Raw genomic sequence first — 242,978 nt, forward strand, 5'->3', positions numbered from 1 at the left:
GAGAAAGTCTATCGAGTAGGACTTCATCCGGCGAATCAATCCAGACGGAAGATTTGGTTTGAGTGTACACCGGGTAAGGCAGGAGGCCTTAAAGGATGTCCCGCTTGGAGAGAGTGAACACTGAACAGGAATTCAAGAATTCTGATTCAATCCACGATGGAGGCCATGTAGCGTGGACAGAATGTTGACATACACCGTAGTCACCTACCTAGCCCTACTACGGAGTACACAGTCTACACACAACACAAAGCACGAAGTCCACTGTGTCAAAGTGAGGCAAGCAGGCTGCTTCGAGAACGGTCGGATGACAAGCCACGACGGCAGCGGATTGGCTGCACTGCGACGAGTGCCACGTTGCATGGACCAAGGCAAGGCAAGGCTTTCCCGTGTTCGAATCCACTTTCGGGTTGGATCTTAAGAGTTGCGCTCGGGCAACGGTGGGGAGAGTCTGGGCTGGTAGTGCCGTAGTGGTGTCTGGCTGCCAGGTGATTAGGACGAGGTCAAGTGATCATTAGTTTTTCATATTATGATAATATGATGATACTATATAATATTATGATTATGCTCATCTTAATGGACGGCCAAACTTAGAACCCACGCTCTTAATAGTATAACGATCCATTGATCATTCTCTCTCTGTACCCCGGATGATCTTCTATCTAATAACTATCGGACTGGGTAGGCCTGTTTACTTAAGGTGTAGACAGACTAACTACGCAGTTTATAGCCAATGTACAATTATGTACATTATGTAGATATACATGCAGTTCTCCATATCTACAGCAGCCATGTACTCCGTATGTACCTGTGTGCATGTCTCCCCCTGATATCATCTCATCTCATATCATATGTATCTGTCTATCATACACAAAATGACCTCATTCTGCTGTCCCCTTTCCCTTCGTTCTTTGTCCAGATCCCAGAATCTGATATCATCTCCTAGAAAGAAAAAGGGGAGGGGGGGGGGGGGGGGGGGGGGGGTGTGACCTGTTAATAGACGTGTAACATGAACTCTGCCCCCCTCATTGAATGATTGAACCTTATCCATGGACCCCTATTCACGGAGTACGGATCATATTCCATAGAGTATGGATAGGCGTTTATTGATTGATTGTTATGTACATAAAACTCCCTAGCTCAGGCTAGACATAAAGCCGATGGCGACGGCGATGGCGATGACGATGACGCAACCGCCCGCCCGACCGACCGGGGAGGAAAGAAATAAAAGACAAAAACAGTGAACAAACAAGTACCCCATGGATCAAAGACTCCAGATCCTAGATCTACCATCCTAAGTTCCCGTCCTGTAGAAAACGCAAAGAAGACACCCCATCCGGAAAGAGGGAAAAAGGGATCAAAGAAATCCCGTCCGTCCATCTATCCGGTCGATCATTAATTGACATTCAGCGTTTGCCCTGACGCTACCTACTCTACTCAGTACAGTGTACCTTAGACAGTCGACGTCACCATCTAACCCAGTGGCCACTGCAAAGGCAAAGCTAGAAGATTCGAATTCCCCATTCCATCTTCATTCGCCACCCTCATCCATGGATCGCCCGTTTTCATATCGCCCTTGCCCTGGTTGCCCGAGTCATTCTTTCATTGTCTGGGCTGTGTTCGGACGGATTCTGATCCACTAACCGTGGGAAGGCATCCATGTTTCCAATTTCCTTACACCGACGGTGGCCTCCGGGAGGTAGGAATGTGCTACACATACGTACTAGACTACGTGATCGCCTGTCAGATCGGTGGCAAGGAAGCCTAATTGTGCTGTGCGCCTCTCGTCTTCTAATTATGGTCTGACGGGGCAAAGGGAAGGTTACTCAGTACTCAGTAAGCAAGGCAGCTCATTTGTGAGGACGGTGTACACAATATGATCTCGTTTCAGCACCCTGACTGGCTCGGTATAATAATGACATAATTATATACATGATATTCATGGAGTTGCCCCCGGGGAGGGAGGGTTCGCGCTCATTCTCCACTAGGTCTTGGGCCGCGCAATGAACGGATGCTTCAACGCCTCCGCTGGCGTGCATCGCTTCTCCGGGTTCAGACTCAGACATCGATCCAGTAGATCCACAAACAGCGTCAGTTCTTTCGCCTCGCTGTCCGACATCCCTCGGATGCCCTTGCCCAGTAACCTCGTTTTCAGGTCGCGCGTGGGCTTCTTGAAGTCGAGAATCCGCGTGGTTAGTCGCCCCGTGATCTTGTCCTCTTCCGTGCTGTGGAAATTCAGCATGTCATCGAAATGCATATGAGCCAGCGATCCCTTGCGCAGCAGTTTGGGTGGGTATTTGCCACGGCATTCCATAATGGACCGCAGCATCTGGTTGTTGTTCCGTCCCGTGAAAAGGATCTTCCCCGTGTAGAGCTCGAACAAGGTGCAGCCAATGGACCACACGTCGATGGCGTGATCGTATGGGATTCCCAGGATGATCTCTGGGGCCCGGTAGAACCGACTGACCAAGTAGGGAGTGATCTCGTTATCGGTCGCGGGCGACGCAGACCCCAGATCGCAGACCTTGAGGATGTTGCGCTGCTCGTTGACCAGCAGGTTGTCGGGTTTCAAATCCGCATGAAGAATATTGCACTTGCGGAGGAGGCTGAGCCCCAGGAAGATCTGCTGCGCGTATGCTCGAATCGCTCGCAGGTTCAGTCCGACATCTCGTCCAAACTTCTTCAACACTTCACGCAGGTTCATGCTCAGGTTCTCGAAGACCATGCACAAATGTCCCTTGTGGTCAAATTGCCGCACATACTTGATGACATGTTTCTTGTCCTCCGGGTCCGCCTCGTGAAGCTGTTCCAAGATGTCGATCTCTTTCAAACCCGCTTTCCGCATGGTGTCATTCTGCCGAATAATCTTGACCGCAACCAGTTGACCGGTCTCCTTGTCCGTTGCGCGCACGACCGAGGAGAACATTCCTTTCCCAAGGTTCTGCAGGACGTGGTATCGGCTGTCGATCAACTCACCCAACCGCACGTTATAATACCCCTCGGGATCATCCCAGTTGTCCATCATGCTGATGTCTAGCTCCTGTGCCTGAGGAACGGCGGACGTAGCCGAGGCATGCGTGGGTTGCGTCGTTTCATGTGTATCTTCCGCAAACATGTCGTCGCCGTCGTCTTCTGCGAACATATCGTAGGGATCCTTGGCCTTGGGCTGCGCTGGCTCAACTGGAGCCGCGTCCGGAAGTAAGAGATCCTGCTTGGTGGTCTGCGTCTCGTCGTAGGTGGTCGCGGAGACATCTTCGCTTGTATGTTTTTGCCTTTCAGCTTTCATGTCAAATGTAGGATCGTAATCGGCGGCAGAGGGCTCATCTGGTTCGGCGCCATCTACAGGGGCTCCGGTATTAGCCAAGTCGGCGTCGGTACCGACCTTGAAATCGGGGAATTCTCCGGCGCCTTCGTTGGGCGTTAAGGCAGCGGGACTTTGCGTTTCTAATTGGAAGATATGTTAGCATGCTCTCAACAACGCTTGCAGTAGGGTCAACCAACCTGATACAGTTGTGTTGGGGGTAGCTTGATCAACGTTCGGGGTCGGCGCGGATGATTCCCTATCGCTGTCGATATGAAGTGCCTGCAGACGTAAAGGAGTCGCCTGTCCTCTATATTTAGCCCTGATAGCTTCACGTCGTTTACGGCGAGCTTGTATTTGAGCCGCCTCATCAACCTCTTCCACAGGTTCCACGGGGTCCGCGGGCTGCGATTCTTCCTTCTCATGCACGGTTCCATTTGCACTGCGAGCAAAACGAATCAGTTGATTAATCCATCGCAATGGACGAGGAGGAACATACCCATCTTCAACACGAGCTGCGAGGGAAGGCGGCTGGACCTGATCCTTTCGAGTTTCAGCATCTGGTTTCAACTGTTCAATAGATGACTTTCCCCTGTTATCCCGAGGTGCAACACTCTCCGCTCCCTGGGACTTCCACTCGTCACCCGAGTATTGCTTGGGTTTCCGAATTTCGCGGTAGGGGGAACGGCTGCGGGGGCGCTTCTCCCGACGTCGGTCATAGTCATCATTGTACCGGAGGCCCGTCGTGTAATCCTCCTCGCGGTCGTAGTCGTAGTAGGATCTCGGACGCCGGTGCGATTGGCCTCGATCATGATACCTGTCATCGGATCGATACGCGGGACGGCGCGAGGAGTCGGGGCGAAACCGCCGATCGTCATAGTCATCATCATTGCGGCGACGCTTACTCCCTCTGTACTCTCGATAGGGAGAGCGAGATCGGGAGCGCGACCTCGTTCTGGATCTCCGGCGGCGAGGCGATCTGCTGCTCACGGATGGCGAGGAAGATCTGGGCGCCGACGATGTACTAGCTCTGGTGGGACGGTCAACGCTGGTGCCATTAAGAGGAAGTTGCGACGTAGTTGCCTTCGTCTCTGAACCTGATTCGATGATCTCACCCTCAGAAGGGGTCGACGGAGACCTCGACCTGCGTGATGCCATGTTTTTGTTTTATTTCTTATGCACTCAAACCAAAGCCGAATGGAAGGTATACAGTTGGGCCTTTGGGAGTAGCTTTAGAAAGAAGACAGAGAATGGTCCGTTAGCAAGAATGCTTCCGATGACCAAGTCAATTAGGGGAAGTGTATTAGAAAGTCCAACCGGCGAGATATGCCACAGCCCTTGCCAATGATTTGACCGAGCGTCTTCAACCGAACATAGAGTGGTTTCTTTGCACGGAAGAAAGGAAAGATGCCTGTTGGAGTTGAATACCAATGGAAGCGAAATAGAGAACAGATAATCGCGATGAATCAACAAAGTGGAGAAAGCGAAGGCGAGATAGATAGAGATGGAGATGGAGATGGCACGACGGTGATGAGCGACGGGAAGTTCACGTCAACCTTCGCAGTCCCGTGTCTTGGGAGGAGATTTTGCGCCTAACCCTATCGGGCGCTAGTGTCACCCCGCAGCTGATAAGCCCGTTTTGAATTGGTCTTTTTTTTTTTTTTTTTTTTTGGCCTTCTTCTCTTTTTCCCCTCTCGGGTTGATCGATCTTCACTGCCGTCTTCCTCCGCCTCCTGAACGAAAGTTCTTCTCTCTTTCTTCTCTCCCTACATTCTACTATATCACTCTCATACCGACACAATGGGTGGCGCCAGCAGAGAAGGTAGGTCCCTCTTTGCCCTCTCATACATCGACGCCTACTGATCCAATTACCCCTCTTTTCCAGGTGGCAAGGTTAAGCCTTTGAAGTCCGCGAAGAAGGAGAAGAAGGACCTCGACGAGGAGGACCTTGCCTACAAGGAGAAGCAGCGTGCTGGTATGTGGAACTCGAGTTTCTTTTCCTTTCTTCCTACACGGATATTAACCCTTCTCGCGCACAATTAGAGGCCAAGGCCAAGAAGGAGCTTCTCGAGAAGACCCAGGGCAAGAAGGGTCCCCTGAACACCGGTTCGCAGGGTATCAAGAAGTCGGGAAAGAAATAAGCCAGCTTGGAGATTCAATGCGATGACCGTCTTTCTCTCTTCTTTTTGCCTTCCTATGACATAACGTTAGCGACGAACAACTCAAAGATATCACAATAATGGGAGATTTCACATTCTAAGCATTTGACTATTGTTATTTTCGTCTTAATCCTGATACCTATCTTACAAACAACACAGTTCACCAGACCATGTAGCAAACCACTATTACATGTCCTAATATGCAGATGAAGTCGTTCCCCGTTATGATAAACAATGAGGGACCCAATTATCGGCATCCGTTCCACAAACATGAGTCTCCAAACAAGCAAGAAAGAGATTGTCAACGCCGTCTGAATGCTGCCAAATAACAAGGAATTTCATGCCACCAGGACAAATGAGAAGCAGATGCAAACCTATCAAATCCTGAAAGAGGGTATACGCAATGTTGAAAAAAGGAGATGGTCCGGCCAATATAGATCCGGTACAAAAGGAAATTCGAAGGGAGAGGGAGGCGGCACCAGCACGGCGGAAAGAACAACACAGGAAAGAGTAAATAAAGGAAGCAAAGACAGGACGTGACGCCAAGAGCGCTGAGAGAAACATGCTGTGAATCAAATGAATGCGACGTGGTTCGACCTCTTTAACTGGTTATTCGCTTAACCCATAATCCACTGCCACCGCCATAATTGTTTCGTTCATCTCGCTTCTTCCAGGCTCTGTAGAGTTTAAGGCCGAGCTCATGCTCTTCCCGTTGGATCTCGGCTAGTTCGTTATTTAGACTGGTAACAGTTTTCTTGACTTCATCTCTGGCAGCAATGTCGTATGCGATGGAACTTGGTTGAATGACCTGGGTCAGTTCGTGGATCATCGTGTTGATATTGATTCGGCGCCGGGCAAGGCTATCCTTTCTAGCTTCAAGGGAATCAATGCGACTCTGGGCCTGTTCCTCTGGCGAGAGCTCGGTGGGTGCAGTGGAAACTGCGTCTTCGTTGGAAGCCTGCGAGGGGGTGGGTTTACGGGATGGTTTCTTGGAGGGCGCCACCGCGCTGGGGACCGGTCGTTTGCGGGACATGATCGAAGAGAAGTTTTCTGTAGACTGCGACGCTGTATCAACGCTGGTGCGGCGACTGGTCGTCGTACTGGATGCTTCGGTGGGCTCATAAGTAGTCACGCTGAAGCGGCTGCTAGGCTGCAAAACGTCGTCATCGGTGATGAGTTTCAGGTCGGCCAGTGAGGCATCAAGTTCGGGTGCTGGAAGATCCACACGTGGCGGAGCATGGCTGGAGGCACTGCTGTAAACAAGGTTCTCTCGGCTGCTAGGCAGCCGTGTTCGAGAACTATGGGCGCTGGCGCTCGTACTGGGCACGCGCTTATCTGGCGTCTCACCCCCCGTGATTGTGGTCACGACCGAGGGAACAATACCCAACGAAGAATAATCGAGCGATGGTTTTGCATCGTCTCTCAAGCGATCGTTGCTTGGCGAGATGCGCACGCGGGAGGACGACCGGGCTCGCGGCTGTTCCTGAATGGGCGCGACTATCGGTGATCGTCCACTAGGGCCCTTCCAAGGTTCACGCATAGCGGGCGGTAGCGTGTTCTCCCCTGTGGAAAGTCTACCACGGACTTTTTTCGGCAGAAGCTGTTCCTTGCCCTTGCCGAAGAGGCTCGAGGATTGAGACCCGGACGGCTGAGGATTGGCGGAGATGTGTGTTTGGAAAGAAACACCACCCGGCGCCATCTGCCCGGTTCTAGCGAAATCGCTCATTGTCGAATCCCCGGAAAAGCTATCCCATCGGGTGGCATTGGATCTCAACGAGCTTCGGGAACTTGGCGGCAGTTGAGAATTATCAGTATGCGACGACCCTCCTCGTTTGCTCAACACCGGCAGATGGCTGCTGAACTTGTAATCCATGGGTCCACCGCCAGCAGACCCCTGCTTGGGTTCTTCGTCGATCGGTGAAACCTGGGAGCTGCTGCGACTGCGGGGACCCGGGGTGGTCGAGGTCGGCGTGTCAGGAGGCGAGATGATCGGACTGATGGTCGGACTGATGGTCAATGGCAAACTATATTGACTCTCACTGAACGGGACGTCGTGCTGCGGCGTTTGCTGCGTCAAACTGATGGAACGCTGCCGCACGGGATCCACGACGGTGTCTCGCGAGTACACGGAGGAAGCGACTCGATGGCCAGACTCCGGCCGGCGCGAAGGGAAGGACGAGCCGGCAGTTTTGCTGCGAAGGGTTAGGGAGCATTCTTCATGCCATTCTTGAGTGCGAGCACATACGGTGGTACGGCGGGGAGGGTTTTGGCTGAATAGTATCTGTCGGCGCCCGGTATTTCAGACATGGAGGACATTGAATGATAGACATCGTCATTCAAGGTTTTATTGACCAGCGTCGGTTTCCCAATCACGGGTTTCTTAGACCGGTGGAAAGACATTTTCCCCCACATCTTGAATCTACGGCGAGCCTTTGCTCGGACGCTTCTTTGAGACTGGACGAACAATAGTAGTAAGTAAGGTGGATTCCATGGGTCGGCTAGAAAGGAGACGGGGCGATAATCGACAAACACACCTGGTTGGGATCGTCCTGATAGAATTAAAGCAAAAAGACAAGAAAGTAAAAAAGAAAGGGACACGATGGAGGGGTAGATTAAAAAGGGGAATATTGAAAGAATGGATGAATCAAGATTAGAGATGTACGGATGATCCACATAGAAAGACCGTTGACATGCCTGCACGTCATTCACCAGCGAGAAACAATTGGTCGGGGAGGACCGACAAAGAATGTTCTTCGGGTTGGCTGACGGGGAAAGAATGTGGAGTGAAGCCAAAGAGTGAAGGAAAGAAACAAAGAACGCGAAAAGGTGAAGAAGGCGAGGGGAAGAAAACAAGGAAGAGAAAGAGAAGCAGCGAGAAGAAGCGCGAGAAAGGACAGACAGGGAACAAGCCAATGCGCCAACCCACCACGGGCCCCTCTTTTCGCAGGAATTAGAAATTAATATAACGAGTGTCAGTCGGATATCAAGCTCTCGCCGGGAGTCGGGGGAAGGGACAAGACTAAGAGACTAAGAGACTAGGCACGTTAGGAGAGACAGCACATGTTCTTTGCTCGGTTACTCGACAAGAATAATTAAGATGAAGGACCCTGTTTCAAGCTAACTTTGGTCCTCCCCCGAAACTAGTGACATGTTATTCAAATCAGATCCATCCGGATCCTCAGGCCGGTCGTTGGGTAGCCTAGAGACCGGACTAGACTCGAATTGATTTGAGAAACTGCCAGACTAGCAGCGCGTAGTGCATTCAACGGTGAAGTTGACGAGAAGCAGATCTAAAAATAAACCCACCAAAACAAACACCAACAAACAGCCCAAAACGGAAAAGCCTCCCGCTTTGATGCCTGATCACTCAGGCACTATTTTCGAACAATACCCCGTGGCACGTGCGGTAATAATACCGAAACTTACCTTACCTCTTATCACCTGCCCGTCATTTCTGATTATCAACTTCCGTCGTCATCGCCGTTGCGGTTTATGCCATTCTTCAATCCCCAACCTTCTCTTCTCTCACCATAAACCTTCACCATGAGCTCCCCAGGTCCGCTCTCCCTAATCATCAACCAGCCCTCTCATCTCATCCAACCTCTAACCTTCATCCAGAAACCGCTGCCGAGACCGCTCCGCCCGCCGAGGTGTCAGTATCTCTATCCTATCCTGCCTAGCTAGCTTCAGCTCTCCCCCAGCTTCGCCTCTCCCAAACTGACACCAAACAGGATGACGATCGCCACCCCCATCAACCTGATCCTGCTGTCCCTCTTCGTCGTCCTCGTCTACATGCAGCTCCGCCCTAAGACCCCCGTCTCCCTGCCCAAGGGTCCCCCTCCCGTCGTCTTCCGCACCTTCACCCCAATTACCCTCCTCCCGTTCAACGGCGTCGACGATAATCCCGTTTATCTGGCTGTTCGCGGCCGTGTGTTTGACGTGACGCCTGGCAGGAACTTCTACGGCCCGGTAAGTCAGCATCCAGAACCCATCGCTTAGCAAGAAGGTTGGGCCGGGCCTGGCTGGTCTGGTCTAGCCAGTCCTCATCCGACCCTTGCGTAGCCAAGGATGAATGAATGGACCTTGGCCCGATCTCCTCTCCCTCGCTCACTCTAGTCATCCCAACCTATTCGGAGAAAGAAAAACCAAAGAAAACAGGCTAACGATGACCCATCCGGGTGGTTTTAGGGCGGACCGTACGAAAACTTCGCCGGACGCGACGCATCCCGTGGCCTGGCTCACCAGAGCTTTGACGAGGAGATGCTCACGAAAGATCTGAAGGGTCCCCTTGACGACCTGAAGGATCTGGACGAAGAACAACTCGAAAACCTGCAGTCCTGGGAGGAGCGGTTCCTTGAGAAGTACCTGGTGGTGGGTAAGTTGGTTGCGGAGGGAGATGCCGAAGCTCCGAAGTCGTGAGTTCCATCAGTCTGTGTGCTTGTCTAGGATACCATGTTGGATATCTTGGATGATTGCGCGCGTTACTGGCAGGTGGTGCGTTGGAGATGGGACCACGAACCGTCGGAATGGACGTTGGATGAATCTGCGGTGATGCATTATGGTTTCTTGTTAAAAAGCGATGTTTGGTGATATTCTCGGCAATCATATGTCAATCTTAAGTTTATTTTCGGGTGGCCTAGTCATAGGCATCCGGTTGTGAAGGTTTCATATTGAGAATGCTACTGTTACACAACGATGAAATGAGATAAAAATTTCATCAATATTAGTTATACATGAAATAACGGGAAAAGAGCAGCCAGCCATCAGATCATGATGCTTCTGTATCGATTTGAACCCAAGCATATTCCATCCGGACACAACATTACGCCGCCTCAAACAATCCACAAGTAAAGCAATCGCAGTTATCGAATCATAAGAGTCATGATAAATCACACCTTTTAAACTTCACTAATAAATAGAGGAATCGACCGAGTACTGAGCTTAAAGCTCGGACCTCTCGGATTTAACCTCCTCGGTGGCTTCGGATAGCTTATCCTTAGCCTTCTCTGCGGCATCCTGGCCCTGGGCCCGGCCGCTGGACGCACCGATCTTGATCTGGTCCAGAACCCAGTTGGTGGCATCCTGCAGCTTGGCGTAGATGGTGCCCTGAGGGCTGGAAGTTCCGTACCTGAAGTACTGCGCCTGGCGACGGGCCAAAGCACGCAACTCATTTATGTTGGTGCCCTGGTAAACGGGAATGCCGTACGAGTCAAGATAAGCCTTCAGATCCGATTGAGTCCAGGTGTCGAAAGTGGAATCCTTGGCGGCATCGGTGGCTTGTGCCATGTAGGACGTGGCCGACGCCAAGTTCGCGCCTCCAGACTTTGAGGCTTTGGCATATGTGTCCTGGGCGTGCTTCACAAGTTCATCACGAGTGATGTCCGCGCGTTGGGCCGCCTTGTCATTCAATGAAGACAGATACTTCCTAGAGTTCTGTTAGTCAAAAGTTCGTGTGATCGGTGAAGCTGGTCTTACTTCAGATTCTCAGTAGTCCAGGTGTCAAACGTCCAGGCATTATAACCGGTAGAAGCCTTGTGCTTGTGTAGTCGGACCTTCGCAAGGAGTTCGTCCCGCTTGTTACTTTGGGGAACGGGAATGCCTCGGGAATCCAAAAACCCCTTCAGACGCGAGTCAGACCACGCCTCTACTGCAGTGTCAAATGCCTCCTGCTTCTTGAGCTCGGCATCGTCAGTTGCTTTAGCATATTGATTGCCGGCCTTGCTGGTTGCGGCTCCGTAGAGCTCCGAAGCCGACGAAGAACCGGAGGCGGAAGCGGTGGCGGAAGCGGCAGATGCCTGGCTGACAAGCAGAGCGCGATGCTTTCTGGCAAGAGCAATGAGCTCATTGCGCCTGGAGCCCTGGGGTACCTTGACGTCGTGCTCATCGAGGAATTTCTTCAACTCGGAGTCAGACCAAGCTTGGAACAAAGCTTCACTCAAAGTAGCTTGGGCTGATTGGGCGGAAGCGGCAGCAGAGGCGGCAATGCTGCGCGCACGCAAGCTAGCAAGTCTAGAGTTGCGACGGACCGAAGCGACAAGCTTATCACGGGTGGTGGGCTGGGGCGCCGGCCAGCCGCGCTCGTCAAGCCATCCTTTGAGGTCTGATTCGGTCCAATGTTCGTACAGCCAGTTGCCCGGGTAGTGGGCCGCCTCGCCAAGTTTCTTCGCAACGCTCTCGTAGTTCTCACGAGCAGTGTGCAGAAGAACATCGCGCTGGCGGGGCTGGGGGCAAGGAATCCCATGTCGGTCAAGGAAGGCCTTGATCTGAGAGTCCGACCAACTATTTCAAGGTTAGCGCCATACAACAGACATATATGATCATGCATTTACTGACGTATCAAAGATCCACTCTCTGGTGTTATGCCAATGATCAGAGGTTTCATCAACCACATGCCCGATAGGTTTCTGCACTTTGGTTTCCCAGTTGGACTTGACCAAAGATTCCAGGTCTCTGCGGTCGGCAGGAGACGGGTAGGGAATGTCTAGAATTCGAATTGATTAGCGTTGTCATTGAAAGTATGTTAAGCAAGGCTTACCGTGATCGGAGAGCCATCTCTCTAGTTCAGTTTCGTGCCACTTGTTGTATACTACAATTGAGGTGGTTAGCATTCCGTATATTTAGCTAAATGCGCAAGGATTCGTAACGTACCGGCTTTGTTGAACCAACTGGAGGCCCCAACAGCCTCAAAGGATGCCAGGGCAAAGACCAGACAGGTGGCCAAGTGAAATTTCATCCCGACTGATATGTGCGACTATAATTCGGACAAAGTGGTTTGCTTCTTCAAAGACTTTGAGACTCGTGTTAGTGATGCTCGGTTGTAGGCAGTATAGCTCCACCACGGGATGCGCTGAGTGAAAGATGACTTAGAGCTCGTCTTAACTTACATAGACAGAATTGGATTCATTTAACAGTCGAAATATGGTGAAAAACGACGTCTGTAAGCAGCGGGTGGCTCAATATTTATTATGCCAGGATTTGCAACCAGCAATGGCGGAAAGGGTCCAGTACCGGCCAGATATGATCGCCGAGTGACGTAGTTCTGGGGTGTTGTGGCATCGCGAACAACGGTCACTGGCGTCATCAATTGGACGGACCTTGGTTGGAACGGATGCCATTCGATCAGTCCTCCACCACGCGTTTCCATGTCATCATTTCCCACCACACGAGCCAAATCTGGCTTGGCAGCTGAATGGTTTGTCTGCAGCCGGGCAGACAATTGTTCCAGACAAGAGAAGAGAAGGTCGAAAGAGCCAAAAGAAGGGAAAGCGGGCGATCCTGATAAGCTGGTGGCCGCTAGCCTCTTCGGGATTAGTACGAGGCCTGCCCCATTGGGAAATGCGGAGACCTCAGGTTCTCCAACTGACTGGACTGACTGCTCAAGGAAGGTGTAGTTGTTCTGCACGCTCTGTACCTTGCCGATTCTCTCTGACTAGTAAAGACTGGTCGAGACCGAGCTGGTTCCCCTTGTTCGTTGTTCTTCCCCGGATAACTGGAGGGGCCTGCTTGGGCTTGTCAGTCGGACAAGTCATCTCCTACCTGATTTGTCCCAAACACGTGCGGTACAAAGCACCTTAACTGGTCGTCTTGTCCGAGGAACTCGCCATCCCTCATCTGCGTCCCAACTATCACCATTCCATCGATAGAATCCCTTCATCTACCTACCGCTGTGACAGAATTACTCCCAGGCAGCCCCCTCATAATGGATTCAGGGAATCCTCAATGCAAGGACTTGGAGTCTCCTGAGTATAAGAACTTCATCCTATCGCTGTACGGAGCGCCTCCTGGCTGGCCGGCTAGCTAGCGCCCTGAAAGTCACGTCCCGTGCTAAACATGAAGCAGACTGATCGTGCTGGGGATTCTCCTCTCCTATCTCCCCCAACACTACCGCATCATCTCCCTCAAAACCTCCTACGGCATCTCCCCGTACTTCGTCCTGCTAGGAACCACCTCCAGCTCGTCAGCGTTGGCCAACGTCTTATCCCAACACAAGAGCTTACAAGATGCCTCCTGCTGTAGTAGTATAAGCGGATTCGCTTGCTTTGCAGGACTTCTCGGTGTACTACAGATCGCAACGCAATGTTTCTGCTTCTTTACTATGTACGTTCAACCTCGACCCTAATTCTCCCGCGTCCCCGGCAGTTGACATACTAACACTGTCATTTCCTGCACCGTTATAGACTCTCCCTCTTCGTCGCCTACTTCCCCCGCATCAGTTCCTCCGAAGCCAAAGAAAGCCCCTCCTACCGAACCGCTCTAATCGTCGCCGCCATCTGCGTGTTCCACGCCATCGCCGTGCTGATCGTCACCGTCGTTATCGGCGTCAAGAAGCCCTCCTCGCTCCAAGACTGGTCCAACTTTTGCGGGATCCTAGCCGCCATTCTCTCCTCGATCCAATACTTCCCGCAGATCTACACCACCTTGAAACTCCGCTGCGTCGGCAGTCTCAGCATCCCCATGATGTGCATCCAGACGCCCGGAAGTCTCGTCTGGGCCGGTAGTCTGGCCGCTCGCTACGGTCTGAAGGGCTGGAGCACCTGGGGCGTGCTGGTCGTCACGGCCTGTCTGCAGGGCACGCTCTTGGCCCTGGGCGTCTTCTTCGAGTACCTAGGGCCCGACCGAGGCCATCCGCACGAGCACGACAAAGACGCAGACAATGAGGAGTCCATCGGAGAGGAGTCGCAGGATCCGTCAGAGCAGACCCCGCTCCTGCAGTAGATTGTTTCTGGCGTTTATATATTACGGGGATGCGGCGTACGCGACGGTGTGTCTGTCATCTGGACGATCTGTTACGTTTCTAGGGCGCGTGGAGTTTGCCCTTCTCTTTTTCTTTGTCCTTTCTTTTTATAATTTGTGACATCGGACTTATCGGCGATATGTGCGCATTTTGAGGTTAAAAAGTATTCTGTTGTTTTGTTTAAGGATCTGGTATGGATTGGATGGACTATGTATCCTAGGATGCTGCTGGTACAGCCCACTTATCTCTCGACAGAAACAGGCTGTAGTATAAGATACTAGAAGGCAATAGAGCTGGTTGACTCCCCTCTGAATGTGGCAAAGAACCCGAGCACACAGACCTCATAAACGAGAGTTAGAAGGTAATCTCAGCAAAAATACCACGACCCCTTGGTTCTCATTATTTTTCGTTAAAAGGTCTAACTGGCATCGGTCATGACATGTCTTTAAAGATGACACGAACACGCTCTCCGTCTTATCCCACTTAGCAAACCACCGTGGCTGGGTTGACCACTCCGGTAACAACTCCAGTTGCCGAATCCAATCTATGCGCTCATCCTGCCCCCCCCCCTGAACTTCTTTGATTCGCGGTATTTACGAAGAAGAGTAGACGAGACGGAAGACGTCGTTCAGGACGAAGTAGCTGCCCTGGCCGTCGGGGAGGAGCTGGAACGTCTGGGAGTAGTTCATGGGCTTCTGCTCCTCGTCGACCTATATGATTGGAAGGAATACAATTAGCCATGGTGTATTGTGATTGTGCATGCGACAAGACAAGAAACCAAGAGGCGGGAGATATATAAAGAAGTGAGAGAAAAAGGGGGGCAGGGGTGCATACCAAGAGAGCACCGGTAACCATGACCAGGATACCGCCCTGCTCGTTCGAAGGCTGAGCGTCGAAGGTAGCGATCTGGTGCTGGACCTTCTGGAAGGGAAGAGACTGTTGAAGAGGGAGATATGCGCGTCAGCATCGGATCCTATCTTAGCAGATTATCTGCCTCATCCTATCGGACAGGGGGACACTCAATCATCGCGGAGACCGAGGGATACTAACAGTCAACTTCTCAAGAATGTTGGCGACACCCTGAGTGGAAGCGGTCTCGAAGGTGAGCATAGACTGGTCGCGCTGTTGCAATCCAAATCACGTTGGTCAGTAATTGTCTAGGTTGGCGGGACTGGATGAATCATACGTAGAGGCCGGCGAGGGTCTGGCGGTCCGAGTCGAACGTCTGGTAGTAGAACTGCACGAACTGCTCTGTATCATGAACGGATGCATTAGAATCATATTTGATCATTCGTCCGTTGGCTGGTAGTTGATGAAGAGTGTTTGGCGTTCGCTCGGCTATGAGGGATCATAGTTGCGTTGCGATCCGATCCGATCGCATAGTGATTTCGATGGGATGAGGATCTAGGAGGTGCTTAGGATCACTTACGAGCGATAGCGGTGAAGTCTGTGGAGATTCAATGTTAGCTATGTCCTGTTTTCCAAAGGGATCTCATCGACATCTCGGCTGGTGCGCCATCTTTCGTTGATGCTGGAGGGGCTGAAACCCCCGGATGAGGGGCAAGAAAAAGGGAGAAGCGGAATAGACACGGGAGAAAGGCAGAGAACGGAGGCGCAAAGACTACTTACCGGCCATTTTGACGGAATAAGGGGATCACGAGAGCGTGGGAGTAAAGGAGTTGTAGAGAGAGATGAATGGGAAGCGGGGAGACGCAAGAGAAGGGGTTGATATCAACATGCGAAGAAAGAAGTGTTTTGCGAGATAAATTACTTACATTGTGGGGCTGCCCGCCCGGTCGTAGTTGGGCCTGAATCTGCCTGGTCTGCAAGGCATCAATCCACCCTTTCCATCTTCTGGAGATATTGTATTTTTTCAATTCAAGCAATATTGAGATTATAATATAAATTCTTAAAAAGAAATTAGAGAAAGAGATTATCCAACTTCCTATATGTGACGAACTGACCATGAACCACTCTAACTATAGCTTATAGATTCTATTTTCTACAAGCTTTCCTCCTTTCTTTACGTTTGGTTTATTGTAAGATTCGTCACTCCTCTTATATACACTCTTAGATTGACACCCAGTTTGGAGGCCATCCTCTGTTGAAGAAGAAATAACATGAAATGTGACAGAAAGGAACATGGCGCTGAACCACGACAGTAAAGGGCCGACATGAAAAGTAAAGGTATATGTTACGCCAGCATCAAGACGGCTCTAATGTACCAGAGTAGCTGTGGCTCATGTCGGTCTCCTATGGAAAGAAAAAAAGCCCAAGTAAAGTCCAATCGCAACATACACGAACCCAGACCTAGGCTTGTTTAGTCTCGCTCTCCCCGCTGCTCACGGCGATCTCAGCCTTCTCGGTCTCCGAAGTGCGGTGCTGGTCCAACACATCCAGCCCAACCTCAACCTGCATCTGAGCAATCTGGTCGAAGCTGAGCTTGGGCAGCTCCTTTGCCACCTGGTAGGGCCATTTCTTCTCAATATGAGCCTTGGCAAAGATGATGTCAATCTCTTCCAGATCCCGGCCCGCAGTTTCCGTATAGAAAAACCAGGCAAATGGAATAGCGATGAAGTTGACCAGGGCAAAGAATAGATACATACCCCACCCACTAGTGGAAGAGAACACAGGCGTAAACATAGCCACGGCAAAATTAGTGATCCAGTTGGTGCAGGTCGACGCAGAAGCAGCCATAGTACGCGTGCGCAGGGGGTTGATCTCAGGTGGGTAGATCCATGGCAAGGGCAGCGTGGTAAAGGCGAAAAAGCAGATAAAGACGAAGATACCGACAATCGCACCTTTAGAGGCGGACTCCGTGCCAGGGATCAGACAACCCATAGCGAGGATAAAGCTGAGACCCTGGCCGATGAAACCGATCAAGAACAGATTCCGGCGGCCAACTTTCTCGATCATAAAAAAAGAAGGGATAGTAGCGAGAGCATAGACGGTTGAGAACACGCCACCAAGAATCATGGCCATCTTATGTTCCATGTTGAGATTCTGCTCGAAGAGCACCGTCGAATAGTAGATGGCAGCGTTACAGCCAGTAAACTGCTGGAAGAATTGGCCAGAGCAACCGATCATCATTCGCTGAAATTCCTGAGTTTTACCAAAGGTGAAAAGAGTCTTCCAGCTTGCTTTAGCGTTCTCGGTGGTTTTCAAGTCGGCCTTCATAAGATTATAATCGTTGAGAACGTCCTCGGCGTCAGGGGAGCTATCGTTGAGATGGGCCAGAACCTGAATCGCCTGCTCGTCGTGGCCACGCATAATAAACCAACGCGGAGACTCAGGCAGCATCAGCGCACCGAGAATAATAAGAAGGGCGAAACAAATCTGGAAGGCCACAGGGAAACGCCATTGGACGGAGGAGTCGACATAGGAGAGACCGAAGTCGATCCAGTAAGCAATGAAGGTACCAACGGCGATAATGGCGCCTTCAAAACAGACCAAAAAGCCACGGTTATGGGCCTTGGAACACTCCGACTGCCAGACGGGAATAGTGGCAGTGTCCATACCATTCCCCAGACCCGAGATGACACGGCCGATGACGAACTGGCCCAGGCCCCAGGCATGACCGTAAGAAGCCGTGGAGATGACCGTGCCGACGACCATAAGGGCACCACCGGCGACCAGCAACGGGGTGCGACCGGTTCGCTCGCCAAAGCATAACGTGAAGATGGCACCGAAGAAACAACCCAGTTCGTAGCAAGAGGTGACTGCGCCGCGCAGAACGTTCACGTGCTCGTCCAGAGACTTGGAATAGGCGGGATCGGTCTTGGGGGGGATGTACAGCGCGGTGAACTCCCTGGAGAATTTATCGGCGGAAATGATCCCCGACATCAAGCCCTGATCATATCCGAACAACGAGAAGCCAACAACCGAAGTAAAAGTGATGGCAATATGAAGCTTCCTGCCCCGCCAGCCGGAGGTGGTGGTCCACATGATAACGAATTTGACTCTGCCTGCCTAACCTGAGGAAGAGGTAAGATCAAGAGAGATAGAGACACAATCTGGGGCAAACGTCCGGGGTAAACTTCCGGTGCGTTCTTCTTATACCTCATTTCTCCGGGATTGACAGCCCCAGTGATTAATGGCCAATATCGCCCAACCCACGCTCGAGGCAAGTCTCGCGAGGCGTGCCGACTGCCGAGGAAGAAACAAGACCAGACAAGACATCTTAGCGGGCGAAGCTTTAGTCTTAGCCTGCCACCAGCGTGGGCCCGATCCTCCCCGCGTGGTCATAGCCTCGTGGAATTGGACCAATGCGCTCCGGGGAGAGAAGGATGAGACGCCGTTCAGCGATCGACGGACCACTCGTTACATACAATGTGAGCCACTAGATGCACCAACAGCTCCGATGCAACCCCCCTTCCCGAAGCCTCCCGTCGCTATGGCCCATGGGGGAGTGGAGGTGGAGGAAGGATCAGATTCCCTGGGGTTTAGTCAATTTGCTCGGAAGTCGCGACAAGGAGAGCCTTACACTCTTACCTGGACTCGCTTCAGTTACCCCTTTGTTCTTTATTCTGCCTCAATCTTTGCACAGACACTACAGAACCAATCGTTGCTACCCCAGGCCAAGGTTGTAAGATCGTAAGAATTGGCCCCCCACGGCCCACCTTCCATTCGAGTGGGCTTGCCAAAAGAGATTCAGTGGAGCAATTTACCGGTCAAATTGATCTCGATGTTCCCAGGTGAACTGGGGTAGTTCATCCAGGTCCGAGAGCATCGAAGATTGGTAATGCATGGGGGAGACGAGTCGTATGACCTAATAACTAAACGAAGTCCCTGAAAGTGCATAGGTACTAGTACATCTATCTATTCATGGAATATTAAACCATGCAAGGCAGATTTCAGGTAGGTATGATGTATTATGTTCACAACTTCCTCAGCCTAAAGCGTCAGGCTGGAGATTCTTTGGAGGTGATGCAATCCCTCTGTGATTCAATGCCGGTCAGTCCTAACTTCGCATAGGCATATGGCACTGGGATATCTAAATACTTCCCTTGGCATTTCGTGATCACTCCTTCCCTATTTTCTTGTACCCGAAGCTTACCAGCCTGATTTTATACCGCACACTACACTGTGTAGGTCGATTCTGCCCCATTACCTGACGGACTTCCACAAGGCTTTTGAAGCAAAAGAAGCCGCAAATCGGAACGCGAATTTCTTCTCTTCGAAGACAGGCTCCAGGTTCTAAGCACAAGCGTTTCTTTGCTGGGTTTGGAGCCTATGTGTTTATGCCCATGCGTAGAATCCTCTATCTTTCCTTTGGTGCATTGCAGATTGTTTCTCAATTAATATACCTACAGTATAGATTCGGATCGCGGCAGTGTGGGGTCTTATTCCTTGGCCTCCTAGTCGAAATAGCCCTAGCCGTGCTGTCTGATCTTTTCTGGACGACCTGTTCAGTGTGCATTGGATTGTGCCCATGGTTGGGAGTGGTATTCTTAGCGTAGGGTTCGGTTCCAACCGCTTTGATACCTAGTACAGTACAAAAGCCAAGGATATCCGGCCCTGACTCAAAACATCCAATATCTAGGGCTGTTTTCGTGAATCGGACCGATTTGAAAGGATGGCACAAAATCTAGGTACTGAGGTATTCGTTGGAATTCGGTGTATGGAATTGTGGCCGCGGTAAATCATCGCCTCGCTCAGGCCAGAATAATCGATCATCAACATAAATGATCTTCATGTGGAAATGATCTATCAAACTTTGATCTTCCATTTCGAAGCTCCAGAGATTGCATAAATATGGGCTTCATAACGTCGCTAGGAAAACAAGACCTTTAATCGATTCGGTGGAGATCATGTATCTCACAAACGAGCGGCCACCTGTGTATTCCCATGGAAAATGTCTACTTTATAGACTTGAATAACATAATCATAATATAACCCTAAAATCCATTCAAGTAGTACCGGATTCTAGTATCAACGAGTGCCTACATCCTACACTTCCTTCTTTAATCAAAACTATCGTGTCATTGATATACACAGGCCAAGTTCATTCATATCGATGCGTACATTTTCACTCCGAGTCAGAGTCCGCGAACATGTCTTCGGCTTTGGGCCGCGGTTTCCGAACGGGAGGTTGCGACTCTGCTTGAGCTGGTGGCTCCGGATGTTTCGCGGGCGACTGCTCGGTCGCATCGCCTCCTTCTGTCGGGGGTTCGTCTTCTTCCATAGGTTCGCCATCCGGTTCTTCCAAATCACTATCCTCCATCGGCTCCCCGTCAATATCGCTCATTGACTCAACGTCCATGGCAACAGGAGCCTCGCGAGGATTGGTCGTCGTCTGGTTTTGATCGGCTTCAGACGGTCGAGAGGGATCAAATCGCTCAGCTGCAGAGTCCTCGTCCACGGTCTTCCACCGATTCTTGCTCTTAAAAGATGCACCGGCAGCCCGTTCGGCCTCGGCCTTCTCTTGTTCCTCCCGGAGCTCCTCTTCCGTAAGTGGCGGTTTCTCAAAGACCTGGAAGAATCGTTCTTGGCTCGACTGCGGAAAGACACACCAGCCCTCCCACAGATGTAGCAGGGAGCCTACGCTCCGTTTCCATTTTTCTGCTCTCAATCGACCCCAATTGAGTTCCTTCTCTAGTCGTCCAAGATGCTCAAAGACTTCATGTGCCTTCAATGCCGACTCAAAAAGCTGCCGATACCGCCATGCATGCCGCACACCACTGGTGGCAGACGATGAGAGAATGTCGGAGATAAGGAAAAGACCAACAAGTTTGGCGGGAGATGTATCCAAAGCTCCCTTAGAGGATGTACGTGTTTCATCGGCTGGACGGTTATCTTCTGTGGATTCTTCGCCCCGGGCAAGGCGCTTCTCTTCTTCGCGGTCGGGGTTCGCTCCGCTGTAAGCGAAGGGGTTGATGATATTCGAAACAATCATCTCCACCACTTCGTCAGCACCCGCTCCCGCATGTTCGATGGCAAAAGCCGTCACCCGCGCAACATCACCTTTCCGTAGCTTTGCATGAGTCGTGGGAAGTCGTGCTAGAAGGTGAGCTAGTTTGGCCTTCTGAAGAGGGTTCATGTAACCAAGTCCCTCATTGCTTGCGCTCAATCCGTCAGCTGGTGGTCGTTTGTCATCTTCCACATCTGACATCTCATCCTCCGAGGAGTCGTAGTCCTCATCGGCGACGAAATCCTCGATACGCGTGACATATTCAAATTTGAGATGTGTTGCCGGGGGGACCCAACTCGCGTTACCCTCAAAAATTAGTGACGAACTCTGAGGCCTGCCTCGTTGAGTCCCTTTATTACGCCCGTTAGTAAGTATCTCCCATAGCTTCCACCGGTAGTAGACGCCACCAGCACTCCTGGCATCCCAAAGCCAGGCCCACCTAATGTCCTTTTGAACGTCCGGTCTCGTCATGAGAAGAGCCTCGAATTCGGGGCCATAATCCAAGAGATTTTCCAACGTCTTATGGATCAGCCGGAGCTGTTTTAGATCAGACGGCGCTTTCACTTCGACCTGTGTTGCTCCACTTCTCCCTTGCGTAGGCATATAGGAGGCTGGAGGTGCAAACCCTCCCCGATGCCCGGGAGGCGGAGCTCGATTCAATCGCCCCCCGACTTCCGGCGCGATCGATTTGGCACCAAACGGGAGAGAAGCCGTGGAGGATAGACCGACATTGACGGGTAACGTCGAGCCGATGGCAGCAGAAGAAAGGTGTCTCGAGATCGAGAGGTAGTAACCCCAACCAAGGTATTTGTTCTGCAGCGCGCTCACGCTGGTGTCTATATCCGAGGCGGCAGTTTCATTTGCAAGGGTCACAATGGCAGCCACGGATTTACGGTCGGAGGGCTGGCCGGGTGGCCGGAGGATCTTCACGTTATCAACGCCCAGGATGGATGGTATGAGTGACTTGATCACGGACGGAGAAGTTCCGGGAGGCAAGGATGCTAGGTATAACGTAGGTTTCGCCGCCGCCCGCTCAGCATCCTTCGTATCGCCAGCGCCCTCATATTCGTCGTCCGACGTGCGAAACGCCGACGCAGCCGACGAGGTGACCGTACTATCAAATCCCAGCACGCCCTGCGTAGAGTCTCGATTGCGATTCAATGGCTGGAACCCTTCGTGGTTACGTTTCCGCGACAGCGATGGCGGCGGCGGTCCCAACGTTCCGGGGCCGCTCATGCGCGGACCCGAGTTGACGAAGTGTCGCTTCGCCGGGCCTCCTGCAAATCCAGCACCTCTGTTCCCAAGCCGATTCAGTCGTCCGTCGGCGGGCGGTCGGTCGTGTGCTGGGGCGTCATCTTCGAAAGACTTGACGAAGTCTTCGTAGACCGCAGCGGTTTCAGCTCGTTCGCGGGCACGCTTGGCTTCAGCTTCGGCTTTCTGGCGCTCGAACAGTGATTTTTTAGGGAGGGCGGAGAGCTTCGCGGACACGTCGGGGAAGCCCTTGGCTTTCGGATCGTCCGACATGGTAACGGGGCCGCAGAAGCAGCGGTGCTCTGAAGAGGGGGGATCTCAGTCCACGGGCAACAAGTTGGGAGGGCAGAACGAAAGTTGACATTATCACTGCGGCCGGGTGTTGGAGGCCATCAAGGCGGAGGCGGAGATAAATGGTGCCTCAGGCAACACGGCTGCAGACCCCTCAAGCTACTACATACTAGGAACAACTATCTTTCTACACTATCCGTCAGCAGATGACACAAATTAATCACTATTATTCCGATGTCCTAAATAATTAGAAGAATCCTCCAGCTATGGCGACAGCTCAGGTGCAGAATTTACTACGCTTCCTATCCCAGGATGCCAAAGTCCCACTGGCAACTGCTATGAGCAAAGTCATGGAGCTACAAAAGGCAAACCTCACAACGTATGACTATGGGCTGATACAGGCTATCAAGGCCCGTCCGAGACATAGTACTAATTAGTCCAAATACAGCGCCGAGCAAATCTCCAAGACAGAACTTAAGACACTTCAAGACACATTCAAGGACGATAAGCTGGCAAAGCAGGTGTTCAATGCCGCAAAGCGAGTATCCAAAAAGCGGGCAGCTCCAACTGAGGGCGCACCATCACCCCAGAAGAAGACGAAAGGTCCAATCAAAACAGAAGGCGCAGTACCATTCGAAACGGAGCGCATGCTGTCCCTTCCAGTCTCATCGGCAGCCGAGGATGAGCTGTCGAACGTTGTCATACTTACCAACAGGGCTCCTCTGGTACTTGCCTTTGCCGTTAGTGTCTTGAGACATACGATGCCCGAGCAGCCAGTTTCTAGCAGGCTCAGTCTAGCCCAGGCGGTGGTCAGTGCGAATAGTCGCTCGAAAGCCGTCAGTATAGGTATTGCAGATGGAGATTCGGCCGAGCAAGAAGGATGGGGGGAAGGGCAACCGGTGATCAAAGTACTAGGGAGAGAAGTCAAGGTCTTGAAAAGATGGGATTACAACCCCAGAGAAGGCCAACCTACAGAGGAGGATTACACAAACAAAGATGCATCGTTGCCAGGTAATCCAGACGATGTTTTCGGACAAACCGTATCCGGTGAATCAGAAGCTACGCCACCGCTTTGGGGTATCGACCTTGAAACCTTGCGGAGTGCTCACGAAACTACATCGAAAAGGTCCTCCAAGACTGATAGCAGTCTTCCTATCTTCACGCCGAATTCTGCCCGTTCTTATTTATACCGATCGTTCATGAAGCCCCGCAGTCAAAATAGCGAACCGGCGGGCAAGTCCAAGCAGAAAAGCATGTCGGAGGTAGAGGGAGAAAAAGAGGCATGTCTGGGGCATCTCTTACGCAGCATTGATATGGTCTGTCGGTCCTGGGTGCCTTTCCTCGACAAGGACGAACTAGATCGGCGAGCGTGGGCTTGGTATTTACACGTCAGACCTCCAGTTCAAGGTGGAGTCGAGGGTTGGGGAGAGAAAGGACTGGTGAAATTGTCAGATATCCTGGCTCTGAGAAGGCCACCATAAATGCCCGCTTGAGAGGTTTTGCTGCGTTCACAACCAGATTAACCTATTCAGCCGACATCACTATAAGAACCGGACCAGGTGAAAGCTGAAGTGTTGAGGAGAATTATGGCTCCCCAGAGTTACCATATTTGTTTGACTTCAGGCTAAAGTTGATGGCAGTAGGGCTCGTCGGCTATCTTCCAACAATGCAGTACTTGAATCGATTGATGGTTCAGCAAGAGCTGCTATGTGGGTCGCTGGACCTCATGGTCGCAACCTAACCGCCTAAGGCCGAAGAAATGACAAGTTTGGCTTAACGGTGTACGGTGGATAGCGGTTTGTACGGAGTAGAGGTAACGGTCCATGATCAGTTCGATTGTTCGAATAGTCCCAAGTCCAATCAGAAACCCAATACCATAAAACTATTCCCTGAACCAACGCACGTTCAGAGTCTGGACCATCTATAGTTTGGCTGCACGATTGCAAGAATTGCATCAACGGTGGTTAAGAGGGATATCGCAACAATGGATAACCAAGCATAGTCAAATCAGCGGTGGGCCTCAATGAGCCAAACATCCATTGGCAGAGTTCCTGGCTACATTAACCATTAAGCAGCGATTCTCATTGTCTAGAACAGTGAGAACGGCGTCGATCAACCCGAGGAACCGGGCAGGTTCCGCCTTCGGTACCGGATGATTGAACCAACTATTGTCTGCATTATTGCCGGAGAGATGTTGCTCTTTGCTGGCAATTCTGCTATCCTAGCTAGTACGGAATTACCTGCGCAATACCAGCCAACAGTCCAAGCACTCGTTCATACGCACAGGCCTACTGATTCCCACCACGGCAGAAATAATCAAATTGAACCGAGGTACTCATACATTTCTACGCTGGCAGAATTTCTCGTAACATTCCGGACATACGTAATTTCTTTGGCTTCATAGCGGCGCTGATCCTCGAACACATCAAGATTTCCGGATTCGGGCAGATAGAGTTTTCGCAGTCCAGGCACTGCAGGGCTCCACCAGACGAATCCGCTGTTAACAAATCCCTTCTTTTAGTGTTAGACGAATGATAATTAGAACCCGCTAGTCGGTGGTTAGTTGCCTCTTTTCTTTTTTCTTTTTCCTTTTTTTTTTTTTTTCCTAATTCTTTCCTGTCGGGTGGCCTCCGCAGTCAAACTCGTCAAGGGTGGAAGAAGTCCGTGTGGGCAACAATGTTGGGTTTAGTGTTTACCGGTGTCCTCTGGATGAATTTTGAAAAGAAGGAAGGGATCCTTGGATTGACCTCATGCGTCGCCAATCGAATTAATTGCTTCTTGCCAAGAGTGGTACGGATTAACCGGCCGTCCAACGACGGGGGCATTTCCGAATCTACTCCGTTCCCCGGCGATGATAGGTGGTGACCATGTCGTGTTTCAGCCCAGACTGAGTTCGCGTGGAATTTAGCCCAGTCCATCTTGGATCATGACCGAGGATAGCCCGGCATCAGATGTGTTTCAATCGATCAAGCGAGGGAGCGACCGTCGTGTCGTACTTTCGTCCCAGTATGTCGATACAGGGACAGTCAGGATTGTCCGACTCAGGAGAAGAGCAGATGAGCAACTCAGAATTTGGATTAATTAGTCTGAATTAATTTAGCCCTTGCTATTAATATGATTGGGGGATGAAGAGTAACAGGAATAGGATTTAGGAGAGAGTCCATAGTGGCGAAGCTCTGCGGGCGATCTGATGTTCAGGAATAGAACAATCGATGGAGAGAGAGCGTGAAGAGGGTCGGACAAAAATAGTCGGCAATGTCAACCTCGAATGGCCTCCCGTGTTCAGAAGGATTCCCACTGGAAGTCGTACTTATGATGAACAGGATAATGCAATCAAAGTCATTATACGACTGTCATCATCATTGTCCAGGGAACTCCTCCACTTCCGACCGACGCCCCAAAAATCCCAATTAGTCCCGAGGGCCGCTAGTCCTTTCTCGGGCCCCCTTCAGGCTCCCAGGCCGCCCACTCTTGACCCTTCTCTTCCCTCTTTCTCTCTCTCTCTCTCTCTCCCTTCCTCTTCTTCTTCTTCCCTCTTCTCCCCCTTCCAGAATCCTTCGCTTCGTTCTTCCTCCACCTCCACACCTCTCTTCGTCTCCCCTCCTCTACACTTGATCTATTCTCATTTCATCTAAATTACCCTCCTCAATCACCATCTTATTCGGTCAAGTCGCGTCTAGTCGCCATCGCCTCCTCTTATTCGCCCCTTTCTTTTCACCGCTTCCCCTCTTTCAACGTCCCCTTCCGTCCCTCTCGATCTCAGTCGACTCAGGTGACTGATCCGCTCCCTTTTGACGGATTGATCGATCAAAACAGGTAGCCCGCCAGGGCTGTGCAACGCCATGCCTGGGCGTTTCTCATCCGATCATTCTCGCTCCCTCTCCCAATCCTCACGGTCGCCATCTCAAAACTATCCTCCTAATACCGAAACCGAATCAATGCATCGCCGTTCGACGTCCGGTCGCTCCTCCAACAACCCCAATGTCTTTTCCGATGAATACTCGCTGGAACCGATAGATTCGGAACAATCGACCCTCACTCCTCGAAGTCCCTCTGTCTCGTCCATCGCATCCTCCAATACCCTACGGTCGTCGGTACCCCAACAGAAACCGTACAACACTGTCCCCACTGAGCCGGAAACGACGGAGAACCCCTTCGGTGATGAGGCTCGCCTCTCTTTCGATGACCAACACCGATCGAGTCTCCCCCAGAAGGGGCTGGACCTCAATCGGAACTCGGTTGCATCTACCAATACCGCTCCTTCGATCACGCAGCGCAGCCAGAGCACGTCATCGCGGTTCTCCATGCCCCCTCGGGCCCTCAGTCCTTACACGGGCGCTACCGGACCCAGCCATCCTTATGCAATGTATCCGCAGGTCGGTGTCAGCCGCTCCCCTAGTGTAACCACCACCTCGACCGTACGACCGATGGACCGACCGTTGGGAGACGCGAACGCTCCTCAGCATCCCTACGCCATGTACCCGCAGAACGTTGTGCCGGAAGAGGGAATCGATGCTCCGGTGATTCCCCTTGGCTTTCCCGGACACCCCCAAGCTTACCAGCGACCGCCTAATCGTGCCGATGATGATGTGGGGGATCTGATTGGACCCGACGGCCACACTGAACAGCTTCCGCCATATTCACGATACCCTGAAAACGCCGTCCCCAAGGTCGAAGAGCAGCCACCTCAGCCAGTCACCGATGCTCCGACGGCCCCTCCGCCCGAAGCTCCCCGGAGTGAACCGGCAGCTATCCCCATTGCCGAAGTGGCTGCCGCGGGAATGGTCGCCGGGAATCAGGCCTCACCAGTTCCCGTCCAGCATCCCGAGCCACCAGAGGAGCCTCCGGCGACCGGGATCATGGCATTCGAGGAAAAGTTGAAGACGAAGGGCAAGAAGAAAGCTTGCTGCGGGCTGCCAGTGTGGACCTTGGTTCTAGTCGGTGTGGTCATGCTTGTGGGAGGCTGTATTGGTGGAGTTATCGGTGGAGTTTTGGGAGCCAAAAAAGCGGCGAGTGAGGAGAAGGAGAAGGGCCATGGCCCGCAGATTGTCACCACGACGGCCACACCCCGAATGGACGCGACGCCCATCTCGACAATCCCTTCCAACCTGATGACACTTCCGACGGGTAATTACGTGATCCCCGCTTACGCGAAGAATCAGTCGAAATTCTGCATCGCCGATTCGGACTACACTCGCTCCTGGAGCTGCATGACGTCAGGGAACGTTCCCATCTCGATTTCGGGGACCCAGTCGCAGCCTAATGTTTCGTTCAAACATGAACCCTTCACCTCTTCGTTCACCTACGGTGCTCAGGCACCTTTCTTCGCTAGTCCGACACAGTCCTTGAGTCTAATGATGGACTCTAGCGATCTCAGCCTGGGTCCGGCGTGGACTTTCTTTTCCCTCTTCGATAAGCTTGTGATCGTTCCGCAGGATACGTTCCCATCCAATGCCGCATCGAAACGGTCGATTCCTGAGGATGAAGTGCTGGCCACCTCTTATTATCGCAAGAAGGCAGCTCAGTCCGGGGACAAGCCGTGGTTCTGCTGGTGGAATAGTACGGTGATGGAATTCTTCTTGTACGCCAACGAAACCACGAAGGAATCCCGGGACAGTTCGGGCGCAACCCTTTTGGAGGCCGAACCATCGGCAACCTCGAAAAGCAAGGCTACGCCTGACTATCCCCGTCGTATCAAAATGGAGGAGAAGCGAGACTATCCCGAAGCGCAGGCACCCTATTGCCAACAAATGCAAGTGATGGATAACGGCTCAATTCAAACTGTGTCGCCCGCGACGATCCAGATCAAGGAGATGGAACCGACCCCAACGACGACAATGAAAGGTGTTGGCAGTATGACCCAAACCTACACGGCCAAGGCGCAGTATGCTAGCGTTTGCTACTGTGTCTCCTTGACTGACTAGCCTTTGGCACCACCACCGAAAAGTGAAATCAAACTGATAGAGGAAACCGCAAGGGACGATTTATTTTTTATTTTGTATCCCGGTTGTTCCCTTGCGGCCAAGGCGTTGGCGTTACCGAAGTGGTGGACACTATATATTTTCCATGGTCCTTAATGTGCATACGAACGATGATCCTTCTCTTGTGTGATCTACTTGGGGTCTTAGGTGTGATGGGTTGTTGGGCTCCTGGGTTATTTATTATCTGCTGGTCATGACATGCATCCTATATATTTGCGAGTGCGATCTTTTTTTGTGATTTGAGCCAATCTGGGCTTTTGGACTATTGTCTCCAGTATTTTGTCTTGCATTGTTTTGTTCTGTGTGCTAGCAGTTTATTGGCGTTGCGGGCGGATATGGTGCACAAGGCCACCATACATCTTGGACCACCGGTCTCTTGTTCGATTTTTGGTTTTCCATTTTTCTTTTTCAATCCCCCTTTCTGTTCTATCTTTTTTGGTCATTGTTCTAGGGATTCATAACAATATCTTGGTGTTTGACCGTCACATTATTTGGTCAAAGGTTTTTATTTTTGATACTACGATGTATGAGATTCGCCATCAAAGCGTGATCCAATCAGTCGAAATGTAATACTTTTTGGTTTCGAGTTCATTTTCCTCGCCTCTGCGTCTTGGCACCCTGGAAATCGTCATATCATGGGGAATGCCCGGTGTTGGTCGATGATCAACGAGACATGACACAGCGGCGACGTCATTGGATGTTTTCAGCAACCACTCAGTCGCCCCCGGCTGCGACGGTTAAAAAGGAAATCCATGAACGGAATTGGAATTCGGATGCACTCTAGAATTCTCAACTACATCACCGGATTCCACTTCTTCCCTGATCGAACAAAATGAACTCCATCTTTCGCAGCAGGGTCCCCGCGCGCGTGGCCCGCCCTTCAATGGGCCTCAGTTCTCGACTGCAGAGTATCGTTCCATTCTCGCGGCGAACATATGCCCAGGGTTCGTACGGCGACGAAGGAGAATACCAGGGGGAGCACCCAGAAAGCCATCGTAACAGCCCTACACGAGATATCGAACACCCAGGTGAGTATACTCCGTGGTAGTCATCTGGCACGATTCCTGCCCCTAGCATAACTAGTATGCTAATTGATGGCAAATAGGACCACCCCCACCCAACGTCAGCAAGGACGCATCGTCTTCGTCCGGTAATAAGTCCGAATCCAATTCCTCAGAAGCCAATGGGGGTTCTATCAGCACCAAGCCGAGCAACAATGCCAGTCCGACAATCACCGACGGCCAACAGTCCCCTAATATCGACTCCAAAGGCAATCCTCGGGAGGATGTCCCGCCAGATGTGAAGCAGCATAATGAGGAAATGGAGCACCGGCATGATCGAGCATACAATCAGATTGCCGACGAGGGCGAGTATCGGAAGGGTTTCTAAAGGTGGTAGATCGAAGGGATGGCTGGCGCTCTCTTGTCTACATCTCTGTGGCGTTCGCGGCGCGCTTAGTTGAGGGTCTTATTCGATACAATTGGTCTATTATGTGCACAAATTATGAAACTTTTGACTATTGTTATTCTACCATAGGCTATGAGTTCGTCCGATTCTACGGAATACCCCGTACACTATACCCCACTACTTAGCCCAATATCGTGATGTCGATGATTGATAAATCTCCAGAAGAATCGATGGTATTGGCAACCATAGCGTAGGTGCGACCATGTTTGCACGATGTCAACTTCCAGAAAACAGGTTGACAGCCACTAAAATGACTCAGAATATAGAATTGGCCCCCATCCCAACTCGTATCACGTGTACCCACAACCCACCGACTGACTCCGCAATGTCCCGCCATGTACAGCGAAGAGACTATATAAACCGTAAACAATCCCATGTAATTGACACCAATAAACGGTTCACACACAGAGAAAAAGACAGGAACGCAAACCAAACCAAAACCATGGCCCCCTACACCTTCTACGACGGCACCATCCCCGTCGCCATCTCCGTCCTCAAAACCCTCTCCCACATCCTAACCGTCGCCTCCCAGCAACGTCCCACCGAGACAACCACCCTCCTGCACACCCCGCGCCTCCATGAAACCATGTACCCCCTCGCCGACCAGGTCCGCATCGCAACGCAATGGTCTGAGGACCTCGTCGCGCGCCTCACCGGCCGCGAAGCAACCAAGTTCACCGGCAACCCCGGCGACTTCTCGGAGTGTTTTGAGCGCATCGACACGGTGTTGAAGGCGCTCGACGAGGCGGATAAGGATCGCGTCAATGAGGAGGGCGATAGGGAGAAGTTGACTACCTTGGCGCCTGGGTTGGAGGTGCCGATGAAGGGTGCGACGTGGGCGCATACGGTCATCTTGCCGAATCTTTATTTTCATGTTACGACGGCGTTTGGGATCTTGAGGAAGGAGGGGTTGGAGATTGGGAAGAGGGATTTCTATGCGGGGTTTTTTCCTATGTGACCTGTTGGATTGGAGGGGTGGTGGTGTTTGGTTCAGTTCTTGTTTATTGAGGAACTAGATGGATAGATGGATCGGTTGGGTCGTTGTATATGCATATGGTTTTGAGCCTACTTATGTGTTAGGTCGATTATGAAATCTCATCTCTGAACATGCTAAGCGCAATGGCAGTAAATGTTCTGCAAAGTGTTAGAATCGACGTGGTGTTGCAGAGCTATGACGAAATTGACCAAGGATGTAGTTCGCGGGTGATTTAGCAAAGGCCCCAATATTCATGTTGCTATGGATTGTGCCATGTGCAATCAACGGCAGGTCATTGAATTTTAGAAGGTGGAGTAGTTTTTGTTATGCCTCTGGATGAGCTGCCCAATAGTACTATTGTCTCAATACTCGTTAATCGCTAGATCATCGTTCGATTTGAAGTTTGGATGGATGTGTATTTCTGCGGCATCTTGGTTAGTCTATATATCCGAGATTGGCTACTTAGAAGGGCCTTAGAACGATAGTATTTGCTATGAGCCGGGCGCTACAAACATCAATTTCGCTGACCGAAGGAAAGAGCGATATTTAGTTGTGGCATGAATAAGCTAATAGACAGGCCAGAAGTCTCGACATCGACAAGAAAAGTACCGGATACCTCGCGGCCCACATAAACCTCCGTACTAGACCGAAGTAACGAATACATGAACGGTACCTGGCGCTAAGTCTGGCCACGTTCCTCTCCCGACCGCCCAGTCCAGCATCGTCCCGACTTTCCAATCCCCTCAACTTCGACCCTTGTCGACACCATTGCTTTGATTTCTCATTCTCATTTCCGTTCTCTTTACTCCGATCGTGACTTTTCCCTCCTTAGGCGATCAACATGGGTCCCGTCAAGAACAAGTACTCGGTCATTCTGCCGACCTACAACGAGCGGAAGAACCTCCCTATTATCTGCTGGTTGATCGAAAAGACATTCCGTGAGAAGTAAGTCCTCCTCCACGTCCAATTCCATCCTCTTCGTATCAATTCATGCGCTATTCCATACCCTCGATTCCCCCTGTACTAACATCTCCATCGATAACCACAGCAACCTCGACTGGGAAGTTGTGATCGTCGACGACGGCTCCCCCGACGGCACCCTCGAAGTCGCCAAACAACTGCAAAAGCTCTGGGGCCCCGAACACGTGAACCTGAAGCCCCGAGCGGGCAAGCTCGGACTGGGAACGGCATACGTGCACGGCCTGCAGTACGCGACAGGCAACTACGTGATCATCATGGACGCGGACTTCAGCCACCACCCGAAGTTCATCCCGACGATGATCGCCATCCAGAAGGAGACGGACGCCGATATCGTCACGGGCACGCGCTACGCCAGCCGCGGCGACATCAAGGGCGGCGTCTACGGATGGGACCTCTTCCGCAAGTTCACGTCGCGTACGGCGAACCTGATCGCTGATGTTATGCTCATGCCCGGGGTTAGTGACCTGACGGGTAGTTTCCGGTTGTATAAGAAGAGTGTGCTGGAGAAGGTTATCTCGAGTACTCAGAGTAAGGGGTATAGTTTCCAGATGGAGATGATGGTGCGCGCGAAGGCGATGGGGTTCAAGGTTGCTGAGTGTCCGATTACCTTTGTGGATCGGTTGTATGGCGAGAGCAAGCTGGGTGGAAGTGAGATTGTGGAGTACCTGAAGGGAGTGTTGACTTTGTGGTTGAAGGTTTGAGGTTCTGGAGGTTGTTTTGCCTATGATGGGGGGGAAGGATGGTCGGTGGTCTTTCTAATACTATACCCTCCGTTTTCTTTTTCTTTCTGTGTTCTCGACGATTTATTTGAAACGCGTTGACCATTCCCCTCCCATCAGAGAGATCGGGGACGGCTTGTTGGTTTGTCGAATTGTTGCCGGATGTTTGTTACAATATGGGTTCTGATATTTCTGCCCATATGTTTTTGTATATTAGAGCTAGGTTTGGATTCATGATGCGTGCATTCAGTCTATGTAAAATCCCCATCGACTGGACATCAGGGCATTCAGACCGTGCCCAAGTAGCGAAGAACCCGCTCAATCAGCTCCGCCTGTCCGTCAGCCTTGACATTATGACTGGCACCCTTCACCACAGCACTGTTCTCATCCCACTTCTCCTCCCCTCCGGTATTCGTCGCCTTCTCCCACCGCTTCATCAACGCCTCCTTATCCACCCACGGCGCCGCATACTCATCACTCCCCGAATACAACGCCATCAGCTTCGCCCCCAGCAGCCCCCTCTCCCGCACCACGCCAAACGTCTCCGCAAGGCGCTGATCCGTCAAATCCGAGCTGAAGAGATCATCCAGCGCCGGGTTCGCCGGACTATCAGGGCTCGTGAGACTCAGGAACCGGCGCGCATTCAACGGCGTATCCCCAGGGAAGCCCACCTTGCCGGTCAACTTCAGCGGCAAGATCTCGGTGGGCTCCTGCAGCCGCGCAAAGTTCACCAGCTGGTCGTAGGCGCCGCGGAACTCGTTCGGCTCCGCGCTCGTCTGCCCCAGGTGCTGCACCGCCTCGCGGTCCGACATGGGTGCCTGCATGATCGCCCCGTCCAGCGGCGGCCGGGTTAGATGCTTCAGGTCCAGACCGACCTCTTGGTCCGGGGAGCGCTGTGGCAGCGGGTTCGCGGAGTACAGGTAATGCAACACATCCTGGCTGCCGGTGGAATGGCCCATGACCACGACCTTTGGGGTCGAGGCGATCCCCGAGGTGGTGCGGGCTTTGTGGGCGCGCACGAACTCCACGCACTGTGCGATCTCCTCGACGTCTTGGTCGAGACTGCCGATGCCCCAGCCGAGGTAAGATGAGGAGAGCACGAGCGAGAAGAGCGACCAGTCGGTGGGTTCGAGGGCTTTGGCGATCTCGGCCACGTAGGGGACGGTGCCGAGGCCGTCGGTTAGGCCGCCGACGAAGAGCAGGCTGTTGGGCTTGGGGGTGGTTTGGTTGGGGGAGATGAATTCAAAGGCTACGAGACGGGGTGCCTGACAGTTCTGGTCAGTTTGTTTACATTAAGGAGGTTTCTATTGGGTGGGAGGTGGATGAGAGGGGAGGAGCGGGGAGAGGAGGGGAAAGAATACATATTGGTGTAGGACACCAGGGTATGACGGAGTAGCCATGGCTATTGGTGGAGATCGAATATGTGTGTGTTGATGAGAGTGATGATAGGAAGAAGAAGGTTCAGAGGAGTGTGGCTGTTGACAGAATCACGGAGATGGAGAGACCATGGCGAGCGATGACGCTGGCTGTTGGGCTGATAACCGCGATCCACCGCAGGAAGTGGGGTTCTGCGAGCACATGCGAGGCCCTCCAACCTTCCGTGGATGTTGTAGGTTATGTTGTCCAGTCCGATCCATGCGGAGATTGTCGCAGAACTTCGTCTCGCAGGGACCGAAAAGACTCCCTCCAAGTCTCTTCTAGAAGTAGATTCAGGCCAACTTTTCAGGCCAACCTCATCCGACCAGCGACCGTCCGAATGGGGACTAGCGCCGTATGGTAGCAGACGATGCCAAGACCCGCGGGAGGCCGTCCCTTGCAAATCCTCTCCAACTTCTTCGGCTTCCACGGTTGTCTCCTCGGAATTATCCCTCTCTCCGTGAGCTTAATTACACCTGGCTCCTATGTCATCCTGCTGATTGAGCTCTGGTCAAACCATCCTGACAACTGGGAAAACCCCCATTGGATACATCCTATGCGATGCCTCGCACTCGCAGGTCGAATCGCCAATCAGGCCCTCGGACCAAATACACTAATGATCCCTTCGAGATCGCCGGGGTCAGTGACGAGTCCAAGGCGGAAGATTCCAACCCCTCTCGGAAAAAGGGAAAGGGCGTAGCCACCTCGCCGCAAGATTCCTCGTCTGATGAGGACTTCAAAGATGACGGCAATGGCCAGGAAGAAAACTCCGATGAAAATGAGGACGACGACGATGAGGAGATGATTCCAGACGAAGAAGATGATGACGAGGATGATGAAGATGCCATGTCAGTTGACAGCGAAGGCGGCCGTACCGGTCCTGGCAAGAAGAACCTGAAGAAACCCCTTGCTCAGCCAAACCGCGCCAAACAGCGGAATCGGGGTCCCGCAATGCCTGCTCCCGGAGACACGCATTCGCGGGGAGTCTGGAATCCTACCGAGCACGTGGGTAAGGTGGAGCATCTTCGAGTGACGTTCGGCACAGACGAGAGGGATCTTTTAGCCGTTGTGCATGCGCGAGATCAGTGGTCTGGGGGTGCGGACTCGACCTTGCCCACTCGCTCATCGTTGAATCGCGCCCAGAAAGCGTCCGGGTACAAGTATGGACTGACCTTTGGAACTGAACCGGAAGATTTGAAGAGGGAGAGCACTAGGGGCTGGGACTGGTATTATGCCGATGAGATCCAGGAGAGGTTTAGGAAGCGACAGCGGATTGAGGAGATCGAGGAGGACGAGGCGAGGAGGGTTTACATGCCCCTCCCGAAGGAGCAGGACCACACGGTGCTCATTGGACCGGTTGATGATGATCAGACTCGGTTTCAGTTGGCTCAACATGAATCGGCCAACTTTGGGGATGCGTGGGATGAGGGCAAAGGTTCCGCGCGACCCAAGAAAAAGAAAAGGCAGGGCTGGATTATCAATATGGGGCAGAGGGTTAAGAACATGGCCTGGGTGCCCAATCAACCGGGCCTGACGCAGTATCTGGCCATGGCTGCTCCGATCCGGGAAGAACAGAAGAAACCGTATGGCGATCCATCAAAGTCCAGCGCGCCTGCATTCACCCCCTCGCCCCCCTATCCGTGTGCTTTGCAGCTCTGGATGTTCAAGGCTGCGAAACAGGAGAGCTTCACAAAAACATTAGATATGACTTTTAAACCGAGATTACGGCTAGCCCTATGTACCGATTGGGGGGATCTGAAAAAGATGGCCTGGTGCCCCATGGCTCGGGATCCACGGGATGAAGACGAGGAAGATGACTTGAGGAACGTCGGGCTTTTGGCGGGTATATGGGGAGACGGATACCTCCGAGTTATTGACGTCAAATTAAGTCGGAATCCAAACAAGACGAAATTCCGTGGGTCTCCCTGGATTTGATTTAGAATATGGCCGAATCGAGCTCTTACTGACATGCGATTTAGTCAAGGTGCAATCCCCCGTATTCGAAGCCAAGGCTCCCTCGACTGTGGGCACCGCTTTGACATGGCTCTCCCCCAGCGACATCGCCGTTGGATGTGCCAATGGCTTCGTGGCTGCCTGGAGTATAGCGCCTACTCAAGCATCTCAGGCATCCCCGTCAAACCCCCTTCCTTTCTTCTACCAACCTGTTCATTCGACCTATGTTCTCACTGTAGCATCGGCATATCCAACACACCCCCACTTACTAGCCACTACAGCCATGGATGGTGAGACGCGTCTATGGTCGCTCATTGACCATAACAAGAACACGGTTGAAACGAACCGCATGAGAGTTGGATCGGCCCACCTATCATACTCGCCCATGCTGCAGGCATTCGTCTCCGGCGATGAAAACGATTTTGCCCGGCTACTGGCGGTGCGTCGCTTCTTCACCACAAGCGCCATAGCCAGGCTTCCAAGCACCATTACTGCCCTCGCACCCTGCAGCTCCTGGCACCCAAGCATCCTCTACGGAAGTGCTGGCGGTTCCGTGGTTGCGACCAACCCTCTGAAGCGAGTTCTACATCCCAAGGAGAAACAATTGCAGCAGACCTGGTTCACGCACGAATGGGCGCGAGGCACAGAGGCCGACAGCCCCGGAAACAGTCGCTTCTTCGACGGATTTCGCGCCGAATCCGCCAGCTTGCTGCGCAACATGTCTGGAGATCGCAAGATGGTGGACGGAACCATGATCATCACGCTCTACGACGAAGAAACGCACGTTACGGCGGTCTCGTGGAACCCCAACCAGGCGTGCGCGGGATGGGCCAGTGCCGCCGTCGGTTGCGGTCTGATTCGAATCGAAGACTTAGCTATGTAATTCTCTTTGGACGATTCGCCTTTGCCATAGTCAATTCGTGGATTCGTCATCTTTCCCTGGAGAGTGATATCCTTGTTCATTGGTTCCGTCCCATGACCGCTCAAGCTGTTACGTATACCTCTGTCCGGGGTCCTGCCTAGGTTCGATAATTTCATGCGATCGCGCATGGTATTCGACAGCCGTTTGACTGCGGACGATCGATTTCATTCACCTGCTTCGATAGCCGATATCTCGCATTGCCAAGTCTGTAGATCTGGGCAGGGCGGGAATCGCCGCTGTGGGATATCAATAGTTGGATGCTCCTAAAAGTAGCGACCCGGAAAACGCAATGCGATAAGAGCGGTCAAGGAACATGTTCAGCATCACGATAACGCTATCACGGAACAAGAAGAAAAAATTTGTAGAGGCAAAGAAACACCTCTAGCCGCGAAAGAGAGATCGAGCAGGTTGCATGCAGCGGGACCTCCTAGTTTGGACGGGACTCGTCACCTGTCACGTCAAATCTGCGATTTGGATCATCTGAGAGGTGTCGTTGAGATTTTCAACGGGGCGACTTTGACGGTAAACTTGACGTTTTCACCAACATGCCTTACTAGAATTCGTGTTGCTGTGGTCAACATGGAGGAAGCTCAAGGTAGAATAGGGCAAAGTATGTATGTACTTCGGTCAACGGGCAACGTAATGTCTACCTGTTCATGCAATATCAACGCATGGCTAAACACTCGGGTGGCACATGTGGTCGGTCGCAGCATTTATATTTTCAGAATAAGCCAGGAAACCAAGAACATCCACCAAGCAGCTCATGTACTCGGCCGTCGAAGGAAGAGGTTCGGAGATATACAATGGAGGTTGACGTCGACACCACACGTACCACACGTAACACCACCACACGCACACAGTGGATCTCTCTATCCCTTGCGTTACTGACAGCATGTAGCACAGCTTACCAGTCCTCGACTCGGAATCACAGCGTAACCCACGCAGTCCAAAAATATCGAGGCGACCGTTAAGACGCCACAATGAGTGGATCCTGCGATGCCCCCAGCCACGGATTTCTTGGCAGTCACAGGGTCTGCGTGCCCTACAAACGAAGCATCTTTCACGTCTGCCTGGCTGCATCACACAGCCTACCCAATCTCCCGATGATAGGCAAAGAGATTGCGTGGATGTTCATCTATTTCTGAACATACTTTGTGCCGCTCTGTGTTTCTTCCCTCACCGTGTGGGCAAAAAACCAGAATGAACGTGGCTGGCAGTCAGTCCCATGTGGGTGCTGATCGACTTTCCCAGCCTCCTTTGACGGCTGCCGGCCCAGACCCATTGGCGATGCGCTGCCATGCAATGCACCAGCCTGCACTTTTCGCCGTGATATGGGTCTGTTGTGCCGTCCGATGATGGCATTTATCGATCATATTTTTTTTTCTCTTTCTCTGTTCTTGGTTTTGGCGTTTCTAGATTGGTCCAGCGTCGAGTCGTCGCCTTTAGTGGCTGATCATAAATTAAGGTCCCTTCGTCCTCTTTCCAGTTCTCTCGATCTATAGTATTTCATCGTCTGAGCTTGTCTCTACTCTATCTACTATTTTTTAGTACACCGGCTTCTCTTAGCATTAAATTAGTTGACTTCGCACTTAAAGCCTTAAAGGCCTTTTCTTTACTTCCATCAAAATTCTTGGTTTCTTTCTCTCTCTTCTCGCCTCATCAACAAATATGCATACCACCGCTCTTCTCCTTCTCCTCTCCTCCATCGGCGCTCAAGCCGTGCCTCTATTCCATGCCCGCTCCAACGACACTCTGGCACGCAGAGATGAGCAGCCCTACAGCGTCGTCAACGTCGGCGACGAAACCACCACCAGCCAGACTCCCACGGTTGAGACCATCACCGTCGCCAACAACCCCCCTCAGCCTCCGGTGACTCTCACCGTGACCAAAACGCCCTCGTCGACGCCAGCTTCGTCTGCATCTGCATCTGCCACTGCGTCCAACCACTTTGTGCCCCCTGGCTGGACCATCCCTTCTGTGCCGACTGAAGACCCCGAAGAGTCCGACGAGGACTCCAAGATCGCTGCTCGGGGTTTCAACCAGACCGAGAGAGCCGCGCGCAACTTCAGACGGTCTGCCGTGGCCAACAGCACCTTGACTCGGGATCTTCACGCTCGCAGTGAGAACACGACTACGACCTCTGAGTTGCACGCTCGCAGCAACAACACCCTGACTAGAGGCCTCCACGCTCGCGGTGAGAACACGACTATTACTTCTGAGTTGCACGCCCGCAGCAACAACACCCTGGCCCGTGGTATCCACGCCCGGAGCGAAAACACTACTCTTCCTGAGTTGCACGCTCGCAGCAATGGCACCGGACTTGAGGCTCGATCTCTCTTTTCCCGCGGCAACAACACCGAGTCTAGTCTGCATGCCCGCAGCGCCAACGTCACTGGCGGTACCGGTCTGTTCAGCCGTGGTGCCCTGAATGCCACCACCCTCGTTGGTCGATCGAACAGCACCGTTGTCTAAACGGCGCAATTTGACGGTCTCTAAAAAAAGAAAAGACAAGAAAAGAACAAGCGATGGATAGTTCCTATTTTTTTTCTTTCTTTTTTTTTTTCACTTTCTTCTTTTCGGGTTTATTGTCTTATGAGAAACGGTTTGCGATGTGAATGACCACACTCTATGATGGATGATGGATGGATGCCTTTCCTTTTGATTTTCGGGGTTTTTATTTCTTTTTCTTCTATCTGGGAATTCCTGGATTCTGGCTATAATGATGCGATGTGATCATGGACCTGCATTCGGCGTTTTTGTCCTTGCTTCAGCGCGGTTGCGATGGTGTACTCGATAGATTGGCCGTTATCTAGACTGCATTGAAATACATTGAAAACCAATAATACGGTGACAGTACGAGTACGACGGGGAGATTACATAATCCACGTGCCCGTTGATGGATTCACCTTCCATCATCAACTTCCCTCCTCTTCCTCCTCTTCCTCTACACTTGCATTTTCCTGTTGTTCAATCTTTCTGCTTTTCCCGTCTATGGACTGGGAGCTATCTCAATTACCCCTGACTCCGTACCTTCCCTCCGACCGCCTCTCCCGCCCTTGATCACCCACCTCATACTCCATTGCGACCAGCTGTTTACCGCCTCCCCTCCATCCCCATAAACCACCATGGCCTCCCCCGTGACGGCTCCCGAGGACCAAAGCCGCCTCCTCGAGGAGGCATTGGGAGTGGTCCGACAGCAGTCGCAGATGATGCGAAAATGCCTAGAGACGCCGGGGAAATTAATGGATGCGCTGAAATGCGGGTGAGCTGAAAGCCTTCCCTCCCCTCCTCAAGGCAACCGTGGAATGGCAGAGCTGACGGGACCCGGTGCCCCCCAATTGCGTCCAGATCGACTTTTGTGTCCGAACTACGAACTCCCAGCCTAGGTCCGAAGCAATATTATGAACTCTACATGGCCGTGTTCGACGCCCTGCGACACCTCTCCGTCTACCTGAAAGAGAACCACCCCGTCAACCACCTGGCCGATCTGTACGAATTGGTCCAGTATGCCGGCAATATCATCCCGAGATTGTACCTCATGGTCACCGTGGGGACTGTGTATATGTCGGTGGAGGATGCCCCTGTTAAGGAGATCATGAAGGATATGATGGAGATGAGCCGAGGCGTGCAGCACCCCATCCGCGGCCTGTTCCTACGATACTACTTGTCCGGTCAGGCGAGGGACTATCTACCTACGGGGTCGGGCGACGGCCCCGAGGGCAACATGCAAGATTCGATTAACTTCGTGTTGACCAACTTCGTCGAGATGAACAAGCTGTGGGTGCGACTGCAACATCAGGGCCCGTCTCGGGAGCGGGAAAAGAGGATGCAGGAGCGCCGGGAGCTGGAGCTGCTGGTCGGAAGTAATGTCGTTCGCCTCAGTCAATTGGTGGACTTGGAAGGTTATAAGTCGGGAATTTTGCAGGCACTGCTGGAACAGGTCGTTCAATGCCGGGATGTCCTGGCGCAGGAATACTTACTTGAAGGTAGGAGAGACGGTGACAGGCTTGCGGATAATGGCTTGGGAGCTAATGCCGTTTCACAGTGATTACCAAGGTCTTCCCCGACGAATTCCATCTCCATACCCTCGACCTCTTGCTCTCCGCGATCGCCCGACTCAATCCGCACGTGGACCTGAAGAAGATCGTCATCGGCCTGATGGACCGATTGTCGGCATATGCGGCGCGCGAGACCGAATTGTCCACCGATCCGGAGACAAGACAGCAGACTGAGGAGGAAGCGGTGACAAAACTCCTCGAGAATATCAAGATTGCCGAAGAGACCAAGAAACAGGCGCCTGCGGAGAATGCGGAGAGTGCGGAGACTGCCCCCGTTCAGGAGAACGGCGTGGAGCAAGAGTCGAAGGAAACAGAAGAGAAGCCCGCGGCTGCCCCAGAGGAGGAGACCACGGAGAAAAACACCAACGGCGACAGTAACCAAAAGCCTGGCGTCCCTGCCAATGTCAAGCTCTATGCCATCTTCTACGAGCAGGTGGTCAATCTGATCAAGTCTCGCGGACTTCCCATTCAAGACACGATGGCCCTGCTCGTCTCTCTGGTCAATCTGGCCCTGAACACATACCCCGACAAGCTCGAATACGTGGACCAGGTCCTTGACTTTGCCACCAAATCCACTGCCGAGTACACGGATCATGCGGATCTGCACTCCGCTCCCACGCAACAGAATCTCTTGCACCTCCTTGTTGCTCCTCTTCGCTCCTACGTTTCTATCTTCACGGCCTTGGCCCTACCCAACTACCTTCCACTCTTGACCGCGCAATCGTATCCTACCCGGCGCTCCGTTGCCGGCGAGATCGCCCGCAGCCTTCTCAAGAACCGCACACCCATCGCTACCACGGATAACCTTGACCGTGTTCTACAGGTTCTCCGGGTGTTGATCAAAGAAGGCACGCAGCAATCTATGGGGTACCCGGGCGTGCAATCGCAACGTCGGGGCGAAACGGACGAAACCATCGAAGAGCAAGGTTGGCTCGCACGATTGGTCCATCTGATCCAGGCACCGGAGAACGATGTTCAACTCAAGGTAATGGCGGCTCCGATAAGCGTGGTATGAGCTAGCTAACTCATGATTCCAGCTGCTGCAATCAACTCGCAAGGCCTATGCAGATGGCAACGAGCGAATTCGATACACGACGCCGGCGCTTATCAGCGCCTCGATACGATTGGCGCGCAAGCTCAAATCCCGTGAGCATTACGATGACAACTGGCAGTCGCAGTCGTCTGCCCTGTACCGATTCATGCATCAATGCGTCAACAACCTGTACCAGCGAGTAAACCCTGGATGCGCCGATCTGTCTCTCCGGCTATTTGTGATGTGCGGTGAGGTAGCCGACCAGACTGGATTCGAAGAATTCAGTTACGAATTCTTTGCACAGGCATTCACCATCTATGAAGACTCTATCAGTGATTCGCGGGCCCAGTTCCAGGCTGTCTGCATCATTGCGGGGGCTCTCCACGGCTCCCGAGGATTCTCCAAGGAGAACTACGACACGCTCATCACCAAAGCAGCGCTACACGGCAGCAAGCTGCTCAAGAAGCCCGACCAGTGTCGTGCAGTGTATCTCGCTAGTCACCTCTGGTGGGTTGTCGAGAACCCGCAACGTGGGGAGGAAGACGCCAAGAACGTACGTAACCCTCTATCATTTCTTGCTCATATCCCAAAGATGATGTCGTTTCTAACCGCAATCCTTTAGCTCTACCGCGATGGCAAGCGCGTCCTCGAATGTCTCCAGCGGGCTCTCCGTGTCGCTGACGCTTGCATGGACACCGCTGTCTCCGTTGAACTCTTCGTTGAGATCCTCAACCGCTATGTCTACTACTTCGACCAACAGAACGAAACTGTCACGACCAAATACCTCAACGGGCTGATCGAGCTCATCCACTCCAACTTGCAGACCAACCAGGACGAACCCAACCCGAGCCTGGAGGGCCCGAAGCGCCATTTCGAGCGCACACTAGAGTACATCCGATCAAGAGACTACGAAGGCGTCGTCACGGACCCTAGACAGTGAGCCACAGGTATGATTTGTACGAGATGATGAGTGTATTTATTGATTGATTTATTTACCTATCTTATTTTCCCCCCCCCCCGTCTTCCTATTCGCTGTTTGAGCTTATCTGATCTGCTGCCTACCTCGCTCGTGTTCCCCTCTGACTCAATCCAAAATTTCGAGTTGTAAAATTGGTTTGATTTTATCTGAATTGTTTTGCTTTGATTTCTGATTCCCTTCTTCTCTGATTCCTCTTTTCCCCTTTCCTGTGCCTATGTGATTTCCATACATAGGTATATCATCATCCTTGTGCTGTTGTCGATGCTGCTGCTGCTATTGTCTGTCAACTTATCATCATACCCATTCTATTCTTTCTTTCCTTCTTTGATCTTGTCATAATAGAACTTATTATCTTTTTAATACCTAGTTATCTGGTAGATTTTGGTAGTTTCCAAATTGATGTGTAGGTTTGAATGATCTGAATGATTTGTGTTATTTGTTTGTTTGTGTTGCGGTGATATAACTGGACCTGCTAATCCTTGATTTTGAATAACTCAACAATCAAGTCTAGCCAAAGAAACCTCCAATATAAGATGGACAATCCGGCTCAGATCCTTTATTTAGATATTTACTTCAACTTTGACATGCGAAACAGAATGTCCAGGTAGTCGGGGTCCAGTCTGAAGGAATCGAGGGGTTCGAAGACCTGGATGACCTTTTCCGTCCGCCCTTGAGATTGCTCTTCAACAGGCTAGAAAGGCAGGGGTTAATATTCGTACGCTTTTGATTTCGAAGTAAGTTGTGTCCTTCCAAATCAACCGGAGATCGTAGATCCTAGAGATATGTCTAGGTATAGGTTAAAAGTAGATAAATACCCAACCAATCAAACCAGATCAAACCAAGTGACACAACTCTCACCTAGAACTACCATCTCATGCTCCACTACACTTCTACACTACACACTACATCATCCATAATCCACCCATGACTCCTGAAACCCTACGAGTTCAGGATCAGAAGGCGAGATAAGAGGAAGAGAGAGAATCGGAAAGAAGGCATCAATCATTGACTGGTGAATGAAAGGCCCCAATCGGATCATGCAATTGGTTCTTGATGCAGAGACCGGAGATTTGTGCCTCGAGGGAATCGCTACATGGTTAAAAATGGGACGTACAAGACATGACAAAGGAGGAGGTCCGGTTTATGAACGCGGGACCTGACTCGAACAAGAAAGAGACAGAGACCAGGAAGATGGAAAGGAGAATGGGAGGAAAGGAAGAAGTAGAAGCGTGAGAGACACATGATCGCGAGAGAGCATGAAGAAGAAAAAAAAAAAGCAACAGAAAGACACTCATGACATGACGCTTGGACAAAAGAAGCACTTCGAGAAATCAATCATCCCAAAAAAGAAGACACTGAACGACCAAAAAGAAGAAAGAAAAAAAAGACACGGACATGAAACCAGGGTAACGAAAAGAAAGAAACGGAAAGTGTGCATAGAAGACTCCCCCATTTCCACTGAGAGAATGCCGTAAATAGAAGGAAAAAAGCCAAACGCCTTAGAAACCCGTCGGTGGAGAAGAATACTGCCGAAGCACCGATGGTGTAGTACCAATCCCGCCAAACGCCGGTATGCTGCTACTCGGAATCGGACTTCCAATTTCACCAGGAACAATGCTGCCTCTATGTCCTGAGGTAGCGCTGTTAGTATCGGGCTCGAACTTGACGAACTCGCCCATTGAGTCGCTCTTGATGGAGAATGAACCACCCCCGTTTTGCGAGTTGCCTTCCGTGTCGCAGATGTCGAGCATCTCCTTGAGCGAGATGGAGGGCTCATTGGATGGCCGCAGTTGATCAACTTGGCGAAGCAACTTCTTGGCATCATGATGACTGCTGGCTCCTTTGGAAGGGCTTAGGGTGTTCAGTTGCTTCCACGCTTCAATCACCAGCAACCGAATGGCAACTGGTCGAGATGTATGCGCACGATGGTGACCACCCGACCCGAATGCATTGTTGGACCAGCCGCTCCCTAGTCATGATTGTCAGTAAAGCAACACAGATACAAATCACACAGGGTACTGACCATGTGCAGTTCCCCAGGTTGGAGTTCCGGGGAAAGCAGAGGCCCCAAATCCCACGTGTCCACCCCAGGGATTGCTTCCTACACCAGTGTTCATGGAGAAGCTAGAGTGTTTGGATGCTATTGGGACAAACGTTAACGCTGGACTTGAAAACTCGCCAAAGTATTTGGCTGGGATATTGGCTAATAAATACTTACCTCCGAGAGGGTCCGGGAACAACGAAGGTGCGGCAAAGCTGGCTCGAGTCGGACCCGGTAAAGAGCCTGGAACGGTGGCGCCAGGAAGCGATTGAGAAAGATTCGAAGAAAAAGGAGCGTCACTGTCATCAAGAAGGGCACTGCTTCCAAATCGAGCACTTAGATTGTCCATGTCTCGCTGTGTAGTGCGGTTGATATCGCCATGCTGATCCTGCTGGGTACTGGATGGACGCTTTATCGGACTAGGACGAGAGATGGGGAACGGTTGGGCATGCGTGTCAAGAGGAGATCGCTCGAACGAGTTGGAGGGCTTTCGGGAATGGCCATGGGAGAGTCCGCTCTGCTGCGCAGAGAACGCGCTCGAGAGCGGTGCTGGGGCATGGAATGGAAGACCGTGTCCTGGGTCAAGCGGGAAACCACGTCCAGGTGGCATTTGACGGGTGCCATTAATACCGGGCGGCATAGGGATCCCGTTTGGTGCAGGGAACCCTCGCAGTTGACTCATGAGAGGGCCAGTATGCGGCGGATACGTGGGTAGTTCATGGCCCATGGGCGGTCGAGGAACCATTCCAGTTAACCCGGGAGGATTTGAGGGCAGGCCGTTAGGACTCGGAAACCCGGGTGGGTGAGATCTGCCCATCGCACCGAGGGGGGAAAGGGGGGTAGACGGTTGAGGGTGATGCAACATGGGATATCCTTGGCTTTGTTTCGAGGTCACGCTCGAGGCTCCCGACGATTGGGACGGGCCCATGGATCGAGGAGAGATGGAAGTCTGCGAAGGTTCTGCGCTGGCCGCCTGGGACCGTGGGGACGAAGTGTGCGAGCCCTGTTGAGACGGCTGGCGGGCCCGGGCAGGTGTCGGAGCTTTGGGGACAATCGGCGTTGCACCTGACAGGTGTGGCGACTGTAGGTGTCCAGAAGGTCCTTGGACATGCTGCTGCAGGCTAGTTGACATCGGCATCGGTCCTGGCTGCGACGCTCGGCTGCCGAGAGCATCGGATTGATCATATTCGACTCTTCCTGTGCTATCCCGATGCCTTCGTACCTGCCCATCGCGTGCTTTGCGCTCTCGTTCTTCCCGAGCTTTGTTTTCCTTCGATTCTCGGTCTTCCCGCTCCTCCTGTTCTCTGCGTCGCGCTTCCTCCCGCCGTCGCTTTTCCTGCTCTTTTTGCTCACGATGTTTGCGCTCTAGCTCCGCTTGTCGTTCGCGCTCTTCACGCAGCCTTCGCTGCTTATCAGCTTCTCGACGAGCCTTTTCTTCTTCCTGAGCTTTCCTCTCAGCTTCGCGCTTCTTCCGCTGCTCCTCTCGTTTCCTCTTCTGCTCCTCTAGCTTCTTCGCTTGCTCGGCTTTGAGTGCTGCTTCCTCGGCTGCCTTCTCGGCGTCTCGGCGAGCTTTCTCTTCTTCCTTCGCCTGCTTCTGAAGCTTCTTCTTATCTTTCCGTTTCTGGGCTTCGCGAGCCTTCTTAGCGTTCCGCTGCTCGGTCCGAGATTCTTCCTCCAAGAGTTCTTCAATCAGCTTTTTCTGGCGTTGCTCGGCGACTTTTTCCCGGTAAGCTGTTAAGACGCGCTGTTCAAACATCCGGGCGGCAAATATCTGGAACATTCGTCGGCCTTCCTCCATGCGTTGCTCCTCGGTCATAGCATCCTAGAAATGAAGTCAGTTAGTATGCACCGTAGCATAGGATTGGAAGCAGAAGAAGTAGCGATTCGCTACTGACCATTTCATCCTCCTCGTATTCTTCATCCTCTTGGCTGTCATATTCATCCTCCTCTTCCTCATCGTAATCCTCCTCATCGTATGGACCATGATTATGACCGGCATGAAGGGACTGGTGAGCGGCGGTGATTCCGAATTGGGTATCCTCCTCACGCTGCATCCTGCGTTCGGCTAGTTGCTCCATCATGTCGATGAAATGTTTCCCATCATTTTTGAGAAGATCGTCTGCAACTGTAAGAATACCATCTGGAAGGAGCGAGAAGAGAACGAGGGGGGTAATAAGATCAGCCCGAGTTTCAAGAGATAATAGAGGGGTAAACAGATTTTTTTTTTCGGAACCCGGGGTCTTGCTCTTACCTTTAACAGTCAAACTATTCCCAAAAGCGAAGAAATCTGCGCGAGCGGCACGCGTGTCGTCATCTTCATATTCTTCATCACTGTAGGGCTCATCGTCCTCGTCATCTTCATCGTAGTCTTCCTCCAAATCTTCGTCGTCCTCGGGCAACTCATGAATTCTACCTCGCGAGGGATGAAATTGGCCTTGCGTCCGCGTGTGTTGGCCGGGAGAACGCAGGGGTGGATGATATAGGCGGGGAGGCGGCATGATGGGCGGGCCCTTCTCGAAGGAGCCTTGGTTATTATTTGCGTACTGTTCAAGTTCTTCATAATAAGCGTCGTAAAGTACTTCGAGTTCCTCTTCGATAGCGGTTCGTTTCCTCCCGCAGACTGTACAACTGCACGAATGCTTTTGCTGTTCTTTCATCTTCTTCAGGACCGCGTCTTTCTCTACCTTGACGAGCTGTCGTCGTTCCTCCTCGCCCAGCTCGAGCCAAAAGGCCTTGATATTTTCGCGCTCCTCCTGGGTCGACGTGTTCCATATGCTGCGATCTTTTGCCGACTTCAGGATTGTGCGGGCACCGAAATGCGGCGGGAGAGGGGGGACGAGAGGGTGGGACATCGAGACCGAAGGGGTAGACAAGGGAGTCGAACTTTCGTCACCGAGGGTTTGGGAGCCGCTGCGACCTTTCTTGCCCTTCTTCTTCTTCGACTTTCGGCCCGGCGTTTTCGAGTGATCGTCGCGCGCATCGACGGTCGACGGGGCGGACATGGCAGGATGCGCGCCGAGTATTCGGGGTTCTTCGTCGTAGTACACGTCGCCGTCAACGGAGTCGTCGAAGTCGTGGTCGTCGGATGGGTGGCTTTCGGGTCCGACGGGGCTCAGACTGTTCTCTTCTGCGGCGTCCGGGTGGTGGACATGGCCATTCTCAAACTGACGTTCCGCGGCCATGCGGGCAGCTTGCTTTTGCCGGCGTTTCTGCTTTTTGCGGTTCACGGTGGTCGGTTGGGGGTCTGGCGACGTGTGTTCGGTCTTCGAGTAGGGTTCGCCGTTGGCGGGGCGGGTCGAAGCCGCCGACACATGGGCGGACATGGTGGAGAGACTAGGGTTCGAACCGGACGTCCGAGAGGATGGCATGGAGGGGTCGTATGACGGTTTCGAGGGGGGAGAGATCAAATATCGCGGATCTCCAAGAAATTCCGAAGGCTGACCACCATGCTAATATCAGGTGCCGATCCAACAGTCAGAGAGGGAAGCGCCGAGTCGAGCCGCGTTATACCAAACCCAGGCTAGAGAGAAGAGGAGAGAAAGAGAGAGAAAAAAGTATAGCTCACCAGTGAAGCTCGGAATAATGTGAATTAGCCGCGGCCAGTCGGATTGGGTAAAAGGGTTGAAGGGGAGAAGAGGCTTCGAAGCTCCGTGGACCCCGCGAGTGGCAGGGTGGAGAGAGGAGAAGAGGAGGGCCAAGGTCAAACAAAGGTAGTCAGATCCTAGGCGACAAATAGGGAATGAGGGCGGAGAGGGGTGGAAAGGACCCGGGGCCGCGCGACGAGGAGGTCCAGGCGTCAAGGGCGACCGGGCCAAATTGGCCAGGAAACGCAGGGAGGATGTAAAGGAGCGAAGGGCGAAGCAGACAGCGACGGTCTGAAGGTTCGGCGCATCCAACTGGGGGGGGGAACTGGTGAAAGGGCTGGAGATGATGGATCTTGACGCCGGGCGTTGGGCTCTGGATGGTTGCCGTGCCGCCGGCCGCAATGGGATTAGCCGCCGCAAGCGAGATGGCTGCCTGGTTGCCTGACAGCCTGACAGCCTGGATGCCTGAGTAGCCAGGCTATCTACATGATTATGTCATCCGGTCATCCCGGCGAACGGAATCGGGATTACCAGTCCGTCCGGGATGCCTTGCCTATTCTAGAGTCTAGAACCCCTACTGAGTACTTCCCACGAGGTTATCCTATCCGCACATGGACGTTGAGAATGAGGCTATCAACATGGTTGTTTACTGCCTGTTGACCCCGGTGATCATCCCCTCTAGACGGTTCCCGGTGGAGCATACTACTACTACAATGGACGTCGACTCCGTTACCCCATCGGCATTCGCTCTCTCCGGGGCACAAGGGTCGCAGTGGTTCAAATAACTCAGACTCTCCGTAGGTACTATTAATATCCCCATGAGGATGACGAGATGAATGCTGTATGTCCCATATGATTCTCTGCGCTTGGCTCTCGTCTTTTCTCCCCCTCCTGTCGCACCTCGCAACTCCACTTAAGTAATAATAACAACAACTAGTCAGGAATCATAACCGCCTAGTGGAAAACGGCTGAGACATCTCTCTAACCTTAGTAACGAGTGGATGTGCTTGTGCTTCTCTTCAGCTGTGCCATCTACCGGTCGATCCCGTCCTTCGTTTTGATTAGAAAGAGGGATCCCCATTTATTATTTGGGGTCTCAAGTCTCAACCTCTCAGTCTCGGTCTCTTGGGGCGCTCTGGAATCTTCCTTTCTGATCTTCCCACCCGTGTTGCTGCAAGCATAGCCTACAATTGATTATTTATTGGTGGATTATCCCTCGCTTTTACTTCTAAAAATTTTTGGCTTTCCGTTCGTTCTTTCGTTTGCCTCCCCCAGAGTCTGTTGACTTATACTTTATAGAGACAAGGACTACAGCTATTCTGCCCGTCTAAGCCACCACCCGCCACTCAACACTGCATAGTAGTGATTGTTAGTTGTTACTACTTACTTACTAGTCTCACGTTACCCAGTGACCTGAACAGTTAACACTTAGTTAACACTGACCCAACAACTTACGATACCAACTTACAACTGGTCGATCCCAGTTAAGCCTCAGCCTCAACTCGACCGCCTTCCCAGAACCACGAGTTCGTTGGATGATTTCCACCCCCCAGAAAAAAAAAAAAGTTGGCTTTGTTTCTCTCGTCGTCCAGCTGTTAGGGGGAGGGGACACGCATCGTCCATTACTGGCTTCCCCTTCCTTGTCTTCGTTTGTCGATTCCTCGAGGCCATTCCCCCCGTTTTCGACCTGACCTAGGCCTTCCCTGGCGCCTAATTTCACTTGCCCCCGATCTCTCCGACAAGGCCAAACCGACCAGCGTTCACTCGCCATCCCTACCTGGGTCGCATTCCTTTTCCGTCCGTGGCATCTCCCTCCTAGATCGCTTCAAGGGTTTATCTTATTTTATTTTATTTTATATTATATTTTTTTCTTATTCTCTCCTTCTGTTACTATTATTGTTCTCTTAACTAGTGGTCTCCATCCCCACTTCCTGGTCCTTTAAAAATGGCTCAACAACAACAACAGCAACAGCAGCAACAACAACAACAACAACAGAACGACAATGTGATGCGAAGGTACGTGTTGTGCCCGTGATGCCTAGCCGGGGGAAGTAAGCCCGACCGTTTTGACGTGCACCTGTCATTCGATTTTTCTTTTTCACTCCCACCCTTCCATTTCCCCCCTGTCGTGACGTCTGGTTGGTTCATGGGAGGGAACAGTCCGGGATAAAACGTCTTTGTCTTCTTGTGTCGTGTGTCATGTCATCCGTACTGATCTTGGGTGTGGTGTAATGTAGAAAGCTGGTAATCATTGGGGACGGTGCTTGCGGAAAGACTAGTTTGTTGAGTGTCTTCACCCTCGGGTATTTCCCAACAGTAAGTCTGCCTGTTCTGTTCAGGACGTGCTAGATCGAAAGACAGTGCCGGCTAATGATTGATTCTCTTGATAGCATTACGTGCGTGCCCTCGGCCTCTCCTATCTACCCTTCCTTCCCTCCGCGAACCCCGAACAGATCGTCTGACTTGTCGTCGTGAAATCTAGGTGCCGACGGTGTTCGAGAACTACGTGACGGATTGCCGAGTCGATGGCCGATCGGTGCAATTGGCGTTGTGGGATACCGCCGGTCAAGAGGACTACGAGCGATTACGTCCGCTGGCATATTCCAAGGCACATGTGATTCTGATTGGATTTGCCGTGGATACGCCCGATTCGTTGGAGAACGTGAAACACAAGGTTTGTCACGCTATTTCCATTGCATATCGGAACAAAGAGAAGAGAAGACGGCGGTTAACAGGTACTTCCAGTGGATCGAAGAAGCCAACGAACGATGCCCCGGCGTGCCCATCATCATGGTCGGATTGAAGAAAGATCTCCGCGAAGACACGCAGGCGGTGGAGGAGATGCGAAAGAAGTCGCTACGGTTCGTGACGCCCAAGGAAGGAAGCGAGACCGCCACCCAGATCGGCGCCCGGAAATACCTCGAATGTTCGTCCTTGACGGGTGAGGGCGTCGACGACGTGTTTGAAGCGGCTACTCGAGCGGCGCTTCTCACCTTCGACAAGCGGAAAAGCTCGTGCTGTATTGTGCTATAAGGGGACGCGAATTATCAAGTCGAACTACGTACCGACGATGGAATCGTGCCCGGCTCTTCCGTGTGTGCTCGCGCTCAACGTCCGTCCTGCGAGTCTGTCAAATTGAATCTACCAAAAATCGGTGAATAGGTGAAGGTGAATATGCAAGTGGAGGATCGTCGACGATATGTTGAACCAGTATATTCTTTGCATTGCCGGCGTTTGGGTGGATATTCGATCGCAATTACGTTTATTCCTGTCTGTCTCATTCTGGCTTGGGGGTGTGGTCCCGTGTGAAAAGAAGAAACCCGCAAAAAAACTCCAATCTGTTGGTCGGCACGGGACTGATTCGCTTGCAAGCCGTTGCATTATTACTTGACTCCCTTCCCTCCTTCTGCCGCTATCTGCAAGTTCTCTCCTTTGGTCTGGGTTATTTGTTTTTTTTTTTTTTTTGTGCTTGTACTTGTGTTTTGGAGCGAGTGGTTTTATTCGTTTTCGCCTTTATGAATTCCGTCTCTCCTTTTCTATACCGCTTGATCTCTACATGTTTCTAGCTCATTCCCTATCTGCTCTGTCTAGCGACTGATCTATGTTATTTTGTTTGCGAGTTGCTATTCAATATATGCTATACTTGTGTACTGCTATATGTATACTGCCTATATCCCAGCCAGTAAACTTGAGAATTTAGAATTACAATAAAGTTCAGCATCTATCATGAGAGCAATTATCCAAGAAACACAAACACAAAAAACTTCAATACTGTACAGTACATACATACAAAATATCTAAACAAGCAAAATCTAGGTACCTAGACAGACAGGTAACAGCACAAACCCATCCCATCTCCCCACCCAACTCAGCTAGATAACCAGCCTTATACCCCCCCAAATCAACCCCAGCCAGTCAAGAAAAAAAAAGGAGCCTACCTCCTCTCCACCCTCTTCCACTCATGATTCCACCCCTCCTTACTCGGCGCCTCCGTCTGCAACCGCCCATACTCAATAGGAAACAAATCCCGAAACACGCCCGTCTTGATCATACTCTTGCGGAACAGACGGCCGCCGTCGCCCGCGCCCGTGCGGAGCTCTTCGCACGCGGCCCCCATCGCCTGGTACTGGCGCTGCAGCTCGAGCTGGTGTGCGCGGCGCTGCTGGCCCTGGAAGAGTTGCCAGGCGCGGTGGATCGTCCAGTGTCGGAGGTAGCGGGTTCGGGAGAAGCGGAGGGGGCGGGGGGTGAGCGGGTGCCAGAGGAAGTAGCGGATTAGGGCTAGTTTTGCGTTAGCATTGAGTTGCGTTGGGGTTTGTAGAAGAGGGTAGAGTAGGATAGAGAGGAGGTAAAGGTGTAGGTAGTCCAGAAAGCCAATTGGAGGCCCTTAACACTCCCCAAAACCCGAGACAGAAAAGAAAAAAAAAATATACATACTAACTCGCTTATCCGGTCCGGGACCCTTCGAGCGCTTCAACAGGGCATTCGTCGTCGAGAACGACCGCGCGGTCATGCCCTGCACGGCCGACGTAACGGGTTTGTTGACGAGAGCGTCATTGCAGATTCGACCGATGGCGGGACGCGACGGGGTCTGGGAAATCGGAATGCGGAAGACATTCGCCAAGGAGGCGAGGACTGGCGAGAGGGGACGCATGGCGTGTTGTAGAGGTGGTTTTTTGGGGGGTGGTTGATTGCTTTGCTCGGAATCCCGTCTTGAGTTCTTTTCGGAGACGCTGAAGTTGCGATTATGTAAGGTGTCTTAACTTACCTAGTTAGTGTGGTTGGCGCGCGCTAGTTGGGCCAATTAGCGTGGAGGTGGGTGACCTACCATAAAGGTAAAGCTGGGACTATAAGTATAATGATCGATCGATTATGTTGGAGATAGTTTGGTATATTACAATTTAGAGATCCTCAAATAAATTAGACGATCCATGTAACTTCACGAAAGGTGCGGTTCCAGCTCTTTCTCCGTCCACTCCCACAACTCCCTCGCTTTTCCCTCGTCATACGCCAATTTGCTGCCTTTACCTTCCACCCCCACCGGCCAGTAGAACGTTCCCTCCTTAGGCTCCCCCAGTTGCTCCGTCTGCTTGCCAACCGGCCAGGTCGCCGCCCATAGTTGGCCCCAGGCGCCCCGTTCGACGGGCACCATACCGAGTACTAGGGCGGCCACCTTGCGCATGATCTTCTCGGTGCGCGGCCACCCGCGCATCAGATCCCCCAGGTTTGTAATGACGGCGCCGGGATGTAGGGAGACGAAGCGCACGCCTGTCTCGGCCTCGGGGTACCTATGGGCCAGCTGCGCCGCGTAGTGCAGGTTCGCCAGCTTGCTGATGCCGTAGCGCGTAAAGGCCGAGAGGTCATCGCAGGGGCCGCGCAGCTTCTCGAACGGATAGGGGTCCGTCCGAGGAGCGAACTTCTCCGCTTCGGAGGCCAGCACCACGCAGCGTGTTTCGCCAGGTGCGGCGTCCTCGCGCGCTGCGGTTTTCTGGAGCAGCGGCTGGAGCAGCCGGATGAATAGCGCGTGGCCGACGTGGTTGACCCCGAATTGCATCTCATATCCGTCTTGTGTGACGCCCTTGGCGCCCATGATGCCGGCGTTCGTGATCAGGATGTCGAGTCGGGTTTCTTGGGCAAGCACCTCCGCCGCCGCGGCTTTGACCGAGTTCAGCGAGGCGAGGTCCAGCGTGAGCAGAGAGACTGGGGCACAGTCGGGTCCTACGTTAGATTGGATTTCTTGCAGGGCCAATTCGGCTTTCGTCGGGTTGCGTGCGGCGAGGTAGATCCTTGCGGGCGAGTGCTGGGCCAGCTGCTGGATGGTCTGTTTGCCGAGACCCTCGCTGCCGCCAGTGACGACGATGACTTTATTAGTGAGGGCGGGGATGTCGTTTGAAGGGTCAAATGCCATTTTGATGGCTGCTGGCTTAGAAAGTTGAGTGTAACTGGTGGTAGTAGTGATGATGGGGTGCTTGTAGAAGGTTGGAGGAGAGAGTTTGGTATGACGCAAATCGAAAAGATCGACACGAGTTCTAATCAAGAATGCCAGAATATTCTTCGTGACCGCCCTTTAGGAACCCTCGCTTTTTCAGTCACGTTTGAAAGGTCCTCGATCGCCATGAACGATGGACATGAAGCTAGCAGGGTGGGAGGATGAAGAATTCGGCGTGTTCATCGAGGCCACCGTAGAAATGATCGATTTTCGAATTTCAGTGGCTGTGGTTCCTGCTGTCGCCATGATACGTGTTTTGAACCGATATTCTCATTTTGATTCAAGCATCGGTCAGAAGCATTGTGTCCTAGGAAAGAGATCATCTGTATAGAACGACATTTATAAAACCGACGATATAGCCCCGGTGGGGCTGCGCCACACGCTTTTCCGGTTCCTGGGAGATCCTGTGGCTGGTCGGTCATTCAAGAAGGCCCATGTTGGCCTCCTGCGGTTCGATCTTACGACTCAACGATTAAATATTGACAAATCAAACCGCGATCCCACTCATTACGATAGCATCCTCTGTATTCAAATTCATTTCCCTATCTGCGGCACTTCGAGTTGGTTAGAGTGGGGATATCAGAAAGACGAAGAGTAGAGTGTAGAGGCAGAAAGTACACAAACATCCTGTGTCCCAAACTCCAGAAGAAAGAAAAACGCCGTGGAGATGCATCGTCACACTTAGGTTAAGTCGTAAAAGAGAAGCGGAACCCACCAAGCTCAAGAGGTCGATCGTTGCCGGGCCGCTCGCTTCTTGGCCCGATCGTAATTAAGCACTTTTCGCCGTCGATGTGTCTGAGCCAATTTCCATCGATAGTAGAGAACCAATGCATCTTTCAGCAGCACGAAAACGCAGCCGCCAATCACGCTGCGGCCCCATCGGCTCTGCAGCAGGCCCGGGCGACCACGCTCAAGAGTCGAGGGCGCCGTCGTCCAAGTCTTCGGCAGAACGTATTTCAAAAGTCCACCGACGGAGGCAGATATGGCGGGGAACGCAAGTGCTCCGAGGACGAAGTCGGCGAGGTTGGTGGTCTCGTGGATGAGGCCATCGCGCCGAACCAGACCCATGGCCTGTTCATTTCCCATGGCACCCGCGCCTTGCTCCTCCCCTGGTGGCCCTCCTTGCGCCTCTGCGCCGCCCCCATGGATTCCCTCGCCACCATTTCCCATGCCAACCATATCAACCTGTAACGCAAAATCAAATTCCATGATTCGCCCACCATCATCGTTTCTTACCAAGTCTGCCGGTCCCTGTGCTTCGGGGGGCGCATTATCATCAAACTCGTTGACATCGGACAGGCGTGGTTGCACTTCGAGAATCCATTTCCTTTCCAATTTGCCGAAGAATCGCTCGTAGATTGCGCTGTAGAAGCTCTTGATATAAGGAAGGGCCGCAAAGGTCATGGCCGGGCTAGGGGGCCAAAAGTCAAGCTCCGGCTCATGACCGGGGTTGTGCGTGGCGAACAATAGGACGGGAATGGCAGGGAGTAAGCCTTCGGCGAACCGGGTTCGCGAGAATATCAATACCAACGGGATGAGCGGTAATCCGAGGTTGAGGCCCGAATTCCACGAGCCATCTGCGGTCTCTTCCAGAATCTGCCGCGCCTCTTCTGTCCCGAAAACAAAGTACATGGAATATACACCGTGCGCGCAGCATCCCGCCCAAACTGTCCCCGCCAGTGTGAAAACCATACCGGGTACGACCAGCCGACCGGCGAACCGCTCAAGTAATCGAACAATGTCCACAATATAACTGCGCGGGCGCGAGACCACGATCTCGGATTTGCACTGGGGGCACATCATCTTGGCATTGCGGCCGTTGCGTTTGCGGGATTGGGGGTTTTCTAGGTCAGCAAGCCAGTCTAGAAGGCAAGCTTCGTGGGCCGTCAAGGTACAGGGACACGGCGAGCGCCATTCGGGATTTATAGGCGAATCTTCCGTCTCGTCGGTATAACAGATCCAGCATTTGCGGGGTTCGTCATTTGATGAGTCAACGGCACTCAGGGTTGAGATCGGGGACTCGCTGATAGATTCGCCTTCCTCGGGCTGATTGGGGGAAACGGTCTCGGTATCGCCGGTCGATTCGGTGGACGAAGGACTATCCCTATCCGATCTCGAGATCTCCTCGTCCCGGGCGGTGGACATAGGGCTATCGGATGATTGCATTTGATCCGAGGTGGTCGAATCGTCCGGGAGAGACGCCATGGTTATTAAATGTTGCAGAAAGCGATCAGAAAGATGAGAAAGCGAGGGCCAACTGTTCTAATGGCAAAGGACGGAAGGTGGCATCCTTGAGAGGACGAAGGAATGGTCGAGGTGATTGAAGGTCATGAGAGGGAAAGGGGGGAGAAGGAGGAGAGGAGAGAGAGCGGAGAGAGAAGCGGGCAGCTGTGTAACGTTGGAACAAAGGAACGATAGACCCCCAGCACCGCTAAGCCTTCCTCGGATGCGAACCGCGGCTTTGGCTTTGGCCTTTCCTGCTGCCTGTTCGGTCACGTGGGGCTGTGGGGCCGCGGAGCCGGAAAGGGCCCTTGACTCGGCCAGCTTGGGATTCATGTAACTATAGTGAAGATTACGATCGACACTGTAAGGCAGAGTATGCGGCATGCACTATGTATGGATTCCGGTGGACGCTAGCCAGAGAGCAGGCATTATGAACAATTGACATCCTATTACAGACCCGATGTTCCGATATACTAGAAACAAAAACACAGAGATTATATACAGAAAAGGAGATCTCGAGGACAGGCAGAACACGTCGGCTGATGGGTTTGGCTGTCTGCTCTTCCTTGCCTTTCTTTTTCCTTCTCTCCCGCGTCCTTTCCCTTAGTTTTCCGAATCAACAATCAGTGTTTCTCGACCAATTGATCCCGGGAAAGGGAACTGGCGGATATGCATCTTATTAAGACAAGAAAGAAATAGAAAAGGATCAAAAACAGCGGAAACCTTCACACGAGAACTCGGACCCAGCAAGACCTACTGAATAGATAGATTGCAATCACACTGACGGGAAACGCTGCTTCAAATGCCCTGCATCATATCGGGCCGAGTCCTCGCACCGAGCAAGGCGGTCCAACGTGGTGATGCAGCGTTTTCAGAACCTGCCAGAAACGCCGTGGATATCAACAGGAGAATGACCAAAGAGGCACTTTTAAAAACTACAAATCATCGGCATATAATTTCGTCGTTGAAGCGGTTGCTTTAAAATTTCACGTTGCGCTTCTTCATCAGAGCCTTTCTTTCTTGCTCCTTGGCTGTAAGAGAAACAACGAGGTCAGCTTTCATTCGGGGAAACCCACAAAAAGAAATAATCAGGGGGACATACCTTCGTCGTACACAAGGAACTCGTGCAGGGCACTTCCGGCAGGAACCATAGGAAGCACGGGCACCTTGCGGTCGGTGAAGACCTCAAGCAGGGCGGGGCCATCGCTCTCGATCAGCCACTTCAGCTTCTCCTCCATTTCCGCGGGGTTGCTGCAACGCTGGGCGGCCACGCCCATGGACTCGGCAAGGGGAACGAAGTCGGGGTTCTTCTGGTGGGTGTGCGAGTAACGGTCCTCGTAAAAAAGGTTCTGCCATTGAGTGACCATGCCCTGCTCCTCGTTGTTCAGCAAGAGGACCTTGACGCCAATGTTGAACTGGGCAGCGGTGGACAGCTCGGTCAAAGTCATGTTGAACGAAGCATCACCGTCAATGTCAATGACAAGAGCATCAGGGCGAGCAACCTTGGCGCCAATGGCGGCAGGAAGTCCGTAACCCATGGTGCCCAAGCCACCGGAAGTAATCATGGTACGGGGGTGACGCCAGCGGAAGTGTTGGGCGGCCCACATTTGATGCTGACCAACACCGGTAGTGATCACGGTGCGGTCCTTAATATGAGCAGTCAGGTCGCTGAGTTTCTCGATCAAAGCCTGGGGCTTGATCGGGCCGTTCTCCACCTGCCTCTCGTACAGAGAGAAGGGGAATCGGGCCTTCCAGTCATTGATCTGAGCAAACCATTCCGGGCGCTCAGACACCGACTTGAGGTGGGGAAGAAGGTGACGGATGTTCTCGGCGCAGTCACCCTCGACGGCCTCGTTGGCCTCAACAACCTTGTTGATGTTCTTCGGCATGATTTCGAAGTGAACGATACCGCCACGGTTCTCGGTCGCAGCGAGCTTGGCCTGGGGGGCGAACTTGGAGATGTTACCGGTCACACGGTCATCGAAACGAGCGCCGATGGCGATGATAAGATCGGCCTCCTGCATGGCCATGTTGGCGTAGGCAGATCCGTGCATTCCCAGCATGTGCAAGGCCTTAGGATCGAGCTCGTCGAAGCCTCCGAGACCCTGCAGAGTAGTCGTCACGGGAATGCAGGCCTTGTCGGACAATTCCTTCAGAATCTGAGGGCCGTCCGGGCGGGCGAGGAGACCCGCACCGACGTACAGGACGGGTTTCTTGGCAACGTTGACGAGACGAGCAACGCGGCCGATGGTGCTTTCAAGCTGCTTCATGCTGACTTCGCGGGCCGCCATCGTTGCGGCGCTCGGCAGGGAAGGAATGGTGCTGCTCATCGGGATGGGCTTGCGAAGGATACCCGCGGTGATATCCTTGGGAAGGTCGACCAAGACGGGACCGGGACGGCCGCTGGTGGCGATCTCAAACGCCTCCTGGATGCGGCGAGGAAGTTCGGCAACGGACTTGACCATGACGTTCCATTTCGTGCAAGCCCGGGAAATTCCAATGACATCTGCCTCTTGGAACGAATCGGTGCCAATCAGGCTGGTGGGCACCTGACCGCAGAAAACAACCATCGGGGTGCCGTCGGACAGGGCGTCCTGCATGGGGGTGATAACGTTGGTGGCACCAGGGCCGGAAGTAACGAGAACAACGCCTGGGAGACCTGAGGCGCGGGCGTAACCTTCCGCCATGTGTCCGGCACCCTGTTCATGTCGGGGAAGAACAAAGTCGAAATGTTTGGAGTTGTAGATGGCATCGAAAACGGGAAGGATGGCGCCTCCAGGGTAACCGACTAGGTAAATTATTAGTATTACAATGCCCAGTAAACCATCTAACAGCGGGCTAAATAGTAGAAACATGAAAAAATAATAAGAAAAACATAAAAAATAGAGATGTAAGAATGACTCACAGACGTGCTTGACACCGAGTCTGAGCATCATTTCGTGGAAGATTTCTCCACCACTCAGTCCGACGAACCTGTCCGTCCACCCAGGTTAATCAAGCTTGTTCTAGTTACTTTTTCGAGGTGAATTGCACGGGGTCAACGTACGAGTCGTCCAACTCGGGGACCTGTCGGTTTTGCAGCGGCGACACTCCATTGCGCTGGGGTTCCTGGTTGAAGGCAGGGCTGGGGACGGGTCTAGCCTCGCTGTACGACAAAGCCAAGTTAGCCAAAGCGATACCAATTGACATTGGGATCTGCTCCAAGGTGGTTGACTCACCTGGCGGGAGCAGCAGCGGTGCTCTGGACTCGTTTCTGAGCAGAAAAGCGGTGGGGCGAGATGGCCGTGAACGGTCTTCTGGCAGAGGCAAAACATCTCTGCGAGTGCAGAGCGCGCATGGCGCTTTTCGATGGTCTTAGAGGCATCATCTTTACGGCGGATGACTGCCAGGCCAGGAAAGGAGCAGACTGTAGAGGAAGAGGGTTGGCAAGGGGAAGAAGAGTCGACGGATCTAGTGTGAGTAAGAGGTGCCTTAAGGCCGGACGAGAAAAGACTCAAACTTCTGGAGAGCACCTGGACGCTCTAACCGTCCTCGGCCTAGTGGCGTCGGGGTCGAATAATCTCGGGAGTTTGATTGGTCCGGGACCCCCAGCGTCTCCGATCATCGGCGACCGTACGCGGCCAGATCAGCTGATCTAGCCTGGAAGGGTTCCAGGTGTGTCTTCTGCACGGTACCTACCCTCGGTCCCCAACAACTACTCCGGCATAGCAGCTTGACGACCATCTCCGCGAGAATGATCTCAGGAGCCGGAGTCTGTGCAAATTATTTATGCTGGCTTACTGAAAGAGTAATCACGACGAGGTCATGTCATGTCATGTCATCTCCGCTTTCTGCATTATGCAGAGTGATTTACGACTCCCCGATTCCGGAGCCCCAAGCATCGCAGGGTAGGAGTACTTTGTGAGGAGATTGCTCTTACCGAAAAACACAAGGGGAATCAAGGATTCCTACAGAGTATAATGGTGATGAAGGGCATCCTTTTGGAGATTTATTTCTGAACCGCGTCATGGAGGAGCAATGCAATCCTCTCATTTGGTCACAGTCGCCGACATTGCTTTCTGCAACACGTCTTGACACGCAAGGGTTCCATGCATGAATGCACAGGGCCCAAATACATTAAGACCTAAGTTTCTTTGCTTGGATCTTTGAGGGCCTGTTTGCGGCATGCCGACCGTCTATACAGGATAGTTCTATATCTGACCAACGCTCTATATGAGCATGAGAAATGAATGGTCAGACCCAAGGAACGAGGCAAGAAAGTATCTTTCTCGTCGGAAGGATGATCGTATACGGTTTCATAATACAGCTATCTGCAACAATGGCTTGCGGTGAGCAAGAATTATCGCTGTAGCAAGCCTTCCCGGTTTTCATATGTACAACGTGGTGCATCAAGCTTGCCTTGGCTTTTCACGCTTGCTCTTGAAACTTGATCTTGGCTTCAGCCACGACCAGACTAATTCCAGCTAGTTATGTCGACCAGGATCCTGGTCAATCATAGGAGTGGGCGGGATTAATATCTCATACTAAATTCTAGTATTATTGCCCCAATATACACTGAGTTTGATACTGAGGGGGAGGAATTGAAATCCACCGAGGAACCGGAAGATGGAGTCCACCGGTGAGAACTAGGATGGAATTTGCACGGTTTGGCTTCGGTTAATTTCCAAGGATCATTCGGGATTTCGGTCTAATTGTTTCCACGGAAATTACCCCGTGCCAGTCAGTCAGGGTCGACCGTCTCCGTCGCAATTGCAGGCAGGGAGCAGGCAGGATGCAGACTGCAGGCATCGCAACCAATTAACCCCAATCCCGAGAGATCGGGATCATGCAGGCAGGAAAGAGCGACGATGCCGAGCACACGAGGGCTACACGGGGGACGGAGGAAAGCCGTAGCGAACCGAGAAAGCGAAATCGTGGGGTCACTCCAGGCCAGCCCGACCACTCAGGCTGCCAGGCCACCAGGCTCCCAGGCACTATCGTTCGGGGTCCGTCATTTCCGACTTTCCCCCACTTCCGAAGTGCTTTCATTCAATCCCAGATTGCGGGGCTCCCAGGAACGTCGTAAGACCCTGCCCTTCCTCGCTTTTCGTTTTTCTCTTCCTCTCTCTTTTTCTGTTGATCTTGTGTTCGCGGCTCTTCACTTCCTGATACCCAGTCGGCTTCTTCGATTTCTCTTCCTGTTCCTCCTTACTTTTTTCTTATCATACTTCTGACCCCGCCATGGCCACCCCACAAGAACTCGTTCCCCAGACGGAATCCATCGCTGAGGTCTACGCAACGGACGACGCCTCCGCCAACTCGGTGGCCCCAGAGCATCAGGCACGTTTCGAGGGACTGGTCTCTCAGTTTGCCAAATCCTACGGTCACCGACCTGAGTTTGTCGCCCGTAGCCCGGGTCGCGTGAACATCATCGGAGAGCATATCGACTACAACCTCTACGATGTCCTTCCCACCGCCGTGAGCGTCGACGTCATCATGGCCGTCAAGGTTGTCCCCTCAGCCTCGGAGCCCACCGTGAAGATTGCCAACGTGAACCCAGAGAAGTTCCCCTCGCGCGAATTCACCGTGCCTCGGGACACGGATATTGAAATCGATCCTAAGAAACACGAATGGGTTAACTATTTCAAGGCGGGCCTTTTGGGAGCGCTGAAAACCCTGCGCAACAAGAAGCAGGATGGCACATTCGTTCCCGCGAGCGTGGAAGTTTTGGTGGATGGAAACGTGCCTCCCGGTGGCGGAATCTCCAGCAGCGCGGCCTTCGTCTGTGCGAGTGCCCTTGCAGTCATGAAGGCAAACAACCACAACGTCTCTAAGCAAGATCTTTTGGACTTGGCTGTGGTTTCGGAACGTGCGGTCGGTGTCTACTCCGGAGGGTAAGTTGAACAGTGCTTCTTCAGATTAGGATCCTTTTGTTTCATTCCCTAATCTTCCATAGTATGGACCAAGCTGCCTCCATCTTCTCTCGTCGCGGATACCTGCTGTACACTCAGTTCTTCCCGAACTTCTCCGTGCAGCACGTCCCTATTCCTAAGGCTGCGGAGGAGATTACCTTCCTCATGGCCCAGAGTTTTGTTACCTCTAACAAGGCCGAGACGGCCCCTCGTCACTATAACCTGCGTGTGGCTGAGTGCACCCTGGCCGCTGTGGTTCTCGCCGCTCAGCACGGTCTGACCCTGCCCAAGGATAACAGCTCGCTCGGATACAGCCTGCGAAACTTCCACGAGGAATTCATGCGCAAGGAGGGCCGCCTGGGCGACCCTCTCGAGTACCAGATCGACTCTGTCATCCAGACCACCATGGAGCTGCTTTCCCAGGAGCAAGGATACACCCGGGAGGAGATTGCCAAACTACTCGGCACCACTGTGCCCGAGGTCGAAGCCAAGTACCTTTCCTCGTTCCCCGTGCAGGCCGATCGATTCCTCCTGCGTCAGCGCGCTCTGCACTGCTTCACCGAGGCCCGTCGCGTGCTGGACTTCAAGGCCTGCCTCGCTAAGGCGTCAACTCTCGACGACAGACGCATCCAGTATCTCGGCCAGCTGCTGAACGAATCGCAGGATTCCTGCCGCACAACGTACGAGTGCAGTGCTCCGGCGGTGGATGACATTTGCGCCATTGCTCGTCGCGCTGGCACCTGGGGCAGCCGTCTGACCGGTGCGGGATGGGGTGGCTGCACCGTCCACATGCTGCCGCAGTCCAAGGTCGAGGCGGTAACCAAGGCCCTGAAGGAGGAGTACTACCTCAAGCAGTTCCCGGACATTAGCGAGGAGAAATTGGCTCAGGCCATGGTTATTAGCAAGCCTTCGAACGGATCCTTCATGTACGTGCTACGATAGACTGACCCTCTTTCCCATCCCTAACTGCCATTCACTAACTGTTTTGACAGGGTCACGGGGGCTGCCATTGATCAGGTCAAGATCTAAATTGCAAAAAAAAACAACAAAGAAAACATAAAAGGGAAAAAAATATCATAATGAACATTTGCATTAGTTTGAATAGGCTCCAAATTGATTTGGAATCCAGCCTTTTGGTTGAGCGTCCACGAAGGATATTCATAGCCCAACATGACTCATACCGTTTCTATCCAACAGTATTGTACACAGTATACAGATGGACTCCACTTCTAGATGATGGTCGTGGGGAGTCTCGTATCTATGACGCCCTTCCTCCAAGATGTCTTTAGATCGGCCGAGCTACTATGGGCTTGGCGAGGAGGCGAGCGTTGAAACCCTGGTTTACGGTCCAAGCCAGAGATAGCCTGCGTGGGTAAGCGTCTCTGTGTATAGACAAGATGTATTATCATAGTCGTACTGAGCAAGTGCTCAACGCCCCGTTAAATGCCGTCTAAATCGAGCAGCAATGCTCTTCAGTCACAAAACGTTGTCAATATGACCGCTGCTAAGACTTCTTCTTGGCAGCAGCCTTGGTGAAAAAGTCACTCATCTTCTTCATCCCTGTAGTATTGACTTTCTTCAGGTCCTTGACTCCCCGAGACTCTCCCGCTTTCTTCTTCTTCTCCTCTTCTTCCTTACGGCGTTTCTTTTCTGCGCGAATCTCGGCAGCATCATCGTCCTCGGCGGTGCGTTTACGGCTGAAGTCACCCAGGGATCGGGACGCTAATGCCTCGGCGCGAAGATCGGCGATATGCTTCAGGTGGTCGGTTAAGGGCTTGAAATCAATCGGGGTGTCTGGGCTGGCGAGCAGTTCGTCGATCTTGGCGCACAGGGCAGGAGAAAGGTAGGATTCTTTCATGAAAGCCAGCGCCGTGGATATCCGCAGGAGATGAGTTACATCTTCTGGTGTCGTCGGCTCGTCAGGCGGCGACTCCGTGGCCGGGGTCGATTCATCCGAGACTGGATTCGAACTCGAGTTTGAGTTGGTCGTCGACGGGGTCTCCCTCTGTTGTTCGGAGTCGTCATCCTCCCCTGCCTCGTTTTCCTTGTTTTCCGACGAGACTCCCTTGGCCACCGGATTCTCGCGCTTCACAGCCATCAGCGGAGTCGCTAGTGCCTGACGAACGAACCGCTCCTCCAGACTCTTTGGCAGACCTTGCGCGACCATGCGCTCGGCCTTGGCGATCAATTCTCCGAGAAGCTTCTTCTCATTGAACCGGAACATCTTCTGATCGCCTGCCTCCACGAAATCGCAAACAGCTTCCGCGCGCGCCTGCAACGTCGGCTCGAACGTTTCGTCGAAAAGCGCATGGCGCATGTGCTTGGGGAGCTCGTCCTGCGAGTCCAGGATGTCATCCAGGGGCTGGAAGAGACCCTTGGAAGAAGTCGATAGAATGGGTATCATGAAGAACATCGCATCGATCGGGGTGGCGACGAGTAATTGCGCCGCCTTCGAGATACTCCCCCTTGTGGGCGCGACATGTTTCTCTGGGCTGTGGGAGAATAGGATACTGCGCGGAACGTGCGAGGGAGCGGCGACGGCCGTGAATTCGTGGATCCCGAGTTTCGGACAGAAAAGGTACCGGGTCAGTTCGCCTGTTCTCGGGTTGGGAAGTCGGAGGAGCCGCGCATTGTCGGTGGCTGCTGAAGGGAGGATAAAGGTCTTGCTGGGTCGCTCGGCTGTCGGGGGCGAAGGGAGAAGTTGTTCTGGTTCTGAATCGGGGGTAGGCTGCTCCGCGGGAGCTGTCGAGCGAGTGCGCATGGTCAGTTGAGGGTAGATGGGAGGAACAGGACGTGGATAGGGAACAATTGAAGCCGGTCCAGAGGGTCTGAAAGAGATCGAACGACGAGACAGGCGCACTTGACGCGTTCCGCCCGACGCGACACGCGCTTCCCCGCGGCCAATCACCGAGAACTTGTCGCCCTTGCCTGAAGAGCGCCGAGACTCATCCAATCCATAAGGACCGGATTCCCCATAACAACAATCATTTTGTTGGTTGTTGAATCTCCCTTCCCCGCATCCCTGCGATCATGGCCCGCCCTGTATAACACTCCGATTCAAGTTGAAACTACGAAAAAGGTGGCATTGGCATTAACATAACCAACGAGCGATGGTCAGCAGTGAGTACGGAGATCCCCGATTTCCCTGGCCCGACCGTGGACTGACCCCAATCTCATCGCATCGCAGTGGTCGAGACCTCATGGCCGCCCAAATCCCCTCGGGAGGCTCTTCTCAGCTCCCCGAGCGGTCGCAGGAAGTTTCAGGACATGCAACGCCGCGGAGAAGTCTTCGGGTCGCCGTTGAAACATTCAAGCACGACGCCAAACCTCCGAAGCAAGACAGACCGCCTCCTAGAGGATGGAGTAGAAGACCTCGACGAGGATGAGGACGAGGAGACTTTACAATTAAAACTAGCGGCCATTAAAGCGCGATTAAAGCTGAAACAACTTCAGAAGAGCCGCGGAAAGTCTTCTGCGCCGGGACTAGTTGCACACGAGGATGACGAACCTTTTCCCCGACCAGCTTCGAGCTTCTCATCACGGACCCACGAGCAAAATTCGAAGAGTCAGAACCCGAGATTACCACCAGATGAGGTTCAGGTCCCGCTATCCCCAACAAGACGACTAGCTCCAGCGGCTGATCCTGTGTCCCCCCGGCGAGTTATTCTCGGAATCGATAAAGGTCGGAAGGGCAGCGACGTGTCTCTCAAGCGACCCCCTCCATTGACGGCCACAAGCCGGCCGACCAGTCGTCTAGGCAGTCGAGATGGCCCCGTATCCCAGACACAATCCTTTCCAGGCGCAGACGGAAACAGACCCAAGAGCTTTAGCGAACGTATGGCTGAAAGCAGGTCGGCTGATAAACTGCGGAAGGAACGGGCTGAAAGGCTGCAGATCAACCGCAGCACGGCGTTTCAATTCGACAAGACGGAGGTAGAAGGATTCAAGGCAGCCGCCGCCGAGGCTCGAGCAAAATCCCCTCTCCGGTCGCCAACGAGAAATCGACAGGCCGAAAGTTTTAGCCGCGAGGATATTCTACGATCATATCATGAGCGCAAACCGCCAGCCCTGAAAAGGAGCCTCACTGCGCCCAGTGCACACAAAACCGGCGGAGGCGCCGATTCCACGGCTTCAAGGACTCAATTCCATAGGCGTAACCACAATTCCGAATCTGGCGCCTTGGCCCTACCCGAAGGCTCATCACAGGCTACCTCTTCTGAGCATGGAAACGGGAAAGACTCGCTTGAGAAGGCGCCCGATGCGTCGAAATTTGAGGCATTCTCCTCCCTACATCTCTCCAACCGCATTCTACCTCATTCATTCCTGTCTCGAACACTTGCCGACAAAACAGTTCTACAAATTCCAGACCTACTTCGGAAGGTGAAAGGACCAGCCTTTGAGTTACCAGAAGATATCGACGGCGACTTCGTTGTATTTGGCATTGTGGCTTCCAAATCAGATCCTAAAGAGAAGAAAGAGTCGAAAAATGTCTCTGCGAAGGAGGTTGATCCCTTCGATGACGGACTGAATAATTCACAGCGTTACATGGTCATCACGCTGACCGACCTCAAATGGAGCATCGATCTTTTCCTTTTCGATACTGCGTTTCCGCGTTATTACAGACTCTCAGAGGGCATCGTTGTGGCCATTCTGAACCCTACTATCATGCCACCCCCTCGAAGCAAACTTGACACAAACAAGTTCAGTCTTGCGCTTTCATCTTCTGATGACACAGTATTAGAGGTAGGCTATGCGCAGGACATCGGGTTCTGTAAGGCTGTCAGGAAGGACGGTAAAACCTGTCATTCGTGGGTGGACGGCCGGAAAACCGAGTTCTGCGACTTTCACGTTGATATTCAGGTGCGCCGCACGCAGTCCCAACGCATGGGTGTCAATGGTGCAACCGGCATGTTCGGCCCCGGGGGGAGCTCGGGCCCGCGGACTGGCTTCTGGGGTGGAGGAAAACGAGGAGGAGCGGCTGCAGGTGCCGGCAACAGGAACGGATTGAAGCCTAATGGCGCCCAATATGACTTCCAAACGCAGTCAACATATTACGTCGCGCCGGCGCCCAAGTCGAGAAACGATAATAGTCATGCCTTTGCCCATAGACATCCTGGACAATCTGCGGCTAGTCTGATCGATGCTGACTACGATGATCCTTTCCTGGCCGCGGGCATGATGGGCCGTGGCGCAGAGAGCAAAGAAGAGAAATTCCGCAAACGCCTCGTGGAACAGAGACGAGAACGAGAAATTGCAAAGAAGCTGTCCACTTCTCGTGGCCCCGGAATAGGAGCCGAATACATGCGTGTCCGTAACGCGGAAAACAACCCAACACAGCAGCCAGAAAAGTCCTCACAGGACAAGGCTAAGTCGACCGGTCAACAAGCCTACAATCTCGGTCTGTTGGGGATGCGCAGAGCAGACAATGTGAAACTGACACCGTTGAAACGCACCCACGATGGCGATCGGCCGCATGGCAGTGGTGTGAAAAAGACCCGGTTTATAACGGCCAAGGGCATCAAAGAGGCTGGCAGAGACAGCCTGGGAGGCCAGTCCGAAGCCATGACCCAACGTACTTATGACGACGATGACGATGACGAGCTAGAAATCATCTAGAAACATGTGGCATTGAAGTGGAGTTGACACGCTGCCACAATTGCATCTTCGAAAACTCTTTCCTTCTTTCATAATCCAATCATTCCCTCTCTTTCTTTATCTTCCTACCATTGATCACTCCTTCCCAGCTGGTGTTGCGATTTTGATTTCATATGATATGCATTGGAAATGAAATGTGGCATGGTCACGATACAAAGAAAGCCAGAGAAGCAAAAAAGAGCTGGTAATTTCACCTTTTGGACAAACCAAGACAGAAAAGAACTTGTTAAAACAGAGACAAACCACCATTATGTTGTTACGAAAATACCCTTTTCTCGTGCACGACCGAGACTCACACTCACTACCTATCTCCCTATTGAAATTTCATTCATTTCCCATTACCTCTGAAACGGTGAGCTTTCTTGTGATTCATTATATGTATTATTGACTATATTTTATGGAGCTTCTGGCGTCTTTTGATCAATTCTTTGTATTGTTCCTCATTCTTCGACAGAGAAGGGACGGGGGGAGAGATTGAATTCTCCTTTTGCGTGTATGCATAAACTGATGTATTTGCTTCTAGCCGGACTATGGAGTATAGTTTATCTGTACTTGATTTTCCCTCATAATCCTATCAACTCCCTAATCCGTAGTCATGCCTAGGTATCGCCTCCAAGGCTGATAAATAAGAGAGAAGAACATCAAGACAGACTCCGTGGTGAACTAGTACTAGAAGACATGCGCATGTGATTGAGTAAGCTTTTCCCACCCTGTCATCATTCCAATACTGGAAGTAGACTACAAAACGAAAAGTGAAACGGGCGCTGGGAGGAGGAGAGGGAACTAACTTGGCGGATTAGTTTATGGACCGAGTCGGACCGTCGATATATTTCAATCTTGATATCAGAAGAACGGACATAAGCTACCCCTTTCGAAGATACCACAAAGACAGGTCAAGGCCGGAATAGCCAAGAGACTAGATAGCCAACTAACCGCCACCAAGAAGACAATCATTATGATGATCTCGATTTCATTTGGAGTTGGATATCTAGACTTAAGCTAAAAACTAAAGGGGAACTGAACCAATTTGACCGAAGGAAACAGAAAACCCCGAAGGAAACAAACAAGGTAGGAAGAAGGCCCGATGATTCCAGACCAGGAAAAAAGAAGGGAACGCCTCAGCAAAAAAATGGGCCGAAGAAAAGAGAAAAGAAAAGAAAGAGACATAAAGAAACTCCGACCTTGCCATCCGGTCATTGCTGTGCCAGCCAAACTCAGTGAATAGAATAAACCCAATTGAAAGCCCACCCTTCGACCAGTACCCATCGCCGTTGCCATCGCCTTTGCCATATATCCGATTGAAGTTTTGTTGAGTTGAACGAGGTGCACTAGGAATGCTTCCTCGATTATGTACGCTATCCGGGCGGCTCGCTTTTCCATGGTTCCTTTAGGAAAGCCGATCTTCTGTTTCCTCCGGATGAGCAGAAGCAGGGTGGGAAAGACAGATCGTATTGAGCACCCGGACATATTAAGATCGAATACCGATAGCGCTGGCTTTCCAGAACAGTGGAAAGAGAAGCAAAAAATAAACCAAAGAGGGGATTGAAACCGAATAAAGTGAGAGAAATAAAAAAGATTCCAGGACGCAGAACGCCGCGTATTGACACCGCCGGAGAAAACCACAAGCTTGCTTCATGACCCGTTGCAGCAGGTAGGTGTAGGAATGCCACGTCAGATTCATTATGAGACAGTGGTTCTGTTGCCTCTTGTCTTTTTGGTAGCTGGGCCACCGGGGCTGTTTGCAGCTTCTGCATCTCGCTTTTTGGGCTTGGCCGCGGCAGCGGCAGGAGTTTGCTTTTTGCGCAACCAACCATCGAATGGGCTAGCTCGCTTTTTCTTGGCCTCGGGAATTGCAGGCGTCTGAGTTTGCTCGGTATCTTCTCGCTTGGCTCGAGAACGCAGTGAGCGAATCGTCCCTACGCGAGGCGAGGTGGTTTGCGAAGCGGGGTTCAGATCCGGGGTAGTCGGTCGCTGATCCATTTTCACGTCGTCGTTGTCCAGGTCGTCTGCTACATCAGAGGCAAACGCTTGGTCCTCGATATCGGTGGCTGCTTCTTCATCATCCAGTTCTTCGGCGGGCTCTTCTCGAGGGGCGCGGTCATTCGCATTGGGGAATAGCACACGAGGTTTGATGGAGGAGCGAGTCAGAGGCCGAACGCGAGGGGAAGAAGATGGGTCGATGAGATCGGGGCGAGCCGAAAGTAGACCCAGACCGTCATCGGTATCATCGTCTTCTCCATCACTGTCGAGTGTATCATTGAATTTCCGAAACATTTTTTTGCCGCGGCTGTGACCATCATTAGCCTTGATTGGTAGGGAAAGGAGAGGTGGAGAAAGGAGTGAAGAGGAACTTACAAGACGTAGACCATGCCATCGCTTCGTTTAACAGACTCGTTGATATCTTTATCGCGCTCCATGCGACCTTCCCGACGTCTTGAAGTTCGTGTGTGAGGATCACTTTTGACGGGCTTGTTGTTGAAAGGATTCTCCTCGCTTGCGTCCAGTTCCGGTATGCGGTCACGAGAGTCGGTGTATATTTGAATCTGGGATCCGTTTTGGTCATTGTCTTCATTGAAGCTGTCTAGAGAAAATCCGGTATGTTTCTTGCCTTTCCTGCCACGCGTAGAACTCGGCGGGGGGTGTGGAGGGAAAAGCGTTCGTGCGATCGAGCCGGCATCACCAACCGCTTTTTTCCGAGGCGTTTTGGCGGGCGTGGGTAGCATTCCTTCAGTCATGATTGTTCGAGATGACTGACGATGATTGTTGGTGGAAGACGACTCGGTGGTATTGAAAGGATCCGATTTGTCCAGTTCGGAGACTTCGCGTAGTGAATGCGCCGTGGTGAACTCAGCGACTCGGTCCGACTTCGATTTTCGGGGAGAGCCGGAAATGGATCGTGGCGGAGACAATGCGTCAAGGTCATCATTTTGTTCCCTGGTCTTTCTTGGTCTCGAGTAGGCGTGCGATGATGGAAAGCAGGGAGGCGGCGGCGTGGAGCGGGTCTCTCTTGAAGCTCGTTGACTAGCCAGTCTGGCAGAGTGTCGTGTGGAGTATGGTTCATACTGATCATAACCGGCCCCATGTCGAGGAGTGGGAGGCATTCGCAATGTTGAAGGGGGCGGCGTTGTCGCCATGACGCCTGTCGACGGTGTCTGTTCGTCGTAGGGGGAGAAGAAGAGCGCCAACGAAGGGAGATATAGAGACGCTTTCACTAAGCCGAATAAGGAGACACACCAGACACAGATATCCAGCGAGGTGAAGTCAAACAAGGAGATTGGGGAAGTTGAGGAAGAGAAAGGAAGGGCGGCTGGACAAGGGGATGGGGATAGCAAAAGGAACGGTTTGCTGGACGTTGTTGTCGTTGGACCAGCCACGACATTTTTTACATAAGCCACATCCCCAGCCCCGCCTCGTGCCTTACAGTGCCCTAAGAGATCTAGGCTTACATGTCATGTCCCAGGTTTCAACAACAGATGCATAGTACGGAGTACGTTGATAGTAACGACGAATAAAGACTTGAGTCACACTAGCCAATCTCCCCAATTCCAAGTACCAGACATCGACCCTTCCTTCCCCGCGAGGCTCGTCTTTCCTGGAGGACTTCCAACACTCCCAAAGCATTCCCGGACAAAAGCTGCTGTGTTCTATCGGCCCTCCTACTTTCCTATATCACGACCATCCTGGTAATTCCAATTGATAACGAATGTTCCTGGTGAGATGAGCACCTCATCGTTGGGTGAGCGGAACGTCCCTTGTCGATAAATAGCGGGCTGCCTGATTCCCAGCACTTTCTTCCCGTGCAATGGCGAGTCATCGTCTCCCTTGAAGTAATGTTTGTATTCGGTCCGCACGCGCTCGGGAAGATCGACATAATTGGACGGCAGCTCAATGCCTTCAAACCTGATAGCGTAAGGGTAGGAATACATCAGAGCTGCATTCTCTGCCTGCGTTTCAAGCCCTTCCTGCAGCCTATCCGAAACGGCAGGCGACTTGGCGTCTTTCAGCAAGAGCTGCATTGTCTTCTTGGAGAGGAGATCAGGAATGATGGTAGATCGAATAAGAGACCGTCGGCGCTCATCCATAGACTTTCCAAAGGTGTAGTCTCTGCCTCGCTCCATGTCGGTAATGGTGGATAGGCGGATGGTCATCATTGCCCAAACATAAGCAAAATGCCTGTGAGCTACGCGATACGGTTTAGCTACTCATCCACGCGAGAGTGTCAGGGAAGAGAGTAAATACCTTTGACAAACTCTTGGTACAGGCTGTTGAGCTGTCCTCCAAATGCAGATGGCACATTTTGTGTGTCTTTGGCCCGCGTGTCAGACTCCAACCACCAAAACCGACCGTTGCCCCCCCAAAGTGCTCTAAGGACATAGTCCGAGAGAAACGCGGACAGCAAACATTCAGAAAATGTATCATACGTGTTTTCTGAGAACTGCGCGGCTACTTCGTCCACGTCTCCTTGAATCACATACCCCTTTACGCTCTCGAGGATCGCTTGTCTGTCCTCCTTGGGCAATTTGTTGAAATCCTCCATTTCAATCCCGAATGACAGTGGAAATCCTGACGTAAAGGCGTACAGGTTGTTGAACATACTGGGCCAGTTACCGGGCACGCCATCGATCCAGCCTGCGGGGCCGCCTTCCAGAAACGAATTCACCCGCGTGTGGTATCCAAGCTGTTCCATGACCGGTTCTTCTCTATCCAAGCCAGTGATTCCTTCCTCCAAATCTGGTGTATGATTTGCTTCTGGCTCAGAAGTAGCAGGGGCACTTTCTGAGCATGTCTTTCCATGGGCCGTGAGCTCATCCTCGGTAATCTCAGGTCGAGGAGACTTCTCCGACCCAGAGGGTTCCTTTTGAACGCAGACTTTCCGTTTCGAGCGGGTTTGCTAATCGAACAATTCTTCAGCGTTTGTTCCATGAGCTTGTCGACGGGATTTTTTCTGGATTGCTTTCATACCCTGGTGGTCCTTTCCTCTGCGGGTTGCCTGATTGCTTTTTTCTTTGCGGGCTGCTTGCGTTTGGAGCCTTTCATTTTGTGTAGACAATCGAGAGCAAAGGTTTTCGGGGAAAATTGGGGAGTTTGGTGAGAGAGTGGAAACGCAGAGAATATGTGAAGAGTCAGGAGTCAGACAATAATGATTTGAGACAAAGGTGGCAAAAGTACCTGCTGAACTTCCCATACCCTCCATGAGGTCGGTTTCTTTGTCCAGTTACACCAAGCCTCCCCCCTCCTTCTTACGGAAACCAGCATTTCTTTCTCACCGTCTTTGTAGCTGTAGGCAAATCAGCATGTCAGGATTCCTCTCGGTTTCATTTGCCTTCCCGTTCTCATGATGGCTTTAGGTTTGCTCAATAAACAACGGGTGGAGGGCGGGAAAATAAAAAGAAAGAAAAAAAGAAATAAGACAGCGAGGGAAAAAGGGAAAAAAAAATTACGGGTAAAGCGCAAAAGGAAAGCTGCAGATACTGGACCCTCCTTTCTCAGAAAGCACTTGCGCAGTCCGTGTTTGTTGTAGGATGAGAAGTCCCTCTGAGACATGCATTACCTATGGCTCAGAAGGTTGGGACCCAAACGGGGCGGGGCGAAGGTATTCATATTCATATAGCAGGGGATCTCTCCAAATGACAAAGGGAGAGTGCAATTCATAGAAAAATTTTCTAGAATCAGGGAAACGTCCTGTCGGCCTTCTTTTTCAGACAGGAATCATGGAATATCAAGCGAGTTACGAGATCGTTGTGGGTGTCGATTACGGGACCACAACCACAAGTACGTTTTTACCTTCATGTCTTCCTTAATCATCTCGGTCGTACTAAGCAAATTTTGGCAGGCGTTGCCTGGGCCCTCTCCACCGTCCCTGAGGGCGCAGATTTCGATGTTATCTCAACGTACCCACCAAGCAAACGATCGAAGCAGGCACCATCTCGGCTTTCTTTACCGGAAGATAATCTTCAACAAAACCAGAGAGATACAAAATGGGGGTATGAAGTGGGCCCAGACTAGGTGTCCTGTGCGTGGACCAAACTCCTGTTATTCCCACGCGATGCGAAGCATGCAATGGACGATCAGGAGCTGGAAAAATTTTCGGCTACTGGGATATTTCACCTTCCTTCCAGCATGAGCGCAGAGGATGTTGTGAGGCGATTCCTGAAGTTGCTCCACAGGCACGTCATGGACCATTTGCGCACGAAAATACCGATCAGCTTGAACAATATACCGATAAGATTCTATTTTGGCCGCCCTGCGATGTGGTCCAGAAAAGACAGTAACTCATTCGAGAACCGTATTCTCTGCAAAGCCGGGTTTGGAGCACGACATGCAGACAAGATAATCACAATCCCAGAGCCCCAGGCGGCGGCCTACACCGTATTCAAGAGGCATCAGTCGGAATTCAAGGTAAGCCAGCCTTCGTACAGCATATCCTAGCTTGCACGAGTCTCTAAGTATAGTATCATACCAGGTTCACGATAGAGTCCTGATATGTGATCTGGGCGGAGGCACGGCGGTAGGCCTGTTTCTCTCTCAGATTGATTGTTTCTTGCCAACGTGAAGAAGTCTAACAATCGCATTCCAGGGCCTCTCCAGCTACTATGTTACCAGCTTGAAGCCCGTCTCCTTGCGTAGCATTAGAGATGGAACGGGTTGGTCATCTCATTCTCTTGTCCGGAATCGGCTAGGAACAGCGAGTACTGACCATGAATTTCTAGGTTTCATGTGTGGCGGAACTGCAGTTGATAGGCAATTCTACTTGGAGATGTCACAAATTTCTGGCTCTGATTGGGATTCAATTCCTGCCACTCTCAAGGGACAAGGCAGTCGGCTCATGCAGGATTTCGAGGAGGTGAAGACCAAATTTGACGGAGAAAACGAAATCAGCGAAATCAAGCTCCTTGGTCGTCGAATCAACCAAATACTCGGAAAACCCAGGAGTCTTGTCGTTCTTACTCCCGAGACCATCCGTCGCTTTTTTGATCCCGTTGTCACTCAAATAACCCTTCTGATTGAAAGGCAGCTGGAAAAAGCCAAGGGATATCGCTTCATGAATGTACGGCGTTCGTGATACCATCCAGCAAAATATCCTAACTAACAGAAGTCCAGAAAATCGTTCTTGTAGGGGGGCTCAGTTCTTCCCCTTATGTCCAACACAAATTGTTTGGCACCTTCAATGAGCCAGACAAGCTGAAGGTTATCACGACATTGAATCCGTGAGATCTACCCCTATTCACATGGGCTCACATCTGACTAACGGGTACTTCATCGTCATTTCAGTGAGTTAGCTGTGGTGCGCGGCCTTGTATATCGTGGTCTTGAGACGCGACCTACAGGAGTCCAAAAGAGTCCCCAGTTCTACGGTATTGGATTAGGGCCTCTTGGTGAAGCTACCACTCCAGACCAGCAAAATAAGGTTGACTCTGAGGATGACACTATGGAAGTTCGTGAAAGAGTGGAATGGGTCTTAAGCAAGGTAGGTCTGAGCTCCTCCCTCTAAGGAATGCCATGATTCATTATTGACTGGGACGGCCATTCCAAAGCACGGCGAATATCTGCCGGAATTCTGCCACAAAATGGAGGAAACCATATTCCATACCTTTCCTACGGACCCGTTGCTCAAAACAGTGAAAATATACTCCTGCGACTAGTCGATTGGCCCGGAACATGTCGATGACCATGGTGAGCAGATCTGCCTTTCGTGGGTCGTGCACTGGCCTTGTATACTGACCGCAGCAGACATTGACATCGCCGGACTGACCTTGGTAAATTTAGCAGAACTACCTCCCAGGTACCTTTCCTCCAGGCAAAATATCATACCAGCTGTCATTTGCACAACTCCGGGTCGAGAGCCGGACACCTTGGAGTTCACTGTGGAAGTGGAAGGGTGCGTGATAGGAAAACGCACAATCAAGATGGAAGAATAGGGCTTGAGGATGGAAAGATAGCTGAACATGTCCCCATCAAGTTCTCTGGCTCTTCAATGTTATACGAGTAGATGTATGTAGATCCTAACCGGATCAGGAATCCGCACTAGCAATTGTCGAGCTTACCCATTAACTACTATTGTTGCTCATTCGCCTCACGTCGTTCCAACCATCCTCGAAGACATGGTGGCCATGTCTGAAGGCTCTAGAAACAAGTCCTGCTGGGAGCAAGTACGCCACTACGCCGACCACCAGGGTCGTCCGGTGGTCCTCGAGCAATACGTGGAGCCCGACTGGACTCCCGATCCCAGCCATCTGGTGCCCATCCAAGTCTACAGTGTCGAGCTCTTGGACCCAGACCATGAGTATCTGCGAGACTACCTTCTGCATACCTTCTGTAATGACGAATTCTTGCCCTTGTTCGAAGTTCACTCATACTGTCCGCCCGATGCATTTGACTGCATGGAGCACAACCGCCGTGAAATTGCCCATCGAAAGCAGCAACACCGGTCGGAAGTTTCTAACCCGCCGGGTCTTTGCAGTTGTGCTAGATCGCGCAAGATTTGTGAAAGAAGCCGGCGTTTACTTTTACATGACCGACTATGATGGCTTGGAAAGTATTTCATCCTATTATCATCCTCATCCTGCAAACACCGAGATCCGGCGGTGCTCTGGGATGCGTGAGATGGCGAGGCGATTGGCCATGCTTGTGAATTGAGGAGGAATAGATAATTGCTCTAGGACCCAGTCACTGTCAATCGTAAGATCAGAGCCAAGAGAATTGATGAACTCCTTGGTCTTTGTTCCAAGGTCCAGGATTGTTGCTGCGTACTTCTGGCGTCCGTCATGTGACGAGGCGTCGGACTAAACCACTCTCGGAGTTCCCCGTGCCCCGCCGACTTTCTCTCTTTCTCTCGTCTCGCTTTCTGGTCCATCTCCGACCATCAACCCCCTCCCACTAACTAGGGTCGACATGGCGTTTCGCAGCACCCCAGAAGAAATGGACAGCCTTCAGCTCTCCGACAACGAGTCAGATGACCTTTGGAATTCGCCGTCCCAACGCACGCGCCGGGAAATCTTCCCGAAACCCGCGAACGAAACCAGCACTACTCCCCCAGCCCGGTCTTCTCACGATGGAGAGACGCTGTTTGGCCGGGAAGAGGCACGGGAGGCTGCATTGCGAAATGAGCTACAAAGTGTCCGAAACATCAACCAAGTGATTGAGGGCCTGCTTGGCAGCCTTGATCGTGCCAAGGGAAACATGGATGTACGTCAATCCTGTTTTTTCTCCCCTCCCCTTCTTGATCTTTTTCCTCTCTCTTGTTTTCTTATGGCTATGGAAATGGTGGCGCTAACGAATGCATGCAACCAGACTGTTTCTCGTACCGTTGACTCCGCATCCACCCTACTGAACACTTGGACTCGCATCCTGGCGCAAACCGAGCACAACCAGCGTTTGATCCTCAACCCAAACTGGCAAGGCGCTGTCCAGGATGTCGCCGACATGGAAAATGAGGAAATTATCCGGCAGCAAGCAGCCGAGCGACGTGAACGAGAACTGCAACAGCAGCGAGAGGCCGCTACCCGTCGGGCGGAGGAGGAAAGGAAAAGAGCGCAGTCGACGACCACTAGAGGGGCGCGAGGAACAACTCGGGGAAGGGTACGGACAGGGGGCTTGGGGAGAACACCTAGCGTTTCTTACTCTGGCACCAGCTCCAGTAATGTGTCGAGAACTACGTCATCCGCTGCGAAGGGATCCAGCACGACATCTACGCGGAGACCAGCCAGTGGGATTGCCAGAGGACCGGGAGTGGCGCGCGGTCGCGGTCGAGCCTAGACAGCTCTCCGACACGTCAGCCCGCCGTTCTGGCCTGTACAGTACGATGTCATTTGTGAAACGAACCTGAATGCAAATCATGATACCCTATTCGATGCCGAGAGCGAAGTGAAGCTGTAATGGTCGTAGAGTTTGTTCCATAAACCCCGGAATGGAAGTGTAAACACGATACTCCAAAGGGGGGTTCGGGTGTTCTGCCTCAGGCGCCAAGACGTCACCGCCATCGCGCGATAAGTCGCGGCGGGCCGATAAGCATATGCTGCAAGCAACATCCCCGTCCCGCGTCCCCTGACCTTCTCTCTCCCTCTGACCTGCCGACAAATCATGAATTTTGCGCCGTACCAGGACGAATCGCCAGAGGTCGAGCGAGCCTTCTCGCCCGACCCCCATCGCTCCAAATCACCCAATGTCGGGTCTCCGCGCGGCTCGCCCCCGATCTCCGGTTTCTCGCCAAACGGACTTCCCTCTCCCACCCATTTCGCCGGCGGAGGTCCTATCGCGACCACTGGGCATGGAAACACAGGTTTTGGGCCGGATGTGGAGGGGGGGCGCTGGAATTTGGGTGCTTTCGAGACAAGTCTTCCCATCCGTATGGACTTCGAGGCTATGCTGGCATATCTGCTTCTTCCTCCGGCCGGGGGCGTCTTTCTTCTCCTGGTAGAGCACAAGAGTGATTACGTACGGTACGTAGATCTGCGTCCGGCGGCGATTGTGCCAAATGAGCTTTTCCATATGCATTGTATATTGACGTCCTGTAGCTTCCACGCGTGGCAATCGAGTATGCTCTTCACAGTTATGTTTGTAAGTCGCATCGCAGCCTCACGAGGCCCCCAGAACAGCTATCTTACTCATTGCACCCACGCTCCAGATCATCCATTTAATATTCTCCTGGTCGACTTTCCTGTCATGGACGTTGCTCGTCTGCGACCTGGCTCTCATCGGCTTTCTTAGTATGCGTGCCTACCGCGATGGTAAGTTTGGCCTCCAGAGGAGCTGTTCCGCAAGAAGATCTAATCAAGATACAGTGGACACGCTCGATCATTACGAGGTTCCCATCTTTGGACGGCTGGCCAATTCCTTTGTGGACGACGAATAATCTCATCGCTCTCCGTGCATCTTCTTCGGCGCATTTCCTATGTTGACCTCGGTCTGGTTTACCTTCCTTTCATTTTGCCTAATAAAGCAGGCCTTGACTAGGCGGAGAGATATCCCACCAAGTGGCAAGCTCGAAGAGCATATTTTGTGTGGATGCATATCAACGCATGCCCATCATTGCTGTCCCTTGATCGATCCAGGCATTCAACTCGTCTTTTTCGTTGCTATTGTGCTGTATCTTAGCAGTTTCTGTTTCGACCCTACTCTGCTTCGTCTGCGATCCAGCTATTTGATTGATGTATATACACAGTGTATTCTACAGCTACTGAACTCTGTACTAATTTTCAAGACTCGCACTGGTGCCATCAGGCACGTTCCACACTTGCCGAGAATTTGCAGTGCCGTCCATTCACTCTTCGGTTCATATTCCGGCTTTCTGATCTAGGCTGATATTTCTCTTCTTCATGATTCACATCCTCCCTATTGTTCGTTATTGTCTCTCACCAATGGCCATTGCTACATTATACAATCCGGAACCAAGCCTCCCTCATGATACTCTTTCTTCAATACCATCCCATCAATGAACAGGTTCCTTCCTTCTTTCCACCTAGCCTAGCCTACTAGACATACCCCCCAGAACCTCCCCACACGCACACCATACTTCCCTCGACCAACCCCCTCCTCCAGCCTAAGACCTATCCCATATCTCACCTACAACCACCACCACCACCACCCCCCATTCAACCAAGCAAAAAAGAGATGTGCCAAGTCCAACGCGTCCTCAACACCTGCGGTCACAGAAACGACCACGTCCTCTTATCCTGCCATCTCGCTCGTCTCGTCCTACCCCAGCCCGAACCCATCAGCCACCGACAACCCGCAACTGCAACAACCCAGCAAAGCCTGGGGACAGCGCAGCAACAGCAGCAGCAGCAGCAGCAGCAGCAGCCGACATTCATCCTATCCGTCACGAATGTCGAGATCGCTATTGCCAAGACGGGGTTCCAGGCTTGCAGCCAGCCGTACTGTATCTTTGCGAGGGTTAGGGAGCTTGCGTCGCCGGTGGGGTTTAAGTGTATGGTGGAGGGGTGTGGGAGGGCGGATTGATTGATCGATTGATTGATTGGTTTCTTGGTTGGTTGGTTGACTACCTAGGTGATTGAGGGATGGATTGATTGGGTTCCATTTGGGGGGTGTATACGGGTATGTGGGTTAGTATAGAGAGTTCAGCTCGATGCTGGTTGATGGGGGGGGAACTGCTTACCTCCCTTACCCGATTGCCCGCTTTATTTTCCATTTTGAGATGTGCTTGCTCACTTGATTTTGGAGTAGGGACGGTTTACTTCGACCTTGTCATCATGAGAGGATGTCTATGCGTGAGAACATGTGGTACTGGGTCATAATGGATCATTGTCTGCCAGGGAGCATAACATGTTACTTGCCATCTATCTGCGTGAACGCAACTGGCCTTGCTACGTTATGACTACAGTGTTTCCATGTGCTATAGCGACGCTCAAAACAATTTGGTATTAATCGGATTAATCACAAAGGACAGACTGGTGGCGAACCAGATGGTCAGGCAAGAAATTATTCCAGGTTCAGCCAGGGGTCATAATTCAGGGAAGATCAACAATCTCGGAGACAGCGTAAGGAGAGTATCGGCTGGACAAACATGACGGGGAAATTAAACAACCAAATAAGGTGTGGGAAACGACAGAATGGACAGAACTTGGCTCATGAGGCATAAGGAAAGAACATGGGCAGAATAACCTTAAGTCATTAAACACTTGGCGTGGGCAATGGACAGGGAATGAATGATATGGGAAACACGCGAGACATAAATTCCAAGAGCGTCAACGTAAATGGTATCTACATCATGAACAACGTAAATTAGCGCAGAATCTCTTCTGATTATGGGCATTTGTTCATGAGATGATAGAGGGGTATAGTTTAAATAATTTGCAGATAGTTGCTGGGCACCAAGCCAGTGCGGCTGCGGGTGGTGGTGATTTCGGCTTCCCACCAGCCATCATCTTGAAGTCGGATGACTGACAGGACGTCACCTTTGGTGAAGCCCAGTTCTTCCGGGATCGCGGCGGTATAACTGTACATGGCTCGAGCTGCAGCGGGCAACCTATTAGCCTGAGATTGTTCCAATGAACGTGTATAGGAAGTGGTTTGTACTTACCGAAATGCAAGATCGGACGACCGTCACGGCTGAACTGTCTTCCAGGATCGGCGACAGCCATAGCCCTGCTCCGGGACCGACTCCTTTGGCTTCCACCATCGCCATAATAGGACATCGGTCTGCTGGGCTCCCGCCGGGGGGAAGCGTATCCATCGTGGCTGCCACCGTACATGTCAACGGGGCTTCCGGACAGCTGCAGTTCCATTCCACCGGAGCTGGATGGCCGAGTTTGCTGTCTGAACTGGGGCTGGGGGGATGCGGCTCGTGACATTGTGCTGGGGGATGCCCGTGGCTTGCTGTACTCATGTGGGGAGTAGGTCGTATCGGCAGGGCGTTGAGGTGGCGTTGAGACCGTAGGGGACTGACTATAGCGATTCTTCATACTGGACTGGTGCGAGCGCGAACTGGGTGCCGGGCTCGCGCCTCTGCTGTACTGGCTCATGCGCGTGTCAACTCGAATGCTCGGCTGAGGGCTGGCGCTTCGTCTAGGTGTCGGTGATCTTGCACGGGGAGCCTCTTGAGACTGTCTGCTGAGAGGATTCGAGGCGCCGGCATTGTTGTTAGATCCGCGGAGCATGCCCTGCGTCTGCCCAGTGTATCGTTTGGTTGTCTTTTGCATCTGTGCCGAAGTGAAAGCTGGTTGCGGGGCATCAAGACGTTTCACCGTGGGATCATTATACGCCGGGGGTGGCGTGGCCACGGAGGCACTGGTATAATTGGCCGCAGGCGCGGATGGCACCGGTGTGGCAATTCCGTGATATCTATCAGCAGACACGCGAGTGCTCGCAGGCTTACCGGTGGTCTTGAGGTCTGCTAAAGCGCGCGCAATGGGATCCAGTTCGGCTTCCGTGCTCTTGGATGTGGCCTGTGAAGCCTTCTTGGACCCGCTCTTGTCCGGGGATTCCACATCAAATACATTGTTCCCGACGTTCAGCTGGAAGTTAGCCCGAGGGTCTACTGGTTCCGGACTTCCAGATGACCGGACATTGTCAGGCACAATGATCGGTTGCGTTGGCTGCGGTTGTGGTTGTGGCTGCGACTGCGGCTGCGGCTGCGGTTGCGGCGCCTTCACGGGACTCGACGGCTTGGAATCCCATGTGCCACCGCGTGAAGGCGGCTGTGCTGAACCAGAGTTCCGATCTTTATCGTGACGGCTCTTGCGGCGGAACGGACTGTTGCTGAAGAATGCACTTCTCTTCTTCTGAACTTGCTTCTCGTTGCTAATACCCGGAAGGGCCACGCCATTAACAGGCTTGGTTGGAGACTGTCTGGCACTTGGCGGCTCTTGACTGGACATCGAAGTTGGGTTTGAAACCTCGCTTTGGGAATCGCGACTCGAGGGGCGATATCCACTGCTCGTTCCTGAACTACGTTCTGAAGGAGGTCCAGTTCTGCAAAACATCGTCATGCCATCTGTCGGGTAGGCATTATGAGGTACTTTTCCGATTTCACCGTGCTGGCTCGGGTCATAGTTGGGAGGCGGATGGCCACCGCGACGAAGATCCAGCGGGGGCGGCTGCTGCGTTGGTGGTGGCTGCATTGGCCTTTGTGGAGTGACGGTGGTTTCTCTACTAGTGGGCGTCGGTGGCTCGTTGTGGCCCATCTTAGCAGCTAGATCGGACTGTGGGTCATGATGAGATTCATAAGTCGACGGCTGAGGCGAGGAGCTGCGGAACGCCGGATTGATTGTGCGTTGAAACTGGGCCACAGAATACCCATCTTCTTCAGACACTTCCGAGCTCGAGTCATTGATATCTCCGCGGCAGAAGTTAATAAAACGTGGAGGGTCCGGGATATCCTGGCCCGTTCCCTTTTCTTTGATGAAGTAGACAATGTCTTTTTCGACCTCGCAATTTTCCAACGAAAGCCGTACCTTCTCGCAGGACTAGGAAGGGGATTAGCACAAGCTTCCGCAGATCACAGATGTCAGAAATATCTGCTAACTCACAGCATCGTCGCTAACGCAAACTGTCGATGCAATATTTGCATATGTCCATAGGCTGCTCTTCGTAAAGTCAAGTCTTTCTTCCTCGAGATCTTGAAATTTCTGGTGACAAGTCAGTCTTACAGCCTCGCTGCATTTGTTAGATGAAGCTTACATCACAGGCAGACTTCCACTCCTTGTTCCAACGCCCGGTGGTCTCTTCGAGGATCTTGATGGCGGTTTCGTATTCGCTGCTACTAGAAGCAAGCTGTATCTGTGTTTTCTCGAGTTTGGCTTTGTTCTTGCGTTCTTCTTGTCCCATAACCATGTGTCCTTGTGCAAGATAACCCTTGATTCTTAGGCAGTCTTGCTCATATCGATCTCGAGTCTGTGTGGCAGTTAGTTTATGCTCCCTCCCATGCGGCATCCACTTCAACCAACTTGCCTTATTCACTGTTTGGGTTTGGCTAATCTTGGTTTTCAGCAACCGCTCAATTCCTGTCTGGATGATTTTCCTCCTCTCCTTCGATCCACCGGCAAATGCTATTAAAGGTTCTTCGAGTTCTCGCTTCATCTGCACGGCGATAGCAGCGTGGGACTTCGCAATGGCTTCGGTTTCGCCGCGGACCACGTCGAAGGACGAGCGGAGCGAGCCGGTTTCACAAGATCCAAGCGATTTGCGACAAAGCGCCAGGAGCTTCCGTGCATATTCTTCTTCGATAGCAGCCCGAACTGTCCATCCAGTCAGAGAAATTTCGTTGTCGCAGTGGGAATTATGAACGGAGTGAACGCACTGTTGTAGAATGTTTTTAACTCGTCGCAGGAGACTTTAGAACCGTGCATCCGATCTAGCATAGGTCCAACACCAGCATCGTCCTTCCCCCAAAAGTTATTGGCAACTAGTCGGGTTACAGCAGGTTAGCAATGTTTACATTTCTGAACACTGTGGGAAGACATCATACAGGACATGGCCACAGTTGGCCCATCCGCAACTGTTCCCGGCATGTGGGCAGATTATATTGTGTCAGTGTTGATCGAGCCTCGGCCAGCCTTTGCTCGTTTGGTCACAGCGAAAAGGGACAGTCGAAAAAGGAAATTCCAAGAAGCGAGCAGTAGGAGATAAGGAAAAGAAAGCAGAATTGAGGCTCAAAAAGCAAGGCTATTTCAACGTAACGTAGGCAGAACCCGATGCCCAAAATATCCCCGGGATATTGAAAAGAAAACCGCAAATTGCGGAAAGATTGGGCAGAACAGCACACTGGAGCTGGACTTGGTGGAGTTGAGCATATCTATCCTTGGGTCTGGAAGGAATGAAGGTTGATGTTTACGGCTCCACGTTTCTCGGGGCAACCGGGGTCTACATCACGGGGCAAGTCATGCCGGTCCACGACAACGTCCAGGTTCAGCTCGTGTCCTGTCAACGACGTGCATAATTCGACCCGAACTACATGTAATGCAGAGACCCTTGGTTGATCGTTCTTGGTATGGAATTTGGCAGCCTGAAACCTGATTTATTCAATTTTCATAACAGGATATTGCACTCCTATTTTGACGAGTACTTGGAACATAAATATCTACGCCTACCCCATTCATAATATCCTATACCCAAGTTGACGAACCGGTAACTTTCGAGACAATTACCAAGTCCAATAGGTACCTACTGAGCAGGATAAGCAACTATGGAACCACCTGTATGATAAGACATGGCAACATTGCGATCGTACTTGCCATGGATGGATGCCCAGAAGACGTACTGCTGCCTAGTAGGGTTGGAGCCCAGAGCGGCTGACTCAGTCCTTCCATAAGCAGAGCCCATCCGGCGGCTCTTATCACGTGCCATCGATTCGAGGAATACGCCATGGACTCGCCAATGCCTTTGCGAGTGGGACATGATGCAGGTGAAACCTTTATTGTAGACGGTCTTGAAGAATCGGTGAGGCCGATTTTCAGTCCCTCCCACCATCTCCATCCTCATCCCCCACTGGCAACAGATGGTGGTCGAATATCAATGCCCTGGGCTTCCTACCGAGCTAAGCTTAGTGTGGGTGACCTCAGGCATCCAACTCCACCTGCCCGTCCACTCAACCTCGCCTTCTCTGCCCGTCACTCACTTCCCATCGGAACTTCCATCCTGTGCCACAAAGCAACATCCATTTTCATTCCCCTTCCTCGTTTCGCTGCCAAGGCAAGACTCCCCCCATCTTTGCAACGACTATCACCAGCACAATCACAATTAAATCTATATATTTTCCAATCGGTTTGCACCAAATTCCAAAAAAAATCTGTCGGTCGTCCTCAGATCAAATGATCGCGTCTCCTAGATGACCTTCCCTCCCCCTCCCCCTTCCTCCCAATCGTCGATTGCTTCTGGCACCGATAAGTCCTCTTCTTCGACCAGGCCGGGAAGGTCACAGCAATCTGCTTGGGGTTCATCCGTGTCCCAGTCCAACGTTCGCCGGGGACTGACTCCGCTTGCGACCAATAACCTCGCATCGACCTCGATATCATCTGCCTCCTCCCGCGGGCCACCCCAGTCCAGTAGTCCTGGTCCAGGTGGTTCAACCTCGTCTCCTCTCACTTCCTCCTTCTCTGCCGTGTTGAGTTCCGCACGAGGTCATCAAGTCGGCCGCAACGTTCCCTCACCTGCCTCCACACCGTCGCCTTTTACCTCCCTACAATCTGGATCGCAACAACATCAGCAACCCGGACAATCACTTGCTTCTCCCAAATTCCGAGCGCACACCCCATCTTCAGGGTCACATCTGGCTTCCGCAGCGGGTTCTGTCGCGGGTGGAGGAGGCTCCGGGGGAGGCGGAGGTGGGACGGGATCTTCCAGAGGCGCCACCTTCTCTCCGTTGTTGTCGGGAACAACCGTGAATTCACCCACGGGCTTTTCCGATAAACCGGGCTCGGCTGCTTCAGGAGCAGCGGCTCACGCAAGCCAGTCGTCGTTGACGAAGATATCGATCGCCCAGGTTTTCCTTCTTCTCGATTCTATCACAGAGAAAGAAGGTCGAGAGAAGTGGGAGACAAAAGCTGCTCAGATTCATAAAGTAAGTTCCTGGGTGCTCCCTCGTATCGCCTCCATGACCCAACTGACCGATCCGTAGCTCGTCGAGTCCAACGGCATGGAGGTCTTCTCCAAATACTTCCGGCGCCTTCTCACAGGCAATGCCCCACAGATATTCCCAGGCGTGAATAAGTCGGTGGAAAATGCAGGGAACTACCCTCTTCTTGTTCAGGAGATGCAGAAAGTATCGCAAGATAAAGAACAAGCCTATAAAATTGCGGAGACGGTCGATGCATCGGAGGGCGACATCTTCCGCGACTTTGATCTATCCACCTTCCTAGATCACTTCAAGCTTGACTCCGTGGTGAAGGTGTCTCTTGCTCTTGCCTTCAAGACTGCGAACAAGTCGGACCTGCGTGCCAAGGGTATGTGTTTACAACAGTATTACATGCGAAGATATCCTGGGAGCTGACCGTTACCAAATTTCTAGCCGATGCCATCCTCTCGAACAATGCCATTCCCTTCCTGCAAAGCCTTGCTTCGCCGTCAGATATTACAAAGGATTACAAGGACTCCTTTATCGGCATGACGATCGAGCGCTTCATCCTATACCCCCCGCGCAATTTCACCGATGATGTGAAGGCAAAACTTGTGTATGCAGCCAACTTGCGATATCAAAAACTGAACCTCGATGTGCCCTTTGAAGTCGCGTCCGCTTTGCAAATGTTCAATTTCACCAATCCACGTTATACACTGGTCCGCCAACTCCATGCGAAAGGACCGAAGGCAACCTCGAACCCCGACGCGGTGAACGAAGTGATCAGCTTGGCTGGCTCCGAATGCTGGAATGAGGAACATATTGCCAGTGCCCTGCTCTTCCTTGTTCTCTCTCAGTATTGGAAGGAGTTTTCTTTGGAGACATTCCTTGCTGCTGTGAAGGCGCATTACGGCGAAAAGCAAATCAGCTGGCCCCTCATCTTCAGGAACTTTGATCGTGAAGGCCTGAGGCTGGATGCTCGGCAATTCGCCAAGCTTTACTCGGTCATTTTGGCGGCTGCATCCGATGACTCTACCTTGGATATCCAGAAGCTCTGGGGCGGTGATTGGGAACATCGAGACACGCAGCTGTCGTTCCTCACAGCTCTCATCGTCTCACGAACGGATGTATCGCAGATTCCTAGCCTTCGAGCCACTTTCCCCCATGACTTCTTCGCAGACGGCCCGGAACTCGTACGCCTGCAAGGTGAACGTGCGGCAAAATCACCTCTGCGGTCTCTTGATGCAATGAGGGCTATCTTTGACCTGGCGCTGTTTTCACAAGCCTCATGGGCCGCTGCCGAAAGCCAATTACTCATCAAGGCGGTCGTGCAGTATGACCTGCCAGTTTTTCTATGCTCGGCACTGGCCCTCCCCCAGCCTTGGACAAGCGTTCAGCAAAGCTTTGTTCTGCGAACGCTGGTCGTTTTCATCTCCAAACAAGAGGAGGGATATCAACTCGCTCTTCATGGGGCATGGCATCAAGATAAACAATGGGTATCGGAGCAACTCTTTACTACATTCACACAGGACCCAACATCTACCGCCCTTATTTACGAGCACGCAGCTGAGTACAACTGGCTGGATTACCTCCTGAGATACACCAACGGCCTTGCTATGGATCTCGCCTGCTACGCTCACCGCAAGGGGCCATTTGATTTGGAACAATGGGTTCGCAATGCGGCGCAGAAGGGACCTATGGACATGGGTAGTCTGCTGTCAAAATTCTTGAGAATCAAGGCAGAAGACGAACTGCACGTTCAGAGAAAAGAACAGTCCGTTCCTCAGATGGTCAGCTTGTCGGTGAAGACAGTATACACCTTATTATCAGTCCTTGAAGAATACGTCGGAGACCGTGAAAATCTTACTCCCGTGCAACGGATTTGCATCCAGACCTACCCCCGACTGATCAACTATGGAGAAGGGTACGATGATATTATCGATTCGAATGGCGAAAATGGAAACTCTCTACCCGAAGCCGTTGACAAGCAAATGCAAGAACTCTTCGGCAAGATGTACCATGAAGAGTTGTCGTTGAGAGAGATTCTTGAGCTGATGAGACGGTACAAGTCCTCGCGCGAACCGGACGAACAAGATTTATTTGCGTGCATGGTTCATGGGCTTATTGATGAGTACCATTGCTACCACGAATACCCATTGGAAGCCTTGACCAAGACCGCCGTCATGTTTGGTGGTATCATCAATTTCCGTCTGGTTGATGGTATTACACTGAAGGTAGGCCTCGGTATGATTCTGGAGGCTGTCCGAGAGCATGAGGTACACGATCCGATGTACAAGTTCGGTGTTGAAGCCATCGAGCAATTGATAGGGCGGCTTTCCGAATGGGCCGGCTTCTGCCATCTGTTGCTTCAGATCCCGAGCCTGCAGGGCACGCCGATCTTCCAGAAGGCCGAAGAAGTGCTGCAGGAGCAAGGGAACCAAGTGAGAGATTCTGAAACCGGGCGCCCAGACAATGTATCTGCCTCTTCATTGGCCAATGGCAACATCGACGAGGCAGCAGGCCCAGAAGGACCCGGGCGCAAGTTTGTTTCGGTTCACGTTGATGCGCCTCTGCGACCCGAGGTCTATCAGAATCCTGACGAGGACATCCAAGACAAGATTCTGTTTGTACTCAACAATGTATCAGAGCAGAACATGGAGGAAAAGCTGCGGGATCTTACAGATGTTCTTCGTGACCAACATCATCAATGGTTTGCTTCATACTTGGTGGAAGAGCGTGCAAAATTGCAACCAAACTTCCAGCAGCTATATCTGGACCTCCTCGACCGCATTAACGATAAGGTTCTCTGGGCAGAGGTTCTCCGAGAAACTTACGCCAGCGTTTCCAAACTGCTCAATTCGGAGGCGACACTAAATTCTTCGACTGAACGTGGTCATCTCAAAAACCTTGGATCTTGGCTTGGATCTTTGACCATTGCCAAAGACAAGCCTGTCAAGCATAAGAATGTCTACTTCAAGGGGCTCCTGCTGGAAGGATTCGACAGCCAGCGTCTGACTATCGTCATCCCGTTTACTTGTAAGGTGTTGGTACAGGCTACGAAGTCCACCGTGTTTAATCCTCCAAACCCTTGGTTGATGGATATTCTGGCTCTGTTGATGGAACTCTATCATTTTGCGGAATTGAAATTGAATCTCAAGTTCGAAATTGAGGTTTTGTGCAAAGACCTTGATCTTGACCACAAGGTGATCGAGCCCTCATTGATCATTCGGGATCGTTCAGCGCACATTGAAGACGCTCTCTCAACGGCGAATATTCCAGATGGCCTTGAAACCTTTGAAGATATGCCTCTTGCTGGCATCAATCAAGGCATTCGACACGAGAGGCTGTCACCTGCTGCAATCCTGTCAACACTTCCGAGCCTGGATAAGATTCTTGTTTTGCCGTCATCGGCAAGCAGCATGGTCGATGCGAATGTTCTCCGGCAAATCGTTCACACCGCGGTGGAGCGTGCCATTGCAGAGATCATCACACCTGTGGTGGAACGATCCGTTACCATCGCTTCCATCTCCACCGTTCAACTCGTTTCGAAGGACTTCGCCATGGAGCCGGACGAGGAGAAAGTTCGTCATGCAGCTGGCATCATGGTCAGGCAACTTGCGGGCAGCTTAGCTCTTGTAACCTGCAAGGAGCCTCTTAAAGTTAGCATGACCAACTACATTCGAATGATTCAGCAGGAATATTCAGACCAGCCCATGCCTGAGGGTTTGATTCTGATGTGTGTCAACGACAACCTCGATGCCGCTTGTGGTATCGTCGAGAAAGCAGCAGAGGAGAAGTCCTTCCCCGAGATTGAGAAGGTAATCGAGCCGCAGCTAGAAGCCCGTCGACGCCACCGTGCGGCTCGTCCTAATGAACCGTTCATCGACCCATCCATGAATCGCTGGGGCTTATTCATTCCCGAGCCTTATCGCCAAGCACCCGGCGGTCTTAAGAAGGAACAGCTGGCTATATATGAGGATTTCGCACGCCAATCCCGAGGGACGGGGACAGCCCATGCGCAAAATGTGTCCACTGATTCCAGCCGACAACTTCAAGATGTTCTTCCAGAACCTTACCCTCCTCCGATTCCTAACCTTTCGACTCCAGCGGAGCAACCTGCTGTACCGCACCGCACACCCCAGGCGCAACAAGATGCTCGGCTACAGCAGTCCGGCATCGTCGGCGCACAGTCCCAACTCAACGGATTCCTTGATTCGCAGAATCCGCGTGAAAAGGTTGAGAATATCGTGGCAGAACTTCAACAAGCAGCCCGGGTTGCAACCGAAGAACGCGTCCGGGATCTCGGCAGAGACAGTGCCGTCCTGCAAGAATACAACCAGGCGTTGCGTTCTATTGTTGCCTCTCCAAACGGTGAAGAACTGGCGAGATTGACATCCCTCAAGATCTGCACAGCCTTGTACGCACAAAGTCAGGCTACGCTAGAAGTTGAAGTTCTCGTGCACCTTCTTGCAAAACTATGTGATATGTCTACCCTCGTTGCCCGCTATACGTGGACCGTCCTATCCGAAGTGGAAGACGAACATATGTTCAACGTTCCGGTCTCTGTTGCTCTCATCGACGCCGGTCTGTTGGATATTCGACGTGTCGATATGATTCTTACTAGACTCATCCTTCAAAGGTCCACGGGATCCCTCGACTTGCTTGCTAGTCTCATGGACCGGGTACTCTTTAGTGAAGAGCCCTCTGCCCTGAGATCTGATTTTTCGGGCAGTCTTGAAGCAATGAGTCAGTGGCTTGCGGAGGACTCTAGCCTTTCAACCGCCAATGAAATCATTCGCAAGTTGCGTGAATCTGGCATCCCTGAGGTTGCCAACCCTTTCCTCACCGATAAGGCAATGGCCAAACGTGACCAAATGGAATACATTTTCACCGAATGGATTGGGATCTATAAAGCCCCGGGTGCCGTTGACCGCACTTACTACTCGTTCCTGAAAGATATTCACCAGAGACAGGTCATGGACAACCAAGAGGATTCGGCCCTGTTCTTCCGTCTCAGCATTGACATCTCCGTCGCCATGTTCGAGCATGAATCCCAGAACCCCAACGGCAGTCTCGACGAAGCCTTCCTTTATATCGATGCTCTTGCCAAATTGGTCATCTTGCTCGTTAAGTTCCAGAGCGATAACGAAGTTTCTCCGAAGACTAACAAGGCGGTATATTTCAACTCGATACTGTCATTGCTTGTCCTCGTCCTTAACCACCACCACGTTATGCGGGGAGAAGCTTTCAACCAGCGTGTGTTCTTCAGACTCTTCTCCACCATCTTATGCGAATACTCCATGAATGGTCTTCAACAGAGTGACCAGCACCAGGAAATGATGTTCGCCTTGGCCAACAAGCTTCTGTCTCTTGAGCCCAAATACTGCCCTGCGTTCGTCTATGGATGGCTCTCCTTGGTGTCTCACAGATTCTTCATGTCCGGTATGCTGAACATGCCGGACCGAGCGGGCTGGGGCCCGTACTGTGAAATCATGCAAGCCCTTCTCTCGTACATCGGCGAGCAGCTCAAACCGGCCAGCATCTCATATGTCGCCAAGGATCTGTATAAGGGGGTGCTTCGTGTCTTGCTCATCCTGCATCATGACTTTCCCGAGTTTGTGGCGGAGAATCATTTCGAATTCTGCAACGTCATTCCCGCCCACTGTGCTCAGCTGCGGAACCTTGTCCTGAGCGCCTACCCGTCGTCTTTCCATAAACTTCCCGATCCTTTTAGAGAGGGGTTGAAAGTTGAACGCCTGGAGGAGATGCGCGAAGCCCCGCGGATTGCCGGCGACACCGCTGCTCCTTTGCAGCAGGCCAACATCAAAAGCGTTGTAGACAACGCTCTGCAGAGCTCCACCACTTCGGAATCTATCGTTCAACAGATATGTGACGCGATCTATGACCCTAGCAGCAAAGAGACTGGTCTTTTCTATGCCCCGGTCAACGTCAATGTTGTGCTCGTGAACGCACTGGTGCTATACATCGGTCAGGGCGCGGTCTCTGCCAACGCACCGAAGGGCAACACTCGCGCGGCATTCGATAATTCTGCCCACTCCGCGCTCCTGGAGAGGTTGGCGAAGATTCTCCGGCCGGAAGCACGCTATTACCTTCTCAGCGCGATGGCCAACCAGCTACGATACCCCAACAGCCACACCTACTTCTTCAGCTTTGCTATCCTTCGTCTCTTTGGCGCGGACAACTCGGAGCAGGATGAATCCGACATCCGCCAGCAAATCATCCGAGTTCTCCTAGAGCGGTTGATCGTCCATCGCCCTCACCCTTGGGGACTGATTATCACGCTACAGGAGCTGCTCCAAAACCGAAGCTATACCTTCTTCCGCCTCCCCTTTATCCAGGCTGCGCCTGAGGTGAGTTCCATCTTGTTCCGGTCTCTTGTTAAATTGGTCAGTTACTAATGCCGGTTCTTCAGATCGGTCGTCTGTTCGACGCCCTCCTGCAGCATATCCAGCAGCAGAGCCCCAGGGCGCTATCTTAAGTCCCGACGGCGTCTATTACTTTCACCATCTCTCGTTCTTTCTCCTTTATTAATATGATTTACTTGATCATGCCTCGATGAATTGCATTTGGCGGAGATGAGTGCTCTTGCGGTGTTTGCAGATGCCGCTTATGACAAGCAGCGCCCCGCCCATGGTGCTATGTTACGGTGTATGTTAGGAATGTTTCCTTTTCTTTTCCCTCTTCTTTCATCATTCAGAGTGCTGGGTTCTGCTTTCTTTCTATCTTATTGCCATTTCTCGGTTGGGTTTCTGGGAGGGATATGCATACTAGGACGTGTCAGCATGGTTTTGGCCTACATGGAACCTATATCTTTTTCTCTTTGCCATTCGTGTTTTCTCTTGCAGCATGTTTCTTTCTTTGTTTCTCTCTATCTATCTTTTAGTGCCACGGATGTGGTGACTTCTGTAACGATAAGCTATAAAAATGGGGGTATAATGAGTTTTACTTGTCAGTGCAATGACCTTCTAGAGACTACCCATTATTGTAGTACAGGATGGAGTACATACCTTCTACTGCCCCAAACAAAACATTGAGGAGATGCCGAGGCTGTCGGGGCGGTGGCCTGAGGCCGCCAAGTGACGTCGACGCGACCCGCCGTCTCTGTTGTCTTCATCCCGCTCTCTGCCAACTCTCCTGTTTCTCCAGACTGGGAATCTCCACCTCGACTGGCCTCGCCATGGATACGAAACCAGGAGAATCGGATGGCGAAATCAATGAAGAAACTACCTTCTTATCCAAGGCACTTGTGAGAACCCTACAACCCCATTTTTCGGAAGCAACATGCTGATCGGCGCAAAACCCAAACGCGCATAGGGCACGTCGGCGGCATTTATTCGGCCCTTGATTTCGAAGCGGGCGCAAAAGGCATACCTGGGGACGCTGCTCCTCTTTCTTTCCGCTATTTGCATGATCCTCGTTTCAATATTTGCCTACGGCATATTCTACTATAAAATCATTCCGCAGGTTGGCTTGGAACGCGTGGTACATCTACAATTTGGGTAAGTGATGAAGCCGCACATGTTCGCGTCCTCATCGCATGACTGTGGTGCACCGGACTAACACAACTTGGCAGCGATGGACATCCTTGGGGTACAACTTCTCTCGGTTCCGGGCTCATTTCCCTTCAACCGTACGACGTCAGCGTTGAGCTTGAATTGCCGCGTACTCCTTCCAATCTTAATACCGGAAACTTTATGCTCGACTTGACTCTAATCCCAAACCCTTCATCGCCCATTCTGGACAGTGCGAATGCGTCCACCGACTCTTCTTTTCGATCCCGCCGTCCTGCCATCCTGACGTATTCATCACCTTTGATAGACACTGCCAGCAAGCTGTCGTTTATGCCCTTCTATGTGCTGGGCTGGCAACGGGAATCAGAAAGGCTGCAGGTACCTATGATGGAACGGGTGCAGTTCGCTCGGGGACGGCGTAACATTCCAGACAGTGTTCGTTTGGAAATCCATAGTCAACAGCAAATGCAGGTGTACAAGGCAAAAGTGGCACTTAGGGCTAGGTTCACTGGAATGCGGTATTTTTCCACTGTTCCCAATGTCGATGGACGGTACTAACCGAAAGATAGGTGGCTGATGTACAATTGGAGGATCACATCGTTCTTCGTTTTTACCTTCATGTTTTGGAGCATCTCCATGATCTCTGCAACCATCGCGTGGCTTACACTGGCTGCCGTTTTCAACACTGGTGAAGACAAGACGGTGACACTCAAGAAGGAGGATCGCGATGACATGCGGATCAAGCAGGAGCCTCTTGAGGAGTCGACATCGCCGTTCGAGAGTTCTCTGGACACTTCCAACGAACAACCCGAGCGAAGTGTCAAGAAAGAGAAGGAGTATCAGGCCGATGATGAAAGCGACGAATCACCAGAGGACCGAGCGTCCGGGGCCGGGACCGGATTAGAGAGTTCTAGGGCGCAGGGGGTTCAACGACGAAGACGCCATTTGTACGGGGATGACGATTCCCACTAGTAGTTCGCGTGGCATCACTGGTGATGATCAATGTAATGATTAAGGATACCCCCAACTCAACGAATTGATTCTGATCGGTGCTCCGAGGAAGTGCATACGAGTCCTGCTGCAATGGAAGCGGATCGCAGGTATGGGATGAACCATTATGTAGAAAGCGTAGAGAGCAGGAAGCATCGGAGAGATTATCGATAACAGCGAGTGGATCCGCCGGAGGGGAAAAAAGGCGGGGGAAACTTCCGATTTCTTTTCCTCTTCCTTTCCCTCCTCCCCGACTTGTCTTTTCCTCTCCATTCTTTCCTTGGCAGTGATTCTGTCTAATCATCTCAATGCATATTCTTGTAGGTACTATTTCGGATTGCATTTCATTACGCAGCTATCATGGGCGAGTCCATTCACTGACAACTCCTGACGTAGGTGGTAAACGACGACGGCCCCCCGTCGAACCAGTCGTCTCCCTACGTCCATTCTCTCGTTCACACGTTACAATCAGCAGGGCATGTGGTCTCGGTGGTTCTGCCACATCAGCAGCGATCCTGGATCGGCAAGGCTCATTTGATCGGTGCTTCCGTGAAGCCTACCTACTTCCGACCGGGCACACTGCACCAAGACGACGGAACTACACATGAATTGCCTCGTTGCTATAGTGAGGACGAGAAAGACCACGACGGCGACGAATGGATCCTGATAGACTCAACCCCGGCCAGTTGCGTCCAGATCGGTCTTTACCATTATTTCCAGGATCGGGGGCCGGTGGATCTCGTGGTTTCAGGCCCCAACTACGGCCGGAACACAACCTCACTGTTCGCCATGTCGAGTGGCACAATCGGTGGTGCTATGGAAGCAGCTGCCTGCGGGAAACGCGCGGTGGCTCTATCTTACGCTTTCAGCTCCCGAGACCACGATCCGGTTGTGATTGCCGAGGCGTCCGGCCACTCAGTTCGATTGATTGAATACCTCGCTAAGAACTGGGTTGATGGCGTGGACCTTTACTCTGTTAATGTACCACTGGAGCCTGGAGTTAGCCAAAACAAAATCTTCTATACCGAGATGCTCGACAATCGGTGGAAATCGGGGAGTTGTTTCCAGGCGGTAGATGCTGCCGTGTCCGACAGAAACCCCAATCTGCGCGAGCATGAGGTGCGGAATCAGGGAGGCAAGTCTGATGCGCAACTTACCGAGGGTGCTCCTGCACAGAGGTCTCGGATCCAACACAAGCATTTCCAATGGGCACCAAACTTCTCCGATGTCTACAAGAGCGTCGAAGAAAGCCAACCGGGTAATGACGGCTGGACGGTCAAGGAGGGAATGACAAGGTTCGTTCAGATGCCATGGATTAACAATTGTTTTATGTCACTAATTCCAAGTTAGCGTCACCCCCCTGAAGGTCAACTTCATGCACGCTCCAGGATTCCAAGGAGAGATTAAGCTGTGAGTGGAACTTTTTGGCGAACGAATCTACACGACGATATGTGACATGTTTATTGCGTCCTGATCTGATTTTACCCCTCCTTTCCTATTTCGAGTGCCTCCTATAGTCGATTTTATTCAGTGCGTTGCTTCACATCCCCTCGTTTACAGCCTTCTCTCCGGTTTTGTTGTCTATGGTTCATTTTTCTTTGGATGGCCGAAATTCTGATAGACCTAAATCGTGTAGACCCGATAATGATGAGCCTGCATTACATTCTATTGTGGACAGTGATGATCCATATGTCCAAAGTCTGATGGAGCAAGCACTACGGCGTCGGCTCGGCGAAACCCGTTATAAAGCTATATCTTCGTTGTCAGATTTACCATCTACTTCAACGCCCGTGCTCCAGTATCGTGAATACGAACGCCTTGATTTTGAGCATGTCATGTTCAATTCCTCCTCGTCCCTGGCCAATGCTTATATCATTCGCAAGGCGTTAATCCGCAAGCATTATCTATCCAACACCGTGACCAACTGGATCACCAAGCACCCAGACAGTATCTTAGGAAAGCATGTCAAATTAGGATTTGATTTTGAATTGGACTACGCGGAATTTCTTGATGATGCGCTGTTGGAGGCGTACGAGCTGCGGGACAGTTTGGAGAAGAACGAAGAGAGACCTGCATCCGAGAAGGAGTGGTGGATCCTAAAACCTGGAATGAGTGACCGTGGCCAAGGAATCCGTCTCTTCAATAGCGAAGAGCAGTTGCAAGAGATATTCGAAGAATGGGAAGTTGACGAATCAGATGCAGAGAGTGGGTCAGAGAGGCCTGAAGAGGAGCAGGATGATGAGGAGGATGGCAACGGAGTGGTTACATCCCAGTTGCGCCATTTCATCGCCCAGCCTTACATCGATCCACCTTTGCTTCTCCCTTCCTCGTCCCAGCGGAAATTTCACATCCGTACATATGTCCTTGCTGTGGGCGCTTTGAAGGTCTACGTCTTCAATGAAATGCTCGCGCTGTTCGCGGCAAAGCCATACTGCCCCCCATGGGAGGATGAAGATGAGGTGACAGATCTTGCACGACACCTAACGAATACCTGTTTCCAGGAGGGCGGTAGTGCCAACAAAGAGAGCGTTCGTCGATTCTGGCAGTTGGATCACTACGTCCCGGGGCTCGGGGACGACTGGAAGGCAAAGGTCTTTGACCAAATCTGTGCTGTGACGGGTGAAGTTTTCGAAGCTGCTGCCAGGGGAATGATGATTCATTTCCAGACCCTTCCCAATGCATTCGAACTGTACGGCCTGGACTTCCTGGTCGACAAACAGGGAACTGCATGGCTCCTTGAAGTGAACGCCTACCCCGACTTTGCTCAAACGGGAGAAGACCTGAAAGAGGCCGTTGTGGGCCGTCTCTTCGAAGAGACGGTGGATGTTGCCGTCAAGCCCTTCTTTGGAGTGGACGAATCGGCCGTTGAGGGCACTGAACATATGAAACTGGTTGCTAACATTGATCTCGGAAGGAAGTTCTAGTTGTTCTATAGAGGCAGGTCTGATTTTCTTTTTTTCTTCTTTTTTGACTTGTCACTTCGTTCTTCAGATGCAACCGGCGTTATTTTCCTTAGAACCGATGCATAAAAGTAAACAAGAGGGTGTCATATTCGGCTTACATACCTACTACCTTGCTGAGGTCAGGCGCTCCTTCCTTCTTTCCTTCCTTCCTCTCCCGAAAAGATCGGGGCCCAGCATCCTCCCTGCTATTTCCCCCGCCATACTATCAATCATCTACCTAGATTTTCTTGATCGATACATACTCTTCATTAAAAACATTGGTACTTTGAGGCTACTACTTGATAAAAAGCTGCCACGATTCGAGCAAGGTTGATAAGACCTGATGCTCATCAACATGGCTGTCTCCAATACGCTCAACTCAGATATTCCGGGACAAAACGCTATAGTGACAGTCCATTGGTTTTTGCCACCAACTGCTGCTTTTTACTTTGTTGTCTCGGCTTGTATTGCATTGGCCTTGGGTCATCGCCAGCGTGGTGATGACAGGCTCTTCCGCCGAATTAGTCTGTGTTTCGTGTGCCTCATTTGCATCACCTATGTATCCCCTCCTTTCGATGACCTACTACTACTATGATATGGCTACTGACTGATATTAGGTCTCGAGTGCTGGCTTCCTTCTTCATTTATCCCTGTCAAAGGCCGCAACCATATCTCGTGATAGCATAGTGAGGCTTCTCCTGGTTTGGATTCAATGATGCTTGCTAACAAATCGATGATGAAAGGCTTATGATGTAAACTCGGGGTTCATCTGGTTCTCACTCTTCCTTGAGCTTTCGGGTCCTTGGGTCTCGTCATACTTTTCGCTTGCCGGATGTTCCATTATATACTGCGCCGGGGAGGTCTTCCTTCTCGCACTGGGGGCTTCGCCTTGGAGTTCGATAAACGATCTGTACACTACCATCACCACTATTGCCCGTGGAGTCCGCTTGACAATAATATCTTTTCTCGTTATTGTTTTGGTCGGATCGTTCCTACCCTCTAGGCGCTTGCATCGTGAAACGTCACCCTTGCTTAGCGACAACTACTCGCGCCGGAACAGCAACCCCAATGCACATGGAGACGCCCAATACGGTGCAATTTCCTGGAATCAGCCCTTTCATTCCCCGCAGGTGAATCATGTTAACAGTGGAACTGACTCGTATTTGCGAAAAACTGGCGTAAGCCCTATACTGCTCGGTGTGTTGATCACTGCTGACCATTGACGTCGGGTTAGTTTCTCGTGCCCTTCTTCTGGCCGCAAAACAAGCCTCTTTTACAATTGCTGTGTGGTATATTTGTCATTCTCATGGTAATAGAGAGGGCTTTGATCTTCTTTGTGCCCTTGAAACTCGGGCTCATGATTGATTCTCTTTCGATGAACCCCGGTAAGTCTTCCCCCCAAGCAACTGAGAATGATATCCCCGGTGAAGTCTGAGAATGCGAATTGATCCATGCTGATCACTATGACTTGATACAGGTACAATACCATACAGAGAGATAGTCGCATTCGCGGGTCTCTGGCTCCTCGAAACTAGTGGAGGTATCCCTCAGTTATGCCGATGCGTGTGGTCTCCTCTCGAGGAGCACTTTTGCTTCAGAATCGGAGCGACTACTTTTGACAAAGTCATGTCATTATCAGGCGACTTCCATGACAAAACAAATTCAGCAAGCCTTTGGGAGTCAGTCAGTCAGGTCGTAGGTGTTCGACATTTTGTTCGTTCATTTATCTTCCACGTCATTCCAACCCTCCTGGATGTCCTGGTAGCCTTTGCAGTACTCTATTGGATGTTTGGTATGTACATGGCGATGAACTTCAGCACAATTATCATTGCCGTCTTTTGGGTGTCAGGCAAGATGCTACCGAGACTTTTGAGCAGGCAGGAACACCTGATACGTGACATGGAAGCCGAACACAAATGTCTGTACGAGGCGACTTCCAACTGGCCGACGGTGGTATATTTCAACCGCATCCAGCACGAGAAGCTACGCTACCGCTCGGTCCTCGTAAATCTCATGTACTCGTCGATTGCGTTCTCTCTGGGTATTTGCCTAGATTCTTTTGCCCGGTCGTGCTTGTTGTACGCCAGCTCTACTGGACTATTTCTCCTTGCCGCATATCAGGTAGCCTGGGAGAACAAGCCTGTTGGGAGTTTCGTGACGTTGGTATTTTACTGGGCCCGACTTTCTAGCAATATTCAACTTCTCCCCAGCATCATCAGGGACTCAGCCCTAGGTGTTCTCAACGCAATGACTTAGCGGTGCGGTTGAGAGTTGAGCCAGCCATACGCGACCATAAGGACGCGAAGCCTCTGAGAGGGCATAGAGGGAATGTTGAGTTTCAAGATGTCAGCTTTGCCTACGATGGGGAAAACCGTGTGTTGAGTCACGTCAGCTTGGAGGCGCGAGTCGGCCAAACGATAGCTCTTGTTGGGCCATCAGGAAGCGGCAAATCAACTCTATCTAAGTTGCTTGTACGCATGTACGATCCACACCAGGGTATCATCACAATCGATGGACAAAACATTCGAGACGTGACGTTGGAGAGCTTACGCACCAGTATTGGTATCGTATCTCAGGAAACAATCATACTCCACGACACTGTCATGAATAACATAAGGTATGCCAACGCTCTCGCTAGCGAAGGGCAAGTATACGAAGCATGCAAAGAGGTGGGACTTCATGACCTCTTCAACTCGCTCCCCGAGGGATATCAAACATCTCTCGGGGGACATGGTGTCAAACTATCCTTCGGCGAGCAACAGCGTCTTGCAGTTGCCCGAGTGATAATCAAAAACCCAAAGATTGTATTTCTTGACGAAGCAGCAAACAGTCTGGACCGCCATGCTGAATCCCTTGTTCTACAAAGCCTCAAAAAGCTTTGCGCCGTGAAGATCACCTTCAAAGTCTCGTGAGTGTCATGAAGTAATTTCGTGCCCTGATTTTAGTAAATAACATTCGCGTTAGTAGTCGTCTTTCTGCAATAAGAGGGGCAGACAGAATCCTGGTTCTTCATCATGGTAGACTAATCGAGCAAGGAGACCATGCCTCTCTATTGTCAGCAAACGGATATTACGCCCGACTTTGGTCATCCCAAGTCAGGGCTAAGACTCCTACCTCAACCGTTCCAACCGATCCATCGATGTTGACTATGAACAAGTGGTTCTCAAATGAGCTTGGTGAGATGAAAGATATGCAGCATCGACAAGACCAGAAAAACATCCGTCTTGCTATGGGACCTCATGAAAGGCTCTTTACAGACTCATCGTCGCTACAGAGGACGATCTGGAAGCCCGATGCACCGGAGTTTATTCCGATTTCACATCGACCTTCTGCAGAAACAAGCGGAGACACACAATATCCTATTCTGGAGGATCAATACGCAGTAATTCCAGAGCAATTTCGGGAGCACAGTGAAGTTTGCAAGGAGAACCTGCAGCAGCCTATCCTCACACCGACAGCAATGGACACTTCGGTTTCTCCCGTAGATGGCAAAGTTACCTCCTACGAGACAACCGACGGGGAAGCAGGCGACAATATGGCCGTCCCTGTCCTGCAGCAGATAGACAATGGTGTTGTTTTGGCGTACCCGAAGAGGCCTCGAAAGAGGGCTAGGCGATCAAAGTACAGACCGGTTGTGCGCAGAAAGTTCACTGAGAGTGAACCTACTGATATGAATTTCGATCCTGGTCAGTACCAATTCTTGGCCTAGTCAAACGTTGATGGCCCGGGGGGCTCTCAGTGCTGCGACAAAATTGATCAGAAGAATGCAGCACCCCTTAGTTCCTCTACGGGTTTGTCTTTTCGGCTCTTACACGCTGCATTACACTCCAGGTTCCCCGTTGAATGAATTCCATGTCATTACAGATGTAGTCGGGGTATGTTTGCGGGAGGAAAAGAAGGGTACTCGCAGAAGGGGGTAAAACAGAGGGAATATTTAGGATTCAGTCGAAATATTTGCTAGGAGGATTGTGCGAGTCGTTTATCCAAACCTTTGCTTAGCCAGCGTTTTGAGCCACCCAATGGTTTCATCTTCCTTGCGTCGATATTGTTGTAATCTTTCCTCTCGCTCGGCTGCTCTCGCTCGCAATATCTCTTCCCTCCTAATTTCACGCTCATTCTTTTTACGTTGATCCCTCTCCTGCGCTTTCTTCATCGTTTCTAGATCATCAGCACCGGACCCCATCAGCTCTTCCTCGGGAGCAGCATCGGTAGGTGACCCCCCTCGCCGATTTTGTGCAAAATCTCGATTAGCAGCCGCTGTCTCTCTGCGTTTCTCCATGCGCCGCTCGTGTGTCCCGGGCTCTGCACGTGGAGCCACCTCGTCCTCCATCTGTCGCACTTCGGATTTATGCGACTGCATTTCTGCACGGCGATACTTTTGTGCATCTTGCCGGGCTGCAAGAGCATCTTCCACTGCCAATTCTAGCACATCGCAACATATTAGCAAACTGGCTTGAAATGATCAATGACCAAATAAGGATTAAAGAAATACCATTCCGCAAATCCAAGTCCTGCATTGTTGGGATCGCTGGTCCCAAATGCTGCTGTCCCGTCAACGTCACTCCGTATCTAGTTGGAAGACCGGGTCCGTAATCATCATCCTCATCTTCATCCTCCGCTGCGTCTCCCTGTTCTCTCGGATCCTTGAGATCGGCATTCGAGTTGTTTCCCGGAGCTTCATCGCGCGGGTTTTCATAGTCCGGTGATCCACGAAACTGTCCGGGCTTAGACGGCAAAGGGGGTTGAGATTCGGCTTCGCGACGTGCCTTCTCTAACGTAGACGGGTCATACCAGCCTTCTGCAAGAAGACCACGGTTCCTAGAGCACCAGCCATTAGTTCAATTTTCCCACCCATGTTGACCGAATTCAAATCCCTCGCTTCCCAGACATCCCTCCTCATAGAAAAAACAGAAAAAAGGAAAAAGCCAGCCAGCCTCTTACCATTTCCCCACAAAACTCTTCCACCGCCCCTTCACCTCCTCCTCACTCAGATCCTCAAGTATAATCCCCTTCTGAATATCCAAATACATAGCGAACATCGGCTCGTAGACGGGTAGGTCGCGTTTCGAGAGCTCGCGCGCCTGCATGGGCAGGATCACGGGCGCAGGAGGCGCAGGCGCAGGCGCATGCGATGACGAAGACGGCCGCTCGGAGCGTCGCGAGCGATGACCGTGCCCGTGGCCATGGTGACGACTGTGTCGATGGCTTCTGTGGTCGCGATCTCGATGAGAATGGCCATGGCTGTGGCTGTGGCTGTGGCTATCTCCGTGGTGACGGTGGTGTCTGCGATGTCTATCGGAGCGGTGATGTTTGTTGTCTGATCGATCGGGGGAGCGCGAGCGTGAGCGAGAACGAGATCGGGAATGGGACGTCGACCTTGGGTTGTGGCGGGGATGTCGATAGGAAGAGCGATCTGGTGATGGCATGTTGGTGGTGTTGCTAGTATTTTGTGTTATGGTTTATGGTCGATCGGGGAGGGAAACACGGCGGAGAAAGGAAGAGAAAAAATGACGTCGCGGAAGTACCAAAGGAAGCGATGCCAAGCCTTGCTCTCTCGGCGGTACCTCGATTCGATTCATGTGATTCCCGACCATCGCTTAATACGGAGTACTTTACAAGGATGAGCTACATAGGACCGTTCGGTATTCAGAAAGTTCTTTCTTGTAATCCTTATCCTAATTAGACCGTCGTCTCGGACTCCGTTGAAATCGTCATAAATACAGGGTAGTGAGAAGAAGACAACAGAAAGGAAACTTCTACATGCAATGGGCGTTGGAAGTGAAGTTATGGTGATGATTCGTGACCTCTTTAGCTAGCCGGAGCACTCTGCTGCTCACCGGTCGCGCTGCTAGAAGAATCTCCTGCATTGGTTGCAGGCGTGGCAGGAGTTGCGGGGGATGCGGTTTTGGAGCGGTTAGCGGCAGCCATCTGCCAGGCAGGAATAGAAGCCGATCGGTTAAACTGGGACAGAGGGTTGCCACCCGCGGAAGGAGTGGTTGGCGTAGAGGCAGCTGGTGCTGCTCCAGTCGAGTGCTGAGATTCCTGTGCAACTGGAATCGCGGAAGCACCGTTTGCAGTGGCAGGGGCGGCGGCAGCAGCCGGGGTCGTGGGAGTCGACTCCTCTGGGGGTCGAGAAGCACTAGGCAAAGATGTGCCGACAGACTTTCCGGTAACGGGGGAACTAGATCCAGCACCACCAAGTCGGTTGCCCAAAAGGACCTTCAAGCTCTTCACCTCGGTCCCGAGTTCCTTCAGACGGTTCTCGTTGCCTTCGCGGGCCCCTTCCATGGCCTTCGGGATGGCATCCTTCAAGGACTTGACTTCATCACTGATGCGACGAGTTTCGTCATCCCTCCGGCGCGAGGAGGTCTTCAGGTCTGCGACGAGGTTCTCCACCTCCCGCAATGCAGTATCCAGGCGCTCCGTACGGGTTTCCTCCGCCGACTTCAGGGCTGCAGTGTCGGTAGAGACTTGCTCAATCAAAGCGAATGCACGAGAGAACTGTTCGTCGATATTTTCCTTATCCTGCTCCAATTGTGGCGGGGTTGGCGGCGCGATTAACGGCGTGATGTAGCGCTATGTGCGAGTTAGCTTCAACCATCGAGCGAATCAATCGTAGGCGACTACTGACCTTCGCAACAGTGTACATTCCGTATCCCACACCACCCATCACCGTCGCCATGATGAACCAGTCTCGCCAGTCCCTTTTGGGAGGCCTGCGGTTCGGCGTTAGCTCGAGAGCCCTTATACTGTCGCATGGTGCAGATAGGGTTACTCACTCCGGAGGTGGTTGCCATTGGCCATACGGGGGATACCCATATCCTTGGGGAGGGGGAGGGGGCGGTCGATAGGCAGATTGAGGCGGAGGAGATTGATAACCAGTTGACGAGGAGGACGCGGTTACTGCTGCCACTGCCGAAGGATCTTCACCGGCGCGAGATAAGGCAATGTCAACCTCCTCTTTCGTTAGGTTCTTGGACTGAAGAAATGCGACTTTCTTCTCGACCGGCGACGATGCTACCGCCGGATCCTGCAGGACTGCGAAGACGTTAGAATCGGAATTGTTCCATCAACCATTAGTATAGTCAGGGGCGTCATCAACACGCACAAGTAACCTGGAGATGGAGGGCATTCGGTCAGCTCCGATTCCGGAAACAGTATAACCCCAGATAAGTGATCAACTTACAGCAGAGGAGATAAGCTCCTCACGAGCCATGATGCAGGGGTGAACAAGACTCTCTGTGTCAGATAGTTCACACTCGGGGGTGCTTTGATGGGGGAATTCCAATAGGGTCGAGAAGGAGAAGGAGGAGAAGGAGGAGGTCGGGGAGAGATAGAGAGAGAGGAGAGGCTCATCGGCAGCGAGCGATGGACCTCGGGAAGTCGCTGCTCGTAATTACGAACAGTACCTTACCGGACGGCGGAGGTTCCCCAGAGTCTCGTGATTCCCGACCGGGTGCCGCATTGTTCCGGAAGCTTCCACCGCCTGCTGCTTCCGGTCGAAGTGGCATGTCTTGTTTACATCCGCCGTCCGTCTTGTTGTGCTGCCCGTTTTTTCTCCGTCGGCCATTCTCTGCTCGCTGCTCTCTGCAGTCTCGTTCTTCGCACATTCTTGCTTGTCGCTTGGCTAACACCTTCGCAAAGCTCTTGAGTCAACGAATCTATTCTAAGCCGCAGTGGCGGCTATCTGTTCATCATGTCTCAGGACACAGGTTTATTCAGTATCAGGCGCCCCCGAGAAGTATGCAGCTCCCCCTCCCCCCTCTCATCCCTCATTCAAGCGACAGCCAATAGATCCTTTGGCGTTTTTATTGCGCGGTCAGGAATGAAAATGGGGTAACTTCAACTAACGTACTCAATAACACAGACTCTAGGAAGTGTCCAGAATTACTCCGCTCTTCCTCAACCGTCGTCGGCCATGAAACGCACCAGTTCTATCGGCGCCTTAAACCCCCCGTACACTGGGCAGCACACGCGCATGTCGCTGATGAACTCTGCTACTCGCCCGCAGCAACCTAATTTCAAGCGCTCTTCGTCCGGAGGATTTGGCGCTGATGCCGGTCTCTCGTCCGTCAGGCGCTCCGTCTCCAGCAATATCTTCCAAGGAGCCAGCGCCGGCCGACAAAGCTACGCCCCTGCCCCCATGTCATCCAATCCATCATCGCAAAGCCTGCAACGAAGGAGCAGCGTCTTCTCGCGTCCGTCTGTCGGGGGCGCAATGGGCTCCCAATCCTTTTTCACCCAAGTCCCCTCTGCTGCTGGTGTGCCCAGGGATCCACGACCTCTCAGGGACAGATCATTCCAAGCGCGGATTGGACAGGAGCTGTTGGAATATTTGACCCATAACAACTTTGAGCTGGAAATGAAGCATTCCCTAGGCCAAAACACCCTCCGGTCCCCCACTCAGAAGGATTTCAACTATATCTTCCAGTGGCTTTATCATCGCATCGATCCCGGGTACCGGTTCCAGAAAAGTATGGATTCTGAGGTCCCGCCTATCCTCAAGCAGCTGCGCTATCCCTACGAAAAAGGCATCACGAAGTCCCAGATTGCGGCCGTGGGAGGTCAGAATTGGCCTACCTTCCTCGGTATGCTGCATTGGTTGATGCAGGTGGCACAGATGATGCAGCGGTTTGACTCCGGGGAATACGATGAGGCATGTGCAGAGATGGGAGTGGATGTCTCTGGGGACCGCATCATCTTCCGTTTTCTCACGGGCGCTTACACTGATTGGTTGCAAGGTGGAGAGGACGAAGATGACGAGACAGCCGAAAAGCGACTTGAACCCCACGTCGAGATTATGGCGCAGGAGTTTGAAAGGGGGAATGAGAAATACGTGCAGGAGATGCAAGTCCTCGAGGCGGAGAATCGGTCCCTGCGTGATCAGATCGAGGAGATGGAAAAGAACGCGCCTGACATGGCTAAACTCGACAAGCATTTTCGGATCTTGGAGGATGACAAGCGAAAGTTTGAGGATTACAACCAGAACGTTCAGGGCAAGATTGAGAAGTACGAGACTCGCATCAAATTCCTGGATGACGAGCTCAAGAAGACCGAGACGGAACTACTTGCGGCCGAGGAGGAACGTTCAGGCCTCCAAGCGAGTGTCGACAGACAGGGAATCACCATCCAGGACATTGATCGTATGAATACTGAGCGCGAGCGACTGCAGAAGAGCCTTGACGACACGGTCAGCCGTCTTGAGGAAACCCACGCACGCGTCATGGCGAAGGAGGGGGACGCGAGCAAGAAGCTCGAGGACCTGGAGGAGATTGTCAAGGCTTACAATACGCTGGGCTACCAGACCAGTCTCATTCCCATGTCCGCGGTCAATGCCAAAGGACAGGACTACGAACTTAGTCTCAACGTCAACGAAAGTAACTTCTCTACCTCGCAGATCGGCGGGGCGCCCAACCGGATTTCGCCCGAGGGAGACAGACTCCTTGCAGAACCATTCACGGGCTATCACCCGGCACACCTCCTCAACCTCGACCTACGGGGCTCGGTCCGCAGCAGCCTCCAGACGCTCAGAAAGGAGATCAACGAGCGGCGCAAGAACGCCATCGACGCCGATCTGGACCGACGCAACCTCCTGGACAACATCAAGGAGGCCATGGATGAAAAGCGAAGCGAGGTCGAGGCCTTGGAGCATAAGCGACGCGCAGCCGAAGAGGAATTTGAGCGCACCAAGGAGATTACCACCACGCAGAAATTAGCCTCGGACGCCCAGATCGAGAAAATGGAGAAGGAATTGGCCAAAATGCGGGCAACGCTAAGCGAGAGCGTTCAATTGATGGAGCAGCGCGAGATGAACACCAACATCGAATATGAACAGCTCACTCTACGAGCCAACGCATTACGGGAGGAGCTGCATACGAACGTAGAAAGCATGCTGAACGACGTGATCCGATTCAAGGTTCATATTCAAAAAGGTCTCGAGGATTACGAAAGTTTCGTGGTGGACGAAGTCGAGCAGGAGCTTGGTGGTGACATGCCGATGGAGGACGATGATCAGTTCATCGAGGAGCAGTGAGGTTACATGCGCGCGACACACTCGTATCATGATTGACGATCACCGTGGGGAGTTCAGGCCAAATTCCTATTCTGTTGGGTTTTGATTGATTTTCTCTTTTCTTCCTTTTGTTTGGCTTGGTTGGGGATACGTGTAGCGATACAGCTGTTTTGCCTTTTTACGGGTTTGCCGTGATTGATACCTTTTGGGCTTCTTTGTTTATGATCTCGATTGTTTATTGGTGGCCAGTGTCCGACTGTCTTGTACATAGAATCCCCGGGCTCAATAATTAGTTTTTTTTTGGCTTTGCCTCTTGGTCTCTCCATCCCCTTTTGGATATTCGTCCACCATCGTGTACCAAAAGCATTGGTGCGTCGCTGACAGCCAGGAACATGGCCCGTTCTGGCTCTCCAGGCGCTGTTTCAGCTATTGACACTAGATCCAAGCCTCCAGTCCAGATTGGCCCACCGAGGCGCGCCGTGATGAGGATGTGACAGGTTACCAGCCGCTGATTGGAGTAAGAATGATCGGGGAGGCTGATCGTCGCCGTTATCTCGGGTGTCCCTGCTTTCCGTCCGACGGCCCAAGTTCCTGTCGACCTTTTTCCATCTCTCATGAGTTGACGCCGACCATCCTGATCGGCAACGCACACGGGATGATGCCAGTCGCAACAAAGATGGGTCTACCCGGCGGCCCTATCACGCCAGCCGCATCCAATGCTCTCTCACATGTTCCTGCGATTGAAGCCGTCCGACGGGGATCTTCATCCACCTGCCGCCCTTGGCTCGTCGGACGTCTCTCTGTTGACACTTCTACATTGACTGGTCGCCCCGATCGACTGTCTATCATGGCTTATTCTGGCCCGGCGGCTGGGGTTTGAAGGCACCCTCCATCCACCTATTATTGATTGCCGATGTTGCACTATCAAACGCCAGGGATCGGTCATGCCCGACTCGTCATCAAGGTCTGGAGGTCTTACCTGGTTTTCGATGAATTTTATTCATTTATTCATCTTCCTTTCACCAATCTTCGCCCAATTGGGACCGGAGCGCTTCAGGTCAGTCCCGATTGGGAGGCGTGAAAAACGGATCCGTCCATCACACACAGATAGGAATGTTTTGCAACTGGTTGCCTAATGGAGGTGTCGTCCTGTTGATCCAGATCGTCCTCTGGATTCAACGCATGTCGGACTCACGCGAGAGGAGGGGCAAAGGACGTGCGGTAAATGTAACACAGGTTGTCTCGCATGGCTATATAAACACCTTCTCCATGGCACATTCTGATCCTGAATCTATCTTTACCTCTGCATCTTAATCTCTCCTCCTCAAGGGTGCTGTGCACAGTTCTTTCTTTCATTTGCAACGTCAAATCCATCTTTTTTTTTTTCGAGTCCCAGCCCATACCCACCATAATGAAGGTGTTTACCATCCTCGGAGCGGCAGCGGCTCTCCTCGTTGCCCCAGCTGTGGCTCAGAACAATGGTGCATTCCATATCCTGCCTGTGGTTAGTAGCACCTAATCCTCGAATCAGCATCTCCGGCTGATCATATCCTCCAGGAGTCGAGCACCCCGATTCCGTCTCCTACGGGGCCTCCTTCGTCGACCCCGTGGCCCCCCGGTGTGCCTCGTCCTACGGGCAGCTACCCTCCCAGCTCGAGCTCCATTCCCTGGCCAACTCCCACTCCTCCTTCCGGTGGTCCTCCGCATGGAAGCCCTAACTTCCCGATCAAGCGCGTTCATGCTCGTCAGCTCCGTGCGTAAAATGAGGTTGTGATATTCGCCATTTTCCAGGATGGCCCTGGTGGTTAGAAATGGGTACTAGATAGCTGCTGGATCAGTCGTTCATTTGAGGTGACCGGGTCACCATGTATGTATGCTAGCAGCTCAATGATAAGGGGTTAAACTTGACTCGAGAGTTGTACTCTGAGTAGTGAGTACTCCGTAGAAGTAGATAAGATGGATCACGTGCTCTCCCGTCCCTGCGTGGAAACCCGCGCCCGCTGATTGGCAGGGATCGTGCCGGCTGACTCATCCCGCGCGGCGATGCGAAAGAGGAAAGCGGCGAAGAAAGAAAAAAAATAACAAGTGCACCTGCAGACTTTCTGACCTCTCCACTGTTCGCGCTGGCCTTCAACGGCTCTCGACTTTCTTTTCACTGCTTCCCCGAGAAATGCGTTATCGATCGAGGAATTAGATATGCGCCTCAGACCATTCTTCCGCCGGTCACATCGAGATTTGGATTTCCTCCGCCTACAGGTCGCTCCCGCTAGATCCACCGTCGTGTCATGAAAAGGTGCCTGTATCCAGCTCGTCTCTTACGTCCCTCGGTCTTGTCTCTCTCGCGTCGCGTATTCGGTGCTTCGCTGCACTCGGGGCTCCGGATCTGGAGACCCTCTCTGGGAAGGCGACAATGGGGTCGCCAGTATTCCGTCGGCTCTCCGCCACCTCCATTTGATCGCCGGTTACTCGAATTATATTCCTCGTCGGATAAGAGAAAATCCCCCCTTCCCTGGCAGCAGCGAGGTGACCTGGAGGCCTGGGTGACGTTGCTGGAGCGATATATACCGCCCTCGTTACGGAAATGCTCGCAAGACGCCGACACCTATAATGCACCGACGGCCACAGCAACCGCTTCGACCCCCGAGTCGTTTGCGCAAACCATCGAGTTGAATATCTTGTTGTACTACGCAAGGGATCTAGCAGACCTAGACCTCTTGGCTCATTTGGGGTACCGGCTGAACAACTGGCCTGCGGTGCATCACTTACTGGGTCGACTGCTCGATGCTGCGGATACACTCAATTCGGTTGCGGTTCCCCATCGAGGCCTCTTTGATTACAGCTGGAGTCGTGGTACTAATTTATCGCTGGATCAGCTTACTGATCAAAGTGCAGACTCGGCTCCGCAGATCGACTCGTTATCTGAGCCCTCGCAGGTCTCCGAATGGACAACCTTGGACGGTTTGACCGAAAGACCATACGCAGATGATCATTCGAACCGGATAATGGCGGAAGTGTGGCAAAGCTTGGGCTCTATTGTACTGAATTCAGCCGACGCTTCGCCAAATGAGTCGAAATCGGCGATGTCTTGCGTGTTCCAAACACTTGCACGTCTGCACCATTCTGGAGCCGTCGCTGATCGAGTGTACAAACATGTTCCTCCCTCTTTTCACCAGACTGTCTTTCGACCGCCCGGAATGCACCTCCTCTCGACCCACATCATGAACGTTCTGTCGGATGCGGCTTGGCTGATGCACGAGGCAGAGGTGGCAGCTCGGGCTGCCGCCGCTGGCGAGGATTCTCCGTACCTTCCCTTCAAGATGGGTATTCGCGAACTTGGACCTGAGATCTGGTTGGAATTTATTCTGTGGTGTTGCGTCGAACATGGACATATCAAAGAAGGAGTGTGGCTCGTCAACCAAATGAAACAACGCACAGGGGACCTGGCGTGGAAGTTTGAAAGCTGGAGACCCCTTCTCCAGCGCCCGGAATCGGTATGGAAGACTTCTATCGACCAGGAAGAGTCATGGCGCCATTCCCCAGTTGAGGAGCGCACGCCGTCGCTACGGAAGCGTGTTGTTCCTCCGCCTTTCAACGGCCTGGGCAAGCGAACGGTCAGCCTTGAGGTAGCCACGGCATTGCTTGATAATGTGCCCAATCAAGTCTATCGCGGTCTAGGCTTCCGAGGCATCTCAACAAAGATGCTTCTAGACCAGGCCTCTTCCCTCAGTATGACGATGGCCTCAGCAACGACGGCCGGAGATCCCCTGCCAACCAACATGGAATCCAACCGGTTTGTTGTTCGTGTTATTGAATCCGGAGGCTTCAACCAGGAGGTTGACCCAGGCGCTTTTGAGAACCTTCTCCGTATCACCCCCCATGTGGTACCGCCATGGAATCTCGACCTTGAGACCGTTGACGTGGAGGAATTGGAGTTGCTGGAGCCATCACAAATTTACGACGAGAGCTGGGCTATGGCCGGACTCATCGAGTACAACATCAGGTCTTATACTTCACGGGGATTATGTGCAGACGCCATTAATGCGATCGAATGGCTCCAGAGGGTGATTGATGCCAGCAAGATGTACCGCATTGACGAGTTCTTCTCGCAGGACAACTCCCCAGATCCCGAGAATGTCCCCGTCCTGAACTTCAGCGAGCTTGTTTCTCTTCTACCACTTGACACGTCAATGCCACAACTCTCGGTCCTCACTCTGGCGCAGCTTCTTGATGTGGCTACGACCTCGCGTGCATTTAGCTTTGGGGAATGGCTCCTTTTGTCGGATGATCTTGATGGTCCTCCAATTCCTCAGAAGTTATATGGCAACCAAGCTCTAGCGCCGTCCATCATTCGGTTCGCCGCTGTCACCAAAAACACCCAATTGTGCGACCTCGTGGTGCAGTCCCTCTCGCAACCCCTGTCCACAAACACAGTGCGAGCTCTGCTGAATTTCCGGATGGCGATGGGCCACTGGGACTCTGTGGTCTTCATGCTAGAGTATCTCCGTGACTTCCGATTTAAGTCTTGGGGCCACAGCAATGTAACTGCACTCGCCGCTGAAATCGTCAGGTTAGATCATGTTAGTCAGCAGCAACAATCATCCGAGCCTTCAGAAAAGGAACGTCATGGAACGAATCTCGCTCAAGCAAAATCCATCCTCCTCCGGATCCTTAATGGTGAATTCAATGAATTGTCCCGTGAAGTCAGATCTAGGAATCAGCGCAAGTTCCTCTTTATGCTCCATCGAGTCTTCCTCTCCATTCCCGGCGCTCTCCACGACGTCGCCGCCGATGCCACCCTTCAATACACACCGACTGCACGCTCTAAAATTCCCTACATCCCCTCCGCTGCCTTCCTTCCCCTCCTCTCCGCTCTTGTTGATACCCAGGGCAGCGCAGCTGGCCAACGCATGTGGCAGCAGTGGTGCCTCGACATCCGATCACCCACCAACCGCCGTCTCCACGAAGGCGGCATTTTCCGCTTCTACTCGCGCGAAGAACGCAACTTCGCCAATGTCCCACACTTCGACTCGGCCTCTGTACAAAAAGCCCAACAGAAGGCGACCATCCCGAACCCGAACACAGTGCGGGTCATCGCCCAGGCTGCCGTCAAGGAACACAACGACTTTGAATCTACTCGTGTCATCGAGTCGGAACAGAACAATGCCTCCTCATCATCTTCGCAGGCTGTATCTACACCCTCAAAAGCAAACCCCGCGACCCCTGTTCTCGAATTTTGCGCCCAGCAATTCAAATCCTTGGGTCTACGCCGCCGCGCAATCAACCGTGAGGTCGGCGGCCTGGTGCACCGGAGAAGCAAAGAACTGCGCAAACAGCGCAAACTTCGCGAACGGTTTGAACAGTCTGAACTGGTTGACCCGTTTGATCAGTTAGACCTGTTTGATCAGTTTGAACAGTTGGACCAGTTAGAGCAGTTAGATCTGTTAGACCAGTCTGGACAACAGAGCAAAGAGCCCGAACAGCCCGAGCAGCGCAAAAAGCGCAAACAAAGCGTAGAGCGCAAGCAACGCAAAAAGCACAACCAGCGCGCAAAGCGCAGACAGCTCCAACAAATGGAGAGATCGGCTGCTGCTACTCCGACTACTGGCTAAGCCCATCCTTTCTATCTCCTTTTTCAAGGGCCTTGTGTGCCTTGCATATATGTACATTATCTCATCGGCACTTTTTTGGGGCATTGTTATCTGATTTGCATTGAAGGAGTTCACTGGCTACTTCGCAGAAAAATGACGGATAGTCATCTTTCTGGTGTTTTTTTCCATTTCACCACCTCACCAACCTCCCTACATACTCTTTGTTCACTTTAGATACCTCTCTCTCGCCATAACCGAATGCTGTATATAAATATCTCCGGCGTTCTATCAGACAGAAAGTCGTGACGTTAGTTCCATCTACATACCTGTAATATAAATAGACATAGATAATATACTCATCTTCATATTAGCATTTACTGTTGACATATCAGATACTGCAAGGACTTGACCATCAGCCCGCGGAGCTTTTTGGTCTAGTTGGGAGACGGTTGTCAGAGTCCCTCCCTACATAGTATGTACATTGACTGAATGGCCTAGCCTGTTGGCCATTCATTGAGTCTTTTTGGCATGTAGCGCGTTGGTAACGTCAACGGATCAGGTGCGTAACAACAATCCAATAGATACCTGGAATTTCTAAATTTACAGTACCAAAAGAGAAGGGCTCACTGAGAATGGATAGAGAAACATATCAAATTCTTGTAACAGAATCATACCTTATCCACCCACCCAGCCAAAATACACATCTATATTTGATATCAAATGACATGCACCCAAGTGATTTGGAAGGAAAACAAAAAGCCAAAGGAATCCCCCCAAACACAAATGCACCAACCGAAAATTTTTCTGAAAAGAAACTCCGGTTTCTCCGCCATCTGTATCCTCTGTATGTACCCAGTACCCAGTACCCACGATAGTAAAGCCCAAAGACCCATCCGCCAGTGTTGGAAAAGGAAAAGGACGCCTTAAAAGGTGATAAAGGGTGAAAGAAATCAGAGTCAAGATAGATAAAAACACATAAGAGTAGAGAAGGAGTTAAAAAAAAGAGTAATAAAAAGGGTAATAAAAAGGGTAAATGTATCGAACTTTGCCCAAAGGTATAAGGCATGGAAAACACATCGCGGAATCAAAAGGCAATAAAACAGAGGCAAACACGATACAGATAAGATAGAATGGAATATGAGGGAAGGAATAACAAGTATGTGATGTGAATGGGCATGGGGATAAATGAGAAAATTACTGGTCCCACGACTCATCGTCATTCGAAGCAGGGAAGAATGACCGGATGAATTCGCCGCTGATGGGATCGTACGGGAAGTAGATGTCCGATCCGGAGGACAGATATGCGCTCGAAGGCGGCATGGCAACTCTTGGATCCACGGTCGAAGGTGGTTGATTCTGAGGGTATCCCACTGGTGCTTGGAATGGCACGGAAATCATTGGCTGCTCGCCCGAGGCAGAAGCATTTACATTCTGCGGGGGAGGCATGGTAGCCTGGCTCATGTCGGCTTTCTCGTTATTAGCGGATTCCCGGTAGGATTTGAGTTCGTCGTCGGACGAAGGCATATCCGTCAGATCGTAGTTCATGCCTATGGCGATCCGTCGTAGGTTGCCGTTGCAGAGTTCCCAAGCACGTCGCGAGGGTAGACTGAACTGCGCCATAGCGAAAAGCCATCTGACACCCTTCTTTGATGCGAGCAAAATCCTTTCCTCATCTCCCGGCGCATGGATGCAGCCAAAGGAAAGCTCGAGAAGAAGGACCGTTACTGCCTGCATGAGATAGTGCAAAATGCACCACCAGGGACAGATCTTATAGAGTCGAAGAGCGTCGGGTGTGTCTGGTATCAAACCAAGCATCATATGAGCTGACTCTAGGGTGACAATCGCCATATCGTGACTGAAAGTCGACTTTTCGTGGGGTGCCTGCTGCCGTGCGTCGCGGCGGCACAGACACGGACGGCCTAGGGTGATCCGTGCACTGTAGAAATGGAACGCTAAAAAGAGTTTCCCACGGAGTACGCCTAGATCCTCGTCGTCCTTCTGCGCGAAACGCGTGAAATCGAACGCTTCGGGCAGATTCGATTGCCAAAGGTCGACCCGGGATCGAAGCTCACGCATGCGGTTCTCGATGTGGCTCCAGGGCACCATGGTGGAATCCAGGGAGTAGACTCTGTTGACGATTTCTTGAACAATGACCGCGAGGTCAACGTAGAAGAGAAATATCAGGGCCCTACTAGGTGGCTGGCTTCTGAGCCAAGTGAGATCCCTAACCTTGTCGGTGTGTCGAGCGTCTCTTCCTCCAAGCGGATTGAGCGGCACTTGTCGTACACAGGAGCTTGCCAGAGCCGCATCCACATATTCCTGTCGCAAGGTAAGATCACCAAGAAGTTTTGCCGCCGACGGGTCCCGTAATTCATTCTCCTCGAACGGTAGGGGTAGGGGCGTTGTACAAATCCCATCAGAAATGCACGAGGCCCGACCGGTCATAATTCCAAGCATGTGTTCAAAGGTGTAGAGACACCACCAAACCTTGTAGCGCGCCTCTTTGGATATGGCCGCTGTGCCTTGGCTCGTGTTCTTCATGTTAAGGCCAAGAGAGATGGACGAACGAACGGCCAACGCTGCAATTCTCCAAGCTCTATGAAACCGTTAACTGGGAGTAACTGGGGAGTTTTAGGCTAGGATGGGGGAGGGCGGAAGGGAGACAACCAAATGGAACGGTATGAACTTGAAGAGGATTAAACAGGGGGAATCTTACCTATTGATCTGATCCGTTGCCAGCAGGTAAAAAGCGACCAGGCCTTCGACCTGAACTTGTTGTAGATCAGGGTGACTAAAGAGGGTATTCCCATCCATACTTAGAATGCGAGCCCGAGTCAAATACACTAGATGGTCCTTTTCTTGGCCACGCCACGGGGCCTGCGTAAGATGGGCGTGTTTTGAAGCAATGGCAAAGATCATGTTCAGAATAGCCAGCCATTTGTCTCCAGGTCGGGCGGCACTATCATAAAAAATGTTGTATTGGGTGCGGAAGAGCGAACGGCTGATGATAGGAAAAAACGGATGGATGGTGTCCAGGTAGTCCTCGAATAGTTTGTCGGCCAACGGTCGTGGCGGCATCCAGTAAGCCTGCACGGGACCTGGGATAGAGACGTCCATATCGTCTAGGTGATAGTTCATTGCATGCAAGGCGAATTCGCCGTCATTATCAGCTTCAAACACCCCTGGTTGCCGGCGGGATCGCTGCTCGGCCTCCTTTCGTAGTCGCTGCATCCAGGTGATCTCGGAATTCTTCCCCATATAGCCGGTTGCCCTGGAACTAGGCGTTCGATTCAAGTCTTCCTCCACGCGGTCGATTGCCTCCAACGACCCAATCGATGACATGCTGCTCACATCGTCTAGCTCTTGGTCTTCATCCTGGGGGGTGAGCGAATTGCTTTGAGAGCTAGATGTACTATCGCCTCTCGCCGACCACTAGACACATGTCAGCAAGCGACTCGGCGAGGAATCATTGACCCCGATGCACTGTAGTCATTAACACAAGCAGAGAAACCCACCTTATCCAGTGTGTTACGGATTCGCTCCGCAGTCCGGCCATCGACAATATTCCCAATTTCTTTCAGTAAATTCTCATATTCTTGCGTTTTTATCTCAAGCTTATCCAACTGCCTGTGCGGTCCGTCAGCCAACGCTCGGTTGAAATATATTGAGCAAAGCGATAGCACTAACCCCTTCGTACGTTCCCTCCAAGATACCGGGTATTTGCATTCGACCCTCAACTCCCTGCACTGCCGGCAAACCGGGGTGTCGCCACTGCACTTTGTCTTCCGCTGCCTACATGTCTCACACGCCAAAGGCACACGACGAGGATATCGAGGATTGGTTGATGAGGTTCGCTGTCGAGGAATGGCGACTTTGGCGTTAGAGATGAGTTGTTTTCTACCCATATGGCTGCTACGGGAAGCCAGTTGCAGCTTCTGCGGGGCCTGCGACGAGGTGCCCGGAAGGGACGGGGGATTCGACGTCGACACAACTTCATTGCTATCGTCTGCACGAGGACGGATGGCCATCTCGCCTTGAACATGGCCGTCCAGAGGCTGGGGGAGGTTCGAAGGTACCTCCATGTTTATTTGGGGGTGATTCGGGAGGGTCGCCACAGAAGGGGGGGGTAAGATGTAGTGGGGTATCGCGGAAGTTCTGATATCAGTCGGAAACAGCGGAATGCTATCGAATATCAATGTTCGCACGAAAGTTGGTTTTCAAGACCGAGTTCTATTGCCGAAATCCTCAAGGTCTCCGGAAATTTTGTCAGTCCTCCTGCGACCACCGATCTTTCCTAGGGAAATCTCCGTTGACGGAATGCGAAATCAGTTGGCTAGATGCGATAATCAACGGGGTGTTCATTTCATTTCATATTCATTCAGAGAATGAATCGTCATCATGCGCGAGGGGCTGCCATTCATACTCGCAGATACGGAGGATAAATAGGGCGCAACATGGATGTCGGGGATGCTGGGCAGGACCGAGAAGCGAAGGAAGAGAAGGACCGAAGCAGGGCGAAGAGCAGAAAAGCGGGCGGAAGCACCGGAGGGCCAATCAGGGCAGGAAGTCGGCACTTGCAGGCAGCGAAACGGTTCCAACTGGAGATCGAATTCGCTTCCAGTCTTTTCCCTCTGTTCTCCTCGGTCCCTGGTTCAGCCTTAAAACGCTTTGAATCATCCCTTGCCACGCGTCGGTCTACCTCCATCTAGCCTCCGCTCTTGGACTCCAACTAACGTGGTCCGGTAAATGATGTCATGGCACAATGAACAGTAAATAATAGGTTCAAATAATCAGAGCCTCATGCGCTAAACATACATACACAGGCGTCAAGACATCAAATCAATCTTCTTTTTTCCCCTCGGGGTTTTTCCTTTCCCTTCTGTCGAACCCACTCGACAGCCATTTTTCCTTGTTTTTTTGTCCCGCCTGCCAGACTCTGCCTGGAAAAGACATTGATAGGATATTTTGAAACATAGGAAAACATAACAAAAAAAAAAAATAAAAATAAAAAGCAAAACAGGTGATATCCGAGCCATCCAGGGGATATTTCAACGTGAGCAAGAAACGAAAAAAGGAAGATAGTATATTTACATGGTAGAACTCAGCTTGGTCTCGCAACCGAACGGAGCGAGGAAAATGAACCCAAAGCAGCCATTAGATAGATCGCACTGTACATGATTAAAGAGTAAGATGTGAGGAGGTAGAGAGACACAAGAGTACAAGCCACGTTTAGAGCACGCAGCATTCAGGGAGAAACGTAGAGGATGAGTGGAGAGAGTTCAGAACCCCAAGCAGCCATGACTTGCGACCGGTATGCCGAGACCACGGATGGAAGTTCTCGAAACGAGATATTCAAGTCGACCGAGCAGCGCTCAAATTTCGCCAAACATTTCGTCCAGCTCATGAACTCCGACCGTCTCGGGACTCTGAAGTTCCTTCCACGAATCGTCGAAGGTCATCTCGATGTCTGCTTTCATCATGTCCCGGGCTCCAAGTGACACCTTGCTGTCCTGCTCAGCCAGATCCGACATCTTCATGTCGAGGTCGGGCAGTTCGCTGTTCAGCATGTCGATGGATCGCTTTAGCGTAGAGACAGGTGCCACGTCGAGGTCCTCGGGAAGGCTTATTTGAGGGGCGTTGCCGACGCCACCGGCGCGCACCTCGGAATCCAAACCATCGTCGGATACCACACTCGTGCCAGACGAGATGGATGAGGCGACGGATGTAAGCGAAGGGGACGGGGACGTTCCGAAGAGGGCAACCACAGCGGCCTCGTCGGAGTCTTGCTGCTGTAATTGTTCCCGGAGCGAATGTTGTTCCTGGATGCCTCCGTGGGAGAAATAGTCGGCCTCAGGGCTGTCCGACATCCGGTCCCCGCTGATGGAGGAGAGCGGGCCGTCGTCCATGGGAGTCCCCACGATGCTCATGCTTTCATCGTCCAGCCCGTTCAGGCCCTCGGTCAATGCAGAGAACCCTCCCTTGGAAGTCTCGTTCCGGCCAGCTCTCTGCTCCGAAGCCCGTTCGCGAACAGCGCTAGCAGTCAACGTGAACTCTTTCTCGTCACCCTCGAGTGGCGGCGAAGCGGCACGGTTCGAGTGCAACAAGCGCGCTTGGTGAGAATGGTCGGGAAATTCGGGGCTATGTCTTGAGGAGCTGGTAGAATCGGCGCGACCGTCCAGATCTATGTTCTCTGTTTCAAAGTCTGGGGAAGACAGGTCGACTTCAGGGCTGGGGCTCATGCGCGATCGCTCCCGGGCCAACGCGTCTTCCTCGTCCAGATCCGCACTGGTCACGCTGGGCGTGGTCTGTTTCCCTTCGAGGCCGGGGACGACGATATCGTCCGAGTTCTCGGGAAGCGGCTGACGAGGTAGCGTCGTCAGGTAATAGTACACCTTCCGAGGGTGGATCGGAATGAGTTCTTTGGCGATCGGGCAGGGCGCCAGGGCCGTCCATGGGCGCTTCATATACGTGCTTAGCCGCGACGACAACAGAGCAGCAGGGTTTGCGGAGCTATGGACGGTGAATGTTAGCAATTAATAATCAAAGAGCAGAGAATCGGGAATTCCAACATACTTTGCGACATTGTCATTTAGAGCGACGAGAACAGCAGCGAGCTCCTTGACCAGGTGCGGACGGTTGCCCGTTTTCTCCAGTTGTTCGATAACGGCGACCACGATATCATCACTGATCCCCTCCGTATCGACCTTGGGCGCGACGCTGCCGTCGAGGGGCGACGGGGGTGGCGTCTGCTCTAGGGTACCGCGTCGAGCGGACGAGCGCGCACCAGCCAACTGATGCTTGAGCGTGGTCGAGGTCGAGCTGGAGGCCGAGGAAGGCTCTGGCGACAGAGAACTCGAGTCGTGCGATCTCTTTACCTTTTTGGAGGGATGCAGCTGGTCGTCAGTCGCGTGTGGCGGTTTTGAGGCAGACGGCGAACGGCGGGATGAATTAGGCAGGTGAATACCCAGCGACGGAAGCGACAACGACTTGCGACGAGTATTATAAGGCATGACGAGATAAGGGGGAAAGAAGCGACGTGTGATAGAAAGTAGGGGGGATGGAAATCAAGAAAGTGATGGAAATGGCAGGTGAAGCAAGTAGAATACAGGCGGGAATAATAGGAGTAACGTTCTAGGTAGTACGGTAATAATAGTAGTAGGGAATCAATAGCAGGCAACCTAACCAAACAACCAGGCAGAAGCAATGGTGCGAACAACACAAACAAGATAATAATATCACACAGGAATAAGAATAGAAAAAGAGAACAGGGAGAATACAGGTAAATAAAAAGAATAGTAGTAAGAATAATAATAAGACAGGAGGGGATGAGATGAGGAAGGGAGAGAGAAAAGAGAGTGATGATGGATGGATGGATGGGGGGGGAGGCGAGAGGCGAAGGGAGGGAAGCAAGAGAGAAGGAGGGATTAGGAGGGCAATGATGCTCAGATGCCGGAAGGACGAGGAACGGGGGGTAATCAAAGCAGAGTTCGTTGGCCAGTCCGAATGGAGCACAATCGTCAAAACCCAGGGAAGGAGGAAACGGTGATCAGAAAAGAATAGTAATGATAATTATGAGAAGCGTAATAATTGAATAACAAGAAGAGGAACAGAAGGGAAAAAGAATGGGCCTGAGGAATCGTCGTTTGCTGTGGATTTTTTTTTTTTTTCTGAAAAGAAATGAAGTGAATCTCTTTTTTTTTTGGGTCTGGAGCGGGTGCTTTACGGTGGCAATGATTGGTCTTTACTGACGACTGGGGCGTTTCCTCTTTTTTTTTTCTCCTTTCCTGCCCTTCTTTTTCCGGGATTCCAGAGGGAGGGAAGGAGCGAAGGGGAAGGGAAAAGAAATCATTATTATTTTTTTAATTTGGTTTCATTCTCAGTCTCACTAGTCACTACTCCTTTGAATTTCCTGATCTACGCGCAATGTCCCCTCTAGTTGTTGGGGAATTCCTACCCCTCCTCGCTACACCGCTTTTATTCCCCAGATGCATCTCATCGCGACTCTACGGAGTACACAGCGGTCATAGTCTGTACGAAGGCGCTGGCATTAACTTCAGCTGCCCGTCTGCATGATGCATCCAAAGGGGCAAAAAGTACGGTGGAGCGGAGCCATGTGTCTATGACGACCAGTCGGGAATAGTCCGGGTTGTGATTGGTAGCAGGGCAAGATCCTGAGGTTCTGCATGCGCTCCGATGGATGGATGGATGAGATGGAGACATGGAGTACGCGCCGTGGGACCGGCCTCTGCTTGGTATGGCAAGCAAAGAGACGCTAGGACCGACCAGGCCCGACAGGCCACCTCCCTCCTGCAGGCGGTGATGGTTGCTGCGTCGAAACTCTCGTTGTTTATGGTCGGATAGAAACAAACAAACCCGGAGCAGGTAAGTATACAATCTATTTCACTTTAGCACCGCACTACCCTGCTTGTCGGTGCTCTGACCTTCACCCTAATTAGATTGATTTTCAAGCGCTTTGCTCACCGACTGATTATTGTGTCTACACCGTATGGTCACTACTCCGGAGTATGGTGTAAGTCTAAGCTCTACTCCGTAGTAGCAGGACGGGGATGTTGACTGCCGGAGGACTGGTTTCTATCGGTTACTTGCAAAAACCACGCAACCAAATCAAACCAAAACAACCTAAAATAAGCTCCAACTCAGGCGATCTGGTAAGTTGATGCGTTACCTGAACTGCGTCAAACTCAGGAAGGCTGTATCCAATTCGGGAAAGTACATCTACAGCGGGCTGGAATCCAATCCATGGGACCTGTAAACCAAGCGTGTTGACTGTTGACATGTTGATTTCCTCGGCGTCGGTCGGCTCTACGGAGGACACATACACCGTACAACTACGGAGTCCACGCACTCGTATCTATCGAACATGCCTACCAGCAGTCCAGGGTCCCGAGGCAAGAATCCGGGAGCCAACAGCAACGGGCAAGAACCAACCCAAACAAACCAAACGGAAGAGTAAGAAAGAAAAAAAAAAAATCTCAATCCAAGACCCACGCTAGCGCAGCACTATGCAACACTTATGCACCATCCCAGAGGAGAAATGGAACCAAACACAAAACGAGGCCAATGGACAGCGAGGGCGACACCCCACCGGCGAAAAGACGGTTCCAGGGAAAATCCTTCCTAGCGTCGCCGTTTGACCAGTGCCGGCCAATAACGGGCCTGTCAGTGGGGAAAATGCCGAGTCGTCTAGAAGATTGGAAAAGAATCCAATCGGATGGACCAGAGGAGACGCTAGCCTTAGTCCCTCCACTAACTGGAGACCTGGAAAAATAAAAAATGGACAAAGGGAAATCCAGAAGGGCAACTCGCCACTTTCTCTCCCGCCTGGGAAGGGAATGGGATGCCACGGCACGGCTTGCGATTGTCGCGTCGAGAATACGGAGCAGCTTGACGGATCTTCGGCTGGATAAGTGGGACACACCAGAAGCACTTCCAGCGCGATCATCTGTTATGTTCAGGGCGCTTCACGGAGAATGAGTCTCTCCCCCATCATCTTTCCTGCAGGCTGGATGTGATGTATCACCCAGACCGCAAGGGATCAACTTTAACGGGTTCAAACACGATGGGAATTCCCAACGCGCGTGGAATCATTCCAATCAATAAAATCAATCACTATCCCTATCTGGCGTTGCCTGGACACTACACATAACGGTGTACTCCGTACTCCCTCCACATTATTGCACGGTCGTTTGACGTTGGAGGTCAACATTTGTGTTTGCTGGCCAAGGCTGATAGACCAACCTTCGTGTTCGTCAAGTATCACGGAGCACATACGCACATGTACGGAATACCTACCTACTCAGTGCACTGAACACACACGGCTGGAGACGCTGTACGTGTAAACATCCCCACCACCGGGAGATATAGCACATGCATGTAGTACACGTACTTATGATCATGTCCATAGTTTTTAATCTATCAAGTTCGCGCAAACCTTGCCAACCTCCCTGGAACAAGGATCTAGGCTGGGGGTAGTGTCATAATTATGATTCAAAGTGTATATGTACTGTGTAAGTCGATGGGGGCGGAAGATGGACATGTCATGGATAAGTAAATCGCTCCATCGATCCGCGAATAACCACCTACCTGGCTGTACAACAATATCAACACTCGCAGCCTCCGGAGAATTTCCCCAAAATAGAATCGCGATGACGATAAAGCCAGGTCAGTGTAACGATAAGACTCAGAACGGGACAGAAGCGATGACGATGCGATGAAGAATTAATTAATCCTCCTCCCCTCCCCGTAAGCAACAATAAACTACAGTAACTATCCAATATACTTCAATAATCTGTACTCCATCCCGCAATAAACGCAGGAATCAACCGGACCACATCACCGGACCCCCATGCTGCAAGTTCGTTGGCAATCGTCTACTCATATATCTCCGACTTCGATATATTGTATGTATTGTCTACATATACATATACATATACATTCCTGTAGGAAATCGATGAATCTCTCTTCTTTGCGGGTCCAGACCAAGGCACAGGCACAGGCACAGTACAGTACAGTACATACATCGACAATAATATATATCCTGCATACATGGACCGGCCGCTCTTGCATAACATCGCGAAAAGGTACATGGTACATCGCTGCTGGAAATACTACCCCGCATATCCTCCGTACACCACGCCATCCTGACCTCATCTTCTTCGGAATTGCTGCCCGTAGGATTCAGATCTACACCGACCAGATGGGTCTATTCCCGGTGATGTTGCCTGCTTCGAGAACTCCGGAATACTCAGTACCTTGGCGGGACTGATGAGGGACACGCGACGTCATGTCGCAGGAGAGGGGAATCGATGTAGATAATTGTATTTTACTGTTTACTCTGTACGGGGATGTTATTCTTAAGCTTCTTAAGCATGCATAATTCTATTCTATTTGAGCTATGGTACAATAGGCAAGCCGTTGACGATGAATATACAGTGTGACCAAAAAAAAGATAGTATACACCCCTCGCATCCTCTATGAGGTCGATGCCGGCCTAAGCACGTATTTCCACGTAGTCCCAAAATGCCACCGCTGCTCCTCAACTATCTCCAATCCACTCTCACGGACAATCTGGCCTATATCCCGGTTCCACCAACATCCATGTCGGTCCGCGTGGGCAGGAGCCAGGTTATCCAAGACCCGATTGAGCCAGTCATAGTGCGACCGACCGTGTTCCAAAAGCAAGATCTCCCCCCTCTGCGGCTCGACGATGGTGCCTAAATGTCGCAGCGTGCCTACAGGGTCCGGCATCGAACATAACCCCATCGTCTGTACGACGGTGTCGTAATACGCAGGAGCCTTCCCCTGGATCGAAGGCCGCGCGACGTCGGCCGCGTCCTGCGCGCGGAACACAACGTTCTGGAAGGTCGGGTGGAGTTTGGCGAATTTCCGCCGTGCGATTTCCACCATCTGCGGACTGAGATCGATGAACGTCACGGAGCGACATCCTCGCAGCCCGACGCGATCTTTCTCGTCGAGACCCCGTCGCTCGCCCAGCTGGTAGTACTCGAGATTCCGACCCGTGCCGCAACTGACCTCTAACACGTCTCCGCGCGCGCGCTGCACTAGGCCCTTTCGCTTGCTTCCCATGCGCATGAGCTTCTCAGACATTTCAACGTCCGCGTCGAATGTCCCGGCCGTGTGGTTGTAGCGATCCGATACGTCCTTGGGGACGTCGAGGGTCTGCGCCTGAGCCACCTCTCGTCTGTAGGACGCGAATAAATAGCCACAGTAAGCACTTATGCCGAGGACGCTGACACCTAGGGTGGTCATGACCCGGGGCGACATTCGGGCCTCATCGTCTGGCTTGAGATTGGACAGATGGGGATTGGCTCGTTTCGGCAGCGATGGTGCTACCGGGGTCTTTTTGCTGCTAACATGTTAGACAAGGGTATACTAAGAGGCTTTCTTTCGCAGCGGTGGAATTGTCATGTTGAATAGAAAGACTGCCGCTAATACGGTGTGCCCTGAGAAGACATGCATACTGACCCTGGCCCTTCGACGGGGATCTTTCCGCCTGTCCTTGGAGCACTGGTGACAGGCACCTTGGCCTTTTTCAACGCGGCGCGTCCTGCTCGGGGTGCGCTCATGGTTGACGAGGGAATCGAGAAAAACGTAATATCATAAGATTCCGCAAGTCATGGAATTGAACATGAATCGGGATGGGAAGCTGGGCCGACGAATTCATTAGTCCTATCAAATAATCAAAGATAAACGGGGCCGAGGATCGGACGGCCAAGAAATGGAAGGCGCGCAATCGGGTCGTTTCCGGGGAAAAAGTCACGGGTCTTTGGGTATCAGCCCATCTGGGGGAAGTTTCCCCTCTTTCTTTCTCTTTCTCCCTTTCTATTCATCCTTGTGTGCTCTTCTACTCTCTTTATATCTTGATTCCGGCCCAATTGGTCGATAGTTATCGATTTCCCGAGCCGACAGCTCTCGTTACCCCCCACAATGGCTCTCCCACCCAAGATATTGATTGTCGGTGGAGGAGTCTTCGGATGTGAGTGACCGATCCTCCTGAAGACAAGACCAGCGATGGCCAAAGATGGAACCTCGTGGGTCTTTCTTTTCGCCCGGCTCTTATCCTCGAACTCATTCGCCGATCATCTATCTACATCAGGCTCTAATTGACAATCGTTCGCACCCCTTCAGTGTCCACGGCCCTCGCCCTGTCCCGCCGACACCCCAACAGCCAAGTCACCCTGCTCGAAGCGTCCCCTATAATCCCCAACCCGGAAGGATCCTCGGTTGACAGCTCGCGCATCGTGCGCGCCGACTATTCGAACCCAACATACATGAGACTAGCCGCCACCGCCATCGAAAGCTGGCGCAACACGGAATGGGGTCACGAGGGCCGCTATACCCAGAATGGCCTGCTGCTGGTCTACCCGGATGGCAATGCGCAGGGAAAGGAGTACACGATCAAGAGCTACCACAATGTCAAAGAGCTAGAAGGGAACCTGGTTGAGTTTCTGCCCGCGAAGAAGGACGTTCTGCGGGCCGCGCCGGCCTACGGCGAGTCGCTCAACGTCGCGGGAGGGTACGTGAATTGGGGTTCGGGCTGGTCCGACGCCGAGGCGTCGGTGCGGTACGCAAAGAAGAAACTGGACGAGGCAGGCAAGGTCAAGTTCCAGACGGGGAATGTTCAGAGTCTGCAGTACGCCGACCAGACGGCACCGAACAAAGTGACCGGCGTGACCCTGGCCGACGGGACCTCGATAACGGCGGATCTGGTGATTCTGGCGACCGGTGCCTGGACATCGAAACTGGTCGACCTCCGCGGCCGCGCCGTGGCCACCGGACAGGCAATCGCATACATGCGCATCTCCGACGAAGAACAGAAGCTGCTCGAGAACATGCCCACCATCCTCAACTTCAGCACGGGCATCTTCATCATCCCGCCCCGGAACAACCTGCTCAAGATCGCTCGCCATGCCTACGGCTACCAGAACCCGACATCCGTGCCCGTCCCAGGAAGCCAGGGAACCGCCACTATGGACGTGAGCCTGCCCGAGAGCGGCGTCCCGGTTCCGCGCGAAGGCCAAGACGCCTTCCGCTTTGCACTGAAGCAACTCCTTCCGACCTTCGGAGACCGACCTTTCACCAGCACCCGAGTATGCTGGTACACTGATACGTAAGTGATCCAGACCAAAATCCACCTATATACAATCCGCTAATGACCCCCCTCGAAACAAAAACAGCCCCAACGGCGACTTCATCGTAACCTACCACCCTCACCAAACCGGCCTCTTCCTCGCCACCGGCGGCAGCGGCCACGCATACAAATTCTTCCCCGTGATCGGCGACAAGGTCGTCGACGCCCTCGAAGGCCGTCTGGACCCGGAACTGCAGAACCTCTGGGCCTGGCCGGAAGCCGTCGACCCGCGAGTCCTGCAGGGCGCCGAGGACGGAAGTCGATCCGGAGCGAAGGGACTGCTGCTACGCGAGGAGCTGGCCAAGACGCAGAAGGAAAAGCGGGCGAGCGCGTTATAGTTAGTTAGATGTAGGGTGTATAGAGCGTGCATATAAAATTGTAGATAGATCGGTAGATGGATAGATAGATAACTAGCTGGCTGAAACCTGTCTGTATATATATACAAGATACAACAACATCATGGATCCGATAAACAAACAGAACCAGTAAGGGATATCCATCCTAATCTGTAGATCACCCGCTCTCTGCAGGCCAGTTTAGAATTGGAGAACACAGGTAGATAACTAGGTTCAAGCAAGGAACAACCTGGACGGGACGGAGCGAAGCAGACAAAAAAAAAAAGACCGCTAGGACCGTCCCGGTGCGTGCCTGCATATTAAGGCAGCTTAAGCTTCTGTTCCCGAACCTATCGAGACATGTGATTTGTGAGCCATCTCCAGCGATTGTCAGTTTACCAGGGACGCGAGAACGTTTACGGCTCTACTCCGTACCATCTACAAGAAGACTCAAGACTGTCTGCATATCTCGTTCCATTTTCTGTTAGACAACCAGCAACAAGGAATTGCAAATAAAAACAGACGGTCCGTGGGAATCAAAAGAAAAAAAAAAGGAAAAACTCGGAACCACGATCCTCAATCTCGTTTGCGAGTCCGATCTCTAAAAAAACACAGCTGAAGTAAATTTTTTTCCCTTCTGATCCATCCATCATCCCCAAACCTGACGAACAGGCGAATAAATAAAAAGCAGAATCAAAAAAAGTAATTAGAAGGAGGCAACCATCGACCAGCGCACAGTACCGCCCCCTTTGAAACTGCGGGTGTGCGACTATCTAATTGTAGACACTTTAGAAGTTTGTTGAAACAGAAGATAAAGAAAAAGGTAAGCAATCCGAATCGCTAAAAACGCCGTACAAATGCTAGCATCAAAAATCGTCATGTGTAGGGGGCGAAAGTTCGAGAATTCAGGCAGGCGACAACAAGTTGAAGCGTCTTGCCTTGCTGGTAATACAAGCCAGGCGAGGTGATTAAAAAGGCAACAAGAAAAGACGGAAGATGTTAATACAAGTGAGAAGAGGTGAAATGTTGATAGGATGACCTCCCCATTATCAGCCGCTTAGGTTTTAAACCTTACGGAAATCTGATATAGGCAGTTAGCAGCTACTCCGAGCACGATCTCACAACGATGAATACTATACCTGAAAGCACAGGGTAGATCAGTTCGAACGCCTGGTAGATCTCTTCACGGACCTTGGCACCGGTCAAGACAATCTTGCCGCTGACGAAGATCAAGAGCACAATCTTGGGCTTCATCATACGGTAGATCAGACCGGGGAACAACTCAGGTTCATAAGAACTGAAGTTATGATGGCGACTAGCCAAGCCTTCCAGGCGAATGGGAAACTTGATGTCGCAGGAGCCGACGATGTTCTGGATTTTGAAATCCGTAAACTTGGCGTTGAAACCAAGCTTCTGGATGATACGGGCGTATTTCCTGGAAGCCAGCTTGGAATCATCTTCCGACTTGGCACCAGTCACAACCATCTTGCCCGAGGCGAAGATAAGAGCGGTCGTCTTCGGTTCCCGAATACGCATGATCACGGCCGCGAAACGCTATGAAAAAGAAAAGAAACCAGTTCAGCCACACTGTACCCTGATAGAGCATGCTCAGGGAGGTGTGGAAGATAATACCTTAGGGTTGTACTCCGCATTTCTTGCGTGGAGCGCAATGGTCTTCAGATCCAAACGACAGTCAAGGTTGACGGTAGCGACAATGTTTCTTTGAAAGAAGAGAGACATGTTCAGTATTCTGGTAAACCAGAGAGACAGCAAGAGTATACTCACTGCAGCGTTGGTACAATGCCACTCCCCGGAGCATTAGCAGCCGGAGTCGCAGCCGGAGTCGCGGGCGTCACCCCGTTGCCGTTGATGGCATTTGCTCCAGGCTGCTGGCCGTTCACGTTCCCGTTCGCACCCTGAGCACCCATCGCCATGTTTCCATCTTTATCGGAAGGCGGAGTCAGATCGCCGGCACCACCGGGAAAGGAGAGAGAGGCAGGAGAAGTGAAGGCCCGGGCCTGCTGCGCGTTCGAGGGATGGGTTGTGAGAGAATCCATCGTGACGTGAGTCAGAAATACTCGAGCTGTAGACCAGCCAAGACTGAATAGATAAGAGAAAGCTCTGATAGAGGGCAGTCTGTGTATCAAGGACAGAGAGATTAGTCAAAGCCAGCAGACACACGAGGTCGCAACGAGGCGAACATCAAGCGGTGTGGAGTGATGAGATAGTGGAGCAGCGTAGTGATGACAGTGATGACAGTGATGGGCAGAGTTTTCCTCATGAAGTGCAAGTTGCCAACAGCAACTGCGATAGATGATAAACTCGACCCGGCGGTGTAGATAGGCAGAAAACCAATCTTCAGACCGCCTTTTGCAAAAATTTTCCTCGGGGATATCCAGGAGAAAGATGACAACATACCCTTTGTGGGAGATGGACAAGTCAATGTCTCCCCTACAGCAAAGCTGCCTTTTCTGTTCAACGACGGGAGGAGTGTCCCGTAGAGAGATGAAGCAGAACCGAACACAAGGTCAGGTTGGGCAAGGTTCTGAACAAGACAGCGAAGGTGAACAGGACCAGGGACCAGAAAAATCACAGTGAAGTGTTTTTCTGGGAGTGATTTAACTCAAAAGGGCAACGGAAGATCACAGCTATGGACAAAGTGCAAAGGACAGGCGCAAGTTGAAGAGGGAGTGAAGACAAATGGATGCGCTGGAGAATTTTTTTTTGGCAAAACAATCAAACTTTTTTTGGTGCTTTTCCTTTTTGGAAAATAGGGTAGTCTATCTGCTTTGGGGACTTGAGAGTCAAGAGAGAGCGGCGAAGATGCAGTTGCAAACTTCCAGTTTCAATAGATGAAACGTTGGTAGAGGAGAGGAGAGAGTTGTTCCGCTCCGGCGTTGGTCTTCTTTGGGAGATGGGAGTTGTGCCTAATTTCCTTTTTGATTCTGTCAAGAAACAGAGAGAGGAACCTTTTTTTCTTTGATAATAGATTATTAACAAAAGAAAATAGGTAAGCCAAGCTCTGATATCTGATCGGAACGAGAGAGAGGGGAGGGAGGTATGGGCGGGAAAGAAGACAACTGTATGGCGATTCCGGGCGGTGCCAAGACCAGAACAAAAATTCCAACAAGGTCAGGAAAGTGGGAGGTTGGGCCTTTATATAGGCTGAGTCACAGCGCCCGGGAGTGCTGGCGTCAGGGGGGGCTGGGCCTGGCGGCGGCGGCAAAAGCAGCGATGGGCGGTCGCCTCCATCCATGGGTGGTCCTCCACTAGCGGCTCTTGGGTGGCCAACCCTTCCTGCCCGCCCAAGCAAAGCGCCCTTGAGTCACTCCACCGCGAGCACATTGTCTGGGAGCCCCACCCCCCGCTGAACACGCTCTGTTTGGTTGTTGCCCCCTTGCCTTTTCTCCCGGTCAGCGCCATGGTTGCAGCCACTTGCCCTTTGTCCAGTCCGCGTTGCTCCTGCTACTGATAGGCAGACCCACCCTCGAGTCTATGCATTCCGTCTGCTCCAATCATGCCGTTCCCGGTCGTCGCTCTCGCTGCTTTTAGCGCCCATCCACCGAACAATCAAACAATTTGGCCTTTCGCGCCAATCTATCCTTTGTTTTTTTTTTTTTGTCGTGCCTATTTCCTTTCCTCTTTCAGCCTGTCATCGACGCGTCGGCGAATATCAATCTAATGAATTCTATCATCGCGATGTCAATTTTCTATTTGTTTTCTTTCTTCACCGTTTGCTATCACTCGAGTGATCATCATATCTTATCAACAATCAACATCGGTGTACACCATACTCTCCGACACATCCTACGGATACCCCGTATACAAGTGTACGCAATGAAGATAAAAATAGGTGGTCGTGAAATCTACCAGTCTCCGTCCGTCCGCTACACGTCCAAAACGCGAAAAGCTTGTCGCCGGTTGATGTATCAGAAAAGGAGTCGCGTCGATGATTGGGTCTCAGTAGGCGCTGTCGGCCATGGTGGCGCTCTCGGCTTTTCCCCAGATCTCAGCCAGGGTGTTGATTTGTGATCCACCGGCGTTTTGAATGTTTGAGGATGAGAGATCAAGTACCCTCAGAGTAGTCAACACTCAACATGACAGGTTGACTCTCTAAATACTAAAAATGAGCCGAGGGCGGTGCTTGGAAAGGAGTACGTAATCGACTCCTGATCACGGGCATGTGGTATTTTACATGCCGACGGCGTATGTTTGGTATTCGGTTGGTATCCAGCATACTTTCAGGTTTCCAATCTTACCTGGTAGACACCTTACCTACCAGGCTGCCAGGCTCCCACCGACTCCGGTACCGCCGCCATCCGCTCTGCTTCCGCGGGCCAAACCAGGCCTATCCGCATGGACGGAGTAGTCGTGATGCTTGATGATCTACTCCATCCTCCCAGCACTACGGCACTCCGATGTAATGATATCATGTCGAACATGTGGTTTGCTCATGATTCGGATTCTGACTTTTTAATTGTATCTATTGTTCCTGGAGGTGCGCGCTACCGAGACTACCATAGATCAGCTACCGGGATTGAGAAACCTTGAATAATCTGAGTATTGAATCAGAATGTCGAACTTGACCCTGTCAACGTGACGTAGCCTGGGACAGAGAGAGTAGGCTGTATGCTAGTATTACTATTTACTGCTCGGGCTATACTCGGTTTCCCACGGCTGAGGAATTCTTAATTGCCCCCCGTCCCATTGGCCATCCTTACCTCGGGCCACCGCCCGCCGCCTTGGCTTAGTCACATTTTTGCATCCAAGTTGATCCCGCCTTTAAAGATTGCTGCTATCGCTTCCTCTCCACGTTGCGCTCTTCTCGCTTCGCTGTTCGTCGGTCATGTTGATGCCTGTATGATACGACCTAGAATCTGTACGCCACTCTCCTCTCTCGGTCTTTGTTCTCCTTTATTTGCGCCATGGCCTCCAAGGGAGCCATGCTACCTCTTTTGAGGCGTGAGATGCGGCCTGCGCCCTCTCGCCTCTCGCGGGCCTACTCCTCCTTTTCCGCTGCCTCGAACTCGGCGAGAAGCTCGAAGCCTTCGCTTTCTATCTCCGGACGCCGGACCTCCCGCCGCTCCGCCCTTTTCACACCGGGTCGCATGCCCATTCGTGCTTTTTCGCAGTCGCTGAAGCTCGCCAATGAAAATGGTCAATTTGATCCCCGATCGGTTGACAGAGAATCGGATGAGGTGGATGTCTGCATTGTTGGTGGTGGTAAGGCTATCTATATCGTGTTTCACTTTGTCTCGGTCCTTGTCGCTGACCATCTGCTTTTCACGGACTTCAGGCCCCGCCGGTCTTGCCGCCGCGATTCGTCTAAAACAGCTTGCCAACGAAGCGGGGAATGAGGAGTTCCGTGTAATCCTGCTCGAAAAGGCCGGTGAAATCGGCGCGCACATCTTATCGGGCAATGTCTTTGAACCGACCGCACTCAACGAGCTTCTACCCGACTGGTTATCAGAGGACAACCCGTCACGGTTCGAGGGCGTGACACCGGCCAAGGAAGAGAAGATGCGCTTTTTGACTCAGAACTCCGCATTCCCGATCCCTATGCCGCCGCAGATGAACAACCACGGAAACTACATCGTCAGTTTGAACGAGTTGACCAAATGGCTTGGTGAGCGGGCGGAGGAGCTGGGCGTGGAAATTTATCCCGGATTCGCCGCTAGCGAAATTGTCTACGGAAATGACGGCGCTGTGCTCGGAGTGGCGACCAACGACTTGGGTATCGGCCGGGATGGTCAGGCGAAGGATACGTTCGAGCGAGGAATGGCGTTCCATGCTCGCGTCACCCTTCTCGCCGAGGGATGTCATGGCAGTTTGACCAAGCAGGTTACCAAGAAATATGACCTGCGCCGTGACAGCCAGCCGCAGACGTACGGCATCGGGTTGAAGGAGGTCTGGGAAGTCCAGCCCGAGAAGTTCAACTCCGGAGAGATCGTGCATTCCTTGGGTTACCCGCTCCCCTCGGATACATACGGCGGTGCTTTTATGTATCACTTCGGCGACAACATGGTCACTCTTGGTCTGGTGGTTGGTCTGGATTACCCCAACCCCTGGCTCTCCCCGTACGGCGAGTTCCAGAAGCTTAAACACCACCCTCTTTTCAAGGACGTTCTGGAGGGTGGCAAGTGTATCTCTTACGGAGCCCGTGCTCTGAACGAGGGCGGCTTCCAGTCCATCCCGAAATGCGCCTTCCCAGGAGGCGCGCTTATCGGTGACACGGCCGGATTCCTTAACGTTCCTAAGATCAAGGGCACACATACAGCCATGAAATCAGGTATGTTGGCCGCCGAGTCGACATTCTCGGCGCTGCAGAGCTCCAGCGAAGGAACGGTCTTCCTATTCGACTACGAGAAGGCTCTCCGAGAGTCGTCCATCTGGAAAGAGCTGCGAGAGGTCCGCAACATGCGACCCTCGTTCGGTACCCCTCTCGGCCTGTACGGCGGTGTCGTGTACTCCGGTCTGGAAGCCTACCTCTTCAAGGGCCGCACGCCCTGGACCCTGAAGCACCACAGCACCGACGCCGCGGCCACGAAGCAGGCCTCGGAGTGCGAGAAGATCGAATACCCCAAGCCGGACGGCGTCATCAGCTTCGACATCCTAACCAGCGTTAGCCGAACCGGCACCAACCACGAGGAAGACCAGCCGGTGCACCTGCAGGTCGAGGACTGGGACAAGCACAAGGATATCGCATGGCCGCAGTACAAGGGTATCGAGAACCGGTTCTGCCCCGCCGGAGTGTACGAGTACGTCGAGGATCCGAGCAAGGAACACGGCGTTCGTTTCCAAATCAATGCTCAGAAGTGAGTTCTCCCCTTTGCCCCGTCTCTCTCTCTCTTCTGATTCAGCACTAACACAAAACAGCTGCATCCACTGCAAGACCTGCGATATCAAGGTTCCCACCCAGGATATCAACTGGCAAACACCCCAAGGCGGCGAGGGTCCCAAGTATTTCATGACATGAGTTGGGAATACCCAGTCCGTCCTCCACACCTTGTTCCCCCTATTTCCTCAAATTGTCTTTCGCCATCCGTATCGCCGTTTCCATTATATCCTACTGTGTTTTATTCTCTCTGTTGAATAGAGTTGTCTTTGCGCATGTTGGCGCGCCGGGTTCTGGTTCTGGTTCTAGTTCTGATTCCACAGTTCAGTTCACTTCAGTTCTATCTTCTTAACCTACTTACTTTACTTACCCTATCTTTCTTACTTTAGCTTACCTACTCGACCCTCCATAGTTCCGTTTGTATAAACAGGAAACCAGAAAAGCAAAAGCCAGTTGATTCGATTCGGTTCTGGGACTGGTCTTTTCCTGCGTTCTGTATATAGATATCTATTTGAGTTAATTGCATCTCGTATATTCTTTCTCGACCTCAACGAAGAGAAAAAGTTTAGTCTCATACCCTATCCTATCAGATCATTTTATAGCATTCATTAGAGACTACCCATGTTTTGGGGATTGCTTCAATTACTTTAATATCTGAATGAATGTATTGGATTGATAGACATACCTAAAGAAGCAAAGAGGTCTTCTCTTCCATTACACCGCGTAGTATTCAAGTGCCATGGGAAGGGGCTTCAAACAAACGACGAAATGCCTAATCTAACATAAAATGCCTATTACTGGAAATTATGGATGATAATAATCCAAGCCATTCTTATCAATAAAACTAATCAACATGCTATGGTATTAGAATTAAAATCGATTGTGCAACTACTCCGTTTCCAAGAAGTCAATTTGTTAAAGATGGATAGGTGGATACTTAATCAAGAAGGTCGAACTCCGGTACGACCACTTCATTATCCGAGTCCAGGGCATATGCTGAAGTAAAGTCATCCTTGAAGACGACTCGCCAGAGCTTCGTACCGGGTACATCTGATGAAAAGAAAACATTAGCTCTGATGTTCAGAGACCCGCTTCCGTTCCCCAACGAATGTATATATAATGGAGGAGGGAGTTCGACATACGGTACTTCTGCGGAGCAGACTGCCTACAGTCCAAAATAAGCCAGTCGGTCATCTGTCCATTCTCTACCAATGGGTGGTAGAGACCGTGCTGCTGAAACCGAGCGCACACGCTGTGGATCTGATCCCCGTCGCGAAGCAGCTCGACACCCCATGCCGGCCCGATGATGCGGAAGTCGACCTGTTCGTTGCCGATGCAGGACCACTTGCTTGAAATACCCACTCCGTGGCCGACGAGGGAGGAGAAACAGCGATACCATTCGTCCTGGAAGGGGGTTTCGGGCGGGCGGATGAACTTGTTGGGGAGGTAGGAGGTGTCGGGGTCGGAAAGGAGACGGGTCCGCGAGAAGCATTTGAGGATGGCTTCGCAGAGGGTGGCTAGACAAGGGAACCGGTCGAATGGGAAGGGTTTCAGTTGGGATACGTGCAACGTGTACTCGACGAATCTGTCGGATTAACAGGTTAACAGACTAAATTTTGTGTTGTAATGACATGGCATATCGGTGCAGTATTACTTCATGTGTAGTCTTGTAGGGAGGAAACAGATGATGTTGGGATCCTCTGTGACTGACGTCCTGGTAAGGTCTGAGTGCAACCAGCCTCGCTCGTAGCAGAGTCGGACTCCTTCATCTTGAAGATTGCACGGTACGCTGCCATTCTCTAGTACTCTGCGGAGTACGTTGACAGCAGGCGCTGTGAGGTTTTTTGCCAAGGGAAATGATTTGAAGACTGTACAATGCCGGAAGCTTCTGAAGACGCGCGATTCATCGACGAATGATTTACTACAGAGTTCCTTTGTCACAGTTCGGACCGTACCGTCCTCTGATGCTTGCTCGTAGTTCTGTAAACACGTGTTCAATGAACGTTCCCATCCCTTTCCGAGTTGATACGCACCTTTAATACATAGGAGACTACTGCTTCGACGGCGCCAGGCTGACCCTTTGTCATGGAATACAAGTACGCGCGTGCGGATGGATCCATGTCCAAGGCTGTGCCCGAACGAGAGCAAATCCTATTGACTGCATCTTCAAACTCCTCTTCGTTGTAGAATAGGCAGATGTCCGAGGATTCCGGGTCTGGTTGCTCGATGAGGGATACACGCTGCGACGGCTCCAGATATAGGGAAGCTTGCGCATCAGAATAACTGGGCATTCCGGTTGTAGGGTTTCCATAGGAAGAGAGTATACAAATTCTTGCACCCCCAGAAGCACCACTCTGGGATTTGATTGGACCCAGCCACAGCGAATGATCTGCAAATGATTCTTGGGCCTCGTCAATAATGAACACGGTTTTAGTGTGCAGAAGGTTCTCGATATAAACGCGATTGCTTTCCTCCTGTTGATCAGTATTGTGGTTCCAGCCTGTTATGAGCTTCACCGACTGCCCCTGCTCAGTGTAATAGAGCTCAAGAAGATGCGCAAGCGTTGTCTTGCCAGACGCCGGGGGTCCTCTGACATGTACCACTCGCTTTTTGTCTAGCAATGCGGCAAGCTTTCTGACCGTGTCGGGACGCGGCGAGATATCCTGGTGCAAAGGCGACGGAAATTTCGACAGAGACGGGGCTGTTGACAATCAGTTCAAGCTCCTTTACTCCATGTCCTTGAGGGATAGCACCGTAGTCTCGATGCCGGGAGAGAAGGTGGCCACAGTCGTCGCATGTTCCTCCAGCGGAAAAGGAATGGGCTTGGATCACTAGAGAGCCGGAGGCACAGGGGCATTGCATGTCACCTCTGAAGACGAAAAGACAAGCACCGAGGATGACTTTCACCATCTGCTGATGGTCGGGCATGAGGGCCTGTCCAGCTAGAGGCACGGAGGCCATGGTAGCGAAAGATTACGGCTGGAAGAGGCTGGAGATGTAGCAAACTCAGTCTAGGAAGAAGTGTGGAAAGGGGAAAGGCCCAAAAGATTGAAAGCGTAATTCCTACGTCAACAAAGCGGTTGTCCGATGTAAGTATGACTCCATATCACGGCGGACATAGAACGACATGAAATTGGAGCGTAATTTGCTTCAATCGCACATCAGTCTACTCGGTAGGTGCGACTTTGCTAGAAACCCTGCTTGCAGTTTCTATATTTGAGTAGATTGAATTCGTAAGAAAGGAGGATCCTCGTAGCGGTGACGACGCAACTCCGTAGTGCTTGAAGAGTTCGGTTGCAACCGAAAATCAACGGAAGCGACCCTTATAGAGTTCCCTGGTAGGGTGGAAATCATGGATGATAACATTTTTGACAACCGGGTATTGTACCTGTATATACGCCATTGCTAGTTGATGTGGTTAGTATGAGACTCCTATGAAGCTGCATAAAAGCCAACATGGTCAGTTCCAGTCAAACAGAATCGATGAGCCGTGAGGATGAAGAAGGAAGGAAGAAGGCTTCACTTCACGTAAAGAGTCATAAATGGATCTCCCGCAAGGGGGGCAGGTGACTCCACGTGACAGACACCCCTCGTCGCCTGTCAGAATTTGCCACCGAGAATGAGCAGATCGATGAAGAATGTGTCGCACCGAGTCCGTACTCCGTAAGAGTACGGAGTAAGAAGAACAAAGGCAAGGCTGGGGGAAGCAGAGCGCCTGATGGTAGCGGGCGGGGCCACGTGGATCCGCCCAGAGAAAAAGTGAGGCGGACCGTAACGCAAAGTTGTTTGGTTACGCGGAGTATCTCAGTTCCTGTTTCGACTTTCTAGAGTCTAGTCTGGCCTGGAGCTGCTTGCTTCGTCCTTCGAATGAGACAGGTCACGGGCCTTTTTTTCCTTTTTTCTTTTTTCATTTTGCCTGGCGGTCAACACACACCAAGTCCTGTCACCACATCTCTCTCTCTCTCTCTCTCTCTCTCTCTCTCTCTCCTCATTCCCTCTTCTTCCTCCTTTCTTTCCCCCCCCCTACTACCCTCATCTTCGTCTTCCTTTCGGTCTGTATTCAAAACTATTTCTCCGTTGCCTTTGCAAACGGAGCTACCACGGAACTGCTACACCCCAGCTAAGCGTGTTTAACGCCCCCCTCCTTCTAGTCAGGCCCACCAGCAAAACTTCTGGACCATCTCCGGTTCGGGGAAACCAGGAATAAACAAAAGAGCCACCCCGTCTATCCCAGAAAGGACCCTTCGCCATCGTGAATCCTTGATCCCAGGCCTTCTCTCTTGACCGGACCAGTTTCTTTTCTTTCTCTTAACTTGGCCACCACAAATTCCAGGGGCCAGAAAACATCTAGCTATCGAGCCATCTAGCGATCCCGTCCGGCTATTGGACCCTCCATTTTCTTCCGGTGATTTTTGAATATAGCGCCGCCGGTTTTGCTTTTTGTCCGCCATGACTGAAGTTTCATCCACGCGACTCTATCTCGGGAATCTTCCCCGCAACGGTATGCAGGCATTTATCCATCTCTCTTCTTCGACCGGTCTCTCTCTACCCGTCCAGTCAATTTGCGCCCCAGAGACAGGATGCTCCGATTGGATTCCTATGCTTCTCGGTTGACCGCGATCTGCGACGCAAAGGCTCTGCTGCACCTGTTGTTCTTCCTGGCTGTGCTCCCCGTGGTCTCTCCGTCTGAGAAAGGATTTCCCTTGGTCTGGTTCGGCGGCTTCTCCCTCGGAGGCCCGTTCTGACCGCCGCTGATACGTTAACAACCTGACTATAACCAATTTCTTGGACTACTTAGTATTTTTGATATTGCAATGAGCTAACATTTCTCGCGGCGCCGTGAGCGGCGCCATGGGGTTATCCAGTGACCAAATCAGACATCGAGGAACATTTCAGTACTCATGGCTCTGGAAAGATCACAGAGATCAAGCTGATGAATGGATTCGGTTTCATCGAATACGAAGATGCGATGGATGCTCGCGATGTTGTTCCGGGTATGTTCTTCGGCCGTCTTATTGTCGGAAAACGCTTGCTAACCGTCCTCTAATCTAGCGTTCCGTATGTAGTCCATTCAACCCGAAGTGGACTCCCATCCATTCTGACTGCATTGATTTAGATGGTAGTGACTTTAAAGGTGAACGGCTCACGGTGCAATTTGCGCGTGGTCCGCGCCGTAAGGAGAACTTCCCTGGCCCAATGGACCGCCCGAGCATGCCTCGCCCCCGGCGCACGATCTTTCGCATGATGGTTTCTGGACTTCCGGAAACAAGTTGGCAGGTTAGCAGCCCACGTCCATTTTCCTTAGGATTTTCCGGACCCCATCCAGCCTGGCCGATCAGTGTTTAAGCAATACCCTCTTTCATTCTGCGCACACTCCCTTTCTGTCACTTGTGTTTCTTGTCATCCGTTCAAGTCTCTTGGAAGGAGATACAGCACGACCACTTTATTGTGGATCGGTTTGCCCAGCTTCCAGGATCCATCTGGCGGAGGAGCGAGTAATCTTAGCCTCGATCCGCAAGGAAAATCTGCAAACCGCGGGAAAGTTGACATTTGACTCCCGGACGTTGGACGACCACATTCTGGACAAAAACAAAGCTCTTGCGGCCGACATGGATACGGACCATCTGCGGCCTTCTCTTTCCCGACTGTTATCTCCACTTGTTCTTGTTTAGTTGCTGCACCTCCACCTGACACTGCCGGATCTCAAAATTTCACCTGGAAATGGACTCACACCCCGGGATTATCTAGGACCTCAAAGACTTTGCGCGTCAATCTGGTCTTGACGTTGTGTATTCGGAAACCGGCCGTGAACTGGGTAGAGGGTGGGTTCCGTTCACATACCTTTCCCCTTGGACGACATGACTGGCCTATTAACACCAATTCCAAGGTTTGTTGAATTTGAAACTGCGAACGATCTCAAGACTGCTATCGACAAACTCGATGGACGTGACTTCAAGGGCTCGAGAGTGAGCTGCGTCGCAGATGTAAGGGACCTTACCCACGCCTCAACCCGGACCAATCCTCATTCAGCCACAGATCCAGTCCTTTGATGATCGTACTCTTCGCGATCCCTACCGGTCTCGATCTCCCCGTCGGAGCTACCCCCCTGTGGATGAATACGACAGGAGATTCCCGGCCCCTCCTCGTGGCTACAGCCCCCGTGCTCATTACCGTGAACGTTCTCCCATTCCGATGCGTCGGGATTACTATGATCGGGATGGCTACGGTCGTCGCACCCCCCCTCGCCCTCGGATTGAAGACTATCCTGCTCCACGTCGCCCTTACGACGATCCTTATGATGTGCGGCCGCCACCTCCGCCTCGCTACGAGGATCCGTACATCCCGCCCAGGCCTTATGGACGCCCTCGGAGCCCTCCACGGGGTGAATACGTTCCGTACGACCGTCGTGGGTACTGGTAATTGACTTCGTTTCGTGTGATTTAAGCTGCTCAACGCGCATGGCGGATACCCCCTCTATGCTTCTCATTTCTGTCTTTCTGTCTTTCTTTCTTGCTGATCATTTGCCCTTTTTGTTGTTGACATCTGGGCTTTTCTCGCTCGCCGGATTATTGGAGCGTAAACTTGATTTCATTGCCTGGGCTGCAGATGCGAACAGCTATGCACCCGCTGCGGAAAAGCTTCGGTTCTATTCGACATGATAAACGAACACACCCTCCCACTTGCCTGGGGCCCTTCCAGGAATAATGCTCGCGACATAACGGGACAGCTGTTGGGAAAGGCAGATTAACACTTCCAGCTGTTTCGACTCCCCTGGTTAGTTTGAACATTTAAGAGGTCAGCGATTGACCTTGGTTTACGGAAAGTCATACCCACCGACCTCCTCAGCAATAATCTATTCCCTGATGTTATTTGGCCGTTTATGAGGATTTATGTACAGTTAACCACGAAATGTCAATTTTGCGTTTGCCCATCTTGGCCTGCTCGGAGAACTATGTGTGATGTAACTAGGATTGCTAATGGACAGGGATACCACAGCAATCAAACTCGCGAGTCGCGTAACGAGCGACTGCCATAATCCTTGTTTAAGAACGAAATTCGTAGGGAACGACGACGTAAACCATGATCCAAGATTGTTAGCCTTTGGCACCGGCGTCATACAATGCGCGACGAATCTACGGTTTGCTACCCGCGCTAAAGGATAAAGAACCCCACCGTCCGTCGACCTTCCAGCTGCCCCGCACAAAAACGACCGACTCAACTTGTATCTCAGCTGGCTGGCCTATGTGTGCAGGGTTTTCTCTCTCTCTTCCTCTCGCCATCGACTTTCAACCCTTGTGAGGTCGACACTGGGCCATCCAAGCTGCTAGCTACTGCCGGTCCTGGCAGCATTGACTTCTCCATCTAGCTCTATTGACGTCAGACTGGCCGTGTGTTCGACCACGCTCATCATGGCGGAACAACGAGTCAATGTGCATATTCCCTCGCATCCACCCGTTCTAGATAGCGTGAAGCTCCGCAACATCCAACTTCCACTACCGTCAGCCCCAGACCCCTGGCACCGCCCCGAAAAAGCCCAGCCCTGCACCGCGTCGCTGAAGTTATCGTACTCATCCGCCGTCGCGGCCGCCATCGCTGACGATGTCTCCCTTTCTCTCGACTACGGCAAACTCTACCGCCGCCTCGAGGAGGACATTCGCCACATGGGACAACGGGGAGAAGCTCCGGGACAACGCATGATCAGCGTGGAGGGCAGTCGACGCGAGGAGATGCTGCGGAAAGAACTCGGGCAGGACGTGCGCTTGACGGCCGGCATCGTCGCCAACTGCGGCCTGGGGCTTCTGGACGAGACGGCTGCCGGTGTGCGACGGATGTCCCACCTGCATCAAACGGTCCGAAGAAGCAGCGGCTCGGGTGGTCAATCCGGCCCCGCGAACTTCAACTTCAGTCCCCCGCGTCCGTCGGGTTCGCCGATCGAGAGTGTGTATGGCGAGTGTGAAGTCTGGCTGCATTTGCCCAAGGCATTACTCCGGGCCGATGAAGGCCTGAAATACCGTAGCGTCACAGTGTGGGGATATAAGCAGGCAGGCGAAGGGTCCCCCGGCGAGGCCGACGAGTCTGAAAGATGTCCGGTGGTCCTCGAAGAGGAGTTCCGAATTGACGGGATTCGATGCTACTGCATTCTGGGCGTCAACTCCCACGAGAGGGTGGAGAAGCAGGCGGTGATCATCTCCTTGGAGTTCAAGGGTCCCGGTCAGCTGCCCTGGGGCTCGACAGTGGTGGACACTTATCAGGCGATGACGAGGGTTGTTGCAGAGGTGGGCGATTTTCCCCGAAATACTAATGCACACTATGGCTAATACTGTCTCCTCTTTTAGCGAGTCGAGGCCACCTCTTTCCAGACTGTCGAGGCGCTGGCAACCTTCGTGGCGCGCATTGTGACGGTAGAGTTCTTGAATGAGCGCGTGACAGTGAGGGTCGAGAAACCTAGTGCTCTCGCCTTTGTGGAGAGGTCAGGCGTGGAGGTTACGCGGTCTCAAGCGTTCTTTGAGAGGGCTGAAGTCGACGGCGGAAGAGCATGATCGGTAATAGGTAGTTAGTGATTGACTGCGTTGATTGCTGACCGCGTTCTGTCATTTTGAAGGAATAATTGTAAACTAATCATTCGCCGCTGGATCGTAGGCTGAACAAGAATCATAGTAACTGGGCAGAAGTTTGTAGTTATACAACTCGATGACCTCAGCGCGTGATGACCGTGCCTGATCGGGACTAGTGCACACGCTTAGAATCGGCGCCCCCTGATTGGCGCAGGGCGGGCTTGGATCCAGCTGAACCTCCAACTTTTTGTTTCTTTTCCTTCTTTCTTCCTCTTCTTCCTCCCTCCCCCGCCCACCGTTTGATCGGGAATATCACTCCGAACCACCCTTCACCACTTTCTTCTCTGGGTTCCCCAGTCTGTCTGAATTTCATCTTGATTCCCTGTCCGGCCGTTTCTCTATGTGCCTGTCTGCGCCCACGCCCTCATCGTCCGCTTACGTTACCTCCGTTGGCTGCCTTGCCGACTCCTCCGCATTCCCCCGGATCGTGAATACCGACTCGACACTTGCTGTCATTTGCGGACCTTCCGCGCTGGCTGGCTCCTCGGTTGCATATACTCAGCCGTTGGGACCCTCCGTCGACGGAGTGATCTGGCTAGGGGTTCATGGTCCGTCCTGAATAAGGGCGGACGGTAAATTGCTCCTGACCTGAGAGTTTCAGTGTCCGACAACTAGATTCGCCTTCGGGCAAGTGTGTGTGTGAGAGGGAGATTCAACTTCGGGATTTCTCTCCGATTCGCCCTTCTTTTTGCCAAGTATAGGTACGTGGGTTTAATAGTTCTGCACCCCTTACTTGTTGGTTTTTTCTTCCTCGGGTTGCAAGAGTACCCCACTTATGTGCGTAAAAAGCCCGGATCGCATTCTCACACTTCATCTCGATCTAGGTACTCTTTGGTAAGCCTACCAGGCTTCTCTCCACTATATGGCTGAGTGGATGTAATCATTCGTGACTTTATGAATCGTGCTCGTTGGCGCCTCCAAATTCGATTGATCCTTGCTGTTGCTGGCTTCGCTCCGACAATCTCCGCATAGTCCTCCGCATCGCAACGGGATAAGGGATAGGGCAAAGGGATAAACAATAGACCAACAAGAACATCTAGGAAGAGAGGGCGAAAGAGAGAAAGACAACAATGGATTCGTCGACCAGAATGCAAGACGATCTCTCGGTGGGCGACGTATTCACTCCGCAGGCGGACATGTCCCCACCCCGTGCAGAGACCAAAACCAACGCCATTCCAGACACCAACTTTCGCATGAGTGAATGCAGTCCTGAGCGCAAGGCGACGAAGGACCTTGGCGCGATCAATCCATTCCCAGCGCCGAAGTTGAATGCGATCCCGTTGGCCGGAAAATCGGACCGACGCAAGAAGAAGAAGAAACAGCAGGGCAACGAAGCAGCTTCCGCCATCTCTACTGTGCGTGGTTTTACTCCCAGGGGATCCGGCGACGAAGACTCGGATTTATCGGCTTCGAGCTCCAGAGCTCCTAGCTCAAAGCGGCATCCCGTGCCTACGAGCAATGGCAACAATGGCGGGGTAAGTGCCTTGAAGCTTCAGCTTGATTCTCTCGACATCTCTGGCGATCGTCCCCAAAACGGAGCTCCCAGTGACATTTGCTCCGCGACCCCAAGCAACGCCAGTGTTTGCTCGGACAGCGATCAGACTGAGGTCCTCACCAGTTATGAAGTGCCTCTGGACCATGATTATGTGAGCGCCGATGCTGCGGCAGAAGAGAGCTTTCGGAATCCCTCGAATGTTCAGGATGTACGCTCTCAACTATGCCGCAAGATGACCACCGATGACTTCGAGCCCCTGCTCTGCCTGGGCAAAGGCTCCTTCGGAACTGTTCTACTGGTGCGTCATGTGCTCACGGGCAAGCTCTATGCGCAGAAGCAGTTTCGAAAGGCCTCCATCACCGTCCACAAGAAACTTGTGGAGCAGACAAAGACGGAGCGTACTATCCTGGAGAGCGTGAATCGCCACCCGTTCGTCGTCAAGCTCTTCTACGCATTCCAGGATCACGAGATGCTGTATCTGATTCTCGAGTATGCCGAGGGCGGCGAGCTATTCACGCACCTGGCGATGGAACGGATGTTCGACGAGGATGCGGCTGCCTTTTACATGGCGCAGATGGTTCTCGCTCTTGAGCACCTCCACCAGAACGTCGGGGTGATCTACCGTGACCTTAAACCGGAAAATTGCCTCCTGGACCGACGCGGCCACCTCGTGCTGACGGACTTTGGCCTCAGCAAAATTGCCGTCGATGACGACGACCGCTGCAACTCGTCCCTGGGCACCATCGAGTACATGGCGCCAGAGGTTGTCCAGGGCAAATCATACGGCAAGGCCTGCGACTGGTGGTCTCTGGGAGCACTGGGCTTTGACCTGCTCACGGGATCGCCCCCCTTCCGAGCCAACAACAACGCGAAACTCCAGGAGAAGATCGTCAAGCAGAAACTGACCATGCCGTACTTCCTCGGTCCGGATGCTAAAGATCTGCTCACGCGGCTGCTTCGCAAGGAGCCCTCCAAGCGCCTCGGATACCACATGCCCAAGGACCTTCAGACCATCAAGAACCACCGATTCTTCCGCAAGATCGACTGGAAGGCCCTCGAGCGCCGTGAGCTCGACCCGCCCATCAACCCCGTCGTGACGGATCCCGCGCTGGCGGAGAACTTTTCGGTCGACTTCACTCAACTGCCTCTCAGCCCCATGGTCGGCGGTTTCGACGATTCCATCACGGGCCCTCGCCGCCCAAGCCAGCCAGGCATGTCCGCCGGACATGATGGACTGGGCGGAGAGAACCCCTTTGGCGGATTTAGCTTTGTTGCTTCGAGCAGCCTGCTTGACCATGGCCCTGGAATGATGACTGCTGGTTACTGATCAGTTTTGGAGGAATTGACCATCGAGCGCAATTCAATCTTTTGCTTTTGGTTCCTATTCTTACCTTCTGGATATCATATCTTTCGCTCCTTTCACATGGTTAGCTTATTCTTAGTTACTTTACTTTCTTTTTTGGTGTGTAATTCAGCGCATTGCACTGCCATTACATACGCTACATTCTTTCTCTGGAATTTTATTTTTATTGCTATACCTTCTCTTTCCAATTATTCATAATCCCTCAAAGTAGACTAGGTCCACTATATCGCAATGTGCATATTCAGAGAAAACAACACGTCCAGTAGAAAGAAATTCTCATACAATTGGAACAACCAAGCACAGAAATCAAGCAAGTACATAAGAAGCTAGCTACAAACTGCAGAAGCAAAGGATTCTTTGTGGTGTTTTATTTCGATAAATTTGATCTGTGTTTCTCCTATCTATTCAATCCATGTATGTATGTGTTTGCCGATTTTTAATTCCATGTATTAAGATAAAAAAGTCGTTCGACTTGCGAAGTCAGCAAGATATAGAAGAAAGAATGAAAGATAATGCGATCAATATTCAGAGACAAAGATGATAGAAAGAACATAGAAAGACATAAAACCGAAGATTGAGGCCAGACGATCCGATCATGGACGATATGATAGGACATGATATGATGTATGTGGTACGAAAGAAAGATAGCAAAAAGGGGGAAGTGTGGATCATCGGGAAGAATAAACGAGAAAAAGGAGGAGAAGGTGAGAGTCCCAACTGGTACAAGCAAGTAAACCTTTTGAAAATAGAGGATGAAGAAAAGGGTAGAGGGAATTCTATTATAACTCTCCTTCTTCGCTCCCTCCACCCTCGTCATCCTTATCTTCCGGATTGTGAGGATTGCTTTGTGAAGGTGGGGGCGGAGGCGGTGGTGTAGGTTGACTGTCATAATACTGATCGGGTGGCGGAGGAGGAGGTTGCTGTTGTTCTGGTTCAGGCTGATCGTTAGGAGGAGGTGGTGGTGGTTTCCTGCTGCCGCTGCTCCCGGCGTCTGAGGGACGACGGCGCCGGTCCGAGTGGTGATCATCGTGTTCCCATTCGTTGCGGTATCGATCGGAGGATCGTCTTTCTGACCGTGGAGGGTCTCGGGACGATGATGATGGCGGAGGAGGAGGAGCCCCGTGGGACATGTTTTGTTGCACGATCTCATCGATTCGTTGCTGGATAGGATCGACAGAGGTTCCCGGTGCTGGGTTCCCTGCGGGTCGACTGTCGCTATCTCGTCGGGAGTAGGGTCGAGGAGCTGGGGGTAGGGGGTGTGGATGACGATGCTGTGCAGGTGGAGGAGGAAGATGGCCGTTGGTATGGGATTGCGAAGAGCGTCGTTGCTGCGACGGGGAGATCGGCGCATCCGACCCGACGCGTTGTCGCTTAGGGGATCGATCGCTGTGATGATCTTGCGAGTCGAGAGGATTCTGAGATTCCGAACGCCCTCTGCCTTCGTCCTCGGGCTCTCTGGACCGCTTCCGTCCGTTGACGGGATCTGCTTCGCGCGGAGTGTTTGCCGGGCTGCCAGCGCGCGGAATCCTGGTCTTCTCAGTACCCTCGTCTGAGATGATAGGGGTGGTCGGGTAGTACTGGCTATGTTTTTGCATGGCATTGTTCTCATAGAGCTGTGCCATTCTCGTACACGCGCGACGCACCTGGGTCAGATCCACGTCAATTTGCTCCCACCACGGTCGGTCCGAATCGTCGTCGGGAAAACCCACGTCGCAATGACGGGCGGCAGCGTAGAGAGCGGCGGCGGCAATTATACGGGCCGGAAACTGCAGACAGAGGACGGTGAACATGGAGTCGTTGACGAAAGCCCATGCCGCATTGCGAAGCGGCTTGTTCTCGTTGACGCCGAAAAAGCAGATGAAGTCGTACAGAATGCGGTACGGCTGCTCCAGCTGCAAATCGAAGCAGATCGCTTCCAAAACCATGTCCTCATGATGTAGAATAGTATCGCGCCACCTCCAGAACTCCTTGGATTGCTCGTCGACCACCAAGTTCGGCTGTTTCTGTGCCACCCGACAGCAAGCAACCACCAGTTCCCTCATGCGCCGGACATTCTCCTCCACCTTGGTTGCGAGAAACAGCGACGTGGCGGCAATCGGATAGGGGTGCATTCCGGGTCGCTGCGGCAGGTCGACCATACTGAAGCGCATGAAGAACCGGTGGAGATAGACGGCGGCGGTCGCGAGGGTAAGCTGGGGGAGCTTCAGCATGATGCCCACCTGGGTAATGAAATTGACCCCTTTACTGCGACTTGTGTTCTCCGCCTCCAGCTTCATACCGTCGAGCTGCGAGGGTGTCCGCGCGAGCTCCTCGTCGGTGAAGAGCCATTGGGATTGTATCTCAAGGAGGACGGGGTTCGAGGGCGCGGGAATGGGTCGGCGCTTGTCCGAGGGATGCGACGCTGAGGATGCCATGGAGAATGATATATGCTCCCGAGACGAGAGCCGTTAAAGCTGGCAACGCTGAAGACAAGACTGAGCGAGAGCACAAGCTGGGTCCAAGCATGCACGCACACAAGTGTCAAGCAAGTCGGATTGACTGATCATCCACTTGGCCTAGGCGGTTCAAGTCAATGTAAAACTGACAGGAAACTGAGGATTGATCTTTTGTTGGAAATTGCGAGGGCTAGTATATAAAACATAAAGAGACTTTGTCAAGCATGACGCGACCGGCACTTCATCGCATCATGAAGACCAATCAATAGCACCGTTGTGTGCTTCAGGATTTAGGAGCATAGACCAGCCACCGCTGCTGTCGAAGTGAAGGAGATGCAATGTGGCAGGAGGTGCAATGGAGATAGAGAAAAGGTAAGGGAGAACTATTCACTGCGAACTTGCAGAGCTCTAATTATAATTTTTTTTTTCTGACGGCGGAGCGACAGAGAGAGACGGAGGAGTTGACCGGTCACCAGGGAATGATCCGCAGGCGGAATGCGTCCCCCGGATCATTAAGTTATTCCGAACTCCCGGTCAAATAATACAAACAATGAGGTCTATTATTCATGCATGCATTAGTTCTGTTGTATGATGAGGCTTTACATTTATACCATTTATTTCTCTGAAATTATCACGAGATAAAGCATTCAGTACAGCTGTTCATATATAACAATATAGAGTCAATTCTGTATACAACAGGTAAGGTATGGATGCACAGGTGGTATCATTAGTTTCCAAAATATCATAGGACCAGCTCTATTGCGTCCGTCGCTTTGCTCCAAACTCCGGGCTTATATGTAGACTTGATATAATAGTCCATAAACAAAAAATCAAACCCAAAAACAAGATGTGGCTAAATATACGGGGTGACGAGGAGAAGAATGTACACACGGGTCTTACTCTTCCTCGCTCACTTCACTCTCATCTTCACTAGGGATGTGGTACTGATGCGATGATGCCTCTTGCTGAGAAGGCTGGCTTCGAGCTTCTTCTTCTTCTCGGGCGCTTTCCTCGAAGGCTGCTTCCATCTCTGCGGCCAACGCATCGTCGTCTTCAACTTCTTCTTCGGTCACCGGAACGTGCGACACGGGCTGCGTCCTTCCAGGCGCTGCGGGTCGGCCCCCATGTCCAGCGGGAGACGGGAGTCGTAGATCCTCGATCTCTTCTTCTTCGTCTTCGTTGTCATCGCCGACATCCATTCCTGGAGTGTTGTTCGACGAGAAGTGCGCGGGGTTGATGTTGAAGCGGGGCCGTGAAGGAGGTGGCGATCCCATGTCAATGATTAGATCTCCATCGACGATGATATTTGTCCCAGGCGACGGAACTGCTTTATGGGCCGATATCGCACCCGTTCCAAGATCGGGCGGCGGGGACGTCTTTGGCATTTCCACCCCAAGTCCGTCCAGCTGTTTCGCCTTCTCCGGGACATGAGGCTTGGGCTTTGGATTGGGTTTAGAGCTCGTTGCGTTGTCTGGTTTCGCCGGTGCGGTCGGGCGTTTGGTCTGGCGCAAAGGATTCGCTTGCGATTTGGGCCTCGGCTTCGGACTCGGAGTAGGTTTGAGCTTTGGGCTGGGAGTGGACTTTATTTTCGGGCTCGCAGTAGGCCTCTTAGCCGTTGGCATCAGCAAAGGAGTATTGCCTTTGCTCGGTGCGGAATACGGTTCGGGGGTCGCATTGTCTGAGGCCGACTTGTTGTCGTCTTCAGCATTGTCTTTGGGAAGAAAATGGCGAAAATCATATGGGTTGCTGTCATCCGCCGGACCATCGTCATTTCCGCTCATGTCGTCCCCCGAGGCGTGGTCGTCCTCCTGCAACGTCCGCAACTGACGCAGTTCAAGCACTTGTTTACTTGTCCTGGCCGGAGCCGAGCGAAGATTGAAGTTGAGCTGAGCTGCGACCGGCTCCAGGACGAACGCCTTGCGTTCGGCATCGAACACCAAAACCAGATTGTTCTCCTCCGACCCTGAAACAGCCTGCTCAGGGTCCACGCTACCTTTATACACATGGTCGGCATTCTGTGATCCGTCGGTGATCGTCAGATTATATTGGTCTTTGACGCGAGAGGGTTTGATGACGGATCGCTGCAGCGGATTCGTGGACTTCGACTTGTGGTTGTACTGTATATGGACAAACTTGGAACGCGAGGCATCCTTCTTTCCCGCCAACTTGTCGCCCAGTATTATCGGGTATTCGGCTTGTTTGTTTGGGTCGATCAACCCGTTGGAGGGAATAGCGGAGGCAGCCATGGGGAATAGGTAGAGCAGGATGTTTATATATGTAAATCGAGGCTTTCTTTCAATATACAAGTCCTTCTGTCATACAAACTATAAGAAGGTCCTCATTCTTGTGGAAGTCTCCGGGAGAAGGGGGAGGCGGAGGGAAGGAGGAAGAGGCCGCAGGTAGCGGACCGAAGATCACCGCCAGGGAGAAACGTCACACAAAACACAGCTTCGAAGAACGAGGAACAAAGAATGTTGGAGAGCCAGCACCAACCATGAGAGGAAGGGGGTTTCAGACGACAACAAAGGCTGTACAATCATACAATGCGGAATCCATAGAGGAGGGGGAGGAGGGGAGAAGAGAGAAAGCAGTGGAAAGAGAGGAGGCCGAGAGAGAGCGAGAAGGTCCAGACAACGTTGAAAGGCGGAGGTCAGCCGGCGCCCGACACTAGCGCCCCTTTAGGTTTAGTGTGGGTGTGCTGACCTCCCCTTTTTAGAAACCTCATCCGGCGGCTGGTTTTGTTGGGTTTGTTTCAGTTTGCTTTGTTTGTTCTTTCGCCCGATCTACAAGCGCTTGTCCGAGCGTCTTGCGTCTGAATGGTTATTGCCTCCTGTGAGCTGTTCCAGGCGTCCGGCCAACGCTCGGTGTTTCTGTGTCACCTCCTCCCATTCGTAAGCGATCTCGTCTCCGTCTTCTCCGTCACTCAACTCCGTCAGAATCATGCCGAAGTCTCCCCCAAGTCGCCCCAAACTGGCAGCACAGTATAAGACCTGCGTGAGGAGACTCTCCCGCGAGCTTTTGTCCTGGACGTTGGGCAGATATGTCCGCAATGTACCCGTTAGTAGCTGAACCAGGTGCATGGGAAACGTTGCAAGGGCCGAAGGAAGTGACTGCAGCGGGTCATCCGGGCGAGCCGCGGTCGTCGTCTTAGTGCGTGCATCAATTCCCCGTAATCCCGCCACGGCTAGATCCGACCCAGACTGGTCCGGGGTAAAGATGTTTTTGTATAATGAGACTATCGCGAAGCTCTGCTCGCGGAAGATTTCAATATATCGTTTCAGAAACTTCTCGGTTTGGTGCCCCGCAGACCACGAGGTAGCCGTGCCGTCCTTCTTCTCTAGACTCTGTGCCCTCCGCTGCGTCTCCTGATCTGCGAGCTCCCGCAAGGGATCCAATGCCTCCAGTGTAGACACTAGATTTGCCAGTCTGCAGATCAAAAACAAGGCCCCCAGCGCACCTTCCCCGGAGCCGGTCCCGCCATCGCTACGGAGGTTCTCCAATTCGGGCGCAACTCGACGCATCCATCCTACTGTTCTCATGGCCGCAGCGAGTCGGAGATTTTGAGTCCGAAGACCAGCGATAAGGTTCGTAGTCATATCCTTCATGGCATCTTCGGCTTGGAGCACGACATCTTTAACCAGCGGCGAATCCGGGTATAGGGTTTGCAGTCTTTTGATATGAGCGTATAGGTCCAATGCGGCAGAGTAGGTTGTGGAAAACGAGCCCGCCGTCGCACCCGAGCTAGCCGCGGCAGATGAGACCGTCGTCGACAGTAGAGTGGGTAGCTCTAGAATATCGGAGAGTCGGTCAACGTTGCGCGCCAGCTGCATGGCCTTTTTGCGCTTCTCCAGCGCTACATTTTCCGCGGCACGGTTATACTTGGACGCGAATTGGACGGCTTCTTCGTCGAGTCTCGGAATTGCATCTCGAAGTTGTTGGGCGTCTCGCGTCAACTGGGGAATTGACGTGCGTAGGTGCGATAGACTGTCGGAGGAGGCGATGAAAGTTTTATGCGAACGATTGGATAGGGCCTGTAGGGAGAGCAAGGTGGAGTGAGAGGACTGCGCTAGCGACTGGGGTTCTGTTTCTTGCAACGCCTGGAGAGAGAGGGTGGGTAATCGATTGAGATATCGGGCCGTGGTGACGTTGTGTTGAGGCGCCAGAGGAGAGCCATCCCCGTAGGCCAGATGCGGGGTTAGGAGCTCATACAAGTAGTCGGCCATGGTGTCAATGCGGTGCAGAGTATGGTAGAAGTGACGCGGAGGAATTGGATCTGGCCAGATGCTCGGCGAGACAGCGGTACGGCGGGCGAGGCGGCAACTTGCGCAGCATCTCCGCCGGCAGCCTGAGGCCAGCAATATTCGTTATTAGTAAAGCACGAGCGTCAAACGGCTGACATCACTTGTCCCGCTAACCGGATCCAGTCATTCTCAGGTACTTCCCTTTCACGCGGGCCCGCACTTGTTCTTTTTCTCTCCTCCTGATCTTCTCGGTTTATCCTCCAGATCCATCTCGGCCTCAAGGAGCTGGCTAGGAAGGTCACGGTGGGCGCTTAAGGGTAGCGTCTTTCTATATCTTCCCTCTATTCCATCAACCTGATCTGCACCCAACCCCGCCTCTCTACATACCCGTAACGCCGTCAATCATGGGCAAACCACGGGTGAGCTGCTTTCTCGCGTCCTTCCCTCTTCTCATAGAATTCTGACCTTCTCATACATGTCAGATGATCATTCTGGTGCGTCATGCTCAGTCAGAAGGAAACAAGAATCGCGAAATTCACCAGAGCATCCCCGATCACCGCGTGAAGCTCACCGCTGAGGGACATCGGCAAGCCCAAGAGGCAGGGACTCACCTGCGAAGCCTTCTGCGACCCGACGACACCATCCATTTCTTTACCTCACCGTATCGACGGACACGGGAGACCACTGAGGGGATTCTGCAGTCTCTATCTTCCGATAGCCCCTCTCCAACCCCCTTCCCCAGACACACGATCAAGGTCTATGAGGAACCTCGTCTCCGCGAGCAGGATTTCGGAAACTTTCAGCCATGTTCGGCGGAGATGGAGCGAATGTGGTTGGAGCGTGCGGACTATGGTCATTTTTTTTATCGGATCCCGAACGGTGAATCGGCTGCCGATGCCTATGATCGGGTCAGTGGGTTCAACGAGTCGCTATGGCGTCTCTTCGGAGAGGACGACTTCGCCAGCGTCTGTGTCCTGGTCACCCATGGGTTAATGACGCGGATTTTTCTCATGAAATGGTACCACTGGAGCGTAGAATACTTCGAAGATCTGCGAAACATAAACCATTGCGAGTTTGTCGTCATGAAACTCAATCCGGATAACGGAAAGTACGTGCTGCAGAACCAGCTACGCACCTGGTCTGAGCTACGGAAGGAGAAGGAAGCGGAAAGACAGCAGGAAAGGGCTGCCAAAGGGCTTGGGCCGACGGCACCTTTAACGCCGTCTGACCACTCGGTGCCAATTAGGCGCACATGGGGCGGCTGTCCTGACGGATGTAACCATGGCGTGCGGAGAAAAGGCTCGGTGCGATCGTCTCGACCCAATGCTCCGGATCCGCATAAGAGACAGAACGAAATCAGCCGAGGCGGCGCCACTCAGGAGAACAAGGTTGATCATCACCAAGAGCCGTCGTGCACAGTTTCCGCCAAGTCAACAAACCAGGTGGAACAACGCACGCTGACAGCTCCTGAGCCGGGGTTAGGAGATCGTTCAGCAGAGGCGAAGCCTGTGGAGAAAACTATTCCCTCTCCGCCACGGAGACATGATTTCCACAGGCAAGATACATCCGTGACGACCCATGTCTCCCATGTCAGAATGTTATCAAATGATGGGGCTGATGGCACCGAGAATGACAACCCTGTGACTAACAGCAATTGCAATGACACGCCGAGCTCCGCGATTCCTCCATCATCTGGCCCATGCCCAAGTCCGATCCCCAAACGTCCGGGACTGGTGCACTTCCACCGCGACAGTGAGGATCATCTCCTCCATCCGCCACGGTCAAACTATGGTCTTTTTCACCTTGGTGGTCGGGACGGGGGCGGTTCTTTGAGCGGAGCGAACAGCCTTGCTCCCTCCGAGGACGAGCATGAGATCAAGAAACGCGCTGTCCGTCGTCCTCTCCAGCATCAACCCAAATCTTCCCAGGATTTTGGCAACGACGGCGACGACGAAGGCAGCGGACAGCATCAAAAGTTACGTCGATCGCGATCCCACAATCATCACCATCACCATCACCACCAGTACCACAATCACCGCTATAATCACAATCAGACCTTACCCCCGGGCAGGCGACATCTCGCGCAACAGGTAGCCATCAACCTGACTGAACGAAACCAAAACGACCATGACTACGACGGTAACGACGACTCTTCTATCCAGAGCCAGAACGAGACCCAGTTACAGCATGGATACCAACATGATGACTACGATCACGATCACGACCACGACCACGACCACGATCATAACGGCAACAGAACCGACGACATCGGCGATGACTCTACTTTTGAAGCTCAACGAAGAGAAGACCAAAGCATCCGAGGAAGCGTATACTAGCCTTTTAAATCGTGCCTAGCTCTTATCATTCAACGACAGAAGCATGCTCGTCCTAATCAACACCGCCACCATAATGAACCCAACAATCTCCCATGACCACAAGCCGCTCTCTGAGATCCTTAATTTCTTATGTAGGTATCTTGCCTTCATTTTCAACACCTCACTATCTTTTGGTTCTTCAGTCTTATTTCTCCGGGCTCGCTTTCCCTCTACATGTTTTTGGTACTGATACCCATATCTAAACTTCCTTACTTCTTATTATTACTAGTTCCATACCTTACCTTACTAAATTGCACTCCTATACTTGATGAATATCATACATCCCTAGATTCTTCTCTTTCCTTAGTCCCCTATCTCTTCCTGCCATTGTTCAGAAAAGTCAATACTTTCGTTCCTTCTTCCTTTCTTGCTTGGATCTGATTCATTCCATCACCAACAGGTATCTATCTACATAGCCAACTCTTGCTGGTCACCAGCTAACCAACATTCATTAAACCTTACTCTGTCACATCCACTCAATTGGAAGAAAAGAAATGCCTTTCTTTTTTTTTTTTATCCAATTCTCTAATTTAATTTGAAAAAGATGCCATTGGGGAGAGAGAACGAACTGATGCACTGAATTACGACGGACGAGAACAATACAGATTCGATTCAATCAATCAAATCAATCAATCAATACATGGCCATGAGCATGCTTTTAGACTAAAATCCCCAAAGAGAAATTAAATTGTAGTCAGAAGAATAAATCAGGAACCTACTAGAAAATGGCCAATGCCTAACAGGACAGGTCCCCCTGTTCCTGAACTGCCTAGTATCTATCCCCAGTATCGTGGCTAACGATCATCTCACCGTCTAACAACACCAGCGGAAGTAGCACAAAGAGATCAAACCCACTTCTCCATTACGAAACAAACAGGTCTACAAAAAGAAGCAAAGATACCAAACATTTCCAGAAAGAAAAAAAAAGGGTAGATTTAATTTTTTTTGATCTTTTTCCCGCAAGTCATATAGGTCTGCTTCTGGAAGTTAATCAAATCAAAAGTCTAACTTACATTCAAGAGAAAGCAAAGAGCAAGAAAGAAAAAGTTGAACAGAAAAAAGAGATGAACAAGAGAACACAATGGCACAGGTTGTTCAATCACTATTGAGAAGGAAAAGAAGAAAAAGAATAGAATCAAGAATAGACAATAGAAAATAGACGATTGGGGGTGTATCATTTTTTTGGGACATGAAAAAACAAAAGGTAGAATGAAACAATTCATCGAAGACAATCGTAGAAAGAAAAGAACAAAATAAGTAGACCACAACTCAGCAGAGTCCTTGAAGATTGACAACTCCGAACAAAGCTGGGTTGAATATGAAGAGAAAAAGGATCAAGCACGACAAAGACAACAAAAATTGAATCTGTCAACCGGAACAGAATAATGCAAGACAGCGGGGAATCGAAATAGACAAATTGAAGATATTAACGCCGTTGTACTCAAGGCAAAGATGTGAGAGATGATGAAGAGCAAACCAATGTGCCAAACAAAACGAAAAGCCAGGGGAAGAAGTCTATGGAATAACATTCGCCAGGTGAAATGCCCAACCCAGAGAAGAAAATCGAAAGTAGTGGAGAAGACAAAACAAGGAATGAGCGCAGTAGGGTAACAAAAACGAAGATCATAAATGTCGTGACTTTTCACTGCAGAAACCGAGAGGCTCCGAGGGGGTTCTTCCCCTTGGAATAACGCTCTGCACACGATGAACAAAAGCTGTTCATAAACAACGAAATCGTATCAAGTCGAGAAAGAAACGAAGCTATGCCGTATCGTAAATGCGTTGTAGAGCTGAGTTGTAGATTTGGCAAAGTCGACCCAATATCGCTGCTTGAAACTTTTTTTTCGGAATTTTTTGTGCTTTTCGGGCAGGACACAAAAAAGGGCGGCTGCAGGAACTTTTCAACGAAGATAAACCGAAACTGACGACGAAAGGCGGGATTTTCATCAAAACAGAAACGAAGATAGAAGGACACGGTATCATCAGAACAAAAGGAGAGAAGGGGAAAAAAAAAAAAAAGGTAGTCTAAAAAAGAGTAGGCGAGCAATTAGAAGAAAAGAGCCAACAGAAAACCAACAGATGACCGCCATCGAGATACAGTCGGGAGCATGGTACATCAGTCGAGGTTTGTTTTTGTTTTTTTTTTTCGTTTTCTTTTCTTTTAACCAGCGAGGATCGGTTGCATAGCACCGAACGGACCAGCGCACATGTAGTTTTCGATGTGCTTGGCACAATACAAACATCCGCAGGAGGAACCGTGACCAGTCCAAACACTCTGTGCAAAAGGCAGAGCGTAGGACGGCGTGTGATGGTACGACGGTGGCTGCGAGCGAGGTACCTGCGGGATGTATTGCTGTGGCGGAACCCAGGTCCGAGAATAAGGCGGAGGAGGGTTAGCGTACGCCCAGGGCCCAACAGTGTAATAATCCGGGGTGTTGGGACCACTGTGAGGAGCAGAAGGAGGCGAGTACTCTGAAGCCGCAGGGTTTAGCCAAGAATTCTCAAAGTTGGTGCTTCGCTGATACTGCGGAGGAATGGGACCTTCGGGGGAAAGCATCGGCTTGGAGACTCTCGAACCGCGAGAAACATTGGTATCAATCGGAGCCAAGTTATGGCGCGTTTCTTGAGCGCGGGCAACGGTCTTCGCGCGCCAGGTTTCCCAGTGAGAGCGCCACGATGAGAAGCCGTCCTGCTTGTCGTAGATGCGGTCGTGAATCTTCCACTCAAAGGCGAAGAGCCAGTCGAGCTCCATGGAGTTCAACTCGCTCACGGGGATGTTGCTAACCTCCGCCCACGATTTGTTCTGGAAGGTGTTGTCGTCCAAGAACTTGCTGCCCAGAAGCAGGGCAACGGTGAGCATGCGGTAGACCTGGCCACTTCCCGAAGCGAACACCTTGGCGGAGGAAAGCATGCGCATGCGGCTGGCCAAATAGTAAAGACCCAAGAGAATGGTCGAGCTCGGGAGGCGAGTCGACGACAAAACCTGGAAGACGTATTTCCGGAATTGAGGCGGGACCGAGGTTCCTGGGTAGACGCTTCGCGCGAAGTCAATATCTGCTAGGGTGATCTTGGTGATGTACAAAGCATACATTCCCTGGGCCATCTCGGCCACGAAGTCGGACATCTGATCCATCTCATAATCCAAATGGGCGGCAACGCCTCCAGTGGCCTTTTCCTCCTTGCGCGGTTGCTGTTGTTCGGGCTGACCCATCATGTCTTGTCGACGGTACTGCGACGAAATGCCGTTGTCCATCGGGGGCAATTGAACGTTGCCACCACGGATGGGCGGCAGAACGTTGGCGGCGGCCATGGGGCCGAACATAGGCTGGTTCATCGCGGCGGCCATATCTCTGCCAGTACGCATCGAGTGGGCAGTTTGAGGGTGCAAGTTCATCGGAGCGGGTTTGGCGTAGCAACCTGACTGGGAGTACTGCTCGATAAATTCACAGCCGCTCTGAGAATAGCGAGGAGGAAAAGCCGAGGGGCCCATGACGTAGAAAGGTTGCTCGGTTTCCAATCGACCACCACTCGTGATATGGGGGGGAGTAGGAGGGAAGCCCGTCTGGAGGGCAGGGGCGTAAAAGGACGGCATAATAAGAGAAGGGGGGAAAGAGAAAAGAAAAAGAACAGAAAATGAGAAGAAGAAAATAAAACCAGTTCAGGACGGGGACGGAAGACGGTAATAGTACTGTACAGTACAAACAAGATCCTCTCAGTCAGCAAAGGAAGAGAAAATTCCTCAAAGCAAAAGGATATCTCAACCGACAAGGGGGACAGGGAGAGCAATCAAGTTGAAGACAAAAAGACAGATACGAACCGTCTAAGCGTCCACCACGCCCTGATCCTGGGGTGAAGAGCGGTGCTCAACGAGCCGTGGCTCTATGTATGTCGCAGTCAAAGTCTCTTAGATGAATAACATGGATGTACAATTCAGTGAAACAACCAAGTGTAAAGAAATTGGAGTGAGAAAGAAAAAAAGTTCAGCGAAATGAGCGTGATGAGCGGTCGAAGCTGGCGTGTTTGGATTGTTCTTCCTTTCTCTGTTCCGGTCTTTCGGGAGGTGAGAACCTGTCACTTTCTTTCGTGTTGACTTCCCGTATGAAGACTTTGGGAGGACACGAGACGACTCAAGCCGGTGAAGATATGTTGCGGATGAATCGGAAGAAGGGTTGACGGTATGAAGTCACCTGGGATGTGAATATAAGAAATATTACACACAGCGGGACAATTGAAGATTGGAGAGGAAAATTCGTGGGAGGCGAGACGGCGAGGATTGCGAGGATTTTTTTTTATCGAATTCAATGTCTGTCTTCTTTTGAAGAAGCAAAGAAACAATTAAGAAAAAAAAAAGAAAAAAAAAGGAAAAAAAAAGATTAAGATCGAATCAAACAATTTCTCTCGCGTCAAGTAAAAATGCTCCGGACCACGATAACAACGACACTTAGTGAAAAGCTCGTTGAAAGAAAAGGAGGTGGAAAAGAGGAAGCAAAAGGAAGAAGAGGGGAGGGAAAAGCGAAGAGTTGTGGAAGTTCAAGAACCAAGGGGAAAATGGCGATTGAACGTGGAGGGAGGATGGGGAAAGGAAGTAGAGGAGAGGGAGGGGGGAGAAGGGAAGGAAGTGAGGACGGAGAAGAGAAGAAAAGCCGTCGAGGCGACTGACTAGTGGTAGGAGGTGTCAGTGTCGGTCGGCCAGGGAGGGCGGACGGTGGACGGTGGGCGGTGGTGAAGATCTCCGGGCTCGTTAGTCAGACTCTGGCTAGCCCAGGTCTTGCTCTCTAAACCATTTTATTTTTATTTCTGATTGACTGCATTTCTATCTACGGAATACACACGGAGTAGTCTAATCTAATTACTATCATATAAAAGTCCCTCTTAATCCCCAGTCCTTCGTATATCATAATCTCTTCACCTATGGTTATAAAAATATTTGATCATACGGAGTAATAATAAAAATAATAATAATAACTGTACGGAGTACTGGTTACCCAGGATGTTCGATCACTGCCACCGGCTAAGGAAAAAGGAAAGGAAAGGAAACGAAAGGCAAGAGTCGGTTCGTCCGTAACCACCGACCAACCCCTAAAGAAATTTCTTTGGGCGCGAGCTTTAAGGATTGGTTCAATAATTCCCACGGCCGAATGTGTATGGTCGGGCGCGCGGGTGGGCGGTGGATTCTCTTAGATTCCACTGTTTTATTTAATTTTATTTTGATTTTTTGATTTTTCCTTTCCGGTCAGGAGGGCCCGGAATGAAAAAGGGTTGAAAATCCAAAACAAAAATCAGGAAGTCCATCTGAGCATGACGAAGGCCCAGTATTGTCACATCCTAAATTTTACCGCCTGCCTACGGAGTCCCGACCGCCAAAGGGCTCAAACCAACCAGAAAAAACACAAGGCGGGAAATGCGAAAAAGAGAAACCGTGGAAGAAGTGGGAAAGGGGGCCAGCCAACCTGTAAAGTACCAGTATGGGAAAAGAACTCGAATGAAGCGCTGTGTTTTAGAGTTTTGATTTTTTTTTTTCTACGTTCCTCTTTCTTCTATGATCTTAAGAATTCTTTTTCCTTTTTCACGAACCCCATCATTCAGTTAGTGCTAAATCTACAGTGGTTAGTCTAGGAGTAGTTGTACGCCGTAACCCAAAATAGGGAAGCTTGACAAGTTGAGTGCAGAGGATACAGAAAGGGAAGAGAAGCAGAAAGTAAATAAAAAAAAAAAGCGCCCCGTTGGGTGGTACTTTAAACCTCTCAGTGACGGTGGTCGGTGACCCGAACCAAAGAAACACCCTCAAGCCCAGAACAGCGACTGTGGACCCTGTTTGGATGCAATGAACGGGGATTGGAAGAGAACAGGTGATTATTCAGCTGTCAGAGACAAAAAAAAAAAGAAAGAAAAAGCCCTGATGTAATAATTATTCGGATTTTACGCTTACATTGCATCCCTTTTGATTCCCGCGTTAATAATTAATCTTCCGGGAGCAAATAGATAGGCCACGCCGGAAGATCAAGCCAATGACCATAGACGCTTTTTGATATATGGGATTAATTGCATGGCATGGGGAGGGGGGTGCACTACGGGGCGCTCTGTATTCTGTATTCTGTAAGGATAACCTCACCGGTGCAGCCCGAAGGTTACAGACGGAAATCCAGACAGAACCAATTAGTCAGAAGATCTAAATTAAACAATGGTCCGGCACTGCTTTTGTCGAGGGCTGCTCCGTACACCGTAGGCTGCAAAGTGCTAACGTACTGCTAGCATCGGTTTAAGACTTTAAGGGGTTCTCCAGTCCAACGGCCAGAGGAAAAGGACTAAAGGAGGGTCGGGAACAAGTGAGTCTAGTAGCAACAAGGCTAGTCAGGTTCCTGTTGGGGAGGTTGGCATTATTATGAGACTTGCCGCAGGAGCCGTTTCTGGTTGAGAGAACACGCGAGATTACCATGGATTCAGGTAGATGCGGTTACTAAGAATAAATGCATACGGAGGATTCTAGAGATCGGCCTTCTGGAAAATTGGCATTCATTTTACGGAGTACATACGGAGGACAGAATGATAATGATAATATAATATTAAGAAAGGAACAGAAGGAAAAATTCATTGTCAGGGGAAACTTCATAGAGTGGACAAAGTTCCCCTTGAACGATGACCAACGAACCGCAACCAGCCCCATCTCAGGATCAAATTAAAAGCCACGGAGTCACACGGACCAGGCCATCAATGGTCCATGGTGGTCAGTTGGAAGGAAGAGACTTTCTCCCCGTACTAGAGAATAATCATAATTCAATAGTACTGGGTAAGAAGGTGGGACTGGGACATGCATTTGTGTCTTTCACTCCCCGTGCTAGAAAAGTCAAAGCAAATACCAACTCGGTGTACGGACTAGTAAGCCGAAGTGGTGCCTATTTTGGGAGTGGCAGCAGGACGGAGCAGGCGGTAGGCAGGTGCATTATCTTCTTTTACAGATGACACATCTCTTTACGGAGTAGTGAATCAAATACAAAGTCCTCGTTCTTCACGGTCCAAGAAAATACTGGCGGACCGAAAGATACCTCCCAGGCTCCAACTGAGGATGATCCGGTGGCGGGGACAAGAAGAAACATCATACGTCGGACTAAGAGTCATGACCGCACCTTGCCCCAAGAGCAGACAGACATCCGAACACAAGCAGAGAGGGGGAGTACTTCGTAAGTGGTGGCAAGTTGCAGCCTCATTTCGAACTCGAGCACCCGAATAATCCAAAATCCATCATAATCAATGTAAAATGACACACGACGGCAAAGGTTTTGCCTGGCGATTACTCATCTGTCTGCACTCAGCCAGGAAGTGAGGTCCAGGAAGTTGGATTGGCTATGTCATCTTACTCTCCGAATTGCTTCTCCGGCAAGGGAGGATACATACACATAGACATAGTACATAGTACATACATACGGAGTACTCGTACATACTGAGTAGGAACTCCCGCCTCCTACATTCCAGACCAAACAATGAGATCACAAGGCGGTTGCTGCGCCGACGTCAGTGCCTGGAATGTTCGTTCCTCCGTGAGAGTAGGACAAGGGCGAACTCCCCCTCGTCGAACTCGAGCATCTGACTCATGGGCTGCCTCGTAGAGCACCCAATCAGAACAACGCAGGGCGACAACCAACCCAGTGGCAGCTAGGCTGTAGCACTCAGGCGGATCGTCATTCTTCTAGAATTCGCCGTCCTCCCCGCCCTGAGGAACAGCAGGCAAAGAGAGAGAAAGGGAAGGCGGAAAAAGCGCTCTCTCTCTCTCTGGTCTGGCCATCCCGCGATCGTTGTCGTTGGGAGAGAGTGGTCCCCGTGTGCCTTGAGGCAAGGCCACCACGTCGACGACGAAGATTGAGTATGATTAGTAGGTGGCCATTATTATGATTGACGGTCGACCTGGCTACCAATCCGGTCCAGCTGTCCGTAGCCGTGGGCGTGGCCGTGTCCAGGTCCATGCATCATCTGCTCTGCCCTGTTCTTGCCTTCTGGAATGGAGGGAGGCTGGTTGGTTGATCTGGTGTGGATTTTTTTTTTATCGTATCATGTTTTTTGATTTTATTTCTTAAAGTCAGGTAGTATACCCAATAATAGGGGATATTATACGGAGTACACGGCGGATGCCACGGAATATGATCTCCGCTCTACCGCACATTCTCCCGGGGATATATCGTAGACATAGGCATTGATAGATGGAGAGATGTGGTGTCAGTGTCAGTGTCAGTGTCAATATGCCAATCTGCACGAGATACCTTAGAATATTATATGTCGCCATACCACCATCTACAGCACGATCTTCCACCATGATGACTATCGTATCCAGTCAAAATCAACAATCGACTCACCTGCCAACCTGCAAACCCAATGAAAAGAACACCGCCCTGCGCCTGCGCAGTGTATGTACTCATCCGATTCTGTCTGTCCTGCCCGCATCCCAAAACAGTAATGGCCAGAAGCCAGCCAGTCATCATGATTGATTGATGATTTATTTGACAGTTATTAATGAATGTTAGTCTTATCAACCCTCAGCACAACGACCGAAATTCCCGCAACCTCCATGCTTCCCCTTAGATACAGATGCAGAGAACATAGCATAGCCGACGGTAGTTGAACCTTCAACCACTCCAGTTCGGGAAAGTGGGGGAGTTCCCCATCACCTTCTGTACTCCTAGATGGCTGCCCGACCATCATCATCCATCACCTAAGGGAAAGAAAAGCATGACCCTGAAAAAAGCAAAATAAAATAAAAATAAATCCCAGTCCAAGGACTTGGAGGTTCTGAGAACACCCGACCTGAGATCCGAACCTCCAATAAAAACATCCCACCCGATGGATGATGATAATTCCCTCATCCCTCATCCTACGGATGGAGTAGGCACATACTCAGCACATACGTACATACACATACCTAAAACCTAGATAGATAAGTTAGATAGACACAACCAGTCCCTACTCAACACTCCATAAACATACAAAGCGCCCAGACATGATACCACAGTGCATCCTGCATACACAAAGACGGAGGATGCCCGTTCCCCCCCGCGCCGCGCTTCGGTAGAATATCCAGAACAGAACAGGCCCCCTTGAACTTCCTGCACCTCCCCCTCTCCGTCGGGTCATTCAGGAACAGAACAGAACAAGAAAAGAAAAGGAACATGGAATCGAACCGAACCGAATTAAACTAAACCCCATCCCATCACACCCTAAACTGTCGGTTACCCCTCCCTCCCTCCCTGCCTGCCTGCCTGCCTACCTACCTACATACTACTAAGTGTAGCCGGACAGACGGATGAATTTTGTATTATCCTTATGGCATGCATGACATGGTATGCCATGGCATCATAAGACCTTGACTCTGACCTTTACCTTTCTTTACCTTTTACCTGAACCATCCTGAAGATAGTCACTCACTCGGCTACCTGCGGTTCGTGGTGGTAAGTTGTGGGTGCACTGCATTGAGTCTATTTTCATGAATCTTATTAACCTTGAATCCGATATACTTATTTATTGACCACTTTCAAAATAGATGGTCGGCACATGTTCATCACCTACTGAACTACCAACCCAACCCATCCCTCTTGACTCAAGTAGACAGGGTAGTATTCGAACCCCGCGGACAGGAAAGAGCCGGGTCTGACTCTTGTCTTGTTGACTCACCTCACTATGGACTCTGACTGTTGCTGCTGCTGCTGCTGCAAGCGGGGAAGAGCGGCACCGCCCAATTCACTCCATAGTTCATATTCAGATCATTCGAGTCAATGAATTGATAAAATTCTAGCTTTAAATTTTTTTTACCATTGTATCTATGCAACATAACGCCTAGCTTTTGTTTTGTTTTACCTATACCGGCCACAAGAAAAGTCAATAGAACAGAAAAAAAGCAAATCAAGAATCACAAGTGGCAAAATGGTCTCTCTGGCACCCTCCTTGAAAGGGGGTCCTGCCAGATGAGATGCATGCATAACTATGCGTGTATGTGTTCGAAACGATGAAAGGGAGATAGAGCATAAAAGCCCAGAACGTAGTGGATATCATCGAAATAAAAGAGAAAAAGGAAAAGTTGAAAATATAAGCCAGAAAACTCAAGCAGAAAAAAGGGGGAAAGAAAGATAAATAAAAAATCACTGCCCGGGATAGGTAGATAAGTTGAAGACCACAAACCAGGAAAGGCCCTGATGATCGCTGCTGAAGGTCTTGTCCAGTGGTTTTGTGCCGTTTCCCTTCCCGGGTCCAATATACTTCCAGCAAACACCAGTCCGGTCACCAATTGCAGATGTTCATAAACATAAATAAGGAAATCTCGTAATTCGTTGAAGCCAGTTTTCTATACACCCAGTTGTCCATTGTCCAACATCGACATCGGACCTATTGATCCTTCAAGCTACCGATCAGATTGCGCAACGCATCAAGGATGACCGCCTCATCTTTCGGCTCTCCTCCGGGGAAGGAACTCTCCGTCGCCTCGCCTAGCACACGAGCACGCGAACTCTTGAGCACCTCTCGAATATAGTTCTTATCCTCGTAGTCTTCCATCAGCACCGCTTCGAAATCATCAATGGCTTTGTTGGCCCGCTCATTGAACGATAACGCTTCGGAATGGTCCATGGGTCCTCCCGGTCCAGGGTCGCTGGGCGCAACGTTGTGATTGGGTTGGTGCTGGAGAGGAGGCCCAGAAGCAGGGGGCAGGTTCTGCTGCGGTTGGGGAGGGTAACTTGACATCGGCGGAGGATGTTGCGGCGGGTAAGGAGACTGATGTGGCGGAGGTGGCTGGTGCTGTTGCGGCTGGTGATGGTGGTGCTGCTGATGTTGCTGTGGTAGCGGTGGCGGCGGTTGATGATGAGGATGATGATGATGTTGCTGCTGCCGATGCTGCTGCGGTTGTTGAGCCGGAGGTGGCTGCGGTACCGGCTGATGCTGTTGCGGTTGCGGCTGTGATGATGGCTGTGGTGGCATGGTCTGCTGCGGCGGTGGCGGTTGTGTTTGCTGCGCTTGTTGGAATTGGACCAATTGCGGCGGAGGATCGGAAGCATAGGGGGAAGTGTAGGTGGACGGAGTGGTTTGAGCAAAAGCAGGCGGAAGGTTGTTTCGGAGCGGAGTGGGGATGGGGAACGGGGTGGAGGCAGCCTGAGGTAGCGGAGGGAAAGGACTTGGTTGCTGCGACTGCGGCGGCGGCGGCGGCGGCTGCTGCTGCTGAGGCTGTTGTTGCGGAGGAGGCGGCGGTGGTGCTGCCGCTGGAGTAGGAGGAGGGGCTGGCGAAGGCGCAGTGTACGGATTGGATGGCGGCATCGACGGGAATTGAAAGTGCGCGTTGGCCATGCCCGTTTGCCCATTGGGTTGGCTGGCATACGGCGGATTCATTTGAGGCATGTACTGCGGAGTGGCAGCCGGCATCGAAGGCTGCGAGACCGGCGGCGGAGGCGACGGGCGTCTCTTCTTCTCCTTCTCGACCGAGGCGCCCGGTCGTAATTGCCAGGACCATCCCTTGCCATCTCGTTCGGCGTGCATGAAGAGATGGCTGTTGCCGTTGAGATTGTGCCGTACACTGGACGTCCAACCCTCGGTTTCGCATTTGAAGCGGAAATACGGGTACTTGAGTTTCAAGGCGCGGTAGATTTGCTTGAGAGTCATAGGGGTACCGGCCTCGGTGAGAGCATCGAAAATGAGCACCGCATAATTGTATGGCGGCTTTGCGAGATCCTCCGGCGTGTATGCCGACTCGGGCGGGTAGTTGGGCGATGGCGACCGGGACGGCTTGCGCTTCTTGACTGGGGGAGCCTTGATGAAGTCCTCTGGTCGTTGCTCCATGGGGAATTGGCCTCCTTCCGTGGAAGGCAGGGGGAAGTCCATCGACGTGCCGTCCGGCTTCTTCCTCTTCGTGTACTTGCGCTTCTCCGGTTTCGACCCGGGCGACTCGGCGCCAACGGACTCCTTAGGAGTAGTAGACGGAGCGCCCATGACTGGAGCCTTACCGGCGGCCTTGGGTCGATTGGGCGGAGGCGTAACGCCGCCATTGGCCTCGCGCTTCGCAGCCATCTTTTGCTCTCGAGCCAACTCGGCGCGCTCACGTTTCGACATGATCCCATCCTTGGGAGGACGTCCAGGGCCGCGACGGCGGATCGGCTGCTGGCCATCTGCTGAGCCTTCGATGGACGGGACGGGTCGCGTGGAGTCGGCGTCCTTGGTCTTCAATATGAGCTTAGTAGGTCTCGTACCGTCCTTGCTCTCCGAGCCGTCCAGTCCACGCTTGTCGTCAGCGAAGTCGTTTTCTCCGGTCACGACGGACATCTGAGCGTTGTCATCATCGGCGAACGGCTCCTCGGTAACTTCTGCACCCGTCTCGCCAATCGGGACGTCTGGTAGCAAGAAGCGGATGCGTACGCCGCCGATTTGGATGTAATCGCCACTGTGTAAAGGTCGGAGCTGACCTGGTGATAGCCAATCAGCCCCGATAAAGGCACCGTTTCTCCCCATCACTTCCATCTCGAAGAAATTTCCCTCAAAGTTATATGCAATTTTGACATGTTTCCGTGAAATCCCTCGATGACCGGCGGCCGTGCCATCGGCCGTCGCCGGAGGGTGAATAGGAATTGTAGGACAAGCATCGGGAGAAGGGAGCAAGGCGAGGGTGTCAACCGGTTTCGCATCCCCGTTGCCGTCATGTAGCGATTGCATAGCCAGGGCATTGTAGTCGGTGGTAGACTGCAGCTGGGCGGGCGTTGCGTGCAGCGGCGCGCCCGACTCGGCATGGGACGAATTGGACGACCGGCGACTCATTCGCGGGAGATGGGGCGGAACGTCGGGATCGAAGCCTAGGATTCCACCACGGTCGCTGACGACGCTCCCTAAAATTCCGCTGCCTTCGTGTTTGACTCGGACGGGGGTATGCGACGTGTTGCCACCGCTCGAACTTTTCGCGCGAGATGTCCTCACGGCCTGACGGGCGTGCAATTCCCGTTCGTGAGCAGCCCGGGCCGCTCGTACGTCTCGACCCAGGATGAAGGAATATGTGTTACAGTAGAAGTGACCGTCGTCGAATTCCAATTTCGCGAAAGCCTGTATCCGGGGCTCCGACCCGGCGATCGAACCACTTCCATCCTGATGGAGACCGGAGCCCGAGTAGTCCAGGGCGGAGAGATCCGTACTCTGGGATAGGTAAGCGGCCGTCAGCATCTCATTCTGGTGCAATGCCTCGAAGGGGGTCTTCGGAGCGGCGGTGATATCGAAGGGCGGAAACAGGTCGGAATGGTCGAGCCCGGACTTGGACAACAGCAAAGGATCGGTCAGGCCCTCGATCGGATCGGCGGACTTGGCGGGTAGGGCATCGTCGAGGTCGGGGTGCGAAAAAGCCATCGCAGAGGCCTCGTCCGAAATTTTCTCCTCCGGCTGGAACGGCGGCAGCAAACCCCCGAGGGAGACCGGATTCTGATCCTGGCCACCGGAAGAGCCGACGGGGGCCGCCAAAGACTCAGCCGGAGGTTCTGCGGACCAGTCGTGGCCATTCATCCCATCGTCCGGACCGGGGGGTGGTGGTGGTTGTTGTTGATGTTGCGAGGGGAGATCGGGGAGGCGATGGTCCGAGGGTAGTAAAGAGTGGTGGTGGTGGTAGTCTGTTTCTGGGTCCGCCGGCGGCGGCACGGGCTGATCTGGACCAGCAGGGTCGGACGGCGCAGAGGATTGGTTGCCGAGCAGTTGGGCTAAGAGGGCACTGGCGGCGGACTGACGACGAACGTTGGGATTGGCATCGGGCAGGAGGTCGGAGGCAGAGGCAGAGGCAGGGGCAGAGAAGTTGGAATCCTCCGGCTCCGATTTGACGGGCATCGTGGCGGGCAGGGGGGAGGAGAAGGAGGAGGAGCCATTGACATTGGCAGGGGCGTCGTCGGGGTGGGCAGAATCGTGCAGAGCGCGGATTGCGGAGTCGCTGGGCGGGGAGGGAGGAGAATGATCAGGATGTTGAGAAGGACCGTAATCGTAGACGGAGGACATGCTGGGACCAGCATCAGGAGGCCGATGGCCCACCGCTGGCGCTGTCATGGTCTGTGACGACGACATGACCGGCGGCTGGTGATGCTGGGGGGGACAAAGAGGACGGGCTGAAGAGAAGGCAGAGGAGGAGGGAGAAGTAGAGGCGGGCGGTGAAGTGAGGCCATCAGCGGGAGAAAAGAGGAGCCGGAAAGGAATTTTTTTTTCTTCCTCATTTTACTCCATCTAGAGTAGTTACATAGTACTAGGGAGCTGCCTCTGGCACCGGTCGATCTGGCTCGGCCGCTGTCCGTTGTCTCAGATTGTTGCTGCAAACCATCAACCAAGTCAAGTTGATCTCGATGATTTGGTCTCTATACTTCGTACAACTACTCTGATTCACTCCTAGCATCTGTCTGCAGGAGAATATAGTTAAACTATAAAAGACAATGACTGCGTTGTCTGACTCATCTCCATTTAGGTCACGTGGGTACAGTACATGGTCGTGACATGAAAAATACATAAAATACGTTGAGGAATGGAGAATCTCGAGTTGAATGACTTCCGGGGGCAGGTTTAAGTATTCAAATTATTGGGGAAAGATACAGCCGGCTCTATTGGCCTGCAGTTACTAGCAAAATATACTGCAGGAGGAGTCCATAGATACTCTGCATCTTCTTGCCGGAGTACCTACGGAGTACTCTGCATGTTGCTCTGCATGTTAATGCCTCAGGCCGAACCCTCGAAACAGATACCTTAAAACACTAGACACCTCAGGCAAGAGAGGACATCCATCAACCAACTCCCACTCCAGGATCAGTGAACGCAACAACATATATACACCCATACTCAGGCGCACACATACATACACACATAAATCTCCATTCCCAAACAAAGCAAATCACACCACCAGAAGAACCCAAAAGAGAAACCAAGCAAAGACCAAAATGCCACCAAAATCCAAATCCAAACCTCCCCCCAAAAAAGACCTCCCCTCTAAATCCAACCCCAAGCCCTCTACATCAGCACCCAAACCAAACTGGCCTCCTCTCCGCCCCCTAATCCCCCCCTCAGACCTAACCCTAGAGCCCCTCCTACGCGACCAAATCTACCTAATCCCGAACTTCTTCCCGGCGTCGCTGTGCAAAACGTACGTGTCCTTCCTGGCGTCGTTGCCGATGCTCACGACGCCGCGGAAGCCGAAGAAGGACGAGGCGGTGCGCGTGAACGATCGGTTCCAGGTGCAGGATGAGGGGTTTGCGGAGATGGTGTGGCGGGAGACGGCGTTGAGGGAGTTGGTGGTGGAGAGGGCGGGAGAATGTGAGGAAGATGAAGATGAAGGTGAGGACGGGGGAAGAAGGAAAAGAACTCCGGAAGAAATCTGGGGTGGGAAGCCGTTGGGATTGAATGCCAATATACGCATCTATCGGTATTCGAAGGGCCAGTTTTTTGGGGCGCATTGTATGTTTCTTTACCCCTCCTTTATCCCCATATCCCTCCGGGGAGTTTGTAGCATCCAAGTTGTATCACGGTTCAAGGCTAACATCACCAGACGACGACTTCAACAACGTCACATTCTCGTCGTCATCGTGCCCGGCCCAACCGGCCCGCACGACCTGGACGCTCCTGATCTACCTGACCACCTGCACCGGGGGCGAGACCGTCTTCTATCCCGAGGCTACGAAGGAGAATCGCAATCCGAGTCCTGTGTCTGTGGCGCCCCAGACGGGCATGGCGCTGCTCCATCGCCACGGGGACGCTTGCATGCTGCACGAAGGGAAGGAGGTCCTGGCGGGGGAGAAGTGGGTGCTGCGAAGTGATTTGGTGGTGGAACGGTGAGGATTGCTTACAAGCTACAAACAATAAAGCCAAGGCGTCTAGAGTCTGGACATCTACGAGATAGGGCTATGCATGCAATGAACCTCTCCTGGTTATATTGATGACAGCATATCTTAGGGCACAGGAGGATAGAAGCTGGTTCCTAAGCAGTTCTGGTAGCGTTGTACATACATACAAATAAACAAGGAAAAGAACAGAAACGACTTTCATGACTAGTTATATACCGAGCTCAATATCAGATCAAAAGTAAATTGGAAGGTCGGGAGTTAGGCGACAAGGCGAAGATCTGATTGTAGCGACTGATGGTCAGTGGACAACCATGCGTAATCAATCGTTAACAGGGCAAATTGAAAACAACAATAACAAAACCATGTCCGCGAGACAAGCCGTAGGATACGCCTGGCCAGGCATCGAGACTCTTACCGGACAAGAAAATCTTCATATCTTAAGCGGGAAATAGAAAAGGAAACGAAAGGAAACAGAGAAAACCACATGCTCCTTCACCAATACCTCTGGGGCTCCAAGTAGCATAAAAAATTACAAACAGAAAACATAGAGGAAAGTGCAAAATCACCGAGGAATAGATATCGGTAGATAACAAACATACACACCGTCTGCTCGTAGCATGATAATATTTTTGAATTGATTTTCTTCTTTGTTCTTTTTCGCCCAACTCATCGATTTCACGCGGCCGAGGATGTGGGCCTCGAATCGTAATCGGTTCTTCTCATGATCTGCTCCACGGGACCAAGTAGACGCTTGAATCCGTCGCGACCTAGTTTGGCCACCTTGACTTCCGTATTAGCAATGATACTGGCGGCGCGAGGCTTGTCATCAAGCAAAGCCAGCTCTCCGAAGTAGTCGCCTCGGCGGTACGACTTGACCGGTCCCTCAATGCCAGCCTTGAAAGCATCCGCTTCGCCGGACTCAAGAAGATAGAATGCGTCACCGGGATCGCCCTCCGTGATGATGGTCGAGCCGCTGGGGTACTTGATCGCATCTAAAGCGTCGGCAATCTTCGCCCGTTCATAGGGCTTCAGGCTCGATAGCAGCGGGACCTCCTCGAGGAAGGCCTCGTACATGCGACGGCGCTGGAAAGCCGAGTCCATCAGAATTCGCCGGAATGTAATGCGATCGAGAGCCCACAAGGTGCTCTTGTTATCAACAGACACGATCGTCGCCGCGCGAGGAGCATTGTACATGAGCGCCAACTCTCCAAACGAGCCCCCGGGCCCGATGGAGCCCACTTTACTACCCATACCATCCGCGCCCGGCTGAACCGAGCCCGAGGGATGGATGTGGACATCGAAGTGGCCGTTCTCGACGATGTAGAAATAGTCACCTGCATCGCCCTGCGAGATCACCTTGATATCCTTGGCGGGGATCGGCTTTTCCACCAGGGCGTCCAGCACCGTCTTAAATTGATCGTCATCCAGATGCGAAAAGAGGAAGTTGTTGCTGACGGCGACCTTCAGGCGAGACAGCTGCTCCTCGGATTTGGGGTGATACGGAGGCTGCCAACTGTCGGAGCCGGCAGATGTCGGGTTCAAGGACTCGGCAGACACCGACGTGCGACGGCCCAACGCGTAGTTGTTCGGGAATCCCTGGTTCGGCCCCCCGGTCGGTCGGTCTCCCTCAGGGAGATCGTTGTAGTCCTGTTCCTCATCCCCGTCCCCAGCGGGGCCCCCAAAGGGACTTCTGGTGAACCGGATTCCGCCGGCGGGTACGCCACCTCCACCGCTACCGGTGGCTTCGCCGAATACGCTGCCTCCGAAGAGGTTGTCGGCGGAAGACGAGGAAGCGGGGTTGGCGTTTGCGGATCGAAAGGTCGAATCGGTTGGTGACGTCACCTCATATTCATCCTCCTCCGAGATCTTTTGGAAGGCGCTCGACATGTCGTCTTTGGTGCCGACGCGGAGACGAGTGTTGGTCGCGGGGAACGAGCTTTCAGCCATGCTGTTTGTCGTAGGGCCGGAGAGAACACCGCTCCGGCCACGGAGAAGCGGGGAAGATGCTAGGATGTTGGAGCGTTGCAGGGGAAGCTGCTGGAGGGGTAGAGCGGGAGTGGACTGGAAGAGAGAGAGTTAGAACGGGGATCGACGTAGAGATGGAAATAATTTGTTGACCGAGTAGGAGAGGGAAACAAGGGAAGAAATACAGGGAGGGAGCACGAAGCAGGTAGGAAAGAAGCGGTCATTTGAGTGCGACGAGTTGCAGATCAAGAAAAGCGAAAGAAGGGGAGAAGAAGGAGGAAGAGGGGCGGGTAGGGAAACCGACGGGCGGCGTCTATTGGGGGGGGAAGAGAGTCTCCGCTAACGAGTGGAGATGGACTGGCTTGGAAAACAAGTGGAAGTCGACATGGGAATTGGAGTGGAAGGGTCTTGTTTCTTTTCTTTTCTTGTTCTTTTTCTTTTCAGACTGTCCTGTCTTTTTTTTTTTTTCTGACCCTTCCCCCTTTTTTACAAATTAATTAATTCATAGAGGGGGTTGCAACAGAGCAGAGTGGGAACGCGCAATAGCTTCAGCCGGGGCCAAGCTTTGGAGGGGTAACAGAACAGAACTAGGGCGGGACAAGTTGCAACTTACAAGTTCCCAGACCGCCAGCTCTGACGTCCTTTGGGTCGCGAGAAAAGCTTCCTTGGACGAAAGGTCAGACAAACCCCAGACAGATGAAGCCACGAGACCAACGAAGCGAGACAGATGGTCAGACAGGGGGGGAGGAAAGTGAGGCTGTCACAAACGGAGAAGAAAAGTTGGAAGTCTAGAAGGAGAAGAAAAGAAGAGAGAGAGAAATCAAAGACAAAGAGAGGATAGAAAACCCACTCGCTTGATCTGGAGGGGGAAGATTTGTGCAGAAAAGAAGGAGGGGAAGAAAAGGAAAAGAAGTAGAAGCAGAAGCAGAAGCAGGCGAGAAAAGGGAAAAAGGCGGGGAGCAGGAAGTGACGGAAAGCTTGTGGCCAGAGCTTCTGGAGACCAACGATTGGAATGAATGGAATGACTATCTTTCTAGTTGGGTCTGCTGGATTTCCACCAACGCCCATTGCAGCTCCTCTGCGCCGTACATTCTACGATGTACACTACAGTCAGTGTGCACACCACCCAGTGTACTGCGTAGTGCGTACTCCCTTACGAACATCCTTATGGGAGATGCACGGATCGACGTCACTGGCGTCCCCGCTAAGCAACACTACTTCAATAGCTACCCAGCTGGTGTCAATAGTCGACCTTGGGAGATGATGGCAAAGACTAGGGAAATCGGCGTTCGTGAGTCGTACCAGATTAATGGAAATGGAGCCGGGTGGACTCTGGCGAGGCGTCGGGAACGGACAAAGTGTGGAAGCTTCCATCTGTCTAGCGGTCTTCCAGGTGTTTTCTAGAAGGTCGCCAGGATCCAAATAGGGGGTGTTGGGGAGGGAAATACTCCGGAAAGACCATCTGGCCCGGACGTTGCGCCACCCTGAATGAGACCGAAATGACACTAGGACTTTCTAGATTAAACAAGTGAATGATAGTTCCATCCATCAATCAATTTGGGATTCTTTCTTCTTTCTTCGTTTTCTTTTTTGCGTAATCCAGGGGCAATGGACTGCATCAGACAACGAGAGGAGCGGTGGCAAAAACGGCTGAGGTCATGATGCCAGATGCCTCTAGCCGACTGACGTAGTAGACTCAGTAGTAGGGACTCTAGTGACTCTAGCGAATAGACTCTGACACGACCATGGAATGGAGTCTTCATGAATAGGGTTGATGAGTCTGTGCCATCGCCGTTTTCAACCAGCTTCTGTTGCCGCCTTGAGTTTAGCTGCCTGTAAGGCCGGGTCCGTGCCGTTGCCGCCCGTGGATTCAGGCTGCCAGCTGAAGCCGGATCCCTCTAGCTATAGCTATCAGCTATGGCCAATCTCCATTGTGTACACTGATCACTTCGTATACGGAGAACATAAACCAGCCTCCGTAGAGCTCGGTCCTGTTCTGACCACAGGTACGGACCTGTGGTTGGGGATCTTGCCACGGCGTAGTGCTAATTGCTTCTGGATTAGTGTTGTCACTGCACTGCAGGTACAGCACGAGACAGTCGAGACCTGACAAAGAAAAAGCATCACCACTCGGTGATAGACCATCCACGGAGCCAATCCATCATCGGACTAGCCCCTGATGAGTTGTACAAGATGGTTCGCTGGCAGCGTCTAGATTCCTGCCGGCGGTCTCAGCGTCTTTGCCTGCCGGGATTTCATTCGATAACGCTGTTCGGTCGGAATGCTGCCATTGAGAATGTCCTGGTGAATATTCTCCGGTGAAAGGAAAAAGAATAGGAAGAGAATCCCTAAAACTTGCATCTACCCCTCCTTGTGTGGTTTTCTCCGGTCGGTTTTCAGTGTCTGGCACTCTGGTCAACGAAGAAGAAAGAGAGAAGGGGAGAAGAGACCGCCACACCCCCGCTTTGCTCCCAGCAACACTAACACTTCGTTCAACCTGGACTCTCCCCAGCCTCTCTTTCTTTCGGCCTGATATTCAGGGAAGAAAATTTAAATTTAAAAATAACCAAAGCTTGCTTCCTTCCCTCCCATTTTTGTGCTCGTTCTCCTCGACCCATCTGTTCCACTTCTGCTCTTCTCACTCTTGTCCGACAGAATAGCGATGGGAAGTTACACGTTTCGCTGGTAAGTTCAGGCTACCAGATTCACATCCCTGGCTGTATGCCCGCCACTCCAATCAAAGCAATCGCTCTCCTCTCAGTCCTGTCCGGATGTCAATGCCATTGTATCCGTCGTCTTCCGTTCCTTGCGAACGATTCCGGATCGGACGAGATGAGACGAGACCAGACAAATTACCTTCCGACTAGCAAACGCCGGGATCAACTTGACCGCTGACTGATGCGACATGGGTTGCAATTAGGCCCCACGATGCAAACGAGGTCTACGTGACGGGGACCTTCGATGACTGGGGGAAAACTGTCCAGCTGGAGAAGAAAGGGGACTTTTTCGAGAAGGAGGTTCACTTGTCCCCGACGGACGAGAAGCTGCACTACAAGGTAAGGGCACGATGGTCTTGCGGGGAAGCACGTTTACGACATCGCCAACGGATTGTCCCCCCATCAAGTAATGATGGCTGGTCTGGTCTTTGTTCGCATCCTTCTGCGCCCGCCTTTGTCGGGAAATCACCGCAATCAATGACGCGGATCGTTCCTCTGACCTCCGCTGACGTCATTCGGTCTTCCCGGCCGTCTTCCCTTCTCTTTCCTGCCGTCTCCCCACTCTGGCTCGCCCTTTATAAGTCGTCACGTCAGCGTCCTTTCTTGGAAATCAGAATCATCTCACTAACTTTTTTGTCCATCTCTACTGAAATTAGTTTGTTGTCGACGGCACTTGGACTACCGATACGACTGCCCCAGAGGAAGACGACGGTAGTAACAATATCAACAACGTCCTTTATCCCGATCAGATCCACGAAGAATCCCAATCAATCCTCCAGAACGGTGCTCCAGTCATGGCCGGAGTGACGCCCGACTCCACGACCGCTGCCCTGGCAGGTGGTGTGCCCAAAGAATCCAGTAAGCATATCGTCGGGGATGCCGCCTTTTCGTCGGCGGCCCCTGGGTCGACAACCGCCGAGCTGGCCAAGAATGCTCCCTTCGAACAAAGAGCCAACGTGCCTGGGACCTTCCCCGCGACTCCCGGGCTTGAGAACGTGTCTATCAACCCTATCCCCGCCTCGAGCGGCACGGGCAACCCCATCTCGTTGAAGCCCGGCGAGAAGGTCCCCCACCCCAGCACGTTCAACTCCAACACGATCCAGTCCACTGCCCGGACGGACCAGGCTGGGTACGAACAGGATGCCAGTCATTCTTTGACGGGTGGTCAGACCAAGGGGGTCGGTGAGAGCACAGCCGCCGCCGCCGCTCCTCCGACATCTAAGACCCTCATTCCCGAGTCTAGCCTCCCCATGGGCGAGGGCAGTCAGGGTGCCTCTGATCCCGTCACGATTCAGTCGGCTGCCCCTACGTCCACTACTGCCGCTCTCGCTGCCGGCGTTCCCCTCGAGTCTCAGAAGCATCAGGCCAACGGCGGAGTGGGATCGCCCGCGAGCGAGGTGCCCGACGTGGTGAAAGATTCTCTTTCCAAGGCTCACGAGTCTCCGGAGGCCGCTGCCTACAAGCCGGCCGTGGAAGAGAAGAAAGACCTGGAGAGTGAGCTGCAGAAGGTGGTTCCCGTCGAGCAATCGAGCGGAACTCCCGCGCCCGCCGTCACTGCCGCTACGACAGACAAGGCTCCCGGAGCGACTACGGATCAAGCCCACAAAGCCTCGGCTGCTACGACAGAGGAGCCTCCCGCAGCTACGGGACCCCCGATCGACACCACCCAGCTGTCTCCTCGCGCCACCACCCCGACCGAAGGGCCCACGGTGACTACCGGCCCCGAGGAATCGGCAGTCCCCAAGGAACAGGGACCGGGTGCGCAGGAGCAGAAGGATTTACCCGCTACTCCGGCTGACCAAACCAAGGGGAATACCGGGGACAAGGCAGCCGCCGCGAACAACACCAAGATGGAAAATGCTTCGAAGGGTGCCGAGAACGGCGCCAAGGATGCCGACAAGAACGGTGCCGACAAGAACAGTACGGGCAAGGAAGAAAAGAAGAAGCAGAACCGCGTGAGCGGGTTCTTCCACAAGCTCAAGGAGAAGTTGAAATAGATGAGTTAATGTTTGATGTTATCTATGGGAAGACTGAATAATTCGCGAGGGGTGGAAAGCTTGTTTTCTGTCACTGTCGTTGTTGCGTCTTCATGATCTGGATACCTTTTTGTTTTGTCTGTTCCTGTTTTGTGCTTGCTTTATGATTTATTCTACTCTATACCTTTATCGTTTGTTCTACTTTTTCAATGTTCCTGCGTCTGGTCAGAGTAGTTTGTCTAATACGCTATTTAATCTACTCCTGAATCAACCAGAACTCTTATGAATGGATCTAGTACATTAAAGCATTATCAAGGCGGTATATATCTCACTGTTCTAGTAAGAGTCTCATATCGGTATAATATTCGCCACTTTCTGATTCAATTTAACCGGATACCCCAGGCAACTGTTCATCAGATATCAGCATCATCATCGCTATTAGGCAATAAAAGGCCCTGTTCTTCAAGAGACAGGGAATAGAGTAGGGAGACATACTCCTTCCCTTTCTGCGTCAAACAACATCCACAGAATATCGATGCCGGGTAACAGATCACCTGCATCCATTTTTGTTAGTCAACTAATTGAGTCCGCTGGGTTTGACATGATCGGGAGTGTGTGTATATGTATGGGATCATTAGGAAAGAACATACCGCTGCCACGATCGTCACGCAGAATCCTAGTTCATGTCAGGGGTATGCGTCAGCCAGAGTCCATTTTCGATTGCAGGTGGATACAGCAAAGGAACTTGAAGGAAGAAAAAAGGAAATACGCACCTAACGTCGGACCGACGACTTTACAACGACACGGGTTCTGGTCGGTGCCGCATTGGAAGCAGAGCGGGAAGATGGGGATGAAGGGTACGTCGCACATTTTTTCTTCCTTTTTTACTTTTCTTCTGATTTGATTGATCTATTTCATATGAGAGGTCATAGAAAAGAGAATAGAGGGGTTACCCTTTAATTGATCGATTCTAGATTCTTTGCTGGTTGTTGAAAGTAGTTGAAGGTGGCTATGATTCATTATGACGACAGGTTGCTTGTTGTATGTATGTAACCTTCCTTCCTTCCTTACATTACATTGAGGAAAAAGACCTTGCGTCGGGTATAGTTGCTTAGGGTGTATACTAGATAGAGACTATGTTATGTAAAGCATCACAGTGCATGAAGAAACAATCATTGTCAATTTTCCCAGGTCCTCCGACGGTGTAGGCAAGTATGTACCTCTCCTCCTTTACCACGGACTTGTAATTCACATAACGTAATCGGTAAGCGAGCGCCGCATGCAAGCGAGCACCGCACCTCCACCCGATTTCCACGACTAGATGAGATTTAAGCACCTTTTTACCAACAAAACAATCGCATTTCTATATCAAACTAATTACTAGGTGGATTAGGACATCTAACCCTAGTATGCCCCCGAATATGACAATTAGAACACTGCGATAAAGCGCGTACACGAGGCCCAACTGCAAGAAGCCCTGGATCCCTAGGTCCAGTATCTTGAGCTTCAAAGACCTGATTCTTCTGCTGAAATCGCTCCTGACCCTCCTGAATAGAAAAACCCTCTGCAGCAGTAAGTTGCTTAGTAGACTTCTTCTTCTTTTGAAGCTGCTTCTCATTTGCAGCTCGTAAATCACGAATTTCTTGACGCGCAAGAACTGCCTCATTTAGAACTAATTCGTTGCATTTGATAATCTTGTCCAATCGTATCTTTAAGGAAAAGATAAGACTCTATGAGCGTGTTCCTTGCTGCGTACGCCTTTCAAGAAGCTTTCTTTTTACTGTAAATGCCTGCTTCTCAAGCTGCCTAGAGATATAGGATGTCTTAGGCACTGAATTGGTTGACCAACTGCCTGGTGGTGTAGGAGTCCTTAGTTGAATATTCAACTGACTGAGCACTCGCTCTGGGTTATATGGAACTAGCCCAGTAGCAGAGAAACCACTGCAGATATTGTTAGCAATAAAAGTCTCTGTATGTGCCTTAAAAAATGCTTTAAGAAAATCAAGCTTGTCAATATGATTGATTCTAAAGCGTATCTGCTTTTCCATTAGATGTCTGTATGCACCCTTCAGTGGTGAAAAGCAGCCAACATCTAGAGGTTGTAGTAGATGTGATGAATGAGTAGGCATACAGATAGGAATAATATTATTCTCACTGCATATCTGATCGAACTAAAGTGTCAGATGACTGCCATGGCCATCAAGAATTAGAAGACGATATTTTCCAGTTGTACGACTAGTAGTGATAGAAATAAAGAGATTCTTAAGTCAGCGAAGACTTATTTCATCACTAGTCCAGCCATTTGGGCTGACTTCAATTCTCCAGTTAGGTGGTAGATCACTTTGATACCAGCCCTCTATATGGACCTTTCCCTTGAAGATTATACAAGGTGGAAGCGCCCATCCAGAAAAGCTAATACACTCAATAGAAGTAATTCATTCCCGATTTCCTGGCTGTACAAGACGTGCTCTACCATAGAAATCAGTTTTAGTAATTACCCGAGCAGTAGCTACTAGGCCCATAGCAAAGCCAGTCTCGTCAAAATTGTAGATATCTTCAGATACAATTTCATGCTACATTATAGTAATTTGTACACGGTCAAACCACTTTCTAATAATTTTAGAATCTTCACATTGGGCACGTCGATAGTCGTATCGTCTAAAAAAGTATGTCTTCAATTCATCATGCCTTTGGACGAAGTTGTAGACCCATTTCTGTTCGATTGATTGAAAAGGTGTAGTATCACGGGCAGCAAAAAGAATATTGACCATTTCTTGTACATGAGACGGTCGGGAAGGTGCTTCACGTTGAATAAACGATAGAATCCATTGTACAAGCGAAATCTTTTCATTTTGAGTCATTTTATGGAAGTTGGCGCGTGTTTCAAGACGTGTTGGGATACCACTAAGTTGTTGACGGAGGGTTCTCTTAGGAATATTAAAGATACGATCTGCTTCACGAATATTGCGGATTTCATCCTTTTGAATAGCAGAAATCGCTAATAGGATCCTGCCTTCTTGTTCAGCTAGATTTCTAGCCTTTTGACGCGCTTTTGGAGGCATGGCTGGTAGTTGAATTGAGTGAGGTTATCGACCGGAGCCAAAACGCGTGAGCTGCGGCGCTCGCTTGCATGCGGCGCTCGCTTACCGATTACGTTACTGCCTTCAACTACTCTCAACTGTCCGAACAAAATCAACTCAATTAACCAGAAAGACTTTCAACCTTAACCAAATGAAAAGATATGATCAGTTCACTCTCCCTCCGCTTGTTCCTGTTCTTAGTCTTCTCTTCATCACCATCCTCCCCCTCGGCGGCGTCCCCACGATATTCAACTTATCCGCTAATGTAAACTCCCCATCAACCAGTTCTAGGTCCGCCTGTGCCAGAAGGGTCAATATGACGAGTTTGATTTCTAGACATAGGTTTTTTGTTAGTTGGCATTAACCGTGATTCGTAATTCAGAGAGAGATAGCCGGGAGGGGAGAAGAAAAAAACTCACCCGCAACAGCCAAAAACCTCCCCGGACAAGCCCACCGACCCAGTCCGAAAGACAAATGTCCCGGACCGGTCGTCGTCGCCAGCTTACGGTTTTGCGTCCAGCGCATCCCGTCAAATGTATCTGGGTTGGTTGTGTACTCGGGGGATCGGTTGGATGGGTAGACCATAGGTTGGAGGAGGGAGCCTATATAGATATACAATCCATATGATTGATTGGTTAGCTAGCAGCTACCTAGACATTCGTATGGACAGGTGTGATTTATTAGAGAAGGTATGGTTTGTATCTGCTAGGTAGATGTTGATGTGATAGCAAAGAATGACACGACACGACATACCTTTCGGGATAAAATACCCCGCGAGTTCTAGATCATGGCGCGGACTGCGCACGGTGGTGATAGCCTCACCTTTCATGCGAAGCACCTCACGGATGAAGGACTCGGCGTGGATGGCGTCGCGGAGGGAGTCGACCGTCACGGGCGAGGAGGGAGAGAGGTCAGTGAGGACGATGGATTCCTGGCATTCTGGGTGGCGGGCGAGTTCGAAGACGACGTAGGTCATTATGACTACTCTGTTTGTGTGAATGCATGTGTATAAGGTCCGCGGTTAGCTGTGCCTGGCTAGGAAAGAGGACGAGGGAAGAGGTGTGCTAACGTTTGATGCACCGATGCAAATATAAACGCCAAGGATAAGGTAATAGCCCAGATCTTGGACGCGATGGAAAGGTGGCCGGGTTTGGAGGCGAGTTTGCGGGCGAGGACAGCGAGGACGGTGGACTGGGAGGATGTTTAATAGGATGAGAATGATTCGGTTAATCGTGGATGACTGGACTCACGTTGGTGTCATCTGCATCTTTGCTGTCTCTAGGACTGCTGGATAACTTCGACAGCGCAGTCCATACCGTCGGACCCATTTCCCTGCCGAACCGCCAGATCAGATGGAAGAGAATGAGCTCGGTCCTATAATCCGGAGAGTATGTAAGCCAGCACGTTTAGCTATACATAAAGGGATCACTCACCAACTATAGAAAGAATACAAAGTCGGAAACTTTCTCCCCCAGCTTGACTGATTCTGGAACATGCCTGTCGCCTTGGCCACCCCTTCGGCGATATTGACGATGAGATCGGGATTACAAGTCCGGGCGATCTCCTAGATGCATCGAATCAGCAGTAAATTCACGCCTAGGAGCCAGACATACATCTCCGAAGATAATCACGGCAATAGCCTCGGCGACTGTCTTTTGCAGGTATGGAAGCGGGTCGAAGGGCTCATTTCCATGCATTTGAACCAGTTCTGCGGCGTTACGTTGGAAGATAGGGGATACTAGACATGATCAGTATGAATGGCACCACTTGGCGACTCCTCTCACTCTTGGGTATGATTGATTTTAAACGCTTGACTGTGACTTCCGTGACGATGGCATCGACGTCCGAGTGGAAAGTGCCGCGGTGGAAGCAGGAGACGAGGTTTATCTTCAAAGCCTTGCATTTAGTCAGTACAGTTAATCTAGAATACGGGAGGGGGCAGCACTTTTGCAACACCCAATTCAAAGCTAAAGGTTGTATCATCAGTCAGGACTCGTTCGGTCAGCTCCTTGGAGACCATATATCGATACTGAATAGCGATGAGTAGAAACGCTAGCAAAGTGGATGAGCAGCTCACGCTTCCATTGCCATAATACCGAAACACTTGTCCATAGTGTCTGAATCCATACATGAAGCATTCATGGGGATTCCGGATGATTTCCTCGCTCTGCCGTCAATCGATCAGTCGATGTGAGAGAACCCCTAATCACCCAAGAATGAACCTGTGCGTACACTGAAAGGAATAATCGGGGGATCCGGGTATTTGGCGACCTATATCAAGTCAGTCCCATATTGAACTTGAGCCTCTGGTCTAAAAATGCAATACCCACCGTGGATTTTCTCTTCGGCAACACCCAGCTCACCAGCAGAAGGGCAACGGCCACGAGGACAGACACCAGCATCGTGTCCATTTCGATCATAACCGATGCATGCCACGAGAGCAGTCCTCGATAGTCCCGGTCCTGCCATGCTTAAATACCAAGCCAGGTCACCCATGATGCGAAGATAGGTGAAGTGGTGGCTTCGTGAAACGTTGCATTTGCACAGTCATCTCATCTTGCCTCTGTCTTGTACTGTTGCTAAACGCTGCTATACTATATACAGGACGGAATATGTAGGGTTAGGCGATACAAAGCACACCGCTACAAGATCACATTCATCGACATTGGAGAGAGGAGATGATTCGTGGTACCAGAGGATACAAACATGGTTGAATTAGGGTTGTGGCACGTTTGGATTACGGGGTGGCTGGAGAGAGCCTGGACGACTCCGTTTGTAGGATTGTGACTACTCGATCGACTTGACGATGGTATAGAGCACTTCGTAGTTTAGAATAGACTAGATCCTCCCACTACTCCATAGGATCCTCGAATGACATTGTTCAGTTGATTTCTCCGCAACGGTCAACAAGGCTGTGACAGCACCGCCCGCTCCATTATCTGCGTGATCCAATGGAAAAGCACTCGTCCTGCAGGTCAGAAGAGGAGAAACCAAATTCAGAATGAACTAAAAATGAAATCATATGGAGTTCAAATAGATTGCACCCAAAAGTACCAGCCCAGACCCGACAGGCACGCGAGAGGGTCATCTAAGAATATCCATCGCAGGCACCAACATTTTCTTTATTTTTTTCTTTTCCCCTCCGCGGCCCCGAATTCTTGGCGATGCGACGAACCAAAAACCGGATGAACCAGCGTTGATTTCTTGGGGTCCTTTTTTCTTTCACATTCTTTTAATTACCCCTTTTCCTTTCTTGCTCTCTCTTCAGTTGTTCCTGATCTTGATCTGTGTTCCTAATAAGTTACTCTCGACGTGACCCCAACTGAGGTATGTAACTACTGGACTATGTCATTGTCATCCCTTCCCAAACACGAACCGGAACACGAACCCGATCTTCTGGTCTGTTCGTGATCGGCTCCGCTCGTCATCAGCCCTACACGAGAGCAATCCTCAATAACAAGTCCCTATTAACCACTTAGTCTCCATAGTTAGCTATTCTCGATAAACCCTTCGCAAATCTCAAACCCACCCAATCCGCAAACCTACCCCTCCTTCGCAAAGGATAAGAAACAAAGACCGACCGAACGAAAGAGAAAGCGAACCGATCCATCATGGGCGCCCGCATCATCCCCCTCATCATCCTCATCGTCGTCGTCTCCGTCATCGCCGTGATCGGGTACATCGCATGGAGTATCGCGCAGGAGGTCACGCGCACGACGCGCTCGAAGATGGAGAAGAAGAACGTTGTCTGGACGCGCGACGGTATGAAGGTCGGCGTGAAGGAGTTGAAGGATGAGGAGTATAAGGATCGGAGTCAGAGGTTCGTTTTTTTTTTCACCACTTTGAAAGCCCTTTTCTGTTCATTGTTGTTGCTGGTTTGTTCGTGGATGGAGTGCTAATACCGAGGTGTAGCGTGCTGGTCAACATGTGGAATCATACTTCGTTTCCTGCGTATAAGAGTCGACTGTGGAATATGACCGGGTCGACGGATGAGGGGAAGCAGTCGGGGAAGAAGGATTGAAGATTGATTGGGTGTGGAATGGTGGGTTCTTGCAGAGAGCTCCGTTTTCTCTCGCGGACTAGGTAGTCCAGGCGGTTTTCCTCTTATTTCAGGGTTGACTGTCCACGCAAAGGAACGTATGATACCAGTGCCATTTTGACGTTCTTGACGATGTCATTTGATAAGATGCTATATTATGATACCTCAATGATTACCAATATTTGATTTCTTCTATCATTCACTCCGTATCTATATCTATCTTCATCTACTGTTCGGGTATAACCACCGCCTTAACCTCGACTCGACTCCTCCCACATCTACACCTCTACATATATCAACCTCCCCTCCCCGCATAATAACTCTCATCCTGATTCAACAAATAAAACGGCTCCGGCTTCGGCTCCCAACTCCCCCCATACCACACCGGCGTCGTCAGCCTCTTCGGCGTATCAGTGCGCTTCTTCCGCGAGAACACATGCTCGAACGTCTTGGCCCACTGCACGCGATTGTTCAACCCCTCCAGACCCCAGAGTTCCTGCAGAAAGTGCAGGATGGAGGTGTGCGTGTAGGCCGAGCCTTCGGCGTACATGGTGCCTTGGTCGTGGATGAGCGTGTTGGGCTCGATGTATGGGGATATGAGGAAGGCGGGGACGCTGAGGGGTTAGTCAGTTTATGTTCATGCTTTGTTTGGTTTTCCTGAATCCAGTATGATAAGGTAGAATGGGGATGGGGAGCTCACCGAACACCAAGCCGGGTGAAATCATACGTGACGTGATGTCCCTCCGACTCTCCGTCGAAAATAATCTGATCGTCCGGTCGAGGGACGTTCGCGGGCGGTGGGACATGGTCTGCGAAGCCGCCGTGTTCGTCGAAGTTGATGATAATCAGGCTATTCTGATCAGTGTTGTTCCCTTAACAAAGAAGTGCTCGGGCGAAAGATGAATGTCAACTTACGCATTGTCCCAGTATTTAGACTTCCGCACTGCATCGTAGACGTGCTTGATTAGCTGCTCGCCCGCCGCCATGTTGCTCTTCGGGTGCATGGAGTCAATGGTGCAGCATTCCGGGTTGATGTAGGAGAAGGTAGGTAGGGTTTCTTCTTCCAGATCCCGATAGAAGTCACTGGCATGGGCGAGCCGGTCCATGGCGTTGTCTTGAACCCACTGTTCATATTCTTAGCACAATTCAGCTGTGAAGAGGGGATACTGACCTTGTACATCCATCCATCGATGATGTCTGTTTCGTAGTACTAGGACAATATCAGCATCATGTACTCGACATGCTCGCCGGGGGTTGTCAGATATACATTCTTCCAACTAATGCCCTTGTTACTCAACGCCTCAAAGATCGAAGTCGCACACGTCGTCCCGGTGACATTGTAAAAGAACCCGGCAGCCTGGTTATTGTTATCCAGATATCCACAGGTCGAGCCTGAGGTCGCAAATTGTCGATTCGGATTCGTAGGCCCCGGATGCTCCGCGAACTTTTCTCGTCAGTCAGCCCTTAGCCCGTTGCAAGCAACCCAATTCATTCCCTTTTAGATGCACTCACATAAGAATCCCAGAACGCGAAATTCTTCGCAATCTCCGCCAGCGTTGCCGACTTCCTCTCATCGTACGCCTTAATCACGAACGACGCCTCCCCCGGCGTGGCGCCATACTTCTCCGACTGCCGCTCAATGAACCCCGCCATGTTAGGGGTGTCGTCGTTCGTGGCATCCCATTTCCGATAGATCTGGTATGTGACGCCGGCGAACTCATGGTCCGGGTCGGCGAGCGGCACCTCGGTCTCGAAAGGCGCGGCGCAGATCTCCAGCGGCTCGTCCCAGACCGTCCAGTTGGGGTTGGTGTACTCGTTGCAGTAGGTGACGTTGCGTAGATTGTCGATGTCCGGATGAAAGTCCCAGTATCCGGCGATGTTGTCGAAGGAGTGGTTTTCCATCATGAGGTAGATGACATGTTTGATCTGAATGGACGGTCAATGTGTCTGCTCTGCGTTGGAGTGCCGGTGAGGTGAGGTGATATTATATGAGGAGGTACCGACATTGGATCGGAGATCACTCCAGACTCCGTCTTTCTGTGAGTGAGGGAGTGCGGAAGCGCACGCGGCCAGCGCAGGCAGTAAAGTGACAATCGAGTTCATGATGGTTGCTCAATCATCTCAGCTTGTTCCGGTATGATTGATCCCTTTGGTCTGCCTGTCCTCATTGCCGGCGTGGCGATATTTATCTCCATTCCAACCGATCCGCAATCGATCGGTATCTCGTCGCGTCTCGGATGACATTCCAGCAGGATGCCCTCCACCGCAAGATATGCAAAGTGGCAGGGATCGAGATACGGCCATTCTGCGGTTTCACCGCCAGATGATAGGTAATGCCCATGATATTCATTGCGCGTGGTGGAACACCAGCCTCGTGAGATATCGTTGCAGGAGAAGTACGGAGGACTCCGGCGGTCGTGTGAGCAATACATAAACACTAGTTCAATGATATCGCGGTGAGCGATAGGAGACCTCCGAGCGATTCAGCTGTGTCGTAGACAGATTGCAATCGATGGAGCCTATCTCCTAACAGGCAGGTAGCAGAAGAAGTATCTCCCGGAGAATTGTCACGGCAGACAGTTGTCAATAAGCAGAGCCCTTACCGCCCATACTCGACAGCCTTCAATGTGGCGGGAAGGCAATGTTTGAATGTAGACCAAAATGCAGGAATGCAAGGGCCCAGGCCAATCACACTGGAATGCTCAGAAGCGGGTCCCTTTCCCATCAGCGCGTCCACCAGCCAGATCCTCCGAGGATAATCTGCCCCCGCCTGATTGGAGTCCGCAGAATGCCAGCGTCCACTCTCCTGCCCAGATAGTACTAGCTGGCTGCCTAAGCTTTCAGGGTCTCCATCCGCAAGTGGGTCGGCAACCCCGAGCCGAGACCAATCACAGGCCCACGTGCCGCACCTTCCCCTCCTCCGCAGCAGATGACCGCCAGCCCCTCCGGCACGTTGTCGGTCATTCTGCCTCGATAGGCCACCTGATAAGGAACACGCGACGCTCCTGCGCACTCTGATTGACTCTTGGATGTCTGGTTTTTAGTTCTTCGACCTCGCTTCTACAAGTTGCCGTTGTGCTTGACCTCACAAAGTGGAGTCGGGCGACTTCGTTCATAGTATTTATTGCATCGGAGAGATTCTGTCAATCAGAGACAGACTCACTACTACATCCTCACCTCTAAACGTACCTACCTTTTGTCTCCTCCCCTCTCCTTCTCTCATATCTCGATAGACAACCTCTCAAAATGTCTATCTCCTCCCTCAAGGGCCTCCTCTCCAGCTACTCGCCCGTCTCCGAATACTCCCCCGACCTAGAAAAAGAGTTCCAGCTCCCCCTACAAAATGACTCTAGCAGCGACCTCGAGTCCAGCTCCGGCCAGTCGAAATCCAGCCCCGAGAAGAAAGAGTCGAGGTTCTTCGACGGCCGCACCGTCTCTGATGCCATCATCGGCTTGTCGGACGGCATGACCGTGCCATTCGCTCTCACAGCAGGTCTCTCAGCCCTGGGCGACACCAAGGTCGTGGTCTTTGGCGGGCTGGCGGAGTTGATCGCAGGAGCCATTTCGATGGGATTGGGAGGGTATTTAGGAGCGAAGAGTGAAGAGTGAGTGCTATCCTTTTCTAGCCCTTCATCTCCTGCCCCCTCCCCCAAAGAGAAAAACCTCAGACTCTAACCTACCGGGATCGCAAATAACAGACAATCCTACCACGCAACCTACCAAGAAACCTCAACCTCCATCCTCACCGACCCCTCCTCCACCACAGATACCATAACCTCAATCTTCGACCCCTACGACCTCCCTCCCGCCCTCGTCTCCGAACTAACCGCCCACCTCTCCACCTCCCCCATGCTCCCCTCCTTCCTCATGAACTTCCACCACACGATGCCCGAGCCGTCCGGTTCCCGCGCCCTCGTCTGCGCCCTCACCATCGCCCTCGGCTACTTCATCGGCGGGTTCGTGCCCCTAGTCCCGTATTTCTTCGTCGGGCCGACAGACGCCTATCTCGCGCTGAAGTGGTCGATTGCGACGATGGTCGTGGCTTTGTTTTTGTTCGGGTATGGCAAGACGTGTTTTGTGAGTGGGTGGTCGGGGAAGAGGAATGTAAGGGGCGGCGTTGTGGGTGGCGTGCAGATGGTTCTTGTGGGTGGGATTGCGGCGGGCTCGGCGATGGGGTTGGTGAAGGGGTTTCAGATGTTGGCGAGTTCGTAGGGTTTTTTTATTTTGCTTGGGGTTTTGGGAGGAAAGCGGGTTGGATTGGATTATACGGAGCCGAGATGAAACAGACAGAGAGTCTCGAGTGTACATGGAATATGTACATATACATATCTAGATGCACACGGATTGCATTCATCGCCCACAGTCAAACACTTGACTATTGATATGTGATATACGATACTACTACAGATACCAATGACTACTACATGCACCTATAAGCACCTATTTACTATCACCAACACACACGATCCCCTTTCACAAACACCATAACCCCAACTACAACAACCATAAGAACTTCATCTCATCCATCCTAAACAAATCAACCACATCAACCCCTCAAATCGACCCTCTCCAACTTCACAACCGGCAACCTCGCCATATGCAACTTCGCACTCGCATACGGCACAAACCTTGCACTAAACGGCTTCCCGGTCACATTCACATCCACGGGCGGTTCATCCGCAGTCCCATACTTGACCGGCCAATCGATCTGCACGGCCGCCACGCGCAGCTCGATCGGCGGCGCCCCAAGGTCCCAGATCGGGTTCTGCAGACGATCGACCTTCTTCGAGACGATTTCGATCTGCGAGGGGTCGATGGCGACGTTCCACGGTGAGGTCGGGTGGAGGGTTATGTCGAAGGTGTGGCCCGGGGAGGTGGTGTTTGTGGGTAATGTGGTGTTGATGTTGGTGTAGTCGATGGGTGGGGATTTGGTGGGGGAGTTGGAGACGGCGAGGGCGAAGAGGAGAGGGCCGTAGTAGATGGCGGCGGTGTTGTTGGGGAGGGTGATGACGCGGGGCGTGGTGGCGAGGGTGAGGGTGATGGTTGTGGGGGATGAACTGGCGGGGATGGAGATCGTGTGTAGTCCCTGGCGGGAGGGGGAGAGGGGCTTGGGAGATTGCCGGTTGATTTGGATGCGGCTTTCGGGGCCTGCCCAGGAGGGAATGCGGATGGAGAAGGGGAAGGCATGCGAGTTGGTGATGGTGTAGGTCCAGTTGAAGGCGAAGGGATACTGCGTGTCGACGGAGATGGAGACCTGGTTGTTCTTGTCGAGGGTCGTGGAGACTGTGCCCGGGGTGAGGTAGATGTGCGCGAGACCTTCGGCGATGCGGACGAACTGGTTGGCGAGGAATTTGGGGTATGCTTGGGGATGGTTGACCAGGCAGCAGGGCTGAACAGAGTCAGACAGGAACTTGTGCATTGCATGAAGGAGATGGGGGTGGTTCTTACATATTCCGGCTCGAGGCCGAAGATGTTGGCGCGGGGACCGTTGATAGTCCACACTTCAGGGTCCACAGGATGGGCATAGGGCTGGTTCTCCTGCTGCACATACTGATGGGCCCACCAGTCCGGGGAAATGGCAGCCGGGAGCGCATTGAATGCCACCAGTTCGGCCCAGTCGGCGATGTCGTTGTCCCCGAGGTACTGGTAGATCCAGTTCAGCGAGAACATCATCTCGGCGGCAATGCAGAGCTCCGAGCCTTTGGTGGGACTCAGGTCGGTGATGTACTCATCGGCGATGATGGCTCCGGCCAGCGATGTGTGATATTGAGACAGGAGATCCAACGCCGTCCGCGTCTGAGTCTTCAACTTCTCCTCGTGCGTGTTGCGGTACACAGCCAGGGGGTACCGCAGACCTAGAATTCATCAGCTGGAGCCGTGGTATGAGGGCGGGACAAAGATGCATGCCTTGGGCCATGTTCACGCCGTGAATGAAAACCCAGCTCATGTCCCAGTCATCACCCTTCAGCGCTTTCGGATAGGCATCCGGCACCCAGAAAGTTCTCCAGTCCGCCTCAGCCTTGATGCCGCCAGCAATCATGAGGTCCATCGTCTCCCAGAGCAGTCGAGAATTGTTCCGCGGATACTTCTCATACAGCCATTGCAAGGGGATGTGAAGCTCATGGGTGCGCCCAGCGCCAAACCCCGATGCATCAAAGGTGTCGCCAGGGTGCTGGATCAATCCGGTGAAGTTGTTCTGGAGCATACTATGCGCGATCCGAACGTACCGATGCATCGCGTCGACGATCCTGTCGGTCTGGGTCGGATCGGCTTCCGCATATTGCTATGGATATTAGCTCCTATTCCCTGCTTTGGGAGACTCATGCTGACAATCAAACCGAGCAGGAGTAGACATCTTCCCCAGAGGCCTCGCTCCTGGGGCGTGGTCTCGAATCCGAGCCAGCCATCCTCCTGCTGATGGTCAAGCACGTAATCCAGGTAATACCTAACCTGATCCTTCAATCTATCGTCATCCAGCCCAAAAGCCAGCGGCACGACTCCGTTGAACCAATACGGAGAGGCCTCAGCGAGTCCGGAATACTCGTCCTCTCCCCCAATCCATCGGGAGTTATGAACAAAGCGGTAAAACTCGAACATGTTGCCCCCAAGCCCGTTGGCTCCAAGCTCGAGCTGGTCCTTGAGCCATCCCTGCGGCTTGATGGAGCCTAGGGTAAGAGGAGTGTATAGGGGCTGAACCACTGTTTCTAGTAAGCGAGGTGTTTGATGAATCGCCGAGAATTGCTCATACAACTTGTATGGTTCGGCTGTGCGGTAGCCGTCGCAGCAGAGAGCATGAGTACAAGATTACGTATCATCATAGTGGTCAATCGTCTTGAATCATTGAACTTTCCAGTTCTCTACCGAGTGCTTACAGCCTTTGAAATATGAGGACTTGGTTATCATCAGGCCATGCGGGGAAGCCAGCGGATCTGCATCATCTGTCTGGGATAATAATCCCGACGGAAGAATAAGTCCATCGCCATGATTGAAGCGATTTCATGTGGGATGTTCGATGTCCATCATAGGTCAAGCTTTTTGATAGGAAAGATAAATTCGACCGGTAACGATCTGTGGATGTGTATCTTCTTGGATATCCGTTTGAGTCGTAAACAATAGACCGATGAATGATAGCCTTTTCTTGAAATCTTCTAAAAGCGGACACCATGGCTTCGGTGATGTGCAGCTGAGACACAGCACGACCACCATGCATGGATTTGACGGTTTAGGAAATGCACCGGTGGAGGATTCAGGGAGTCGAGCAAGAACGACGTCCTGTCTATCCATCCTGGGTTGTTCTGGATGACGTAGGTTACATGATGCCGCATGGTAGCTTTAGGGTTGCACCCGTTCCCAATGCGGGGATTCTTTCTTTCTATAGACGGGTCTTGCCGTGGTAGAAAGATGTCCGCGGAGAACAGCCTAGTATATACATGGGCATCTTTGCAGGTGGCCATAGTTCAAGTCAGGAAGACCGTATGAGTACAATTTCGTTTGTGGAATTTTTAGTCCTTGTGTCTACCGTACATTGTTCAACAATCAAACCGCTCAAAAGAGCAAGGGGCACCACAACAACACATAGAAAATAAGCCACAGGGGCTTGAACAGTATTTCATTTCATTGACCCCGCATACTTCTATTAAATCCAATCTAACTGTCTGCCCAAATGCAAGGATCTCTGTTGGCAATTTACGCCCCCTCACTTGCCCATGTACGGAGTACACAGTAGGGTTACAGTACTTATGCACTCGAGATTGATGCATAGGATCATCTTCGCCTCTTTCTATTACCTCAATTTTGATCCGTACACCATCATCAAGCTCACGGCCATAGAAGCAAATGCCAAGGCCAAGACCAGTCCATCTCATAGATCGCAAACGGTCAATCTACTTACCAAAATAGAACCACCACCCACCTGCAACACCGCCAACTTATAGGCATCCATATAACTAACTGTTCCCTCCATTCTATTTCCGTTCGTTCTACGAAGAACCTTACAAGGAGACCCACGAATACGTCGCCCAATGTTTACTTACTCAACTCAACCTTTACGCCTCCATCCAGAAGGGCACGAAAAAAGCGAAGAATGTCCAAGCCACATTCCACGCCGCCGCCGCGCCCCAATTTCTTAAATCAACACCTACGTAGGTAGCCGCTTCGCCCTTGATAGGGGTGGGAATAGAATATCCACCCTAGGGCCCAGAACCGTGGATCCAGCGCATTCTGCAAAGACAAAGAACCGATGATCTCATCTCGTCTTAAGTTGTTCGTTTCATTCCGTTTAGCCTAGTGTTAATAGTGAGGTGTGTTTAGGCGGAAGGATTTCTCGTCGGAGACTACGTACTTGGCAAGGGGCACTGCCACGGGCAGATGCCAGCAGCGCCTCATTTTTACTTAGTAGTGACTATTACTGACGGGCGCCTGCTAGGTAGAGTGAAATGAATGCCTTGTCGTTTCAGATGCGCCAATTATGTGGGGTGGTTCGCTATGTGCTGCGCCCTATTTCCGAGGGAGGGTGCTTGGGATGTCATTGTCTCATTGGGTAGTACTGTAGGGATGGATGTATGTACACCGTATGGGTTCGTATTGGATACGAAAGGGATGACAGTGGTATTGTTTTTACTGTGCTCCTTTCGTATGGAATGGGTCAGGTCCGTTGAGCCCTGCTGAGGAAATTAGGGTTGATTAGTTGCTCCTGAGGTGGCTGGTTATGTAGTATGTAGATGGATTTGATGATAGTTGGACTCTGCCATTTGCGAAGTCCGCATGGGCGCGACCATTATTATTGGTAATACGGTAGAGAGAGAGAGATAAAAAAACAGTCATATATCAGTTCAATATAAGAGAAAAAGAAAAAAAAAAAGAAAATCGACAACGACAAGATTCGAACTTGCGACCCCGAAGGGATAAGATATCGTCGAATTAATTCGAGTCTTACGGCTTAACCACTCACCCACGTTGCCATTTCATGCTAAATCGGCAAGACTTTTGGCTTTATATCTACTCTAGGAAACTCAAGGAGGGAAATGAGGTAAGAAGCTTGGAGCGAGATCATTAGGTTTGCGGACCGAGCGTAAGTCTGGGTTGCATCTCTAGTAAAGGCCTTCTGAGACAATCGGTCGGCTTGAGAATCTCAGCCCTTGTTTGCTCCTGGGCCTGAGCCTAAACACGGTCGTTGAGTGTTGTCAACGCATGGACCACTTTGCAAGGTACCTTGCCTCGTGCGACATCAGGCAGGTGTAACAAATTAATGTGATTCAGCCTCGAATCTCCTCGTTGTTCCCTTGTGTAAGGGTATGAGACAGGTACGAATACAAGAAATCCTACTCTCGATTACCCACCTGGGGAAAGGGCAATGAATTTACTTTTGATTTGCGGAGTTCTTATCTTACACTGTGAACGACATTCGCTGATCGATTATTCTAGACCAATGAGATCCGATCTGCCACCTGGAGAGCTGATTGCAGGATGTGCAAGATGGGAATCCTGGTTGAGAGGTTCATCTTGTTCTGGGGAACCCAAAGGCAACCTCAATGGAGTTCGCCGAACTTTGTTCGGCGAACAGGACACAACAGGTCGCCATAGATCGTGACAATGTTATGAATCACCTTCAAGCGACGGCGTGCTCCATCTATCCAGACCAAACGACCGTGATTGAGTTAATATCTGCGGGATGACCTCACGCAGGATTCAGACTGACTCGCCATTCGAGGATGCGGGCGGCTAGCATCACCTGATGCAACCAGTCCCCCTCGAGTCGGTCAGCCACGGCCAAAGTTGAAGAAAAGCTCGGTTGAAAAAGAGGGGGAGACAGTCGTATCAGCAGATTTCATGTCGGCTGCAGGTATGTGTCTCTCCCGAACGAGAAGCGCAAGTTTGGGATCCACGGGTATCCTGATATCGATGATGTACTATGATGTACTCGACCTGACTGTTCCCTGTCTAACGGCCATGATGTAATGCACGGGAACGGTGGGATACCAGCATATCCGGTAATCAATCTATCGAGAATTCTAGATTGTTAAGAGCGGGATAATAGATTAATTTTTCGCGCCACAAAAAAAGAAAGCAGATTGGGAACATGTTGATGGAGTATGGCAACAATACTTCGGGAGAGGCACAAGGGAATCAAGTAATCCAACGCTGCCCAGCTTGTTGTGGTGGATGATCTCCAGGCCTCAACTGATCCTCTCGTTTTTCCAGCTTGGCGCCGGCTGGCCCAAGCTCTCATAATTCCCGGCGAACCCACCCAGGGCCAGGCAACCAACATTAATCATCGTCTATTTGTCTATCTTTCATCTGATGTCTGCGTAGCCCTGCGCTGAACGAATACGAGGTCAGAATTATTATAGAATGGGAATAGAAGGACTCCGTCAAATTAAATAGTACGTATGCACTGCCTGCTGGGGATATTAGGATACGTGGTGTTCAAATCAACCAGAAAGGCCGATCGCAAGACTTTGGCATCCTTTAATCTTAGGGCGAGGATAGAGGTAGGAAGGGGGGAGACCTGTTGGGGCCAAAGCGGAAACTTCAGTACGATTTGTCGTAAGCGGAAGTAAGGAGCCCTCGAGCTGCCGTTAAGATGGAGTCAAAACTGTAAAACACCAAAGGGAACGTGTGCCCCGGTCAGCTGCCAGGACTGCATCCAAGCTTAATTGCTCAGTTCTCCAATTCCCTCCTTTTTTTTAATATTTTTATGCACCTCTCGGATGCAGACTGATCATCCTCTCCGGTGCGGCTTGCCGTGATCATCTTTTCTATCGTATCGTACGGCGGGTCTGCCGTACCGTATGGGACGGTAATTCTAACCGCTCCCTTTCCATTTTGGGTATGGTTTCGCGTGCCCAATTATTACCTCTAGACCTGCACATCATTCTCTTTCTCAAATGTCAGTCTGAGCATGAGAGGTCAGTTTGTTTACCTAATTACGAGAGGATACGAGGTGAGAGACTGAGAGTGCCTTAAGATTCTTGTCTGGGGTAGATATGTGTTGATGTATGAATGAATGTATGTCTTTCATCATCCTCCGGTCCTCATGCAGGTGCATGGTTTCGAGGTGGAACAAAGATGACAGCTGTTTCAGAGGAATTATCGTTGCAGCTGCTCGGTCTGACAGTCAAGGAATGATTATTATTGAGATGGCTGGTATGGATAGACTTTTTCATAGTCGACGGGTTGGGGAGAGCTAGGGACGCCAACTAACTTACTAAGGTAGATGTTGGCTGACTATGGAGGACTATGTCGCAGCTAGCTGTTGGCCTCTGCGGCTATTGTCCGAGCTTGATACATAAAGACCTCGAGTACAGTCTTACGATCGGAATTCGAGTGACGACGTATCGACTCCGTAGTCCGTAGGACAATAAATGTACTCCGCATAATGGGTACATTCCTGTCACTATTATGATGCAAATGATTAGTCTACGGGGATAAACAAACCTCTCCCTTCGTAGGTGCACGATTCCCCAGCTGTTTCAAAGTGTTTATACTTTGATTGTTTTTCTTTTCGCCGGTATCCTGGACATTAGTTCGGTGTACATCCATGGATCAAGGCCTCCGTAAGGAGAGCTCTGCCTTGGGAGATCGAATTATTATGACCAACGAGACTATTCAGGGACAGCGGGACTTGGCCGTAGGACGGCGATTTCTTTGGCCGACGGGCTGCTGACTGTGCAACCGTTGTGGATTAAGCGAAATTGGTTCTGGAGATCTTCGGTCCCTCGTTGGCTACCGTCTCTGCACGGCGGGGATGTCTGTACCAATCATCAGGGGAAAGATCCTGCAATCAATTGCATTTCCAAGGGGCATTTGGGGCGTATCGCCTGGTTATTAATTTTTTTTTCTTTTTCTCTCTAGGCCCTCTTGCTGGGGGAAATACTAAAATCTCCTCTCTGCCAATAGTTAATGCGAGTACGAGGCGGCTGGGAGGTTGAGTTCCTAACAAGAGCTCCTGAGTAAGGTAAGGTTGTTGTTCGAAGCTACTGCTACTGTTGTCACATTTTCACATTTTCATGTTGCTCGGCACCGATTACCTCCGATTCCTCCGATGCTTCCGCTGCATCCGTGGATTTCACAATAACCTGATTTATGCCTTATGGGGCGTTGAGGTTTGAGTCAAAGGTCAAAGGTCAAAGGTCTTTCAGAAAATTTTCTCTTTCTTATTAATATTTTCTTTCTTTCTCCGCTCGGGGGGGCTGCCTCAGGCCAACTAGTAGATACCAAATCCTCCGTAGCATCCGTCGCGGGAAAAAGAAAAAAGAAAAAATCTGCCCATAATCCGTTCAGGCACGCAGCCTCGGCTTGACTAAGCCCAAAGAGGTGCAGGGCCAATCCTGGATTACCCAAAATGCACTAGTGGCAGTGCCGGGACCGCCCCGATCAGGTTAGTCGTGACGACACAAACCGGTATTACCAGTACGGCGTACGGCCAAACCCCCGTCAGCCGTACCCGTCGTTGTCCGTCGCCCCGTCGCTCTTCACCTGGCGCTTCCAGCCCGGCGCCTGCAAAATTCTTCCTCGTCGCTCTCCTCTTCTTTTATTCTCTCTCGTCCTATCTTTGTCTCTCATCCTAATTTCTTCACCTCCGCCTCCTTCGCCCTCCAGCTTTCCCTTCCTCTCCGCTGTTTCTCCGGCTCCCGTGGCCAGTTGCGCCCCCCTTTCGCCATTGACCTCGTTCCTGGTTCTTTCGTCTCCTTACTGTCCGCCGCCTTGCGTCAGAGAGGCCCTTGCAACGTGATCCTCGTTTGGCCGCTGGAGACCGGGACTCGCGCTCCCAACTATAACTCATCAGTCCTTGTTTATTATATCTCCGCCAGACGAGGCTTTGGTGGGCGTGTACCTGCCAGCGATCGAAACGTTCGTGGAGGACCTCCTTTCAAACAAGAGTGTCACGTTGACGCCTAGAGCCAGCGCCCCCCTTTCCGTCAACTCCGCCCTGGGGGGAATCTTCTCGACCCTTTCAACTCTCATTCCCAATCTTCTCTTCCGCGTCAATTTGAGAGAAGATCAACACTCGAGGGTTATACAAGGAGGACTCCTGTCAGATTTGCCGCAAAAATGAACACCACCCTTCCTTCCTGGAAGGATCGGACGCAAAACCAGTTCGGCAAGCTTCAGATTCAGGTCCCATGGCGCTCCATTCAGCTCCTGGTGCCGCATCGCATGCGACGGAAGATTCGGTCCAAGTTGCGGAGTAGGATTTCGCCCACCTCGTCGATATCCTCTCTGCAGACGTCCTTCTCGCCCGTCGACACGCTCAGGTCGCTACAAAGTCATCGTTGGACCCTCTACGACTTCCAATACTTGCTGCTGTTGATTGTTGGAATTTTCTCGTTGACTGTCATCGAAGCGCCGGGGCCTCTGGCGAAAACGGCTGCTTTTACTATGCTCCTGTTCTCGCTCCTGCTCCCTATCACTCGCCAATTCTTCCTGCCCTTTCTGCCGATTGCCGGCTGGCTTCTGTTCTTCTACGCTTGCCAGTGAGTTAACCCTGGTCCTTGATGCGCCCGATCATTATTGAATCAGGGGAAACGGATGCTGACTATCATCTCAAAGGTTCATTCCCAGCGATTGGCGCCCTGCAATCTGGGTCCGCGTGCTTCCGGCCTTGGAGAATATTCTGTATGGTGCCAACATCAGTAATATTCTGTCTGCCCACCAGAACGTCGTGCTGGACGTGTTGGCGTGGCTTCCCTACGGAATCTGCCACTACGGCGCTCCCTTTGTCTGCTCGCTCATCATGTTCGTCTTCGGACCTCCCGGAACGACCCCTCTTTTCGCTCGGACTTTTGGGTACATCAGCATGCTTGCTGTCACGATTCAACTGGCCTTCCCTTGCTCGCCCCCGTGGTATGAGAATTTGTATGGCTTGGCTCCTGCCGATTACTCCATGCAGGGTAACCCGGCGGGTCTTGCCCGGATTGACAAGCTCTTCGGCATCGACCTGTATACCTCCGGTTTCAAGCAGTCGCCCGTCGTGTTTGGCGCGTTCCCGTCTCTGCACGCTGCTGATTCGACACTGGCTGCCCTGTTCATGAGCCATGTCTTCCCGCGACTGAAGCCTCTTTTCGTGACCTACACTCTGTGGATGTGGTGGGCCACGATGTATCTTTCTCACCACTACGCGGTTGACCTGGTCGCCGGTGGTCTCATCGCCACCATCGCGTTCTACTTCGCCAAGACTCGTTTCCTCCCCCGCGTTCAGAGCGACAAGATGTTCCGTTGGGATTACGACTATGTCGAATACGGCGACTATACCCGGGAGTACGGATATGACTTGGCCGACGGCGAATACAACCTCGACAGCGATGAGTGGACGGTCGGCTCTTCGTCGTCGATCTCGTCCGGCTCCTTGAGCCCCATTGACGACCATTATACTTGGGAAGGCGAGACTCTGGCCTCGCCTGCGTCTGATATCGAATCCGGAAGACACGTCATCAGCCCGTGATTTGCATATACTGCATCCGCTTGTTTATTTGCATCTATCTATGAAACGGCGTTGACACATTTAACGACATGCTGGGTTTCTTATTGCATCGAGCAGATTTCGACACATATATTTTTAATACGCTTTTTTATCCTTTCGGCACTATCCGGCTTAATGGATCGGCACCTCTGGGGTTTTTGGACTCGGTCGCCTGGATACGCCATTGGATTTCTTTAACCGCCCCTCGATTTTTATTTTACTGTACATGCATACGTTTTGTGACACCGGTTGGGCTGCAATGCAGCGTTTCTTTACGCCCAACTCTCGAAGCTCCGTCAATAATCTTAATACCGAACGCTCGGCTTCATTAATGTCTTGAGTTGCACAGGTTCCTTGTTGGAGACATTCGCTTGTACACTTCTTCTCTGGGTCACCCAGAATGGACTTTTTTTTCTTGTCCAATTCCAAATAATGTCTTTCGCTTTCAACGACTGGCCGAGCATTTTATCTTTTCTTCTTCCGCTCGGTCGGGTACATATTTTTCACCACTTTTTTTTACCATTCGTGTCGATCGCTCACAACATCTTTGGCGCCTGGGGGATACATGGGGGGAAGTACAGAGGCGCCTTATCACATGCACTTCACTCGCTGTGCTTTAGAAAGGAAATGACGCTTGTTTAATGACCATTGCATTGGCATATAGAAAAAGAAGGAATGGCGGACCTGTCCTGATTCGAGGCAGAGCATCCGTTGGGGAACACTTGATCTATTTTTATAGGAGGACGTGGATGAACTCAATTGCGACAAGTGAACAGCAATCGCAACGAAGAGAAAGATGGACTACTGAGGACCGAAGATGCTTGACGCAAAGCATCCTCGTTATACCTTGGGACCCTTTATCAAAAAGCCTATCACGCTCCGATACCCTTGACGACCATCGTCTCCTCAGTTCCCCAGGGTTAGGATGCACAAGTGACCTAACTTCAGTCCACCGGCTGCCGCTTTTTCTCTTCCTAATCATCTCTACGGCCCATGTGTTGAGGAACGCGGAAGGGGGTGTTGGATGGTTTTATCCATAGCGGTATTGTTAAAGTTTAATCATACCGGTAGTATTTATGATTTATGAACAAGGAACCTTTGTACATTATTGTTTCTATTCTGTGTCTATATTTTCTTGGTCTGGAAGTTTCAATCAACTTATCTGACATGCTTTTATTATTCTATTCTCCATTAATTTAGATGCTCGATTAAGAGGTGATGAAGTACTGTACCCAACAGCCATGCCTTTTGAAGTTAGGGTTTGACTTTGAACTGACCCAAATATCCAGAGAAAACCATCCATGACCATTTATATACACAATACACCTTCTTCCCCGCCCATTAATCAACAAGACATTGCCCATCCCAATGATAAACAATTGAAGACAAACAATAAAAAACAAAAAAGAAGAGGTCGTACCCGGGATCGAACCGGGATTACCGGAATCAGAATCCGATGTGCTAACCATTACACTATACAACCTGAGTTGTTGAAAAGCCGCAATTTATTTGACTATATAAGCCTAGATCATTCTTTTGCATTGCTTTCAGGGTTCTTTGTGGTGTTGTTGTGTTGGATTGTTGTGTGTGTGTGTGTGTGTGTGTGTGTCTGGGATTTCGATCTAGTGTCATTGTAGATGTCGGTAGGGTTTGTGTCTGCGTCGTATGTAGTGTACTTTACTAGTGGGCTAGAGAATATTGACCTAGAGTTCTTGCTGGTATACGGTGGGTAGGCGTCTTCGTGGTATGGTTATGTTTATGGATATGAGTTCTCTGGCCATTGTACTTTTGCTCAACATAAGGATTACTTTTTCCAAAACTTCCTTCGAGGGAAGAAGTACACCCTGCACCAAGTGTCAGGGCCATATCATCATCTCGAATTCCCACGACTTGATCCAGGCATGGTAACGCAATATTATTCTACCAGCGAACATGATGACCTCGGAGATGGGATGATATCTCGGTGTTATGTCTAGTAAATCTACACCCCAGGCGTCTCTAAGCAGCCTATGCATCCCAGTCGTCTAACTTCCGCTGCTTCATATCTTCCAATTTCTTCTGGATAAAGGGCCCTATTGCCTCTCTGTCCTCCTCCCCAAGTAACTCCAACTTCTCCTCGCTATGCATCGAAGTATCACCATCGAACAACTTCGCGTCTATCATCGGCCATACATCATCAAACGCCCAACTCTTCCTAGCACCATAGTTGACCCAAAAGTCCCCATGCTCCCAGCTTTCTCGCATTTTCTCGGAAAGACGCTGTCCTTCAACCAAGCTTTCATCGGCAATAGCAACGTCCTCTCGACATTTGAGCACCCGAAGAAAGGTCTCGAGGCGTGGCCGATAGGTTTCCGTCCAGTCCGAGATTCCACGGGGCCATTCTTCCGGCATTTCCAACAGTAACCACCACGGTGGGGTGCATGCAAATTCTGCGGGGGCAGTATATGTGAATTCTCAATCAATAACTGCGACGATTTTCATGTCAGCGTCGAGAAGAATGTTGGTTGGACGCAGGTCGTCGCAGAAGAGCTTGAATGGGCCGTCGTCGGGCATGGTATTGTCACGAAGACGTGATTCCCATGCTAGTTTGCAAAATAGCTTTCTGGAAATATACTTGGCGCGACAGTCTTCTTCCGACTCAACGGCGTCGTTGCGTTGCGTTGCTAGATGCCTAAACTGGGTCTCGGCCAGGCTCTGATAATACGACGAGGCGGTTGTAAAGGGCGTCTATGGCAGCAACCTGGCTGGAAAATTCCCCAGCTGAACGAGCTCGTTCATATTCATGGTCAGTGGCCGGTTGGGGATATTCCAGCCCCTCGCATCTCTAGCCAGCGAGCCAATTTTATCAAAAGACGGCTTGGATAGCTCCAGCAGGATATCGGCTACTTGGGCGTAGAAAAACTCAAGCTTCTCCTCTTCAATGTTCGGGTCCAGGATCGGGCGATCACCCTTGTCATATTCCGGGGCTCGTATCTGCGTTGCCAGATTCGATACATGCTCAACATACTCCATGAGGATGAACGGGCCTAGTCCCGCGGGACTCTCGTCTCCCATGCCATGATGGATAATGTCTGGGACGGGCACGCGTGTGTTCTCCTTCAAGAAGGTCATGACAGCAACCTCGTTTCGGACCTTTTCCTCTGCGAACATCACTCTGCCCGGACATGGGGAACGGAGGAGGGAGGAGAACCCGTCCTCGAAGACCATGCGGAAACATAGATTGAATGCACCCAGGCCTGCAATGCGGGCTCGGTCAACGGGTCGGGCCCAGTCCCTGTGGCTTGCCATGAAGCGGGTGACTGCGAGGAGCACATCAGGGCTGGTGATCTTCTGCTTGAAGGCGTCGAAGACTTGATCGCTCTGTTCCCAGGCGACGTCGTCATATTCCATTCTCATACTGGAGGGCTTCGTTGTGTGATAATGTGGAGATGAGGGAGAAGTGCTGTGATGGTAGGAATTAGGTCAAGGTATCAGGATATTGTTTTCACGTATCTTCTCATCTGCCTGTCCGTTGCTTCGGTGGCTGGCGCGTACCTGTTCCACAAGTTAGAGCATGCAGGGGTACTCCTCGCCAATTCGGAGGAAGGCTGTCAATAACGCGTGAATATGAGCCTTCATCCTGCTAGGTGTGGCGGGTATAGTAATGAACCTGCTATATGTGCTGAAGACGGAGGGGGGTTGTCTGTTTTATTCGAGAGGAAACGACCCTTCGTGGCTAGGACACGATAGATAAAGAGAAACGTACACGTCCATTTCTATGTAGATATGTTGACTATGCGTTCCTAGCGAGGTGCTGTGCTGGGACAGTCGATATGGAATCGGGGCCTCTACCAATTCTTTTTTCTTTCCAATAACAGCTGTTGTAACAGTTGCCTACCTTGAAACTCTGGATGCCTTCGCAATCGCCAGCGTTTGGATAATGGGTGATGGGCTGGGGTGTAAGTTATTGACCACTTTCATCATCGAATAGTCAGTCTCTCTGTTGCCATTTCATACGTGTGGTGTTGCGAATGATGTCTTTTTCCTGGGTCGCCAACCTCCATAGATAAATCAAATATGAAACACGGTAGTTTTCTACCTTCCCTGATAGAATTTTTCCGGCATGCCTGTTTGTTTGGTTATATTCGGTCGCCGCGGTGTCTGTCAAGCACGAAGTTTTCAAGGATTGGGATACCTCCTCGGCCAAGAGATATAACGGAGTCATCTGGTGGATTATATATTTCACTGGCATACGCCCTGGACTGGATTCGAGCATGATCTATATGAGGGAAAAGAACAAAAATGGGAGAGCAAAAAGTGATGGCTGGAAAGCATTGACATTAGGCAGTTCAGTGTTCGAGTTCCAGTCCGACTATGCGTGCGAGAAAGACGACAACAGAGTCCGCAGTCAATTGACAAAAGCAAAAGCGAAATTAGGAATCAACCGCCTTGAAGTTATAACAGGTCAGGAAGAAAGAGAAAAAGCAAAAAAAAAGAGGTCGTACCCGGGATCGAACCGGGATTACCGGAATCAGAATCCGATGTGCTAACCATTACACTATACAACCCTGATTTGTTGAGGGCCAATCAGAATTTGACATTATAAACCTGAGTCAATTCCTGGCATCATTCAGCTGCTCTTTCAGTATCACGGGGACATGGTGGAACTAATCGGGGCATTAAAAGTTTTATTACTATACAATATTCCACATCACTTTCGCTATATCGCAGGCTTCCTTCCTATCACCAAGTACATCGGGGTAAACAAGCCCAATTGCCCCCCTTTCACGAGGTTATCAGCGCCATCAGCCAGCTCCTGTGCAGTCTCCGACGTTCCAGCAGGCGCAAGCCGCATAGTTTCCATCGCCCACAACAGCTGACCCATGGCAGTTCGTCCGAACTTCGTCATGCGCAGGACCGTGAGCATATCCCACAAGCTTCTCGTGTACTTCAGCTCGCCTGCAATGGGATAGTACCAGGGGATGGGATCCGGTCGCTCAGCTAGGTCGTCTTCATACTCCAGCACAAACCCGGCCGCTTGGATGGCCTCGATTGCTTCGGCTCGCGTCCGCATATTCACGATTCCGTTTCCACGTTCAATTCCCAACCGAATGGCTCGATGTTCGGGATTCGACTCGTCAAACTTGTCTGTCATGACCCATTCGTATACTCCGAAGCGGCCGCCTGGTTTGAGAACTCGGAAGATCTGTTCGTACACCTTCTGCAGACTCGGGGCGTGCACGGTAGCTTCGATGGCATATACAACGTCGAAGGAGTTAGGCGGGCAGTCCAGATGCTGTATCGTCGTCAGCGAGAGTGTGCGAGGGGTTTAGATGGTCTGGGTGGACGCTTACCATGAAGTCTCCCTTGAAGAAGGAAACCCGATCATCCAGGCCAGCCTTCTCTGCATACCTCGTGGCCCGAGCAATCTGATATGCATTGTTGTTGACGCCTACCACCTGACACCCCGTGAACTGAGCGATCTCACGAGCAGGACCTCCCACGCCACAGCCCACATCCAGCACCTCCATGCCCCCTTTGATGCCCAGTTTATACGCAAGGTAATGTTCGTGTCGTGCTAGCGCCTGGAGGAATGGCTCGCCGATACTGAACCGACAGAAATGGAACGACTGGGCCCACGCTTCTTCATAAAAGTCCGTGACTAGATCATAATAGCTACCGTGCACCGAACGATCAGCTGTCTGCAACGATGATTCGGCTTTCAAGTACAGGGTTGTGAAACTCACTTGTTGACCACGCCCATGTACTCGGTCGTTCGCTCTTTTCGGGCCTCGTCGGTGGTCGCGTCGATACCCTTCTCTTCCTTCCATCGACGCACATACTCATTTGTGATCTCGCGGTGGGCAGAGTTGTTCTTCTTGAGCATGGCGAAGAAAGCGTTTTTCTCTTCGGCGGACTTGCCATGCATTGCCTTCATCAGGGCGGCGTCGGGGTCTTCCTTCAAGACAACGGTTGAAGAAACCATCTTATTGTGATTATATAGACAACTTATGTAGAGGAAAAAAAAGAAAAGAGGCAGAATTAATCAATAGGAGAAAAAGAAAAGGGTATCAAAAAGTCAAATCTGGTTAAAAAGCGATAACCCAAAGAAGCTGACAGGGAGGAAGCCAGACATTCTTATACCAACATCACCGCCAGCAGCCAATTAGAAGAACAATGAATGAACATTCTATACGCAGGAAATACGACATTTACCCGCATCGGATCGAACAGACCTAGGTAGAAGCCTTCAACTCCTGGATCTGTACTTCGGAGTATATGCCGCCAAGAAGGTGCGTATCGGTGTCGTATTCCCTCGCGTGTACCAAGTGGGTCAGGTTCCTTGCGTTTCTGTTGCAACCAGGCATCGTATGGCTTACTTAGTGTACGACATTACGACGGCTGACATATCCTGCTCTTGATTCCTGTTACCGCTGCCCTTTTACCTTTATTTGCATTGCGTATTCGCTCGTATACGTGGTGTGGTAGGTAGGGTCGGCTGAAACGGTCTATTCCAGAAACGGCCCGAAGCGATGCCTGGCATATTAGTTGTCATCTCGTTGGCCCCATGAAAGTTGAGACCCAAGTACTCCGTACCCGGAATGCGAGGGATCTATAGAAGAAGATTGGTACTTTTGCGTTGACACCCTCGGTGAAGGACTGGCGGGCAGACCAGCTTCCTCGGCGACAAGATCGCACTCCGCTTTTCATCGAATGTTCATCCAATATATACTTCAAAGCCTCGGTGCTTCGATATCTCCGTGATTTCAATCTTCGTGAGTTCAGCACATCGAGTGCCCAATCCACTGACCGGCCTGCAGATATGCAGAGCCCTAAGATAGTGGCATTATACAGACCGGTCCAGACAGAAATAGTTTCTAGAGACCTGCGAGCAGAATACTTATAGCCCACGGAGCAGTGTCAGCCCATTATCTATCCTACGTATAATCCGTGCGAGGTAAATGACCAGCAAGAAGTTCCTCGCTACAATTGAAACTCCGCATCGTCACTTAATTCCGATCTACCGGGCCCAATGTTGGATACATCTAACGGGCGCCATATATTGACTCTATCTAGGGTCTCAATCTCCATCGGGAGATTTAATATGAAAGCGCGGTAGGTGACAGACCACAACGCTGCCACATAACCATGGCCTTTCTGAAACTGCAACACCCGGAAGGAAAAAGAATCGCCCTCCACAGAACCCAAACACTAGGTTCCCAGGGAACACGATGTGACATAGAACTTCTGTTACTAGGATAGACGTCCTATACTACCGATCTATCGTCCCCGTGCATGTTATCATGTTATCGAGACCTTAGTTGACTGATAGTTTCAGCTACCCTGACACCCGGAAAAGAAGAAAGCAGTACCACTGGCATATCGAGCCCTTACCCGCATTTTGAGCTCAAACCGTCCCAGAAAAGAAAGAGTTCACCCCAGTAACGAAGATATCCCTGTCACAAGGGCCAAATAATCGAGCCAATACAATCTAAACAGACCATTGGATGGAAGATCAATGACTCATACTCCGTACCATATCCACTGTTTACACATGAAGAGAAAAGGATCCACCATCCCTCCAACCCCTTACCTTTCAACATCTAACCCTAACACCAGCCATAGCAATCAACACCCATGACTATCAATGAGCATAGGCTCATAGTGTCAAGATGTCGCCCGGCCCTTCAACAAATCAGGGTTGTATAGTGTAATGGTTAGCACATCGGATTCTGATTCCGGTAATCCCGGTTCGATCCCGGGTACGACCTCTTCTTTTTTGCTTTTTTTTATATTGTTCAGTCTCTATCCGAGACGTTTTCAGGGAGAATGGGGCATTGTGCTGGCTTTTGAGATATACCTCGGTTGTCTTTTTATGCACCGATTGATCATATCGATTAATGTAGTTGCGTTTGCGACATGTCCGATGAAGTATCAGAAACAAGTAAACCTGGGGGTGGCTATAGCTTATACTATCATACAAGACGAGTCTAGACGAATGAGACGTATAGTTAGTAGAGCATCACATCTGGCGTTTAATTCTACTGTACTGCATTGTTTTGCTTCTCTGGTTCTGTGCCTAGTAGATTCCTTCCCCTCAACTCTGGGTGCATTCTATACGGAAAAAGAAAGCCTGAGGCATCAAACTCCATGGGATGCCGAAAGTACAGCAACAAATCTATTTTGAAGAATAGGGAGGAAAACCATTTAATTAGGAATTAATTTTCAAGCCTTGAATGGTAAATCAATCTCCCTCCCCACCATTCACCCCTCCAAATCTCTCAATAAATCTACCCAGCAAAGCTCCCTAGGGTGTGTATCGTTATGGAAATGACAGTGTTCAACAACTCCGAACTATGAACACATTCTCCAGCAGGTTTACGCCTTTAGGACTATAGTGTCAATTTACTTTGAGTTCTTTCAACAAATAGGTTGTATAGTGTAATGGTTAGCACATCGGATTCTGATTCCGGTAATCCCGGTTCGATCCCGGGTACGACCTCTTCTTTTTTCGCTTTTTTGATTTTCACCTGCCGATTTCTAGCATGAGACCTCGTTATATTACTTATTCATTTTCTTTTACTCCGCTGCGCAGTGTGGGATTGGTACAATTGAATGATATGCGGGAGACGTGATCCCAAGAATAGGTAGTAGATTTCGATATGAACCTGAATATCAATCCACTGGACCCTGAACACCATTCCTATGCCATACATATAAGCAGGCAATCCATACACCGTCAAGTCAGGCAATGTAGCAATGGTAAAACGGTTCAACCAGATGTAAGAAGATGGAGAATAAAGAAAAAAGGCGTATATTAAGGTATTCTATCAAACATCCACATGAATACAATGAGATGAAAAGAGAACTCGTGACAGAAAGTAACAAACGTAAATAAGCAGGTGGTATTGTTTTATTCTTCGTAAATCTTGACTCGATCGGCGTATTCTTTGATCTTCGACACGAATGTCTCTTCGATTTCGTCGCCGTGGCCGCTGGCGATGCGGAGGATGAGTTCGTTAAGAGATGCGCGGCCTAGGATGTCGACGTGGTCGCCTTGCTATTGTTAGTATCGTGGGTCGAATATATCAAGTTAGACAGAAGTACTCACCTGTGTTGGGACCACCGCGGGGTGAAAATCGATCCGGCTCATGAGGCATCTCATATACCTTGATCTTGATCCCCGAGGGATTATATCGCTTGATGTGCCAGCCCTTGGCGCACATGTAGCCCGTACTCAGTAGATTGACGGTCCCGTCACCTTCACCCATGACAACGCCGTGGTCGACGCCGTCGCCGTTGGTGACCGTGGTGTCGATACTGACGTTCAGGTTGACCAGGGGGTCGCGTTCCTCCTGGTAGAAGTAGCTGCGTTCGGTGGGTTTGCCGACGCCATACAGACAGTAGATCTTCATGTCTGGGGCCCGCGGCAGTCGGGCCTCGAGGGGGTTCAGCCAGGTGCGAGGGTCCTTTTCATTGGCCTCGACTTCCTTGGTGGTGTGCGCGACGCCATGCGAGTAGCTGGCGAGCACCTGGTTACGGTACCAGTCGTCGCTCTGGTCCAGCAGATACGACAGGCTCTCTGGGGTGGTCAGGTTCTTCGCCGTGAGGGTGGAGTTGCTCTCGCGGAAGTTCAGCAGGGTCCCGAACGACATCGGCTGCCCCGGCTGGTCGTCCGGGGCCCAGGTGGAATTGCCCCAGACAGCTTCGCCGCCCTTGGGCAACATGCTCGAGATGCCCGGCATGGCGCGGAAGATCTCCGCGCGCTCTTCCTTGGACAGGAACTTCTCCAGTCCGTACACGGCGAACGCGTTCAGCTGGGCCGTGTCACGCATCTCTCCCGATAGGACGGCCGTGAGCCCCTTAACGGCGCCCAGCATGCAGCCGCTAACATTGATCCAAGAGGCGATGTGGTTGTTCACCCAGTCCTTCCCACCCTTGCCATGATCGTCGCTCTCAACCCACTTGAAGAAATACAGCACCACTTGCGAGCCCATACTATGCGAAGCTAGGGTCACCTTCTCGCCGCGCACCTGGACAGCAGTCTCCACGTAGGACTTGAGCCGACTGAAATACTGGTCACGGATCTCCAGATGCTGATACGCCAGTCGCCAATCGTACGCCGCCGTAAAGGCATTGGTCGGGTCATATCCTATCGTCGCCAGGTTCTCGAGGATCTTGTTCCAGATCCAGTAGCCGGTGATGAAGAAATCGGTCGCATCGAAGCCCTGCGCGGCCCGGAGCTTGATCCCCGGCGGATCCATCCCCGTCTCCTTATCCAGCATGACATGATTCTTCCATTCCGCTTTATCCAGAACCAGCGCGCGCATCATACTCCAACTGCCCCAAAGCCGACGCCGGAAGTACTGCCGGGACTGCGTGCCCGTTCCCCAACTCTCGAGTCCGGTGGAAATCACACCGGGGATCATAACAACAGGATGTTTGGCTTCGATTCCTTGTGATTGAAGATGAAGTCCGACGGAGAAGGAGTCATAACTGACCGTGTCGCGTTCATGTTGCTATTCGAAGTAAAAGAAGACGAAAGCCGTTAGTCAATTTACCCAGTAGTATAGCACCCGGGACGCCATCTTTTAGGTCAAGCATACCGAGAACTCCCTCGCATCCCTAACAATGCCCTGCGGAATCACATCCATCAACGAATCCAAATTTAAATCCATCAGCGACTCCAAACTAATGACGTCCTGCTGGTTGGCGAAGAGGACGGCCACCAGGATGCCGAAGAGGCCGCCCAACGCGAAGATCAATCCATTGCGACGCTTACTACGCGGTTTCGTAACAAAGGAACCAAACTTCTCGGGCGGAGGAGGCGTAGACGAGGGCGAGGAGGCTGATTGAGCATTATTGGGCTCCGACGGGACGTCGTCCTTATCCTTGGCCAGACGACGGCGGAGCATGAGAGGCAGAGAAGAGGAAAGAGGGAGGAAGGGGGGGAGGGGGGTGGATAAGACGGAATCAATTAATTGACACTCAGAGACAATAAGAACTCAACGATTGACAAAACCCGATGAATAGAAAAAAGAAAAGGGAAAAAGAAAGGACGAAAGAAAAGCGTGAGGGAAAAAGAGAGCGACCCGGAATCACATGTCGGCGGACGTCATGAAAATCTTCCCTTTCCTTCTTCCTTTCCTCCAAACATTCCCCGAACTTGTCAGTGTCAACACCAACAATCCCATCGACATCCCATACCCCACACTTTATTATTCTTTAATTCTTAATCTTCCTCAAATGCCCCCGGAATGAACCACCATGACGACCTCCCCGCCGTCCCCGCCGCCGCCCCAGCAGCAGATGTAACAGCCCCTCCTCCTCCGGCTCCCTCCTCCGACCTCCGCTACACCCGCTACGACGGATCCCGCGAGGATGAATACGTCGCCGCCATGCGCCAGCTCATCTCCAAGGACCTCTCCGAGCCGTACAGCATCTACGTCTATCGCTACTTCCTCTACCAATGGGGCGACCTCTGTTTCATGGCCATGGATGACTCGCGGCCCGAGGACCCCATGGTCGGCGTCGTGGTGTCCAAACTGGAGCCGCACCGCGGAGGGCCCTTGAGGGGGTATATTGCCATGTTGGCGGTGCGCGAGGAGTTTCGTGGCCGGGGCATTGCGACCAAATTGGTGCGCATGGCTATTGATGCGATGATTGAACGGGATGCGGATGAGGTACGTTCTCCTTCTCGTTGTTGGGGTTGGGGGGGGATCATATGTTTGTTGTACAGGTGTTGCACGGCGGGCGGGCCTTGTTCGCTTTTGTCCTCCATCCCCCCATCCCCTCCCCCCCCCCCAAAGCTTACTGCCTCGTTAATTTCTCCCTCTCCTCTTCACGGCGGACATACGTAGAGGAGAGAGATTGCCAGTGGATCGACTGACATGAAAACCGACAGATTGCCCTCGAAACCGAAATCACCAACACGGCCGCCATCAAGCTCTACGAACGCCTCGGCTTCCTGCGCAGCAAGCAACTGCACCGCTATTACCTGAACGGCAACTCGGCCTACCGACTGGTGCTATATTTGAAAGAAGGCGTGGGGTCGGTGAGGACGGAATTCGATGCTTACGGTCCGACTGCACCGGAAATGAGCGGTGCCATGCCTGCTCCTCCGCCGCCGGCGTTGCTGCATGGAAATGGCAGTGGATAATCATCCACTTTCTTATAGATATACGCAATTATGACAATAGATCGGATGACTTGACGACTGGAGAACAATCAAATACATAACAATGCATTCTATATTCCCTAATTAGGGTATGTGTACATTATATATATATACAAGGTATGTAGTTACACAGGTATCTATAGCTAGCGGGGAGACATGGATAAACATAGGTTGATGTACAGAACTTGGCACAATATAAAGAGAGACCAAGGCTGGGTAGCTGGCATGCCGGACAATGCACCGAAAAGAAAAAAAAAATGGAAAGAACATTTGCAACGCCGCTCAAGTCGATGCCATGTGAGAGTAATATACAAGGGGACCAAATGTCTGAACAGCCTGACTGGAGTAAGAGAAGCTGTGAGGGACTCAAGCTGTCGCTCACACAACCACGCCCATATCATAGCTTGGGGTTCCACTTGCGGTGCACGGGAACGTGAAGGGCGTTCTGCAGCAGCCATTTCATCGGCAGTGGAACGCGATGCCATTGAGCATCCAAGTTGGCGGCAGCCTCCAACATGTGAGGCAGGGGCATTTCGGGACGGTAGAAGAGCCCGACACGGATATCGCGATGTAGCAATTGCTTGGCGAACACACTACGCCGATGACCTTCACTGTTGCTCGGATTGAGGCCTGGGTCGAGGTAGGCGATCGGATTCGAATGGTACTCAGACGGGGCGTATGTCATGACCTTGCTCTGGCCGATGTACTTCGGAAGATGCAGGTCCACACCGACCGCAACCTTCCCGGCATTCCTGTGCCAGGCGTTGACGAATTCGTTATCCTCGGGGAGTATGGCTCTTCTCATTAGTGCCGCGTCGACACGCTTCTTCATTGCGAACGTCACGGCCCCGTACAGGCAGGCGTATCGCCACAGCACGCGGGTGAGATTGTAACGGCGATCATCCCAGGCCATGAAGAAAAGTCTCTCCCACATAAGCCCGTCGAAGACCATTTCAGGTTCAGGGCCGCATCGGTACAGATACCGGAGGGCGAGGAATGTATCGTTCCCGAACATGTTCATGATATGAAGGATGGAACTGCTGTTGATCGGAAAGTTCTCCTCCCGACAGATCTCCAGCAGCCGGTCCAAAGACATGTAATCGCGACGACGTTGGATGACACCAAACATCAGGCTGATCGAGAGGCCCGTAGTCCAATCTCTTGTCTGCGCGTTGAGCTCGTTGATGAACGAGTCCACGCTGCGGCCATTCTCTAGATGCGTGTGAAACTTTTGTTCGAGTGTCAATCGAAGGGCCTCCCGCCTCGCATGAATCCCTCTCAGATACCCCCGTCGCAGCAGCCTGTCCGAAAGTTTTTTCCTCTCTTTGGGCCAGGCGACGTGGTCGAGGAAGGTGATCCAGGTGCTTTCGTTCGGTCGGATCTTCGCCCGGAACATAGCCTTGAGAAGCCAGTGATACGTGCTTGGGTCCTGCCGCTGGGCCGCCGACTCCAGGAGGATATTTACGGTGTCCACAGTTGCAACATGTTGGGCCCGGGATAGAACTGGGTAAATATACCGAAAGTACTTATGTTTACACATCCAAGAGAGTGCTTCATTCAACGCAGCCGTAGAAAACAGCTTCTTGTATGCATCAACCGCAAAAACCGCCACCAGGGCGTCGTTCACTTGTTTTCGGTGCGGCGATTTCTCTTCTTCAGAGGGTGAGGGCTTAGAGAGTGTCAGCTCCTCAACGTACTCCGCGAACTCCCGCACAGTTGACAGACTCGCCGCCAAAGGCGTGATTGTGTGTAGCATTGCCGGCCTCGCTCGCTTTATATCCCAAGTGCCTCGAACGAGCGGAGGATCGATACCCTTGGATATGAGGGTGTCTCTGGAAGAGATAACAGGTATCGGAGGTTTCTGGAGGTCGACCAAGGGGTCTGCTTGTTCCTGGAGAATCCGTGCATGTTCAATGCGCTCGCTGGCCAGTTCAATGACACGAGCCGACCCCGAAATTATGACCCGCCGACCCCGGCCATCGCCATCCTGTGGATGCAGCACATGAACCTTGCAGCCATTGTGCACGGGTATGAACCAGATGTTCTCCTTCATCCCCATATTAGTGACCCCCGCGATGAGCCCAACAGTCTCCTCCGGCACCAACAGCTCCTTATGCCTTAACTCCTTCTTCGTCCACCGGGCAGACTTCTTTTGCAATTGCTTTAGTGTAGCTTCTATGACCCTCCATGCAACTCGTTTTTCCTTCGGATTCCGTCGAAAGCGATTCCGTTGGAGAGCCAATTTTGCACGATCTTGGGCCGATAACGTGTACCATTCTGCCCGACTCGCAGGCCATTGCGTCTTATATTTGGAGCTCCGCCTCTTAAAAGAGGGAGACCGTGACGGTGGTTCGGGCCACCTAAGAAAAGGGTTGAACGGGGGTTTGATTGGCCCGATGAATGGCCGGGGGTTTTTCGTCTTCTCGGTTAGTGCGGCGAGGCTCCCTGCGACTTTCGACGAGCCATTGTCCGAGGTATTCGTGGTCGTCGGAGCTTCTGCCTTGCCATCCGTATGGGTAGCTACAGGAGGCTTGCCACGTCTCAAGATGGGTCCGGACAACAGCTTTCGGGGTGGACGAGGACCTCCGAGAATGAGCCGTCGGGCGTGCCTAACCCTCGCAGAAGCAGAAGGCCTGGAAGGAGAAGTCCGGTAATGCCGGACTGTCGACTTGAGCCAGCGCGGGTACAAGAAGAGAAGCGGTTCATCGGGGCCAGCAGCGATGTTGTCCAAGATGGTAGAGACGCGACGCCCTTTTAGGCAAGCTCTGCCATGGGAGAACATCTGCAAAGGTCGAGAAATATGTCAATACATATAAGGGAGGAGATAAGAGGAGACGGAAAGGAGATTGGAGAGGACGAGGTCGGTTCGCGAGGTGGTAAAGACGGTGTTGTGTTCGCCGTCGGTTCTTCCCATGGAGAAAATTGTTGCTGCCTGCTGAGAGAGGCAGGCGGTGAGAGGGTCGGAAAGTCGCGAGCCCGGGAGTTACTTTTTCGTCACGGGATAGCTATACAAACTCCGTATATTCTACAGCAATGCAATGGAACAAGAAAACTATTGAATTATCTATTACACTTGTCATCAATGGAAACCCATTGCAATACCCCTGAAAATTTCACTGAACACAAACGAACATGGGTATCAAGTCCCGAGAACCGAGCTAGAACGCAAAACAAAAAGAGAAAGCTGCTCAACACCAAAACGAATCAAGACGAATACTGATAGATATGACCTTCCTTGCCGATTTCCGCTTCCTTCGGTATACCTTTGATCGGTCCTCCGTCATCCATCGGTTTGAATGAGAACTTCCCCAAATACCTAGACAGTAGGCCTTTCTTCTTGGACCCGGGCGTCAAATCCAGCATCTCTGGCGCCGATGATCGGCGTCGAGCACTGACGACTTCGGGTCCTCGGAGGTGATGTCGCGCGCTGTCTGCGGCCTTGCTGAGGTACTCCTTCTTGCGACGGAGTTCCTCGGCTTCTCGCTCGCCGACATCGGGTATCTTCTGGGACAGCTCGTCGACAACACCGACCAAGTGTGTGAGAACCTGCCATCGCGAGGCCTGGAAGACAAACATGGGCATGATCTCGGGGATCTGAGTAGAGCGAGTCAGCATCAGTCAAGTGGTAGATACGGATGAATTGAATTCCCGAAGCCTTGATATCAATACAGAAACATACCTGTCCTTCCAAATAATACAACTCGGGACCGCCTTCCTCGACAAATCGTCTCAACGCGTCGATCTTCTCGCGGTCCACGATCGCCGTCTTCAGAGCATGCATCAGGCTGGGGATATTTCCAATCTCCTCCAATGGAGCCTCCTCTTCGACCTTGGTGGTGGCCCGACTCAAGTACCCCGAGGAGACGCCCGACGCGCGCTCTGAGCTCGACGCCCTCTTCGATTTCTTCCCCGTGTGGATGGTGAAATAGTCGTCGTTCAGCATATGGGCCATTTCCAGCCCCGTTCGGTCCCGACGACTCCTCTCCGACGCCCGTTTCACCCGCAGCCTCACCCAGCGGCGCCTTCGCACAAACGAATGAAACCACGGATGAGACCCATGCCAGGCCGACGAACCGAAGGAGAACGAGTACTGCCATCCCTGGTCGTCCACGTCCCCCGACATATCCACGTACCATCTTCGCCACGCCCACTCCCAGCTGGGATCAGGCAGTTGCGCATTCGTGATGTTCACGGGACTGTCTCTGAAGTCATGGGTCACCCAAGTGGCGGGGTCGAAGTTCAGCAGCGAGTGGTGCGAATATAGCGGTATCCCGCACAGAAACCACCCCCGCTGATTCTCGTAGAGGATATCCAGATCTGTACCGGGCTTGAGTCCAACCGGATGAGACCTGGGGCCCGACACCGACCCAGTCTCCATCCTCGATACTCCGGACCTAGACCCCGACCCTGACCCCGACCCGCCCCCCTCAGCGCCATCACTTCCTTGCCCGGCCGGCTCCCCAGCGGTCGCAGACGGGGCGAAATCAATCGGATTGGAATCGAGCTGTTCATTCGTCGGAAGAGAGGAAGTAGTCGCGAGACTCGGCGCCCCTCCCAGCGTATTCGTCGCCGTATCCGTCAACGACAACTCCCTGCCATCAGACGGCCTCCTCTCCGTATCTGGATCCCCGTCATCCGTGATCCCCAGTCGATGTGGCTGCCACTTCGCATACTTCCGTCTGGCCAGTTCCCCTCGCACAGACGGCCTCGTAAGCCGTCGCGATAGACGTCGAGATAACTCCGTAGCCGTGGGCGCCTGGGAGGGCGATTCGTCGCGCGGACAGGTATTATCTACCAGCCGGATGCTGGCAGGGTTGTTATTCTCCATGGTGGTATCCGTAGCTGATCATTCCACGCCGTAAAGTTGGTATACGGGATGGAGCGTAATGCACACGTATACACCGCCTTTTCGTGTCCAATTGACTCCTACCCAATCCTATCGCAGCAAGACCCCTGATCCCCTATCTGTACACCAAGTCCATCCTCGTGAATAATCAAGGAGAAAGGGTGGGAAGGGGAAGGGAGGGGCGAGATTGCCGTAGCGTTCGTCGGGCCAACAACCGAGACCAGTACCAGACCCGGGTAGCTAAGCTCGACTAGTACGGAGCAAGGTAAGGGAGAATGAGCTTAATATAAAATGAAACAAGGGGGAAGGAGATCAAGAACAGCTGGCAAGAAGAGTATCGTGTACGGTGTAAGAAAGCCGCTGGGCGAAACGACACATTAAATTGTTAAATCAACCCCCCCCGGAGCTATGAGCCATGAGGTCATAAGATCTAAAAATCAAGAGAAACGAGAGGGCAAGGCAGCCCCGAAACCAAGTGGACTCGATTAGAGTTTCAAGCTGAAGACCAGAGAAGAAAAAGGAAAAAAGAGAAAAGGATCGATCGATCGATGACATCGTTGGCGGGGCTGACGAGGGCAATGATCGACGAGTGGCCTGAGGCTGCCGTTTTCGTACCACGCCTTACTGCCTTACTGCCTGACAAAACAGGCTCCTTATCCGCCTGCCGCATCTGGACAGTTCCTGGGAGAGTTGGAAGTTTACGATCATCCCGTCTGTTATCGCGGACCTCCGACGCGTCTCCACTTCCCTTCTTCCTTCCTGTCTGGATACCTCTCCCCTCTCAATTGACGCGAACCCATTGTCTTCTTACGCCAGAGAAGAAATACAAAAAAGGGGAACGGAACACTTCCACCCTCATCCCGGTGGTCTCAAACAAACAAACAAATCACCATGGCCATGCATCGCAAAATCGAACTCCAGTCCCCCGCGGACTTAACCTACCTCTACGCCAACACCGTCGCGCTCTCCCGACAGAAACTAGACCTTCATCTTCCCCCGTCTGCTAACCAAAGCGATGCACCGGATCCGATGCGCGAGCGTGTTCGTGAATTAGTCGATCAGGTTAGATACAACTCCCTCCCCGCTCTTATCCCCCTCCTCTCTACCAAACCCAAATTCCATAGCACAAACAACCAACAGAGTTGTCGGGAGCTAATTTGGGAGATGAAATAGTACATAACCAAAACATTCACCACCGCCTCCTCCTCAATCAGCATCAACGGGCTCGATTCCTCCTCCGCCCAATTCCCCTTCCCGGCGTCGTTCACGGCACCCACGGAAACAGTCGAATATGAACCCTACGATACGCATCTTGCGGCGCGCGTGACCTCGCTGTATGCGCAGTTGGAGTCGTTGACGACGACGGTGGCGCAGGCGAGACGGGATGCGCCACGGAAGGCGGCGAAGGCGTATGCGGAGCAGCTGAGGAGGGCGATTGAGGAGGATGAGGAGGAATTTAGGGATGATGAGGATGAGGATGGCGAGGGTGGGGAGGGGCAGGGAGAGGGCGTTGATGGGGCTGCTGAGACGACGAATACAGAGACTGCGATGGAGACGGATGAAACGGGGGAGAAGAAGGAGACCGACGGCCCGACTACAGGGGGTGAAGGTGCAGATATCGCGATGCCGGATGCAGATGCGAACGCGGATCAACAACCCCAGGACCAGTCCCAGTCACAGCCACAAGCGCAGTCACAAGAACAAGCACAAACACAATCCAAGAAACGAAGCCGCGAGGACGGCGATGGGCCTTCACGTCGGAAGTCGAAAGCCCGCAAGGCTCAATGGGATCTCAAGGTACCGCTGGGAACGGACCACGAGGCCGAGCGCTGGCGTACCGGCGAAGTGGCCGAGGTTTACGAAGACGCGCTGCGGACGCTGCTGCGACTCCAGGGCGAAGGCGACGATGATTCTGCGGCCGAGGGCTCGACATCAGACGGATATGCGTTGGCGTCGACGGTTGGGAAAACGGAACGAGCGAGACAGGCCGTGGAGGTGGTCGAGAAGAAGGTGTGATTTCTTGTCTATATTCATGTTTTGTTTGTTTGTTTTAAATATTCTGGCGTCAGGCATGGATGGAATGATACCAACTTCGATTGATTAATTGACATTGACTGATGAATTGAATCCCTCATATTTGCTTTTGAACGCACTGTACGTAGTGACTACCTACTCAACGAGTGATTCCGAACCCACAACATACTGAACACACTGATTAAAACCTAGGACCCTCAAAAGTAACATATTTATCTCAGCCAGCTATATACCAATAGAATATTGAACATTCATCTCTCCTAACACCAACCCAACTAACTCGACGTCCCCCAAACAATCCAGTAGTAACAAGCAAGCAAGCAAGCGAGCAAGTACTTATAGAAAGCAACAAACAACGAACCCCTTTCTCGCCATTACTCTCTTCGCATCTCCTCAGCCCCCCATCTATAATATAGAAAAGATAAGCACCACCGCGCCGCTCATGTTATCTTGTGAAACTTTAATATCTAAGAACCCAAACAACGAAACAGGCAAAAGAAATATCAAAAGAGATGGGTGATGGGAGCTAGTTCAGCTCTGCTAGTCACCTGTCACCTGTCACAGTCACCCGCCACTCGTCATCAAAGGCAATATTCAATTATTGAATTGTGAAGGGTAAAAGAAGGAACCAAATAGTAGAGATCCAAAGGCAAGAAAAGAGAAAAAAAGGTGTCTAAACGGATATAGAGCATGTTCTAGGGGAACATGATGCGTAGAGAGGAAGAGCGACAAAGGAGGAGGATAGGGGGGGAAATAGCGCCTATAATCTTTTTATACCATATTGGTCCCAAGAACAAAAGAAATCACGGGAAAAGAACAAAATCAACAAGTCAATAAAGTAGGAAGGATAATCTATGCGCTGGGTTGAGAGCCTTCGGCAACAGGCTCGGTCTTCTGCTCAATACCGGCATCCTCGTTCTTGACCACGTTCGAGTCCTCCTGGGGCACAGCCCACTTGGGGGTTCTGGCCCATTCCGCCTCTTGCCAGGGACCCATGTCGCTCAACTCGCAGCCACCAGCGCACTGGCAGCTACCGCCGAACTCGACGGGCAGGTTCTCGGCGGGGACCTGCTCCAAGAGCTTCTTCTTGTAGTCGGAGCCGAGGATGTGAATCTTGTCGACGGTGACGGGGTCCAGGAAGCCCTTGACCACGTTGAAAGCGCCGCTGAATCCCCAAGGGGCGTTGATCAGGTAGAACTTGCCCAGTCGCTCGGGGTAGTAGTTCTGCGAGATACCGGAGGCCTGACGAACGTATCCGTAGACGGAGGGGATACTCGTGATTCCAACGCCCTTCAGGTCCATGATGGTGCAGCAAGTCTCCAGCAGTTTGCCGGACTTCCGCGAGCAGGCGGGCAAGCGGGGGTCGGCGAGCTTCTCGTACTCGGTGACGAGGTTCTGCAGCATGCGCTCGGAGGTGGTAATCTTGTACATGGCGTTCAGGTCAATCTTGCCCATCTTTTCAATGTAGACGGGTCTTCCATCCTATTTCACCAGATCAAACGTTAGCACACCGGATCGAGATCCACGGGAAATCGGAAGGAGAAACGGAGGACGCAACGCACCTTGTCGGTTTTGTGGTAGTACTGGGGGTAGTACTTGAACACCTCGGGCTTCTCCTTGTAGTCGAAAGTACGAGCGAGGTCGTCGGTGCCGAACTCCTTGCGCCACTTCTCAGAGTCCACGAACCTGAAGGCAGGAAAGGCTCTCGTCAGCGGGTGTAACCTTTTTGGTGGAGGGGGGGAGGGGGCGGGTCTGGGTTCTAACGTACATGGCCTTCGCAGCGGCGACGTCGAACTTGCGGGCTCTGAGGAAACGCAGCAAGGTGAGGGTATCTAGACGCTTGGTGTAGCCCTCCTTCTCCAGCTCACTCCGGAGCTGTTCGACCTTGGCGTCCTGCTCGGGGGTGGTATGGCCAGGGTGGCCGCTCTTAGACTCCGGCGCCGTTGTCGGGAAGTCATAGTCGTCATACTTCGACGTAGGGGGGTTCTGGTTCTCAACGGGGGCGGCCATTGTGAAGGTTGGGATTGAATGGGGGAGTGGGAAGAAAGAGAGGAGAGGGAGTGTTGTTGTGAGGAAGAAGAGAACCTTAAGGCGGAAGAGAGGCAGAAGAAGTTAAGTTACCCGTGGTCGGATTGGCTTAGCGTGAGAAGATGAGACTGATAGGGAGAGGAGTGCAAGGTGGGGGGGGGTTTTAAAACGCAATCACACAAATAACGGGTGGAGAGTCTGGTGGAAAAGGAAAAGAGGAAGAGGAAGAGGAGAGGCGAGAGAAGAAAGAAAATTGAAAAATTCAAATAAGAAGAAGCGAAGAGGGGAAAGGAAGATGCAGGAGGCGAAAGAGCAGAACAGACGGTCAACGTGCAGGGTGGAGTCACGGGGAGGGGCTGTTCGTCGTCAGGAGTCGCCGTAGACAACGGAGTATACGGAGTACTCAGTAGTTCTGTTATTTCTTCCTCTGAAGAATCCATCGCCGATTCTTGTCAGGAGGAAATTGTTACAGTACTTCCTAAATAAGACAATAGTCGTCACTTCGAATCGACCCTCGCTCCACCGCCAGCTACGACCTGTATCGATATATCAATCTGTCAATTCTGGATATCTATTGAACTGCTCTCCTAACTCTGGCTTTCTCCCTAATAAAACCAAGACGCAACGCAACGCTCAAGTCCAAACCGGAGCAGCGATCGACGACGAGATGACGTAGTCCCCGCAACCTACTGAGTATGTACACCGTTGAACAGCCACGTCCGCAGCCTCATAGATCAGAAACTCTCATTTAAGCAGCAATTAGAAAACAAATTAGATCAACTCGCCACATCCAACTGAAACCACAATTACCCAGCATATTATTCCTCCGTAAAGAAATATCTCCTTCTAGAACCCTTACCGAACAAACCCCCTTAGGGCAAAGGACCGTCACGCCTCAACCAACTCGAAGGCAGCCAATAATCTATACAGAATGCCCAGAAACCCACATGAAAATCAAATAGAACATTCCGTACGCCTTCTACTAGATTAGTCTTGCGGGTTGTGGCTCCGTAGTTCTCCCAATTTCCCAGCCCAAGCCCACTTGCCCCTTAGACTCAGCCACATCAGGCCTTCTAGATTAAGGCGGGCGATGACACTGTTGGTTAGGCATCCAGGGGATTACAATACTATGGAGTTTACTCCGTAACTTATAACCTATGCGTTTGAAGTTTCGTACCCGTATAAGCGTATGATGTAGATACCTATTTAGTTATGGATGGAGCCCCGAGAGACGAGAGATCCTGCCAAGCAGAGCAAATTTCTGAAGCCATTATTCATCCATACCTGTTGGAAAAAACTTAAGAAATAGGGGGTGAATGTGTCGTACTGAGAGTATCTAGGCAGCGAAGTACCTAAGAACTGGGGCTGTAAGTAAGTCGAGTACTGTGGAGTGTCCTTCAAAGCAAGGGGACGCGCCATGAGGGAATACGTTTAATATAGGTCATATCTCACAATCAATATTCCTTCCTGGATTTACCCCTGAATGCGAGAGCGTTGATAGTGGATACAGATAGATAGAGACACAGATATATCGATGCGATTCAATACCAATGTCAGATGTACAGTTCCATCCTCGTATACGGAGTAGTTAGTAACTAAAAGAGTATTTGTCCTTCTCTATCTGAGGGAAATACCTGATGCATAACAAGTCCGGGATTTGAATTGACCGAATCTAGAACCCAAGACCAACGGCGAAATGATTAGATAGTGGCGAAAACGCCTCAATGGAGTCATGTCCTTGGATTAATTTACCACAAAACACGGAACCCTAGCTCGTCGAGTTAGATCAAGCCTCAGGTAGGTAAAAGAATCCATCGGATGGTATTTATATCCCAGGCAGTGCCTGACTGACAGCTGTCATGGAATTGACTATTGATTGATCTTCCAGGATCGTCGACTCCGAAAATCAGATGGCTAACTTAGTTGGCTTAGGTTGCTTTTATGTCTACTCCTGACGAGGGATGGAAATGGTTTAAAGGGAGTGACTGGCTTCTCTCTAGCGAGACAGAATACAGAATCTACTGTGAGTGAACGTTCGAAGAATATGCAACGCTTGGGCTAATACCACAAGCATGATGAATTCGAACATCCTCATTACCTATATCCAATCCCTATAGGACCATATAAACAGCAGTGGATATAACACGCGAACGGCACAAACCGACCAAATCAGAAAAAAACACGCAAGAGCAGTCAATCGTACACAACACAAAATCATTTCAACGGGGTATACCAACAAGCAAAACCGCCCAATCCCTGGCCATGGAGACCAACCCGTCCTCGACCTGCGAGACAACAGGTTTGGTCCACCCTCAGAATTAAGGTGCTCGCTTTCTCACCAGATATAAATCATCCTATAGTCACGCGTGCCGATGAAGGAATAAAACAGAAATCATGGTGAGTAATGCAGTTATTCCTCCATCCACCTCGATTCGCAGGAGAAGAGAAAAAGAAAAAGCAACGAATCAAAGACAATGAAACTTAAGTGAAAAGGATTATACCGTTCACCTCCCTCCAAGTCGTAATATAATAATGATAATAAAACAGATCAATCAAACAAGTCGGCACTTCTGTTGCCGTGTCGAGGCTATGCTTGAGGCGAAATTCGTATGTCGTCATTTAGTACCCCGATGGCAGCAAGTTCGGCTCTGGAAACCCAGGCAATCTACTCAGGTTAAGCATTTGCCTTGTCTCATATATCGTAAAGGGAGAGTAGCAGAGATCCCTGCAAGAGTCTCTTACCAGCCCTTCTTCCGTGCGAATCGTTTGTTCAATAGCATTAGCACTTTGGACACGTTGAACTGGACGTATTCCAGATCCAGATCTTCGAGGTTGTCTTTTTGCATCTCCAGCAGATCGTCAAGCTTGAGATCCAACTCCAGGAGGCCTCGGGCCCGTCCTATTCTCCCTGTCAGTATACGGTGAACCACGGGGACTGCGAAACAAGCCAATGTGTGAACTTACCTTTGTAATGTAGACTGATGACAAACGTGCCTGGCAGAGGACTCTTGAACATGAAGTAAATGTTGGCGCGTCGGTTTTCCGGAACATTGCTCCTGCGGATCACCCCTTCTTTCTCCAGCTGCTGATGGGTGAATTTGTAGGGGCCCAGTTCCTGGTGCTTCTGCTGTTTTCTCTGCTTACCCTCCGACTGGCTGCGGACATTGTGCAGGTACGATTTGTACGTTTCCAGCTGACCCACCAAGTATGCGTTGTGGTCGCGGATCGTAGCAAAGACTTCCTCCAGTTTCTTCGTCTCATCCAGGACCTTCTCCTTCAAGGAACCCAGGTGGACCAATTCCTGCTCCACCTCGTCGCGGAGGAGACTAAACTCATCCGACCGGTCGATGACCCCCATTTCTTGCAGTTGACTCAGCAGCTCCATGGTACGGATGCCCTTGCGCACCATAACCGCATCGTTCTTCAGGGTCGCCGCGGCCTCTGCAATACGATCGAGGCGCAGAGGTCGACGGGCGACCGAGGAGTTCGGAGGCAAAGATCGTAGAATCTGGACGAAGGTTGACTTGGCCTCCATGAAGAACACTTCCTCCTGCGTAATGTCAAGAGCGGAGGTCAGGTCATCGAGGGCCGTTTCCCAGCGGCTAAACAGAGGGATCGTAATAGTCCGGTTTTCTTTCCGAGGCACCTGCGGGGGCGCGGAACCAAGCTCCTGCAAGAGTTCGTGCAGATGCGAGTGCTGGTCCTGGGCCAGGGCGATGCTATGCTTTTCAAGTAGGGAGTGAGTCGCATATATCTCGTTGAGAGTGATCTGCAGCTCCAGATCCCGCTTGGAGAGAGCCACGTAGTTGTCCATCTCCAGGCTCTCGTAGAAATCCTGGACCTCGCACAGATCCAGCAAGAATTTGTTGACGCGCTCCTTGTTCTGCTGAATGAAGGGCTGAAGGTTGGCCATGTAAGGCTCCTTAGCATAGGATGGCTTGTTGGCCAGATTCTGCAACATCTTGGCGATCAGGGTCAACGTGCGGCGAGGTCTATCGGTGGGGATCGACTCGATCAACATGTACGAGCGCGGGGTGACGATAGCGGGGTTGATGAATCGCAGGAAGAAGAAACCACCGATCAGGGTACAGATGGTCTGATCTTGAGCGTCCGGGTACTTGCGTCGAGACAAGCTCCGAATCTGCTTGCAAATCCATCGGATCCCGTAAGGAGCCTCCTCGACCGAGTTGATGATCGTGGTCAAGAAACCGTTGGCAATATCCGTCAACATCTTCAGGCGCGGCGCGATGATCGCTTGGACCTGCTCATTTTCCGCCGCCGCTTCGGCCGTCACGGACCGAGCCAAGTAGTCCGGCAGAGTGCCCGTTTCATCCTCAATCTGCTTCACCATGGTCTCGTATACCTTCAAGGGGTTGATCTCCAGATCGACATCTCGCAGCTCGATCAAAGAATTGATCTGGTCGGCAAGGACCTGTTTCAGATAGCTCTGACCGGGTCCACGGCGGGTATAGGTTGTCATCATGCGGGATACAGGTGTGTTCTGGCGCAGGAGCGAGGAGTACTCCGGAGTGTTGTCGAACTGGTAGGTGAGGACGGACTGGAACATGGTCAGAAGCAAGTGCTCTTCGCGACTCTCATACTGATTTCCGTAGATGGTAAACATAACGGTCTGGAGCAGGGAGTCGATCTCGGACATGGAAACCAATCGACAGAGGTGGGCGATGTGACGCGGCTCGGACTGGAGAAGGAATAGAAGGTTTCCATATTTCTGCGTTTTCTCGTCGTTCGGGAAGAAGCCCTCCTGAGGATCGATCGCATCGTCGAGGTGACTGGCGACTTCGTTTTGCTAGAACCAGTTGTGAGCAGGTATTGCGCCGATGATGCGCCGGAGTCTTTTTGGGGTTGCTATCTTACCTCCTCCAGTGCCATGCGGTTTTGAATCAGCAAGGCTATTCGGGAATCCAGGTATCGAACATCTTTTTCGAGAACGAAGTTCTTCTTGGATTGCGATGAAATTTTGCTTTTCAATTCTCGAAGGTATTTTTGGGCTTTTCACAGACAGACCGGTTAGTGTTTTCATTCGGAAGGCAGGGGAAAGACGAAAAGGACCTGGAAAAACTTACCCCTCGCCAAATCATCTGATATTTCAAGGTCCCTGTCCTTCGCGGACATGGACAGGTACAGCGCCGTGACCGACAGCCGCTTGGACTGGCGGAGAGACCGGGTATCGTGGGAAGACATTGTGTTTTGACGCGAAACGGGTTGGAAGGAAGAGGATGAAGACGTTGAGGTTCTCGAAGCAGGTTGTAACATAGTCGCAACCGACATTATGTGAGATCAACGGTGGGTTGTGTAGCTGGAAAAGGCACACAAAAACCGCTCCGAAAAAAGGCACGGTATACACTGACGACGGGCGACCAGCCACCAGATGGGTCAACAAACACCGGCAAAAAGTAATGTCGGTTTGATGGTTGACGATCGCAAATCTCAGCCGCTAAATTTCATGTACCCGAGCTGGTCATCTGGGTTGAGAATCTTGAACGCGACCACAACGTAATCAGTCGAGTTGTACCCCTTAGCGTACGCGTTTCACAGTTGTGACAGCAGCACCACGGATGGAAGTGGTCGAGTCGCTCTTTGTTGGATTGGAGAGAAAGGAACGCCGGTCAATGAGAAGCTAGTGACTTTGCTGATTTGTTTGTCGAGGTGAAATAATTTTTGGTCCACTGGAGGAATGCCAACGAGGGGGAGGGAAAAAAACCCAAGAGCGGTGGTGGGAGCGATCAACAGGGGACGAGACGATTTGAATGCTCCGACGGGTATCAGGAAAGTCGGAAGAAACGAGACGGGCTGTGCGAGATATATTTCCGAACGGTCGAGGAGCGTCGCGAACGACGATTGATAAACGACGCGAGCGAATTCGGCGCTGGCGAGGCGAGCAACAGGTAGGGAGCGTAAGGCAAGGACGCGGAGGAATTAATGGATAATTCGGAGAGAGGGAGGCAGGAAATGCAGAGCCGTGGATGGCGAACCGTTGGAGACAGAACCACAGGGAATGCAATTAATCTGGTAGAATGAGACAGGAATAATGACAGAATAACGACAGTCGAGGGAAAGGAAGCAAGCGAAGGAAGGAGTGTAAGATTAATAGGACATGAGGGCAGCTGGTAAGGTAAAGTAAAGTAATGAAGATGGACGATAGGGAGGGGAAAGGTGAACAAATAATAATGGCGGCAGCAGCAGGAGGGGGTCGGGTTTTCCTTTAGGGCGTTAGGGACCTTGGACTTGGCCCACTCCTGCAGCGCGAAGACTCAGGAACCGCGTAGGAGTATATCTCGCTAGGAGACCGGAGTACTCTGTTCTTGAATTCTTTTTTTTTTATTTATGATATTGAGCCTGTAATGCTCTACACCGCAGATAATAATAAATATGCTGATTGACTTGGAATCTGGAATCTCCCCGGTCCCTGCATCTGGTAAGTTAATCTATGGAGGATCCATGGCAAGGAACGCAAAAAAAAAGAAGACCAAGAAAAAAAAAAGAGGTGGTTGTCCCAAACCGCATACATTAATTTTTTTCTGCCAGCGCACTCCACTTTTCCATCCACCCCCCAGACCCAGCAAACGATCCCTGTGCCTGAATTCAAGCCTATTCGGGAATTACATCCACCATCACCGCCCGCATTTATCATTCCTCCTCGAGTCTCTGGATTTCAAATCTATCCCGGACCAGGCACGAGGGTTAATAGACTGTCTTATGAACAACGAGAAGCGGACAAAAAAATAAAAGAAAAATTAAAAGAAATCAAATCCAATACAAAAAAGCACACCGACCAACGACCTACTCCGTACACGCGAGAAATTATGGAGAACATGGGAGGACCTGTTTTTTAGTCTTCTCCGTCAGCCCTGGGTGATTGGCATGTTTAATCACGGTTGACTTGATTAATTCCTCGCTCTTTTCCGGTCTGGAAATCCAATGAAATTTTCCCTCGGTGTCGTTGACTAAGAGAATTCATCTAAGATAATCAATTCCATCATGATGAAGTACACACCGTCAGAGCATATCCGGCCCTCCATCATCTCACGTCGACCGCTGAACAGGGAAATCGGCCGGATGATCGTCTCCCGCCTGTCTTGCATCCTTCATGACTGCGATGTTCAACAATCAAAAGGTGCAATGCACGTAGACGCAAGGGGAATTTCCCCATTCGCCGGAGCCACCTACTGCACGTACCTTGTCGAATCCTTTGGACTAGCAGTTAGTTCACGTTAGTTGCGAAAGTGTTCGGAGTACGGAGTTGAACAGACAAGTATAACCAACAAAAACAATAATAAATAAAAAATAGAAAGCGTGTTCAACAGTTCAACAGCTTACTCGGTACTAGCAATTCCCCTAGGGAAGACCAGTTCCTACGGAGTCCTGCGTCTTTAGCGGGCGTTTCGACTTTCGAGTCCCTTTTCCCCATCCGTTTACCCCTGGCCCAATGCGCGGCACCCGAACATCGCCACTCTCGGTCGTTCGGGAGGGACAAGGGGGGCCGAAGGTGCGACCACCAAGAAAAAAAAAAGAAAAAAAAAAGATTGACTCGACACTAAATGCTGATGATGCTGCACACACCGCACGCAACCGTGCAGAGGGGTGGAGGAGGACGGTTACCAGCGTGGTTGGGGCGGTCATCTATCTGGAGTCTGACAAGGATGATGCCGTGTTTGAATGATTGACTTACATCGTAGGGAGTTGATTATTATTTTCTATATTCTATTTTCTATTTCCCATTCCATGCTTTCTTTTGCGTTTCAACAATTGAGTATCACGACATCCTCTGCAGTAGTCTATCAACCGATGTACATGTACAGTACAGTCTATCGTCCTACCTACCGGATTGAAAGTACCCGTCCTACTATATGATATTCTCGCTAGCACTCGCTAGACGGTCTGGAGTAGATGAGTTGATTACGGAGTAAACCTTTATGATCTGTAGGTATCCGAAGTTACCGCTGTCATAATGCAATTAACATTTGAGTCGTCATCCTGTTTGTTTCCCTGCTATTGTTGAGTTTAAGATTTTTCCCGGTTGCCTTCGTCGATGATACTGTAGATCGATAATCCCGTCAGGATTCAGGAAGTCTGTGTGGTGAAACCGGTGGCTCCCATTGGCGAACCGTCCCATGTCGGTCTGAATCATGGAGTTTTATTCAGAATTTCAAGATGGTGACGAGGGAGGCAAACGGAATTGAAGAGGGGGGAAAGGGGACCCACAGTTCTTCCCACCATTACCGACCAACTTGCACTGATAAGGAATAAGGAGAGTCTCATGCCATGCCATGCCATATGGACCAAGCCAGGGCCAACCGCCAAATACACCACAAACAAAAATTGGAAAGTAAAAAAAAAAAAGTGCTCCGTACTACTGATATTCTAATAATAATCATTAACCGGTCAACCGGTCAACTGCATAAGATCCATGAGTATGATCCAAGGATAGGATGAAACCTGTCCCCTCCCCCTAATCTCAGGATGGTACCTGCGTCGAAAAATAGCCCGTCCGCAGCAGGAGCGCCCCGATGCGGGTTAGTGTCCTGCAGGCGCTGAGTCGGTGACACCCTCGCCCCTATCTTAGTATCTTAGTATATGGTGTACTCTGTAGGGAATGAAGATTACTACTGACCAGGTATACAATGCCTGTTGATTTATTTGGCTCATAGTAACCAATCCCCCTGTTCGTTGACATGGATGATTTCCAAATACTGTACTCCCCTGCTCCCCCTGTCGGTGCTCGGTACTTCTGCATCCTGTTCAGGGGAGACTAACTACTGAGAGAGACCGTTGAACCGACAGGGAAGTTCGAACATCGTACAATCCCCTTATCTCCATTGGCGGTTCACCCCCACCGACGATACTTGGGAGTGCTCAACTAACGGAGTAGTGAGTTAGTTAGTGGTCTTTCAACACATCATTACATCATGACTTTAGTGAGTACTCCGTACTACCCCTTAGCTGCAGTTGAACGAACGGACCAGAGTCAGACAAGACATTAGACTCGGACGTTTCAGGAGTCAGGTGGACACCTACCTGGTCTACGGAGTACATGCGCCGTGTACTCCCGTGGCGTGGAGATGGACTTCGTCAAGTCCCCCTGGGATGCGCTTCTTGTGCTACCCCGGGTTAGGTGGCCCGAGGGTTTAGAGTACGTAAGTCGTCGGCGCAATGCTACATGTCATGCCCCTCGCTCCTACTTCATAGTTCTTAGCTGCATCGGCACTTCTCGACTCGATTGCTTTTTTCTCCTTTACCCCGTGACCCAGTCTGACCTACCTGGTTCGTGTCCCATGCTAATCCCCGAGATCCCCAGGACCAAGACTCGAAAATAGCACCGCCAACGACGGTCATGTAAGAAATAAGAATAGTACGAGACAAAGGGAGAGCACGGACACCATCATGGTCCCTGGTTGACCTCGTATTCGACCTTCCTATCTACTATCAGGGACCAGTATCAGTCTATCTATCAACTTTCTAGGGTTGCGGACTGACCCAGCCCCGTGGTAAGCCAAGCCTGGTTGGTCTATATCTGGTCTATAGTGCCGGTGATATTATAGGAGGATGTGTTATTCCACGCATATTCAGTATCTACGGTGTACTCCGGAGTACTATCTACTGCCTAAAATGGATGGCCATCATCCCACTGCTCCATTCATGATATGATGATATGCAGTGACTCCGCATACCCACTCAGCTGAACCCACAGACCCCAGACTGCCAATCCATTCTGATTATTACCTTTTCAGTGTTTCTCCTGAGTCTTCGTCTTCACTCGGAATCTCCTGTTGCGGAGTTATCTCTTTCCCTTTCGCCTCCCTCTAATGTAGCAATTACCCGCGGCATGCAGATAGTCGACTGGTTCAATTAGTTTACAGATGTGCAGCGCAACACGGCCATCCTCGTTGAAGCTGACACCTTAATTCAATGCCTGTTCGTCGTGATCCACTATAGTGACTGCATTGAACTCCATGTCCATGTAGTCTGCCGGTCTATCTGTAACCAGCAAGGTAGGTCTAGTGCTGCAGTGATACACGGGAAGGTATGCAGGTCCATAAGTATGTGCATACATACGGTCCATGCACATATCACTGTTTCCGTGCATATAGATCTGCAGGGTAGATAATCAAGAGTCTCTCACCGTATCAACATTCAACACCATAGTACCCCAGACTCCGTCTGCTAATATCTCTGTGTTGGTTGCACGATTTGACCCCTCCATAGATAAGGCGGAACATATGGACCTACAAGATGCCGCTATTGAACTTTGTCCGTTCTCCTGGAAGTGACTATCTACACCGCTCTTTGATGATGAGAGACATAGAAAACTTAATTGTTCTTAACTCTATCGTCTACTAGTAGATCAAATCTGTGGATATCTTCAACTTCCATACAAGAGGTTGCCAGCGTATACCCGGCTACATCCTACATCACCAAGTAGTCCACAAAATGGCTGACAAAGACCTTCACATGTGAAGCTAACCCAGTGCACTAACAATTAGTTCGTCAATTAGTTTCTTCTCCAGATTTCATTTTCTTCAGCAGGAAAAAAATAAAGGAAAAACCCCCATTCGATTGCAGAACCTCAAAAGTCAATTCCCAATCTAACGATGAATCTATCCAAAACCTACCTTCTCGCCTATAACGCCCTCGGCGCCATCCTCTGGCTCCGCATCCTCCTCACCCTTCTCCTCCACCTCGTTCCCCTCATCAACCCATCTCCATCTCCATCTCCATTTACCTCCTCCACTCTAACCTCCATCTACACCACCCTCGAGCCCCAAACACGATGGGCTCAAACTCTCGCTATAGCTGACATTCTACACGCCGCGGCGGGTAACAACCCCTCTCCCCCCCTTCTTCCCGGAACAAAAAACACTTACACAGAATACATACATCCCCAAACGAAGCCAACTAAATGATAAACAGGAATCACCCGCGCCCCCGTCTTCACAACCTTCACGCAAGTCTTCGCCCGCTCCGTCCAAGTCTGGGCTATCAACTACGGGTTCCCGGACGTGACGGCCTCGTCGCCCGCGTATGTCTGCATGCTGCTGGCCTGGTCGGCTGCTGATTCGGTGCGGTATGTTTACTTCGTGGCGTTGTTGTCTGGGTCGGGGTTGGAGGGGGGCGTGGTTAGGTGGTTGAGGTATGTTTTCTTTTCCTTTTTCTGTGGGGGCGGGGGTGTAAGAGTCAAGGGTCTGAAACTAACCAGATACTTTCTTCTGTAGATACTCCCTTTTCATTGTTCTCTACCCTGTTGGTATCGCTAGTGAGTGGTGGCTTATGTACAAGGCGACAACGACGACGGAGAGCGTGACCGTCTCTGGGATCTTTTATTTTTGTTTGGGGCTTTATGTACCGGGTGAGTCATTCCTCTACCATCTATCTTTCTCATATCTGGTTTGTTTTTGTTTGAGTTGGTGGTTTTGTGATTTTACTCGGAGAGGGAGATGGGTTGGATTGGATTGGCTTAGTTGCTAATTTGTGTGGTCTCTAGGGTCTATCATGATGTATTCGTATATGATTAAGCAGAGGAGGAAGGTTCTTGCGTAGGTCCCCCCGTTTCACTGAGTTGGGGATTTGGTTTGGGTGGTGGTGGATATGCTTGTCTATGTTACTAGAGATAGGTATTGTGTGGAATAGTAGGTCATTGAGTGAAAAAAAAACATTACAGTTTAATAGGTGAACTACATTTGAATAGGAAAAGAGGGAGCACATGTCGATTGAAAGATCATACATTCTTTCTAACTCAAGGGTATCGCTATGAACAACCATGGAAACCAATCATCTTTTCTACCCATGCCCATCCATCCATCCATCATCCATCCGTTCCACATTCGTCTTAGAAAATCCAAAATATCCAATGCCAACGCGAAAGACCAAAACTTCTGCAAAATCACCTAAACGTAAAGGTCTTCCCCGGCATCTCTCGTTTCTGCTTCCGCGCCCCCGAAGGCGCATCCATAGCCTTCGCATACGGATTAAATGGCGCTTTCTTAGGCAGACCTGATCCCTTCGTAGTCTGACCGTGCAGTACCGAGTCCGCTGTCTCATAGTTGAATGGCGTCTCTTCTGACTTGGCCTCGGGCTGGGGTGTATTCGAGCCGGACGCGGACTTGTTCTTCTTCTCCTTTCGGCGCGGCTTCTTGCTAGGCATCTCGGAAAGGTCGACGGATTGACTGATGTCGTCGAGGACGGGCGGTCCTTGAGGCGTTGTTTCGACCGGGGTGGCTTTGCGTTTGCGGGGCCCGCCGAGCTCCTTGACTGTGAAGATCTTGTTTTCGGGTGCCTCGGGGGTTTCGGCGGGAGTGGTGGGCTCGGGTTTCGTGGCGGCGGGGGCCGTGGTGTGTTGCACTTCGGAAACGGTTCGCGGCATGGGGGGAAGAGGGAGGGAGAGTCGAAGGGCCTCAGCGGAGGCGACAGCGGAGTATTCAGGAGGTGTAAGCGGTTCTTGCGAGTTGAGGATACCGCCCCAGAACTGGGAAACTTCGTAGCGTCCAGCGGTGGGATGGTCCTCTTGGTCCGTCAGAGGGTCCTGGTCGGCTACAGGCGCAGTCTGCTTGGTTTTGGTAGGCTTGACGTAGACATCGCGCCATTCAGGCCCCGTGGCACCCTCAATCTTCGCCTGTTTGATGGTCTCCAGCAGGTCCGATGCCCGGTCCTTGGTGATAGGCGTCACCGGGGACAACGTCCGGAATAGAGTGCCCATGTCCACAGGCATGACGTTGGCGACCTTGAACAGAATGTGCTTCGGAAAGACACACTGCACGCCTTCATCTTCCTCCCTGGCGACCTGGTCGCGCCATTGATGCACTGCCTTGAAAACGGCAAACTGCTCCTTGCTGAGAACGGCAGGGTTGCGACACAAGTAGTCGTACCAGCCGCCGGGACCCTGGCCGGTGGCAGCGTCGTAGACCGAGCGCTCATAGCGCTGCAACGCCTCTTCCTTCGAGTGGTCTTGGACGTAGTCTATGAGGTTGTGGCCAGGGACTGAGTTCTCGACTAGCTCGTTACGCAGATGGTCGTAGATGTGAAGAAGGTAGTGAGTATCGGAGCGAGCATAGTCGAACATTCCCGTCGGGAGAGGCCGGATTCTCCAGTCGGCCATCTGATACCTCTTGTCGGCCTCGAAGTTGACAATCTTTTGCAGCAGAAACTTCAAACTGCGCTTGGGATAGTTCAGCGCGCACGCGGCATGGAACGTATCGAACATGCCGACAACGTACAATCCCAGGTCGCGCTGCAGCCAGATGATATCCATCGACGAACCATGGAGAACTTTGAGGATCGCGGGGTCCGCAAACACCTCGTTCAGCACCTGCAACTCTTCCCTCCACGGCTTCAGCGTATCCACCACCCAGTCCTTGTCCCGAGTACTGATCTGCATCAGCGACACCAGACCGTGATACGAGTGCACATCGTGATGTTCCAGATCGATCGCAATCTCCTTGGCCTTCTTCAATTCCTTCAACATATCCATCACGCCCTCCATAGTATCCACAAACGTAGCAGTCGTCGATTCAAACGGCAGGTAATCGACCGGCGGAGACACCTCGTACGTCGAAGGTGGGTATTTCGCGGCGCGGATCTCCGGCTCGTACGGATTCACATACCCCTCAGACTCCTCCAGCGGTACCGTCGCATGGAACTTCGTGTGCAGCAGAGGCTTGAAAGGCGAGACATCGGTATTATCGACCGCACGCTTGAACTCCAGCTGAGGCTTGGGGATCTTGGACGGCCCGTAGTCGTAAACGCTGGGGAACTTGGTCGGGGGCTTTTTCGAGGCCTTCGCGGCAGCGGCAGCGCTCTGTTCCTGTTGCGACGGGCTCAATCTCTTAATGACACCCGTGAACTCATCCAGACACGCATCCGCCTTCTCCAGCAACGCGTCGATCACATCCACCACCCCGCGCCAGTTATCCTCGATGGAATCCTCATCTTGCAGACTCGGCGCGGCGAGATCCGTGCCGGCCGTCGCGGCTTTCAGGATAGACGACGTAAGAGACAGAATGCGGTCACTCTGCTCGTCCAGAGACTCGGTGAGCTCGGAGCTCGAGGACCGGTGGAAAGTGAGATCTTCGGCGGAGAGTTGACCGACGGTGCGCGTCATCTGCACCAGCGACGAGGTCAGCCGGGCCTGGAACGGAGGGAAATCAGCAGCGGAATCCATGATGCCAGAGATCTATCTTGTATGGTATAGATCGTTGATCAGAGAGAAGAGAGAAGAAGCAGAAGCAGACAATGACAGACAGACCACGACGATCTGTACACGCGCCCGCTTTGTTCTTTTTCTTTTCTTTTTCTAATCTAATCTCTGTCGACCTTTTCAATCTCCAAACTTCGGAAGATGAAAGAAAGAAAAAAAGACCGCGTCGGAAGTGGAGAAATAGTGGCGCCGGTGCAGATTAGACCGCCTACCAGAACAGGATAAGTGATAAGCCGCGCCGATCATCTTCATCGATCGGAGTCGAGGCGATTCCTTGCAGTCTGCATTGCCACTCACTTCAATTTCGAAGCTTCTGTTCAAAACGAAAACGTCACTTTCATTTTCAACTCACCTACTCGATCAATTTATCCCATCTCAAAATGGCCGCCTCGATAGCCCCTGAATGCAACGAAGTGAAAGAGTAAGTCCACCTCGGAGAGCAAACCTACCTCCGAATGGCCTCACTAACATGACTTCCGATCCCAGGAAATACGATACCTGCTTTCTTAAATGGTACAGTGAAAGTACGCGCGCTCTATGGTCGAAATAGACTCTACGATAATAAGATGCACCTCTAACAATTCAAACAGAATATTTGCGCGGCAACACCTCGGCCAAGGACTGCGACGAACTCTTCACCCAATACAGAACTTGTCTGAACGTATGTGGCTCTTCTCAACACAGATGTCCCCATCAATGCCATTCAAATCCCTCCATATCCGACAAAGCCTACCCAGAGGAAACTAACCATGGGTATGAATATGTATAGGTCGCCTTAAAAGAACGAGGAATCGACTCGATGCTCGAAGACGCACGGAAAAACAACGCCAAGGAAAGCGACATCGAGCACCTGCGAAGTTGAAGTGCTGGGTCCGTGAAGTTATCGAAACGAAGTCATGAAGCATCCTTACCTAGATCTCCGCTCTAATCGACAAGTGACCCCATTCCCCTACCGTCTCCCGGACCGAGGTATTCAAGCCGACGTCTCGCTCTCTCTCCGCTCGCCGCTCGCCGCTCTACTAAAAGATAAGTGGCGGTCTTCCTTCGTTCTGGTTTGCCGGAGACAAATGAAACATGTCAAGTCTAGTTCCGGAATGGGATTGGTTATTCCAAATGGAAGATTCGGAGCCGCGGCATTCCTGGCCGATGGTGTCTCACCTCTCCTCCGTGTCTGTCTCGGATCGGTTGCACGGGCACTGCAAATGGCTGATGTTCTTGAGGCAAAGCGAGCTATTGTTGCTTGGTGATGTATTTATATATATGATTATGGATTGCATGTACACTAGGAGTTTGCATATTGCCTGCTAGATTTATACATATACATGAAGTACCAGTCTATACTGTACAATATCCATGTTGAATGTATCTTATCCTTCCACAAGATTAAAGAATTAGATTAATTATCTGCATAACTCATATCTATACCCATCTAACTCATCAAAATCAGCGATGTCCTCTTCGTCTCATATCACCCTGTCCAAACCCCCCAGGTACCTTGAGCAGACCATTCGCCGCGTTGCCGATCCCCCCGCCCATTGACGAAGACCCGCTACCCGTGCTATGGGTTTTGCGCGGCTGTGTCAGAATCGACCAGACCTCTGCCATGCCGGCCCGGCGGGCAGGAAGCATGCTGTACTGCATGCTGTATAGATTCCGGCGGTGGATGGGTGGCACGAAGCGGCCGGTGAAGAGGCAGAAGATGACCTGCGGGGAGAGATAGTGTTTGCGAAGTCGGTGGCCGAGCTGGAAGTATTGGTCGAACATGGCGCGGAGAGTGAGGGGGATGGACTAGATGGGTCATGTTAGAATCGTCCATGTCGAGGTTGTGTAGTCAAAGATGCATAGGAATCGCTTACCTCGAGGTGGATGTAAGGAATTGAGGTTGAGCCATTGCCTGAGGATTTGTCATACTCCTGACGAAGCTCGAAGCGGATTCCGCCTAAAACAGACGTAAGATATTAGCCAACGTAAGCTTTGCATGACAGTAGGCGGCATACCAGGTAGTCGACGAGAGTCTTTGACCCGCAGCATTAGCGCAAATAGCGGGAAATGATTCAAAAACGCCAACCACGTATCAAGAGCCGCCTTCAATGAGATAATCAACATTCGTGCAGACGCAAACGCCAGATAGAAGACAATGATAGTTGGCAAGAGGAAGAAAAGGACTGTAAACAGGATAGTGCCGATGAGAAGTTGATCGAGGTCATAGTCGCAAGAATCTATACGGTTGCGGAGCACATTTCGCTTCTTCCCGCGGAAAAGATGGAACAGAGATATGATGATGGTGAGTTGCCAGTTGAAGATGCGCGCTGATGCAGTGTAGAAAGAGTAAATATGAACTGTCAAGATGGAGACGAGATCGGAAAATAGCGCAATGGGCATGCTGGCTCCTGCAAAAGAAGAACACCCGACGATGTATATTACATGGGGGAGATAAGGTTGTAGATTCGCAATGCAGGCTTGATCCAAGAGTCAGCTATCAGCTTGGATGAACGTGGAATTAAATTCTTACCGGCCCAGTTTTCGATCACCCACAAGAACAGATCACCCAGGAATGCAGCAAGCTCGTTGTTCAATTTGAGACCAGCCGGCCAGTCCATAAGCCAGGAAATGGTACGTTGCAGACCCTCAACCGTCCAGCCTGTCAGGATGGAATTGATTTGAAAGGCCACCCAGTTGGCATTGTCGATTATGTACGACCCCAGTGCAATTCCAATAATCACATCGTTCGCAACAAGCCACAAGCTGTTGTAAAAGCGGATGTAGTCCGGATGGCTCGTCGTCACGCTCTCCCAATTGTCCTTCCTCTGTCGCAATTTGGCATACTGAATGGGCCAATAGCAGAACTGCTGAAGCCGAATGTCGACCTGCTGAGCTGTCGCTGATATATCTTTCAGCGCAGCCGCATCAGGACGGGCGCGCCACTCCAGAACCTGCAGAACGACTTCCGCCACGGTGCGATGGAAGACCAAACCGACGACGAAGACCCGCGTGACAACGGGCCAAATCCACTGCCAAAACACATAGGAAACACCCAGCACGAAAAGATCCCATAGAGTGGTTGCAGACTCAACGACCCGCTCACCAACACTCATGCTGCGCTTGATGCGGATTCCTATTAGATGACTGTTCTTTTCCATGAGCTTCCCCATCTCGTATGCGCAGTTGACCTGGTTAATGATCAGGGGCAGTGCCTGTTCCTTGTGGGACGGGACATGCTTAACGACCGTGTGCAGCTTGAGTTTCTCAACCAGCTTCCCCGATCGAGACCTGTCCCCCTCCTCTTCGGTATCGATCTTATCCGATACCGAGTCCGACTTATCCGACGTAAAGACCTTGTCACCCAGAGCGAGGGAAATCGGATCTAGCGACATATACTCCATTCGAGTTGGGTGCGGTCGGTGGAACATGATCACTTGAACGGAAAGATTCGTCTCAGGGGGGCAATAGATTCGAGGCACCTTGCACGACGACTGCGTACTGACGTATAGATGCGACGGATTGAAAGTTGTCGGCGGGTCATGCGAGTTGGTCGACCCCAGCACATGCATGGCCGAGCGCCCACAGAGCGTAAATATGCGCACAATTGGGTGTGGGCTATTGCGGAAGAGGATGCCGGCGCGAAGAGCATTGTCGACATTTCGTGGCTATACCGAATCAAACCACTCTGTCAGCACCGCACTGATTCCAAGGACCGCATTGAATATAGAGCACACCTCGACATCCTCCAACACCGCAAGCACAAAGAAGTCGAGCTCCGAGTTCCGCCATCCCACAATTACGCCCGGTGACGACGACCGAGGAAGATCGTACGGCCAAAATACCCGAAGTAGTCCATCGCTCATGAGCATGTTGTCATCGTTCAGGGCGATTTAGAAAGAACCGCGGCGGCGTAGTTGTTCCCGAGCAGAGACGCCGAGGTTCACGTATCGGGGATGCTAACAGCGGAGGATTATTAGGCGGCCACCTATGATTTAGTTCGGTGTGGGGAATCAGCGTACCAATTCGCCCTCTCTCGCCGCCAAATGGTTAATCGGAAGGACGAGAAGAAAGAAAAACACCGAGAGTAGCAGGAAGCCCTTCGCTGTGCGAGTCTGCTCGAGTAGATAAGCAACGCAATCCCAACCGCGACCGGCTTTGCGGCCAGTTCCCGAAGCAAGACATACCACGACGCCGTGATCCCACGCGAAAATCGCCAGTTCGTATAACCGGGTAACAAGATCCCACCTGGCGGTGATGTAACCCGCTACGAAGATGCCGAGAGTGAGGATGGAAAAGGGGTGCATGAATCAAGGCTATTTATTCGGCGGGTCACTTATTATTTGGCGCGCATCGCTGAGGGGGAGAAGGACCGAGGATGAGACGAGGGCAACGGCGGCGTGGGCGGCAGAGAGCTGAGCTATGTGTGACAGGGAATGAATTGTCACCACACAGCACAGATGACAGCGAATGATGAAGAATGAAGGACAGACACACCGAGAGCTTTGCCGACTCGAGATGGAGAGGTCGGTCCCTGATTGCGGCGGCGGAGACGAGAATGTCTCCCGAACGGCGGAGCGTCTGGACCTCCGCCCACGTGACTGCCGGTCGATAACACGGCGGCGTGGCAATTGTTTACCTCGGTATGCCTGTTTGGCGTTGTTCATGAGGTTTCAAAGGAGTGAATTATACAGCATACCTAACCTTTCTCATAAAATGGAATAACATTGCAGTATACGTGAAATGGCATCGATCTATATCTCGGCTGACTCAGCCGCGAGACCGAAGCGGTATAGTTCCGACACATGGCTGGAACGGATCAACATCCATCATTCAACATCTTCCGTTAACAATGCTCTATATCCTTGCAGCGAGATGACATTTTGCTGCTGGTATTCAGCCCCGAAATAAGCTTGCGCCTTGAGGACCATTGATCATCCGCCGAACCTTCCCATCTTGATCCCGTATTGGATGGTTTCCAGCTCAGTGATAACGCAAGAGCTACTTGTTCTTCTACTTCTTACATTCCGTTTTATTCTTCTTTTGCATAGATCGGGACATCCCCTTCTTTCCCTGGGATTATTTAGAGATATAAGTATATATCCACCAGGTTGATCATGGCAGAAGGGGAACCCTCGTACATTGACTACGAGGCCTTCTTGGACCCTGAGTTCTCGCCCGCCTCCTTTGCCAATTCATTGGTTGTGGCCACGAACAATGCGACAGATACACCACTGGATCTGTCAACACCGCTTTCACGGGTGCTTTTCGACCTCCAGGAAATCGACACCCACATTCATACGCTAACTACCAAGTCGGCTCTACCGTTGTTGACGCACACGCGGGATCAAACCGCTGCCGCAGGACATGTCCTCAAGGAAGCAGAGGACCAGATCTCCTCGGTAACGCAAGGGTACGAGCGGCTGGAAAAGGAGGTGCTTCGAAAATGGGAAGCGGCCGACGAGGCCAGGGTAGCTGCAGAGAAATCACTGGCCACTGTGCGACTTGCCAGAGCGGTCGGACGCTGCCTGGCACTCGGCAGACAGTTGGAGGGCCAACTGAGCGAGATCAACGGCCGTGGCATGACAGGAAGTGACAGCACGACGCCCTCCACAACACCTGTCAGGGATGACTATCGAACGCTGGAACGCGCTGCATCCACGATTGTGAGTCTACGTCGCATGTTCTCGGCCACGGGAGTGGGAGAGGAAGGTCATGGATTAGACCGGGTCAAGGTCATTCGTACGTTGAAAACGGAGCTCGCCATCCCGGCCGAAAACATGGTCAAGTCAAGAGCGCAGCAAGGCATCCATCGATTCTCCATGTCCGCCAGCTCCGCCGGGGGTGGGGGTCAATCAGGCTACAAGCAAGCGCGCGATTCGAGGGCGCGACTGATCTCGGGAGTCACCATCCTGTACTTGTTGTCGCCGGTACCTCAGAGCCTGGGGTCGGCGGCAGAATTTCAACCGGAACTGCTTCTCTCTACGTTGCAGGGGTATATGCAGACAGCCATTGTGACATCTTTGAACAACCTTTCCCGAGCGCTGTCCATGTTGCCAACGCTGGAGCGAACGCTTTCCGAGGTGTCCGGGCGATGTCAGGACATCTTTGCGCTCGAGGCCATTCTCAGCAATCTCCGACCGCCGTCCCATCCACTACTACCCTCGTCGACGGCCTCCGACCGCAACGAAGGCGACACCTCTGCCGGCCAACACGGTAACAAGAACAATCTGTTGCAGCCCCTTCTCAACTCCCTCGATACCTCATCACTTCCGTCGTACTTCTGGCGATCCCTGGCTTCGTCGCTCACCGTGCGCACCCAGGATATCGTCAGCCGAGGCGGTGTCTCCGCTCGGACACTGAGATCTAACCGGGATCGACTGAAGAAGGAGATCAAGGAATGCGTATTGCGAGGATCCCAACTTCCGACGGCGACTCTCGGAACCGAAAGAGGACGCGCAGACTCAGGAGGCGGTGGAGGAGCAGGAAGTGGTAGTAGTGGGAACTGGGAGCGCGAGGCAGCAGTGATGGTCAGCGCCGTGGCGGGTGTGCTATAGAGATAATATAACGAAGACGACAACAGGGTTATAATGAAAAAGAAACGTCCGGCTAACATTCGGCTATTTTCCCGTCCCTTAACCATTTACACCCCCCCTAGCCCCCCTCCATCTCTTTGCATCTGCATCGAAGCGCCCATACCCGTATACAACGCATCTAGCGCTCACACCGCATCCTATCAGACCTACATGCCGCCCTCCGGGTAAGCCCACCGACAGCATAAAGAAAAAGCCAGATCGAAATTCACAAAGAAAAAAGAAAAATCAAAAAGAGCACGGACTGCGCATGTGAAAAGGGTCCGGGATCAACGGGACTACGAGTCAGCAAGGTACAGCGAGTCCATCAGCTGATGGATTAGGTACGACCTTGGTGCGCCCAATGAGCGGCTCCAAGTGGCCAAGGGGAAACTCTCCTGTCTGATTTAGCCTCAGCCTCAACCAGCAATTCGAAAAACTTCTTTGTCTGTACAGTGACAGGTAACGTTTTGTTTGAAGTTAATCGGTTCCATCGATGGTCTTGTCTCTGGGATATTATGACATGGAACATAGAACAGAAGAAAATAGGACAGAAACAGAAACAGATGGTAAGAGAGAGGACACGGGGGGAGAAGGGTCACTCATCAGCAAGCATGGAAGGCAACGCAATCGTAATCCTTCGATGAACTGTCCGGCGGCTGTTTTCGGGCTTCGTTGCTTCGTTCGTTGGCAGTTGCCACATGTTCTCCTCCCATCCCGATGCACGAGATGATGTTGACGCGCAGATCGTCAAAGCCCGGGAGTGTTTGTCTGAATATATCCTGTTTTGGACCGTTTTTCATTTATTTTCTGCTCTTCTTCTCTCTCTGCATTTAATCGAGATAATGTATTTCTTACTGTATGTAGATCCCTAATTACTACCGTAGAACTAGAACATGATCCCTTCCTTGCCACCGCTCTAGTGCCACCACCAGGACTCGACTCATTTTTAGGTTTGGATTTGACAGGTACCAAGTACAGGGCACATCAGCCGATTTACGTTTTTTCTTTTTCTTTTTCTTTTCTTTCTCGCCGCACGATGACAAGGCACCGTCTTAGCTTACCTTACCTCATACAACACTTACCCAAAAATAATATTAAAGAAAAGAAAAGAGAATCACAAAAAAGGGACCTCGAAACAACCCAAGAATCAAACCCAGCCAGACCAACCACCACCGACACCTAGTGGCCAGATAATCATAGACGTCAGCATCACGACGAAGGGACCCGCCGATGGGGATCTCCGGCGGCTATACGTAAGACGACGCAAAGGGCGATTGCGTCTAATTGGGCGGCGAAGAAGAGAGGGCCCGTTGGTCGGGGTTGGATGATCGACAAATTCAATATATTCATACAGGACACCTAATCATGGGTGGCGGACGGTCTGGTCTGGTCTGGGTAAAGGCACGGAGTACGGAGTTGACGGAGTTTGGTTGATACTCAGTTAAAGGTGGGACCTGGACTGATTAGGCAAATGGGGTTAGTAGGTAGGTAGCCAGAATCCGTATCTGATCATAAGATCAGGATAACTTTGGTATACTACAGAGACTACTGTATCGAATTAGGGACAACTACTGATAGATGATTGATTGTTCCAGATAGAAAGGATCATCGTAGGATACCGCCCTCCGGAGTACCGCGAACTAGAAACTGTGCTAGAGCAGGTACACCATCAGCTTGTACCTGCCTTCCCCTCCCCCTCTCCTCCCCAGACCACCGGGACCGAAGTTACCCCGCCCTGATAAGACCAGAGTCATTCTACACAGTATGTTCATCCCCGTGCACAGGGGTAAATCATCAAGTAAAGTAGTCGCTAAGTACCGGGTACAATCCGATATTAATATATTATTGAATGTCCCCGGTCACCCCTGCAAACCTAATACCAATGTAGATACAGGCACATATCAACGGGATGTATACCACGTTAGCGCGGGGGACACTGACAGTCCATCCATCCCATCACAATCCATCACCTACTCGATACTGTGCTGAGTTCTGTGCACACCAAAGGCTATCACCTGCCTGCCTGCCTCGCTTGTCAGGGCCAGAGCGAGCGAAAGGGACGAAGAGGGGCAAGTTATCCAGGAATAACACCCCAGTCCAGAAAGCCACCGCCTCGACCAAAACCGGATATGAACTGATTTGCGGTTTTCCCCCCTCC

General features: G+C 51.6%; 92 protein-coding genes and 5 non-coding genes across 102 annotated transcripts; 49 read left to right on the plus strand and 48 right to left on the minus strand.

Moving 5' to 3' along the window:
* Positions 1-1,981: 1,981 nt before the first annotated feature.
* On the minus strand, positions 1,982-4,456 carry PRP4 (putative serine/threonine protein kinase (Prp4); the record flags this gene model as incomplete). The annotated part of the gene is made up of 3 exons (XM_046083234.1): positions 1,982-3,441; positions 3,499-3,740; positions 3,798-4,456. 3 exons carry the CDS (start codon positions 4,454-4,456, stop codon positions 1,982-1,984), a joined length of 2,361 nt encoding a protein of 786 aa, XP_045939191.1.
* A 523-nt stretch (positions 4,457-4,979) lies between these two features.
* On the plus strand, positions 4,980-5,615 carry LDX57_001591 (translation machinery-associated protein 7). The gene is made up of 3 exons (XM_046083235.1): positions 4,980-5,120; positions 5,184-5,273; positions 5,342-5,615. Exons 1-3 carry the CDS (start codon positions 5,099-5,101, stop codon positions 5,437-5,439), a joined length of 210 nt encoding a protein of 69 aa, XP_045939192.1. The 5' UTR covers positions 4,980-5,098; the 3' UTR covers positions 5,440-5,615.
* A 443-nt stretch (positions 5,616-6,058) lies between these two features.
* LDX57_001592 (uncharacterized protein) lies at positions 6,059-7,330 on the minus strand (the record flags this gene model as incomplete). The annotated part of the gene is made up of 1 exon (XM_046083236.1): positions 6,059-7,330. The coding sequence occupies one exon, from the start codon at positions 7,328-7,330 to the stop codon at positions 6,059-6,061; it is 1,272 nt and encodes a 423-aa protein (XP_045939193.1).
* Positions 7,331-8,928: 1,598 nt separating this feature from the next.
* On the plus strand, positions 8,929-10,171 carry DAP1 (cytochrome b5-like heme/steroid binding domain-containing protein). Its single transcript, XM_046083237.1, has 4 exons — positions 8,929-9,013; positions 9,076-9,109; positions 9,189-9,426; positions 9,646-10,171. Exons 1-4 carry the CDS (start codon positions 9,001-9,003, stop codon positions 9,874-9,876), a joined length of 516 nt encoding a protein of 171 aa, XP_045939194.1. The 5' UTR covers positions 8,929-9,000; the 3' UTR covers positions 9,877-10,171.
* A 227-nt stretch (positions 10,172-10,398) lies between these two features.
* Positions 10,399-12,190, minus strand: ish1 (double-strand break repair enhancer MSC1; the record flags this gene model as incomplete). Its single annotated transcript, XM_046083238.1, has 5 exons — positions 10,399-10,882; positions 10,933-11,736; positions 11,791-11,938; positions 11,993-12,043; positions 12,106-12,190. 5 exons carry the CDS (start codon positions 12,188-12,190, stop codon positions 10,399-10,401), a joined length of 1,572 nt encoding a protein of 523 aa, XP_045939195.1.
* Positions 12,191-13,156: 966 nt separating this feature from the next.
* LDX57_001595 (PQ-loop repeat-containing protein) lies at positions 13,157-14,172 on the plus strand (the record flags this gene model as incomplete). Its single annotated transcript, XM_046083239.1, has 3 exons — positions 13,157-13,224; positions 13,297-13,554; positions 13,635-14,172. The coding sequence occupies 3 exons, from the start codon at positions 13,157-13,159 to the stop codon at positions 14,170-14,172; spliced, it is 864 nt and encodes a 287-aa protein (XP_045939196.1).
* Positions 14,173-14,784: 612 nt separating this feature from the next.
* Positions 14,785-15,827, minus strand: NTF2 (nuclear transport factor 2 family protein; the record flags this gene model as incomplete). The annotated part of the gene is made up of 6 exons (XM_046083240.1): positions 14,785-14,901; positions 15,026-15,127; positions 15,242-15,313; positions 15,378-15,442; positions 15,621-15,638; positions 15,821-15,827. 6 exons carry the CDS (start codon positions 15,825-15,827, stop codon positions 14,785-14,787), a joined length of 381 nt encoding a protein of 126 aa, XP_045939197.1.
* A 674-nt stretch (positions 15,828-16,501) lies between these two features.
* Positions 16,502-18,233, minus strand: STL1_1 (sugar porter family MFS transporter; the record flags this gene model as incomplete). Its single annotated transcript, XM_046083241.1, has 1 exon — positions 16,502-18,233. Exon 1 carries the CDS (start codon positions 18,134-18,136, stop codon positions 16,502-16,504), a length of 1,635 nt encoding a protein of 544 aa, XP_045939198.1. The 5' UTR covers positions 18,137-18,233.
* A 44-nt stretch (positions 18,234-18,277) lies between these two features.
* On the plus strand, positions 18,278-19,001 carry LDX57_001598 (uncharacterized protein). Its single transcript, XM_046083242.1, has one exon. It carries the CDS (start codon positions 18,285-18,287, stop codon positions 18,786-18,788), a length of 504 nt encoding a protein of 167 aa, XP_045939199.1. The 5' UTR covers positions 18,278-18,284; the 3' UTR covers positions 18,789-19,001.
* A 1,218-nt stretch (positions 19,002-20,219) lies between these two features.
* Positions 20,220-22,625, minus strand: LDX57_001599 (uncharacterized protein; the record flags this gene model as incomplete). Its single annotated transcript, XM_046083243.1, has 1 exon — positions 20,220-22,625. One exon carries the CDS (start codon positions 22,623-22,625, stop codon positions 20,220-20,222), a length of 2,406 nt encoding a protein of 801 aa, XP_045939200.1.
* Positions 22,626-22,786: 161 nt separating this feature from the next.
* LDX57_001600 (uncharacterized protein) lies at positions 22,787-24,496 on the plus strand. Its single transcript, XM_046083244.1, has 2 exons — positions 22,787-23,022; positions 23,092-24,496. The coding sequence occupies exons 1-2, from the start codon at positions 22,910-22,912 to the stop codon at positions 24,122-24,124; spliced, it is 1,146 nt and encodes a 381-aa protein (XP_045939201.1). The 5' UTR covers positions 22,787-22,909; the 3' UTR covers positions 24,125-24,496.
* A 1,989-nt stretch (positions 24,497-26,485) lies between these two features.
* Positions 26,486-28,567, plus strand: LDX57_001601 (uncharacterized protein; the record flags this gene model as incomplete). The annotated part of the gene is made up of 1 exon (XM_046083245.1): positions 26,486-28,567. One exon carries the CDS (start codon positions 26,486-26,488, stop codon positions 28,565-28,567), a length of 2,082 nt encoding a protein of 693 aa, XP_045939202.1.
* Positions 28,568-29,507: 940 nt separating this feature from the next.
* LDX57_001602 (uncharacterized protein) lies at positions 29,508-30,013 on the plus strand (the record flags this gene model as incomplete). Its single annotated transcript, XM_046083246.1, has 2 exons — positions 29,508-29,652; positions 29,730-30,013. The coding sequence occupies 2 exons, from the start codon at positions 29,508-29,510 to the stop codon at positions 30,011-30,013; spliced, it is 429 nt and encodes a 142-aa protein (XP_045939203.1).
* Positions 30,014-30,533: 520 nt separating this feature from the next.
* Positions 30,534-31,049, plus strand: LDX57_001603 (DUF1993 domain-containing protein; the record flags this gene model as incomplete). The annotated part of the gene is made up of 1 exon (XM_046083247.1): positions 30,534-31,049. The coding sequence occupies one exon, from the start codon at positions 30,534-30,536 to the stop codon at positions 31,047-31,049; it is 516 nt and encodes a 171-aa protein (XP_045939204.1).
* A 1,253-nt stretch (positions 31,050-32,302) lies between these two features.
* On the plus strand, positions 32,303-32,749 carry DPM1 (dolichyl-phosphate beta-D-mannosyltransferase; the record flags this gene model as incomplete). Its single annotated transcript, XM_046083248.1, has 1 exon — positions 32,303-32,749. One exon carries the CDS (start codon positions 32,303-32,305, stop codon positions 32,747-32,749), a length of 447 nt encoding a protein of 148 aa, XP_045939205.1.
* A 305-nt stretch (positions 32,750-33,054) lies between these two features.
* LDX57_001605 (uncharacterized protein) lies at positions 33,055-34,167 on the minus strand (the record flags this gene model as incomplete). Its single annotated transcript, XM_046083249.1, has 2 exons — positions 33,055-34,032; positions 34,129-34,167. The coding sequence occupies 2 exons, from the start codon at positions 34,165-34,167 to the stop codon at positions 33,055-33,057; spliced, it is 1,017 nt and encodes a 338-aa protein (XP_045939206.1).
* Positions 34,168-34,744: 577 nt separating this feature from the next.
* On the plus strand, positions 34,745-36,118 carry LDX57_001606 (uncharacterized protein; the record flags this gene model as incomplete). Its single annotated transcript, XM_046083250.1, has 1 exon — positions 34,745-36,118. The coding sequence occupies one exon, from the start codon at positions 34,745-34,747 to the stop codon at positions 36,116-36,118; it is 1,374 nt and encodes a 457-aa protein (XP_045939207.1).
* A 301-nt stretch (positions 36,119-36,419) lies between these two features.
* Positions 36,420-37,019, plus strand: LDX57_001607 (uncharacterized protein; the record flags this gene model as incomplete). The annotated part of the gene is made up of 1 exon (XM_046083251.1): positions 36,420-37,019. One exon carries the CDS (start codon positions 36,420-36,422, stop codon positions 37,017-37,019), a length of 600 nt encoding a protein of 199 aa, XP_045939208.1.
* A 1,707-nt stretch (positions 37,020-38,726) lies between these two features.
* On the plus strand, positions 38,727-39,530 carry LDX57_001608 (uncharacterized protein; the record flags this gene model as incomplete). The annotated part of the gene is made up of 1 exon (XM_046083252.1): positions 38,727-39,530. The coding sequence occupies one exon, from the start codon at positions 38,727-38,729 to the stop codon at positions 39,528-39,530; it is 804 nt and encodes a 267-aa protein (XP_045939209.1).
* A 91-nt stretch (positions 39,531-39,621) lies between these two features.
* Positions 39,622-43,153, plus strand: vps35 (retromer complex subunit Vps35). 3 transcript variants are annotated; one of them, XM_046083253.1, is made up of 4 exons: positions 39,622-40,320; positions 40,407-42,101; positions 42,154-42,702; positions 42,772-43,153. In XM_046083253.1, the coding sequence occupies exons 2-4, from the start codon at positions 41,217-41,219 to the stop codon at positions 43,087-43,089; spliced, it is 1,752 nt and encodes a 583-aa protein (XP_045939212.1). In that variant the 5' UTR covers positions 39,622-40,320; positions 40,407-41,216; the 3' UTR covers positions 43,090-43,153. The 3 variants fall into 3 exon arrangements, with proteins under 3 accessions (XP_045939212.1, XP_045939211.1, XP_045939210.1); XM_046083254.1 differs by having other exon boundaries at positions 40,407-41,044; positions 41,104-42,702; XM_046083255.1 differs by having other exon boundaries at positions 40,407-41,044; positions 41,104-42,101; positions 42,154-43,153.
* A 1,325-nt stretch (positions 43,154-44,478) lies between these two features.
* On the minus strand, positions 44,479-49,190 carry NST1. 2 transcript variants are annotated; one of them, XM_046083256.1, is made up of 6 exons: positions 48,735-49,190; positions 47,421-48,606; positions 47,065-47,309; positions 45,347-46,991; positions 45,152-45,268; positions 44,479-45,097 (listed from the first exon to the last, which is right to left on the minus strand). In XM_046083256.1, exons 2-6 carry the CDS (start codon positions 48,535-48,537, stop codon positions 44,628-44,630), a joined length of 3,594 nt encoding a protein of 1,197 aa, XP_045939213.1. In that variant the 5' UTR covers positions 48,538-48,606; positions 48,735-49,190; the 3' UTR covers positions 44,479-44,627. The 2 variants fall into 2 exon arrangements, with proteins under 2 accessions (XP_045939213.1, XP_045939214.1); XM_046083257.1 differs by having other exon boundaries at positions 44,479-46,991.
* Positions 49,191-50,698: 1,508 nt separating this feature from the next.
* rho2 (putative Rho GTPase Rho 2) lies at positions 50,699-51,786 on the plus strand (the record flags this gene model as incomplete). The annotated part of the gene is made up of 5 exons (XM_046083258.1): positions 50,699-50,769; positions 50,991-51,069; positions 51,144-51,149; positions 51,236-51,427; positions 51,499-51,786. The coding sequence occupies 5 exons, from the start codon at positions 50,699-50,701 to the stop codon at positions 51,784-51,786; spliced, it is 636 nt and encodes a 211-aa protein (XP_045939215.1).
* Positions 51,787-52,687: 901 nt separating this feature from the next.
* LDX57_001612 (mitochondrial 54S ribosomal protein mL40) lies at positions 52,688-53,404 on the minus strand (the record flags this gene model as incomplete). The annotated part of the gene is made up of 2 exons (XM_046083259.1): positions 52,688-53,031; positions 53,188-53,404. 2 exons carry the CDS (start codon positions 53,402-53,404, stop codon positions 52,688-52,690), a joined length of 561 nt encoding a protein of 186 aa, XP_045939216.1.
* Positions 53,405-53,689: 285 nt separating this feature from the next.
* Positions 53,690-54,658, minus strand: LDX57_001613 (uncharacterized protein; the record flags this gene model as incomplete). The annotated part of the gene is made up of 1 exon (XM_046083260.1): positions 53,690-54,658. One exon carries the CDS (start codon positions 54,656-54,658, stop codon positions 53,690-53,692), a length of 969 nt encoding a protein of 322 aa, XP_045939217.1.
* Positions 54,659-55,459: 801 nt separating this feature from the next.
* Positions 55,460-56,944, minus strand: LDX57_001614 (RING finger domain protein; the record flags this gene model as incomplete). The annotated part of the gene is made up of 1 exon (XM_046083261.1): positions 55,460-56,944. One exon carries the CDS (start codon positions 56,942-56,944, stop codon positions 55,460-55,462), a length of 1,485 nt encoding a protein of 494 aa, XP_045939218.1.
* Positions 56,945-57,190: 246 nt separating this feature from the next.
* ILV2_1 lies at positions 57,191-60,665 on the minus strand. Of its 3 annotated transcripts, XM_046083262.1 has the most exons (5): positions 60,181-60,665; positions 60,009-60,107; positions 59,868-59,935; positions 58,065-59,750; positions 57,191-57,993 (listed from the first exon to the last, which is right to left on the minus strand). In XM_046083262.1, the coding sequence occupies exons 1-5, from the start codon at positions 60,327-60,329 to the stop codon at positions 57,941-57,943; spliced, it is 2,055 nt and encodes a 684-aa protein (XP_045939219.1). In that variant the 5' UTR covers positions 60,330-60,665; the 3' UTR covers positions 57,191-57,940. The 3 variants fall into 3 exon arrangements, with proteins under 3 accessions (XP_045939219.1, XP_045939221.1, XP_045939220.1); XM_046083264.1 differs by having other exon boundaries at positions 57,191-59,750; positions 60,181-60,416; XM_046083263.1 differs by having other exon boundaries at positions 59,868-60,107; positions 60,181-60,416.
* Positions 60,666-62,182: 1,517 nt separating this feature from the next.
* On the plus strand, positions 62,183-63,882 carry GAL1 (galactokinase galE; the record flags this gene model as incomplete). Its single annotated transcript, XM_046083265.1, has 3 exons — positions 62,183-62,835; positions 62,898-63,779; positions 63,846-63,882. 3 exons carry the CDS (start codon positions 62,183-62,185, stop codon positions 63,880-63,882), a joined length of 1,572 nt encoding a protein of 523 aa, XP_045939222.1.
* A 475-nt stretch (positions 63,883-64,357) lies between these two features.
* LDX57_001617 (uncharacterized protein) lies at positions 64,358-65,614 on the minus strand (the record flags this gene model as incomplete). Its single annotated transcript, XM_046083266.1, has 1 exon — positions 64,358-65,614. The coding sequence occupies one exon, from the start codon at positions 65,612-65,614 to the stop codon at positions 64,358-64,360; it is 1,257 nt and encodes a 418-aa protein (XP_045939223.1).
* Positions 65,615-65,963: 349 nt separating this feature from the next.
* On the plus strand, positions 65,964-68,469 carry LDX57_001618 (Mcm10/DnaG-type zinc finger protein; the record flags this gene model as incomplete). The annotated part of the gene is made up of 2 exons (XM_046083267.1): positions 65,964-65,973; positions 66,041-68,469. The coding sequence occupies 2 exons, from the start codon at positions 65,964-65,966 to the stop codon at positions 68,467-68,469; spliced, it is 2,439 nt and encodes an 812-aa protein (XP_045939224.1).
* Positions 68,470-70,188: 1,719 nt separating this feature from the next.
* On the minus strand, positions 70,189-71,642 carry LDX57_001619 (uncharacterized protein; the record flags this gene model as incomplete). Its single annotated transcript, XM_046083268.1, has 2 exons — positions 70,189-70,795; positions 70,864-71,642. The coding sequence occupies 2 exons, from the start codon at positions 71,640-71,642 to the stop codon at positions 70,189-70,191; spliced, it is 1,386 nt and encodes a 461-aa protein (XP_045939225.1).
* Positions 71,643-72,080: 438 nt separating this feature from the next.
* LDX57_001620 (uncharacterized protein) lies at positions 72,081-73,545 on the minus strand (the record flags this gene model as incomplete). The annotated part of the gene is made up of 3 exons (XM_046083269.1): positions 72,081-72,688; positions 72,748-73,399; positions 73,471-73,545. The coding sequence occupies 3 exons, from the start codon at positions 73,543-73,545 to the stop codon at positions 72,165-72,167; spliced, it is 1,251 nt and encodes a 416-aa protein (XP_045939226.1). The 3' UTR covers positions 72,081-72,164.
* A 674-nt stretch (positions 73,546-74,219) lies between these two features.
* Positions 74,220-74,514, plus strand: LDX57_001621 (uncharacterized protein; the record flags this gene model as incomplete). Its single annotated transcript, XM_046083270.1, has 2 exons — positions 74,220-74,280; positions 74,342-74,514. The coding sequence occupies 2 exons, from the start codon at positions 74,220-74,222 to the stop codon at positions 74,512-74,514; spliced, it is 234 nt and encodes a 77-aa protein (XP_045939227.1).
* Positions 74,515-74,628: 114 nt separating this feature from the next.
* LDX57_001622 (Hsp70 family protein) lies at positions 74,629-76,455 on the plus strand (the record flags this gene model as incomplete). The annotated part of the gene is made up of 6 exons (XM_046083271.1): positions 74,629-74,907; positions 74,972-75,016; positions 75,086-75,152; positions 75,219-75,556; positions 75,610-75,716; positions 75,781-76,455. The coding sequence occupies 6 exons, from the start codon at positions 74,629-74,631 to the stop codon at positions 75,998-76,000; spliced, it is 1,056 nt and encodes a 351-aa protein (XP_045939228.1). The 3' UTR covers positions 76,001-76,455.
* A 130-nt stretch (positions 76,456-76,585) lies between these two features.
* Positions 76,586-77,065, plus strand: LDX57_001623 (uncharacterized protein). Its single transcript, XM_046083272.1, has one exon. It carries the CDS (start codon positions 76,611-76,613, stop codon positions 77,031-77,033), a length of 423 nt encoding a protein of 140 aa, XP_045939229.1. The 5' UTR covers positions 76,586-76,610; the 3' UTR covers positions 77,034-77,065.
* A 335-nt stretch (positions 77,066-77,400) lies between these two features.
* Positions 77,401-78,264, plus strand: LDX57_001624 (DASH complex subunit DUO1; the record flags this gene model as incomplete). The annotated part of the gene is made up of 2 exons (XM_046083273.1): positions 77,401-77,694; positions 77,800-78,264. The coding sequence occupies 2 exons, from the start codon at positions 77,401-77,403 to the stop codon at positions 78,262-78,264; spliced, it is 759 nt and encodes a 252-aa protein (XP_045939230.1).
* A 324-nt stretch (positions 78,265-78,588) lies between these two features.
* LDX57_001625 (DUF4870 domain-containing protein) lies at positions 78,589-79,360 on the plus strand (the record flags this gene model as incomplete). The annotated part of the gene is made up of 4 exons (XM_046083274.1): positions 78,589-78,947; positions 79,023-79,065; positions 79,133-79,235; positions 79,290-79,360. 4 exons carry the CDS (start codon positions 78,589-78,591, stop codon positions 79,358-79,360), a joined length of 576 nt encoding a protein of 191 aa, XP_045939231.1.
* A 758-nt stretch (positions 79,361-80,118) lies between these two features.
* Positions 80,119-80,466, plus strand: LDX57_001626 (uncharacterized protein; the record flags this gene model as incomplete). The annotated part of the gene is made up of 1 exon (XM_046083275.1): positions 80,119-80,466. One exon carries the CDS (start codon positions 80,119-80,121, stop codon positions 80,464-80,466), a length of 348 nt encoding a protein of 115 aa, XP_045939232.1.
* An 843-nt stretch (positions 80,467-81,309) lies between these two features.
* On the minus strand, positions 81,310-84,476 carry HOF1 (formin-binding protein HOF1; the record flags this gene model as incomplete). The annotated part of the gene is made up of 6 exons (XM_046083276.1): positions 81,310-81,479; positions 81,548-83,432; positions 83,496-83,594; positions 83,647-84,203; positions 84,266-84,370; positions 84,434-84,476. 6 exons carry the CDS (start codon positions 84,474-84,476, stop codon positions 81,310-81,312), a joined length of 2,859 nt encoding a protein of 952 aa, XP_045939233.1.
* A 1,316-nt stretch (positions 84,477-85,792) lies between these two features.
* CDC39 (CCR4-NOT core subunit CDC39) lies at positions 85,793-93,017 on the plus strand (the record flags this gene model as incomplete). The annotated part of the gene is made up of 4 exons (XM_046083277.1): positions 85,793-86,524; positions 86,582-86,906; positions 86,972-92,889; positions 92,952-93,017. 4 exons carry the CDS (start codon positions 85,793-85,795, stop codon positions 93,015-93,017), a joined length of 7,041 nt encoding a protein of 2,346 aa, XP_045939234.1.
* Positions 93,018-93,533: 516 nt separating this feature from the next.
* On the plus strand, positions 93,534-95,022 carry LDX57_001629 (seipin; the record flags this gene model as incomplete). The annotated part of the gene is made up of 4 exons (XM_046083278.1): positions 93,534-93,785; positions 93,854-94,038; positions 94,113-94,568; positions 94,620-95,022. The coding sequence occupies 4 exons, from the start codon at positions 93,534-93,536 to the stop codon at positions 95,020-95,022; spliced, it is 1,296 nt and encodes a 431-aa protein (XP_045939235.1).
* Positions 95,023-95,253: 231 nt separating this feature from the next.
* LDX57_001630 (putative acid phosphatase) lies at positions 95,254-98,337 on the plus strand. Its single transcript, XM_046083279.1, has 4 exons — positions 95,254-95,360; positions 95,437-96,335; positions 96,391-96,450; positions 96,677-98,337. The coding sequence occupies exons 1-4, from the start codon at positions 95,349-95,351 to the stop codon at positions 97,962-97,964; spliced, it is 2,259 nt and encodes a 752-aa protein (XP_045939236.1). The 5' UTR covers positions 95,254-95,348; the 3' UTR covers positions 97,965-98,337.
* A 2,793-nt stretch (positions 98,338-101,130) lies between these two features.
* LDX57_001631 (uncharacterized protein) lies at positions 101,131-101,691 on the plus strand (the record flags this gene model as incomplete). The annotated part of the gene is made up of 1 exon (XM_046083280.1): positions 101,131-101,691. One exon carries the CDS (start codon positions 101,131-101,133, stop codon positions 101,689-101,691), a length of 561 nt encoding a protein of 186 aa, XP_045939237.1.
* Positions 101,692-101,961: 270 nt separating this feature from the next.
* LDX57_001632 (uncharacterized protein) lies at positions 101,962-103,069 on the minus strand (the record flags this gene model as incomplete). Its single annotated transcript, XM_046083281.1, has 3 exons — positions 101,962-102,404; positions 102,475-102,800; positions 102,924-103,069. 3 exons carry the CDS (start codon positions 103,067-103,069, stop codon positions 101,962-101,964), a joined length of 915 nt encoding a protein of 304 aa, XP_045939238.1.
* Positions 103,070-103,629: 560 nt separating this feature from the next.
* pex14 (putative peroxisomal membrane anchor protein (Pex14)) lies at positions 103,630-105,340 on the minus strand. The gene is made up of 5 exons (XM_046083282.1): positions 105,169-105,340; positions 105,091-105,097; positions 104,762-105,020; positions 104,614-104,698; positions 103,630-104,558 (listed from the first exon to the last, which is right to left on the minus strand). Exons 1-5 carry the CDS (start codon positions 105,196-105,198, stop codon positions 103,791-103,793), a joined length of 1,149 nt encoding a protein of 382 aa, XP_045939239.1. The 5' UTR covers positions 105,199-105,340; the 3' UTR covers positions 103,630-103,790.
* Positions 105,341-105,678: 338 nt separating this feature from the next.
* On the plus strand, positions 105,679-108,015 carry NDC80 (kinetochore-associated Ndc80 complex subunit NDC80; the record flags this gene model as incomplete). The annotated part of the gene is made up of 2 exons (XM_046083283.1): positions 105,679-105,723; positions 105,850-108,015. 2 exons carry the CDS (start codon positions 105,679-105,681, stop codon positions 108,013-108,015), a joined length of 2,211 nt encoding a protein of 736 aa, XP_045939240.1.
* Positions 108,016-108,517: 502 nt separating this feature from the next.
* Positions 108,518-108,874, plus strand: LDX57_001635 (uncharacterized protein; the record flags this gene model as incomplete). The annotated part of the gene is made up of 1 exon (XM_046083284.1): positions 108,518-108,874. One exon carries the CDS (start codon positions 108,518-108,520, stop codon positions 108,872-108,874), a length of 357 nt encoding a protein of 118 aa, XP_045939241.1.
* Positions 108,875-109,405: 531 nt separating this feature from the next.
* LDX57_001636 (uncharacterized protein) lies at positions 109,406-109,755 on the plus strand (the record flags this gene model as incomplete). Its single annotated transcript, XM_046083285.1, has 2 exons — positions 109,406-109,498; positions 109,552-109,755. 2 exons carry the CDS (start codon positions 109,406-109,408, stop codon positions 109,753-109,755), a joined length of 297 nt encoding a protein of 98 aa, XP_045939242.1.
* A 524-nt stretch (positions 109,756-110,279) lies between these two features.
* On the plus strand, positions 110,280-113,603 carry LDX57_001637 (uncharacterized protein; the record flags this gene model as incomplete). The annotated part of the gene is made up of 1 exon (XM_046083286.1): positions 110,280-113,603. The coding sequence occupies one exon, from the start codon at positions 110,280-110,282 to the stop codon at positions 113,601-113,603; it is 3,324 nt and encodes a 1,107-aa protein (XP_045939243.1).
* A 1,173-nt stretch (positions 113,604-114,776) lies between these two features.
* On the minus strand, positions 114,777-117,664 carry LDX57_001638 (Zn(II)2Cys6 transcription factor; the record flags this gene model as incomplete). Its single annotated transcript, XM_046083287.1, has 4 exons — positions 114,777-116,178; positions 116,299-117,014; positions 117,098-117,205; positions 117,266-117,664. 4 exons carry the CDS (start codon positions 117,662-117,664, stop codon positions 114,777-114,779), a joined length of 2,625 nt encoding a protein of 874 aa, XP_045939244.1.
* Positions 117,665-118,954: 1,290 nt separating this feature from the next.
* On the minus strand, positions 118,955-120,592 carry LDX57_001639 (uncharacterized protein; the record flags this gene model as incomplete). The annotated part of the gene is made up of 2 exons (XM_046083288.1): positions 118,955-120,092; positions 120,156-120,592. The coding sequence occupies 2 exons, from the start codon at positions 120,590-120,592 to the stop codon at positions 118,955-118,957; spliced, it is 1,575 nt and encodes a 524-aa protein (XP_045939245.1).
* Positions 120,593-124,574: 3,982 nt separating this feature from the next.
* LDX57_001640 (class I SAM-dependent methyltransferase) lies at positions 124,575-125,372 on the minus strand (the record flags this gene model as incomplete). The annotated part of the gene is made up of 1 exon (XM_046083289.1): positions 124,575-125,372. The coding sequence occupies one exon, from the start codon at positions 125,370-125,372 to the stop codon at positions 124,575-124,577; it is 798 nt and encodes a 265-aa protein (XP_045939246.1).
* Positions 125,373-126,050: 678 nt separating this feature from the next.
* On the plus strand, positions 126,051-127,592 carry LDX57_001641 (NAD(P)/FAD-dependent oxidoreductase; the record flags this gene model as incomplete). The annotated part of the gene is made up of 3 exons (XM_046083290.1): positions 126,051-126,099; positions 126,252-127,233; positions 127,301-127,592. The coding sequence occupies 3 exons, from the start codon at positions 126,051-126,053 to the stop codon at positions 127,590-127,592; spliced, it is 1,323 nt and encodes a 440-aa protein (XP_045939247.1).
* A 1,098-nt stretch (positions 127,593-128,690) lies between these two features.
* Positions 128,691-129,646, minus strand: tbp1 (TBP family protein; the record flags this gene model as incomplete). The annotated part of the gene is made up of 3 exons (XM_046083291.1): positions 128,691-129,143; positions 129,222-129,309; positions 129,375-129,646. 3 exons carry the CDS (start codon positions 129,644-129,646, stop codon positions 128,691-128,693), a joined length of 813 nt encoding a protein of 270 aa, XP_045939248.1.
* Positions 129,647-132,514: 2,868 nt separating this feature from the next.
* LDX57_001643 (electron-transferring-flavoprotein dehydrogenase) lies at positions 132,515-134,565 on the plus strand (the record flags this gene model as incomplete). The annotated part of the gene is made up of 3 exons (XM_046083292.1): positions 132,515-132,812; positions 132,886-134,404; positions 134,466-134,565. 3 exons carry the CDS (start codon positions 132,515-132,517, stop codon positions 134,563-134,565), a joined length of 1,917 nt encoding a protein of 638 aa, XP_045939249.1.
* A 796-nt stretch (positions 134,566-135,361) lies between these two features.
* LDX57_001644 (uncharacterized protein) lies at positions 135,362-136,715 on the minus strand (the record flags this gene model as incomplete). Its single annotated transcript, XM_046083293.1, has 4 exons — positions 135,362-135,474; positions 135,567-136,009; positions 136,079-136,404; positions 136,458-136,715. 4 exons carry the CDS (start codon positions 136,713-136,715, stop codon positions 135,362-135,364), a joined length of 1,140 nt encoding a protein of 379 aa, XP_045939250.1.
* A 253-nt stretch (positions 136,716-136,968) lies between these two features.
* Positions 136,969-137,385, minus strand: LDX57_001645 (uncharacterized protein; the record flags this gene model as incomplete). Its single annotated transcript, XM_046083294.1, has 1 exon — positions 136,969-137,385. The coding sequence occupies one exon, from the start codon at positions 137,383-137,385 to the stop codon at positions 136,969-136,971; it is 417 nt and encodes a 138-aa protein (XP_045939251.1).
* Positions 137,386-138,873: 1,488 nt separating this feature from the next.
* On the plus strand, positions 138,874-139,770 carry LDX57_001646 (uncharacterized protein; the record flags this gene model as incomplete). Its single annotated transcript, XM_046083295.1, has 4 exons — positions 138,874-138,925; positions 139,290-139,418; positions 139,477-139,482; positions 139,541-139,770. The coding sequence occupies 4 exons, from the start codon at positions 138,874-138,876 to the stop codon at positions 139,768-139,770; spliced, it is 417 nt and encodes a 138-aa protein (XP_045939252.1).
* A 512-nt stretch (positions 139,771-140,282) lies between these two features.
* Positions 140,283-140,844, plus strand: LDX57_001647 (uncharacterized protein; the record flags this gene model as incomplete). Its single annotated transcript, XM_046083296.1, has 2 exons — positions 140,283-140,408; positions 140,461-140,844. The coding sequence occupies 2 exons, from the start codon at positions 140,283-140,285 to the stop codon at positions 140,842-140,844; spliced, it is 510 nt and encodes a 169-aa protein (XP_045939253.1).
* Positions 140,845-141,594: 750 nt separating this feature from the next.
* On the plus strand, positions 141,595-143,222 carry LDX57_001648 (dihydroneopterin aldolase). The gene is made up of 2 exons (XM_046083297.1): positions 141,595-142,700; positions 142,761-143,222. Exons 1-2 carry the CDS (start codon positions 141,834-141,836, stop codon positions 142,962-142,964), a joined length of 1,071 nt encoding a protein of 356 aa, XP_045939254.1. The 5' UTR covers positions 141,595-141,833; the 3' UTR covers positions 142,965-143,222.
* Positions 143,223-144,127: 905 nt separating this feature from the next.
* On the plus strand, positions 144,128-145,861 carry LDX57_001649 (AGC family serine/threonine-protein kinase; the record flags this gene model as incomplete). The annotated part of the gene is made up of 1 exon (XM_046083298.1): positions 144,128-145,861. The coding sequence occupies one exon, from the start codon at positions 144,128-144,130 to the stop codon at positions 145,859-145,861; it is 1,734 nt and encodes a 577-aa protein (XP_045939255.1).
* An 815-nt stretch (positions 145,862-146,676) lies between these two features.
* On the minus strand, positions 146,677-148,311 carry LDX57_001650 (putative cyclin; the record flags this gene model as incomplete). Its single annotated transcript, XM_046083299.1, has 1 exon — positions 146,677-148,311. The coding sequence occupies one exon, from the start codon at positions 148,309-148,311 to the stop codon at positions 146,677-146,679; it is 1,635 nt and encodes a 544-aa protein (XP_045939256.1).
* A 917-nt stretch (positions 148,312-149,228) lies between these two features.
* Positions 149,229-150,578, minus strand: LDX57_001651 (uncharacterized protein; the record flags this gene model as incomplete). The annotated part of the gene is made up of 1 exon (XM_046083300.1): positions 149,229-150,578. The coding sequence occupies one exon, from the start codon at positions 150,576-150,578 to the stop codon at positions 149,229-149,231; it is 1,350 nt and encodes a 449-aa protein (XP_045939257.1).
* A 537-nt stretch (positions 150,579-151,115) lies between these two features.
* Positions 151,116-152,555, minus strand: LDX57_001652 (Dor1-like family protein; the record flags this gene model as incomplete). Its single annotated transcript, XM_046083301.1, has 1 exon — positions 151,116-152,555. One exon carries the CDS (start codon positions 152,553-152,555, stop codon positions 151,116-151,118), a length of 1,440 nt encoding a protein of 479 aa, XP_045939258.1.
* A 422-nt stretch (positions 152,556-152,977) lies between these two features.
* Positions 152,978-154,909, plus strand: LDX57_001653 (acid phosphatase DET1; the record flags this gene model as incomplete). Its single annotated transcript, XM_046083302.1, has 2 exons — positions 152,978-152,992; positions 153,056-154,909. 2 exons carry the CDS (start codon positions 152,978-152,980, stop codon positions 154,907-154,909), a joined length of 1,869 nt encoding a protein of 622 aa, XP_045939259.1.
* Positions 154,910-157,109: 2,200 nt separating this feature from the next.
* On the minus strand, positions 157,110-158,540 carry LDX57_001654 (putative cyclin-like protein (Clg1); the record flags this gene model as incomplete). Its single annotated transcript, XM_046083303.1, has 1 exon — positions 157,110-158,540. One exon carries the CDS (start codon positions 158,538-158,540, stop codon positions 157,110-157,112), a length of 1,431 nt encoding a protein of 476 aa, XP_045939260.1.
* A 6,773-nt stretch (positions 158,541-165,313) lies between these two features.
* On the minus strand, positions 165,314-168,979 carry LDX57_001655 (forkhead domain protein; the record flags this gene model as incomplete). The annotated part of the gene is made up of 1 exon (XM_046083304.1): positions 165,314-168,979. The coding sequence occupies one exon, from the start codon at positions 168,977-168,979 to the stop codon at positions 165,314-165,316; it is 3,666 nt and encodes a 1,221-aa protein (XP_045939261.1).
* An 875-nt stretch (positions 168,980-169,854) lies between these two features.
* Positions 169,855-170,746, plus strand: LDX57_001656 (uncharacterized protein; the record flags this gene model as incomplete). Its single annotated transcript, XM_046083305.1, has 2 exons — positions 169,855-170,368; positions 170,460-170,746. 2 exons carry the CDS (start codon positions 169,855-169,857, stop codon positions 170,744-170,746), a joined length of 801 nt encoding a protein of 266 aa, XP_045939262.1.
* Positions 170,747-171,429: 683 nt separating this feature from the next.
* Positions 171,430-172,701, minus strand: LDX57_001657 (cyclic nucleotide-binding domain-containing protein; the record flags this gene model as incomplete). The annotated part of the gene is made up of 1 exon (XM_046083306.1): positions 171,430-172,701. One exon carries the CDS (start codon positions 172,699-172,701, stop codon positions 171,430-171,432), a length of 1,272 nt encoding a protein of 423 aa, XP_045939263.1.
* A 2,680-nt stretch (positions 172,702-175,381) lies between these two features.
* CRP1 (carbohydrate-binding module family 48 protein) lies at positions 175,382-177,433 on the plus strand (the record flags this gene model as incomplete). Its single annotated transcript, XM_046083307.1, has 3 exons — positions 175,382-175,404; positions 175,640-175,775; positions 176,093-177,433. 3 exons carry the CDS (start codon positions 175,382-175,384, stop codon positions 177,431-177,433), a joined length of 1,500 nt encoding a protein of 499 aa, XP_045939264.1.
* A 3,224-nt stretch (positions 177,434-180,657) lies between these two features.
* On the minus strand, positions 180,658-182,903 carry LDX57_001659 (uncharacterized protein; the record flags this gene model as incomplete). The annotated part of the gene is made up of 11 exons (XM_046083308.1): positions 180,658-180,824; positions 180,912-181,094; positions 181,246-181,478; positions 181,562-181,683; positions 181,743-181,866; positions 181,926-182,056; positions 182,106-182,230; positions 182,277-182,388; positions 182,438-182,659; positions 182,725-182,763; positions 182,823-182,903. The coding sequence occupies 11 exons, from the start codon at positions 182,901-182,903 to the stop codon at positions 180,658-180,660; spliced, it is 1,539 nt and encodes a 512-aa protein (XP_045939265.1).
* A 1,200-nt stretch (positions 182,904-184,103) lies between these two features.
* LDX57_001660 (uncharacterized protein) lies at positions 184,104-184,513 on the plus strand (the record flags this gene model as incomplete). The annotated part of the gene is made up of 2 exons (XM_046083309.1): positions 184,104-184,312; positions 184,405-184,513. 2 exons carry the CDS (start codon positions 184,104-184,106, stop codon positions 184,511-184,513), a joined length of 318 nt encoding a protein of 105 aa, XP_045939266.1.
* A 313-nt stretch (positions 184,514-184,826) lies between these two features.
* On the minus strand, positions 184,827-185,081 carry LDX57_001661 (uncharacterized protein; the record flags this gene model as incomplete). Its single annotated transcript, XM_046083310.1, has 1 exon — positions 184,827-185,081. One exon carries the CDS (start codon positions 185,079-185,081, stop codon positions 184,827-184,829), a length of 255 nt encoding a protein of 84 aa, XP_045939267.1.
* A 361-nt stretch (positions 185,082-185,442) lies between these two features.
* LDX57_001662 (uncharacterized protein) lies at positions 185,443-185,637 on the minus strand (the record flags this gene model as incomplete). The annotated part of the gene is made up of 1 exon (XM_046083311.1): positions 185,443-185,637. One exon carries the CDS (start codon positions 185,635-185,637, stop codon positions 185,443-185,445), a length of 195 nt encoding a protein of 64 aa, XP_045939268.1.
* Positions 185,638-185,741: 104 nt separating this feature from the next.
* On the minus strand, positions 185,742-186,634 carry LDX57_001663 (uncharacterized protein; the record flags this gene model as incomplete). Its single annotated transcript, XM_046083312.1, has 3 exons — positions 185,742-185,975; positions 186,044-186,457; positions 186,536-186,634. The coding sequence occupies 3 exons, from the start codon at positions 186,632-186,634 to the stop codon at positions 185,742-185,744; spliced, it is 747 nt and encodes a 248-aa protein (XP_045939269.1).
* Positions 186,635-187,777: 1,143 nt separating this feature from the next.
* Positions 187,778-188,743, plus strand: LDX57_001664 (VIT1/CCC1 transporter family protein; the record flags this gene model as incomplete). The annotated part of the gene is made up of 2 exons (XM_046083313.1): positions 187,778-188,136; positions 188,230-188,743. The coding sequence occupies 2 exons, from the start codon at positions 187,778-187,780 to the stop codon at positions 188,741-188,743; spliced, it is 873 nt and encodes a 290-aa protein (XP_045939270.1).
* Positions 188,744-189,077: 334 nt separating this feature from the next.
* Positions 189,078-191,325, minus strand: LDX57_001665 (uncharacterized protein; the record flags this gene model as incomplete). The annotated part of the gene is made up of 5 exons (XM_046083314.1): positions 189,078-189,920; positions 189,980-190,386; positions 190,427-190,814; positions 190,862-191,229; positions 191,280-191,325. 5 exons carry the CDS (start codon positions 191,323-191,325, stop codon positions 189,078-189,080), a joined length of 2,052 nt encoding a protein of 683 aa, XP_045939271.1.
* A 2,072-nt stretch (positions 191,326-193,397) lies between these two features.
* Positions 193,398-193,491, minus strand: LDX57_001666. Its single transcript has one exon. It is a non-coding gene; the product is annotated as a tRNA-Ser (tRNA).
* A 4,093-nt stretch (positions 193,492-197,584) lies between these two features.
* On the plus strand, positions 197,585-198,974 carry AUR1 (phosphatase PAP2 family protein; the record flags this gene model as incomplete). Its single annotated transcript, XM_046083315.1, has 2 exons — positions 197,585-198,006; positions 198,083-198,974. 2 exons carry the CDS (start codon positions 197,585-197,587, stop codon positions 198,972-198,974), a joined length of 1,314 nt encoding a protein of 437 aa, XP_045939272.1.
* A 1,429-nt stretch (positions 198,975-200,403) lies between these two features.
* LDX57_001668 lies at positions 200,404-200,475 on the minus strand. The gene has a single exon. It is a non-coding gene; the product is annotated as a tRNA-Gln (tRNA).
* A 524-nt stretch (positions 200,476-200,999) lies between these two features.
* On the minus strand, positions 201,000-201,383 carry LDX57_001669 (uncharacterized protein; the record flags this gene model as incomplete). Its single annotated transcript, XM_046083316.1, has 1 exon — positions 201,000-201,383. One exon carries the CDS (start codon positions 201,381-201,383, stop codon positions 201,000-201,002), a length of 384 nt encoding a protein of 127 aa, XP_045939273.1.
* Positions 201,384-201,719: 336 nt separating this feature from the next.
* LDX57_001670 (phosphotransferase family protein) lies at positions 201,720-202,450 on the minus strand (the record flags this gene model as incomplete). Its single annotated transcript, XM_046083317.1, has 1 exon — positions 201,720-202,450. Exon 1 carries the CDS (start codon positions 202,386-202,388, stop codon positions 201,720-201,722), a length of 669 nt encoding a protein of 222 aa, XP_045939274.1. The 5' UTR covers positions 202,389-202,450.
* Positions 202,451-203,467: 1,017 nt separating this feature from the next.
* On the minus strand, positions 203,468-203,539 carry LDX57_001671. Its single transcript has one exon. It is a non-coding gene; the product is annotated as a tRNA-Gln (tRNA).
* Positions 203,540-203,691: 152 nt separating this feature from the next.
* On the minus strand, positions 203,692-204,957 carry ERG6_1 (sterol methyltransferase; the record flags this gene model as incomplete). The annotated part of the gene is made up of 3 exons (XM_046083318.1): positions 203,692-204,267; positions 204,326-204,647; positions 204,719-204,957. 3 exons carry the CDS (start codon positions 204,955-204,957, stop codon positions 203,692-203,694), a joined length of 1,137 nt encoding a protein of 378 aa, XP_045939275.1.
* A 1,714-nt stretch (positions 204,958-206,671) lies between these two features.
* On the plus strand, positions 206,672-206,743 carry LDX57_001673. Its single transcript has one exon. It is a non-coding gene; the product is annotated as a tRNA-Gln (tRNA).
* Positions 206,744-207,402: 659 nt separating this feature from the next.
* LDX57_001674 lies at positions 207,403-207,474 on the plus strand. The gene has a single exon. It is a non-coding gene; the product is annotated as a tRNA-Gln (tRNA).
* Positions 207,475-207,503: 29 nt separating this feature from the next.
* Positions 207,504-210,042, minus strand: LRO1 (phospholipid:diacylglycerol acyltransferase). The gene is made up of 3 exons (XM_046083319.1): positions 209,579-210,042; positions 208,084-209,491; positions 207,504-208,028 (listed from the first exon to the last, which is right to left on the minus strand). Exons 1-3 carry the CDS (start codon positions 209,885-209,887, stop codon positions 207,886-207,888), a joined length of 1,860 nt encoding a protein of 619 aa, XP_045939276.1. The 5' UTR covers positions 209,888-210,042; the 3' UTR covers positions 207,504-207,885.
* Positions 210,043-210,229: 187 nt separating this feature from the next.
* naa30 (peptide alpha-N-acetyltransferase MAK3) lies at positions 210,230-211,131 on the plus strand (the record flags this gene model as incomplete). Its single annotated transcript, XM_046083320.1, has 2 exons — positions 210,230-210,655; positions 210,877-211,131. The coding sequence occupies 2 exons, from the start codon at positions 210,230-210,232 to the stop codon at positions 211,129-211,131; spliced, it is 681 nt and encodes a 226-aa protein (XP_045939277.1).
* Positions 211,132-211,546: 415 nt separating this feature from the next.
* On the minus strand, positions 211,547-213,931 carry LDX57_001677 (uncharacterized protein; the record flags this gene model as incomplete). Its single annotated transcript, XM_046083321.1, has 1 exon — positions 211,547-213,931. The coding sequence occupies one exon, from the start codon at positions 213,929-213,931 to the stop codon at positions 211,547-211,549; it is 2,385 nt and encodes a 794-aa protein (XP_045939278.1).
* Positions 213,932-214,185: 254 nt separating this feature from the next.
* LDX57_001678 (uncharacterized protein) lies at positions 214,186-217,137 on the minus strand. The gene is made up of 2 exons (XM_046083322.1): positions 214,829-217,137; positions 214,186-214,743 (listed from the first exon to the last, which is right to left on the minus strand). The coding sequence occupies exons 1-2, from the start codon at positions 215,975-215,977 to the stop codon at positions 214,354-214,356; spliced, it is 1,539 nt and encodes a 512-aa protein (XP_045939279.1). The 5' UTR covers positions 215,978-217,137; the 3' UTR covers positions 214,186-214,353.
* LDX57_001679 (uncharacterized protein) lies at positions 216,887-218,011 on the plus strand (the record flags this gene model as incomplete). Its single annotated transcript, XM_046083323.1, has 2 exons — positions 216,887-217,057; positions 217,169-218,011. 2 exons carry the CDS (start codon positions 216,887-216,889, stop codon positions 218,009-218,011), a joined length of 1,014 nt encoding a protein of 337 aa, XP_045939280.1.
* An 870-nt stretch (positions 218,012-218,881) lies between these two features.
* SEC14 (SEC14 family lipid-binding protein) lies at positions 218,882-220,039 on the minus strand (the record flags this gene model as incomplete). The annotated part of the gene is made up of 3 exons (XM_046083324.1): positions 218,882-219,511; positions 219,592-219,715; positions 219,798-220,039. The coding sequence occupies 3 exons, from the start codon at positions 220,037-220,039 to the stop codon at positions 218,882-218,884; spliced, it is 996 nt and encodes a 331-aa protein (XP_045939281.1).
* A 2,756-nt stretch (positions 220,040-222,795) lies between these two features.
* LDX57_001681 (Ras GTPase activating protein IRA2) lies at positions 222,796-225,259 on the minus strand (the record flags this gene model as incomplete). The annotated part of the gene is made up of 4 exons (XM_046083325.1): positions 222,796-222,956; positions 223,022-224,864; positions 224,933-225,066; positions 225,142-225,259. 4 exons carry the CDS (start codon positions 225,257-225,259, stop codon positions 222,796-222,798), a joined length of 2,256 nt encoding a protein of 751 aa, XP_045939282.1.
* A 5,408-nt stretch (positions 225,260-230,667) lies between these two features.
* LDX57_001682 (putative membrane protein) lies at positions 230,668-231,613 on the plus strand (the record flags this gene model as incomplete). Its single annotated transcript, XM_046083326.1, has 4 exons — positions 230,668-230,893; positions 230,987-231,206; positions 231,289-231,422; positions 231,558-231,613. The coding sequence occupies 4 exons, from the start codon at positions 230,668-230,670 to the stop codon at positions 231,611-231,613; spliced, it is 636 nt and encodes a 211-aa protein (XP_045939283.1).
* Positions 231,614-231,956: 343 nt separating this feature from the next.
* RRP6 (exosome nuclease subunit RRP6) lies at positions 231,957-234,230 on the minus strand (the record flags this gene model as incomplete). Its single annotated transcript, XM_046083327.1, has 1 exon — positions 231,957-234,230. The coding sequence occupies one exon, from the start codon at positions 234,228-234,230 to the stop codon at positions 231,957-231,959; it is 2,274 nt and encodes a 757-aa protein (XP_045939284.1).
* A 416-nt stretch (positions 234,231-234,646) lies between these two features.
* On the plus strand, positions 234,647-235,128 carry MDM35 (uncharacterized protein; the record flags this gene model as incomplete). The annotated part of the gene is made up of 4 exons (XM_046083328.1): positions 234,647-234,687; positions 234,753-234,790; positions 234,857-234,927; positions 235,036-235,128. 4 exons carry the CDS (start codon positions 234,647-234,649, stop codon positions 235,126-235,128), a joined length of 243 nt encoding a protein of 80 aa, XP_045939285.1.
* A 581-nt stretch (positions 235,129-235,709) lies between these two features.
* gpi1 (phosphatidylinositol N-acetylglucosaminyltransferase) lies at positions 235,710-238,117 on the minus strand (the record flags this gene model as incomplete). The annotated part of the gene is made up of 5 exons (XM_046083329.1): positions 235,710-236,054; positions 236,123-236,205; positions 236,264-236,725; positions 236,779-237,913; positions 237,983-238,117. 5 exons carry the CDS (start codon positions 238,115-238,117, stop codon positions 235,710-235,712), a joined length of 2,160 nt encoding a protein of 719 aa, XP_045939286.1.
* A 909-nt stretch (positions 238,118-239,026) lies between these two features.
* Positions 239,027-241,796, plus strand: COG5 (Golgi transport complex subunit COG5). Its single transcript, XM_046083330.1, has one exon. It carries the CDS (start codon positions 239,363-239,365, stop codon positions 240,800-240,802), a length of 1,440 nt encoding a protein of 479 aa, XP_045939287.1. The 5' UTR covers positions 239,027-239,362; the 3' UTR covers positions 240,803-241,796.
* Positions 241,797-242,978: the final 1,182 nt, after the last annotated feature.

The sequence above is a fragment of the Aspergillus melleus genome (genome assembly GCF_016097325.1).
Source record: "Aspergillus melleus strain CBS 546.65 chromosome Unknown contig1, whole genome shotgun sequence".
Classification (NCBI taxonomy): domain Eukaryota; kingdom Fungi; phylum Ascomycota; class Eurotiomycetes; order Eurotiales; family Aspergillaceae; genus Aspergillus; species Aspergillus melleus.

Excerpts from the sequence above, each read along its gene's own strand:
- COG5 (XM_046083330.1), top strand. The coding sequence starts at position 239,363 with ATGGCAGAAGGGGAACCCTCGTACATTGACTACGAGGCCTTCTTGGAC.
- LDX57_001630 (XM_046083279.1), top strand. Across the intron at positions 96,336-96,390 it reads GTCAAGGAGGGAATGACAAG|CGTCACCCCCCTGAAGGTCA; the intron begins GTTCGTTCAGAT and ends ATTCCAAGTTAG. Across the intron at positions 96,451-96,676 it reads TTCCAAGGAGAGATTAAGCT|ACCCGATAATGATGAGCCTG; the intron begins GTGAGTGGAACT and ends TAAATCGTGTAG.
- LDX57_001591 (XM_046083235.1), top strand. The coding sequence starts at position 5,099 with ATGGGTGGCGCCAGCAGAGAAG. Across the intron at positions 5,121-5,183 it reads GGGTGGCGCCAGCAGAGAAG|GTGGCAAGGTTAAGCCTTTG; the intron begins GTAGGTCCCTCT and ends CCTCTTTTCCAG. Across the intron at positions 5,274-5,341 it reads CAAGGAGAAGCAGCGTGCTG|AGGCCAAGGCCAAGAAGGAG; the intron begins GTATGTGGAACT and ends GCGCACAATTAG.
- ILV2_1 (XM_046083262.1), bottom strand. The coding sequence starts at position 60,329 with ATGATGCCTCTAAGACCATCGAAAAGCGCCATGCGCGCTCTGCACTCG. Across the intron at positions 59,936-60,008 it reads GTCCCCGAGTTGGACGACTC|GTTCGTCGGACTGAGTGGTG; the intron begins GTACGTTGACCC and ends GTGGACGGACAG. Across the intron at positions 59,751-59,867 it reads ACTCGGTGTCAAGCACGTCT|TCGGTTACCCTGGAGGCGCC; the intron begins GTGAGTCATTCT and ends TAATTTACCTAG.
- LDX57_001598 (XM_046083242.1), top strand. The coding sequence starts at position 18,285 with ATGGCCAATATCGCCCAACCCACGCTCGAGGCAAGTCTCGCGAGGCGT.
- pex14 (XM_046083282.1), bottom strand. The coding sequence starts at position 105,198 with ATGGCTCGTGAGGAGCTTATCTCCTCTGCT. Across the intron at positions 104,699-104,761 it reads CAATGGCAACCACCTCCGGA|GCCTCCCAAAAGGGACTGGC; the intron begins GTGAGTAACCCT and ends GCCGAACCGCAG. Across the intron at positions 104,559-104,613 it reads GAATGTACACTGTTGCGAAG|CGCTACATCACGCCGTTAAT; the intron begins GTCAGTAGTCGC and ends ACTCGCACATAG.
- NST1 (XM_046083256.1), bottom strand. The coding sequence starts at position 48,537 with ATGCCATCCTCTCGGACGTCCGGTTCGAACCCTAGTCTCTCCACCATG. Across the intron at positions 46,992-47,064 it reads AATACGAGGAGGATGAAATG|GATGCTATGACCGAGGAGCA; the intron begins GTCAGTAGCGAA and ends CTTCATTTCTAG. Across the intron at positions 45,098-45,151 it reads AACCTGGGGAACTGCACATG|GGAGCGGCTGGTCCAACAAT; the intron begins GTCAGTACCCTG and ends AATCATGACTAG.
- vps35 (XM_046083255.1), top strand. The coding sequence starts at position 40,184 with ATGGCCTCCCCCGTGACGGCTCCCGAGGACCAAAGCCGCCTCCTCGAG. Across the intron at positions 40,321-40,406 it reads ATGGATGCGCTGAAATGCGG|ATCGACTTTTGTGTCCGAAC; the intron begins GTGAGCTGAAAG and ends AATTGCGTCCAG. Across the intron at positions 41,045-41,103 it reads GCAGGAATACTTACTTGAAG|TGATTACCAAGGTCTTCCCC; the intron begins GTAGGAGAGACG and ends GCCGTTTCACAG.
- LDX57_001623 (XM_046083272.1), top strand. The coding sequence starts at position 76,611 with ATGGTGGCCATGTCTGAAGGCTCTAGAAACAAGTCCTGCTGGGAGCAA.
- LRO1 (XM_046083319.1), bottom strand. The coding sequence starts at position 209,887 with ATGCTCCGCCGTCGTCTGGCCAAGGATAAGGACGACGTCCCGTCGGAG. Across the intron at positions 209,492-209,578 it reads GGGATGCGAGGGAGTTCTCG|CAACATGAACGCGACACGGT; the intron begins GTATGCTTGACC and ends TACTTCGAATAG. Across the intron at positions 208,029-208,083 it reads CCGCGGTGGTCCCAACACAG|GCGACCACGTCGACATCCTA; the intron begins GTGAGTACTTCT and ends AACAATAGCAAG.
- LDX57_001600 (XM_046083244.1), top strand. The coding sequence starts at position 22,910 with ATGGCGACAGCTCAGGTGCAGAATTTACTACGCTTCCTATCCCAGGAT. Across the intron at positions 23,023-23,091 it reads CAAAAGGCAAACCTCACAAC|CGCCGAGCAAATCTCCAAGA; the intron begins GTATGACTATGG and ends GTCCAAATACAG.
- DAP1 (XM_046083237.1), top strand. Across the intron at positions 9,110-9,188 it reads ACCGCTCCGCCCGCCGAGGT|GATGACGATCGCCACCCCCA; the intron begins GTCAGTATCTCT and ends GACACCAAACAG. Across the intron at positions 9,427-9,645 it reads GCAGGAACTTCTACGGCCCG|GGCGGACCGTACGAAAACTT; the intron begins GTAAGTCAGCAT and ends GGGTGGTTTTAG.
- LDX57_001648 (XM_046083297.1), top strand. The coding sequence starts at position 141,834 with ATGGCGGAACAACGAGTCAATGTGCATATTCCCTCGCATCCACCCGTT. Across the intron at positions 142,701-142,760 it reads TGACGAGGGTTGTTGCAGAG|CGAGTCGAGGCCACCTCTTT; the intron begins GTGGGCGATTTT and ends CTCCTCTTTTAG.
- LDX57_001678 (XM_046083322.1), bottom strand. The coding sequence starts at position 215,977 with ATGGAGAATAACAACCCTGCCAGCATCCGGCTGGTAGATAATACCTGT. Across the intron at positions 214,744-214,828 it reads TGTATTATTTGGAAGGACAG|ATCCCCGAGATCATGCCCAT; the intron begins GTATGTTTCTGT and ends CGCTCTACTCAG.